Below are 288,358 nucleotides of genomic sequence, written 5' to 3' on the forward strand. Positions count from 1 at the left end.
TGGTGCAGAGGTTTCACAGATATGTTCTCTTTAGTTCTTTCCATAAGCTTTTGAGCTAGCTGAAAATGTATTGCTATTAGATAATAAATCCAGTTTCTAAAATTGCTCAACTGAACAGGAGTGAGTGACCCCTCATTCTACTAGATTATGAAGTGGTTTGTGCATTTGGTCTGATTTAGTTTCAAATAAAGAGGTTTTTGATTTCTCTCAGATCTTCCACGACCTTTCTATTTAGTATTCTGAAGCTTATTGGAAAATTCTTATTTAGAAATAAAAACAGAAAGGAGATGAGATGATCAACTGTATTTGTGCTTCTTTGAGCAGGTCTGAATTAGTCTGATTTGTAGGATCTAAGCATTTCTTACTTACAGACTGAAATGCTTGCTTGTGGGTCAGGTTACCAAGGACTGGAAGTAAGAAAAAAGCCAAGGAACTTTGGCATCAAGGACTTGATAGTGAGGAGAAAACCCAGCCACCTGACTGCTCCAGTCCCTGAACTCTTTGATACTTGTTAACCATTGGACTGTCTTAGTGATTTGTGCAGTTTGCCAACCTGTTTTTCCATCCAGGCCTTCTAAGACTCCATGAACCTCCTCTGCTCTGATTTCACTACTTTAAAAAAATTGTAGTTAAGCTGTTGCTCATACCAGCTGGTTGAATTTCTTTTTAAAGGGCACTTAGCCAGTTTCTCAGAATCCAAATGTTCAGGATGGTGGCAGATTAAGAAGAGGGATGTGCAGAGGCCGGCAGACACTAAATAGCCAAGCACTGGGAAGGGGTGGAGACCTGCATTAATGAGTACTTGCAAGGTATGGCTGAGAGGGTGGCCAAAGAGCTTTTAGAACTGAGAGCTGCAAAGGGGAAAATAATAACTCAGATTTGAAAAATCCTCTAACTCTGAAGTCAGATTCCATGATCTGTTCAGAAGACGTGACTAGAAATAATATGAATGTTTATAGTGAACAAGCAACTGAACTGTTTTCCTGCTTATGTAAGTGGCAGGGAAGATCACAGATCTGATGGAGGAGTTCTCCTCATATGTAAAAATGGTTTCAAGGCTACAGCAGTAAACATGAACTATGTTCCAAAGTAACTAAGTCTTGTGCCAAAATTCTGCCAGTCTTTCTCCCTACTTTTCCCTCTTTTTGAAAAAGTTATACAGCAAAGCTTTCTGCTGATCATCTGTGCACCATATCCTTTGGTTTTCTGTACTTACAGCTTTGAAGAGGTCAATCAGGACTAAACACACAAAACAGGATTTTGGATATAAAGGACACGAAGCCAAGTGACAAACCACGAGACTGTGACTTGTGTAAGGCTTCTGATCCCATATAAAATTAGCTTAAGTGGACACATGCTAGTAATCCACATGCTGGAAAATTGCTCTTATAATAGTTGCAGTCAGTTGTCTGTCTGGCACAATCCCAAAGCTAAAACAGTTTAAGCAGCACAAGTAGAGTAGCGCTTTGTCTTGAAATCCTAAGGTCAACACATGGCTGAAGGGCTTAGGAGTGACAGTCAAGTATTCAAATATAATCTCATAAACTGGATTTTTTTTTTTTCATTTGGAGCTACAGAAGAGATTCCTCTGATATCTGACAAAATGATGTTTGAGATAGAGCAGACTTCCGTGAGGAATGAGTTTCTCACCAAGGAATAAAGCTCCCTCTCCAATGGACAGCGAAATGGTCATGGGTGTGGAAATACAAAGTGATGCTTAGGTCTGCTTGGGATTGTCCCAGGGTGGGTTTGTGTGTTCTGATAAGAGTGCTATAGTGTCAAGGGCTGGGGTATTTTGGCTCACAAAAATGTTTTGCCTTCTGTTGGATTGAATTCCTACCCTGCATATAACAAAATTGTTTCAAATATGTCTGTAATGTTACCATTTTAGCTCTCTTTTGCTACCTCATCTTTTTTTCCCTAGGCAAAATGAGACTGAGGAGTTTTCTGTGTGCCATGTGGATGTTATAATTTTTCATTTTCTACAGTATTACATCACTTTTTCCTTTTTTTTTTTTAAGATCTGCAGAAGTCCTGTTAGCCTCAAAAGGACAAATCTAAAACTGTTCACTTTAGCTTTGAAAAATATAGGGGAATGTATTTTGTTGAATTAGTTGTGTTATTCTGCACAACATGTAACTTTTGACCTTGAAACACAACTGATCTGAAAGCAATGTGAAATTAAAAATCACGTTTCCAAACCATTCCATCAGCTCCTCCTGCCCTCTTTAAGGCACTGACTCGTGTAAGGACATTGCAGTCATAGTGCAAGTGCTTTAATTCTGTAAAGGTTTGTATTTAATTCAGGAATTATGCCTTAACTTTTGATTTGGGGAGCAGAGCTTCCTGGGCTGTCTGTTCACCATGTGGGTGAAGAGAGCCTAGTTCTGCATTGTGGTCCTGTTGGTCAGGAATGTTGGGAGCAGGCTGCCTGATGGGGGGGATAAAACAAAAATGGAATTAGCTCTGAGAGAAAGCGAACTTTTTTCCTTTGCCCTTTTGTTACTGCAATTACACCTCTGGCAGCCTCCTGTCACAGTCTGATGTCCCTAGTGTGGAAAGGGTCACTGAACCCCAAGGCTTGTTGAGCAAGGTTCCCTGGATGCTGAGCTGCTGCCATTGCCAGAGCCATGGAGTGAGCTGTGCCAGGACAGCTGGGACATGACCACCAGAGTTCCAGGTGAGTTTGTCAGGCCTCTGGTATTCAAACCATTTGTGTTACACCGAGCCACGGCTGCACCCAAAGATAGACAGCTGCCTCTGGTTTGCTGTGTGTCATTTTCTTCCCACAAGAATGCAGTAGCCTCTCCTGTTGCTCAGGAGTGGGTAAACACCACAAGCAAAAGATGCAAAGCCCATTTGTAATGTTGCTAAATAAATTCTGAGTCTCACAGGTAATTTGTTGGCTGCTGGGAGTGGCTGCAGGAGTAGCAGTGCATTATTATGTGTTTGAATTAAATAAGATCCGGTGGCTTCCCAAGTGCAAGTGCTGATGCTCTTGATATGAAGGCAAGCTGGTAATTAGAGAATGCTGTTCTTGTCCTCACAAGGCTTCCTGTCCTGAGCCTTGTAATGTTTAGACTGTATTGCTGCAGAAGACCTAATTAACTAGTTCATCCCTGGGATCATACTAAACTATACAAGGGAGCTGGCTTTCCTCCACCCTGCCTTACTTCACTTCAAATAAGTATTCTCTCTTTTCTTCTAAATATACAAAGCTTTTTTGGCATGCCTATTTTTGTGGCCAGCAACTGCTCTGCCAACCCTAAAAAAGAGCTGGTATGGACTTTGCAATGAGTGCTGAGATTTTAGATCTTGGTTTAGTTGGAGAGCTAAGAGCTGAATGGTCCCACCCAGGAGGAAAAGCTCTTGAAGGAGAGCTCCACGGGAATTGCTGTCCCACTGAATCCAAGCAGCAATCTGCACCTGCAGTTTGTCTCACTGCATGTTGCTGAGTGTTGCTAAGTGCCATTCTTTTCTTAACAACTGGGGACTGTGCTAAAAAGAACAAAGATGTTAATGGTCTGGGGTGAAGTCACTGCAGCACCAGCCTGCCCTTTGCCCTGTGACAATTCCAATAGTTTGATGATGGTTGGCTGCCAAAGTGCACACTGCTGCCCTTCTTTGAGCTGTGATGCAGAGCTGGGTTGCATTGTAGCTGAGGTTGAAACATGACTGTGAACTTTACAGCCTGCTGGACTTGCTCAAGTTAAATGCAGTTTTATGTAGTCTGTGATGATGTATAGCACAGAGCATCCTGATAGCACAGCTTGTCAGTATAGCACAGTGCTTTGCAGTAGTAGTGAGATCATCTCTGGATGTGCTAAACCTGTTTCTACTCACTCTGTAACACATCTTTATCTCATGCTGGGTTAACCACACTGATTAACCATTCCTCATTCCTGACTAAGCTTAACTGGTGGCAGGTTGGGAATTTTCACCCTGTGTCTGTGGCTCATCATTAAATCAGCTCCTGCTTGTTTTCTCAGCATTCTGGTAATTGCCACTGTTCATTACAGAAGGATGGAGCAATTGGCCAAAGGTACGCAGGGATACTGTGTCAAAGGTTAGTATCTGATCTTCTGAGTCCTCAAATGATGACTTCATCATCAAACAGTCCTACTGGCCAAGCTGGGCTGGGGGCATGCATACAACTCCCTTTTCCCTTCCTGGCAATTTCTTTAAAGAGTCAGAGGCACCACGTCTGGCATTTAGACAAATCTTTTGTGAAATTTAAAAAGAGAAAATGTGTGCTCGTTCTTATACACTGTGTACAATTACAATTCTGCCTGTAAGGCTAGTTTAGCTAAAGTATCTGCCACGTGCATGCTGCCAAATAAGTGTATTTTGCTTTTCTGAACACCTGCTTCTTTGCTGTTATGCATCTTTATTTTTTGCTTTAGATGCATGACTTATGTGGGAAAAAGTAACTCATGACAAGCAGCTGAGCAACACGTAAGGAGACATAGCAGGAGTCAGTAATCACCCAAGGTAAGTGCTAGTTTTCAGAAAAATAAAAGCAGAAGTGAAAGATCAAAGTCTCTTGAGCAAATTCCTTGTTTGAGGCAGTGGGAAGGTGTTACAGGCAAGCCTGTGGATCATACAAGATGTTAACTTACTGCTTCACAGAAACAGCTAGTTTTCACACATTGGCATGAAGTTATCTGTGATGATGCTGTGCTGTGGCAATGCAGCATGTTTTATATATATTTTAATATCTGCCCATTTTAATATAGAGAACAGTGATACAATACAGTTTTTCTTGAAATTAGCCATAAGGGCTGAAATACTGCAGCCAGTGTCATGGCTTTAAACTTTGTGAAAGAATAGGGGCAGGAGGCAGCATAAAAATAAGAAAAACAGTAAAAATATGGTACAGAGTCATACGTGCCATTTGACTCTGTGCCACTGTCTGTGTTCCTGATTCAGTCTTGATGCTGTTTGTTTTAACCCATGTGGTGGGAATCCAAGGATAAAAAGCAACCATGACCAGAGATGTGACTGTCATTCTCTAAGGGGATAAATTGCCATGGCAATCCTGGCTGTTGCTGTTGGGAGATGGCTGATTTTGGCCAGCTGCTGGGTAGCTGGAGATGGTGAATCCCCTTGGGGATAAGGTGCCTTTTGGATAATTAGACAAGCATGCAAACTGTCTCAAAACAAAGGCCATTAAATTATTTCTTCCTGCTGTTTGAGATGAAGTAATGGCTCTTGTAAAAGTGAATGCCTGAGAGGCACCACCAGTTTCTGAAGGATAGCAAATGCCAAACCCAGTTGGAGCCTCAATTTTTCCCCCATGTCAAGGGGAAGGAATGCAAGGTTTGACAGCAAGAGAAAGAGAAGGCTGGGTGCCTGCTATAGGAATAGTATTTATAGAATCCCAGAATAGTTTGGGTTGGAAGGGCCTGTAAAAGGTCTTGTAGTTCAACCCCTCCCTGCAATGGGCAGAGATATCTTCAGCTAGATCAGGTTGCTCAGAGCCTCACCCAGCCAATGAACAGTATTTGATCTTTGTGCTCATGATGAGGATGAAGTTGGAGCACTCAGCTGTCACCCAGTGCAGGTGCTCCTGCCAGCACAAGGGAAGTGGCTGCAGCAGGGAAGACAACTACTGGTCTGCCCCTTTCACTGAGGTCTGCTTAAAGCAGTGGTGAAATGGGAACGTGGGGCAGCGAGTTTCACCTGAGTTAAGCCAGTCTGCCACTGATCCCTTGTGTTTGCTGGTGGAAATATGCCCTTACCCACCTGCTTGCAGTAGGGGTCAGATGAGAGCTGCTACTGTGATGCCTTGAGAATCCATAGCCAGGTGTCAGGATGAGAAGGAGAAGCACGACTCCCCTTTCCAGCATCGTCTCCCCATTGCTTCAGCGTAGCTGTAACAGGAAAACTGCCCCCTGAAGGGCTGGGGAAGTACCGGAGCTGCAGCTGGCTGTAACACCGAAACGTCTGCTTGGTGGGACCACTGCCAATCGTGCTCCTTTTCCCCAGCTGCACTTGGTGTAAAAGCTGGTTTCAGGTTGCTTGCCTAGCTCTAGATTGGCATCAAATAGCTCAGCTTTGCAAACCCTATTTGCTGTTCATGATGTGTTTATTGGACCTGATTGTTATTCTGCCAGACTAAGGTAACCTATGGAAATATATCCTCATTTCTCCCTTCCTCGCCACAGAAGCACCCTGTGAGGGTAGCTGTCATTATTTCTGACCTTAATACCATGCTAAGAAGAGGAGTAACTCCTGGAAAATTGCAGGATGCATTTGTTGTTTCCATTATTTTTACTCTGCTCTGTGGCCATTACAGATCACTCTCAGGGACTTGGGGCTGGCAGTGGGCATCAGCAGGAGTGGGAACCACTTCATCCAAGTATCTCCCACAGCTGTGAAAGCTGCAGAAGGGCATTGTGGAGCTCTTGTTTCTTTCCAGAGTGGAGTCCCTGTTCTGTGTGAATTATGAGCACAATTGTCAGTGCTCCCAGCACCGGCAAGGGAAGCTGCTGATAAATGAGGTGCAGTAGCAGCAGCTGCAAAATCGCTGTCCTGTTGGCTGGGGAAAGGCAAAGTCATCAGAGAATTAAGATGAACTGCTAAGCATATTTTGCACTCAGAAGGCAGTTCCATAGGAATTAAAAGGAAAACACTGCCATATAGGAGTTTTTCTAACTTCTGCTGGAGCTACAGCTGTTGCTCTTCAGGCCTAGTATTCCTTCATGAAATGAACTGCCCCCACACAGCTTCTTCAAATAGGATCAAAAGGGTCAGATGGAAAAATCTATAAAGAGGTGGAACAATTCAAAGAAGAATGCAGAGGCATAGAGCAATGACTGCTTGGAAATCAAGGTCAAATCGTGCCTTAATAGCTGAGTACACCAAGGAGTTCAGACATCTTAAATCAGACCCTAATGACCATGGCTGGGTAGAAGACAAGAATCCACATGTCTTTTTAAACTGCTGTCTTGTGCATGGAAATGTGGCTGTGTGCCACCAACAGAGAGTAAGAAAGTGCTGTCTTCCTCTTTCAAAGCTTTTTTTTGCTCTCATGAGATTCAGATTTTACACTAGCCATCCTATGAAAAAGAAGTCAGTAGGGAACACTAAAGTAGTAGTAGTCACTTGAGCTGTGCTGTGTTTGGCACATTGGAGTGCCTCTGGTACTTGGTCATCTTGTCAATGTAAGAAAAAATTAAATTAACAATATCAACCTCAAGTTTGTTTTTCAAACTTCTACTTCAGTGTGACTTGTTCTCAGTTATTTTGGTCACATTTCTACAGTTGAAGACTTGTGACTGTTTATACCTTTTGCACTGTATTATTTCAGTTATAGGTGAAGTGTAGCAAATCTTTCATTTCTGTGACTGACTTTGCAGCTAGCTTTCTTCACCCAAGGAAACTGGAAGCTACTAAAACCATGCCTTTTAACCAGCACAAGGAATAGAGCTGCCTTCTGCCTTTCACTTCTGCACATTCTTTCTGATGCAGTAAAAATTCACTTTAAAATTACCTGTAGACCAGCTACACAGATGAATTTTGAAACACTCCAGCTTTGAATTAAAAGCATTTTTTACCCTAGGTCTGATACTGTGCCATCCTCAGAAATGGCATAAAGAACCTGGCAGAAGGCTGTTTTGCTGAGCAGCTTCTATCTGGTCAACAGAAAGTAGACTTAAGTAGAGCTTTAAGACTAATTCTCTGTGCATTTCTCACTTGAGGTCATGAGCAGAATGTGAACCCTCAGGCTCTGAAATTAAGAGATGGGTCTCTTCTAAAGCAGCCCTTCTGAGGAGCCAGCCACAGCCCCTGTGTCAGGTAAGACATGGTTTTCTTCCATGAGTTGTGTCGGTGTCTGCAGGGCTGCAGCAGAGCTCTAGGCCTAGGCTTGGCCTTTCTGTCTCAGATCTAATTCCTGGCCTGCAGCATCTTTTCTTCCCCCCCAGATAAATTCCCCCTTTCTTGCATGGGCAGCAGTGCTCTCTCTTGGCACAGGGAAAAGCAGCCCAAGTGCAGGCCAGCGGGTGGTGGCTGCCAGGGCCATGTGAGCAGAGCAGAGATTTACTCCTTTAACTTGACAGGTCTAGGCTCTTTCACCATCTCTGTCTGCCCAGGGATTGTGAAACCTCTTAGCACGCTGCAAAGTGCCTCAACCTCATAGTAATTTCTCATCCCCAAAGGTATAATGAGGTGAAAAGCTGGCCCCTCAGCCAGTGGTTCAGGACAGGCTCCATGAGGCTACAGGGCAGGGTACGTGGCTGATTCATTTCTCTTTCACAAGACTGCCCGGCTGTGGTACAAAACAGGCTTATTCCCAGGGGCTGGGCTCACTGAGGTTAAATATGTGCCTTCCTTTATCAAACTGTTTTCTGCCATTTCTGCACGTTTCACAAGAGGGTTGAGTTACTGGTGAGTAAAATTTACAACCAGAAACCTCAGGCCCTTCAGAAAACCAAAGGAGAGTTGGAAGGAATTACATGCGTTTCAAGAATTAATTTTTAGGTGTTCTGACATGCAAGTGTAACCAATGATGATGACAGTGACTGTTTTTTTTTTTAAATAAACTCTTTGCAGCTGAGCAATGTGATCATTCCAACAAAACAAGAAAGCTTAACCTGCAGAAAAGCTTAACCTGCAGCCAGCAGTTTGGCTGTTCCATAAACTCCCTAGGCTAAGAGGCTGTATTTGTGCTGTCTTCCTCTGTGACAAATGTGCTTGGTGCCACAGTGGTGTCACAAGCCTGAGCCAATGGTGCTTATGGCTTCCAGCTGGGCTGCTGAGTGCTGGGAATACCACAAGCCAAGCAGATCCCGGGTTTGGTGGAAGCAGCGTCCAAAACCAACCTCATTTCTAATGCCTCCTGTCCCAAATCCATTATTAGTCAGGGAAATGTTGACCTTGCCTGCTGTACCTCAAGCACAGCAGCCTTCTGGTCATTTTTCTGAGCTGACTGCTGCAGTTGGCTCACCTCAGGTAGACTTTCTTCAGGGACTCAGATAATAGTTGGTGTTCACTATTGCAGTTGAAGTCTATGTTACTGGAGAAGGTCTGATGTGACACTGGCTAGGAGACAGGGGCCAAATTCAGGAAGAATTCTCGTTCTGATGAGAGGAGAAACCCCAGGGAGATGTTTAATCACTGCAGATTGAGTGATACTAATGGTGAAGTTTTTTATCCTTTGTGTTAGCAGTGACATGTTGTGCTGTGCAAAGTGCACTGATCGAGTTACTCTGTTGCTGGCCAGAATTCTTTCTTTGCTAACCCTCCTCTGTCTATGGTATTTTTCCCCTCATGTTCACTTTGGCATATCTGATATTACATGGCCAGCTTTCCCAGGCAGGTACCTGGGCTTGTCAAGTTTTTGGAAGGCCACAAACAGATTAGTTACCTCTTTCCATTTACCCTCTCAGAAGGGAAACTGCTGAGACAAGATCTTTCAGGAATGTAAATGACTCCCTTTGTCTATGCTACAAATGAAGAAACATAGATAAATGTCACCCCTGGGAGGCTCCTTTGGAGAATTTTCATGTCCAGCACTATTGCTTTGGTTCATATATTCCAAGCCAACAACATTTTCATACCTGAATTAGGAAATTATGGATTTATCTGATGCATACATGCATGTATTTTCATGCATTTTCAACAAATCACCTGTGTGTTAGAGGTTCATCTGCAGTGCAGGGTTTGGGGGTCACTGGAATGCTTCTCCCTGGAAGGCAGCAGAAGACTGGCAGTAAAACTCATTTTTCAGGCTGCTTGATGTGAGGAGGGCAGCGTGCCCTGTGACCTGGCTGTGACAGGGGGGCAGAGCTCAGCGTGTGGGTTTGCACGCACAAGTTTTCAAGAATTCCGGCTCTTCCCTTGGGGAGAATGCTCCTCACTCACCTTTTTCACTTCAGAGGGAATAATTAGCAATGTTGTGGGTTTTTTTTTTTCATTTGAGGTAGGTAATATGCAAACCATGGTGGCACATCCAGGCTGCAGTTTCAGAAAAATTTGCTTGAATTTAATGTTGATGAAAATCTAATGTTCCAACTTCGAGTCAATGCGTCATGTGTCAGGCTTTCAGCAGCATTAAGTTGCCAATACCTATAATAAAATCCTTATCCATCTGGCTATCCTTAGCCTTAAAAAACAACAGAAAAATCTCAGCTACCATCCAACTCTAAACCTGTTTTCTTACTGAACCAATCTGGTTGTATCATATGCCATTTAAAAGCTCATATCAATAACAGGGATATAATCACTGGTTTTGTTTGAATATTTTGCCTCTTAGTGCAGTACTTCTCTCTCAAAATTTGCCTTGAGAAAGAGAGCCTCTATTATGATTTTTTTCCCAAGTTGCATGGATAATTGATGTTTAAGATGTTCATAAGAAAAAAAAAAAAAAGCCTGCATGTAACTGATAGGACAAAGATTTTATATCCACACAGCAGTTGTTCTGTAAGGGGACCAGAATTTCTAGGTTGTCAACTCTGTTGATTATTTGCACTCTTGCACTTCTCTTGTACTTTGCCCAGCACTCAAATCTGATTGTATTTAATGCTGCTACAGTAGAGATATTTTTATTACATTGAAAACAAAATTAAATTAAAAATAAAGTTTGAGAAAGCAGCATTTAAAGGCAGAATATGAGGGGGATGAGAAAAAATATTTTTCCTTGTTGGGTTTTGTAGCTGTTAGCTACACAGAAGAGGCATGTTGAGGCTCAAAAAGATGTCTCTTCATTGCCAAATTCTGAAACAAAGTGTGAGAGAGGACTGATTAAAAACCTCTTCAGTCCTCACCTCTACCTCTCCAGCTTCTGCCTTGCAGCCTTTTTCTCCATCCTCTGCTCCTGCTTTTGGTTTTGGGCTCTTCCACTCATCTTTTTCCATCACGGTCGCCTTCTCTCACACAGTATTGTTTTCATACCTTCTCATCCTTGGACCTGTTCTGTCTTTTGCCTGTTCAAAGGACGTGGAGCACATGCAGAACTGGGCATATTCACTGAACCTAGGTGACAAATTCTAATTCAAATATAGATTGCTTCTGGGAACAATGGTGAACCATGTGTCCCAAGCTGTAAGGCTTGGTCAGGTGGAAACTGGAAAAGCACAACCTGCTCATGATGGCACACTCGAGGAATTTCAGGTGTCCTTTATGGAGTCACTAGGTGTGACAGCTAGCAAAAAACCCATTCCTTCTACTTGTTTTTTGTAATACAGAGAAGGAAACATACTTTTATATGCCCCAGTTACTGAGATAAAAGTGATCCATTAAAGGTGAATCTTTAAAAAAGGAGACTACCCATGCATCAAATTTAATGGAGTGGTTTCTTAGGAAAACATATACATTTTAAAAAAAATAGTTCCTTAAAAAGTAATCATAATTATGAGCATTTCTTTGTGTAATATTGAAATACAGGAATCTGGCTTCTTTTAAATATCATGCAGGACAAAAAAACAAGAAGAATTAATATCACAGGCGGTACTATATTTCTCCCCATCTACCTGGACTGATGAGAATTCATTTTTCGCTTGGATAACATTTTAAAAAGACAAAAAATTCAGCCAATAAAATCAGCAAAATTCTTCCCCTTCATTAACTAAGTGCCCAAGAGACAAATGGACAAAAATATAGGTTCCTGTATTCAAGCGGAGGTTGCAGATTAAATGATGCAATAAATTTACCCCTGGGCTAAAAGCAAATTTTCTTCTAAAGTAAAAGTCACCTTTCAAATGTGTTGGAATCTTTACAGGGTGCAGGCTAAAATGATGGGGAATAGCTCTTTAGAGCTATGGGCGAGATCATGCAGAAGTGGTGTGTGTATCTATGGTGATGCTCTTCTCTCTGTCACTGGAAACAGGATGTAGGGGCTGCAGACATTCAGGTGGAGAGGAGAAACTCCCTGAAATGCTGGGTCGTGTTTAAGTATTTGAAGTTTAGTATGGACTAGGTGGTTTCCAGCTAAATGTTGTGGAATGTTGTGCACAATTAGGTAAACTGCTAAAAGTCATAATTGTGATGATTATTGTTTTTCCCAAGGAGACTCTTAACAGTACATTTCCCATATGTTATCCACTTTATGGGACTGTATGTATTATTTCACATGTGCCTCATTTTAAATATTCAGTTTTATGTGTTTTTAATTTATAGCCAAATATCTCAGCATCTGAGAAGGCAGGTAAATGTGTTTGCCTCATTTTTGTAGCCCAGGCAGCTAGGGAACAAAGAAGTCAAAGGTTTGTTATATGATATATTGGCATTTAAGCAAATGACTAGCAGTCTCCTCAAAACTGAAAGCATGACCTTTTGTGAAATGGCATTCTTTTATTGAACAAATGTGGTTTTAATGTATTCTGTAATAGCTGCTTGCTGTTGTGATTATACGAAATTGAACTGCCTTTTGCAACAGTGAAAACTACAGTGAGAACAAAGGGACTGACCTGGTTTTGACTCTTTATTCGCTTCTGCAAATCTGCAAATGCATTTGTTGTAGCCTGTGCAAATCAGTTGCTGCAAATATTAAATCTCAACCTCTACAGTTTTGCTGTGGGGCAGCCTCTAAGTCATGAGTTAGTGACAGGAGAAATGAGAGAAACTTGAGCTGCAATGTTTTTAATGTTTTTATTTTTTTAAAGTAGAAGCATTTAGTTAAGCCAAGTAAATCCCTACTCATTTACTTGCAATTTTAACTCAAATGACAAACCAGCAGTTGCTGAGGACAGGTTATGTGGGTTCCTTGTGAAACCCCTTCATGAGAGAGACAACATCCTCTTTCCCTCAGCTGAAGGCTGGGAAAACAGCAGTTCAAATTTCTGCTTGTACTAAAGCCCCAATTCTTGGTAGTCCTACAGCAAGCACAGTGTCAGCAATTGTAATTCCTGACATTTCTAACTTGGAGGAGGGGACTGAGAAGAGTAGATGAAATCTGTTTACTTTAGACAAAAATGGAAGGTATGTTCTTTGCTGAGAATGTACCCACAGAGGGCACAGACAAGAAAATCATTTTGGTAGTTCATTGCTTAAAATACGAATACATTCCTGGTCTTGAACAGAAAACCTTGGAGCTTTGAACAGGTGTGCAGCTGAGAGTGTGGAGATAGGAAAACTCAACTTCTTTGGACACGACACTGTGTACAGTGAGACATGACAGCTGTGAGCTGGAGCTGCCACCTTCATCTCTGAAGGTGTCCTTGTTCTGAGCCATTTTGCTGCTGCTGTCTTGAATAGATAAAGCTGAGTACACAGCCAGAGCCCAGAAGAATATCCCCCTAACCTTATCACTAGCCTTGCTTACATCTTTGGAAAGAGAATTTGCTGAGAAAGTACATGGCCTCTTCATTACAAAGTGTGAGATGTTAATTATTGAGAAATTCATTATTCCTTTTTGTCTTAAAGGAAAATGCCAGGAAAAAAATACATTAAAATTGAAAAGGGAAAGGCTGTCATTAGTCATTTCTGGATTAAAAATTTGGGATAGGATATTCTAATAATACACATGGAGGGAAATAGGCAGCCAGATAGATCCAGCAGGGGGTCCCCAAAGCGTTTGTGACCTTGAGATCCATTTAGCACATGCTTGGGTTGGTGGTTCCTGGGTCTATTTATGAGGATGTTTCTTCAGAACATGTCTGGCTTTGACAGATCCTTCCTCTTCCAGAATAACTCACATTCCATCCAGGAAGTATCTCTGTTGTGTGCAATTGTAAACGACCTCTGCATAGGGAGGTAACTCCCAGCCTTTCCTACAGCAACCATGTGATGGCTGGATGCAGTTTGGCAGCTTTGTGTGTCTGATCCATGGTGGTCTAGTGGTTAAATGTATTCAAGTGTCAATATAGAACAAGGAACTTCTTCTGTCTTCACCACATCTATGGCCAAGGACAAATTATTTGAGATGTCTGTGTCTCAGAGTTTTCCCAACCATAAGATCAGGATGAAAGGCTTCTCTTGGTTACTGAATCACTTGAATGCTTTGATTCCCAACTGAAAGAGAGAAATTTTTTTTTAAAGTATTTCTAAATTGATTCTAAAAATAAATAGCCCCTAATTGTTCTGCCACTGGCTCCTCTCCACTTTGATAGAGCAGTTCTGGTTCTCAGTGGAAAGAGGAAGCCCTGCACATCACACAAGATATACAGAGTCAAACAAGAGTCAATCTCCAGCTTTCTCTGACTACTCCAGAGAGCATTACAGTGTTAATGGTGAACAGCAGGGAAATGGCATATTTACTCATTCTGATTTCACTTGCTGTAATGGGAAATAATTCTCCTGAAGTCAATGGGATTGCAGTGGTGTAAGAGCTGTATGAATTTCTCTGCCCTCAGGCTGATGACAAAAATTGTTTATGGCCATACCGTAGCAAACACATATAGGAAAGGCCTCAGAGCAGGGTAAGATTCTGTAAATGAAATAAAAGCAATGTATTTAGCAGATGAACATTTTAAAAGTAAGAGCCTGAGGAAGTCTTGCTGTTTGGCTCATATACAGTGCTCTCCCCAGTATTTTGCCTTTCCACCCCAGCACAGAGCTTCAGCTCTTCTAGAATCAAGCTTCCCTCACCAGCCACTGTCTACTGGCCAAAAAGGTTTGCATTAAAGCAAAAATGTTCAATCCCCATAAAAGATAGCTGCACAGGAGAGGTCCTTGGAAAAGGGCAGCTGTTGTCTTTCTGGCTGCTCCAGCTTCATGCTTAGTGTTGGAAAGCAGAACAAAAGGAAAAAGACGAAGGAGGCTGAGGAATTGAGGGGACGCAGCCTGTTGCTGTAGCAGAGGGTAACACCCTTGTATGGCAAACTCCAAGCATGAGGTCCAGCCTTGGCCTGTGACATTCCTCTCCCTGCATGATGACATCCCACTGTTCATCCTCCCTCTGATGCTGGCCCTGGTGCCACAGAGGCTGGAGGTCATTGAGCAGTGGGTAGGGAGTCAAAAAGGGAGGGTGAATGGGAGGTAGGAGACCAAAGAGCAGTTCAGCAACATAAGAGTACATATTAAGAATGAAATGGGAAAATAGGGTTGCTTTTTGGCTTCAAGAAAGTGATGTTGACCATTATTCCTTAAGAAAGAAAACAGGCAATTAATCTGGTTCTGGGACAATGTCAAGGCAGTTATCCGGGGAAAGTGGGATGGGAGGGTGCAGAAGTCACAGGTCACTGGGAGCTGCCAGGACAATGCTGATGTCAGGCAAGTGGTGAAGGACAGGGAGGGCAGAGGAGAAGAGAGTTAGGATATCATGAAGAATGTGGCAGGTGCAGGACAAACCAGGACATCGGGCCCAGACAGTTTGGATCCATGAAATACAGGTCCTAATTGACCCACCTGATCTTCTTCTGTGGCAAGGTAACCCATCTGGTGGGTAAGGGGAAGGCTGTGGATGTAGTCTACCTGGACTTTGACACAGTTTCCACAGCATTTTGCTGGAGAAACTGGCTGCTCATGGCTTGGATGGGTGCACTCTTCGTTAGGTAAGAAACTGGGTGTCCATCTGGATGGGTGGGCCCAGAGAGTGGTGGTGAATGGAGTTCCATCCAGCTGGCAGCCAGTCACCAGTGGTGTTCTCCAGGGCTCAGTACTGGGGCCAGCCCTCTGTAATGTCCTTATTGATGACCTGGAAAAGGGGATTGAGAGCACCCTCAGTCAGTTCACAGATGACACCATGTTGGGTGGGAGTGTTCATCTGCTGGAGGGTTGCAAGGCTCTGTAAAGGGGTCTGGACAGGCTGGATTGATGGGCCAAGGCCAACTGTATGAGGTTCAACACGGTGAAGGGCTGGGTGTTGCCCCTGGGTCACAACAACCCTTTGCAGGGCTACAGACTGGGGGAAGAACAGCTGGAAACCTGCATGGCAAGAAAAGGACCTGGCTGGCAGCGGCTGAACACGAGCCAGCCTGGATCAGCAGGACCAGGGCAGTGATTGTCCCCCTGTGCTCAGCACTGGTGAGGCCTCACCTCAAGTCCTGTGTCCAGTTCTGGGCCCTTCATTACAGGAAGGACATTGAGGTGCTGGAGCATGTTCAGAGAAGGGAAATGGAAGAAGACTACAGCAAGGTGGGGCCTGGTCTCTGCTCCCAGGCAACAAGTGACAGGAGAAGAGGAAATTGCCTCAACTTGCACCAGGTGAGGTTTAGACTGGATATTAGGAAACATTTCTTCACAGGGAGGATTCTTAAGTACTGGAACAGGCTGCCCAGGGAAATGACTGAGTCACCAAAATTAAGGTATTTAAAAGACATGTAGATGTGGCACTTGAGGACATGTTTTACTGGTGGGCTGGGCAGTGCTGGGTTAACAGTTGTACATGGTGATGTTAAATGTCTTTTCCAACTTAAAAAATACTATGATTCTTCAGTTCTGTCCCTACTTCAGAGCCATGGGATCTGCTTTGGGTCTGAAGGTGGGGGAGGCTCAAAAGAGAAAGGAAGGCAGAGTTCATACCTTCTTTTCTTTGCAGCTGTTCAGTCTCTTTTCATCTTGCAATAGAGGATTTGGGTACATTCTACATACAACTCATCTGATTAGCTGAAAGGGATTATATTAATGCAACTTTGAGTGTAGGAAGCCTTAAATCAGCTTTAGTTTTACAGGAACATATTAATTGCAGTGCTTTTTAATTTTTTCCTTTTTAAATGACACAAGCATGTCCTTGGAGAAGGTCACAGAAGTTTTACTGCAACAGCTGAAACTTTTGTGAGCTTTGTGAAGGAAACTTCCTCTTGCTGGTTTCACACCCTTGTCATAAAAATCCCTTCTCACTTCTTAAGTCAAGCCCAGAGAAATCCACTCGGTAAACTACAGTAAGAAACAGGTTATTCCTTGGGAGGAGCAGTTTGCTCCAGGGAGTTGAGGTTGGAAGTTCCTCATTGGAAAGCTACCAGGAAAAGTACCAGTGCTGGGCAGGGAGAGGGTGACTGGGATGGGGGAGGCATTTTTAAGGTATGCAGGGAATAAGTAGAGCAAGCCCAGGGAAGTGGTTGGACTTGGGGGATGATCTTGCTGATGGATGCTTAAACAGCTACATCACCAGTCCAAAATATCTCAGTTACTAAAGGCTGCCTACAACTTAGTTATTTTCTTTTTCCAACAAGGAAAATATTATGTCTTGTGGGAAGTCATGAGGATGACATACCCAAGAACATTGCATATTTGATCACTAATCATATAAAGTTAACATCTTCTAAATATTTCCAGCAACATCTGTCCTAGTTTAACTACTGGTTTTTGTTGCATTCTTTTATGGAATAATATCCCATAAAGCAGAGTGAGTGTCACTGCCATCCATTACAGGAATTAAACTTGTGGGATTTTCCTGCTTATTGAAGCTGAATACCCTTCATCCTTTAGAAAATGCTTTCTTCTCATTTTATGCCATTGCATAATCCTGATTGCCCAAAAATTTCAGTGTTTGCCTATGATGTTACATACTTAATATTTGGCTCGGATAAAAAGGGAGCACAGTGAGATAGTGATTTCACTCACAGTGAGGGGGGGAAATAAACAAACAACCCTACATCAATATAACAGGAATACAACCTTAATTTTCTGGGGGTAAAAAATTAAAATCAAGTACAAAAAACCAAAAAAACCTGACTACCCATCTTTGAACCAGTAGAAGAGATTGGCCTCATACTCCAAAGGAGAAAAAAAAATCAATAAATTACTTAAAACTGAAAAGAACAAAGAATAGCAAAGAAGAATATGGACAGAACTCCCCCTATAGATGATGCCACTGAGACAGACACATTTGTCCTGTACATATATATAGATTATCTGTGCTATAATAGGGAGTAAAGTATTAAGCAGGTATATGTGCTGACATTTTGGAGGAAAATATTTCATTTTTACTGAAAGCACTGCCTTCTTGGTAGATTTGCCAAAAGACTAACTTTTTCACAGCAGAATTTACAATGCATCACAATTCTAAACCGAAGTGTGGATATATTTCACAACTGAGGTAATGCCTTTCTGTCATTGAAGAGAAAACTTTTTTTTTAGAGTAAGAAAAACAAAGAGAAATCTTTGGTGTTACTACAGTAGTAGAATTCTAGCAGTTCTAAAAAGTTCTGGATGTGAATTCTCTGTAAGGTTGAATTACACAGAAAAGTTTTTGAGACCATGAAATACCAACACATAATGGTCCTTGAACTACTCTGCAAAATCCAAATTTTTCACTCCCAAGAAAGAGCAACCCCAAGAAATGCAAGCACCTTATAGCTCTGTCAGTTCTACAAAGAAACAAAGGTATGTCAAATCCCAGTTCTCCTATAGGGAAGTTTACCCCTCCTGTATCATCCCAGAAATGTCTCTGGTCCAAGTTTGGATATACTCTAAGATGAGAGTAGCTGAAGTTAGGCAGAAGAAGAAAGGTTTTGAGGGTGAGAAAAACTCCATAATTTAAAAATAAGGCAGAAGTTCCAACATAAGATGAGGCCAGTCTGTTTTAGTGAGTTGGTGCCAGCTCAGTCACCCCTGTGGCAGAAGTTCTCCTTGTCCATGCAAGTGGTAAATCCTCCCACTATTGATCTAAGGGTTGGAAAAGAGTTGTTTAGCATTTCAGATCATCAATGAGCATTTTGGCTCACTCACCCAAGCAAGAGAGAAACAAGGAGAGGGAGAGGAGAGCTGTATGAGGCTGGTTTTCTTTATGGCGATTTTTACTCCTGGACGAGGTGGAACTGTTTGCTGATGGTCCTTTGTTGATTGTTTGTATTATCAATGTAAATCCCCTCACTTCTCATCAACATGGAAGCCAGTAACCTAGCATTGCATTGCTAATATCACAATTCCTCTTTTCTGTAGAGGATGTTGGACTCAGGAGTGAGACAAAGGGTAATGGGTAGTGGGACTGAAACAGCAAATACAACTATGTTGTTTTGCTTGTTTTTTTTTAAAAAGCTGAGATGTGGACTCTGCTAATCAGAGATAGCAAGACTCACCTAAAGATACAGAGTTAGTTTCCATAGCAATGAAACCTATGAGTTCTCAAAATAGTCAAGTCTCTATTAGGCTAGAAGCAGATAAAAATAATTTGCTTACATAAGGGCATGCCAGATCTCATGCACCAAAGAGTTCAGTTTTAAGCACATGGAGATAATGGGTCTCCATATGTACCTGAGTCTTTTATTTGCCTGGGAAAGAAGCACTCTTGGTGTGAAAAAGAAAAGTGCCTTTATGTCCCTGGCTGACTCTTTTTCAACCTTGGCCCCCTTGCCCAGGATCTTTGCCTTCACTTTCTGCTGCTGTGCTACCTTTAATGCAGGCTTTGGGCTTTCCCATAGGACAGATGGGTTCCATTTCACTGAGAACAAGAGGCAGCACTGAGCTGCTTCCTGCAGACTCCCCTCTAGCTTGGCTGGGTATGCTTAGGACCCTCCACCTCATGGTTTGGGTGAGATCACTTACACTGACAAAGAGGAAGGAGCACACTCTGAAAATAGGTGAGCTTAATTAGGTAGGTACTTGCAGGAAATATCCTCATCCCTTCTTCCCGTCTCTCCAGCAAGGTCTAGGTGGAGTTACAGAGAGGTGACCAATCATGCATTGCATTTCCTGGCCACAGACCCTGCAGCATTCCAGCTGGAATGGCGTGGAGGCAATGAGAGCTCTGCCACCCCACCACGCAGAGCACTGGTGTGCTGACCTACGAGGTGTGGCTGGCACGCTGGTGCTGTCCCAGCAATGCCACACTGCTGTTAATTAACCCCATGTAAGCTGGATGTGGTTAACTTGGAATGGCATTGCAAAGGCAGAACTGCAAATTTAAAATGCTTCTATTCCCTATTTTCTGTTGCTTTGCTGTAAAAAGGCAAACGAAGACACCAGTAAACACGCTTGAGCTGAGACCTTTTGTAACCAGTGGTATTAACTCATATAAAAGCTTGTGAAGCTGATCTCTCAGGACATCATGTTCCTTTAGAAAAGTCTGAAATATGTTCCATTTACTCATGAATTACACCAAAGTCATTTAACTTAAAAAGGCTTTTCACAAATTAGCACTGTTTTCAAGACTAAGAGAATCTGAAGAGAATGAAGACTGAAAGGTATGTCAGGGAAAGCAAAAAGCCAATGGTGAAAAATAATCCCCTGAATATTTCAGCCAGTTTCTAAAAAAAAAAAAAAAGTGTTAATGACTGTCAGCATATTGGGAAGATCTAATTTAATTTTCTAATAGCGCAACCTTTTGTGAGACACTCCATTAACTAATTGAATGCATTTCATTTATTTGTTTCCAACTTGGGTGACTTTGTTTTCCTATCCACCTTCCTGTGGTGAAAAGCAAATAAAATATTCCCCAACAGCAAATTGCTGTTCCTTTGTTCATCCATCAATTTAAACTAGGATTACTTTCCAAGCACTTAATAAGGTGCATGTCTTATGAGTGCTTTATAAAAATGACAGAGCTGCAACACTGCCTGGTGCTGCTGGCTGCCTTCCAGCGATGGGCCAAAGACACCATGGAATCACATAGTTTATGGAAGGAATTTTTATGTTGTAGCTTGTCACCAGGCTACAAGAGTCTCAGCAATGCACTACTATAATAACCAAAATAAGCAGTGAGTTGACAATGGCTTCCTGCTCCCAGCACATGAGGAAGCAGGGCCATGCCACAGCTTAGAGAGAAATTACAGCTTTTGGAGACCAGCTGGCCCATCTGTTCCTGGTGCTGCTGCTACCCCAGCAAGGTGGAGTTCAGCTTGGAGGAGCTGCTCAGGCTTTTTCTTAAGCCTGTCTCTCGTGTCCAGTTGAGCTTCTGGCACCACCTCTGCCGTTCCAGGTGTACAAACAGGCAATGGGGGAAAAAGGAAGCTGCTTACAATGCTGTGAGAGCTCCTCGTGCTGTGGATCACTGTGAAGGAAAGCACAGTCCTGAGCAGCAGCTCCTGCTTGCAGCACACAGAGCTGAATGCAAAAGGGAGAGAGAAAGAGGCTGAGCAGAGCTGTCTGTGTGTCTGTCTGCATGGCCTTGTCCTTTCCTGCAGCACATCTGAGGCAATGCAGAGATGTGGTCGCATCTGCTGAGCAAGAACTGGACCTTTCCACAGTGCTGGGAGCAGCTGGGCATGCTTGGACACTTGCTGTGGCTGTGAAGGCACTTCAGTCATCACCTGCTGCTTCCCAGGAAAGTTCTAGGAAATTTGGGCATCTCTCATTTTCCAGTGGAGGTCACTGCCTTGCATACATTAACATACTATATTTCCCAGTAGTCATTTTTTTGGGGAAGGTGAGAAGATACAATGAAATTCCTTGGGCAGTCCTTCTTTATAAATGCCCCTAGTTTGTTTCACAGCTCTGTATTTTACCTAGATTATGAATACCTCAGCAGTCAAAGCTTCTGGTTTTGGTAGACCTCTTGCACTCATGTATTGCTGGGGTGGTATAAGTTCTTTGCACATGCATGGTTTGGTGAAAGGGTTCTGTCATTCTCATAAGGCCTTTTTCTACTGCCACTCTTCAATTTCTGTAATGCATTCCTAGCTGTAGATGATTATTAGTTTATAAACATGAGATTTCTTTCAAGATGTGTTAATCAAAATAACTGGCAAAATTAATTCTCATTGAAAAAGGAAATGGGGTTCTGTAAAAGAGTGCTCTCTCATCAAAAGGGATTAAATATTCTCTAGAGAGCTCTTCTAGCTGCTTAAAATGTATTGTAGTTTAACTCTGGAATACTTCTATGGATTTATGACAAAATATCAGCTCAATACTTTATTCTCAGCAGTTTTCTGCAGCAGTGTGTGCCAGTGGTAGGATTTCATTAGATCTGTTGAACTTCAAAGTCAAGTATGCCAATAATTTGCCTATTCCAGGGATTTTCAGAGTAGCTCTTTGTAGGGCACTGATCAGAGCAAATGTTAAAAAATTAATGAGTGGTTACCATGGACTTTGGCACCAATGTGTTGCTTCATCTTCAGCAGCCTGTCAAAGCAGTATGCTCTGCCAAAGAGAAACAGAAATGTGGTACAAGGTTAACCTTAACACATCTGTGACACCCTCAGATAGCACTGGGAAAGAAGACTAGGTCCATTTCCACCTGGGAGATTCAGACAGAGATGTGACTATGAAACCAGAGAATGTGAGAAATAACAATCACTAGTTGCTTCTAGATTGTGCAAGTGCTGCAGAGGCAGTGGGCTTGGCAGAGATTACTCCTTTAAAATTTCCCCAGAAAATTATCTAAAGAGGCAATAAAGCATCAGGTAGAGAAATGCCTTCCTGCAGAATTTTTAAGCAGAGGAACAGTAGCTGAAAAAGTACAGGATTATTTTAAATGCATCTAAAGGTCATAAAAGGAAGTCAGAAAAGGGATAAGATCCAAAGTCCATGACAGACTGTACCTCTGAGGTCATGGGACACAAATACAGCTAGGATGGCAAATATCACTGTAAGTAAGTCAAGGTTCAATTTTCAGTAATAAGCAGTATTTTAAACTTAACTTGCTTGACTGAGATAACCACATGTATTACATTTATCTTGGGGAGAGAAGCAGCACTGCAATGTATGTGTTTGTCAGCAACACTTTGAGTAGTCTTTATTTGAATTCCTGTCATGCTTATCTGCAGGCAGGACTTGGACCATATGTTGGTAAAAGAATTGCTACAAATAGCTGAATCAGAGGCTCAACAGAACAGGCTGCCTTAATTGTTCTCCTTGAGTTCTCTGCTTTTCATCTTACTTGCTCAGTGTAATTGTTCAGGTCCTGTGCAATCAAACAGCACATCAGACATAGATTAAGCAGTGACAATTGCTCAGGCAATTTCTTTTTCCTTCTCCCTCAGAACTCAAGTTGCTTCTGATTTGCCCAGGCTGTACATAAAGCAGTATCTGGACAAAGCCTTCAAACTGACCTATGCCCTCCAGTTTGTCTACTCATTTACAGCTGTCCTTCCCTTCATCCCCACTACTCCTCCTTCTCTACATTTTCCTTAGGATGGTACTAAAACAATTGTATGTGTCTGGTGGCCTGTTTCAACTGCTGAAGAATTTAGACATGCACTTATAAAAATAAGCCTCCCTGTTCCCAGCTAAAATCTAAAACAAGATCCATTTGTGGATCACTGCAGGACTAGCAAGTCTGAGCATCAGGGATGCTTCTGCTGCAAGGGAAAATTGGATTTCTCTCCTGCAGGTGTCATAGCACAGTTAGAAACATTGTGAGGAGACAGCTGGGTAGGCATTGGTGCTTGGATTCAGGCACACAGATGGAGATGCTCATTCAAATGGAGAAGGACTTGCCAGCACTTCTGTGGCTGTCACAGCAACCCACAGCACAGAAGGGGACCCAGCTCCTTTTTCCTGTGCTGGGCACTGAAGGCTGGGTCCCCCACAGCTGCCTCCTGAGCTGGCTCAGCTGACAAAGCTGGGGACAGCAAGGCAGCCTGCACTGGGATGATGCTCAGCACAGCAATCATAGGGGTGACTTTTTTGGTATGTGTTTTTTTGTGGGCTGTTTTTTTTTTTTTTACCCTGATAAAACATTTTGAGATAAGGGGAGCTTATAGCAACTCTGTTTCTCAGACATGTCAGAGGAAATAAACCGAGTTTTTCTGTGTTTTTTTTCTCTGTCAGATATGAATAATTCACTCTATAATCTCTAGTAAAAGGAGCAACAGCAAATTACTCTTAAAATTTTCATTGGGTTTGATTCCACTGTGCCATTTGCACTAAGGGGAGATGACTTCTGATCGGGGGGGGTGGTTTAAGCTCCCAGGTCACTTCTGCCTATGCAGCTCAAAATAGAGCTCCAGTGATGTTACCTACCCCTCTGGGCCAGCTGTGTGAGTGCAGGCTCAAGTTCACAGAGTCAAGTGCCTCAAATCAGCTGAATCCATATTGACTTCAGGGTCAAAAGCTCAAGTCCTGACACCACCTCCCTCATACTTGCCTTTTCTTGTCTGGACAGGCAGGCTGACTATTTCTAGAAAATGCCATCAGCACCAAGGGCTGGGGGATTTGGGCTGAGTGTGAGGTCAAAGCTGACACGACAGAGCAATTAGATAATCAGCTTCTGGAATCAGTGGCTATTAAACATCTGCAGCCCAGACAGCATGGTGAGGGGCATGGAGCAGTGCTGAGGCTGAGGGTCTACTAGCTGAGCCAGCAGCTCCTTCCTCCAAAGGCAGGCAGGATTTGGGAAGAGCAGATTATCTGCCTTCAACTCCTCTGCCCCACCATGGCCAGCAGGTGTGGCAGGGCTGGCAGGTTGTCCTCTGGGCTGGATTTGGACCATGGGTCACAGTGCAGAGCTTTCTGTGTCAGGGCTTATGTCTGTGAATGCATTTAGATTGCTATAATTTGATAAAAGCTTAATCAAATTGGCATTTTAAGGGGTTTTGGTTTTATGGCCCTAGCTGTCATGGAAACAAGCTCATTCAAGAAAGAATAAACTAGAGTAAAAGCCAGAAAAAGAGGCAAAAGACCCATTTTAATCAGTAGCTTAAGGAACTCTGCTCCTTGGGTCCAAGGTTGGGTTTGTCAGAGCCAGGCTGGGGAAGACAGCTGCAATTGCACATTATCTCCCCATGCATTGCTGACCAATCTCACTGTGCAACCTGCTCAGGCTTCACTACGCTCAGTCTGGACACCAAACTTTGTGTTGAAGTCTGCTATTGTTTGAAAATTAAGATGAAGTGTGACTTTTGCCACCATCTATTGTTTTCTTTGCTCTCAGTGAGCACTTGTGCCGCCCTACAAATGTGGATGGCACTTCACTGAGCAGGGAAATTATTTCCCTGCAACACTTACTCAATGTGGGGGTAGTGGGGAGTGAGGGCAAGGGCTTCTTGTGGTGGGATTGCAAGGCATGAAAGCTTTGGAGGTGGGAGTGCATAGCCCTTTTGCACTGCATTGATTTTCACTCTGGCTATTTTGGAATAGGGCTGGGTGATTATTTTTTGTATTTTTTTAAATTTACTGGTAAACAGCTCATGCGATTTATGAATTTGAGTCGGATTTTGCAGAACTTTCAAGTGGGAAAAAAAGAAATATGTTGTAAAAACACTTCTAAATTTTTTTTAATTTTTTTTTCCTGTTTTGAAGGAAACATGAGTGGTTTTGGTTTTCCAATCTGAAAAAAATATTTTTGGTTTAGTTTATACAAAATATTTTCTCTCCTATGTTTTCAAATCGACTGGCCAAATACAAATAACAGGTTCTTTCATCCTTGTTTGTGCAGACAAAGAGACTGTCCTGTCTCTCTGTGTTTTAACAAAGGAATTTTCTTTGCATTTATTCAAACTGATTCTTGTCTGTCTCCTATCAGAAGAGCTACTGTATTCTTTGTTGTGTAAATTTCACTGCACTACAAAATAATATTTATGTCTCTACAAAGACATTATTTAAAGCATCATCTAGAGAAATGATACTCAAGAAACCAAAAGCATTTGTCTACAGAGAGAGTGCATTTGTTTGGTGCAATCAAGGAAACAAATAAGGGTTGCAAAGTGTCATCGCTATGGTGACAACATTAAGGCCCTTGTTCAGCATGCAGTCTGCTTTAACTCTCAAAAATTTGGGGGTGTTAACACTGGCAGGAGCCCTGTGAGCCAAGAATTACTACTTTGTACAATATGTTTGAAAGCATTATTCTAATAAGTGGGTGTCTGGGTGTCTTAAATACAGCTTGGTTAGAATATCTCCACAGTGTATCTGTGTTGTAAATATAAGCACTGTGGTTTATCTTAAAATTCGTTAAAGATCATATGATAAATCATGAACTAGAAATTTTACTTTCCTAATAAATTGTTCTAAAAGCTATTTAACTTCACTAAGCAGCTTAAATTGTTTTTATTTTAATCTCTGTTGAGAGCAATAGCTGCTGATCAAAAATGAGAGCAGTGAAATTTGTTGGTGCTTAGATATTTAAGAGAGAGACCTGGATCTATGTCTGCTATTGATTTTACAAGAAGAAAATGGTTCAGATCCATTTTAGTACTGGAAAAAGCCCACTTGGAAGTACAAAGTAGGCCATAAAATCTATAGACTGTAAAAAAGGAAGACCATTGAATACTGAGGGTTCATTTATGAGTGGATAGCTGATAATGGAAAAACCTCTGTACCAGTATGCTAAATTGAACTTCTGTTGCTGCATAGCGGGCAGGGGACAAGGCAGGAGGGCTTCTGGTCACCTATGCAGAGCTCAGCTTTTGCTGGCCTCTCTCATGGCCAGAGCTGCAGCATTTCAGGCTGTGGTAGCACGTTTTATGCAGCAGCTTTTCCTGTAATTGAGAGACACCTTACATGTCCTTCCTGTGCTGCTGCAATCAGGCTGCGTGCGGGCACACGGCAGTGCCCCGGCATGTACCCACTCACACTGGACAAGCCTTTCCCCAAAGACTGCTGCTTCCCAAGTAAGTACAAGTACACACAGCTCTGCACAAGGGTACAAACTGCCCCTTAGCACTCTGCATTGCTGCTGATTTGGTAAGAACAGAAATGATTCAGGTGCATGCTGTTAAATTCCGAGAAGCAATACCACAAATAGAGTGTTTAGGTATAGCACACACACACCTCCTCAGGAAGATTATTCACACATGCAAGACATACATGTGAACCCTTATTTCTGTTTTCCTAGCTTGGACTCACACCAGCCTCGTTTCAGCAGAAAATGTTTTTTGTGTAATAGCAGGAGATATTAGTCAATACAGCATGGGCAGTGCACACCTTCCCTGTACAGACTTTGCACGGAAATTGTCAATGAAGATCCAGGGTTTGACCTACAAAGGTGGTGTACAGCAGGAATGCAAAATGGATGTAGTGAGGCATCAAAGGAGGTTTCAGAGGGTCTGAATGCTGCTGACTTGTACCACTTTAAGTCCCTGCATCACTTTAAGTCACAAAGGATCAGCCCCTAGAAATTAATTATTCATCAGTTTTGTGCCAGATATCAATTCCTTTCAGAGAGGTCTGGTGCAGTTAGGTTTCTTATTTTCAATGGGTAGTAAGCCCAGCCAATTAGCTCCATCAGCTTATTGCACTTCTACCTGCAGCTCTTTCCTATCCTGTTAGTGACTATATTCCTTTGCTTGTGAGTAGTTGTGAGTAGGAGGAAAGCAAACAGGGAGAGTTTCTTCTCTTTCTCTTCTCTGTGTCCAGTGGAAAGACCAAATAGGAAAGTCTACCCCTCTGTCTTGCTCTTCTTCCCCCTGGGAAAGGTAGGGGGAGGAGATAATCTCTTGTGTGTTTGGGAAGACAACACCAGATACCCATGAGGACCAAAAGGGGCAGCTGTTTAGAGCTGATCACCCTGTGGCTGTGGTCTTTTCTATTTGAGGGGGCTCCTGGTCAGCTACAAATTCAATTTACCTCTACAACTTTCCTTCAAAGGTCTTCAGGAAGCATGAAAACCCCTTAAGCTCAAAAGCTGTTTTGTATGGGCAGATATACATCGAGGCAAATTTTATTACTGCAGAAAACTGAGGCTGAAACTCTGAAAAGTTTGTAAACACACCTAACCCTGCTTACTTGGTCCATGGGGCATGGGTCCTCACTTCCAAATTCACTCCTGCTCTTCCACCAACTCCCTGGGTTACAGCAAATGTTGTACAATATCCTTTAGCTCCCCAAAATTATTTTTCTTTCCTTTATTTGAGGAATCTGTGGCTCTGCTGTTCCATTAATTTTTCTAATCCCAATTATACCACAGTTTTCCAGTTCCTGAGATTTCTTATTTCTGCTTGCTTTTCCTAGCAGTCTTGTTCTGTCCTTGGGAAGCCTCTTCCCTGCCCAGCAGGGTCATTTGCTCCCAGGAGAGACCAATTTCCCTTCCCCTCACTGTGTCCACTTAATGAATTATGTCTGTTTTCAACATGGTGTATAACAGGCAAAACCCATGAATAACTTATGTACTTCCTCTATTTTTGGTGCTTTAAGAAGGGTATACTTGGAAGGATGTAGAGTGTTCAATGTAGACATGCTGCAGCATGTTGTAAGAGCACCTTAACTATTGAAAAAGCTTGTTTAAGAAAATGTAGCATATTTTAGCCCAAAATAAATCAAAATTCTAGCCTATTCTGGGCTTGTAAAACTACTATGCTGTAAAGATAACAATGTTAAATATAGTCATATCATCACCTGTGAATTTGCATGCATATGTCTAAGAAAAAATATGGTATATGTCATATCCACATATATACATTTATATTATCTCAGAAATCAAGGCATATTTATTATAACCTTTTGCAGGTATGAATTCAGCTGTAGCTAGATGTGTAAGAGGTTCAAAATAAAGACTAGGACAAGTGGAAGGGGGAAAAATTCAGGGTGTCTGAAGCCTGTTATCTGCTTCTGCACCCCATGTTCTGCAGGAGGCTGACTAATGTGCAGGTTTGCATAATTACCAGGGTCTGTAAGCATCTGTGAGCACACAAACCCTGTGGGATTCTGGTCACACAGAGGCTGCAAACCTGATGCTTTGTGTGTCTCTGCAGTGTTTGGGAATCATCCAGGCGGGATCGCTTCATGGCTCATATCACATTAGAGCTGGCTGCCTCAAACAGCTCCTGCTGCATCCCTGTCTGCTCCAGTCAAGGGGGAAATGCAGCCCACAGCCACTCAGCCCCCTGAAAGCAGACCTTGCATGATCCCATGGAGCTTGCTTCAGTTTCTGATCTATCTGCTGTATTCACTCTTGTTCCTTCCTTAGCCCGTGATTAACCCTGGCCATAAGGATGATTCAGAATGAAACTGCAAAGCGGAGCAAAACCTTTTTCCTGCCTCCTTCAACCCAGGTAATTTCATAGACAAAGTCTTTCTCACCCTAATCTGTGCTCCACTCTACAAAGGCTGGTGAAATTGCTGAGTTTCCTCACGTATCACCCAATTTTGGCCGGGTAGTGATGTCTGTGAGGTGACACATATGAAGGATGGGGGCTGGGCACCACAAATAGTTGGCATTGCTGGTGCTGCCTATCACTGGAGATGTCTTTCCTGTGGAGGGAGTATGTTCAGGCTTCCTTGTTCTGTAATCGTGTATAACATCTGGGCCTAAAGACAGACAAGTCAGAGAAACTCACTATTTCATTTATTTTTGCTATTAGTCTGTTTTAGTATGCTTTGTTTTCATTTATCTTACTTATAAAGCAACAATTTTATATAGCTGTTCCACTTTGCAAGTACATTGTATTTGTTATACCTTTTGTTAGAGTGCATCTCCAGCAGTTGGGTCACATAATCCTTTTTCCTGCTCTAAAAATCTAGCCATTGAAAAAACAGTGTGCTAGGAAACAAAATTAGTCTCTTGGTAAAAAGCAACTTTTTGTCATTTTTGATTGGGTGCCTACCTGTTAAAATGGTGCTTTCAGTTTTATTTACACAAACATGTTCAGGAAATGAATATGTATTGGCCAAAGATATGAATTTAGAGTAGCTTTGGTTTACTAAATTAGATCACATGATTTTATTCTAATCTACAATTAAAGTGCCTTGAATTCAATTTAATTTATCTCAGTGTCAATTTAAAATATAGAATACAAAGTCTGAATATAGAACACATTCTGAATAACAAAACCCTGGGATTTTAAAAGACTTTTCATGTCATCCATAGATGGAGCTACAAGGAATTTTAGTGCAGAGTGATGAAGAGGTCTGGATTTCTGGAATGAGATGCTGTTTGGGCTGATCAGGTGCATGGCCAGAAGGGCACAGGGTAGGAAAAGCAGAATGAAGCTGTACTCTCCATTGCTGGTGGGACATCTGGCTAGAAAGCCTCACAAATCCCACCCAGCCTGAGCACCTGAGATTTTTGGTAGCAAGAGAGGAGGGTGGAGGGTGAGGCCCAGAGCTGACCTCTGAGTTTCACTCCTGCTCAGGTTCACCAGCAGCCTCTGCAGCACTGCTTCATGGTCAGTGCAGCACAGGCAGTGGGGTCTTTGCAAGAGCCCTGTGCTCACAAGGGCCTGGATTGACTAAATATAAATAAATAAAGGTCTTTTTTTTAGCAACACAGAAAGCTTAACCTGAGGGCTGATGATTGTGAGCTGTGTCTCTGCCCTGCTCTGACAGGACAAGAGTCTTATGGGAACTCATAAATCACCAAAGTCTCTGTAGCATCAATTTACAGCCTGAGATTAGTATTGATATTTTTACTGCCAAAACTGAGGGCTGTTGCAGCTTGAAAGCACACAAAGGCAGATTTTTGCCTTAATGGTTATTACAAAGCACTTGGATAATAGCTTCAAAAGAGATATCCCAAATTTACTACGACCAAGTTGTTGAAATTATGATTCTCTGAGAGGCACATCTTGTTACCATTCCCATCATCACATCTATAACTGGGAATTTATAATGATTCAGCTTTTGAATATAATTTAGCCAGACAAACTCCACACAGATTTACAGATGAGGGGGAAATATTTGTGACAAAAATGTAAAACTCTAGAAATATTGCACTGTTACAGTGGAGCACAGGTCTTTCTTTGGACAGCAACCAGAGTTCCTTCTGCACTGCCCTAAAGCTTTGTCACACAGAGAGAATGTAAAACACAGTGTGGATTCAGGCCTCTGAAAAAGCCACAAGCCACATTTTTAGCTAAAAGGAAAAACATTAGAAGTGTGCTGAAATAGTCTCCTACTAGAGCAGCAGCCAATGATGCCAGATGACTTCATTGCTGCTAAAGATTTAAACCAATTCCCTGCTGGTTTACTGGTATTTATGCTATTGCTTTAGGTAGTAGAACTCTATTGATCCAGAGGCTGGAAAAAAAAAATCATCCTCCAAACTATCATAGTTATCACAAAATAAAAACAAAAGTGCAAAACAGGAGGGTGAGATTTCACCTGGAGCTGCTCTTGATACGGGTGAAGCAAAACAGAAACGGAAAGGAACTTTTTTGTGAAGCATATTAGAACCAGAATAGTCTCTAAATTTCTCACTTAATCACACTGGATAATATTTGACTCCTATTTTTAGGCAAGGGCTTAATTTCCAAGCAGTGTGTTTCTTCATGATGCATATTAACTGAAAATACATCACTTTGTGCAGAGGCAAATAAGACAAAGATCACTCTAATACAGTTCAGAGTTGGACCAGCCTCTCAGTAAAGGTCAGTAATTTTGCTTTGACTGTGTTGCATTAACAGGGAAGGACAGCTTTTAAAACTGGATTCAGTCCTATTCAGCATGGGGCTAAAATTTAAGTAGAGGTAGTCCATGCAATGCTTCCCTTAACATCATACCCATATTTCCAGCATCCTGTAATCAGCAGCTGAGCTCTGAGGAGTAGGTACTACCTGAGTGCACTCCTCTGAGTTAATAGCTGATGCACAGCTTGGTTCCAAGGCTTCTTCATTAAAGGGTCTTGCTAATGTACAGCATTTTTCAGTGCTATTTAGAGATTGTGGGGAAATCTTCCTAAAATTGTTTCACTAATCCAGTTTACAGCACAGCCTCAAAACAATCACATTAGCACAAGTGCAGAGGCACAGTGCACTTGTGATTATGTGCCATAGGTGCAATAATAGAAAGCAGGAACCTCCAAAACCAACTTTGCTGCCAGAGAAAATACAGCTTGATTTCCATCAGGTTTATTATTTTCCACCTCTGTTGTGTGAACCGTCCTGTAACTACATTTCACCTTTTCAGAGAAGAATCCACACTAATTACATGTGTTATTTTTCTGTCTGGGCTTCAGAAGAAACAATGTATTTCAATAATTGGTAGAAATGGAATTGTAATTTAATAGAAAGCCATTCTCAGTGCTTCCCACTGTGTGATTAACATTCTGTAAGAAATTCCCTCATGTTTGTCATACAGAAAGCAAAGTTTAGGCTTTTGTTCTTTCTTGCAAAAGGAAGGGAAAGGGTAAACAAAGGAAATCAATTATAAATGTTCCATTAATAAGGATGAAGATGGAATATATCTGTCACTGGGAAAAACCCTGGCTTGATTCCCAAGGGACTGAGTGCCTCCCAACAGTTTTGGCTTAGCAAAGACGTTTGAGCGTTGGGCTATTCTTGGTCAGATAAAGAGAGGCAGAGCTGGCAGCTCACTCACTGTGCAGGCTGGAAATCTCTGCAGTGCCTCCCTAGCTGGGTCCAGATGCACTGATTCTCCAGGCACAGTGAAGGACATATTTATTTGATCAAGCTTTTGGAGAAAGCTGTGGGTATAGTCCTAGAATGATGAATGGAAGAGATGATAGTAAGAATGACAATTATTTCAATAACACTGAGGCTTGTTTTCCTTTTGTTTCACTGTTACTCCTGAAATATTAATTATAAGCTAGGGCATTAAATTGTATTTATACTAATGTAAATAAATAATCACATAAATCTGAGCAGTCTTATTCCCCAGTAAGCACATATGCTAGGAGGGCATATTTCAAAGCACAGAACCAAATCATTGCTAAATACAGAGCCACTGCTTAAATTTACAACACCCATTAGGGCATCTCCTACTTCTTCAACAACAACAAAAATAGTTCATTCTACTGGCCAAACAGTAACTTCCAGATGGTATTAATGTGACCAGCTGAAGCTGGTGGTAGGGATTGCTAATCGTGGTGAATATAGTTGTGCATATTTTGTGTAAAGTTTCAGAGAATAAAGGCCAAAATTGGCCTTATCACCCTGAGATGAACATCTTTAACCTAACTTTAAAAATATAAATATATAGCAAATACCATGGGTTGTGCTTGGTATTTCTCTGATTAGCTCTTTTCAAATTAATTCCATGTGTGGACTTTTCTTTTTCTGTAGTTCCTCGTTCCAGTTTAACTGAAACATCCCAATTGCTTTCCAGGATAAAATGGCCACAGCTGGTGTTATCTAGCAATAGCTATTTCATGATGGCTTAATGAAAAGCATAAGCAGGCCCTAGACATGTGTTTACAACAGAACCTATTAATTTCCACACAAGCTGAAGATACTCTGTGATTTTGCAGGAAGAGTGAGCTGCTCAGAAAACAGAGCCCCAGGACTTGTGGTTCTAAATCACTGATGAGAAGGTTTTATGTTATGTTTTAAAATTGCTAAGTCAAGCCAGACAAAGTGCTAAATATTAGTTTTTGAACAAAAAAAGGAAAGCAATAATGAAAAGCTGTTCTTTGACAGACTATAATTTCATTGCTCCAAATACAAATATGTCTCTCCCCTCATCAGGGACAGCATAGCATCAACAATTCCTGCATCTCTGCTGTTTTTTCCCTTTGTTGCCTATCTTTAGAGAAAAAGATACCTAGGGTATCTTAGCCTCCTGAACACCCCCTTGGTGTAGGAATCCACCCTCTGGGAGCTGCCTGAGGCCCCAGAGCTGGATGGGATGCCACGTGCCATTTCCTGCAGCAGGGCCAGCTCCACCTGCCTACCTGGGGTGCCAAGGGCACTGAAACAACTGCTTCCCAACCACCTGGTAAAATGGTTTTGGGGCTTTTTTCCTGGTTTATTTTTAACACAGATCAGTTCAGTGATCTCATTTTCCACGTGGCCTCGGGGGGTGCCTCGGGAAGAAGCGGCTGTGCCAAAGCAAACAGCGTGAGATGAGAGCAAGTGGCTGAAGGTCAGGAGTGCTGAGCTGGCGTTGTCCCGAGGAGCACTGCAGCCAGAGCACTGCTCCACCTGGCATGCCCAGAGCTCAATTCAGCCTCTGGGCCCCCAGGGGCACTGGCTGCTAAACAGGGGCTACAGCAGTCAGCAGAGGAAGGCTGCTGCAGAAGGATGGTTTGATCTTGCAATAGAACCCTTCTGGAGGCTCTGACATCACAAATAATGCATCAGTTGGGGCACTTGCATAGAACAGGGTAGCTCAGACTCGTGTATAGCCATGGCTGCTCTCTAGCACTTTGCTTTTTACATATATGTTATGAAGACAGAAATAATGGGGCTCTTAAACCCCAAGTGTTCTTTTAATACCCCAGTTGGATATCTTCAAAGGTAACTAACTGCACTGTGTCACCTGCTGCACTGTACTTCAAGCACTATTTAACTCTGCTTTTTTTAGCTTATCATTATTTTCCTAAATTCCATTAAGAGTCTGAGGCTGGAAAAGTGCACAAGAAATAGAAACAAGCTCTACCTTCCTGTCAGCTGCTAACAGTCTTTCAAGCAGTTAATCATGAGAAAAACAGAAATGATATAGTGAATAAGTCCAGCTTGGTCAGGTTTATTACTTAGTTTACCATCTTTCCTTCCTTGAGAAGATGGTTTTTGAGGCTGCATGGGAAGGTCAAGCCCCTTTTGACCTCAGGGTTGTGAGCTGGATCAGGAGATCAGTAGAAATTCTAGGACACAGCTGTAGAGGTATGTGAGTGCATTATTTTTTTAAAAAATTGGATCATGACAAGGGAGTACTAGATTTTGTTGAAATCAGAACCAAGAAGCTTACAGATACCATTGCATAAATAAATCCTATTTTATTTTTAAGGAATTATTTAAGGGGTTTTAAAAAATAATCTTCTTATCTTTAAACCACTGGAAATGGAACAGTAAGCATAAAAACCTATCTGGAATATTAGGAACTTTGAGCATAGATATTTGGTTCTTTATCTAAAGAGTCCTACACTGCATATGAATAATATGCTAATTATGAACCACTTGCTAACTTGTAAATCTGCAATAACACACTTGCTTCACTACATGCAACCGAACTCTATAAATAAGCAGGTGAATTTTACTTTTCCTTTTACAAGGTATCAGTGTCACTAATAGCAAGCTGTGCATTCTCCATTAGCGATGTTGTTGCCGAGATGAAGTTACTTCTGGTGCTTTAAAAATAACCTTGACTGTTCCTCTTGTCTCAGACTTGCCTGGCACAAATCTTCCACAGGAGTGATGCCCGTGTCACACAATACTGTAGTGACATTATTGGATTAAAGACAGTCAGCAAGAAGGGTCCAAAGCACTTCCCAAGATAAGTTTCTCAGGAAAAGTGCTTTCTACAGAAAACCTATGCCCCTAAGAGAGTGTAATGTACCATCTACTGAGAATAACAGCAGCCTTACCATGATATTAGATAGAAAGCAGGGTAGAAAAGCTCTTTGGCAGAAAAACCTCTTAGGACAGCATGTAGCACAGTAGTTGGGTTGAAATAAGGTTAGCCAACTTGACATTTTCCTGAAACTTGCTCAGTTTTTTTAATGGTATTAACAATGCAGCAGAAGAGTTGAGTAGGTAAACTGACAGGCTGTTTTCATCTCTGGGTGCTATTTATACTACTTACACCATGCAATTTCACCACTGTGTGCTCCTTCTGACAAAGAATGGGGACAGAATCACGTTGGCTTTTAGTAAGCAGACAATTCAGTAAAACCTCCAGATATTATGCCACTGAATATATTGGTGCTGCACCTATATCTTGATTGTCTTGTGCAGTTCTGACTCCCCACTCTTCTCAATCTCATGAAATGATCTGCTAAAAGGAGAAAAGATATAGAAAGGGGTTGATGTGGATATACTTATCTACCTATGCTGATTAAATCTTAAAAACTGAATACTAATGGTAATCTGGAATCAAAGTCAATGTATTTGACTTCATTTCTCTTCAGGAAGTTGACAGAAATATCCTGTTCTCTCTCAGAAATGAAAAGGGTGTGGTAGAGAGCTCTTAAATAATGACCTTTCTGAAGATAAATAAGGAGCAGTTGCAACATTTCATAAGCCAAAACCTAGAATTAAATTCCTAGAATCATGTTTAAATATCAAAAGGAATTATTTTTTTCACACAGCTCATAGCTAAATCGAGTCACCTTTTGGCTCAAAGGAGTTGCAAGGCAAAAACCTGTGAATGAGATTTAAGAGCAATTCTGGCCAGGATATTAGATTATATAAATTCTTAATCTGACCCCAAACTACTGATTTTATGTTCCTGTGACTTTTACCTCAATAGTAGAAGCTGTGTATAGCTTGAAGAGCACATACTTGTATGTTCAGTGCTACTGGAGCATATATACTGTATTGCAACTCAATTTATAGTATATATAAATATGTATATGTACATATACATAAATACTATATATATAAATAATTTATGTATATATAAATTTATATATATATATACACATATATATTCTTTATATATTCTTATATATTTGAGAAGAAAGAAATCGACTATTGAAATGCCAGTTGTGCAATGCTTGTTTAATTATTACAAGAGATAAGTACACTGAAATGTATCAATCAGTCTCTAAATAAAATCATTGTTAAGCATGAGTCTATCCACAGACCATTACTATACTATGAAAGCAGTTTCCAAAACACACAGAAATTCTTTTAATAAAGATACATATTTCTGTTAGCCCATCAATTATATTCTGGGTTCTGCTCGTTTACACTTGTACATTTGAAATTCAAATGGAACTGTAGTAGGATAACACCTCTGAAGCTGCTTTTAACTAGAAACCCCGAGAAACCCTTGCTGATGCCCAGCAGGAGGTTTTCATTCAGCCCCTGGAGCAGAACCTCATTTTCTCCCTGAACACTGCCAGGGCTTTTTCTTGAATATGGAGGTGCAGGGCATGCTTCTAAGTAATGAATGAGAACTGCTGGGCAAGGCATAAAAGCTTCCACATTGAAAAAACATCCAGTTCATGTTACTGTCCCTAGGTGTGCATGTCTTTATGTGCCTAGCACACAATAAATAATCCCTTGCGGTTGAAAAATACCCAGATACTTGCTATGAAAAATGAGAACATCAAAATTATGTTTTTTTCTTTTTAGGCATCAGTCTGCCATGAAACAGAGATTATGGTGCCATTTAACATACATTTCATGTCACTGCTTAATCTTTCTTTGCTGTGCTGCCTGTGCTCTAATCCCCACTCTGTCATGTTTGCCCCACTGCACAGACCCTGGCAGTGCAGGCACACAGTGACGCTGCCCTGATCCCTGTGTCCCTGGGTCCCTGGCACCTGCAGGGCCTCAGGGACAGTCCTGCAGTCCTGCTCCAGGCTGGAGCAGCATCCCTGCTGTGCAAAGGGCTCCACACCCAGCACCAGCCCCTACTCCCCACGTGTGTCCCCGTGATGCTCCTTGGTGCCAGGGTGGCCCGGGTGGCCTCTCCTTGCCTGGGGGAGCCCAGCCCTGTTGCACGGTGGCAGTAGGGTGTGTGCCCATCACCACAGTGGCTGCCTGCTCTTCCCCTGATGACATATCAGTCCCTTGCCTGTGCCAGTGTCCCTGGGGCTGGCAGGTCCCCACGCTGTGGCAGGGTGGCAGCCCCTGCAGGTGCCCTTGGAGAGCTGGCTCCAAGGGAGGCCCACATCTGTTTCCCTGCATTTCATAAGTCTGCTAGAGACTGCCCAATGACAATTGAATTATTTGTCTTCAGGAAACTGGAGTTGTGGAGAGCCTGACTTCCTGGGTTTCAGCTGCTATTTGCTGCTTCAGGGGGTCTTTGTCTGAAAAGGTGGATCTTGGGCAGCACCTGTGGCTCTTCAGGATCTTCCAGTGCATGAAATTGATCTGAGGACACTCAGGTCTTTTTCTAGAGTTGCTTTTTCTATGGTTCACCATGTAATTTTGTTGAGATTTGGTTTTTTTGGTGCTGGCAAAAAATATGGAACAAAGGAGTCCCAAACAAAAAACTGTCTGGGATGCCTGTCAGAGATGCCTTGATTTCTGCCAATCCTCCAGCTGCTGGTTCCATCTGTTGTCTCCTGATTTTTTTTCACATGTAACCACCTTAGGGCACAAGCCACTTCTGTGTGTGTGAATCAAAAGGGACTGGTATGACACAATAGAAGTCCTCAATGCTTCAGCAATACTACATATAATATTAAAAATGCTCAGCAAGAGATTTCCAGTATATTTCCAACCACATCTGAAATAAACTTCTCATTAATGAATAATCAAGAGTATCAGTGTTCCTTATACTCTAGTTAAACATATGTGGCAGCTCTGATTTTTGTGCTGGAGCGCCTTTATTGTCATTTTAATAGTTTTCTTTTCCCCAAACATCCCTACAGGGCACTTTCAGAGCATTTGACTGGCAGTGCCTGCCTGTGCATGCCCACTGGCACATGCTGATCTTCTGAGTAAGAGCTGAGCTGGGGGACTCTGGCTTTGAATCACCAAGGGTTACTTGTTCATCAACATTTTGCTGCTGTCTTCTCTTGACCCTTCAGCTGCTCCTCCCAGTATGACTTGCCTCAGTCTCTCTTCCTCTTCCCAAATGGGAAGTCTCTCTTCCTCTTCCTCTCAAATGGGAGTCTGGTCTCCCATTTTCACTCCTCCTCCCTCTACTTTCCCACAAGACACATTTTTTCGTGCTCTGTCATGCAGGGCTGGGAGTGCACCCAGCCTCTGCCAGGCACATCCAGGGGCTGGTCACAGCCTCCTATTGTCACTGCAATGCTGTGCTGGGCTGCCTTGCACACAGCACACACAGGCAGGCTCGAAGGCTGGCTTCATCCTCAAGCCCTTGTCTTCTGGAATAATGTAGCCATTGAAAATAGCAGTGCACATGAAGAAGTATTATACAAGTGATGCCATGCTTGCTAGGTGTGCTTATGTTGCTGCTGATTTGCACACAAGAAGAGGGATAACCTTTATTTTTGTTGTCTGTATTTATGCTAGGCAAACTTCTTCCACAACTGATGGTGGTCCACAGTTCTCAAAGTAAAAGATCACCCTTCTAGTTGGCATGCTTGTATTTTGTGTAGAAAAAGCCTAATAAATCACAGAAAGAGAGAAGATGGGAAAATGCAGCTGCTGTGTCATTGTACTGCAGATTAAATCACATGATTTCAAAATTTTCAGCAGCAGCAAGAAGAGCCAAGTCAGTAAAACATATTGCAGAAGTACATGCAGTTTTGAGGCAGCCACATGGTAGACATGAGGGTTTCCTCAGGCCTAACAAATAATCTGTCTAGTTGGAGAGGTCTGTTTCAGAGATGGAGGGAGATATGAGGCAGCACATGGTCTACTTTTCCTATCTATGTAGGCTTGGTTGCTCATTTTATTTTAAAAGAGCTTCAAAATGAACAACATATATCCCCCACCTAGGTGAATAATTTTGTTTCAGTCCATAGTGTGGCATCTCAATTTCAGCTGCAAAGACTTTGGCTCAGGGTGCCAGGCCCTGTGCTAGAACAGCTGAGATGGGGACATGTGCTCCTCTGCCATCCCTGCTGTGGAGAGGGGGAGGTCAGGAAATCAAATGTTGGGATTAGTAACACAATACACCACAGTAGGAAAATTCACCAGGGCTCATCTGTTGGAGCCTGAACACTTCTGAGAGCATATTTAAAGCCTTTTGCTTTGGTGTGGGGTTTGGGATTTTTTAAAATTGGTTTTGTTCCTTGGGTTTTTTATTTCTTTTTTCAGTGGACTGAGCTCCTCTATGGTTTCACTGCAGGGAGCTGTGGAAGAGCTGGCCTGTTCTCATGGAGCAACCTGCAGGAAGACATAACAAAGACTAACAGAACTCTGAAGTAGATGACCTGCAGCCACATTAATTATTGATCATGTTAGCAGTTGATGAGTTGTGCTAAATTGATCTGTGGCAAGATAATGTGAATTAAAAGCTGCTTAAATATTTAGTTTTGGGTTCTTTCTATATGGCAGGAATTTGAATTAAAAGCTACACAGGAGTCATGACTGGAATCAACTTTTCAGTAAAGACAAGCTGTCAGAATAAAAGGTGCTATCTAAATGTAAATCATGATTTCTTAGAGGAGGAATCTCTTGCAGGTAAACATTTTAATGGAGGACAAGAAATCTTTCCTCACAAAATTCTCTAAAGGTAGGATGATAGATTAAGATTTACTTGTCATTAGTTTAATTCCACCATATTTTACTTCAGTTAAATGCTGCTGCATCTGAGGTAGGGCACAAAGCATTGCAGGGAAAAAGAGAGACTAAAAGTCTGTAGGAAGTGAAGGAAGGACTATTGGCTGAAACTCCATATGTTTGTTGCAGCACTGCAATGCTGTACAGCTGGAGCACAGCTTGAGTGAAATGAATCTGTAGATGACTGGTGAGAGGAAGTAAGGGGGCTAATTCTGACATTGGATACATATATATGTGTGTGTGTATATATATATCAGGCAAAAGAATTTGCTGATGACTCTGCACAGGGGCTTGTAACAGAAGGGAGCCAGTGCCCTGAGCTAAAGTGCCTTTGCCAGTGAGATAAGTCCCACTGAAGAAAAATCACTGCCACTGAAGAGCTGCTCAGATCCCCTCAGCAAGCTCAGATCCGGCTGCATTGCCCCACAAACCATTTTGAATGACTTTATGATGTCATTAATAGAGTTTTGAAGGCTGACATGCATTCTTGGTTGGTTTAGGTGCTGCAGTTCCAAATAAATCCTTCCCTGGCTTCTCCCGGCCTCTCTCCAAAGTAACATCCTTAATGTAAACCAGTCTTGGTCCTTAAGTGGAAATGTGTTTTATCTCAGCAGTTTAGTGCAAACAGGCTTGAGTTATCTTTAGTGAGAAGAGAAGGCTCCTGCTTCTCCTACTGTGGTTTCTTCCTTACAGTTTGTCTCACTTCATTCCTTCATGTACCAGAGAGCGCTTTGGTATTCAAGGGTATTTGTCTTGTTTTTTCTCACCCTTCACAAAAGCTGTCCTCTGCTTAACATGCACATTTTTTCCTTCAGAGCCATTTTCCTCAGTAGGCTCTCTGAGCTGGCCAGCAGCCAAACAGTAGGGTGAGCTGCATGAAAAAGCCTTGATCATTGACAGGCTGTCTTACAATTTCTTTCTTGTATTCAAGATACAGATGGATGTTATTAGAAAGGTTTTTACTTCGAATGTGCACGGCTTGTCCACATGGCTGAGATTAGTGCTCAATGCTCATATAATGCTTTTTATCCTCAGAAGGACTTTACAAGCTCCAGCCCTCAAAACACCCCCACAAGGTAGGTGCCCAAGTTTTGTTATGTGTGTTATAACAAGGAGGGACACATGTTAGTAACTTGTTCAAAGATGTATAGCACAGTGAGCATTGTAAAGGAAGGAATTATTTACACTTTCCTAATGTTCTTCTGTGATGTGTTCCTAGGAAAATAATAAGTTAAAAGACTTCACCATGGCAACATGCCTTCCCCCATGAAAGAAGCGATTAGTGACATCAAAAATTAAAATGTATCTCAGGTTATAGTACTACTAGATAAAAATGCAGCATTTCTAAAATTTATGAGGCCAAATATGCTACTGCACTAAGCTTCAATTAATACAGGAGAACTGGAGCCCACAGGGATTGTCAAAGAAACTCAAATTTGATAGAAGATTTGGAGCACTTGCCTCAAACCATACTTCAAAACAGAGGGAAATGATTATAGGAAGAATGATGAAAAATGCCTTCTCAGTTGAAAGGACAGTGCAGGATTATTTTTTTCCTCTGCTTTGACTGCATGATTATAATTAAAACAGTTCCAATAACCTGAACAGTCCCAATATGAACTCCTTTTCACAGAAAATTCTTGTAATATTGTAGCTCATCTTAGTGAGGAGGCTGAAATAAGCTGTAGCAGCAAAAGATATCTTTATAATTATGTATTTGCACTGAGCTTCTACTGGCATGAGTGTGCTGACATGCTTTACCTTGCACAGACAAGCCAGTGGAAGTCCCCAGTGTTGACCAGCACAGGTAACCTGGCCAGGACCACTCTGGGATGTGGTTTCTAAACTAAGTGGGCAAGACCTCGAAGGCTGTCTGACAATCATCATTTAAGGTCTTTGTAACCTCAGTGGGCCTTAGGGCCTGCAGAGGTAGCTGGAAAATTTTGCTTGGAAAACAGCAGCCCACTTGGCCCTATGAGGAATAGTTGCTAAGGCTGTGAGATGGTGAGGCTCTTCTGAATAAACCAGCAGGGGCTGCCTGGGGGAGTCCACAGGCACAAGGATTTGCTCCACAGACAGACACCCACCTTATGCTTTCTGGGTAAACAGATTGCAAATAGCCTGTCTAGCCAAGCCCTGCAGAGGGAAAAGCTTGATAGGCTAAAGCAAGTGTATATTTTAATTCTGTTCCCTCTGGCCTATCTTTGGGAAGCATTGCTTTCTTTCAGGTTATTGGGGTTTTTTCACAGAGTGAATACCTGCATGGTTGTGCCAATAGAATGAAGGACTCTGCAGCATCTCAGGAAAGATGTTGAGTGTAACTGAACTCTCTGGTGTGTCCCGTAGGACTGCACTGCATGGTTGGTGCTGCTACAGTAGGGTGAAGGGTTGGAATGGTATAAACTGCTATATATGCTTTTTTAACCCCAAAAAAGTTTCTTTTTTATTTTTTTCCAGAATACTTTGATATTCCATCTTATCTCCCTCTTGTTTCTCTGAGAAAGGTATCTGGCCCTACAAAGTACTCTGGAGAAAAGGGAAAAGTGGGTAATTTTCTGGTTTTATGACTGCTATACAGTGTTTCAGGTAAATTCAGGGAAATGATGGGCACATAAATTAGTGAAATTTTTCTTAAGGGAAATTACAAGTGGAACAAGTTATCACATTTTTATGGTTCCTACATCCTTAGCCTTTAATGCCAGCTACCTGATTTCACTTTATAATTGTGCAAGTGAGTGCATCTAGGACAATTAAGTCTTTTCAGTTGCTTTCAAAAGAGTTGCAAATGCCTGCTAGAAGATGGAGATACCTTATGATTTAACCTTAATCATTTGGGTTGAGATTAAGAGATACTTTTTCAGGGCCATGACTTACCTGTATAGTTTTGAAGAAAAGACATACATGTGCTTATCCTGTGAAGTATTTTAATGAATAGCCCAAAGCTATACATAGCTTTGGATATCTTCAGTACTTTACTTTTTGCTTTCAAGCAAAAATACCTTTTCTTTTTAGACCAAATTCAAATGAACTGATTAGCTGTAGCTTTATTGATGGTTTAAAAAAAAGGTATTTTTGCTTGAAAGGCCCCTCTTTGCACTTTGAAGGTCTGTTATATGTGGTTTTAATCAATTGTATTTATATTGACCAGGAGTATCAACCCACTATCAGGGTCAGAGATTTACATATAAGGTGAGAGGGACCCTCCCTGAGAGTATATTAGTGATGAGTGTGGGTTGAGGATTACAGGTACTTCAAATAAAACTTCAGAAAGTCTATTTGAAAATAAACAAAGTATCCAGGTAAAAACTTGACTTCTGGAGCATTGAGAATATTTTTGTAACACAAGGGACCAAGAGAGATTAATTAAAGCTGAAATTTTCTCCTGTGCTTCAACTCCTCTGCTCCCTAGCAAGAGGAATCTAAGCTCATACCTGAATGCAGTACTAATGCAAAGGCTCGAGGCAACATTGTCAGCTACTCACATCAAGGGAATGAAGTTGCACAGCTCACTTCCACCTGAGAGGAGAACTGTTTGAACAGTTTGTGCGTCGCTAACGAGACACAGATGTTGCCATTGGGCAAACAGGGGCAGGATTGTTTTGTTGTTCGTCATGCAGCTCTGCCCAGGGCACAGCTGAGTGCACCTTGGAGAGGTGGCTCTCTCTGGGGGCTTCAAGCAGAGCATTATTTTCCTGAGCTGGAGACCATCCTCTGCAGCAGCACTGTGAGAACTCCTTAAAAGCCCAGCAGGGATCAGAGACAGGGAGAAGGTGCTTAGCTGCTTAAAACTAGCAGGATTTTGTTGGTCTCATTGAAATACAGGGGCTTTAATCAGTTGAGGACCTGGGCTGTAAAACAAAGATATGCTGAACAGGAGAATGATCCAGCCCAGCTCTTCTCCCACCGAAGAATCTGCTTCCTCGTGTGAATGCTGCTTGTGCACAAACAAGAGCACGTGGTGGATGCCAATCTCCACCCTCCACTTTATTTGCAGGAGGGTACTTATGAAGTATTTCAAGACTTCCTTATCCCAAAGACTAAATACACAGGACTGTCTCCATTCCAGCCAGCTTGAGTTGAAGGAAGAGGGATAAAATTTAAATATGGATAGCAGGAGTGTGGCTACAGTGGCAGTGCACAGGGCTCTCGTCATGCCAGTCAGGTGCCAGCATATGTCAGTAGTCTTGTAAGTGGCCAACTAAAAAAAAAAAAAAAAAAAGGAAAATTCTTGGCAAATAGCTTTCTCCAACAAAATCTTTGAGAGTTCCTGTATTTTTCAAAAGTTGCATGTTCCAGAGAGTCATCTATTTGCCACAAAGCGTTAATCTCAACTACCTCTTTCTGTCCAATTACTTCCCACATGTCAGTTTCCCTTCCTGACCTAGAAAACTTATTTACAAGATATACTTGGTCGGCTACAGATCTTCATCTGCAACTTCCCTCTGCTACTTGCTGTGCTAAGCACAGCAACAAAGACAGAGGCTTTATCTTCTTATTTTAATTTGTTTTTCTAGAAAGGGAAAATGAAACAGGCAGTGTGTTCCCATGTTCTTCCGCACGAGAAGGCAATGGTGCATGTTCTCAGCACAAATCAGTTGTTGCAGAAGTAGGAAGATAGTGTTTATCACAGCTAGCTGCTGAATGTTTAAGGAGTATTACGAGTATCTGTTACATAAATGAAACAAATAACAAAATTAACATAAAAACCCTGAGGGAAAGTGATAAGTTGTTGCTATCTGTCTTAGATCCAAGAAACACAGGGAATACGTTGTGTAAACTTCTACCTCAGAGCTAGTGACTGCTGAAGAGTGCAGTACTGCTTGTTTTTGTCTGGTCCTTCATGTCTCTGTTTTTGTGTTACTGGAGGATTTCTTGTGTTACTGGAGGACAACTGAATTTTATCCTTGAGTTTATCATTATGCATTTGTACAGAAGCTGAAGGTTGCAGTGGAAGTAGGGATCTCTTTGTATTAAGTACATTACAAAAGGAAAGGAATAGAAAGTCTTAATTTTCACTGCTGACATTAACAGAGACTGTAGAATCTACAAAACAGATTTGGTCATAATAGTGTTTTGAACCTGAAGTCTGTAATTTTTTTATGATCTGTCTGCAAAGAATATTCTTTGAATACAGGTTCAGTGAGGAGCTCTGCACACACAAGGTGTGCATATTTTCATTAAATTGTCCAGAATGATCAAAACAATTTCACAATAAGCTTAGATCACCTTGGTAGCTTAACTCAGTGTCCATTTACCTGGAATATGCTTTCTTTGGACAGAGTAAAACTGGATTTTAAAACTCTTTTATTCCAGTTATTGGATGGTTTCTTCCTGGAAGAATAGATGGAACACAAATCAATGGAGTCTGGTATCACTAATTTGTAAGTAACAAAAACACCAACTTTTATAGAACTCACTGAACTTAAAGCTGATTCTATCCATTTAAATTGGTACCTAGTACTTGTCACATTATGATATAGGTGTGAATATGCTTTGCCAGGATATGTATGCACAGCAGAGAAACATTCACTTAAGTACACACCCACACATCCCCATATGCTTTGAACAGATCTAAATGGTGACTGAAGGATGAAGGAGGCTGAGCCACATAAACAGTATCTACAATGACTATTAATTTCAAGGCAAAGCAATAATTCATAAAGGTTGTTAGGAAGCAATGTAAATGCAAATGCTCTTCTAATAAGTGCTGGCAGTATTATGTTGGAACGTGTTTGTGATTCACCACAGTGTGTTAAGCAGGGAGGAGTGTGGATGATTTCTGTGGAAGATGGTGACAAGAGCAAAGAGGTGAAAACTGACAGGAATGTGGTGTTTGGGGACTTGGTCCAAGGAATAGCTCTAGCATGGGCTGACTTAGCAGTGCAGTAAGTGCTTGGTGCTGGAGCGAGGACGGGCAATATCTGGAATAATTAATCAATAATTCATTATGGAAAAATGCTACCAGCTGTAAAATTAATTTGTAGAATAATGCCCTCCAGTAATGCCATAAGTTATAAATATATTCATATTTTTTTAAACAGCTAGTACAAGCTGAAGACAAATGCTTCAATAATATATAATATATAATTAATATATAATATATAATATATAATATATAATATATAATATATAATATATAATATATAATATATAATATATAATATATCTGACTTTAGAAAAATGAAAAGGTTTCTGATGGCAGCCAGTGAAAATTAGGCAATTAGTATAGAACCCTAGTACTGAAAACAGAGCACTGAGAGCAAAAGGTCTTAATAACAATGTTAACAACATTTTTTTCTCATATAAATATTTTATATTCTGGTGCAGGAATAAAGTTCCTATGTTTTTCATTTTCCTAGCAGAGCTTTACATGTTTTATTTATCATTCTGCATGATCTATTAGGTAACTTTATCATTGAGTGTTTTATGAAAAGCAGTATTGTTGGATAATAATGATCATCTGGCTATCTATCATTAATATGTATGAATGAAATTTTTTTAAAGACTTGGCCAGCTTTGAATAAATAGTAATCCCATCTATATTTGACTTTTAGACAATTTCTACTTTTGATTCTTTCACATAATCATGTAATATTTGGGTTGTAGAAACTTCAAAAGATTATTTTAAATAATGCAATTATAGTTATTTCAGAAAGAGTAAACTTGTGCTTTCTCTTAGGAAATATATTGGTCTAGTGTAAAATAATGAAATGTAAGTTTGGGCTTTAATTTGTTCAGTAATTTAAATTTCAAAGGCAATGAGTTAGAAGGAAATATTTTTTCCTTATTTGAGATGTCGTTTACTGAAATACATTTTTTGAAATACACGTGACACCAAATATATAGTTCATGAAACTGTTATGATATACATTCAACAGCTGAAATGGTTCCTATGTGTATCCTGCCTATGTTAGTTGATGGATGACTATTTGGAAAGGAATGGAGTGCATTTTTTAACCTATACATTATTCAGAAAGTGTCATCTATCTAAAACAACATTGGCTTTAGTCTCTCTGATACTTTTGCCACTGTGTAGCAGGTGCAATTTGAGACCCACACAGAGACCTCTCCACACTGGCAGCCTGTCCCAGAGCACACCAGGAGTGAAGCACTGACTTATTGCTGTGTGCTTCGTACAGTGCCACCGAACCAACCTCTTCCACCACACATCCTCATGTGCAAAAGATGCAATCTCACTGTCTCTCTGTGGTTCATTTTCTGTTAAAAAAAACCTCAAAATGCTGCTGCTACTGTTACTAGAAACAGCGCTTTGCTGTGCTTCTTTATATCTCAGGAGTTTAGTTGCTGGTTTGGTGTCTCTTTTCACAGAAGGAGAAGCTGGGGCAGATGTTGACATGAGATCTGGAGCACACCTTCCCATACCAGGATAGAAGACCTCCCATCACCACTTTTACTCCTGAGGGATGAGGGGCAGACCTGTACCGTGGTCACAAGCACAGAGAAAGTTTGTGTAGATGTTCCAGAGCTTCAGAAACACACGCTTGACCTTCCAGAGTTGCTGCTGATTTGTTCAGTGCTCACACAGTGTGCAGCACAGGCCTCCTGGGTGCTGCTGCTGCAGCACAGCCACCTTTCCTTTTGTTTGGGCACCTTTATCAGTACAGCTGAAGGGAGCACTGTGTGGACTGTGAATTCCTCTCCAAGATCATGTAAATACTTGGACAATACATGCTGTTTCTCTAGTATTAATCTAACTAGCTAAAGCTGGTTTGCATACATCTGCAGCTAAAGCAGAAGTTTAATGATAAATATTCCCAAATGTAGCTATGCAAATAGTGGCAAATTCTGAATAAATATCTGAAATGCATTATAGCAGTCAAAAATTCTTCAGTTTTTCCTTCAAGAAAAAAACAAAGAATGATTTTTCCTTTATGGTACAGGCCACATTCTCTTTTGTAACCTTTAGAATTTCATACATCTTATGAGTATAAAAGGATCATAAAACCTGCAGTAAACATTCAAGGATTATTTTACTATGGTCTGTGTTAGCTTTCTATCTATCAGAGATGCAGAGTGGTTGTTCCATATTGCGCCCATACATAAGCGATTACTGTATGACAAATATCCACAATGACAGGGGATGTTATGTAAAAAATTAACAGAAAAAGCCACCCAAACAAACAGACAAACAAACATGCAAACAAGCAAACTCCCATGCCCTTCATCATAATGCAAAAGGTACTAAAAACTGGAATTGCAAGTGGTAGTAATCCCAGCCATGTATAAGTCCCAAAAGGTGAGAGTCATTCTTGGAAATGGTGCCACCCTAAAGAGAGAGCATAGAGGCTAATCTTACTTGAAGGATAAGATCACCTCCCCTTTGTAGTGGTTTTACTTGTATGTAAAATAATTAATCTTTGACTTAAAATCTGACAAAATTGGCTTCTGCTCAGTCCAGAGGGGATGGCTACTGTTCTCAAGGTCAGCTCTGGAGGGGTTCACCAGGCCAATACCTCTGTTCCCCTATAACTGTCTACCTCCACTAATAGTTATGGAAGTATCTTTTTATGGTTGCCAAGAAGGTGCCAGGAAAGATCTGGGAAGGAGAGGGGTAATCCTGAGGGCTGGGGTTTAACTGCATGAATCTGCTGCAGCTGCCATGCCATCTCCAGGAGGTAGATGGAAACAAGTACCTACCCAAGAAATGGGAGAAAGGAGCATTCCTGGGCTTATAACCATATAGACTGTATGTAACTTGCTAAACTCCCTCCAAGTGGCAATCTTTTATTTTTTACCAAGACAGACTGGTGCATCTCTAGCAAACCAAGCATTTAACTGTGGGTGACTAACTACAGGTGTAATGAATTGAAACAAATGTGGCTAAGCCAAGTGCAAGCTTTTTGAAGTATATCTTCTTAAAAATGAGGTTTAGCAAATGAACAAAATGCTCCCAGAACTGCAGAATTTGTTTTCTTAGCATTTTAGTAGCTGTTTGACCTGACCATTTCAAATTACCTCTTGAAAGAAATGGACATATTCAGGAGGGGAGATACCCTGTATTCCTAAGGCAAAATGCTTCTATAAAATAATATAGCTATTACTTATAGCTAGCCAAAAAGATATTATGCTGAGCTGTCATATTTTGTGTTGCAGCCTTTTCATACTGTTGAAATATCAACATCATATGTACTGTGCATCTACAGTTAACTCTTGGTCTCCTGGTGTAAGATGAGTAGGAAACCTGTGTAATGTATTAACATGACCAGGAAAACACCCCTCTTCCCTTCCCAAAAAAACCCACTCCACTGTAAATTAGCATAAGACTAGATAACACCTGAAGAGTATTACCTAACCTGAAGAGTAACCAATAAGCAAAATGAATGGCATGTCCTGGTATATATGTGTATTTTAAATCACACTGATTTTTTGTTGAAGCTGGAAAACAGGAAGAGAGTGAGACTAAGAGAAAATGTAAGTTGCAAGAACATTTGATACCGTAAATTATGTTTTGTTGGATACTTGTAGTGAAAAATGGGGGTTTCTGGAGATAATTGCATGTTTTCTCAAGTAATAACTGTCCTTACTCTGAATCTTGATGATTATTTACTGATTTATTGTTGGGGTTTTTTTTTTCCATTCAGAAATAACTAGACTGATTTCAGCAAGAGAAAAAGCCCAGCATAAAGGACATGCTAGTATCTGCCATGGAGGATATGAATAATCAGAAGTATTTGCATTATACAAATATGTTGCTTACAGACACTAAAAAAGGTGTTAACACAACACATCCTTAAATATTATCGAGACATTGTTGAGTATATTTGTACATAGTTCTCTATGTACAATTCTCTTCTTTCATTCATTCCCATTTATAACAATTCATGTAGAGTGTCATAGGCCTTTGACACAGATCTATAACCACTGAGATTTGTGACACTGATCAGAATACAATGAGAGCCCTGAAATCCCATTCTCTGATGTGAAACATCCCTATGAATCACAGGTATTGTGCTACCAGACAGCACAGCAAAAAATTAACCAGAGCAAAACACTTGACTTGGTGCTGTTACAGCTAATAGGTCTGAAATGAAAGATAATTGCATATTAAAATAGAGTGGGTAGCTCTGTTTTGATGTAGAGATATAAAGATGTCAGGCAAGCTAGGCTGCAGCAGCAGGGAATGGGTGCCCTGAAGTGATTGAGGAGTGAAGCCCAAGAGAGCATTCCTCACATTCCTGTGGCACTCCTCCTATACATATGCCCCCAAAAAAAGGGAATTCCAGCACTCCGGATTGGTAAACTGAGCTTCAGAAAAGCTGGCACTTTTCTATAGCTGCAGGCTTGATTCATTTGAAGGAATTATTATCATCTCTGGATGATGAACACAAGGCATATTTAAACTGTTATTTTTTTAGGGCAAAGGACATGGCATTTCCAATCTGTTACTAAAAAAAAAAAAAAAAAGAAAATTAAAAATCCCCCACAAGGACTTATAGTAAGCACCAATAAGCAAGATGTAGGGAATGTGGAGCACTCCCTAGTATTTTCCCATGATCTACCCAGAATAATTGGTATTACTGCAAAAATATTTTGCTGACACATCTGAGTAGGATTAGCCCAAAGAGCTATCCTTGTTAATGAGCCATATCTAGAAACTGAGTAGGTTTAGTAGATTACTGTCTGAAGACACAGCATTTTTGAGAGCCACTTATGTCTAAAAGTGTAACATATTTTCTCCTGGGACTACTAGCAGTGTATGCTTTGTAAGGAAAAGATGGTTATCCCTGGGAAATTTCACAAATGAAAAGAATCAAATAAAGATGACACTACCTTACTTGGAATTGAAATGTGACTTCTAGTGACTGGGAATTAAGCAGATTTATTAGTGTTGACATTATTTACATTGCGTGATCCGTATCAGCGAAGGGTACACATCACTTGTGAAAGCAAATACATTAATAGTATTACCCTGCCGCTAATGGCACGCTAATAATACTGCCATGCTTCGCGTTTGTCAGGCTGCTGCTGAGACGTGCTCGGTGTCGTGGTAAACAAAGAAAATCAGCCATGTTGCGAGACCCTTTATTCTTAAAAAACTAAAGTTCACGTGAGGAGCATCCGCCTCTAAATAACCCCCAGAACAGTGATAAATTAACGATTTCACACCCCTCCCTCCCTCGTTTTTACCCCATATAGCAATGACAGAGGGGACAGCCGGCTGATACGGATTACTTTGGAGAAGCGTGACAACAGGTGGCCTCCCCGAAGTCACTAGACTCGGCAGATCAAGTCTTTATTTATTTATTTATTTATTTATTTTTGGCGTCCAGCTTGCCCATTGCTGGTATCGGTGACCAGGGAGCACCGCGATGATGCGCGTCCCTGGGGACCATGGCGGCGGCCGCTCGCACTTCTTTTTGGTGTTTAAACCGGGCAAGGCCGCGTTCCCAGGGGGAGGATGCTGAGGCACCGCCGCCGGAGGGGACCCCGCCGGCCGCGACCCCCGGCGACCCGCCCCCCTCCCTCCTTCCCTCCCTGCTCCGGCCCGCCCCGGCCCGCCCCCCGCCGCTCCGCCTCCCCGAGCCGGCAACTTCCCCGTCGCCGAGGCGGGCGCGGAGCCCCCCATCAGCCCGGATGGGAGGAGGAGGAAGAGGAGGGAGGAGGCGACGCCGACGCTGCTGCCCGAGGGGATGCGGCGGAGCGGGCCGGCGGGAGGCGTAGAGCCGGCTCGAGAGGGAGCGCCGAGCCCTTGTCGCCGCCGCCGCCGCCGCTGCCACCGGCGGGGCTCGGCCGCCGCCTGCAGCAGCTCCGGGCGGCGGCGCTGCTGAGCCCGCGCTGCCTGCGCGCCGCCGCCGCCTCCCCGCTCGCTGCTCGCCCCGCGCTCCGGCCGCGCAGCGCCAGGCCGCGGCCGCCCTCCCCCAGCGCCTCCCGGGCGGCGGCGGGAGGCAGCCGGGGCGCGATGGCGTCCTACGTGGATAACAGCTTCCGCCAGGCGGTGATGAAGAACCCGGCGGAGCGGAGCCCCCAGGTGAGCGCCCCTCGCCCCGGACCCCGCGGCTCCCGCGCAGCCCCGGCCGGGGCAGCCCCGAGCCCCGCGGGCAGGGCTGAGCCCCTGCCAGCCCCCGCCGCACTCCCCAGCGCTGAATGCCCGGCCGGCAGCTCCCGGGAAGGGAAGGCGCGCATTAACGCGACAACTTTCCTCCTGCTCCCTAATTTTGGGGGAAGGAGAGGGAGAAACGCCAGCTGGGTTTGTTTTGAGGGTTGCTTCCGGTAAAAAGAAAATGAACTTAGAGTATAATTTTTCGGTGGTGTGCTTTTTCTTTTTTCCCTTTATTTTTTTTATTTTTTTTATTTTTTTTTTTTTTTTTACTCCCTCTGTGTGTGTGTTTTGTTATTGCCCCGGAGTACGGGTGCCTCAGGATTTGAATTCAGTCCCTACTTTTACATAGCTGGCTGGAGCTGGCAGCGCTGTTTCATAATGTAGGGGCTGAGGTCAGTGGTATTCTTGGCAAGTCCTTGCTCTCCAAAGTAGGGTGAAATCCTTACACAATGGCACCAGGCAGGAATTTTTTAGATACCTGCGCCGTGCTCCTGGAGCCCTCTTTATCAGAGGAGTGTGTGAGTCGAAGCCGTTTGTAAGCGTAGTTGCGCTTAGAGAGGCTGAGAAAGGTTAAGCTGGGGAGTGGAGTGCGTACAGAAACATTTTGACTTAACATGACCTGAAAAACAACCAAAGTGAATGAGTTCCTTCTGCTCCCGAACGGTTGCTGCAGTGGCTGTTGCTGCCAACTGTCTAAAGACTAATAAGCTTTACACTGATCCCCACATCAAGCCGCGGTTCAATAGCTAATGATACAAGGAGTTACTTTGCTTAGAGTTGTAATGCCATCTGTCCTATTTTCTAAAGGCTTGTCCTGCTCTCTGAGCAGTCCCTGTATTCGGGTTTTGGGGAAGAGATGCTGTTACTGATTGTTTTGGCAGGCGTCTGACTGGCTGGTGATGATTTTAAATTGGGGCAAAGAGGAAACCTTGACTTTTGCTCAGCACCCATAAGTCATTCCTCCTACTATAGATACGTCATTGTGGTAATGTTATTTTTATCCCCTTCTTCATGGAATATGTGTCAGAAAATAAAACTTCTCATGGAAAAACATACTGACTGCATAGGCATCATATGTGGCATGCCTTTTTGGCAACTCTTTTTTTTTTCTTTTATATAAAAAAGGAAACTGCTTCTGGAACATGTTTTTGTAGTGCTAAACTTGTTTCTCTGTCCTTGTTTGACCTTTTCCAAATGTCTGTTTGCCTTCAGTGCTGGACCCAGCCCTTCAGTGTGTTGTGAAAGCTGAAGGAGGCCGAGTGCTCTGTCCTGGAGAAGACACTCTCTGCAAACTTGCAGCGAGGTCACTTGAATTGGTAGAGACATAGCTTGCAGCTGGGGGGTGCCTACAGGCAGTGTCCAGCCTCGGGACATGGTTATGGAAGCATTTGGGGTGCTCAGGAGGAGAGATGCAGGCAGATGCTCAGAAAGCACTGGGTCAGGCCGTGGGGCCAGCAGGCTGGGCTTGGGGGATGATGCTTTCCCTGTGGTATGGTCTGTGCCATGTGAACCACTAAACTTTCTCGTGTCCTTGCCAATTGGCCTTGCTGTCTAGAAGGGATAATAAGGAAGCACAAAAAGGCAGAAAGTAAGAAATGACGCAGTGAAGAATCCAGCCTGAGTGCAGGGATAAAGCCCAGTGAAGGGCACGGAGCAGAGAGCTAAATTGGGAACACCAGGGCTGCATTAGTGCTGTGAAACTTCCCGAATCAGCACGCTGGCAGCCTGCTGTGGCAATCACCACAGGAAAAGAAACCCACCCTTAAATCCATGAAATTGACACTGGCCCAAAATAATCCACAGACAAGACCAAGTATGTGGGAAATCTAATGTGTTCTTAGCACTGGAAATACTTGAAAGTGGTGGTGCTCTCCTGTTGCTGCTGGGGAGACTGGGCTTGCAGCAGAAAACTTGGTTGGTGTTTTGTAAGTGGTCCATGTTGAATTGTGTGTATTAATTTTCTGCTCTTGGTTCTCTGTTTGATTTTATTTTACAACAGTATTGGAATTTGAAAGAAATATGCTTATGCACATCATCTTTCATCATTATGTAAAAAGGAAAAAAAATACATAGAAAAATACAAAGACCTTGTTTTTCCTTCTTCCCTTAAAGTAACTTATTGTTTCTTTACTTGTATTTTCCTGTCCTTGCTATGCTATCTCTAAAAGATAGCTACTTAATTTTGACTTTTGGAAGTCATGAGGCTTTTTTAAAGTCAAGGGAGGGTTGAAAAGAGAAAATATATTTATCATATTCGTGTCAGTGCAGGAAATAGCAAGAGAAGTATGTTAGTAGCATATTTGCTTCTTGCTTATGTTAACAAACTCTTTGGGGCTCAGCTTCTCCCAAACCATGATGAGGTAAATATCTGTTTGACATTACAATTCACCCTGGACTGTCAGGGTGCAAATTTGGCACCATGCCTTCACTGCAGGCTCAGAGGACAGGAGTGACAGAATGATAGCCAGTATGCACAACTTTGAGAAGTAGGTCTGATAAACATTGTTGGGCAAAGCAAACTTCACTTGGCTTGAACTTTTGTAGTGCAAAAGTATCTTGGTAATTTTGGATTGAACTGATTTTTTTTTTTTCCTTGAGATAAACAGTGTATTCTGCAATTGCTTTTGTAAATTTGTAACTTTATATCTCTTTGGTATATCCTCCTTTACAGAGTGTTCCTGACTTTTGTGAATCACAACTAATATTCTGTTGGCTAAAGAAAATGAGAAATAAAAGAAAAGGATATATATGTGGCCTGTACTTTAACATGCCTGTTGTGTACCTCTTCTCTTTAATTGATGTATTAAACTATTCATTTTCTCTTTGAAGACGTGAACTAGGAAGTTAATTTAACTACTTTGGGGAATCTAACTTTTAAATGTTCATAAATTACAAATGGTTTTATGCCCTTGAGCTGTGAGTAATCGAGATCTAGTTTTTTTCTCTCCTGACGTCCTTTTGCATGGACTGTTATAGCTTTAAGTCTTTACAAAACAAATTCTTTTTGGCATCATAGGTCATTTCAGAAAGCATGCAGTTTGATACTGGTGTAGCTTGGTTGAAAAAATAGGGCTGCTTTTGTTTTCAAACAAGAGAAGCTGAACCCTAATCTTTCTTTATCCTGACAACTCATTTGCATGGCATGGTATGTGAATAGCTGGTTGCTTCAGAAACTCTGCATACTGTTCACTGTTTTCATGCCATGTGGTGATGTCTGCAGGAAGAAATTTTTTGAATGTGTGCCTTATATATGTTAGATGCCTAAGGTTTGCTTCTGGAAACTGCTGGTGTGCTACATGAAGGCAGTTCAGCACAGCAGTAACGAGGAGCAGGGATGTAACAGCATCGCACCAGCTCTTCAGGGCGGAGGGGAGAACTGTACAGTAGCCCTTAGTTTGATACTAATGAGTCATTTAATGTCAGAAGACATCTAAACAGGATGCTGTTGTAAAGCAGATACTCCCTTCTCGAACACTTGAGAGGAAAAATAGTTTAATTATAGGATGTACCTATGCTTTTTCCAAATAAACTTTCAGCTTGTTCCCGAGTTGTGTTATTTTTATACTTGTAACCAGTGATAGCATGATTGTGTGCAATCTTCAGATAAGCCAGAAATGAACATTTCCTTCTTGCTACAGTGATCTCTTAAAAAAAATACAAGGCTGTGTATTTTAATGGGATCAGAAGAACTAAGCGTTTTATATGTGAGTCTAGCAAAAGAATATTGAGTCTTTAAATTCAGGCTGATTATGTGTCTGTATATCAAATACACTAGAAGACTAAAATGATCTTCTTCAAAAGAGTTTATTTGGGATTTCTTTCCTTTGAAAAACAAAAATGTTTTGCAGCTTGAGTTGTGCTTTCAGATTTTCTTCACTGTCAGCATGCTACTGTGTTGCCGTATTTTTGAGGTGAGCATTTACAGAGGAGGATAACCCCTGTTATCAGGCTGCTAACAGCACTATAATGCTGACAACTGATTCTGTTGCTAAACTCTCCTGCTGGTTCTTGGAAGCCCTGAGAAATGAAGGGCTGTGGCAGCTGATGCCTGGTGTTTGGCCGTATTGCATTGACATAGTGGTCTTTCCATAATGCATCTCAGGGCTTTGTTAAGTGGTTATTCAGGAGCAGCCTTACTTTGCAAGGTTGGACATTCTGTTTCTTTCTGGGGAGCCCATTTGGCCAACAAAATGAGATTCCTAACTGTGCTTTCCCATGGTGGTGGTCAGGCTTTCTGCTGACTGCAGTGACTAACTCTGAAGTGGGGTCATGAGCCTGTTATGTTTTGTGTTAACATTGGGACCATCGTTAGTAACACAGCTTAATGAAGAAAGGTTGTTGCTGGTTCTTGATCTGGGCTCCTTTCTTGCTTAGCAGCGGGCTTCAAGTAGAATTGCCACCATAAAATCAGCTGTAAGGGTAGCTGGTCTGAACTAAAAAAACCCAACAAACCTCTAGATGCTGTAGAGTTTTGGAAGCTTGTTCAAAATGGTTAACATACCCTGAATGTGTCTGAAAAACTGTAGGTTAAGTGATATCTTGTGGTGGCTCTTGGGCTGTAAGTAGGGGAGGTGAATACAGATGAAACAAGTTACTGTAGGCTCATGTATGTAGAGACCTTTAACCATGGGGATTTTTCCTGCTGTGTTTCAGCACTTAACTGGCAGCATAAAAACCAAAACTACTATTGGGAAAAAGTGAGACCTTTACCTGACAAGGCAAACAATCTATTTGTTTAGTACAGAAATAATATCAGAGAATGTATTTTGGAAGTAAGTGTATGTTTTTTTTTCTCTTAATGTTTTTCTCAAGCTAGTATTACTATGCAGCATTATTTCATGCCCAACAAACTTACTTGTATGAATATATCTTTTTGTGGCTGATAAGTAAAGCTGAAAATCCTTGCATAGCTCAGATTTTCTTGTGAACTCTTTAATCTCAGTCTGTCGAAACAGCCCTGGAATGTTTGATTCTGAACTTGCAGTGTCAATTTTCATGTCATTTTCAAAACTAAGAGTATGTACTGCAATGGGCTGCTTAGTATCGTGTTTGTTTTGAAAGATTATGCTTATTTCCCAGTCTTTCTAATGGGGGGGTGTGTGTGTGTGTATTTTCCCATAGCCATTCATATCTTCATGGCCAAGAGCTTTGAGGATGGCAGGAGTATTGATTGACTTTTTAATTTCTTTTGCAGTAGTTCTGCCCTGTCATAGGGCTAGTACTTTGTGCGTGAATAAATTTCCATATCTTTTCATGATACGAGTTTTGCCAACACTTGCAAAGAGCTTGGTATGATCAGGAAGCCTTCAGCTGCAGCATAGAAATATGAGTGGAAGCCTTATCCTACACACTTGTGTGCTTTCTCATTGCATCAGAAGATTGCAGCTTGGTTGGCTGTACGTATCCGAGCCGGTTTGAAACTGGGAAAGTGAGGGTTTAACTGCAGCGCCGATAAGCTCTGTGTAATTTCCTACTTGATTAATTATCTGTTTGGTAGAGTTTGCTTTTGATTTCTGCCCTGCAGTGGCTGAAGAAGTGTTTGCCCTGGGTTTGGGCTGAGTATCTTCCTGTGAGCATGTTTTTTTCAGCCTTTGTGGACACAGTCTCTTTCCTGCACTTAAAAACTGGGAGCTTTTCCGTGGCATTCTTGCCTAGGAAATGTACTGAAGTGAGCAGTGCTGGGCCAAAAGCCCAGGGATCTTCTACTCAGTCCAAGCTTGTTTTGTCCACTTGCTTCCTGAGGTGCTGTTCAGACATCAGAGCACGTGTCTGTACCCTCTGTGATGCCAAAGGACCAGGATGCTCCCACCCATCCTCACCCACCCCACTGGTGCGGGGTGTAGCCAGTGGTGCTGCAGGAAAAGCTTTGGTGGAGGAGGATTATGGTAAAGCAAGACTGCTTGCTGTGGATAGGCTTGCTCTTCTGCCAAAACTAGTAATGAGCAAAATCCTCTGCTGGGCCTCTGAGACCAAAAGGACTGAAAGCTTTCATGTCTTGGGTGTAAAAGTGTAGGTCAGCAAAAGTAAAGGACATAGACGCATTTTCCCAAGATCATGTTTTTCTTTAGTAGGAGGTTGGAGTCTCCTGTGGATTATCTGTTTATTCATGGAGAACCCTTGGTACCTGAGGGGAAAAAAAAAAGATGATTTAAGTGTAACTTCTAAAGATGATTCATTTATTTTGCACTTATTACACTATCCCTTAGCTAAGGTTTTTTTGATGAGTTATTGTTTCTTGACATCCATTGTTTTAAAAAGGCTGTATGCGTAAAAGTTTTTAAAAGTCTATGCTTATGCAAATTACTGAGTAGTAACTGCTAGCAATAGCTATTCATTCTGTTGAACTACTGATCTGATTTTAATATTTTTTTCTCTAAATCAGAATGTTGCTACTTAATCTGTTAGCATGTTTCAAGAATGACTATATGTACACTGAACAGTCATTGAAAGAACTTTGACTTCCTTATTGAGGTTTTTTTGTATCCTCATGAGAAAATATATTTTGGCTTGTGTTTTGGGAACTTTCCCACAGTAGGAGATCTAATTTTTGCAAGGTATTGTTTGGGAATTCAAAAGGAGCACTGGCAGAAAGATAGCTCTACAAAGATGCTTTGTGAGGGGCAGCTGAGCCTGCGCGCCTTGTTTGCTGCAGCCAGTGTTGCAGATTTAATTTGCTGGGTATATTTTGCATGAAGGGGTGTATTTGAATTAGTCTCAAAGTGGAAGTGGTGCTCTGCTTCCCTTTTTCTGAAGTTGGTGAAGTTGACCACTTTTCTTGAAAAGGGAGAGAGAGGAGCCCTACTGCAGTGCTTTTCTTACAGCTTTGTTTGCAGTTAAAATTAGCTATTTGTTCTCTCTGGGTATCTCTGTTACGCCCATAGAGCTGTAGATGTGTTTCTTTGTGTGTGTCTGTCTTGTCTGACCTGAGTAAGAGTGATTAAATATTTGATTTAGAGCAGTTCTAAGGAATTCTAGTCAACAGTAAAGGTCAGCATGTATATCATTACCTGAGCAAAACACTAAAGGAATTGAAAAAAAAATAAATTAAAATATTTAAATGCTTTTAGAGGGGGGAAAAAGGCATCAGTTTGCTTTTCAGCACTGATATAAATTAAAGGAATATTCTGATATTAATATTTCTGTGGACAGCATGATTTTCCTATTTTTCTCTTATTTGTGTGTATTCTGATAAACATGAACAACACAATGAAACAGCATCTGGTTTCAGTGTAAATTACCTGGGAATGTGTATTAAGTTTCATGGAAGACACATTCGTGGAGCATGCCTGTTGTTGACTGTCTTTACCAGGCTGTTTGTTTCTGTTTGCTTGCTTTTTGTATGTCTTGAAGTTAAAATAAACTTCGCTTAATAAAAATATTTATTATGTAGTCTTTTTGGATTTCTAAACAGGAGAGTGTTTCCTGTTACCCATGGATTGTTTGCTTAGTAGTTTGTTGTTTTGTTTTTTAGTTTATATTTGCAGTTCTTTATTGTTAGGGATACTAGTCTCCCATTTTACTTTGCTTTTACTGCAGTAGGGAAAAAAATATTGATGTAGCCTTTTCTATCTGAAATTAGCCATTCGCACTTTTTGCCCTGTTACGCAAAAAATAACTCAAAACTTAGAGGGGTGAGAAAGAATGTTACAGAAATGTGGTTTGTAAGCAGTTGATGGGAAAACAAGGCTCTACCACCAATATCTGCTTGAGGTTTGACTTGCTGAAACCAAAGGCTGAATCTTTTGTGGTGCATTGTATTTCTTTAGCGGCAGAGCTAGTTGTAGTGGGTTGATGCTGGATGGATGCCAGGCACCCACCAAAGCTGCTCACTCACTTTGTTTTCCATGCTGACGTTCTCTGCTGCCTCATTCCTGCCCATCCAGCTGTTTGTGAGGCTGCAAAAAACACAGGATAAGTGATGCAATCTTGTTAGCTGATGGAAGAAAAGGACCTTACTTTTGAGAGGTTGTGTAGTAGGGTTTTTGCTTTCTAAAATTTAAGTGACTCAGTCTGGTTTAGATTGTGGCTTCAAATGTTTGTGTTGGTGCAGCTGAAGCTGTGAAGACCTATGATACAAGAGATTGAAAAGAAATGCTTATGGTTGTGTGTAGGAACCTCTGAAATACCTTAACCTCTCCCAGAGAGTATATGGTGCTCCATTTTCAAACACTGTTTATAAGTATAAAAAAAAGTAAACTGGATGTAATGTTATGACATTATTTATTCTTGATGAATTTCCTAAAATGAGAATTTTCTTTAACTTAAGAGGCACCTTTGCATTCACTGAATTGGGTGAGGGAGATGCTAAGGCTCAGAGCTTGGGTTTTTTTTTGTATTGTTATACTGAATCTTGTCTGTATTTACAGAATATATATACAGTATAATGTATATACTGAATCTTATCTGTATTGGTTTGTTGTATAGTATTTGAAAATTGTGTGCTTGTGGGCTCTCTTCCTGGGGGCAAAACAAAGAAGACAATTTTGTTGGCATGCAATTTAAAAGGCGTATACACATTTTTCCATTTGGTATGTTAAATCTATTGGGACGTACCTAAAATATGTACCCTCCATTGTTTTTGTTTTGACTTTGAGGTAAGTGCTTCATCTTGTCAGGAAACCATTCCCTTGCCCGCCCAGAACGTTTCCTCAAAATACATGACCTTGCAGAAATCAGTCACACATTGCATTATGTGAGTAGCCAGCACTCGTTTGAATGGTTCTGCAGAGTTTTGCTGTTTGTTAAAAGATGTGTCAGAATACACAGCATACATGGTAGTAAATATTTAGATGCATTTTGAACTGAGAGAGAGAGGCTTGTCTGTGCAGTATTACAGACTTCTTTTGTCCCTTGCCAGTGGTGCTGTGAGTGTTCAAAGTGAATTCTCTCATCAGTGCTGTAAGACAGGCAGGTGCTGCCAGAACACAACATCCCATTGCTGACTTCTATTTGTGCAGTAGCTCAGGCAGTTTTTGAAGGTGCCATAGCTACAGTAACAAAAAAAGATGGACTTTGGTTTAAATAGTTACATCAATATTTCAAAGTTCTGGCATTTTATTGTGTTCGTGTATGATGGTGCTTTATGTTGAAATAGCTTTGAACTTTATCTATTACCTGCAAAATTAAAATGTATTTGTTCTTATATCTGTTCTTATGCTGTTGTAGTTGTTCTTATATCTGGATCCCTACCCGTGGTCTTTACCTTTTGTGCCTCCAATTCCCCTTTCCATCCTGCTGCAGGGGAAGGGAAGGGGAGAGTGAGTAAGCACCATGTGCTTTGGAATGTTTCCGTAAGAGCACTAAATTGGGGAGTACTGTTCCTAAACCACAGCGGGAGTTCTCTCTGTGGAATTCTTCTTCAACTCTGGAGGAACCGCATCTCCAAAAAGAGTCAAAAACTGGAAATAAACAGCAGGTTCTGGATGCTGCTGAAGCAGAATGTGTGCAAAGGTGTGTAACGTGGTTGGGCTTTAATCCCAGTTGCTAAATTCATAACAAGATGCCGAAAGCTGAAGTGCTGTAGTTGATCATGACACATTTGTTGATTTCGTGTTGAGGAACCAGCAGTTTCACCAGTGAAGGCAGTAAGCGACCCGTCGATTGAAATTATATTAAGAAAAACAATAAATGGGAGTGTAGTTCATAGATGATACTCTGAGTATGAAACAAGAAAATAAGATTTTACACTGGTTCATGATGTTCAGGTGGTATCTCTCTCTAAACTCGATTGGTGCAGTAACTAAGTAGCTTGAATGTGTTCACTGCTGAGGAGCTGGTGAGCAGGTGATAAACACTCCCAGTGAGAAAGTTTTCACTCTGAGTTACAGGAAAGTAGTTGTGAGGGTCTCAGTCTGAGCTGCATTTTGTGTTCTCCGTTGATCCTATGGTATGCATGGCTGCATAGTGCACCAGATTTGTTGGGGGTCTTCAATGGATTTGTTACAAATTTGAACAAAGCACAAAAGGTCAGATCTCTGTGTGCATGGCCTGCAGTGGTCTGATCTGGAGACTGAAGCATTTCACGTGTGCCATGGATATGGAAACACGAGGGGCTCCGCCAGCTACATGCTGACCGGGAGCTGGCGCTTGCTGGAATGAGGGTAATTGAGTTTCTCTCCTTGCCATGGCTTCTCCCTTAGTGCTGAAAGCTGCTAATTAGCACCAATGCCTTGTTTTAATTCAAGATGACTTCGTTGGAAGATGCCAACTCCTTGGTCGTAGGCCACTCAACAACTATCAGATGGCAGCACAATTCCAGCTCAGCTGTTAAAAATGGCTTGAGGTAACAGTGCCAAGGGAAGGGTGAGAGTTTTTTTAGCTCTGTTGTAGGTGTTTGCCAAGGTGGAACAGAGGAGGATATTCCATATCTGCTGTATTTTAGACAGCCATTTATTTTGGTGCTATTAGCTTGTATTTTACCAGGCTGAGTATTGACAGATAGCTGGTCTCCACTTGTCCTAAATCCTCTTTAAGAGTCTTGTTCAACTCTTCAATTTAAGATGACTTTTAGGGGAATATCACTTCTGTAGTTGAAAAAGTTCTAGACTACAGGATATTGCTGGAAAACGTGATCGATGCAATGCATGGCACAAAGGGGTAGAAATGCTCTGTTAGCTTTGAAAAACAGTTCTAAGAATGCAAAACAAAGAAAATTGAGTTTCAGGATAGGATACTTCATTTTGAAGTAGGTTTCTGAATGCCCAGGCAAATTATGAGTCCTTCTCCCTTCTTGTAGTCATTCTTTGTACCTAGGCTTGTGCTATGGTTTAACCTCTGGCTTATTAATTTGATGTCCTGTAGTTTCTCCCTTTCTAAACCCCTATTGTAGTGCTTTTTGAATTTTGTGCCTTAGTCATTACTTCAGGTGAGCACTTAGAGAAGGGTGATTTGGCTAATAATTTATTTCACATTTATTTATTTCTGAGTGGGAAAGAAACTCTCCTTTATTTATAAATTGCAATACAGTGTACCTCATACAGGTTATTTTTCACTTCTGAAATAAAATATACAAATACTTCGAGTTTGTCATCATCGGAATTGTCATATGTCAGATTTCTACCTTTACCAGGTTTGATAAGCAAACATTGCTATTTAACGTCTAATGTTCTTATGTGAATGAATATTTTATGTGAATTTGAAAGTGAAGAGAAAATAATGGCACTTTCTTACAATCCATCTTGGCTTTGATAGTAAACGAACATTTAGCCATGACGAAAGTAACGTGGTTTATGGTGACACGACCTGCATAAATCCAGTTGGATTTGCTGTTGACATTGGCCCATGTTCCAGCAGGCGAGTTGCCTTACATTTCTTTTGAACAAAGGAGGTCTGTCTGAAACAGGTGCTCTAATGGTTACCCTGGCCTTCATAAATAGCTTCTAGGTGAAGTATTACTTCTGTTAACCATGAGTAACTTCACAAGGCACCTTGGTTTACTGCATGAGGTTTCCATTTTATATTAAAAAAAACCCCCACAGCCACAGCTCCGTGGTGTTTGGTGCCTCATAAGTTGCTGTTTATTTTTAGAGCATGCTTATCACAATTTGTCAGCCAAATATTGGCCTGTCCCGTCTGCTATTAGATAGCTGCTGAAATGCCATTCTCAAGATAATTTTACCTACCCTGGTTGTTCCAGGGTAATCTTTGTTTCTAAAAGAAATAATCTAAAACTTGCCAACTCTGCAGAACATGTAAAATAGTAGAAGATGGGCTTATTAAGTTTTGCAACCATACCATAATGTGTTAAATTTAATGTGACAAAATGGTTTTGAGAGTCTGTGGTAAGTTGCCTGAGTGTGTTGAAAAGTCTGAATGTTACTTATGAACACTAGTGAAAAATACTTCTAAATTGGTTGTAAAATGAGCCAGGAGATAATGAAGAAATAGCTGGGCCAGTCTCCAGGCTGGTAAGACATGGCTACTTGCACACTGTGCATTGCTTTAGGAAAACTGTGTCACAGTTTCTTTTAAGGAGAAAGGAAAGTTCTGCTTTAAACAAATGACATTTGATATCTTACTTGATTTCTTTTCCCGTTTCTTCTATTTATAGATGTCTTCAGTTTGGGATTTATCTGAAAGCTAAGGTCAGGAAGTGCCTTCCTCCAAAAATGCTACTTGTTGTGGTTTTCTGGAATGTCCTGTCCCCTCTCCTTTCCAAAAGGAACTGTACAGAAAGTATTTTTCCACAATGAGACACAGATCTTCAGCTCTGCAGTATCAGGCTGTGACTCTGGCATATCCTGGTTCACCTCCAAAACTGAAACTTTAAAAAATCATCTCTCGGTGTCCACAAGACTTAGATGACTGATTAAAACACAGAATACAGTAACCACTTCAGTTTCAATTATTTCTCATTTTAATAGAGCCTCCTATGTGGAGGCAGAGGAACATAGGCTGCATCCTATTTGGTAGGACTCTTTTCCCATTTGGATTTTCAGATGACCTTGATGACTTTGTTTACATAGGGATACATTTAGAGGAGATGCTCACCCACTCCATGCTTCTACCAACTATGGAAGGTCTTGGAAGATCTAAATAAGAAGGGTTTCTCCCACCCTGGAGGTCATGAAAATAACAAGTGAATGATCATTAAACATGTACTTTTTGGTGAGTTCTGGTGTTGAAAAAGTTTCTCTCCAGTTTACTAACAAAAGGCTTAACCACTTAAACTAGTCCTCTGAGAGAGTACAGCAATCCTGAGGGCAGCAAAGATGTGGGAGTGCAATGAAAGCTTTTGACTAAACTGTTTTTTTCATAGTCAGGGTGCAGTGCAAGGTTTTAAATTCAGGATTGATTTCTTACAAGCAGCTCTATTTAGTCAGTCAAGTTTGCACTATTGTTTATACAGCACTACAACTGAACTTGTATGCTTGTGGTATGACCACTTAGCAAGCATGCACTGTAAAGTACATCTGGGGAATAAATAAGTTTAAAATTAGGTTATATTTGAAGTCTTTGTTAAAGTCTTTAACTAAACAAGCATCATGCACCCAAGTCTTCTTGTGATGTTCCCCTTTTAAAATTTATTTAAACCTATGTTACTTATTGAAACCTCTGATGACAAGTAACTCCTTTTTGGAATATGGGTTTGACAGTATGTTATTTAGTCTATAATGACTATTTTGTCATCTCACTTTATTTTTGTATTGTTTCGTATTTCCATATGCAGTAAACTATATTTAGAATTAGGACCGTCAGCAGTAGTTGAACATTTTGTTTGACTTCATATTTGTGTCTGGCTTTTGTAGAACTTTTCTTAATGGGCCTGATTAGTGTTTAGTACTTTGCATTTGCTTTAGGAGCCTTTGCAATGCGTTGTGGTGAGCAGGTTTTAGGAAAACCTGCGGTGAGTTTAATTGTCACTGTTGAACTGTCTCATCCCCAGTGTGCAGTGCCCCTTGAAAGAGGTTTCTGAAGCCAGCTCTGTATGTCTGAGAGTTTTTGTAGGTGTTGAAATTCTAAGTACTGAACAGAATGTTCTCAATTTATTTGAAAAAGTAGTGTGGCATTTTTTAGGAAACAATCACAAAGAAAATATTTTTCTGTATTGATACTGTTTTGACCTTTCTGGTGCCCTGCTAACTGGGATATGAGTTTTTAAATCTGTATTTAACTAACAGAAGAGATAAAACCCCAAGTGTCATATGACTTCCAGTAATCAGAGGTTTTGTGAACTAGTGGACCTGTTCCTTTTTTTTGTCCAGAATATTCTGTAGACTTTGCAAACAGAGAGTAACTTTTTGTTTTTATGGCTTTTTTTTGCTTTCAAGTAGTCACCATAATAATTAGGCTGCTTCCATGTTTTTCTTGTATTCCTAATGCTAACTGTTTAAAATAACAGGGACCTACAGTTATGACAAAAAACCCATTTTACATCTGCATAAATTCTGTCTTGTCTTGCAGCTGTAAATTGTTGGGGGACGGCAGGCATCTTTTCACGTGTTTTGCTGTCTGCTGAAAGTTGGCCTTGAAACCACTGGAACTTAGTTGCATGTTAAAATGTGCGATTTTGTATTCCAATTAATGAGTGGATTTTGCAGCTTTAAAGTAAGGCAAGAGGCTCCATGTTGTGTGCAGAAGATGATCCTTTTTGCATCTGCTACTCGGCGCCTTGGTTTAGTATCTGCTGTCTAAAACATCAGAATGGACATTTGTCTTTTGTGATGGATGTGTGGGTTTGTATTTTTTTCCCCCCGCAGAAGAAAAAGACAAAATAGTGTCTGTAAGGAGTGAAAAATGACAAAGTAGTGTCTGTAGATGATCTATGACTGCCTCCAGTGACAGACCATCAGGTGTGGTGGTCTGCAGGCAGCACCACGGTGTTCAGGAGCAGCTCCTTGGCGTTGAGTCATTTCAGCAAATTCCAGCTCTAAGGATAGCATGGCCCTGCAATGCCTGCATTGCAGCTTCTCTGGAAGGATAACCTGCTCAGAGTGCACTTACAAAACTTAGACATGCTGCAATCATGAGTCATTTAGAAAATTTTAGTTAGGAGCCTGCTGTTCAGGGACAAACACTCACATGCAGTAGCTTTTCGAATACATTCCAACTTAATTAATTTATAAATTCTTTACTTTGACAATATTAAAAGGAAATTATTCCTGGGGGATTAATTTACCATTTTAATTAATCTTCTCAGGAGAAGATGATCTTCTGTGAATATCTTGCTAAACGTTTTTCCTGTAATTAAAAAGCTCGAAACTAACCAACCAACAAACAAACAAAAAAGGGAAAAGAAGAAAAACCACAAAAGGGATCTCTGTCTGTAATACCTGATGTGTGAGACCACCTGCTAACCAGAAAATTGTCTTTTGATCTGAGACAGATAAAGAAAATAGTGAGAATCTTCCAGGTAGGTGTGAGATAGTGACCTGATAAGAAGGCAGATACAGTAAAAATGTTGCACTAGTTAAATACAGCATCCCTCACACAGTGGGTCATCCTTTGTGCGTTTCAGCTTGCATATTATACCACCATCACCCAATTCTTTTCTTTGATGAACAGAAGGCTTTTTTCCTTTCTCCAGCTGAGAATCTCCCAGCTATTATCAACTACAACTTTAAATCTTTTTTCCCCCTCATTTATTCTTCTCATTCTACTGTTTTATTCTCTCTGCTCTTCTTATTCTTTTCATGGTTGCAGGGTTTCTGTGTGTGTAACTATTTCTGATTGGTTTATGCTGCTAGGACTCAGTTTCTAAAATTGCAACATTATTCACTTTGGTAATGAACAATGCAAGAAAAATGCTTTAAGGGCTAAAAGGAATTCAGCCTGTCATAAGCACTAAAGCGTACTTGCTGCTTATGGACAGATTCCTCCTTCAGCCTAAAAGCTATATGGGATTTATAAATCCCATGTAGTGTCAAAATCTGAAGGGTGGTTTAGCAATTGCCCTGGCATCTCTTAGTATGCTGAAATTAAAAAAAAAAAACCCAGAACCCCTTCTTATTTTTTTTCTTAACTTGTTACTTTTGAGATTGCTATTTAATCAATAGTTTGTAGTTTACATTTGCTTTTTATTAAAAAAATAAAGTTCCCGGTAACAACATGACTCTGAAATTACATGCTTTAGAAATGATCTCTGATTGTGTTTATGTTAAAAAACTCATTCTATTCAAACATCTGTTTGCACTTGGATAAAATAAAGAAAATGACCTTTCTGTCCTGTGGGGTGTGTGCGGTTTCTTTGGTTTTGTTTCATTTTGCCTTATGAATAAATGTGTTAGGGCAACTGGAACTAACACAGCAACACTGAAATGGTGCTGCTTGGCAGCATGGAATGTTTGAAACAGCAGGAATATGCTCTATATGTTCAGTTGTGGAGGGTTTTTGTTATTCTGTCCTCACGATGCTGTCTTCAGTTAGTGTGAGTCGCAGTGACTATTCATCTAACATTTCATAGTCATGCTCAGTTTGGACAAATAGAGGATGCCTTTAAAAGAAAGGAAACAAAACTTCTCCACTTTGTGTAGGAGGACTGTAAAATACCTTAAATCACTGTAAGAATGAGGATGTACTTTCCAAATCATTATTTCAGATTTGGAATTGTGGGTAGCAGTTTGTCAGTCTTTCCCCATGTCTGTTAAAGATGTAATCTGGAAAAGCAGCTGGCACATAAATTATTCAAATACCATATTCCAGTTTTAAAAGTACAGGTGGCATCCAGAATCAAGTATTATTCATTTTTAGTGGAACCCTGGAGGTATTTAGTTGGATTTCCAAATAGTTTTGAGAAATAAAGCTTCATCTCTTGGATTTTCTGTGAACTGCTTCTTGTTTGACAAAGTAGAGGTGGGAGAAATTGTGGATTTATTTACTAAGAAATGCTTTCATAGTCAGTGTAAACTTAGAGTGGAAGGTAAAGATATATTTTTTCATGTGTAAACAAATACTTTTATGCCAGGCTGCTTTGCTGTCTACTGCCATTAGAGCTGGGACATCAAGCCAAGGACTTGTGTGCTCTCTTTTCCAGATAATTTGACTTCTTATAAATAAACTCTGCCATGGATTTTCGTGTCCAGCTCCTTTGAGCATCTCTGGAAATTACAATACTTCCAATGATAGCAATGTAGAGGAAAAAAATCTTTTGGTGTTTCTGCACTATGACTTGTCTGTAATTGGCTACCCTGTGGACAGCTGAAAGATGTTGCCTGTTTCAGAAGGCAGATGTTAAGGCTTTTTGGTGGTAGGCTGCTGTTTGGAGGGACCTTATGGCCCTTTGAATTAGCTGAGTCATTTAAAAATTAACTTTAAAATACCACAATAGCTGTATCTAAGCCTATATCTCTGCCACCCATTGCACCTATTTTGAGGAGAAACACACCCAGGAGAAAATTATTATGTGTATCTTCCAGGTCCTGCAGTTTGACTTGGTAGGTGAAGGTGTAAGAATCACAGTCTTGGGTAGCTAATTCGGTTGCAACCTATGTTTATGTTGGTTCTTAGTTCTCCATGGTTAGTCTGTAAAAATAAACAAAACTTGAGAGTGAGATAAAAACTTAGACCAGTCAGTCTTGATAGTGACAAAAAATGATTATTAGTGAAGCTGTCTTTGCAACCAGGGTGACTTAAGCGGACTTTTGTTAGGGAACTTGCTACAGTTTCAGGTAACTCTGACTCTGGCCCTGTTTTCTAGCTAGAGAGAGGGGAAGTGTTTTATCATAGTTATGCTGGTTGAGGCGAGGTGTGCATGCAGATGTGGTTGTTGCTAATGGATGTTTTTCTCTTGCCTAGATGAGGTGCTGTGCATCAACCTGAGCATCACTGTGCTGCTGTCTGTGGAAGGCTTTTATTGAAATAACCATCTGGAATTCTTCCCCCCCCCCCCCCCCCCCGAATGAACAGAATCCTGTAACTCTGTAGAATGCATTCTGCATACAATTAGTGTTTTTTCCCTGTTAATGTGACCTTTTCTTCCTAAAGAAGTATTCTCCATTATCCAAACCCAAGAAAGGTAATTTGGTATCAATATTTTGTCCTGTTTCTCTTAAGAGGAATTTAGTGTGGCTTATTTAGGGGGGAAAAAGTGTTTGTATGTAAAATAAATGTAAAGTCCAGCTTGCAAATATATGTTGGATTATATCATATGACCAAATGCTAATATTTAGCAATAATGAGGGCAATAATTACTGTCTTGGACAACTTGGAAATATTAGCTGCAGGCATTTAAAAATGTTAATAACCTTCAGTCCACTAGTCCAGACAGTTTCTGAATGCTGAGGAAGTTGTTAAATAATGAAGTGCGGTGATGTTCGCCAGAAGCAGCCTAGCAGCCAACAGAGCAGGTACTACTGTGTGTGACATTTCACATGTGGGGGATGAATATTAACCACTTTACCAGAACAATGGCATTTTAAGAGGCTGGTGGTTTTTAAAGGCTAAGCCCCAGATGAGAAGCACAGGAAAAGGAATGAAGTGGAAGAGGACAGGAGGTCAGAGTACATGGTGCAGCTTTTCAGGTAGCTTCTTTTGCTGCCTCTGTTAACTGTCGCCTCCAGCACTTGGCACTTGATCTGTGGTTTTTTAGGAAGACATATTGTTTCATTTACCACAGTGGCAGAAGAAACTAACTTTCAGAGAGAGGTTATGTAGGGAGAAAAAAGTAGACTTCAATTTATAGCAATTCATCCCATGGTTTTGCTGAAATTCAATTGAGATAAGTTTTTAAGATAACCTTATTAATTTTTATTTGCAGAAGGAAGTATGTGAATATCTTTTATTGCAAAAAATTATATGAACAGCTTTTTCAGTGTGAGCAGGTTTTTAGCTTATTTCTACTTTTTTTCTTCTCTCCACTATTTGTTGTTTTCGTTCAGATTCAGGTAGAAATATGCTTCAAATGTAATTGGATTTGAGCATCTCCACAATTTAAATTAACTGTACTGGCAAAGCTGTTCATGTGCTGATTTAATAGGCTCTAATGTCATATATAAATTGCCTACAGTAGGTTGTGGGAGTTTCTCCTGTCTGGACTGAGATGCTCAGAAGGAAGAGGAATGTCAGTGATGCTCTCCTGTATAATGGCACCAGTCTAGCTTATGCTCTGATCAGTTTTCCCAGGAGCAAAAATTCTTCAGATCATGTTATATCACCAAATATTCATTTTGTTCTGAGAAGAGATGTAACTGTGCTGGCAAAGCAGCTTTTGCAAATGTCTCCACTTGTGTCAGTTAGGCTTGTCTGCTTTGCAGCCTGTTACTTTTATAGACCTGCCTGGAGAGAGAGTGTAGGTGTGATAATAACAGCTTTCATTTTCATAAAATGTAGTGAAGTGTTTGTAGTTTCCTTGCTCTCTTTCTGTACAAGTATTACTTCACCAATTTATTAAGTGACTGTTAAGCTAATTAATGACTATTTAAATGACTGTTAGCTAATTAAGCAAATTTTTGGATGTCTGTGGTGTCAATAGGTATGTCTCATCTCACTGTGCTGCTATTCATGTGGGAAACAGTCCTATAACTTTCCAATAGATTACAAAAACATGGTGCAACTCACTACAAACCATGTTTGGAAGACAGAAAGGGTGAGGGAAGAATGCTAAGGTGGTAAATATTGCTGTATGAAACCATTAGGCAGGCTGAGTTCAAAGTAAGGCTTGGAATAATGACTGTATTTCAGGAGGATGAGCAGGAGCATGGATTGACTGGGCCTTTTGTGGTATTATTTCTGATTTTTACTAGTCTGGCATGTCTTTCAAAAAGAAGTGCTGCTGTTGTAAGGGGATTGTATGGTTTGAGGAGGAGGATAAAATTTTCCTGTGGGTAGAACAGACATAGTTTTAGTGAATTAATAAGAAAAGCAACCTTTCTATACATTTATGCTTGGCTACCAAACAGTGCTTGTAGAGAGAAAATGGAGAGCTAGTTAATGTTTTTGTCCCACTTTCATTGAAAATGTAGGACCTGCAAATACAAGTTTAAAGTATTTAAATACTTACATTTTTTTGTTGCTTAAAAACTGCCAATTATGCCAAATTGAAGTTGAAATTAACATTGCTAATGTCAATTAAAACAAGCAAGAGCTTCCAATTTCAATGGAATGTCCTTACATGGAATAATTACATTTTTAATTCTTTACTTAAAACCAGGCAAACCAAAAGAAAACAGAAGGAAATTATTGGTGCTGGCATTGGATACACCGCTAGCACTGCTTCAAAACATGAGTAGCATTAAAAATTAATACATTCAATAAAACTTGAAAGTATGAAGAAAATAAATAACACTTCAGGATGCCTATTATCTCCAATTTGTTCTTTTACAGGAAAGCTTATGGGCTCTCATTTCTGTTCAGGAACATATTCTAAAACCTGACAAAGACTCAACCTTTGGTTGCTATTGAAAATGAAATGTACCTACTCCTTGGTATCTTAAGTCAGCCAAGCATTTATTTGACTTTAAATGATTTTGAAGTGTTAGGAGTAGCATCTGTATTTGTGTTTGGGATGCTCTTGTTCTCTGCAAGGCTGTATTGCATGCAAGGGATTGAAAGAAAAATCATGGCATAATGTTCTTGAATACATAAATCTCTTAAGTAAAGTTTTTCCTAATTCTTGGTTCCAGACTGTACTCGAGAGAGAAGTTTTATTTTGGTAATCTGAAAACAGATCTTCTTCCATCATGGCTAAACAGTAATTTCAGAGACAATGCTACTTGTGTAAACTGTGGAGGCAAAAAATAGACTTCCAGTAGTTGTAAGAGCTTGTTTTTCATGGCTGTGTTGTTGCTCATAGGAAGGTTTGCAATTTGTTTAATTACAGCTTCCTCTGTAGACAGTGGAAAAAGTTACAACTTTTTCGTACCTGATGGTTCTTTTTATATACTTTGAAAGCTGCCATGCCCTATTTGACAGGAAAAATATTTGTTTGTTTTCTCCACCTGCAGTTAAGAGGCAACTTCTTCAAGTAGTCACTATCTAGATTTACCACATTTAAAAGTGAATCATTTTAGCACTTTTGACAGCATGCATTTAACAGCACGTGTTGAGCTTAGCAAAGAGGGAGCAGCAAGTAGATGGAGCAGTCCATCAGCAGCTGCCAAAACTGTACATTGGATTTAAGCCATAGCTATTAATCATTTCTTCTGTGAAAAGGAAAAAAATGCATCAAAAGCCTTTAGGGCGTTGGGAGGGGAAATTCCTTCCCTCTGCTAAGCAGAGAAATATACTTTATTTAGTCATACAGCAGCTTCCTAAGTTGTCTGAACTAGTGGAGTTTGCATGTGAGATGTTTCACTTTTATAAGTTTCATTTGCTGCAAATATACTAGCAAAAGTTTTCTAAAAATGCAGCCGAGGCCATCAGAATTAATTTACTGCCTTTTAAACACAGCTGCAGAAAATTTATCTACTAAGTTCTCTTTCTGTGTTTCCAGAGAAGAGAAAGGGAGGACATGAACCAAAATTGCTTCTGTTGCTTCTTTGAGGTGTTGCAAGTTCACTTTCTCTCTGTTGCCATTCTGAAGTTTATTTATTTATTTGTTTGTTTATTTTTGAAGCCCCCAAAAAAACCCCATGGTTTGGGTTGGAGGGGACCTTTAGAGGTCATCTGGTCCAGCCATGCTGAGAGCAAGGCCATCTTCAGCTAGGTCAGGCTGGCCAACCTGATCTGGAATGTGTCCAGGGAAGGGGCATCTACCACTCCATTGCCAGTCATTCACTGGCCTCATCGTAAAAAACAAATAAAATTCTTCCTTATATCTAAAAGATAACTCCATAGTGTTTCTAAATCGGGGGTTTTAGTATTTCTAGGTTTTTTGTATTTCAAAATTTTTGCAACACTTAAAATTACTCAAACAACATCCTTTGCTTGTGTGCTATCTCTATCCAAAGCATGAGTTGTGCTGGGTGGAAAATAGAACTCTAGAAATGGGCGTGTTGGTGGAACCTGAAGAAAATGTTTTTCTTCAGATTTATATAAGCTACCCAGACCGCCTGACTTGCTCAGATTTAAAGGGATGTCTTGCAAAACCCCTGCAGTGAGTCATGAACATTTTTATCTCGGGAAAATTTGAATTTCCATTTCAGGAAGTGGAATATAAATAACCTTCAGTAAGAAGACCAGAAATTCTTTGGATAATATAACATTTTAACAGTCAATAGTAAATGGCTGGTATTTTCAAGGCTGAGAATTAGTCAGGTGCAACTCAATGATATTTATAAAATTTTCAAAATATATTTTTTAACATGTTAAATGTTTTTCTAGATCAGGGATGCTAAAATAGTTGTAAAGCCTGGAGTTGGATATAGCTATAGAGAATCTCTGCTTTTATTTCCTTCTTTGAAATTTTGAATTAGGGATTTGGAACAGGCCTTTGAGTTATTAAAAAGACATAATAAATGGCTTAGTATGCACCAGTATTTCTTATTTATGCTTGCATTGGTACAAGCTGGACTTGCAGTCAGCATAAACTGAAAAGAGAGGATAATTTTGGGTCCTGTAAGGAATGGCTGCCTCCCAGTAGTCAAAAATGTCACTTTTGTTGCATCATGATTTGCAGAAATCTGTGCAGATCATGACTCCAGAAAGTTCCTCTGTGCTGCATAGCTGTTAAAGAACTTCCATGAATTTAAATGTTTACTCGAGTGCTATGAGGGGTGGTATTATTGCATGTGAAACAGACACCTTAAACTTTTTCTAACAAATTTTGCGAATAGAATACTAAATTGGCAGCAGGGAAATGAGAAGAAAGATGCCATTTATTCAGTGAGATGTAGTTTTGTTAGGCATTCATGGAGGAAAACTCTCTCGTATGCTCAGGCTGATAGAGCGGAGTGTGGACCAGGTAAGAAGATAGAAAATGGAATCTTGGAGCTGTTGGTAAAGACAAACCAGCTCCTCAAAGATGAGGCATCTATTGGTGAATGATGCTGCTGCTTGTTTTGAAATGGGTAGGAGTGCTGCAACCAAAACTTAGTTGGCACTGCTGACTTTAAAGGCCTTCTCAACCTTCCTTTATGAATTCCTTGTTTTGCTCTAATAGTGACTGGAAAGGAATCTTGATGAAGCAGAATCCTCAATTAGTACTAAAGTGTGCAAGGAGGAATGTTGCTGGTATCTCTTTTGGTCCCAGCCCTCCTCATGTTTTTCACGTTCTCTTCAGCAATTATGCTGTCAGGGATGGTAGCTGATTGACAGCTATGCTTTGCATATTGGACAAGTGAATGACAGAAGAAAAGCAGTCTTTGTGGCTTTGGGAGAGGCCTGGTTTGTGCTGGGTGGAATATATGCAATTTTATGCTGTCATTTAAAATGCAGGATTTAATTGCAAGAAGTAATGCCAGCTCACTCGTGTAGCAAATAGGAAGGAAGTAAACACTGTAAAATAAGTATGCAAATATATTCTTGTGCTCTGGGCTTATTAACTTGTTATAATATCTTTATGGTACTACCTAGTGATGGTGAGGTTATCAATCCTAGCAATCTCTTTGAGATGGGTTTTTTTGTGATACGTCCATTGTCTCAACTCCTAAAGAAGCTAGACAGTGATATTGTGGGAGAAAAATTAGTAGATGTTTAATATTAGAGTGTAATTTAATAACAAGTTAACAAGTCTTAATGGTAGACAAAGAATTCTTAACCTGCAATAGTGGAAGACTTAGCTGTGTTGATGCTGACCGGGTAGAAAAGGCCTTTCTTATGGCACCTTCCCTATGCTTGATAGTTTAGGAGCCTTAGCTGAGATTTTTATAGTTGAAAAATATGTTTTTTCAACTGAAATATTTTGTTGTATGTGTTTCTTACTTCTGTCGTTTTCCCAGGTGCAGCACCTTCTAAGCAGAGCCATCCTGGTAAATAGAACTCTTGAAATGCCAGTGTCTTTCTCCACTGGAAAGGCTATGCTGCATCCTACAAGTGTATTTTTGATGTTACAACCTTGATACTCCTTATGTGCATGTTTGGAAATATTTAAAATACATTGTAGTGTATAAACTCCCTTGCAATTTCTCTGAAGACAAGCTTCAGGTTGATTGAAAACCTTTACTGGCTAATTAATTTGAAAAAATAAACAAGAATTTTTGCTAAGTACTTGTAATAAGGCTTCCTGAGCCATGTGGTGTGATTATGCTGCTGCATTAAACACAAGATTGTTAGGAAAAAGGGTGTGCACAGTTTTGTTGGATAATTAAATGAGGCATAAAAAGATAGTTCTCTTTGTTCTGACCTTCTGAATGCATTGAGCTTGCAGTTCTGTTATTTTAGTTAGGATGTTGTAATGCTTGAACTTGGTGATAGAAGCTCTATACCTTTCTCAGATGCTTTCCAACACTATAGTGGTTCTTGAATAGATAATAGATATAGGTAATATATAAATTTTATATATATTTCTTGGCATCTGCCATCTGTCCCCTTAACCTCTGAGCTTCTCTTTTTCCAAAACCTGTCCCTTAAGGACAATTTTTCCCCTCTGCTTCCGTAGTCCATTGTTTATACTGTGGGCAATGACCTGCAAGGGTTTATCATAAGGTGTGTCAAGTCTGTAGCTTGATTTCATAGCCTTGTTTTATACAAAATGATGTAAAAATAAATACATGATTTTTACTGAGAGAGAAAGTGAGATATTTTACCCCAAACAAAATAATGTATGTAATGCACGCTGTCCAAGGGAACTTAAGAGTTTATTAAAGGTCATTAGTCAGATATCTTAGCTTCTTGGCTTTTGTTGTCATGAAAATATTTCCATGTTGCTGTGGCATGTCTAAAAATAGTGACTACATCCCCATATTTTTGTGCAGTTCCAAATAAAAATGCATCCTGTTGATCATATAAAAAATACCCAGTGGATATCTACTTTTTAAAAAAATCAGTTTTGTTTTCTTGAAGATTTAGGGGAGGTTCGCCAAGCAGGAAGAGAGATGTTTGCAGATGGGAACTCTTCCATTTTTTTCGTAGTAAAGACCTATCTTTCAAGAAGAATGAGTCTTTTAGTCTGTTCTTTAAGCCTCAGAATACTATACAATCTAACTGCCAGATGGAGAATAATTTAATGGAAGACATTTTCTTAGAGCGTTTTCTCTCTGAAAACAAGTGAAAATGATGCATTTGTGTCCTATCATGGGTTATATCAACCCATGTGTTGGGTTTTTGTGCGAGAAACCCAACAGTCAGGGACTTCTGTGTGTTCAGACAAAATGCAGCTCATTTCAGGAGTATGGATATTCTAGAAGCTATAACTTATTTTAGGGTATGTTTATGTTCAGTCTTACGGCTTCATCTTTGCTCAAATTGTGCAATTTTTTTCAAACAACAAAATTTGCTTTTCCCCCAAAAAACATACAATCCAAATAATTACCAAAGAAGATTACCAAATTAATTACCAAAGAGGATTTTCAAATAGCCATCATGATTGAGGAAGGCTGGGGTGATATGAGTGCTGGCAAAAGATGTAAACCGGAAACTGGAAAGCTGACTGTAGCATTGGGATGGGTACAGGTTATGAGGTATTAGAATGGCCCTGGAATCTCAGAGTGTTGGAAAATTGTTGGTTTGTGTTGTAGTGTAGTAAGGAAGGTGAGACAAACACTTGTAACAATACATTTCAGTGTATCAAATGTATCTTTTTACACCGTGTGAGTTTCTGGCAGGGCTGTTGGAAGAGCATGGATGAAGGAAAATTAATTTCTACAGAGTAAACCAAAAATGACCACTAATTCCTGTCTCCCTTGAACGAGTTGCTGCCAAAGATAGTTCTGCTGGGCTGTAACCCTTCCTGAAGGCAGCTTTCAAAGGCTTGCCTAGCTCCTACTCAGTCTCACTTAGAACCGTTTTCCTTCTCACCTTCTCCTTGTAACCCTTTGCTTGCTTTCACCCTCTGACTTTCAATGGTTGTTGTAATCTAGCTGATGGTCCTGGTAAGGTGTCCTTAAACCTTCTCATTCTGAGTTTGAAATTAAAGGAGGTAGAGTGAGGATTGACTGTTGTATTTGCATTATTTAATGGAAGGGAGGAAAGAAGGGAAAGGTGGTCGTGATGACTTGTGAGTTTTCTGGCCTGGAATATGGAAAACCCTAGAGAGGGGAATGGTGGATGAACAAAGGCTTATAGAATTAACGAAAAAGGGGAAGGGAGACAAATGGAATCAGAATGTTCAGAGACTTGTATTTCTGATGAGATTACTGCAGAGAGAGAGTTTGCTGCAGAGGACATGACAAACAGGTGACTCACCAGCTGCTTGGTGGCACGAGGTGGCCAGGGCTGTGCTGCAGAGGCAGCCGGTGTGCATGTGCTTGTGGAGGATGTGCCAGCTGATGCTGTGGGCAAGCTTTTTGGTGCTTCATTTCTCTGATTCACTTTTACAGCACAGCTGCTGTGTGGGACCAGCTCCTGGGTGCAACTATTGCTATATTTATGAAGTGCAAATGTATAGGATTCATCTTTGGCTGTGGCAAGGAAGGTTATAGATAATAAATGGCAATTGTTTGGTCATGAGAGAGGTGTCACTTCCCAAATCAGCTTAAGCTATGCTTTCCTTAAAGCAATTGTAGTCTTTTGTTTGCTACACCAAGTGACAACTTTTACACAACAGAAAAAGACGGTGTACAGAAATTGTCCTAACACCAAATCAATATGCTCAAGTATGATCTCGTTCAGTTCCCTAAATAGATTCTGTCCCTAAAGCAGCAGCTGGTGGAGCTGGGGAGTTGATACCACCAAACAGTAGCCTCCCAGAAAGTGCAACAGCCCAAGTTTCTCCCTTCCTTCACCTCTTAGAGCTTTTGCCTGTAGCAGGAGTTATTTTTAAATGAACTAAACAAAAACCAATCCAATTGTAGTGAAATTTAGGGAAAAAGAGGGGTAATATTTTTCTTTTAGAAGTCCAGGTGATTGGACTCATTACTCAGTAGCTATGCAAAGGATAAGCACTATGTTGTTAATGTCAATGTTTTTGGAGCTGGGTTCACTGTGCTTGCTATTTAATGCTGAAAAGTGAGTTTAATCCAGGAAATTCTGTTTGGGTGCTGCTGGGACGATGGCAAAAGAATGCATATCAGAAACAAACTTCTTCAGCAAAACCAAAAGCTGTTTCTGAGCCTCATTTGACAGATATGGATAGCTCTGACTGTCAGGCTTTGGTTTTGGTTTTTTGGGTCTCTAGTTTAAAAAAAAATCTCAAGCTAGTAATATCTCTGTATTTGTCAGGATCAGCTGGTGTCTGGACTTAGTGAATGAATCTGAATTATATTCCTTCTACATTTCCCACTTTGGATCTATGGACTCTGCTTATAACAGAGCTTTTATTAGCAACTTAGTATTTAAAATATAACTTTATCTATATTAGCTGTTCCTAGTTTGTAATTGTGTGCCTAGTCTCATTTGTGGGCACTGAACTTGGAATTTACAGATCCATCTCTCCTTCCTTCTCTCAAAGGAACCTATTTATAGCTCAACAGAGCAAATATCTTAGCAATGTTTTTCAAACTGTGGAGCATGAGAACTAGAGAGCTGAGGAAATAAAATTGCTATTTTCCTGACTGTAATTGATTTTCTCCTTCACTCATTTCTTATGAATAAGAGGACCAAATTGAAAGATTAATTAACAGCAAATAAATTCAATAGAAAAAAAATTTAAAGGATAAATTGGGGAAATAGTTCTTTCATCTTCAAAGGAAATGTTGAGGATTTTCCTGTCTTGTTGATTGTGATGGGCTTATTGAGTGCTGAATGGTGCTGGAGTTACTTGTGAGGCAGCCCTGCTTCTCTGTGATCTCAGGTGTTTATCAAAAGGAATACAAGTATATTAAGTTGGTTTTGTTGTGGTTGAACAAATGTTTCTAAGTAATATTTGAACTCAGGTTTATGAACAAATTGGTATTTCTTTGACTTGTTCAGAAAGTTGTTATATGGGCAGCTTATTTTTTTCTCAGTAGTGGAGCCTGCATAGATACTTCTGATCCATTCCTCTATCATCTTTTTAATGTAGCTTAATGCTTAATACACTGAAGATGCTAAGCTAGGAAACATGAGTTTAACACAACTGCCATCATTCTAAATTCTTCTGAGTCCCTTTGAATAGCCCAGAGCTGGTGGGAGGAGGAGGGAAAGTGGGAGAAACAATACTTTGTACCACCCAAATTGAGCAATAAGTTATTGCTGCATGGGGTTTCTGAGAAATCCAAAATTGTTGGTCTCCAGAAGATGAAGCTTAAATTACACCCTCTGAAATGTTGCTTGCCCTTACTTATTTTCTCAAAATTCTGGTCAAAGTTTTTGTCCAGTTTTATTCCAACTTTTGAACTCCTTTCACAAATATGAGTGGCCTTTTATTTTAAATGTCTTACAGAACTGGTGTCAGTTCAGAGTTGCAGGAGGAGAATAATATACTTGGCACACAGAATGAATCTTGACACAGGCAGCTGACGAACAGTGGTGGAAAAAGGGCATTTTGAACTTAAAATATGCTCGTGAGAAAAATCTTGTAATAGAAATTATTAAGTGGAAGTGGAAAAACCCCACTTACATTAGGTTCAGTGTTTGCTCTACTGCACACAGTGAAGTCTTTGCTTCTGTTTCAACTGTTTTAATTCAGTCATTGCAGTCTGTGCAACTCTGTTCTTACTGACAACATGAGGTAGGCATGTTTATTATGGTGGGGTGTTTTGAAAGCTTTAATGGCAAGAAGAGTTCATTCACCTATTTGTAACTCATGGCATTCAGGGTGTGGGTGAAGGCTGAAAAAGGACTCTGTCTCAGAGGTATGCAAGAGATACAATTTCTCTGTTTCACCTCATGGAAGAAAATGATCTGTGGTTAATCATGTCACCTTCCTCCTCCTCGTTGTGGTGCCGAGAGGTAGGAAGGATAATAGGGGAGGATGTGTGCCAGAGCTGAGATGGCAAAGAGATCCAAGGGAACTCAACTTACTGGTTTGAGAATCCTGAAACCAATTACTGTGCCTGGGCTGGTACTAAAGAATGAGGAACTGGGGATACCTCTCTCCTTAGCAGTATTGACTTCATAATTGTCAGATTGACGCCTGAGTGCAATCCCAAGTGTCTGTTACTTTTCCCATCTACATGCCCTGTTTCTTAAGCTGAAAACAAGCAGCTTAGCTTGGGACAGACACAGGGCAGGGGCTGGAGAGGAGTGAGTGATAGCACTGAGCAGCGGGCAGCATTACCCTCGGTGAGTTGTACAAACTTCCTACCTGCTCTGTTAAACCATGTTGCTATTCCAACCACTAAAGTATGCAGTATAAACCTTTACCTATTAAACTCCCCTGAGCAAGGCAGGGCACCATTCTGCCTGCTAATAGTACTAATAGCAGGAAATGAATGACTTAATTTCCTTCTATTCTGCTGACAAATTGCTCTTCTAAAATGGGCAGTGAAGTTGAATTGGAATTAAAAAAAAAACCAACAAAAACATTGCTAGTATTTCAGTTATAGTGGTTTTTGTGATTTTATTTTTTTTCTTTTCCCTTTTTGTTTTTTTAAACAAATCTTCCCAATACTACAAATAGTTGAATACACTGTGCTTACTGCTCTTTGACTTGGTAGAATGCTTGTGCTTGGTCACATGCTCTCTTTGTTCCTTTTTTATTTTATGGCAAGGATAACCATAATCTTAAAAGCCAGCCATTCTAATTATTGAGGTAATAAATAGTTAAAGTAGCTGTAGCCCAATGATGCAAGCCATTGTACCATCCCCTACAGGTGTTTTCTCATAAAGAGCAGATGGCTGATACGTTACTGATTCCTCGTGGACAACAAATTAGGAGAAGGCAGATATATTTATTACTTCTAGAAAACAAATTTAACTCCATGCAATTTCATTCTTTTAAAGGTTTCTCCTTGTTTCTGTCCTTGACAGAAAGGTTTATGTAACCTTTATTAAAAACAGAATGAAGAAAATATACAGAATTTTGATCTTGTTGTTCAAGTTACAAGCATTTAGGAATTGTATATGTGGGTGAGCATGTATAAATTATAATAATTTGTATATAGAATTTATAGTATAATTATTACCAAATCTAAGCAATCAAAAACTGATTTATTAATAAAATGAGAAGAGAGCTTTTTTTTGTTTTTCTACATGATACACTTGAGCTTTTTTTAGGACTGAAATAAAAGAGGCCACTGGGTGACTAAATCTATCTTTTGCTGTGTCAGACTGCTGTGCAGCAGAGTATTTCCTAAACTGTTTGTATTCCTTTCCAAATTCCCATTGCTGTGGTGCTTGTGTTACTAGGTCAGCTTTGTCTTTTAATAGCCTTGTGTATATTCTAGTTAACTTTATTTCTGGAGAGCTGCAATTGCCTGTGACCTCTCCTGTGTTTTACCATAGCTGGCATTTTGGGAATACTCTCTTGCAGAACAGACTCTTTTCTGCAGCTCTCCTGGTTTTGAATTAATCTGAAGGAAATGGCTAGATTGGATCTTGAGAGCAATTTGTAGAAAGGCTCAAGTGGTTTTGCTGTTATCATAGTGTTTGCTTCTCTCATGGCTACATTATGGGCTCTCAAAACTGTCATGTTATCAAATAGTAAGCAAGTTGTTTTTTATTAGTTCATAAATGCTTTTTCATCTTGTATGACTGGTTTTTAAAATGCTTTCATTTGTTATAGGCATAATTTGGAAAAAAGTTTAAAAATGAAAAGATTACAGTGATACCTTTCTCTACTACTTTTCTGTATTCCCTTTTAACTAAATATTAAATATTTGGATTTTGTGTTTCTTTGGAACTTGTTATGTTCTCCATATTTACAAGTGTTCTATGTGGCACTACAGTGGTAATGGTAGTTACCACTGTAAATGGTGGTCACAACCATCTGTCTTTCTGGATCCTGTCTAAGAAAGCAGCAAAAACCCGTAACCAAACGTAACGAAAAACATGGGTTTTGGGTATATTGTTGCCTATGTGTTGTAATGACTTTTATTTTCCTTGTGACCTCTACATTTGATCAAAACCCCTATATTCTTGTATATTATAACAATAGTTGACACTGTATTTCAGTGAAGCTACTGCAGGGGCTCTGTGCCCTGTGTGTATGTTCCCATCACTTGACAGACCCACTGGAACCCCCAAGAATGGGTGAACCTGGGCATGATCAGCCCCTCAGATTTAGAACATCAGCCTTTGTCCTTTGTGTCTTTTGCATCTGGTTGTTTACACTTCCATATCCTTTTTTTTTTTTCCTCCTAATGGCTGTTCTTTTACCTCTCATATCATCCAGTGCTGTGTTTTGTTCATGGCTGTTAGTAAAGATATAAATAAGATGATATCTAATCTCCCATTAAACATTTTGGAACAGCCCCGTTGCACCCTCAGCAGATTTGCAGATGACACTGAGCTGAGTGGTGCAGTTGGCACACCTGAAGGATGGGATGCCATCCAGAGGGACCTGGATCAGCTCAAGAAGTGGGCCCATGGGAACACTGTGAGGTTTAACAAGACAAAGGTGCTGCACCTGGGTTGGGGAAATCCCCAATATCAACCCAGGCTGGGGATGGACAGGTCAGGAGCAGCCCTGCCCAGAAGGACTTGGGGGTGCTGGTGGATGAGAGGCTGGACATGAGCCAGCCATGTGAACTCCCAGCCCAGAGAGCCAAACGTGTCCTGGGCTGCATCCAAAACAGTGTGAGCAGCAGGGGAGGGAGGGGATTCTGCCCCTCTGCTCTGGCAAGACCCCACCTGGAGCCCTGCGTCCAGCTCTGGGCTCCCAGCACAGGGAGGACATGGAACTGTTGGAGTTGGTCCAGATGAGGCCACCATGTTGATCAGAGGGATGGTGCACCTCTTCTGTGAGGAAGGGCTGAGAAAATTGAGACTGTTCAGCTTGGAAAAGAGGACTTGAGGTGACCTAGTTGCTGTCTTCCAGTACTTAAAGATAGCCTACCAAAAAAACTGGAGAGAGGGCTTGCAAGAGCATGTAGTGACAAGACAAGGGGGAATGACTTCAGACTGAGAGTAGGTTTAGATATTAGGAAAAAATACTTTACTCTGAGGGTGGTGAGGCACTGAAACAGGTTGCCAGAGAAGTTATGGGTGCCCCATCCCTGGAAGTGTTGGAACTTGATATTAAGGTCTCTTTCATCTGCAAACCATTCTATGATTCTATGATTCTTTCCTTACTGTCTACTAAGGTACTTGAGGAAGCTTTGGATGTTTAGTTTGCTTTGCAATTTTCAGCTCCATTTGATATATGATGGTACTAGTTTCTGTCACATCCGGGTGACAAACTGGCTGCTGTTATGGAGCTGCTTATGCAAAGGAAGAGAGGAGATGAGTTCTTGGCAGTGTGGGAAGGTAGTAAAGATACATTTTTCAAAAATACCTGTCAAGATTTGTCGTCACTCTTTTAAGACACCGGTGTAGCAGAATGAGTTCTGAAACTGCATTGGTAATATCTGAGCATTGAAACACCTGCAAATGGATGTAAACATGGGCTGGCTGAAAGTTAAGAGATTTTGCCAAAATAGGGATGCGAAAGCCATGTATCTCATTTTGTTCTTGGTCTTCAGTATATGCCTTCCTTTCTTCTGAGGTATAAATAAATGATCAAATTGCATCTGTGTATGCCTTGGGTGTTTGTAAATCAAATTTTTGAGCAGGCTGCCTTGATTCTGTCAGTGTTTTTTTCAAAATCATTGTTACCTGGGACATAGAAGGAAGCTGTCATATAGCTGTCATAGCCAAAGCAAATGCTGTAGGCTAAGTATTGGTGATGCCAGATAAGGAGAGAAGTGTAGACTTGTTCACACAAGTATTCAATTTTGTGTAAAATGACTTAGTAACTTTTTTCCCAATTCATCTGGTAATTATAAAAAGAACAACAATATAAGAGAGGCTTGATAAAATTATGGTTATTCTTAAAGAAATTGAAGAATGTTCAAGCACTTAATAGTGAAGATAATGAACCTAATTTCATTTACTAAAATGAATGTAGTGTCTCTGATCTTGGGATTCTAGGTTGAGTGCAAAACCTTGAATTAGTTGAGCAAGAAGATTTTCTTTTTATGGAGGATATTAAACACCTCTGTCAAACCATTTCTCAGAGTGTGCTCCTGCAAAGTAACAGTAAGCCTTAAATTCCAATATTTTGCACTTGCAAGTCTGTCTTCTAGAATATGAGTGGGAAAATTTAAATTTGAAGGTCTACAAAAGTCCCTTCAGAAGATAGTGCCTATTCAGCTAAAAAAAAAATATTAAAAATTCATAGACAAGCAAAAAAAGATGCATTTTTTTGTTCTTATTCTGGAATAGCAAGTTTTCATTTTCATCTTAAAAGACAATAACTACTCAGTGTGCAGCATGATAACTGCACACTGTACACAAAATATAGAAATTGCAATTGCTTATTCATTGAGCACAAATCCAGTGAAAGGTTGTAGGGCTGGTAATAACCTGTATAGTCTCCACCATTTCAGCATTCAAACCCCAAATACAAGTACAAAGTGAATTTGACCTTAAATGTTTGTGCTATTTGTGAGACAATGAAGTAGTATGAGACTTTTTCTAAAGCAGAATCAAGCAAAATATATAAATGCAAAAGGCTACGTAAACATTTGTGTAGCAAGTCCGTGGGGGTTGGGAGCCGTGCAGAGGAGAGGAGGAAGGAATTGCTCCTTTAATTTGCTGGTACTGTGATACCTTTGGGAAATAAAAAAGCAGGGAGAACAGTATAGTTCATGATCTTTCATAATCCTGTCTTTCCTGTGGTGGAAGTGCTCAGAGGGGTTGTACTGCTGGAGCTGTTCTTCCCCAGAGTTTGTTTTGCTGGGAAGGAGGTGATATTTCCTTATGCAGTAAGGAAGGTGCTTCCTTTTACCCCCGTGCCTTTGTGTTTGTTGCTGCAGCTGACTTGCTCCAATTATGCTCTCTATTTTAAGTGGCTATTACAGCTCTGCTTTCTTTTGGCAGTAGCTCATACATAACAAAGCAACCTCAGTGTATACGATATATGGCTTTGCCTATTTTATGCTTGTAGTGGTTGGAGTAGGTAAAAAAACCAAAATTGGAGGAGGAGGAGTTGCTTTATACTGGAACACAAGAAATACCTACGTTAAAATCTGCCCAGAAGTCACCTGGCAGCTATAAATTTGGACAGCCTGAAATATTTCTTTCTAATGAGAATATTGCATGGCCTTGTTACAGGGAGCAGTCTTACAAAAGGACTTGTAGGTACTCAGTTCAGTCATGTTGTGTATGGTACCTAATTCAGATTATGAATTTGGTGCTGCAACACCTTCTCTGGTATTCAGTTAAAGTAGACCCACCATACTATTGCTGTGCTTTGAGCATATGCTAAAGCAATAATCTTTTTTTCCTTTGGTCTAATACAACTTCTGTCAACTTGATCTGAAACCAGAAATATACCTCTTTATTATTTTATGGTGGATGATGCTTCATGAGTGTTGTAGTGTTCTTTGTTTACCATAGCATCTTTTTTAAATGGTGAAATGTGTGCGATGGGCAGTTGGGAAAACAAGCAAACAACATTATTTAAAAATGCACTTTTGAAACCTTATCCAGGGCGTTTTCCAAAAATAAGAATACTTTTTTTCAGGAAAAAGATTAGTGGCAAGTAAGTATTATGTTAAGATAACTTTATGATGTAAAGACTCTTAATACCTTGTTGTAAAAGTTAATGTTTGATAAGCTGTCGAGCTGATGAGCTTGTATAGCTACTGTATACTACTGATGTATGTGCAAGCTATGAAAATTGATACTCCAATGTTATTTTGATACTTTAATTGATACTCCAATGTTATTTTTTCCAAGAAGAATTGGAAAGTTTTGCTCCTTTCTGAAAAATGGTGTGAGAACTTAAATAATTCTGAGTTGTATGATGTGCATATAGTTTGCCCTTAAAAGCCAGTGAGTGACTTAGCCTGTTTTTAAATGGTACTTTTTTTATGATAGCTCCAGATGTTGGTAGATTGTGTGATTCAGCACTAAAAGGATTTTCCAAAGGGTTTTAGCCATGACTAAAAGGGCGGTAGATCATCAGTAATCTGTGGCTCTGTGAATTGGTTCAGACTTCAGTTTTGAGTCTAGGCTTGTTCCTCTGTTTGAACTGTTTGGAGGCATGAGTGTGTGTGCAGGCAGCACAACTTGCTGTTAGCAGCCCTTAATGCTTTTCTTTAATAGAAAAAAGCAGGTCAGTTATCTGAAGAATAGTGTAAAACACTCAGTGAATATTGATGTCACTTTGTTACTGTTGATGGAAATCACATTTTTCTGCTAAACGCAGTCACTAATTAATGCTGGAGGCTTCTGGAACTTTTGAATGTAAAAATAGGGGTTTCCTGCTAGCAAGCACAAAAGAGAAAGTTTCTTCCGACATAAGACATGTAAACTTTTGAGATTAAAAAGCAAAACAGAATTGTGCTCAGAGTTGTTTTTCCTATATTTATGATGAATTCACTAAATTTTGAGCACATTCTGGGTCTGTTAGATTGTGCTTTTTACTAGAATTGCTTAGTTTTCATTCTGACTGCAACACTTGTTTCTGCCTCAAGTGCTTTTGAAAATTCTTCTCCCTAACCCTATTTTTAGTTAATTTTTTTTCTTGCTGCCCCCACCATATTTCTGAAGGCTTGCCTGTCATTCAAGTCCATGAAGAAAACCCAAAACTTAATTCAAATTTGCCACAGTGGTATGAAGCTTAGATCGTATACAGCTTGAGGAATATCTGTATTTATCTGTCTTCCTTATATACATATAGGAAGATACATCATGTATATCTTAAATTGAGGCTGTGTGGGAAGGTGCAGTATTTTTCAGCTCAGGTGTCCCTGAATTTGGAGCCAGATTGGAATTTGCCTGTGAGTGTGTGTTCTAGAAGCATTATGAAAGATGGAAATGTTTTTGTCTGAGGGGTGAGGTTTCTCTGGAGGTTGGAGGCACACCCCTCCTGTAGCAGCCTGGCTGGTAGGAGCTGCTGGGAAGAGGGAACTAGAAGACATCTTGGTAAGGTGAGCAAGCTTTTTAAGGAGTGTTGCTGTTCTTCCAAAGCAGAACTGTCTTCTGTCACCAACAGCTTCAGGGTAACACATGGAGCAGCCAAATCCCAATGGTGAGTGTATTACAGCCAGTGCAGCACTGGTACTTTATTACACTTTTGTCAGGAAAAGCTTGTATTATACTTTTGTAAAGTAAAGGTACTGATGAAATGTCTGAGTGTTTCTAATGAAATTTAATTTACGATAGTGCTAGTTTGGATTAGGGGGTGGTATGGCTTAATATAATTGGTGTCATTGCAAGAAAAAGGTACATCAGAGGGGAAATCTTTGAGAATGGATCAGTGAAGTTCTATTATCTGATAAGGGTAGGAAGTGTTTCTTTCTTTTTTCCCCTTCTCTGTGAATCTTCTACTACTCATGACCCTGGGATCCATCCTTCTCTTCTTGAGATGCAGTTTCACAAAGCAGTATTGAAAGCATTTGGATTTTCTTGTGCTTCCCTATTTTTGTCTCCCCTGTTTTTTTCATCACTCAGGAGTGAGCTTAAAGTACTGGGTACCCGTGGATTGGATTGGGGTGTGATATATGTGAAACCCATCCTAAACTCATGTTCCTGATAAAATGTTCCTAAGCTGCCATCTCAGTTGATGAGTAATACAAGCTTTTGTTCTATGCTTCTTCTTGAAAATCTGAGGTATGATTTGAATACAAGTCAATATGTGCAGATAGGCCATTAACTACAAAAATCTTAATGAAAGTTCAGATCTACATTTTCCCACAGGTGTTTTTAAAGTATCAGTGGATGTGCAGTATGTGACAGCTTCATAATCTCATAAATTATTATTAAAATACAAAACTAGTTCCACTGTTCAGTGTTTTCTGTCATTACAGCTCAGGTTTGTCTTATGCCAAGAACCTGGAAAATATGAGACTTGTATAAACTATTGTATTTCTCTTCTGTTCACCTTTTTGGGTTGGGTGGGTTTTTTTGTGGTTTTTTTTTCCTTTTTTTTCTTTTGAGGTAGTGCTCCTGTCAATTCAAAGAAAGGAAAAAATACACCTTGACCCTTACTTCTAATCTTCTCATGTAACCGATGGACTGCTGAAACAATAGCAGTCACATCTGATACAACAACATCTTATTTATAGGTGGAAGCAGCTGCATCCTCTGTCTTTGCATGCAAGAAGACCTATTGTTTTCATGTCTCCTGGTTAATTAGACTGTGAGAAAATGAAGGCCTACTGTAAAAGCACTATTAAAAATAATTATTTAACACCAAAAGAAATGGAAGGTGTGGCTGGTGCAGCTGGTTCTTGAGCTAGGTGTAAATGAAGAAGTTATCAGTGCTTACAGTCATAGGATAGCCTTGAGTTTGCTCATGGATTCTTATAGTGTATTTAGCATTTGGCTCATTAAAAATACCAATTTCCACAGGCCTGCAATTTCTGATGACTGAGGCCTGAGCATTGAATAAGTTCAGCTTGTAGGGAAAATTCCAGGGGTGCTGTCAGCAGGTGCCTCTGTCCAGTGCTCACCAGGTCATGGGGGCAGACAGTTGACAAGATGACAGTGGGGAGTGGGTGGCACTGTCTGGTGGTAGTTTTCAGCTAGGAAATGCTCCTCTGGGACCAGCTGGCTGACCTCTGAGTCTGCAGCATGGAATTTGGGATCTGTAATGGATTGTTAAACCTTCTGTTCTCATTTTTTCCCCTCTGTTGGATGCCCTAGATGGAAGGAATGATTTCTGTCTTCATGGGAGAGCTCTCCCAGGCTGAGGAAAGCGTCTGAGCTTCATTACAGGTCCCTGGAAGTCTGTGGATGAGCAGCCAGGAGATCTTTTTCTGTGCCATTTCAGTCAGGTGTTGAGTGGTGTCAGCGCAGCCTGTGAAGCACAGAATGCAGCTCAGTGCAGTTCCCCCTCGTGTAGCACATGCTCTTAGGAGCTGAAAGGTGTTTCTCATCCAGTTCATGCTGTGCAAATTAAAAAAATATAAATTGGTAAATGTATCTATAGGATGATAGGAGCATTAGAAGTGAGCATTTATTTCTTTAGTGCAAACTCAAGTGGTAACAGTGCTAGGTTGGTTTAAGGTCTTTTTTGTGAAATATTCTTTTTTTTAGAGCACATGCCTTTGAAATCTGTGCAAGTGGAAGTCTCTGACTAAATAATTAAGTGTGGAAAAATCAACCAACATATAGGAACTCTGGTGTCTTCTGTAGCATACATGTAGCTGACAGCCAGTTTGTCTTTTGAAAGCCATCTGAAGTGGTGTAAGTGATAAAATTTGCTGAGTTCTTTCATAAGAGGACTGAATGTTTTTAAACAATCTACATAACAAAAATTCCAGTAGCCCTTGAAATTTCTAGTTTGAAATGTCTTGTTCCAGGTTCTGGGTTACTGAATTTCACTTTACCACCTTTCACTGAGCAGGGATTTGGAAGACTGATATGTGATGCTTGCTCGCAGGCCGTCATCCAGTCTGGGTACCTCAGAGCCTTCTCTTGGCTCAGCTAACTTCATCTGCCTTTTTTAAAAATTGAATTTTGTATTAATTTTATTTTTATATATTTATATGTTTTTTAAGCTTGGTAAGTTTGTGTTCTAGGTCTGACGCTGGTTGTTTTTCTTTTCTTATAAAGCAGTTATGAACGTTTTTGGAAGGGAATCCCATGTCTGAATTGTGGAATATGTTGAATAGATAATTTTTAAAAAATAAAATATTATTTTGCTGATTGGTTATGCTGTTTAGTACTGATGGTTACACTGTTCCAGCACAGAGGATTTTTTTTTCTATGGGTAGGAGGGTGGGAGTTGGGTAAGGCCTTTTTTTAAAATTTTTTGGTTTTGCCTTTGGCATCCATTCTTATACTTTAAAGGTAATTAAAAACAAAGGACTTATTTCACTGGTCAGCTTGTTATTTGGCCTGCATTGTAATGTGTTTATAGTAATTTTGGCTCTCGATTTAATTAATCTAGAGCATTTGCTTGTTGAGTTAGACATATTAAATGGAAGTTATCAAGGTAATATCTTTTCCTTCTGGAATGTATTTTTAGTTTTATAAGAAATCATTATTAGGGAGATGTTTTGCAGTGTTTAGGTGTCTTGACCCTTATCTTGTTGAAAATCTAGCTTCAGTAATCTTAGTATTAGACTGCTTTGTTGCACAGATTCTTTGGTAAATAGATTAATCTCTGAGTCTTGTGACTATTAATCTTGCTCTGCTGCTTAGGTTTGTTGAGGGATTTTCAGTAATTAGGACATCTTTGTGCTTGGTCTCAAAACAGTTACTGTTTTTTTTTCTCGTGTTGTAACTGTGAAGTAGGAAACAACCAGATGTATTATTTGGTTACTTTTGCTTTTCATGTTGCATAAAAAGCTTATAAATATCTAAGTGTTATTTTCCAAGATATTGACCTGAGGCAGAACCTTCTAAAACCATATTAACAGTGGGATTTGGTGTTGAAATGTTCATGTAGGAGATATTAAAAGAAAAAAAAATATAGACTTCTTTTAAAAAGCGCAGGCACTGCACTGCATCTTCTGACACGTCGCTGTGGTTGCTTGTAAACTGTGAGCCACGGCGAGGCTAAATCAGGAACTGTAATAATGTCACAATGTATTTCTGCAGGAACGTGATTCTTGCTGAACGGTGCCCAGGAGTTCAGACAATCACATGGTCTCTTCTTTCTGAGAGCTTATGCTTACCAAAAGGGCTTTATTGATTTGCCTCTTCGTGCCCTTTATTAATACAGTGTTCTGGAGAGAAGTGGTGGTACCAGGGGCAGTAGAATACTTCTTGTTTGGAAATCTTGTGTATGTTTTGTTGCAAGACTATTGCTGCCAATTATTGAATTTTCAGCATTTTACAATTGCTTCAGACTAGTTTAGGATGCTTTTTAGTATCAAATGAATAGAGAATAGAGGAAAAGTTTTGTGTGCTGCTGCTTGGTCAGGATTATTGTGTTCATTGTGTAAATGGTCCGGCCGTAACCCTTTTTCCATATGTGATGTTGTTGTTGTTTTCAATAAAGCATGCACTCACCAACAAAGCACTTTCTGGGAGTGAAGTTGGACTTTCGTGGGCCATCTCAGTGTTGTGGGGAATTCTGAGACTTTCTTCTGCTGGCTTGAGGTCAGAAATAAAACTTATTCTTGGTAATAGTCGTATTAAGGATTCAAACAGCAGGCTGTTCAAGTGAATGAAATACTGTTAACCAGAAGGGCAATGAGAGCATTTTTTGTTCTTTTAATTTGCTTAAGAGAATGAGATTACAGCCAGAAAATTGTCTTGTCAGACAGCCAGATACTGACTTCCTGGTCTTCCATTGCCAACAGCTCCAGCTTCTCCCTGCCTGAGCCCTCTGCCAGCTTGCCATGAGAGCCAACAGTGAGAGCTTGGGCTAGTCCTTTCCTTGTTTGTTGGGCAAAATGTTACCTATCAGAGATCTAAGCATGGCTTTTTAAATGAGATCTGACAATTTGGGTAAGCTGTGTTTACTTCAAAAACAGTGAAGCTCCATTTTTCTTGAGGTCACCTTTTATTTGTAACATGCAGAAGTATAATCATAGCTTGAAAGCAAGTAGGATGTTTGGATTTGCTAACATAGAACTCACTTTTAGTTACTGGACCAAGGAAAACTCTGCCTTAAATATTAACTTTAATTTAGAAAGCCTGGAAAAGCGGATCTTTTGTTTCAGGTCATTTGTGTTGGTATGAAGTATTTTACAGTTTTGGGTTTATTAATATTTAAAGAGTTAGTCTGTGAGTTTAAGAATCTGTGTAAATATTTGTGTTTTCAAGTGTTTGATGTTCTCAAGTTGTGCCTTCCTTGTGATTCTCATCTTCTAAGGTTGTTCCTTCCAGTTTATTTGAATTTCTTCATTATTTCTCTCTATTGTAAATCTTCCATGCTGTCAAAAAAAGTTTGAAACTAGCTAGTGGATTCATAAGTCCAAAAGACAAAAACTGAGATATATGCAGGATGTGTACAAAAGCCTTCTTTTCTTCAATCAAAAGAACAAATATCTTGTAATAAAAGATTCACTTGATTCACTTTTTTGATATGTACCTTTGAAGGACTGGTTTGCAAGAAGCTTCGGCTCCTATTATCTCATTTCTCTGAATTATATTCTGACTTTTTTGGATCAGGTTTGCAGGTTTAATCAGTTCCTGTAAGGCTGTTAGCATAGTACTCAATTTTTTTTTCTTGACAGCATCTAAAATGAAGCTTAAGCTCAGGTTTTATTTGCTGATAAACCTTTATAATTTCAGTCAAGTTTCTTCTGTGAAAGTTTTTTTTTTTTTTCCCCAAGACTTCATAGGCATAAATGAATGAAGAAGATAATTATAAAAGGCTTCTGAAAAGTTTCTGAAATCAGATGTGCTGCCACTCCATTAGTTTATTACTGTGGCTTGTGCTTATTTCTTTGGTTATGTCTCTGGATCAGCATTGAATGCAGTATTTGTTCCCCAGTCCCTTGGGAATTCTAAATCACTTACACCACAACTAGGACCAGTTGGCCTTAGATGAATTCCCAGTTACCAAGTGAGACCATACCAGTGCCACAAGGTGATCAGCTATTGCCAAAGCTTCAAAAGGAGAAATGCCTAAGCATCTGTTGTACAACCCTGCTTCTCAGAAAGTGCTTTAGTCCACTGTTTAAAACTTCAAAATGACGTAGTTAAGTCCCCAAACACTTAATAACCTTGAAGTTACTCCAGAAAACTACTTCCAGAAAGCACAGAACGGGGAAAGCTGTAGGCTCTCTTACAGTGGCATTGTCCTGTCACGTCCCTGTGCCCTCACAGCTGTGACCATTCCCCCAAATGCCAAAGGAGCACCCTGCCTGACACCTCCAGCAGCCCCATGATACAGTAAAGGATATCATGTTGAGCCTGAACTGGCTGGAATTATCAGCTGGCTCCCTAAAGGGCACATGGGCTTTTCATACACTGCTGTGGCTAACTGTGCTCCATACGTGCCCTGTGTGTAACTGTAACCTTAACCTAGTAAATAGCTAACCTCAAATAGCCACCCTCTTACTTCTTACTCAGCTGGTACCTTCTGTAAGCTCACAGTGCAAGTTAATAATTTCAGAGAGTATGTGTTCTTGCATTAAAGCTTGAGCTTAGAGTCTTGTCATGTGCTGTGGGAAAGAAAATCAAAATATCCTTGGAAGGAAACTGCTTTGTAATTTAAGGTTAGAAATCGATGGCTTCTTCATATACTAAAATGAAAATGTACTATTTCAATAACTAACCCTTTCCCCCAAAAACCCCCAAAACAGCCATTTGCTGTTCTTGACTTGTAAGTTAACTCTTAAAAACATGAAAAAAAGAAGCAGAAAGAGAAGTGCAAGTCAATGGTAAAAAAAAGTGCAGACCTTGACCCCTGGGTTAGACAACTGTGCAGAGGCAGCTAAATCATGACTGTAACTCTGGGGAATCTCCTCTGGCAAAACTTGCTGTTGAAACTGGAGGAACAACTGTGTCTGTCTGTCAGCGTGGTCTTTCATCTGTACAGTACCCACCCGAGCAGAGCTGGCAAAGACAGCACATAGTACATGTGCTGTATCAGTACATAGCTTGCAATCATCAGGCAGTCTCTGGGAGGTTGCAAAAAGATCTTTCAGTCCTTCAGGGCAGAATTTTAATTTAGCAGGGCATTCATGAGTGCGGGCTCCCCCAAACTGCATGCAAGGCAGGTTTTGTGCCGCTGTGTGCGCTAAATCTAAGTGAGCAAATGGTATTTGGCCAAAGTGGAGTCAAACTGCAGAGAGCTTAAATTTATTATTTGTGACAGAGATCCACAGCTGAATCTTGCCTTATTTTCAGTCCATTCAGCAGTGGGAAGATAAATATAAAGCATAAGCACTGCAGTCTTGGTGCACTCAAAGTACAGAAGGGAAGGAATCAGAATATTTTGAGTTGGAAGGGACTCACAAGGATCGTTGAGTCCAACTCTTAAGTGAATGGCCCATATGGGGATCAAAGTCATAACCTTGGCATTATTAGCACCATGCTCTAACCAGCTGAGCTAACTGAAGCTGCAGGGTCCCCTATTTGAGAACAGATATAAAGTATTTACAAAATTTACAAGAAAATGACTGCATTGCTGGTTGTTCTCCTGGACACATCCAGCTTATGTGCTCGTTCTAGGAGCTCCTGGCTGCTCCTCGTACGTTCACAAGTGCCAAAAAGCTTTAGTTAAAAGTACAGCTGGAAACTCTGCAGAACTTTTACCAGATTTTGCAGGATTTGGCTTGCCATTAAATGTGTGGGGTCTTGGAGCTGCTGCTGGATTCATTCAGACTTTTTCAAGTATCTGAGACTGCCAAGAGAGGTGACAAGTTCTTTCCTCCCCTGGTAGATTCTTTAGGGCTGTTTTGCCTCTAGCAGCTGCTTTGAGACCTCTAATTCATTTCTGTGCTGACCATCAACTAACTCTGTGTCTGCCTGTTAGGGCTGAATGCTAGTATTACTGAAACTACAGAAGGGAACACACTAGAAATGGACCAAATTAATTTATTTGAATTAAGGATGAGGAAAAAGCAAGTGGTAGATGTATTTGCCAGTCCTCAGCAATTGATAGTTTCACAAAGGAGCCAAAAGCCTCACATCTTTCTGAAGAAATCAAACTTTTGAAATGGGTTAAGAATGCTGGTGAGGGAGGTAAGGCAGAGGGACTAATGTGACAAGGTAAAACCTTATTTTGTCAGAAGCTCTCAGCTGTATTGCATGGGTCTTGTGTGTAGAAACAATGACTTTATAGCCTGAAAACACTTGTTGGTATTGTGTTGTGGATGAAAAGTTTGCAGTCTGACTACGGTTTGTTAAACTAGATAATTCGTCTGACTGCTGACCACTTGTAGATTAAGTAGATAAAATCTGACAGACAAGCCACTCCTTGATGTGTGACACTAGAAATAATAATCACAATCTGTGTTAACTGAGAATGTTGTCTTCAAAGGAAGAAGTCTTAACACTTACAGGCTTCCCTGTCAGTTTACAGGTGCTGTTATGATTTTTCAAAGAGAGGTCAGGTCCTGCAGGATGCTTTAGTTGAGAGGCAGCAGGCATACTGAGAAAAACTTGTGATGATGTAGAAATGGTGTAATTACTGAGCTCTATTTTTAGACTTGGGGTTAGTGAACAGGATGCAGAAAGCACCTTGGATTTCCACAGAGCTAGTTTTGATCCAGTTCTGTTGCTCCTGAGCTGACTCCCTGTGGATCTGCCTTCTGCATCTCACTCTTCGGGGTTTCTGTGGCTTATTTCTCCAGCAGAGAAGTGCTGCCTAAATGCAGTGGAGGCTGTTGTGGGTATTGCCTGACTCCTGACTTAATGAGCCCTTCCAAGTGGGGCTGGGGAGCAGAGAGCAGAAACAGCAATTAGCTCTATTGGTACCCACAGACAGCCATGGAGGGCAGAGCTAATAACAAACCTGCCTGCATCTCAGCTCCTCGAGCTGAGCACCACAGGTGTGGTGTCCTTGTGCCTCGCCCTCCCACCCCTCTGCAGGCATTTACCTCAGTGACCGTGGCCAGCCCTTGGAGGAGTCCTCTGCTCTTAGTCACTGGCACTAATCATCCCTCTTGCTCTTAGCCCAAAGCTCAGAGTCTCTGCTGAGCCTGGTGCATCCACACTTGCCAGCAGATGCTCCTGGAGTAAGGCTCCTGGCTGCCACCTGGCTCCTGGAGGACATGGCCGTGTTTCTGCATGGTCTCCCATTTTTTTGTCATCCAGCATCACCATAGGCCGTTGTATCTTTAGGAAAGGTTCACTGCTGTTTGAAATTGCGTTTGTCACTCCTGTGTTCTTGCGGCAAACTCGGGTAAAAAACATGGAAAAGTGCTTGTTTCTTCCATGTTTTAGGGCATTCTAGGGCTGTGCAAGCAGCTAGTTAGCTTTGGTCATGTTTATTAGTACAGTCTTAGGAATGCTTAGATAGTGATGCGGTGCTCAAACCTGCTTAGAGTTGGGTTCCTAATTGGAAGGGTTTCTTGCCACTGAATGTGATGTTCCGATGGCAGAGATTGCACCTATTGTCCAGCTGAGTGCTTTTGGGAGGGGTGTGATATTTCACTGCCATGCCTTACCTGAGCTCTCTTTGGAGTTGTTTTTAATGTTATGAGTGAGTCGTTAGACTCTGGAGATAAGCTGTAATCTCTGATGAGGAATGTGCATACCTTTAATGTCTGATTTTGGAGACAACACATGATTTTAAGCTGCTCTGAAGGTATGCACTTGGTTTAAGAACAAATGTCCTTTGCTCAGGAGTTGATAAGCAGTATCTTGTTAAGATGTGGTAAATGGATGACTCTCATATGCTCAGTCTAAATTAGTTTGCAAATCAGCTGATAAGTTTTATGTATCAAGAACTGGTTATAAAGTTTATAAAAAATGATGCTCAAGAACTAGGCCAAAATACTGTTATGAAACCAAGGGGGTGTGTTTTATTATACAAGAAAAAATTCCATGTTATATCTCTAACACGTGTTTAACTTGCACTGAGCAAAGCATGTGACATATGGTCCTACTCTGGAAAGACTTTGGAAAAACCTCTTTCCCTTTAATATGGGTTGGATTAAGATTCTGAGAGGCTGCCTGCTGTTGTCCTGTGGACAGGGTTTTCATGTGTCGCTGTGCTTGGTTTCCCAATCCCACAACACTTGCTGTTGGTCCTTTGGAGGCTGCACCACCTGCTGTGCAGGTGCATGTGTTAATGTCCTTCTTTGCTGGGGCTTCTGGGGAGAGAAACGAGTACAGCATATGGAGGGGCGTTTTTGAACTTCGGTAAAAAAATAAAAATCAGCTGTGGCGTGACAGGCACATATCTCACTAGCAGCTTGTAGGAATTAAACTCTAATGCAGTAGATGGTTTGTGGGCCAGCCTAGAGCACTCACTGCTCTTGTGATGCCTTGTGTTCTTAACTCTAAGTCCCTGGTCACAAAAAAATATCGGGCTATATCTCTGTCTCTTTATGGTTGTTGGTAGAGTTATTGAAAAACGTGCACAGGACCAGCCAAGTCAGGGAACAGAGTATGTGGCAGATCAGCTTAATTCACAGCTTCCAGCCTTTTCGGAATCTCCTGTGTGTGTGATAGTGGAAATCGTGTCTGTGTGACCAGCTCTGTGTTCTGTGGTACAAATGCAGTGTTTAAGCATGGAGCTGGCTATTTGACAAAGGGTATAGGTGTTAAGTCTTGGCGTTGAGCTGTGTGATGCATGGAAGTGGATTCGGATCTGATGGGTGCCTTCAGCAGGTGTGATGAGCTGAAAAGGATTTCAAAGAGCTGAGAAAGAGCTACCTAGAGCTGCTAATGGGGGATATTTGAGAAGGGTGGTTCCAGATTCTCTCCTATGGTTTAACAGTACAGCCAAAGCAGCCGAATGATTTGTTCCCTCCAGAAGGGATTTTTTAGGGGCTGGCAGAATGAAGTTTCATTGTATGATTTCTCTTGTATTCTTCAAACTTCCCTGTGGTTCCGATGGTTTTCCCTTGTGGCTGCTGAGCCAGGTAAGACTGAACCAAGACCCTCAAGTCCTTCCTTCCCTCGAAGGGCAGTGCTGGGTGACTCGAGCTGCAGCTGCTCTGTGTCACTTCCCCTTAGCAGGCAGAGGCAGGGCAGACGGGCTGAACCCAGCTCATCCCCAGCCAGGCTGTCTGTCTGTGGGTGCCTGCATGGCTTCTCCTTGTTGGACTTGCACCACTAAAGGGTCACAGCACAGCCCGAGACAGAGAGGAGGCAGCTGTGCCAAGCAGGGTTTGCTCACTGAGGTGTCAGATGGACCCAGTGCCCGAGAGAGCATCTTCATCTCATCCTGCCGGGGCTGGCATTGCTCCTCTGTGTAAAGGAGGCAAAAAACGACTAGTCACACTTTCCACAGATAAACATCGAGCCTGAATTTATGGAAGTCCTATCCATTCAGCAGTGGAAGGGCACTAGCTTGTGTTTTCCATCTGGTTTCATGGCTGCATTTACATTGGGGGGGGAGCTGAGAGGGGCTGTGCTTCACCACCACCATGATCCTACAGACCTCTCTCTGTGGGTGTTTGCCCATTGGAAGTGCAGATTTCTTAGGAGATTGGTGCTCTGCTCTAAGAGTGAAAGTGTGTGCTGAAGTCAGATCAGAGCTGCGTCCCCAGTAAGCCCATCTGAAATATGGAAATAGATTCAACCCCGAGTAATACTTAAAAACAAACAAACAAACAAACCTGAAACTTCCCTCTCAGAATTCTACCGTTGCTTATAGGAGGAGAAAAAAAGAATCCCAAAAGATAATAATTTGGAGTTATTAAATGCAATCTCTGTTTCAGAAAATGAGAATTAAATTCAGGCTTGATGTGTATTCTGTGGAAAGTACTTTAAAACTTTAGTTAGTTATCTGTTTTCCTCCTTTACACAGACGAGTAATGCCAGCTCTGGAAGGATGTGACCACCAGTAGCTTTTGAGATTAATTTTTGGGTGAAGAATGATTTGACATGCAAGTATGTACTTCAGTATGATCATTTGCCTGATAGCCTGGGAACAATTTTCATGTGACCTACTGTTGATGCTTTGAGTAAGATTTATATCTCTTGGAAGCAATGCTCTGAAATATGTTGCAAATGTGTCTGCTAACAAAGAAAAAGAACATGACTCTTGGCTATCTTGTGTGTGTAACTTCTGGGAAAATTTTATCTGTCTAAATGAATTTTAATGCTTTCTTTAAAAGCATGAATGTAAAGGATGTATATTGGGATATAAACTTTCAAAATTGTGGTGTAATATTTTCTCCCTCTTCCTTACGGTTTTATTGTATCTACTCTTTTTTTTTAAAACTCATAAACATTAAGAAACTGAGCAACATTATTTCCCATTAATAAAACCCCAAACTCTCAAAAGCAAAAAGAAATAGTGCAATTTTCCTTCAGGAGACGCTCGCTGTTGCCTTTGTGGTTGGAAAGAGGAATTTATTTTTGTTTTGTTTGTTTTGTGTTTTTGCTTTGGTTGGTTGTAAGCCAGCGATATAAAATGATTGTAAGGCAGCCACAGAAAACAAGTCACTGTATTTTCTGTTGATTATACTGAGATATTTTCGTAGTAAGTTCTGGCAGAGCTGAGCTCTCAACGCGTGCGGGTTCCCTTTGTTTCTGGATGTGGGTTGTCATGGTAATAAGCCATGGGAGCTGCAGCCCGGTGCTCCTCGTTGCTTAAACCCAGCTCAGTGGTGGTGGTTTGTGACAAGTAACCTCTGGAGGAGTGGTCAGGGTCTCCCCTGGCATCATGGGCTTCCAGAAACTCCAGTTCACAAAGTGGAGGTGGCCCTGATGCTCTGGGTGGTTCTGCAGGAGTGTATTGCTGGCTGGGTTGGGATTGAATTGTGCCTGGGAACTGATTTTTCTTGACAAGAGTGGAGCTCGTGTTTCTGGGTAGTTTTGGGGTTTCTTTGGTTTTGGGAGGAAATTTACAAACCAGAGGGTGGAGTGTGATGACATTCAGCACTTGGGACAGTGCTGAAACCCCCATTTCATTGCTGGGCCGCTCCTTCCCAACAGCACAAGAAGAGGTTTGTTCCAAGGTCTTGTTTTAAAAGCAAGACATTGCATTTTATAATGCAGTTATGTCTGAGAAGTTGGACAGTTGGATGAACGTAGGCAGTTGGGACTGCTGCAGCTTCAGATGCAGGGAGCTGATCACAGGTGATTGTGCAGAGGGGGCTTACTGGGTACCCCTTCATCAGCTCAGCCACATTGCTGCCTTATCCTGGGGCTGAATTTACAGTTTGTTCACAAGGGAAAGCTTAAAGGGTTCACAGGAGCAATTACCACATATCAGTTGATGAAAGGCGCCTCTTCTATGTCCCTGTGACATTTTTGCTCACGATTTGGAATACCTGCCCCATTTCACACATCTGGGCCACCATGTGTTCATCCACCATAAATACCAGTATGCTATGAAGTATGCATTGTTGGGATTTATGATCACAACACTTTTAATGATGCATTTGAAGAAGGAATACTATGCAGCTGTGGCTATAATGTTAAGTACCAGGACCATGCTTTACAGAAACTTAGTTTTTTTCAGAAAATAGATTGCCCTTGCTCACTATAAGGGAGTTTGTATGACTGTTTTGTCTAGGTCAAATTTGTAGTGATGTGCTTCCTTCATGGCAAGTTGTTTGCCTGGCTTAGTTATTCATAGGTTGTGTGAACTACAGTCCTTGTGAGTATTCTGGTTCCATGGATACTAACCGGCCTGCTATGAAACCTGCAGACTAATTAAGCACTCTTAAAAAGCCCCCCAAACCCACTACTAAAAGTATCTGAGAACTGTCATATCTTAATCTTGCTCTCACAGCTCTTGGGGAATCCTCTAAGCACAGCTAACTACTGACCCTATTTTTGGAAGGCAGCCTTAGGTGATCCACCATGGTCTTCTTTTCCTGGCCACCTTAGTTGTGATGTTGATCTCTAGGCTGATGTCCTTTAAAGTGCATCTGCCATCACAACTTGATGTCAACTAGGAGTTACTTTTTGACTATTAACTTCAGGACATTTGTGTTTCAATTAATTTTTCCCTTTTCAGTTCCTGATTTTTTTTAAATAATTTTTTTTAATTGAAAGCTGCCAATCATTGTAGTACTGTATATCTGAATAAACTTACATAAAATTGACCTCTGCTACAAGTAGTTGTTTAAAAATAAATACCAGCATGTTTGGTAACTGATCTATTTGTTAGTGCAAGATTGATTTTTGTTAGTAGTATATTGGGTGTCATTTCATATAGCTAGTGAAAAATATGGGATAAGTAACCCTATCTCAAAACAATTTGAAACTCTCCTTAGCATTAAAAATCCCCTCTGCAACAAAAGGTGTGAATATTTTTGCAGTGAATGTGAAAATGGATTTAACAGCCTTAATACAAACCTCCAACTACTGGTAATAAATACATATATATATTTAATGATGAATAACTGAAGTGCCTTTTATAATTATGGACTATGCTGTCAGTAGGAAGGATCTTTTGTGGTGGATCTTTTTCTTGCATTTGGACATGCAATCAACCTTTGGATTTCTGACTACAGAACTTGGGCTTTTGTGTTAAGCATTTAATTGTCTGACTTCTGAGAGTCCGGAAGGCAGACAAGAAATGCACTGCACTACCCTGTAATTTCCTACACTCATTACTTTGCTCATGGACTTCTATGCCATGGCAGGCTCTAATTTCCCATCTACCCTTTCCATGTTCATTCCCCCATCTTAAAGGATGATTATAATAATGAATGTCTTAATTTTTTTTTTTGCTTTATTCTGCTGAAAGCTTTATGACCAGCAGGATGTGTTGAATCAATTGGACTACTCTTGAGACAGTGTTAAAAGTCTGTTAGTGTGGGTGGGTTGTCAAACCTTCCAACTCATTTTTATACACTTTCAATTAGAAAAAAAAAATCTAAAATGCAAAAATGAGCATGTAATGAAATTGTCTTTTGAGGGGAAACTCTTTAGAAAGAAAATAATTCTCAGCATAAAGTATCTTTGAAAGACAGGAAAGCTGATTTCAGTACCCTGCTGAAACATCATATTTCTCTGCAGTTGTTTTACTGTGATCCTATGGTGTTTCTCCAGCATCTGACACTGAAGCAGTAATTCAGTTAAGTCTTTGTAAAAGTATGTTGTTGCTCTGTACTGGGACTACTCCCAGGAAAATGGGATTTCTCCTTTTTCTTTATGGGGTTTTGGAGTTGCTCCTGATTAGCTTCATGCATGGGTTCTTCAGTTCCATATAAAAATTGCCTGTTCCTCCAGTTTAAAAATTCCACCCAGAACAAATATCCCTACCCTCCCCATGGTGCAGTTAAAAATAACAATTTTTGTGTGTCAACAACTCCTAACAAGATCAATACAATATCTCTTCTCCACTGCCTAGAGGAAGTGAAGGCTTGGGTTGGCTGGATGGTCTGTAAGCTCCCTTCTGGTAAAGGCTGATTCCCAAGCTTGGTTGCTGTGGAGTGGTGTTTTGTCAGAAATTTCCCAGAATATAATGCATATTAGTTGAGATAAATGCATACAGGTTAAGATGGTAAGATTTTCCAGAACTTTCAGGTAAATTTACAAAGCGTATGTTCTTCCTTAAAACATGGCCCATGGAATTTCAGTCATGTATGAATGAAATGAGGGCCATTAAACATATGTAATTTCACTTAAATATTTAATTTCTTCTTGTATAGCTGCCAATTTAGCATCAATAAATTATTCCAAATAACTTGGGCTTTATTTTATTTTAAGCCACAGATCTTTATGTACAATAGTAAGAATGGCTTGCAGAAAAATGTTGTTGTAGCTTACAGTAAAAAAGAAAAATGAAATTGGTAGTATAATAGGTTAGATACTGGCAGGCTTTCCATGTGGTAGTGCCCCCACCTGAATTTGAAGGTCCTGGTATAAGAAAAAGAATGTTAAAAATTTGCAGACAAATACTTCTTTTTAATCTCTTTATGGCTCAGTGATAAGTGTGTACATACCTGGGCATGTTCCTGCACAGCAGCTATGAGTGTGTTTGGGTTTTTTTCCACTGCTGGCACAATGGAGGTGAAGGTGAAATATTCATCTTCATGTGTGCATGGCAGTGATTTTGGTATCAGCAATACTGGATTTTTCTGTCACCGTGGAAGTCAGTTTTTGTGGTTTGCTCCTGTGGTTTGCAGGTCAGTATTTGCAAGATGTGAGCTCACCCTTGGGTGAGTGTTCAGTCCCCCTCAGGCTTTGCCTGCAGAGGGAGGTTTGGCTGGGGTAGCTCATGTGCTCCCCCAGTCCCTGCCCTGCCTGCCCACCTTGCTGTCCCTGGAGGATGACTTGCTGGGTGAGAGCCTGGCATTCCAGTGTGCCAGATGGGAACAAACCTACGTGGGAGTGGCCACAGCTCTTCTGTGCTCATGGAAGATTTTGTGTAGGCTGGATGGGATTGGTGTTGCTGTGGTCCAGTCTCTTTTGGTGGTGCTGACACTGCTTTGGCGTCAGTGAGCCAATACAGGCAGCCAGACAGGCCAGTGCTAAATCAATAGTAGAGGGAAAAAAAAGGAATATAAGTGCTTGGTATAGCTACCTTAGTGGCTGAGAGTAATTTGATTTCAGGTATTGTGTGTGTGAAGAAAAGGGGAAAAGAGAGGATCCTACAACTACAATGCGAAAGAGAGGCAGGACTTCAACAACCTGGGTTTGGGCTGTGGCTTCGTTGCTCAATAAGAAGAAGAAGAAACTTGGCATTGCTGCTCTTGTTAGTACATCACAATTTGGGAAGGTCCCAGTCTGGGCTAGAATAACTGTTCAGTCAGCCATATGGAAATGCCTCTCTTCCTGCCAGCAGTTTCATGGTCTGTTGAAGCCCATCAAAGACTTGGAGGTCCCGGGCTGCAGGAGGGTTGCCTCCCTGGCCTCAACACTGGAGCTTCTGAGTGTGATGCTGCCAAGAGAGCAGCTCAAAGTTGGGTCCCCGTGAGCAGGTGCTCACCCTGGGGCCAGGGAGGTGGCAGGAATCAGCATGGAGGGACCAGGTGGGACCTCCTGGTGTCACAGCAGTGAAACTTGGGCTTGGGGTGAGGTCTGGTAGGGCCACATGTGATGGGGAGTGGTTGCACCCCCTCCATTTGGAGCCTGGTTCTCCTGGTGGTTGGCTGAGTGTGAAATAAAGATAGGTTATTTTTAAGTGATCAGCCTTTCAAAATACATTGCACTCTCAGCACGCAGATCTTTTTGAGCCTCAGGTGAATATTAGGTGCTTTGAAAAGTTGCTTTTTTTTCCTATCCTTCAAGACCGGGAATCAAGAAGTTAGCTTGTTTTCTATTTTTCCTTTTGATTGAAAGAAACCAAACTATCATAAGATGAAAGCTGCTGTCTGCTTGTTTGCCACATCACAGAAATGAGTGAATTTCTTACTTGGAGAGCAGTGAATTTCTCAGGATTTTGCTTAACTGTGGCAAGGATGAATAGTTGACTTTGGCCTATAGTTTCACACCTTAATGCAAACCAGGACTGAAACCAGTGTAAGCTTGCAATTTTTAGAGAGGTTTAAATTTTTCAGTCCAAAATAGCAAATTTTCACATCTCTATCCTTAATAAAGAAAAAATGTCTTCATTAAGCTATTATGAATTTGGGGCCAGCATTCTGGTTTGAGTTTCTCTGGTTTGTTAACTGGCAAATATGTTTGAAGCACAAATCAAATGGATAGAAAGTCTGGGCATAAACATAGACAGATTTTTATTAGAATGGAGAGCAGAGGTAAGGTTGCAGACCAGTATGTTTCTGCAGATCTAATTGAAGTTGAGCTGTGCTAAAACTTGTCTGTTTTGTTTCAAAGTACAGTCAGAAGTTTAAAGTGATCCATCTGACACCAAGGAAACAAGTAAATTAAGAAATAACACTGAATTAAACAAATTTTGTGTTACTTCCCACACAGCAACCCAAGCATATGACTTTGGCTGCATTACAGATTTAAGTGTAGATTAGATTTCAGTCTTTTAGCTTTCATTTAAATAAAAACATGCTTTAAAAGCTGCACATTTTTTGTGCTTTGCATTTAAGTTTTGGGTTTGGAGATGTTTTTTTCAAGCTGTTGCCACAACCTTTGTGCAGCAAGATCAGCTGAGGCTTTGCATGGCTTTTACCTTTTTTTTTTTTTTTTAATTCTGCCGGCTAGATAAACCTAGGAAGCAGAAAGCTGGTATTTCCTCTGTGCTTTTGGGTAAGTAGTCCTTCCTGCAGCAGAATATTTACCCAGTTGTGGTGGTGATGATTTAGCGTCGCTCCTCTTGGCGTCTTCAAACTCCGACAAAGTTCTATTGGAAACAATGAAGGGAGAAAGTGGAGAGAATGGCGTTCTCTGGCGTTTCGGTGGCTCGGGCTGCCCTCCGGTGGTGATTTGGGAACACGCCTTGTGAAAGCTGCATCCCGGGAAGCGTCTGTGCTGTTGTCACTCACCTACTTCTGCATAGCCTGGGCATCAGCTGGAGGTGGCTCCCAGGGACACTGCAGCGCTGCTGGTGTAGGTCACAGCGGGCTCACGTTGAGCTGCTGCTTTAGGGGCTTTGCTTCACTAGTCGGCATGAATCGTGTAGGCATCTCATGTCCTTTAAAGATGGAGTTCTTTTCCTGAGAAATTGAGAAGTTTAGCATTTTTTCTAGGGTTTTGAATATCAAAAACTTTCATAGCTTACATGCCTAAGTTTATGTGTGTGTGTGTGTTATTTTTGTGAGAAGGTTTCATTTCAAGCACTTGGAATCTGCATAGGATATTGCCACACTTGGCACAGATGTTTACAAAGGACTATTGCATTCTGTCAATTCACTTTGAATTAAGTTGAAACAGCTATTTGTCTTCAATAAAGAATATTTTTGCCAAGTAAGCGCAGTGCAATTTTTCCTGAGATAAATGGAAAACTGATGTGACCTAGCAACAATAACTTGACATTCTGATTTTATTTTTTTTAAATTGCCTTCCCCCTCTTTAATGCTGCAGGCTGACTGGAAGTGTGCAGAGCCTACTGACCATGTGTGAATATATATTTGGTTTTTTGACTATACTGTAGTTTTTTGTACTTTGCAGTATTGTGGAGAAGTCGATTGAAAGGAGTGTTGCTGGCTTTTTGTTATTTCAATGCCAAACTTTTGGTGCTAGAGGGAGCTGTTCCCTGCCAGACGCCTCTGGAAAGATACTGCTTAAGGAATGGGCTCACTATGGCACTTGTCAGAAATATCCAGTGCATGGCAGCTGAGATGTTAGAATGTTTTCTTGCTGCCCCTTTTTTTTTTTTTCCCCAAACTGGAAAAAGCCCCTCACCTTAGTTCTCTCAGTGACGAGGTATCTTTAGCCAGCAGCTATGATGGAAGCACAAGTAAAGACTTCATTAATTGTGTTTTTTCCCTCACCTCTCCCTTTTATTAAAGAGTTTTTAAAATTTTTTTGATTTTTTTTTTTTTTTAAGTCAAGGACCTCCACAATCTGGAGTTCCTCATCTGGGGACCTATGGGTTGCTCTATTTGCAAATATTTGACAAGTATACTTGTATTTGGAAAGGGAATTACTTACTTTAAAAAAAGAGTTCACTAAACATACCTTGTTGCTTGTGAAATTGGTCAGAATGACTTAAGGCTGGGCTGGGTGAGGCTTTGAACCACCTTATCTAGTGAAAGGAGACCCTGCCCATGGCAGAGGTGTTGGAATTATGATCTTTAACATCCCTTTTGACCCAGACTGTTCTATGGCTCTATGACTCCCTTCCCTGATTTAATGCCTTCTCCCTGCACTGAGTCACTTCAGCTGCATTCCTCTCGGAACACAACCTGTGTTCATCACTCCTTTGTAACATCTCAAGGGTTGGTCACTAGCATTGTGTCACCCATCAGGTTTGGAAACCACATGCCCATGGGCCCACTCCTGGGTCTGTAAGCTAGCATCCTTACTGCTTCTCTGTTTATTCTTCTGTGAATACTTTAGAGCAGATAGCCTCTGCCACTCCAGAGAAAGATGGTCGCAGAAAGTTACTCTCAGTTTTTCTCTGCTTGTTGTTAGAGACACTTGCTGGAAATGGGTTAGAGCAGCACTTTCTGGCCAGGCTCTTTTCCATGTAAGATGCTGCTACCAGCATCTGATCCTCAGTGGTCCCTCCCAGCTTGCCATGGCAGCTGCTGGCTGGCGCCGTGGAGTGCGGCACGTCCGGATGAGCGCAGTGGTGCCACAGGGATTGCCTGGCTGCCATCTCACCCTGCTGCCAGCTCAGGGCTCCCGGGAGCCCCTGCTCACCTCCAGCCTGTCTGGCCAGTGAGCAGGTCCCTGACTACAGCAGGACATGTCTTTCCACACACTTTTATTTGTAGGGAAAAAAGCAAAAAGGCGAGCCACTGCTGTGTTTTCTCTTCAGAGCCTTGTGTGTGCAGAGTCCCTCCATCCCAATTACTTTTGTCTTTGATGTGCCCTCTGCTGTTTGCAGGACCAAAGCCTCTGGAGGGCAAGGGAACAGAAGGGCCAAAACTGAAGTGAAATTGCAGCATTTTGGCTTGTGTGTTTCTTCTGCTTTTTCAAAGGGATCATTTGCCTTTTCTGCTGTGAGAAAAAGACATTCTTTTTGTAACAGAATGAGAGACATCTATCTAGCCTTAGCCACTGTGTGTAACTCCTGGTATCTTTTCTGATCTGTGCCATGGTTTTAACAAGTACAGCATGTTTCTACACTTAAGGTATTTCAAGGAATTTTCTTTTTCTTTCTTAAGTTCAGGTTCACTCTGCGACATCAATTCTTTGTCTTTGCCTCAAGAACATTCTTTCATTGTGTCTGAAAAAGTATTTCTGTATTTTTAGGCAGTTTTAAATTCACAGATATTTCACAGTGATCAAATCTTGCATAAATTTCTAGCTTTGATATATTCCATTCCTTGAGAAACATCTTCTCACAGCAAGTTACGAGAGTTGTGTTGGTGTTAGTTTATTCTCAACTTTGTCTGCCTCAGTTAGTGATTGAGGACTGTTGCTCAGATTTTTAATGAATTATGGATCATACTTTGTCTCTCAACTAGCAAGTCTTAAAATAAGAAAAAGGGTGATGAAACAGCATGAAATCCATGAGCCAAAGATAAATCACTCTAAACAGACGTTGTTGGCTTCGCTGAAACTTTCTCTTAAAGGCTGTAGGTATTTTAAGTATAACTTGAGCAAAGCCTCTAGCCTGGCATTAGTGTTTCCACAGTTGCATTTTAGGGTGTTTTAGTCTTGGATGTTGTTTTCATATCTTTATTAATGTTTTGTCAGCTGGATATTGGCGGTCCACAATGGTTGAATATAAAACTTCACCATATTATAATTAGGATCATATTTGGTTTTTCTTATTATGTCAGTAAGTTTCTGTTCATGCCAGCATTTTTTCTCTTTTTAGATTGTAGATTATCTTCTGTTTGAAGAGGATACAATTTTATAAGTATCTCTGTATAATGGAGTATTTTGTTAGACTCTGTTGTACTTTTTTTCTTTTCTCCTGATTTCTTATGACCTTGCTTTGCAAAGTAAATGAAAGTTTTGGGGATGCTGGCTTTGGAAAGCAGGACTGTGATGGTTGCAAAATGGTCACTGTGATTCTGAACTAGGCTTGTTTCTTAGAGAGTAATGACAGCAAAAGCAGAAAGATTTCTGTATTTGATGTGGGCATGCTATCATTCTTCCTCATGTGAGGTTCCAGATTATAATCAAAGGTGTTCTTGCAGTTTGCCTTTAATCTCCTGAAGTGTCCCTACTACCCCTGTTAAAAGAGCTTTGGATTCTTTAGAAACCATTATTTTAACAGCTTGTATCAAACTGAGAATACTAAAAATGTTTTCCTTATTTTTTGTAGGACTTGGAGATTGTGTATTCGTATTTACATGGAATGGAAGCATTGTCTAATCTGAGAGAGCATCAGCTAAGGTATGATATTGTGTCATTAAAAACCGTATATGTTAATGCACTAACAAGGCAAAGGAACAGTAATTTTGGTAACCATATACTACTCTTGCATATCCTACCTCAAACTGCATATCACTGCATTCTTTTCTTCCCTTCTTTATTTTTCTAATGTTTCCTCCTTGTATGTCTGGACAGTGTATCTCTATTTGTTCCATCCTATTTCTGTCTATTATGGATGCATTTGTTTTCTTTTCAAACTTTTGGACTAGAAATAAATGCTTTACATACAGAGTACAAGTCCATATATTGATGAAATCATTTATGTAATTTAGTAGTCATGAGAGCAGGGTCTGTTTGTCAGCTTCTGTTTCAGTTTGTGCTTGCTTTTGTGTGGAAATTTTAGACTCGTTATGTTCAACACATGCAAATAATACTTAGTAAAGATATTTGATAAATGTCATCCACACTTTTAATTAAAATGCTTCATGAAGCAAATTAATTCAAGTCAAAACTTTCCTGAGAGCTTCCTATTTTTTTTTTTGTAAAGATTTTTTTTGTTTGATTTTTAAGTAATTGTTGCAGTTGTCCTCCCACAAGCATCTTACAGCAGAGGTTTCTAAGGGTATTTGGGAATCAGTGTAAGGCTGGCAGCTGCATCTCCTGTATGCCCTGTGGGTAGAGAGGGTGAATTACTGCTGTTTTATATCCTGAGCTTTGCCAACATTTGCCACATCTGAAGATGCTGAAGCAACTTTGAATTGATTAATGCTAGTTTAGGTTCTAATTTCTGGCCTCTTGCTTCGTCATTCTGTGGGAGTCCACATTCCCAAGCCAATATTCTGTAATTCAGAGAAAATAAAAGGCGGGGTTTTCTTTCTTTCAGAGTGCTCAAGACACATTTTGCAATGTGAATGTTAACTTCAAAGAAGTCTCTGTAATTACTTTTGCTTTGGAAGGAGGTCATGGTTACAGTCAGTTGAAGTGTTTTGTGTCATGTCGTTATATGCAATACTTTTAGCACGTGAAGTTTTGCATGGCTGGGGTTAAACTGATGTTAGCTTGTTTACAAAGATCAAAGAGTGCACATATGGCTGTGTGGTATGTTGATGTGTGCTTCTTGGCTTCCTGTGCAGCATGAGGTTCTTGCTGAGGAATGTGTGGAACTCGCTCTCCCAGCATAGCGAATTCCTCAAAGAGAGCTTCTGTTTACAGTACCATACATGGAAAAGGCTGGGCTCCTGGCAGATGTTGGACTGAAAGCTTTTATAGTATCCTTTAGGATACAGCTCTTCTTGTGGCAGTGGAATGCCACAAAAACCTCTGAGATTCATTAAAACTGAATGTATTCAATGTAGCCCCTAGTAGTGAATAACTTACCATATGGCTTGCTGGTGATCTCATCTGTAATTTATTACATTTGTTGAAGAAACAGATAAAGATCACGCTTGAGTGACTGAGCAAAAACTGGACACCAGTATTGATCAGAACTAATTCAATTTTTCAAAGAGGAAGCAATCTAGTTTGTACAACTTGGTTACTGTAATTTCTAACTGTAACACAAAAATTGAAACTCTTGGCTACCTTCTGTAAGAGGCATTTTCTCCCCTATTGCTGTCCTAATAATGGGATCAAAATGCTGTAAAACTCATTGCCAGTGGTGAACTTGTGTGACTTTATCAAGAATGTGCTTCCTTCTATCCCAATTCAGAGGGGAACAAAACTTGCTTGTTAAAGTGATTCTGTTTCCTGTGACTCCTGCTCTTATGTGGCACATTGCCCAGCATCGTTCCAGACCAGTAGGGCACAGACTATCCTTGAGCAGTATTTAAATTTTTAAATCTGACTCTTAGCAATGACTTCTCTTCTGGTTTCTTCTCACCAGTGACTTCATGTCTGTGCTCCCCTTCCCTCTCAAAACAGCATCAGAGAGGGAGGATGAAAACCCAGGAGGTAGAAGCAGACAGTAGCTTTTCAGTGTCTGTAAAAGATTTTGACAAGACCCAATTTTATGGTGAAGTGTCTGAAAATAGATGGTTCTGTGGTTCAAAGTTTTTTGTTGTGCCAAGATGGAAAAAGATTGAAATTGATATGCAGTACATAATGCTTAATTTCATACAATAGGGACATTTTTTTCAGTGAGAAAAGTTCTCAAAGATGGTCCAAAGTATAGATCTAAAATACCAGGGTGTGGTAGTAAAACTTAATTCTTAATTTTTATATCTCTCTATCTGCAAACAGAATTAAGATCTCAATTTTCTATTAATGATTTATGAATAGTCATGATACCACATTAAGCCTGCCACTTCTGAACAAAAGGAGCATTATTTCTTAGTGGGCTGAAGTAATAAGTAAAATCCTGTGAGATATGAATGCTAAGGCGACTTTTGTAGCAGTCTGTTCACTATTGAAATGAATGATCTAGGAAATGGCAATTGATTGTTGTGTCAAACCCAGACCAACTCTTACAGGTCTCAAATCAACTTTTTGGAGACTTTTTGCCTGAGTAGCAATTCTTGAGTGCTTTTGCCTGCTTATGGATATTATTGCTGGCAGCTGGTCATTGATACACCGAGATTCTGATGATGGATTATGTGAGGAAAGAAAATTTATTTGCAGAATTTAAATATAGTTCCTTATTTGAATGTTCTCATGAGCCTCTTAGGTAAATCTCTGTCTGACTGTCAAATAGCCTAGGGGTTTGCAGTCTGCTTCAGAGCTATGGAAGGGCCAGGGGAGGCAGTGGGATTTGTGTTGTCCCCATCCCCCCCAGTAACTCGCAGGGCTGTTTCCTTGAGGCAGTAGACAGAAATGGCATTGTGATTTTTCTATGTCAAGTTAACATTGCATTTCCTAGTATGTGGTGAGTTCTATTAGAGTTGCTCTCTATTATGCCACATTTGTCAGGCAGACAGTGAGTACGAAAGCGCTTTAATCCTCCCCTCTAGACAGAAGATTTTCCTGCAGGAAATTCTCTCCACTTTGAGCTCTCTGGGATTTTAGCATTAAAATCTCATGGTAATTTTCAAGTTGCTGAATTTTAGCAAAATGAGAAGCATTGATTACCAGGCAACACAGTTTCTTGTTTTACCTATTGGGCCTGACTTGAAAAAGAGAGCAGTTTATATTTTATCTCTGTTGCACATAATACATTTCCAGCCATTTCTAAAATTCAGAACTGTTTTTATGAAGCTACTTGCTTTTATCACATCACTATGGAACATTAGATCAATATAATTTTTCCTTATTTTTATAGAATTTTTTATGGGAACACCTACATCTAGTATCTTATATAAAATCTGATCTTGGATGAACAAATAACTTAAATGCTTAGATTTTACAATTTGTTCTCTTGAATTATGAATCAGCTTGGATTTGAATTAGTGGTTAGTTTCTGTAAGTGGTAGAGTTACCTGTGGAAATGCTGAGTAACTTTAGAAAGTGAAGTCTTTGTGACACTGATAGGAATCATAACTAAAATTTATTTATTCTCTTCCAGACTGATGTGTGAAACTGTTAGATATGAAAGGCATGAAGCAAATGAAGTTCTATACTAGTAAGTATTTCTGCTTCCTCTTATATGATGTTGAAAGAATTAATGTATATTAAAGTGCGTTGAGGACTGTTCAATGCCAAAATTCCTTGCCTAGCGTGCACAGTCTGTAAATGTAAATGATCCACTTCATTTTCATCATCAAACACCAGAGAAATTTACTGCTGCCAGGGAGAGAGCTAACAGTGGCTCTTGCTTGGTGATGCATGTTGTATTAAATTTATATAAAGTTAATATATGGATGTGGGATTGTCATTTAGTCTTACTTCGGTTTTGTGAAAGTAGTAGTGATCAGCTTTTCGTGCCAGTGGTGCCAAATTGACAAATCTAACATGGTTTATAATTAGCAGGGATGTGCTCTAGTGTCAACTCAGATTTACAGTGGAGAGCTGAGAATTGTAATTGCTTCATTTATGGAACCAATTTATTGGAACAGAATGTTTCTCAGATTCTTATTTGCTGCCCCTAACCCAGACCCTAAATGCATATTTTTTTCCAAGTTGTCTGGCATTATTTGAACATTTAAGCATACAAAGAATGCACTTCTATGCCTTCTTTTGTACTTGTGGAATGTTTCCTATATGGAGCATTAGGAGGAAAATGAGATTGAGTAAACTCAAATGCTGGACCTTGACCATTCAGCAAAGTTAAATTAAGGTCTAATGAAACCCAGTAATGTTATGTATGGCAAATACATAAGGTCAAAATCTATCGGTGGATAGATAAAATCTATAGGTGGATAGATAATTTTAATTAGACCAATACAATCTTTATTTATTTTACTCCAATTTGCAAGGGATCATTGTGCTGGTGATTTGTCCTTCTCCAGGCAGTTGGTTCATGTCTCCTTTGTAACAGAGTTTTTGTTTAGACCCAGTATTTTGGTCATTCTAAGCACTGACTTAAATTTGGACTATATGCTGAAATAATCCGCACTGCTAGCTAACCATAAACTCAGTGCAGGCAAAAATTACAGGAAATATGTGCCTGAGAAAATACAATTCATAAACAGGAGATTGTGAAATCTGGGTTAAGTGGAAGTGCATTTTGCACTTCTTCTGCACTGATTTCCTTTGTCACTCCTTTCATGTGACTTCATCTTCACTTTGGTTGTTTGTCTGTCATTCCTATTTAGTTCCTTCTTGACATTTTTCCCCATGATTTATTCAAAAGATTTAATGGGCAGTTTGGCAGTTTCTGGATATAGATGCTAATGCAAAATGTGCTTGCTCTAGCATTTCACATCTCTGATGTAATGTTTAATGGGCTAAACCTGAAAGTTAACAATTACTATTTTTTATTAAAAAAAAAAAATCCATATTTTGAAACTAAAAATATATGTTCTGTTACTCTGAGCTGTAGCTTTACATTTTTTAATGAATATTTTGAGATCTACTTAGTAAGAAAATCCCATGAAACCTGCAGTCTAATTTCAGTGTTCTATTTTTAGGGTAATGAACTTGGAGGGATGCTTATTTTTGTTTCACAAATTCAGCCTATGTGTCGAAGATGTACTCTTCTAAAAACCACTATTTCAGTTTTGCTATGTACAGGTTTGGAAAAATTGTTTGAGTATTACAGGACAGAAGAAAGTGATAGCCAGGCTAGGATTGATCCACTCAGTTATGAGCTGTAGGAAATCAGCTTGGAACATGCAACCTGGTTACTTTTAAATGAACTACCAGAGTTATCACTTGATGTTCTTATTTTCATCATGAAGGCTAAGGTGTTAAAAGACCATCAGATTTTAACATTTTAGATTGTTTTTTACCTTACAGCTTCTTCCCTTTGCCTGCTGATGGTATATTTGCATTGAAATCTGAAATTGGGTGCTATATCTATTAAAATAGCTGCAACTGTTGGAGCTGTTAATTGACCTGTGTGTTTGACCTCCCTCAGGCAAAACTTAATATCTCAGGGCAGAAAAGCTAAATCTTTATCCCTAAATGCTAATGGGCAGACTAATGCAGTTGCTCTGTTTATTTGATCAAAATTTTTTTATAGTGAAAACTGTGTGTCTGTCAGCTTTGTCAGTGGTATCTACAAAAAAGTAAATTTCTGTTGTGCATATGCACACAATGTTGAAAATAATTATGTGCATTCCTTACAAGCACAGCAGTTATTTTATCCTACATTAAAAAACCCAAAAAATAAGTTGTTAATTTTCATAGTAGCTCTATAGATTTTTTTTTTTTCTATGACCAAAGGGATAAAAAGGAGCATGTTGCTTAAAATTGGCTCATCTCATCTGCATTTACTTTACTATCAGCGGGTGTACATGGTAGTGACAAATTCCCAAACCCTACAGCCATCTCACTGTTTCAGTGGAAACTGGGTTATTAGAAGTGGCAGTTCAGCTTGAGTTATTCTTCATTTGCCAGTCATTCTACTCCTTTCATTTGATGGGAAGTTAATGACAAAAGGGCTTAAAACCTGCAAAGCAAAACTTCAGAACTGAGGCTTACTTGACATGCATATTTGTTTTGCTTTTTTTTAACTTGCTACCTTTATTCTACTTAGAGATCTCATTAAAATATATTTATTTTCGTCACTTATTATATGTTTTATGAGTAGTCCAAAGGAAAAAATGTCCTCTTTTCATATCTGCATGATAGTAATTCTTGATGTCACCAACAGTGAACTTCCAATTAGCATTTTCTTTAGAAAACAAAGTTCTAGCAGACTTGTAGAGGGTGTTTATACCTCTTTACAGTTGAACAAAATTTTTCAGATCAAAATTGAATTTTGTGCTATGATGGCAGAGGATTCTTTGGCAATAAGTGCTTTGGATGTAAGCAAATGAGTACGTGTCTAATGAAACAAGCACCCTTTTTTCCTCCTCATTAGTCATGTGAGGGCTGTGTGTGTTTTTCAGCCATGCTGTTTGATATTTCTGTGTGTATGCATCAGTGGTATTTGGTTTACTCTTTCTGTAAGGAAGTGTTGTATATTTTTCAGCTCCCCTTATTTTTTCACTAAGAATATTGGATTGGCAGAAAATATGTTAAGGTTTGCTGACCTGCAGTCTAAAGTCATTCAGTAATAAAGCCTGATGTTTGTGAATTGCCAGGCTGTAGCACAACACAGTTTTGTGATTACATTGCCTGTAGTTTGAGCAATTTAATTTGGAACTAACTTAGTTACTGCTTGTATTGTTTTTAAAAATTTGAAGGAAACCCCAGTCCAGGTTATTGTGAAGTGTGGTTTTTTAAGAGATCCTTCAAATGAAGTCCTGATAGGATATATGCTCCTACCTCCCATATGTCCCTGCTGAGAAGATTTAATTTTTGATTAAAGTTCTTAACAGTAGACTACTTAGTAGACTAGTGGTTGTGATGGTAGTGGCTCTTAAAAAAGGACAAGTGTTTAAAAAAGAGTAGTTATCTCTTGAACATCTTGAACTGAATTTTAGTGTTAATGTCTGGCTGGAAAAAGCTCTTGTCTAATGTCAAAATATTTGTGTGCTTTTACGTAATTCAGTTTGCAACCTTTAATAAAATTCAGCGCGGAGAAAGATAAGTAGAAGTTGTATATATGAACTGGAGATTGGAGGGGAAAAATGTTGCGTGTAAAATGCAGTTATTACTACAGAGAATGTTCACAGCTGAAATGAGAAATAGCAAGCTGATTAGTTTCTAAGTTATTGACTGTGGTAGGCAGGTGTGAGACAAAAAGCTTTAGTTACGTGGTGTCTTGATTTTTTTCCTCATTGCCAATTTGTCGTGCGGTCTGGAATGAAAAACATCTACTTGTATTAAGACTGTAGTGCTTGTATGGTGGTGGAATGGGGAGGGAAAAGGGGATGAGAAGTGGAGAAGGCTGTAAAAAAGAGATGTAATTTCAGCTGATTATTTTTGAAATTTCCATGATTAGAACTAAATTCTCAAGTCTATTAGCAGTAATATCACCATCCAGCCTTAGCCAAGTTTTCGGAATTATATCACCATGGCAAATCACAAGTCCCAAACACACTGGTGTTGGGATAGTCATGCAGCCTTCTCCAGGACTGGCTTGGCCCAGCCATCAAATCCTGAAACAAAGGAAGTCTGTAAAGGGAATAAAGGAGCACAACTTCTTGGTAGCTAGTCAAACATTGATTGTTTTCTTAGATAAAAATGTTAGTGTCTTTCATGAGGTAGAGCAGAATGTCCCAACAATGCTGCAGGGCAGTAGTTCTGCACTAGGACAGGTGAGAAATAGATCTGTGAGTAGTCTTTTTAAGAGTGGGAATCCAAGAGTCACACTTTTATGTCCTACAATAGAAGTGTCATTTATTGAATTCATGGTTCTTTCATGGTAACATATTGCCCTGAAGACCCCCAGGAGGACAGAAGCACTGCAAGTAAACCAACAAAAATTTATGCCAAAGTTGCTGTACATTTCTGCATTGCCTGACTTGAAGTGTGACAAAAATGAGCTGCAACTATCTTCTGTAGCTATTCACACACACACACTCAGAGAATATTCTGCGTTGGAAAGGTCTCACAAGGATTGTCATATCCATCTTTTAAGTGAATGCCCCATGCAGGGATCAAAACCACAACCTTGGCATCATCAGCACTCTGCTCTGGCCAACTGAACTAGTCTCAGGGTCTTGTCATTTTTAAACTGAACAGCACTGATGAGACCAACTTACTGAAATTCCGTTAAGAGGGAGTGCTTTTATAGATGCAGTGTATGTGGTCTATAGCTGTATTTGTTTGTATCTTACAGATAACTTAAGAAAACTTAAGTCCTAAAAGAGTACAAAAAGGAATTGCTAGAGAATCCAGTTGTGCTGGGGAGGTTTAGATTGGATATCAGAAAAGATTTTTTGACAGAAATGATTGTCAAGCATTGGCACAGGCTGCCCAGGGAAGTGGTTGAGTTACCACCCTGGGCGTGTTTAAAACACATAGATGTGGTGCTTGGGGACATGGTTTTAGTGTTGAACACGACAGTGGTGGGTTAATGGCTGGGCTTCATGATTGTAAAGGTCTTTTCCAGCCTAAATGATCCTATGATCTCTGGGTCAGTATCAGAATTTTCAGGTGGATCTCTGCAGGCAATACATGTATTCATTTGTGCTTCTTCTGCATCTGTAGGTTTCTGTGGAAGTTCTGCAGCAGTACATTTAATAATGCAAAGAAGTTCTGCAGCAGGGCTGGCCTCTTCTGTTTTGTCCTGAAAATATTCTTAAAGGTGTATTGTGCCTTCTGATAGTTGGGCAGTTGCCAAAATATCATTGGGATGCTGCCAGTTCTGCACTGCAGTAAATCAGGAGCCTGATTCATATGTTGTGTTGTGGATACATTTTTGGTAGGGAATTTTTTAGGCAATGTCTATCATTAAAATAAACACATTGAAGGACTTGGCAGTTGTCTCTGTATAAACAGACACTGAATCAAGGCTTCTTAATAGTGTCAGTGATCAATGTTACAGTCTGTTGGCTTTGCACAGCCAGTTCCAAATTTGTGTTATTGTTTGACCTGATTTTGAGACTTCCTTGAATGATGACTGAAGTAATGGTTTTGCACCCTCTTTACTATAAATGTTTCACTGAAAGCTATCATATTTTTGTTGTAATTCTGAGAACTTTGAGGCACTCAAAGCTTTGGTTGTGGTGACGCATTAGGAAGTTGTAAAATATAAGGACAGATTTGTCTGTCTTGCCTTCAGAGTGTTTTGGGTGTAAGATCATTTTATTGTGCTGCTTCTGTAATTGTTTTCTGGTGATTTAGGAGACTATAATTTTTGTTCTGAATTTTTCTTCTGATACAAAGGACTAATTCATGGTACAAGTTTAATATCAAGACTTCAATGACAATAGGTCAATTAGCTTGTGTGCATATATTTGTATAATGTATTTATTAATTGCCTGTTTAATCCACTGTCTTAGACTGACAGGCGTTACTGACTCTCTGTAATAATCTCTAATTTGACCAACATTCTTGTGTTATTTCACTGATTTTATTTCAGAAGTGAAAAAAAAAAAATACAAATAACTTAAATACTGTTAAGAAAAATATTCTTCTGATTATTTATTTTCATAAATACTGGGGAATTGTTTACTATGGTTCATTCTTCTGCATTTCCCACTGTTGCTACCAGGAGTCAAGACACAAGTTTTCATCTTGTTACCATCTATCATATATAATCATGGACATAAGTAGAAATATGCACACTGTTTAGTGAAAATCAGAAGTTCAAAATTCTGAGTTATCAGTTTTCTTACTGAATATATTTTAACTCTTTCTCAAATTTATTCTTATTTCTAATCTAACTTCAATGTGTTCTTATAAGAAGAAAAATATTTGAAAATTATGTGTGGGTAATGCATCAAGTATCAATCTCTTTTATCTTCTGTGTTTGGGATATACCTCAAGAGCATCTGAAGCGGTCTGGCAGATGTCAGGTAACTGCTTTACTGGCTTAATAAGGAGGATTAGAGGCAGTGCTGACAGTGTTAGTAAGCAGTTCTCTGGTTACTCTGTGTTTGAACACTGCAGTGCTAGTGGGCAGGATCTTCAGGCAATGAGATGTCTACCTGAGAGGATTGTTCAACTTGGACATGTTTGACATCCCAGGGTAATGTCTAATTCTGGCAATGATAATTCAGTTAAAACAATAAACTACCTATAGCTCTCAGCATGGAGAGGATAACTAAAATGAGCAAAGAGAAACAGACAGATTAATCTGCTGGAACAAGATCCTATGCAGCATGAGCTTGCAGAGCAATGTTCTTTGGGAGTTTTTTCATATGTAGTGCTTAAATGTCTGAAAGAGCTCCCAGTTCTGACATGTCAAATTTCCATTGTTTCTGCTTCTCTCAAGTGGAGACCTGGGAACATGAGCAATGTCTTTGGAATGACTCTGCTTACTTTCTGGAGTTTATTCTACTTTGAGCAACACTGAGTATGATTACATGAAAATGTAATAGGTACACCTTGGTTTGTAAGTTATCAAAACAATTACAAGTGTTTCAGATGGTAGGAGAATGGTATTATATGTAGTTTAATGTAACTCTTGAATGAATCCTTTAGTGGTTGGAATTTTAAAGAATTATTGTCTCCGTAAATCAAACTAGCTTTTTCACAACCAAGAAATTGTTCTTGCTGAATCCATGACCTTTTTATGTTGTAGCTTGAAAATAGCTCTGAATGGAAGGAAATTCTTGATGTTGAGGATGACTTAAGGGTCCTTCCAGCATCTGGAGTTGCTGGAAGTCCAGTGGTGGAGTGACAGCGACACCTCTGTTGCTTACACTTGTCTGTCTCAAGACAGACACGAGTATAAAAGGAATATTAAGCAGTAATAATATGGAAGTAATTTCCATGCTTGTTTCCACTGAGACCTGCATGCTACTTAGCTTTTTTCATGTGCTGTTTTAAAGGAGTTGGCTGAGAAGCCAATGATCAGAAGGTGGGCAGTAGAGGAAAGACTTTGGTTTGGCATGTGCTTTCAAGTCCAGGTACTGGATTTTGCACTGAAGTGATGTCTTATTTGACAGAATTAAAGCATGTTTGTCAGCAGTCATCAAAAAGACCTGCAAATTCTTGCCACTGTACATACTTACGATGTTCATTATCTCAGTTGAACCTGAGTGAGTAAGCTTGTGCTTAATATGATTTGTTATTCCAGAGGTTTTAGTAGTGCTGTGTCTCATTTTGATGGAGAATGAGAATTAAATGGATTGCTGTTTTAAAATCTAACTATTTCTAAAGAAGTCTTCAAGGAAAGTGATATATCAGGACCTGTTAGGATAGAGGAAGACACTACAGATGGTACAGATATTTGAGATTTATTTAGCCTTTCAACAGGTTGATTTAAATATTTATTGCAGTTTAATATTTTGGAGCGTTTTTCAGCACCTTAAGTAATCAGGAAACTGAAAGCTAAAATTGGAACACCTGTGCTTCTGTAGACAGATTCATTACAGAATTGATATATGTGGTGGACATATATGTTCTTGTGAAGAATATGTGTTCTTGTGAAGAATTTCTTTGATATGCCATTAATATATAATTCACATAGAAAGTTACAAATGTGTAGTTGCAAGCATGCAAGTGCTGCTGATTGCTTTGTATAGAAATAAAATATTTTTAATTAGAAAATAAAGCTTTAGTTTCAAGTCCTGTATATGTAGCTACATGCTGGTCTGGGAATAAGAAGCTGCCCCTTCTCGGGGCATAAATAGATCATAGCATGAAGAGTTTGGAGCGAGTGCTGGAGACTGTGAGAAAGCCTGCAAACTTCTCGGATTTTGTCGGTCTTGAGATTTATAAGCTCTTCTTGATTTTTGAACTTTGAGTGCCTCTGAGGTCTCAGAGAAAACAGTCATATGCTAGAAAATGTGAAAGCCTCAGTCTGAAAATACTGTCTAAACTCATCAGGGCTGACAACCCAGTGATGTCATAGGCCATTGCATAATGACACAATTGAAGTTTCCAGACAGAGCGGTTAGTGTCAGCTATGAAGTTTCTTAGTTAGTTTCTTAGTTGAAGTTTCTTCTATAGTTCTGTCCTCAGTTTTTTGTGTGGTTTCCAAAGCAGAAAGGTGTCCTGTCTGGCTGTAGGTTGTAGTTGTGTTAAAGGACTATGTCAAGGAAGCTGGGCAGGGACACACAATGGGAACACATGGCAATCCAATTTATGCCTTTCTGTTTCTAGCTCCTGAATTCCTGTAAGTCAAGTTCTCTGGCATTCTGGGAAATTATATATAGATTCCCCAGGAAATCCTCTGCTCTAGAAAGTGTTTTAATACAAAAGTTAAGATTTCAAGGAAGTTTATTCAAATTTTGTTCAACTGAAGTTCAGGTTATGAATAAAACCTGCACATTGGTGGCTATTTTGGTATTGGCTTTCAGTTTTGCACCACTGTAAGGTTGCTGCTAAAACTGAATATTCTTCAAATTTATCAGTGGGTAGCTCTATCATAGTAGTTACAAAAGAAGAACATTAAATCTTGGTGCTGGAGTCCTTTTGTTGTTGTTTCTGCAGAAGCACAAGCTTACACACTCAGGACAGAATGAGTGTGTATTGATTTTGTTGTTCTTACTGCCCCTAATGAGTGACTTTGGGGTTGACTTCATTCTGATTCTCTGCAGGATAAATTGCTTGTGTCATCTAACTTTCTTGGCAATAAATCTTATTTTCTGTAACTAGGGAAGTGGGTATCTTTGCTGCTTTTGGTAGGCTGTATAACTTTTAACAGTCCTACATTTCATCCAGATAAATACCCAGAACAGGAGCTGAGCTGAAGAAAGTTCCCAAAACAAACAACAACTTTCCCTCAGTCTTAGGTACTTGAAGCAATGTATTCTGTTACTTAAGGCTAACATGTAGGGTAAAGTCTTGCCTGGAAAGGTCTCTGTATGCCTGCTTTGAAATGAACGTGTGTCAATAGTTCCTGATTTCAATTATTTCTATTCCCACTGTGCATATGGCCCTGCAAGAGCAGAGGGAGGGAGCAGAGAGGAATTCAAAACTAGAATGGAAGTGCTGTTTTTTGGGTTAGGTGAGCTTTGCTTTCAGCCAGATGTGAATAATGGAATCATTAAGTTTGGAAAAGACCTCTAGGATCATTGAGTCCAACCATTAGCCCAGCACTGCCACTAAACCCTCTCCCTAAGCAGATCTACACATTTTTAAAATACTTCCAGGGATGGTGACTCAAGTGTTTTCCTGGGCAGCCTGTTCCAGTGTTTGGCCACCCTTTCAATATCCAATCTAAACCTCCCATGGGGCGCCTTGAGGCTAACTCTTGTCCTATTGTTTGTTGCCTGGAAGAAGAGCTGGCCACAGCCTCCCTTCAGGCACTTGTAGAGAGTGATAAGGTCTCCCCTGAGCCTCTTTTTGTCCAGGCTAAACACTCCCAGCTCTCTCAGCTGCTCCTCACAGGACTTTGCTCCAGACCCTTCAGCAGCTCCATTGCTTTGTGGAGCTTTCTCTGCACTTCCACTCTCCTCATGTGTGACAACTGCTGCTTCAGTGGTTGTGGTGATGCTGGCCAGCAGTGGCATCCTTACTAAACCAGTAATAGGAAAGATCTTACCTCAGCAGATGTCTTTCCTTTTTACATCAGCTTGACTGACAGGTGCTATGGACTTTCCCCTTCACTCTCCTAAGCTGAAAAAAACCCCCTTGTCTCTTGAAGGATGCCTTTGTGGGAAGGTCATCAGCATCAATCCTGCTTCAGCTAATTCCTGGTGAAGTGCTTATGTGGACTTAATGCCCTCCTGCAAACCCAGTCAGGGAAGTGTCCTGTCTGCAATAAAGCCTTTTAAGAACAATTTTCCGTTGTCTCTTAGGCAGAAGAAATATCTTTAGGACAAATAAAGTTTCTAGATTCTTCTGTGGGCTGCCAGGGGTAGGCACTATTCTAGCAGTGAAAGAAAACTTTACAATTAGGCTTATTCTCTAGAATTCAGTATTAATATTTAAAATTGAATGTAAAATGTGAATGCAAAGAAAACCTTTCAAATATAAGTCTTCTCTGTTGGTAAAATGGGTATTTGCATGAGTCCTCAGGTGGCCTGAAGAAGTACTTTTGTAGTTCAGCATCTGCTTCTTCTATAGTTTCTTCTGTCTTTCATGACAGGCACAAAAGTCCTGAAGAATGCAAATGCATTGTTGATGAACAAATGTCAAGCATAGTACAGAAAACATGGAAGCTTGATTGAAAGCCACATGATGTTTGAATAGGATTGTGGAAAGCCCAGAATTCCATTTCCTTAAAATGGAAAGACTTGCACGTGTTTCTTGTGACAGTATTGTCTAGCAAAAGCTGGCTGCCAAATGGCTTTGTTGAGGCTTAATTCTAATCAACTGGGAGTGTAACAAGTGTTAAAAGTGCAGGAGTTAAATATATTTTCATATGAAAGGAATAGATCAGTGTTTCATTTGCCTTTTTTTTTCTGAGAGAAGCGTGTGGGTTCTGGAGAAAGAAATGTGTTTGCTATACATGTGGGATTTTTTCAGATGTTTTGCTCAAGACTATATTAAGACACTACTAGTTGTAAAAAATGAAGAGTATTAATACCCTACCTATGTTCTTTGCTCTTGAAGACATGGAAATATTTATGATGTTTTGGCTGACAGTAAAAATTTTAGAAGAATACAAAGTGTATTTCAGGGAAGATACCTTGAATGCAGACACATTCTGCAGTAATATTCCACTACTGTGACACAGCTATATTGAAGTTCTTTTTTATTTAGATAATTAAAGTGTTGAGTTCAGTAGATATGCATGATTTAAATAGCTCAGAGCTTAGAAATTCTCAAAGGTAACTGTAAAAATAAAGCCAGTTTCTAAGTACACATAAAGCAAAGGGAAAACAAATTCAATTACATGGTATTCCTCAAGTTTGGTTTATTTTTTAATCAGTTCGTTTAGCTGTCAAATGAGGAGATGCTTAATTTGATTATTTACAAAGTGGATAAAGTATGATGTTCATGACAGATAAGTGAGAAGTACCAACAACTTCTGAAGAGACAACTTGCAGAGAAAGAGAATAAACCTGTGAATTGGCAAAAAGAAGAGATGGACGATTAACTGAGTGAAGAGTCATGCTATGTGTGATTAAATAAGAAGCAATCAAACCATTGCAGTTGAATGAATAATCATTCTAGGTGTTTGTTTGTTTGTTAAGTGATTCAAAAGTAGATTAAAAAGTAGTCTTAAGCATTTGCATATTGAATATACTGACTGTATATATTATATATACTGACTGGTGCTTGTGAAAGCTAGTAGCTGCTTTTCTCTTTGGAGTTAAAAGATGTCCAATGAGAAAAGATAACTGGAGCTCCTTACAAATAGGTTTGAGAGAGGATTTCAGAAAGTTAATCAGGTCTTCAAATGAGGACATAAGATCTTGGATGTTAGTAGATTTGCAAAAGTTAAAATAATTTCTATTGGTCTAATTTTCTTCTACTTCAATTATTTTATCATTGGAAATGCCTTTCTTGAAGCATGGGAAGATCTTCTAGATTACTTTTGCTTTAGAATTATAAAATCTGTGACCCCATGTTCTGTTCTATGAACTACACTTTAATACTTGGTCAAACTGCCAGATTTTAGGAAAAGGAAAGGAATAAACCACCCCCAAGACCACAAAACTTATTATGTGATAATATAATGTGCTGTAATCCATATGGAAAAATTATTATTCACATTCTAGTACAGTTGCTTCCCAGGTATTTGGGAAATGACTTTGTCTGTATCCATTGCTGAAAATTTCTATTTCAAAAACTTTCAACTGTGATAATTAGTCCAGATTATTTGTATGTAGAATGACAGGTATTGAAGAACATAATAAAAACCCTAACAGACCTCCAGTTCAGCAGCAGTGCTGTTGTGTGCCTGTCAGCATAGGATTAGTGGGGAAAGAAGGAAAGTCTGAAGATGTTTAACTTTACTCAGGTGCATGTTAATGTTTTTAGGAATGATATTTTTGTTGGAAGTGCTGTTTTTTTTTTTTGTGTTTAACCTAGTTCTCTGCACTTATGCCCAGTGTTGATTTTTCTAGACCAAAAATTTTGAGGGTGATACAGACCCATGTAAGAAGCAAGTGAGGCACATTTCAGAATAGGCAGCTTAGAACACTTCAGATATGTGAATCAAAATGCTGTTGTTTTAGCAGTGGGACTGTGTTATTGCTTTGTTCTTTATGGTCTATCAGTATAAAGAAGTATTCCTGAAATCTTGCATTTTGAAGATGTTGTAACTTCTGGTGTGTGTGGCTGACCAGCATCACTTCACTGGTCAGGACATTGGCTGCTAGAAAAGAAATACAATCTCCATCTTCTTGTTCAGTTCCTCTGTTCTTGGCCATAGATTGTGTTCCCTCAATTTCCTCTGCTAATTTTCTATGTTCCTCTCCTTTCTCTCTCAGGCTTACATTATACAGTGGAAAATGAAAATGGAACATGTTTTTAGATTGGACAGTTTGCTCTCAGCTCTTTTAGACTAGCACATTTGTTTTGAGGACTTCTGTGTATGTACTTCTTAAATTACAGTTCTTAAAATGAAAAATACACTGCTAACATGTACATTGCCTACTAAGATTTAAGATTAGATTTTAATACTATGCTGTCATCATTGTTAAAAGATGTAGGCTGTTCTTACTTGAAGTAGACCTAGTTGTTGCTAAAGACTTGAGACATATAATTTAAAAAATGAAGGTGCTACAAATTCATTAAGTAATCTGCATCTCTTAGTGTCACTAGGGATGTGGTTTTCCATAAGAATTCTCATGCAGTTCATAACAGTGAACTCCATTAGTCATGAATTCAATTAGTCAGTTTCTCTGCAAGAAGCAGGAGTGGTAGAGACTGAAGTACAGCGGGGAGATTCTCAGCACTGTCAACATGGAGTGAGACTTCTACTGCAGCTATTTTATTTTCGTGTCCAGACGTTATTTGAACTCACTTATCCAAAAAGAGTCTAATATGAAAAGGATTTTGTATTACTCAAGGAGCAACATCTGAATCTACAGTAGGATGAATGTGCCTGGATGACAAAGTCTTCCTCATCCAGCTCCTCTACAGGTTGAAGAGAAACTTGTTGCCCCTTCTGTTGGGAATTTATTCTGGTGCCAGGAAGAGATGTGAAAGGGGCAGTGCTTAGCAGCAGCACATAATGGTGACTGGCAAATCTGATGTAGGTTTGCCATCTGCAAATGTCTCTAACCTTGGAGAAAGGCATGCTGATGCAGAAAGGAAAATTTCTGTCTTGAAGATTGTCTTGAGAAGAGGATGGCTAGTATTGGGAAAGGATGCCTTAATTTATAGAGGGAAAGATGCTACAGCTCTCTTCAGCAAGAACTGAAGAACTGTCATTCTTCTTGAATGCATTTGATAGAATACAATACAGCATATTTACTGTAGCTTGGCTTCCTTTAATCACTTACAGTTATATTTAATTTGAATTGGGCTGTTACCAAATGAATAGATAGATGCTTTTAATAAAGTCAAGTGAATGAAATTGAGCATTATAATAATGTATATGTTTGCAGGTGTGAATTAGAATAGTTTCATGGAATTATTTTTGAAATAATTGAATTATGTCTTCCTTCCATGGTTTGGAGCATTTTTGCCTCTTTGATGTCCTTTGTAGTGCAAATTCGGTACTGCTGTGAGTAATTTAAATCAAGTGTTTTAAACTATGTTATCTTTTTTTTTTATTATTCCAGCCCTGATGATATTGGTACCTGTTGGTATATCCTGCTGTCTGGTTCAGTCTTCATTAAAGAATCCATGTTTCTTCCAAGGAGCAGGTATGTCAGCTATGAATGTACTACATTCTGTATTTTAAACATAAATCATGAGATGTAGAGAATTTTTAGAATTAAAAGGCAGTGTTTTATATTTAATGAATCACAGAAGAACAAATCTAAACACACATCTCCTGCCTTTAGTAGCTGTGGTAACTGTTTCATGCCCATAGCTAGAATTGAAAGTCTGTCTTTGTGGACAGTGTATAACTGTCCAAAGTGTCATGCAGATGTTGTTGATTTAAAAAAAAAAAACCAAACCTAAAAACCTGAGAAATGGAGTGAAGTGCTGAGTAGTCTCTTCCTGTGAGTAATCATACTTCAAATTATAGGATGCACTAGAATTTGGATGTGGATGTTTTCCTTTACTTACTGTGCACAAATCTTTGGTGCATGTTTTAGTATATTCTTAGATGATGTTACTGCAGGTTTTGCTGCTTTTGTATAACATCATGCAAATGGATTTTCAATGAAGAGCAGTTTATTAGATGGAAAGAAAAAGTTTGAGTGTGAGGTACTCAACATTTATATTGCTCCAGTAAAAAAAAAAAAAAAAATTACTTATTTTGAGCTATGGAAAAAAAAGCAAGTGATTGCAAGGATTTTAGACTAAAGTGACTAAGCTTGATCATTTTAATGGAAGCAGAGCAGAATTATTTTAAAATAAGCTGGTTATGTGCATATTCATTCAGACTACCTTAGAAGGCTGCTTTAAAGTGTATGGCATGTAATAAAATTTGTGAAAGGCAGAATGAAAGAATGACCCATCTCTGTATAGTATCATGATAGGGAAAGAAATGGAAATTTTTTTGCAATTTTAAAAGGTGGGAAACCACTTCATGGCTAGTGTTGGTTGGCAAATGAGACATTAGATCTTCAAATCTGCCTTCTAGTGGGAGAGCAGTGCAAGTCTGGGGACTTCCATTTGATGATGGTGGCATGTTCTTGGTGAAACCAAGTGTCTTGTGTCTGTCAGGCACTGCTGATAAAAAGGTATATTAGATGTGCCATCGAATAGGTAATGCTGAAGGTGCAGAACTGATTATTGGAAAAAGTAGCACAACAAGGGATTATAGGAGCCCAACTTGTGGCAGAGTGGAAATTGTCCCATATGTCATCCATGAGCAGGCAGTGCCAGGACAAAAGCTGGCAGAAAGTGCTACCTGACAATACCAGGAGAAGAGATGCATTCAGGTATTAATGTGGGGTGGCTGTATATAGGCCATGGCAATATCTTCTGTTTCTCTGAAATACAGCAATATTGCCCTCACTCACTTGGGCACCTTGAAGAGAGGTGAGATTTAGTAAGATAAACGATGAGCTTGAGCTTCCTGGTAGAATGAGCAGAAAATTACAGATCCTGTGGCAGTAAGCACAGCATTAAGTGCTGTTCATGTGGAGAAATGTGTAAAATGACATCTAGGACAGTGTCTAATACCTTAATGAAATACAGGCATGGAGTTTGTGATACAAATAGGTTTTACAGTTGTGGGTGAGGTCAAGTAGATGCCAAAGCTAGTGTGTTGGAGAGAGAGGCAATTTATTAATTGAAAAAGATAACTTAAGTCCATGAAAGCAAAATTAAGAAACTTTAATTATATGAGATAGAAAGTATTTCAGGAGAGTAAAACCAGAGTCTTTCTAGTGAGGGGCTTTGTGCTTAGAAGCTGTAGTCATTGAATGGTAGGTGAGTGCCTTATTAAAATTTAGGACAAGGTTAATTGGGGTTTTTTCTTTCTAAATGAGTAAGTTGCAATTGGGCTTTAGGCTCATCCGTGAATATAAATCTTGGCAAAAGTGAGAGGGCACCCAGGTGAAAATTCTGATCTGGAATATTGGTGGCTAATAAATGATTTATTGATTGATTTATTTAGTGAGAAAATGGCCTGAGATGAAAATTAAGTTTTCCAGCTTTACTTATGCTGCCAGTGAACTGCTGGGAGAGAAATAGCAAACTGCTCAGTTATACAAGCCAGGCAGAAGAGAATGAGTGGCAGAAATACCAAAGTAAGATGTTAGGGTGCTCAGAAAAAAGAGAGTGAGACCTAATGAAAAGGCTGCTGTCCAGAAGGAACTGATAAGGTGATATTCTGGAATCTGAGCAATAGTGTCAAAAGTGGACAGAAGATGGTTACTGGATAAGTGTTTGCTGAAACTGGCTATTTGCATATACAGGGGGTAAAAACTTCAAGGGCCTTTTTGAGCATTGCATAATTTGTGCATCTTGATGTCCTATTACTGCTGAAATGAGCTGGCTATGGTTTAGCAAAAGGAGCACATCCTCATGCATCACTGACATCAAGTGATAGGAAGAGACCTAAACATTGCAAAGTAATTGATTTTGTTTGTCATTTGAGTAAATTAAATTTGCAGTAGTAAATTAATATTTACACTATTTTAATGTGAGCTTTTCTCAGGTTAATCCATTTAATCTTTGCCCATCTAAAAAGCCACAAGGATATTATTTTGCAACATGTGTAGCTTCTGATTAAGAGAGCCAAGAAGTCTGTGTAGGAGCAATCAAATATGTAGAAAGCAAGAAGTATGCTCCTTTCTCCAAATACAATTGACTTAGAAAATTCTCATTTCCCTAACTTTTTTTTCCCAGAGCCAAATGTAATTCACCCCTAAGCATCTTGCCATCCAAAACTCCTCATTTTTCTCCCCCACTTTAAAACTATTCTCTCTTTTTTTTGTCAACCTGCCCCATGCACCTGCAGTAAATCCCTTTGGACAGGTTCTCTGGTGCTGCTGGTCCTTGCTCAGACTGAGGGCTTCCCTGTGCCTGTCCTGACCTCCTCAAGCTCACCTTCATTGAATAGTGGCTGGGTAGTAGCTGACCAAACTTAAAATAAAACAAGTGCTGTCATCCCACTAATTCCACCCCCACTCCAACCCCTGAATTTCAAGAGCATTTGCTATTTTTTTGGATTTCACTCCTTTAAAATGAATGTATTTACATGCCAGAGCAAAAGTCATATCTCAGAGTAACTTAGACAGACCTAGTGGACAAATCTGCCCACAGCTTTGCAGGTTTGTTCTCAGTCCTGTGCAGAATTTGACCTTACTCTTAAAACTTTGTGGTAGTTGGCATGTGAGTTAGTAAAGAGCAGGATAGTGGGCTCTCACTAGATTTGAGCTGACACTTGCAGGTACCTTAGTGCTTTTGACTGCCTATGCTCAGCATATTATTTGCATTTGGGTCCTCTAATAGCTGAATTGCCTGCATTAGTTTTGAATACAGCATCCTCAGACTGGTTGGTGAGTACCACTGGAAATGCTCTTTTGTTTTATATATCATGTCAGGTAAACTTACTGTATTTCTTTCTTCCAAATCCTTGTGTCCCTGGCTTTCATTTCTAGTGTTAAGGTACCATTTAAAATTCTTTCATTAGAGACACTAGGTTTGGCAGATAGTTAATATATAGTTGGAGAATAAGAATGTTTTTAAAAGTCCCTTCTTCCCCCACCACAAAGATGTCTAAAAGCATAAGAAATGACCACCCCCCTGCTTTTACACTGCTGTGGCTTAGGAGCAGCACACCCTAATTTAGTGCCCCCCACCTAATGAGGGTCTCCCAAACCAGACACCTCTCACTTCCCTCCCCTCTTTGGTGGAGACACAAAGGCAGAGATCATGAGTTGGGATAAGAACAATTTACTGGAAGCAGCAATGAGATAAAATGGACAGTAACAGCAGCAATACTACTAAAACCCATGTAAATAAAAAATAGCACAGCAGTCCAAAATGAACCAGCTTTGTAGGATATGAGATATGGGAAAATAGCTACCTCTTGAAACAGTTCAAAATGAGTGTCAAAGCTGCCAATTTTTGCCAAGGTTTTATAATGAACTGGATGACTTGTAAAATTACTTGTAACTAGCTACTAGGCAAGTCTTTAATTCCAAATTAAAAAAAAATAAGTTGTTCAAGATGGGATATTGGAATACATGAAGTCCTAAATTGAGTGTTTAGCTTTAGAAACTTTAACATCTAAACCGTGTCTGGTTTTTTTTTGAAAATTGCATGGGTTTAATTTTATTTCCCTGTTGTAATACAGTTTAGCTTGTTCAAATTCCAAGCCATCAGCTAGCAAATAGTGTTCATAAGATAAGGCTGGATTTTATTGTCTTTAATTTATTATTTTGGGAAAATATACAGTCCATGATTTTAAAGAACTGTGCTCTGAACAATTAAAGCTGCCATTTATTTGGTGACATGAAGTAAAGCTTTATCTTGTTCTCCTGTTAATTTCTGTGAATTACAACTGTGAAATTTGACAGTTTAATACGAGGGAGACCATCTCTTTTCCCTTCTACCCCTTTCCCCTCATTTTTCCTATTAGTATCTACATACTTCTTCATTTACTTTAACATATCAGGCATATATTATGTTAAACTAAACATTCCTTAATTCTTTCCTCCCACCATGACCATCAAACTAGCACAAATTAACACTCAGTGCCCTCATCATTTCCCCTGGGCATCTGTACCCTGAAGCAGTTCACATGGTAGAATGAAGTTTATGTATGAACTCCAGAAAATAAATGAGTGGAAAATGCAATTCCCTGGGGGCTGTCCTGGCTCTCCTGTGTTTTCACATGGCCACTGACAGCAACTCTGTCAGACAGTCCCTCTGAATGTCTTTTGGAATGGCCTCCAGCTTGCCTTGGCCTGCTGCATGCTCTCACCATGTTTGGCCATTTGCTTGGAGTTCCTGTGTGGTTTTTCTACCAGAGCTTTGCTTCTAGTGTAGACTCCACTGGGTTCTTTTGTGTTCCTTGAATGGGAGCTCCAGCACCAAAAGGTCTCCTGGACCTCGTGCCTGCTCTTGGCCTCCAGAGGATGCAGCCATCTCTTAGCAGCAACAAAATACAGAATTGCTGGGCAGTTTTTCTCAGACTGTTGGCTTTGGTACTTGGGGATTTCTGCTTTTCTCCCAGAATGCTTCCCAGCCTGTCTGGGTAGTGTGTGCTATGCTGCTCGGGCATCCTGCAGTGCTGATTGCCACCTGCAAACCAGGCTTTAGTTTGCACTGCTTGCTCATCTGCTGCTTCCTTCCTGCAGCCTCTTCTCCTTCCCTGCTGCTACCTCCAACCAGTCCTCCTCTCACTGCCTCATATGGCAATGGAAAGCTGCTTTCCCTTTGGCAAGTTCACAGATTTTACATACAGGAGCAATTATTTAAGCTTTTTCCTCTAATTAAAAGATTTAAGTTTTGAAAGTGAAAGCACATCTATTTTTCATGATTTTCAAAATTAAGAGGGATGTATGTGTTTAAATATTGATGGTTTAGCCCTCTGGTCTTTCCCATACTAAAACAACTTAAAAAATGGAGTGGAATATCTAATCATAATAGAGAGTCATTGAACAAATTATGGACTTCTTTTGAATGGGTGTAAAGCAATAGAAAAACTCAGTTTATGCAGAATGTTTTGTCCTCATCCAAGTGCATCCTCATTAACTTATGAAAGTAATCTTTCGGGATTTTGGCAGACTTTTTTATTTTGACAGGTAATGAATGTGAGTGTAATGGTGCTGGAGCAGAGCCCTTGGCTATCTAGATGCAGTTATAGAGCTTTATGTATCTCAAACATACTTCCTAATTTTTGTGATGTCTGAATCATGCTGTTTTGTGTGGTTTACATATATCTAACTGATGGTGTATTTATATTCTGAATATGGAATTGATTGATTTTTTTGAGTCAGTAAAATTATGCTGATAGCTTTAATCACAATGATAAAATCCTGCTCTCACTATGACTCATATATTTGCAACTTAGAATTTATTAATATTGGCTATTACTGGCTGACACCTATGAGATAACAGAATGAAACTGGGATTTTAACTGGGAGTGATCAGTATACACAAATATTTAAACCATGATAAAATCCCCTAAATTTTTTTTTCCCCTGAGCAGGAAACAGAATTTTAGAACAATGGACTTGTGGGAGGCTCAGAGTTGTACTTTTGGGAACTGCTGGTTTAGTTGTTCAAGCTGCAGAGGGAGTTGATCAAGAGCTGTGTGGAGCTTACTTAGCTTTCTCCAGGTTCTGAGTTGCTTATGGCTAAGGATTTGCAGCATTGTGATGGAAACCAAGACCATACACTGGACATTCACAGAGAAAAATAACTTCCCAGGTTATAGTTGCAGAGAACATCTGTTAAAGTCTGTTTATGAAGTTACTTGGAAGTGCATGCTTTGGGTTTAGGTTGCCCATGAAACTCTGTCTTGAATAGAAAACTTCTCTGGTTTTGCTGCTGCTGGATTTTCCTGTGGCCTGTTTGTTGTGTTGGTGTGTCTGTATCAAGGTGCTGGTGTTCTGGAGCCGTGCTCATGATTGTCTCTGAGGGCTGGTGGGCAGGCATAGAGTGTGGTATTGCTGTGGGCTGACCTCCCTGCTGCCTTGTCCTCTGTCTGGTTTGAATGCCTTGGCTCAGCATTTCAGTCCCATCAATTGAAACTGAGGCATGCAGGAGTGTGATCTTAGGGTTTAATCTAGGAAAGACTGAGATCATGAGCTGAAGGAGGAAGCTGGAAGTAGTAGTGATGTCAGTCCATTTATGACTGTGTGGCTATCAGAATGAATTTTAAATAGACATGGAGAAATGAACACTAATTGCTTTGTTCTGTCTGCATTTACCCAAAAGACTGCATTTTTCTTTTTGGATGGAGATGTTTACTGTTACCTGCAAGCAGAAAATTAGGTGTATCACAGCACAGTGTGACTGAGTACTTATTGAGACTCCAACTCCTAGAGAAAATAAAATCTTGCTTACAAGAGGTAGCATTTTACTGGGAGTGCCTGATCTGGCCATCTACCTTGAATTTGCTCATCTCCTGTTGGTATGATGGTCAGTGCTGCCAGTGAAATCCAGCACTTGCTCGTGTGGGTCATTGCAGGCTTCCTTATGAGGTTCTGGAGGAGCTGGAGCTGCCATGGGGCTGTGGCTGAGCCCAGCTCCCCGAGAGCTGGCTGGCAGGCAGGGCATGTGGGGAGGGTTTCAGGTGAGGCTGACTGCATCACTTCAGACACAGTCAGCTCTGGCTGAGCTGAGTTAGCTGAGCCATAAATTGATGGGTCTTGTGAGGTTGCCTGCTATTTCAGCAAAATTTGTGATTCAGAGCACAGGCTACATGTCACCCAAAAGTGTCCTTAGAGTCTGAAAAAAATGGTGTGCAGGTTTCTTTGAATATGAATAAATAAAACTATTTTTACAGCTAATTTATCCTTTATCCCATCCATCTTCTGTTCTGCTGAGTAATTGAAGAGTTTATTGAGGTCTGAGACTGATCATGACAGTATCTGAGGTGTTGGGAAATAGAAGAGGAGACAGTTCCTAAATGATGAGATTGGCTGGTGTCTGGTGTTGTTCCTGTCATATTTCAGTGCTACTGGAATTTTGTTTTTGTGGAGCTGATAAAATGTTAAGGGACTTAATCTATTACACTGGCATCTTTTGAAAACAAAAATAGAAATTCAGCGTTGTGTGTGTCTGGTGCTACCAGGCTTTCTGCCAAGTTTGTCATGACAAGATAACAATGAAGCCGAAAGTGTCAAATGACCTGAATATGTTTTCAGTGAGCCTGAGTTGTTTTGATTCCTCTTCAGGAGGAGGAGGCTTTCAGGGATGGAAATGCCCATGGTAGGAGAAAAGCAAACTACAGGAGCTCACAAATGCAAACTTTATACCAGTTTCTAGATGTATAAACTTACAGCTGCAGATTTCTGTCTCTTTCTATGTGAAAGACCCGACGATGGGCTTGAGAAGGTCTGGATCACCTGCTGGTGCTCAGGGGCATTTGTGGAATGTTCACAGCAATTTCATAGGCTTTCCATAGGGGAGACACCATTAATTGGTGGTACAGAGCTTGCAGATTCAAGGGATCCTTGGGTTTGGTGTTTCATAGTTTCATGCGTGGTAATTGTAAGCTGAGTCAAGATGACAATTCCTGCCACTTCTAAATGCCTCTGTCAGTGCATTTGAATAAGGAAAGGAGTTAGGCTTTTCTTACATTCTGCTTTATTCACTTCAGTGGTGTTTATCTTCCTCATTGGAACTGTGGCTTTGTGAAAATACTTCAAAATGAAGTGTATCTACTTTAATGAAAAAATGGCACTTGTGATACAGAGCATAGAAACAAAGTACTCAGCCTTATAAATCCAGACCACTGCTTTTTGGAGAGTTTTGCCTGTGAACCAAATTAGGTTATTTTTTGCATTTGCTTTACAGATTAAGTATAATGAAAATTTTTCAGTGGGATATTGCCAGCGCCAATGAAAAACAAAATCTAAGATAACACAGGCAGTAGATTTTATCTGTGTAACCATGAATGTATCTTAACAGCTCAAAGTAACTGAAAAGGACCATAAGGAAAAAATAAAAATAAGCAGAAGAGTTTAACAACCCAGATTCATGGGGCATAATTTTGAGCAGAAAAGCAGGAGAGGAAAGGAGAATCCTTTAAGGTAGCTGATAGAGGCAACATAATCTTTGATGACTCTGACTGATACCACCTCTCAGATCCCATTTCTTGAAATCTTAAAAAATTTGGGTTAAATTTTTGACTTCTTTTTGAAAAAATATGCTGGAATAGTGGTGGGGGCTTTTTGGGCTTTTTTGTTATTATCTTCCCCCACCCATCCATCTGGGTGCAAAAAAGATTAATTCCACTAGAAACACTCACTTTTTTTCCTGATGACGTTTTATTCTTGTTCAAAAATTTTGGTGCTGTTTTGTTGATTGCCTGGTTTCTAAAATCTGCTGCTGTAAAAGCTGGCCTTGAAACAGTATGGTTTCATTGCTGACTCTTCTTTTTAGCTTATTTTGTGTCTCATTGGCTAGAAGCACCTTTCTAAACTCAGCATTAGGGTCTCTAATGGAGCATGTCACAATTTGAAGTCATTAAGAGCAACATCTAAACAATCTTGGAAACATTGCTCATCTTTGTTTTTGCTTTTACTGCTCTTCTGTACATTATAATTATGTGATATATTTTATTTCAACAGTACTCACACTTTGAAATTTTTTTTCTAAAATTTCAGTTTTGATTTTAATATTAAAAAGCTGTTTTCTGAAATTGTAATAAATTTCTTGCATACAAATGGGGATGAGGAAAAAAATTCAAAATCCTTTTTGAGAAATTACGTAGGAGAAAATTCTCTTTATAATAAAGTAAATGGTTATTTAAAAGTTAAATGTGAGACCCATTACATCAGGGTATCTGCTACTGCTTGCATAGTTAATTATAGGTATTTGTCTGAAGAAAATAGTTGCCTTTTCACAGTGGATATTATGTCCTATTATGTAATCTCTTCCTTCTGATTTAAGATTTCCTCTGATTCAATTTAATAGTACTTTAGGTTTTGAGTTGTAGTACAAACCTGCAAAACATCAAGGCCCCCTTCAGTTACTTGGGAAAACTGCATTATAGGATTCTTGCTGAGGTCAAAAGAAGACCCTGTTTGTTTTATGTGCTCTCAGGATCTCTGGACAAGTTTTAGAAATGTAATGAACTGAAGTAATCTGGTCATTGCTTACCTCAAAATTAAAACAAAAGGAACTGTGTGCAAATATAGCATAAAGAATACCAAAATGAGAAGTTATACCCAGGCAGAGAGAGGGGACAGAGGACACTGCCCTTTCTTTGCCTCGTGTGAACCTCTCAGGATCTAAACTTTCATAAACTTAATTTTGCTGAACAACCATCTAGATAAGCTGAAGTAATGATGATGTTTACTTGTGTATTTGGAGGACTGTAGAATAACTGAAAGGAATTAGAATTATTGTCTTGATTCTTAGCGTGACTCCACTACTGTAATTCTTCCACAAATTGTCTTTTTAACAAAGTGTTGCTCCATATTGTAGAAGATTTGAAAATGTCTGAGAGTTTTCCTTCAGTTGATACTAAAATTTCCAAATGTTTCTGAAAAACAAATCTAGGGGTACAAGACGTGGTATAACATTTCAAGTTAGGAATAATTTATTTTCAAATTATGATATAAATAACTAAAACAAAATTATCACTACATCTGCACTGGTTTACTTTGTTTATTCATTCACAAATATACATATGTATCTTGAATACATCTGCTCTGTACATTAATTTATGGAAACTTGTTATTGAAGGAAAGTGTTTAGCCTTCCATGTGAATGAATTAGTTGTATTGAATGAGTTAAGTGTGTAAGTGTGTGTGGAAAGTGTCAATAGACATGGTCTTGTTTTACTTCTAAAAACCTAGATGATGTGTCAAGTTATTTTAGTAATTCAAAAAAACATGAAAATTTATAGTACCTTAACTATGAAAGTCTCTAGGGGGATGTAAAAATGCTTATTATGTATTTTTCAATATAAAAAGTCTTCATTTAGGAACTAGCATCTAAAGTCTTTGTGTGACATTGGAAAAATACTCCTCTGTTTTAATGAATTTCATGAATGTTAATAAGCCAAGCTGTGTTTAGACAAGGTCTTGCCTCTTAAGTAATGTTTTCCAACAACTTCTCATTCTTTGAGACCATTATGTAGATCTTGTGATGTCACAGCAATCTCCATGGCAACACAGACGTCATTGACATGAAGCATAAGCAAAGCTGTCTTTATTCAAACCATTTATTCATTCATTTATTTATTTATTTGAAAGAATAAGCTAAAAAATAGGTTAGGAGAAAACCTTTCATCTTTGAATGTTTTCTGAGATAAAATAATATGAGAACTTCTAATTCAAAACTAAAATAAGGGTAATTTTTCCCAAAGATGGGTCTATTCCCAGGTGTGCTGGTGAGGTACCTGCCTCCGAGCTTCCTGTTCTAGATAGGTTGCAAAGCTGAACTGCTGCAACAAGCTAAATTCGTTGTTGCCTCTCCTAGTAGGTTCCAGTTTTGTTTGTTTGTATAATTGTATGTTTAGTCTGTGAATATATATCTTGAATTCAACAGAAGAATGCCATCAAAATGTTTCTTTAGTGTGGTATATATAAAAGGGCTGTAAAGGAACACTAAGTGGTATTCTCCTCTGAAAAGTATTCAGGATTACCTGCTGCTATGAAGACCCTGAGAGTCTACCCTTTCTACAGTAAATTTGCAAAACAATTTGTTATTCTTAAAAGCACTTTTTCATATAGGATTTTAAACCATTTTTCAGCTTATTGTTTTAGTTTCGATGTTACATTATGAAAAGTAACAAATGTGAAACTTTATACAATTACTTAATTTTTCTACCTAAACTAGTCAAACTTGCTACCATATTCACTCTTGTAACCAGGTGAAATTTTATAATTAACCTCACTTTTCAAAACAGTAATCTGCTATAAAAGAACAACTGTGTGATGATCATAAATCACATGTTTTAGGGTTGACTGAGAGGACTTCCTATGGAAACAAATCTCTAGAATCTAGCTAATTTCAAATTATTCACTGTGTGTTTTCAGGAACTTCTTTTGAAGTGCTTTCAGTAGTCAGCTATAAATTAGCAGATTAATGCAACCTCTGATCTGGGTTGCATTTGCATAAGAATTAAATCCCTATGAGTATTACATAGATAAAGCACTATAGTCTGTCATCTGTAAGGATGCTAACTAAAAGTGTTCAAAACACTGCAGAGGTTCACTAAAGTTTCCGGCTGGAGTTTAACTTCTACACCTTTTTAGCAGGAATTACTTAAAAGCATTAATTTACTATAAATGTGCTTATTCTGTAGTTTTAATATGGCCTGGTTAGTCATCAAGCATTCTCTCTGTCTGTTTGCTGGGTTCTTTGCACCCTCCTGCTGCAGCAGGAGGGTTATTATCCTTGGCACCATGATTCCTCTTCCCCCACAGGCAGCAGAGGGTTTGGGTCCCTGGTCAAGCAAGGAGCTGCAGGGCTGTCTCAGGCTTTTTTCCCTTGTGAAACACTCCTCCCAGGTATTATTAAGTGGCGTGTACTTAGCTGTGATATCGCAAGTGAGTCCCTTCCCTGACACATGAGCTGTTGTATCTGGGACTGTAAACACCTAAGCTATCATATGACATTGGATAAGCCTAATCATCCTTATCCATGGTATGCAGTGAGCTCATGTCTCCAGGATTTGCAAGTAGTGACAGTTCTGCAAATGCCTCTTCAACTTGCCAGCATCTCAATTTTCCTTTCAACTGAAAAGCATTTCAGTAAAGTAGCGACTTGCTTTTGCTGAAAAAAAGTGCTATAAATAGAATAATGTTGTAGGAATTAAATAAGTTGAAAGAAAAAAAAAAACCCTGATCTACTTATTATTTTGATATGCAGATGACCACTACATTTTTTTTAAAAAGAATAGTTATTACAAGTCAAAAGCAGCTTGGGCTTCCCTTGCATCTTTACTTGCCTTTCCTAAAAGACAGGCACTAATTCAAACGAGAATCAAAGAAGTCAGCCTATATTATCAGATAATTTGATGTTCTGTATGAAGATTCCCTGTCTTTCAGCTGACAAACTCTTTCTTTCACAGTTTGCAGCGTGCAGCTCTAAGCGTGGGGAAGCCCTGCTGCCTTCCCTCGCTGCCTGCCTCATCCCAGTGGAGCGCTGTTCACGTTAGAGCGGCTCTGCATGCATGACGGGCTCTGCCTTTTTTCTGAGGGGTCAGAAAATGGCCACGCCAAATTTAGTTTTCATCAGAGCACTTATGCCTTCCCCTGGGAATGGCTTGTGCATGTACATGAGCTTCTTAATTGTTACTTTCTTTTTTTCCTTGGCTAGGATGAGTTGGATTGAGGTCTGGGTTTCAGAGCACACTGATGTGAAACCCAGCTAAACCTAGCTTAAATAAAGAAACCTACCTAGAATAAACCATGTAGAGGGACAGATGCTTTTCATTCTGATCTGCACATACCAAAATGAAATATAGTAGTTCTTAATGGAAAAGAGTCAGTCAAGTTTCTCCTCCTGCATCCCTTCTTATCTCTCTAAATGAGAGCTAAAAAATAGTCCCCATTTTGTTTCCCTTCTAGACGTCTACTTACTACTGCTCTATATTTCATCAAGGAATTCAGTGAGACTGGTTGGCTTTACAACTAAATCTAACTCATATTTTGATGTTGTTGTTGCTAGTTGAATGTTGATTATTAGATCAAGATTTGATTTTAGAGTTTTTTGGAGAGCAGACATTCTGCTCATGTTTGTTTCTGTATCATCAGATAATAATTGATGCAGTGATTGAAAGCAGGTGCCTGCCATGACCTCCTCAGTCACGACACTGCTGTGAGGAAGTGGAGTGTGCAGGTGGGACATGCAGCACATGATCCATCCAATGGGATGGGGACTCCTCTCTGTTCTGATATTGAGAACTAGATGACAGAAGGAAGATTGGAAATGAAGTGGATAGCACTTGAATGTAAATGGTGATGGTAATAAAAAATAAAAAAAAATAATAAGAAAAATGGTGATGGTAATAAAAAAAATAGCATTTTCAGGGTGAGGGCCACCTAAGAGCAAATGAAGACACTTTGGCTTACATAACTTCAAATTCTAAATATGCTTCATGCAATACCTCTGTATTTCATTTTGGTAGTTTTCTATGATTCTTCTAAATGTAGGTGTCAATTGAAGCAATGTAATTTTCACAAAAAGTGCTTTGAAGTATAGAGTTTATGTAACTTAAGATCCATTTTTATCATGAATATGTTAAAAGCTTGAGGAACTGAACTGAACTGTGCATAGCCTTGTGCTTATGGATTTATTCATTTACAGTCTTGCACAGATAAAGAGATTGGTTGCATGAAGGTGGGGAAGGATAATGTTTACTTTAATCTCCATGTTTATTTAGATGTTCTGCATTGGCAAATAGTGCACTTCAGTGATATTAAACCTATTGTACCTACCATTTGAAAACTTCAGAACAAAGAGAATTTTTGAATATCTTGATTTCTGAAGTTTTGGAATAAAATATTTCAATAATCATCCATTACATTTCTACTTTAATTATATTGTAATTTTTTATTAAAAAAAAGCAGCAAAATCTGTATGGAACTAATTTCCTTGCTTACATATACCTTATAAGATTCTAAGAACTTGAGGAACAAGAAAATTTGCTACTTGTATTTTTCCTTCCATTACAACTTGTCTAAATAGAAAATTCTTTTTGATTCAGAGCAAGTATCAATTACATCGATTTTATTCTCAACCAGCAGCTTTGTTCAAAATATTGCAATTACATACACATAAAGCTGTAACAGTATTATTATTTGCAGAAGAATGTGCACTGCAGAGATGACCATACTTTGTGGAGCTCTCTTTGTGAGACTTAGAAGTAGTTTTACTAAAACCTTAAGCTAATGTAGTGTAGGGAATATCAAAAGAAATAAAAGTTAGGACTACATTGTAGAGGAAACCCTAAATTTCTGTCTGTCCTTTTTGCAAAATTGTCATTAGTGAAATTGAATTTTCTATGTGAGTGATCTCTGATTTTTAAGAGGAAAAAAGAACAGGGCTTAACACTGAAAACCCTTTTCTTGGTTCTGTGAGGTTTCCTTCAGATTCTGCATCACTTTTGATGAATGCATTTACATTCCAGTGCTGAGAAATAACTTTCCATTTGGGAGCTGGGTTGATGTGAAAACAGGAATGTGGAGGCCCAGGGTGAGGGGACAGGGCTGAATGCTGATAGAGAAACATTCCCTCTTCAGTAGCTGCTGCCTCTCCTGTGAGCTTTGAACAGAGCATCTGTGTGAGCGTGTGTGAGGATGTCTGGGGACCTGGGGAAATGGATGGGTCATGTCTGGAGAAAACTGCTTTGTCCTCCAATGTCATGATGATAAGAGAAAGAACCAGTCACCTCAATACCTGCAAGTTTTTGGCTGTCTCTATGTGTAAGTGCTTATAAAAATGCATGTGTTGCCTGTGGCTTTAGATGTTTCATTTAATTGAAGTACTTTGTTGTTTTGTTTTATTAGTAAATCTATTCAATTTGAAGGGGACTAAATGCAGACAGTGGTCCTAAATTATTGTGTTGTTGTTTGCTAGCCATAGGCACATTTAAACTACTGCAGTTTCATAATAGTGAAGAGTTTTTTAAATGAAAACTGAGAATAGAAACTTGGCAAACATCAAACCCCTTAATTTTAATTTAAAACTTGTCTTCTGTTAACTAGCATGAAACCTGAAAAGTGATACCTCTGTCCTTTAGCTAGCTATGTATGTTTTCAGTAGAACAAGTTGTAAGCTGAGAAACGTGTGTAGTAAGATACACTTATGGATAGGGGAACTGTCATCTCTGATCAGTGTAAATTCAATTTAAGAATGCATTAAAATGCAAATGAAATTGTAAACTACTTACATGGGTTAAAATACCTGCTTTTAATACACAGTGAGAAAAAACAGGGTTTTTTAATACTAATGAAATACATTTGGAAATAATGCTTTTGAATAGTCAAGTGGGAAATTAGAGTTTTGTCAATTGTTTAAAGGGATAGTATAGTTAGGGAGAAACTGCTTGAGGAAAATACCTGGCTGTACACTATAAAGTAGATTCCTGTAAATAATATTTTTATATATCTTTAGGTAGTTGTCTGGGTTGGGGCTTTTTGTTTGTTTTGTTTTATTTTGTTCTCTTTTTTTTTTTTGGGGGGGGGGGGGTTAGTTGGTTTTGTTATTTTTTTTTAAATTGAAGTAGTTTTATATTCACACCATGCATTCAGTATCCCTATGTGAATACAAGTACTGTGATAGAAAAGGACTCCAGAAGTGAAATTATCTCTAGGACAGGTACTGAGGAGAGCATTTGTAAAGCATAATACTTGAGGATTGTCAAGTCAGAGCTTGTGTGGTATTAGGGAAGAAAAGTGTTGGAAAAGTTGCTGCAAAACAAGGTTCTTTGAGGAATTTAGGTGAGACAGCAATATCCTGACCAGGCAGCCCTTCTGGCTTTCTAAATTACTGTTATAGCTTCTGCATCCCATATTGACAGCTACAATTGCAAAGATACCTTTAAACTGCCTTATCTTCCTTTGGTGAAATTCTCTTATGCATGTCACTGTTTTAGAGAAAATAGTTGCAAACCTGTGATTCTTTCAGATGTACCATTGCCTTAATAGTTGCAAACAAACTATGTTTAAGAGTTGAAATTAATTAGGCTTAATAAGACAATTTTGATTTAAATGGAATGGTATGATACAACCATATGTGAAGTGTATATAATGTAAAATACTGCATTTTAAAAACAAAAATGGGGTTTAAGCTTATGCTCTCTGTATGCATAGGCTTATCTCACACTATGGTAAGGGAAGAAGTAAATTTGTCAAATCCCTGACCTATTGAAACTTGCTAATAAAGGCTCTCTGCATTGTACTTTAGCTAGCTAGTACTCAGGTTGACTTTTTTGTGAGAAATCTGGGAAGTCAAACTCACTTTCTATGGAAAGTCTAGCATCAGAATTCTGTAAAGAATATTGTTTAGTCAAAGTCACTGAAGTAGAGCTGATATTAAGAAGCTAATCAATCAGCCCTTCCACTGAAGCTTTATTTGCTTGTTAGGTATGTTAGGTATATCACTGTTTCTGTGTGATACCTAACATCCCACAAGCCAGTTTACATGCCTGCTCATGGTTCCTTATATGAAGTTGTTCTGCTGGTATTTCAGAGAGTGGCTTGGGTTGGAAAGGACCTGAAAGATCAGATAATTCTAAATCCTCTGCCATGGGTAGGGATACCTTTCAGTGGACCAGGTTGCTCAAGAGCCCCATCCAACCTGGTCTTGAACAATTCATGGCGTAGGGGATCCACATCTTCTCTGGGCAACTGTTCCAGTTCCTCACATTCTTATAATAAAGAATTTTATACAAGGTTTTACATTTTGGACTTTTTTTATGAGCTCAGTAAACAGACTGTATCATGTGCTGGGTATTTGCTGCTTCTTATTGTGTGCTAATGTTTCAAATAACATGTTTTCAATTAAATTGAGTTTGTTTGATGGCCTCCTCTACTGAGTGGCAAGTTGCTGCAGCTGGGTGTTTTGGAGAAGGCTCTCACTGAAGTACTTTTTTGTTGGTCTTTTATTTTTGCTCCTGTGGGAAACTCTGGTAAATTAATTCAGATACAACTTACTGGCTTTGATGTCAGTCTTATGATTTGAAACAGCAGGATTAGCAGTACCCTAAGATGCCAGTTGTTTCTCAGAGCTGCAGGTCAAACAAAAAACGTGTTTCAAGTGTTCGAGTGTGGTTCTGCGAGAGATGGTATGCACTGTTGTGATGGAAGTTCTACCACAGTCAAAGATGGACAATTCTGATGTGCCCAGATGTAGTGAACATTAACAAGAGAGTTCCCTAATTTTCACTGACTATGTGAATTCCTCACTGGTGATGAATTTTCACCAGAGATTGGAAGTCAGGAGGTCTAGTTGGTGTGGCCGTCTGAGAAGTGCAGCGCTTGAAAGGTCATTTGACTTTCTTGTGCCTTGATTTACTTGTCTTCTTTCTTACAGCACTTCACAAAGTTTAGAGAGTTTCTTTACAGCCTGAAGTGCCTTGTGATCTTTGGTCAAAGATAATATATACATGTGATGCACTGTCTGCTCTGATTAATTTTGTGCTGTCATAGGAGTCTGAATAGTCCAGGAATGGCGTAGTTATTTGCTGTGAAAGCCAGCGTGTTGTTTGGGGGCAGAAATTGAGAATTTTCTTTATAGTAACTGAATTCATGCCTTCTATCTTAATATGTTAACTACTTCTGGTGCTAAAAGGCTAAATCTAAACAAGTTATTCAATAATAGAAAAGCACATCCAAAACACAGCTTTTTATTTTCACTCTGTTTGCCAAAGCTTGAAACTTTGGCATGTCAGCAGCAATTAGCAACCGACAGAAGCTTGAAGTTGATACTTACAGACAGCAATAGAGGAGGAAGAAAGGTGGAGTTGAAAAGTGTACATGCATTTTTTGTTGAAATGAGTGCTTTCTCTGAGGTGTCCTGGTCCAAGGCTACAAAAATGGGTTGGCAAAAATACAGCAATATGTGTTTTCTAAGGGGGAAGAGAATATTTCTGTGTGCTTCCAACTAGAGTATCAAATAAGTTGACTTATTAATCACCATTTTTTGCATTTTCGTTTCTCAATCATTGAGTTGATTTACTTTCTCCTTTCTTTACTTCTCCTTTCTCTTTGTAAGGAAAAACTGTGGTATGAATCAGACTATTGGCTGAGAAAATAAGTTTTGACACTTGTGCAACAGTTGAATGAATCAGTATACTGGCTTCATTTTGTGGTGTCTTTAAGAGTAGCTGAAATTGTATAAAATTCAAGATGGTATCGTAGAGTAAAGAACCCTGTGTTTTGTTGCTGGACTGTAGGATGAAGCATGTGTTTGCCTCCAGGAAAATAAGCATTTTGTTCAGAGACCTCTTTATTGAATATTTCTTTTCAAGAGGCCTAGTATTCTGGAAAATTTTTTCTATTGTAAAAGTCCCATGTACCATTAAATGCGATTATTATTTTGATGAATAAGCACAGCTGGCATTTCTTTTCAATATCTGACTGCCTTCTTTTTGAGCCTGTAAATGTCCTGTTGTCAAGAGATTAGCCTTTGGGGTAGCAGTTAAATTGTTCATTTCTACTGATTGCCAGGCAGGACAGGAGCATAGATATGAACTGGCTAGATAGACTGCTCTGAATGATGTGTGAACTGCAGTTTGTGAGTTAGGAAATAAAGCTTAAAACAGTTATCTTTCACCAGCACTGTAGCTTCAGTGTGTTGCCACATGCCAGCATTGGTTAAAATTCAGATGTTGCAGCTTTGTTGAGTTTGGTTTATTTTTCAAGGTATTGCCCTGGGGGCTTCAGACAGGAAGGGTTCCCAAGTCTATTGCACAGTTCCAAGTGGAAGAAAGGGAAAGCCAAATAGTTATATTGGCTTTCAGCTATTTTAGGGTGGATTGGTTACAGCAAACTTAGAGAGGTCCTGAAGTTGCAGCCATTTTGGTGTCTGTCCTGCCCTCCAGTCTGCAATGGGAAAGGTCTGGCATTGACCTGGCATTTGTACCCAGAGGAAGAATCACACACCCCCAACACAAACTTTAGCTGGTTGCCTTTCTTCCACTCTGATGGTGTATGATTAAGAATCTAAGTGTTGAGGTCCTGGATTTCTCTGAATCATGTACTCTGCTCTCCACCTTTACATCTGCACTTTGAGGATTCTTTGCAGTGAACCCTGCAGGTGCACAGATACATCTAATATGGGCAGAACACTCCAAAAACCAAACCAAAAAACCTTTCAGTTCTTTCTTACAGGGAACAAAATAGTATGCTTAATTATTCCACTATGATGAGAATGTCTCAGGAAAGGGCAGAACAACCTTTTGTCCTCATCTATTTAATTTGGGAATACACTCATCTTCCTTATTTTATTAATTCATTTAAAGTAGAAAAGAGCTAACTGAAGTTGGTCAGCCTTTTAATTCTTTCTTTGGTATGCCAGTTAGCTTTTGTTAAAGAAATGCAGATAGCTTAGGTAACTTAATACTGTAATGCCAGAAGACACTAGATCAAACTCACTGGTGCAGCTCAGAATCAACTGTGCCTCCTCAGTAGACAGCTCTTGATTGACACTTGTTTTGGTGTTAATAGACTTATTTAACAAATACTCTTAGGGAACTATGTAAATACAAAACAGACAGCTCTCAGTGTCCTTGGGTCTCAGTTAATTGTCAAAGGACAATGTGCATGAAATTTCTATTGTGCACAGGTATGTATGCTTTTTCTCTGCTTTACAATATCTGGCTAAGATGTAAATATGCTTTTGAATTCTGTTATAGCTCTGATTTCTTTTCTAACTGAAATATTTTTGTTTTTCAGTTTTGGCAAGCGTTCTGCCGGCAGCTTCAGACGTGGATGTGAATGCATTGTTTTAGAGCCATCTGAAATGATTGTGGTAAGAATATTTTCAGTCAGTTGCTTTCAAATTTTACAGACCAGCTTTGGTAACACTTCAGCTTCCAACAAGACTTACGATTTTCTGGTTTCTACATGATCTTTTAATAAATATGAGATGTCATCCCTACAATTTATATTGTTCTTACATTTACTTTTTCAGATTTCATGTAAAACTAAAGTTTTCTTGTGCTGGCAGAATAGTTTGTTGTTTTTTTGGTTTTTTTGAAACAGTTTCATTATTATTATTGGTAAACCTAGATGCTTTAAAGTATTAATTTCAGGTTAGTTCAAGTAATTAATGTTTGAATTAAATTTAATCTCAACTGTCTCAGGTTTTTAAGAATAAATTTGAATGTTTTTAAATTCTGTCAACCTTTCTGGGTGAAGGTGAGGGTATTTTGTTAGCAGCATCTGCTATAGTCCAGTGGCAGAACACTGTCTCTGAGGGTTCACAGGCTTAAAAGTTTCATTTGACACCTTAGGGCATGCCATCTGAACAAATGCAGAATTGGTGGGCTAATTTTTTTTCTTTCTGTCACAGAGATACAGACCAGTTCATAATACAGGCATGACAATTATCTAAGCCATATAGGTAGCTTAAATATAGACTGTGACACTAACTAACATTTTTTTTTCCCAAAAAGTAGCAGTTTCTGTAAAACTTGTGGAAGCTCAGGAAAATGTGGTATTACTTTAGGATTGTTTATTTCCAGTTTGTGTAGCTCGCATCTGACCATTTGGGAAAGAGTTTGTTGTCCCAGTTCTGTTTTCTAGAAGTATACAATTTCACTGGTTGTAGCTGTGTGAATGTCTGCCTGTTTCACATGCACTCCCTTTTAAGTTATAAGGAAGAGTGGTATAAAGATAGGTATTGGGAAAGGAGATGACTAAACAACAAGAAATTTTTTGGACTGATGGATAATGTTAGGTCAGAGGCAAGTGTTTGCCAAAAAATGTAACCACTACAGCTCTGGAAAGATGAAATTGGATGCTTCACTCAGGCTCTCAGAGGAATAATTGTACTTTGAATAGAAAGAATCCTATCCCCAGAGTTGTTTGGGCACACAAGAGGTGTAGCAGGGTGTGAGTGTCAAGGTGTCAGATGGGAAACAGATCCTCCCTGCAGAGGGGGTAGACACTGCCTGCTCTTCTGCTGAGCCAGGAGCTGTGCTCATCCATTTGAGTTAGTGCACTGAAGGCTCTACTGTGTCACTTGGGCTGACTGATGTGTGACACTTCTGACAGGGATAAGCTGCAAATTCATAGGAGCATTTTGTCTAACATTTCCTTGTTGAAAAATGTGCAGGAACCTTGCAAGGTGCCTCATCTCTCATCCTGAGGGATGGAATTGAGTAACAGGAATTAACTGAATCCCCCTATATAGTCCATGATGGAAGCTGTGATTTTTTCTTCATTTCCTTGTTAGTCTCAAATAGCTCGAGTAAGGTTTCTATTAGAGAAATAAACACAGAAGTATTAGTTTCTATTAGTAGAAGTAAACACAGAAGAGATGTTGATTTTCACCCAAATTACTGAAAAAAGATCATTCTCTTCTGGGAAGAGCAGAATTATTAGTTCAAATATTTTCATAGCAGCAAACTGTTGTGTAGTAGTCTTCAAACTCTGTAGACAGTGAAACTGAGAAGATTAATTTTATAAAAGGATATACCTAATAGGTATTTTTTTTCTCCCTGTTGTTGTTTTGAAGTGGGGTTTTTTTAAATGCCCAAATCCAGTCTATTAGAAAATCTTTTATGCCTTCAAAATATTTGAAATAATAAAACCAGTCCTGCCTGAAGAGTGAAGCTTTTGCCATGGATCAGTTAGGGAAGATGCTGAATAGATGTCAATAGGGAAACAGGCAAGTGTTCTCTTGTACCAGTTTTCTTTCTGGAATGTATTGATTGGTGAAATGTTTGTATTTGTGCAAGTGTTTGAAAGGGGTGAGGAAGGAAGAATTTTTCTTCTGTCATTTTTAAAAAAGTGATCATATTCTATGATCCTTTCCATACTAATGTTGTTCTATTTCTTTTTTAGCAGCGATTTCACACTTAGTGCTGAAAATGCAGCAAACTCAAAGCTGGCTGCTGCTTTTTGAAAAATAGGATTTCTTCTGTTTCCAACAAGAGGAAACATTTTTCTCTCTTGTGGGGAAAGACACACTCTCTTGCATCTGTTGTAGGTTGATTACATGGAAGAAAATGAGGAATATTTCCAGCGTCAAGCATCTCACAGGCAATCTCGAAGGAGGTTTAGGAAAATCAACCAGAAAGGGGAGCGACAAACAATTATTGATACTGTTGACCCTTATCCTGTGGGGAAGCCACCTCTACCTAGAGGCTACCATACGGTAAGCTGTCTGTGTTTATGGTTCACAATAAGTCATAGATAGGAAAACTACTGAAAACAACACGGTCAAAATGACTAAACTTGCTGGTGCCTTTCAAGTGTGCTTCTGTGGGGAGGTTTCCCTTCAAAATAACTGTGAATGTGGCTCCATCAGTGCGTGAACATGTGTGCAGCTTGCATCTCAGTTCAGAGTTGAAAGTACGTTTCTTATGAGTGTGAATGTCGTGTATTATTTTTTAATGTTCCGATCATTATGGGAAATTGTTCAGGAAATTCTGCTCTCATTTCCTTTTCTATTAAGTTAGAGTAGAATTAGTTCAGTGTACTGTGTTAAAAGGTCAGTTAGTGAAGCACTCATTCACATATGTGATACCAGGTGTTGCCTGGAAAGGACTGTGCTGCATGGCAGTACACCAAATTGGATTAAATCTGTCATTTCTTTTTGGAATCGAGAACTGAAATGTAAAATTGAAATGAACTTCTGATGGTATTTTGCCCTTTATACTTGGATTTTAGTGAGCTATGTAGTTGGCCCATCATGGAGGAAATAATTTGGTCATTTTACTTGATTGCTTTTGGGGGTAAGGGAGGGAATCTACATATGTTTCCAGACTTTCTCTTGAGATGAAAATAAACTAATAATTAAAACTTTTTCCATGAAATAATTTATATGGCTTTTAAACTGAGAAGAGCTCTATTAGATTAATATGTTTGTTTTGTGTTGATTACAACTGTGAGCAAAATATGGGAAAAGCTGTTTGTCTTTGGCTCTCATTTATTTGTTTAAGCCCTAAATCTGGTAGAACCACAAAGGCCTAGGCATAAATGACTTTGTGCATATTTAATCTCATTGAGTTCCATGGGTTGAATTTTGTACAATGTAAGCCATATACACATAAATTTGCAGGATGAGAGCTTTAGTGATTTTAAAAGTCCATCTTTGGTGCAATGCAGTTGTTAGCTTTTTCAGTTTTTCTTTCCTTACCATTTATTCCTTGACTTGTTTGCCAGTTCACTGTATATTCAATGTGTGTCTATAAGTGTGTAGATGTTTGATTGCATCTGTTAATTATACAGGCTTTTCCTCATGACTCGAATAATTACATTTTATGCCAACAATTTGGTTTTGTTTATACAACAGCTTTTAATGGTTTAATTTTCAGTGCAGTTTTAATTGCCTCTAGATTTAAGGTGAATTGAGCCAGTTGACTTGGTTTGAAAAGAAAGCATTTTACTGGCCTGTATTTGGCGGGGGGGGGGGGGGGGGGGGAAAGTGGTATTGTACTTTGTAGGAATTACAGAAATAATTACTTTTGTTCATATTATTTAGATGTGTGTGTTGTGCTTAGCAAACAGTGGTAGTGTGATTTGTACCTAACTCTAGAAGGGCAATATTTAGATTACACAGTGCCATTTGCATTTGTAGGTCCTTGCCTGTTGTATAAATTTCACTTCAGGTGTGCCTGATGAGTTTTTGTAAGCTTAACTGGTATTAAAAAGCAAAAGTCCATCCTGTGCTATTCTGTTGTGCAAGTTCATAATGGTTTTGTGTATGTGCTGGGAAATCCATTGCAAGAGAGATTTCATGTTAAGGTTGGAAGAGATTGCCAAATAAACTGTAAAATTTACAATAATTGCAGTAAAATGTTGCTTTTCCAAGTGTAATATAATACTTATGCCTGGCTTTATTATTTTTATCAAGGCAAATAGAGTCAAATAAGCTCAAATGAATTTTACAATGTATTAACTACATTTTAGTGACTTTTCATGCTAGTCCATTTCCTCCTATTTTTACAGTATTTGGTGATCTTGTAGACATTATTCCCTCATTCACTTCCACTAGCAATGTCACTTCTATTGCTTTAACCATACGTGTTACAGGCTGCATTGTCTTTTAGCCCTTCCTATTTTACGTCCTTTGACCTCATTTTATTGGTCTTAATTTCTTGAAAAATTGACTGAAAAAAGCAGGATTTTTTTGGAAATGCATAGGAATTTAAGATATTATAGCACATATCTTGTGGACTTGTTGCACATCCATTCTTTGGTCAGTATCTGTCAGGGTGTCATTTTTGTTTCTAAATTTTTAAATTTTTGATAAAAAAAGATGAAAGCATTAAACTAAATTGAAAAAGGATTAATATGATATAATTTTTTTCAAGTTTACTCTTCCATGTGCATGTGTACTAGTTTAGGTGTTACGTATAGAAGACTCAAAGTAATAAAGCTACTTTCATAGTATCCTCAAAATCTTCACAATGTGTAATTTTCCTACAGTCTGTTTTACCCTAAATCCATAGAGTTAGCATGTAGAATTATTGTATTGGTTGTTGATAAATAATTATGCTTTATTTGCAGTAGGCTCTGAATGCTTTTCTTCAGAAGGTTCAAACAGTATTTTCTGAAGAAAGTTTTCTATAGCATAAAAGCAGACATGAAATGCAGATGCATGGTGTGCTTTTCAAGAATTAAAAATGAAATGCAGTGCTCTCAGGTGCAGCATGGCTTTCTGCAGTAGAGCCAACTATATGGGATGGTGGACCCTCATTAACGTGATTTTAACATTATCTTCATAGTGGTGGAATGTACTATGGCATGTCTGATAATGTTCATCTTTTCCTTTCCTCCTATATGGCATTCATTTCATTTTGGCTCACAGGAATGCACTAAACCTCAGGTATTGTAACTTACTGTGTACGGTCCACTAACAATTTCCTCGTGGGTTTGCGGTGTGATGCCATGATACTGACGTGACATTACGACTAAAATTGCCTTGTAGCCTTTGCTTTGATAGTTCAGCAATCTCATTGTGATGTAAAAATACCTGTGTAATTGTGACATTTACTGACAGTACCATGTCTCTTGCCCAGCTTGTTTCACCTTCCTTGCTTTGGCATCCTGTGATGTTTAGGAAATTAGAACTATAACCAAAGGGTGTATATCAAATATTTAGTGTTTGGCAGGTGCTTTACTCAAGTATCTCCTTCATGGCTCAGAGGACTTAATCTTTGATTTTGATTTAAAAACTTGGCCCCCTGTCACTGTTTAGTACCTGTATGTCAGTAAAACGGGGAAGTGGAGTGTGACAGGATGAGCAGTAAAGAAACTAAAGAGGCTTTGCCATGGTGTTTCTTGCTTGTCTTCCATTCTGATGGTTTCTACTGACTCAGTATAAAGAGGCTGGATTTTCTAGGCAAAGTATGTCTGAATGGCCATTATCTGAAACACAGGTTTGCCAAACTAGGGAGAAGAAGGTGCCCAAATAAGTCAAGTATCTTGGAATGGTGCCAAACCAAACAAAATATGTACGTTTTTCCTGATATCAGATATCCTCAAATGCTCTCAAAGTGATCTGAAGATCTGAGTGGCATCTTTTAAACTTAAGGGGCATTTGCACCTGTTAATGCCAAAATAAATTCTGAGCATCCATCAGATACAATGTTTGATAAGAATGTGTATTATTAAATTGTCAAATGTCCCCACTTTTATGCTTAAGAAATCTCTTGTGATAGAGCTGAAAACAAATTGAAACGACTTAATTTTTTTTAGGTTAAAAATTCTCCCTTTCTTCAAACATTGCTTTTGTCAATTTTCCTGCTATTTTTTTATCAGGAAATGTGTTTATTTTAAAAGTTCCTTCTGTGTCACATTGTTAAATTCATTTATCTAAAACACTTAGAGAGTTGAAATTTCAATATATTTCCAGTATCATAAACAAGTGATTTCTGGGCTGAATTGTTCTCTTCCTCCAAAATGTATAGTACACTTCTTTTAGGAACCCAATTCCTTACCTTCAGATCAGTGCTCCCCAGTTTTTCAGTGGCATGATTCTGAGTAACCTATGGTTACTAAAACACTATGTTTAAGGGTGATAATGTACTTCTCAAATTATGGTAGGAATTTGAAAGACTCTGTAGTATTTTATAACTTACCCTAATGTTTGAAAGATCATTTGACGTGAAATCTAATGTTGAGTATTGGTACTCAGGCATATTACTTTTAGAACAAGTGTTGGTGGTTTCTAGGGTAAGGAAAATAGAAACTTCATTGCAAATGGAAATACAATGAATGTGAATACGACACAGATAAAATTACATCCTTTTTTTACCACCTGTATAGTTCGGTAAAATTGATCAGTTCTTTTTCGCGAAAGAAAAAATTAAAGCCTATAAGTTTGAGCTGCTCTCAAATGAATCTAGAAAATGTTTGCTTGTGGTTCTCATGTGTCAGAAACATCTTTAACTAGGTTAGTGTTAATGCCTCCTTACTTAATAGCAGAAATAGGATTTTAACTCCTGAATGTAGATTTTCATTCTGTGTGTACGTATACTTAAGGCTACATCATATTTTCAGTGCAAAGCCTTTGTTTAGAATGATTTGACTGAAACAAGTGTGAACCCATTCTCCTGAGAACCTACATGGCTTTACTTCTGCTTTAGACTGTTGTTTGTTGTTTTGGGTTTTTTTAATATACTTTAAAGTGAATAGTCACCTGTGGAATGATTTTAATAAAGGATAGACTTTCTTGTAGTATCTTACTGCCAGTAAACTCTGTGGCTGCTTCAATGCATGTGTGAAGAATTAGTCATGCTCAGTCTGAGTGTTGCTGAGCTGGCTATTCTGTATATAATGTATGGAATATTTGGCATAAATTGACACAAGCTCATAAAGGAAAAATCACTTTGTCCAAAATAAGGTGCTGTTCTTTAGTGGCATAGAGATTACAAGCAGTGATTTGTAACTCCCTGGTTTGTGATAGTGTGTGTCTCTCTAGACTTGGTATGTAAACTGAGATGTGGGCTTTTGCTAGTCTGTACTGTAGTCTTTACTTTGCTAAAGGCGAAGTATCAAATCTTACTGGGCTGTATTTAAAGAGATTCAGGTAGGCTTGTAAGAATAATGCTGAAGCACCTGCGGATAGCCTTGGACAGAAAGGTGGTGTGAGGTGTTTTACTCTTTGTGAATCTCTCTAGATTTGAATTAGTTAACAGGCTTAGGAAATTTGCTGCTAGTGCATTGTCAGGCAGCTGCTGAAATCACTGCAAAAGGGCTCTCTGCCTTTAGTAGCCTTCTTTATCCCATTCAGCTTGAGATTCACGGGGGGTGACAATCCCTTTATCCGGTGCTGGAAAGAAAAGAGTAATGGGCACAGAGCCATCGATAACCCCGGCTTCCACCCCAGTTACAGGCATGTAACAATTTCATCCTCACACACTGCTGTGGAGCACTGTCAGATGTGTTTAGGGCAGACAAGTATTCCTTCTGGATTTTATTTGAAGGAGTTGGCTGAAAATGTGAATGAGAGGAGGGCTGGAAATTATACAGTGTCTAATGTTGCTGAGTCAAATCTGATCTGCAGCCATGACTCCCTGAAAAAATAAACACGAGAGTTTTTTCAAGCTTTTTGTGTGTGTGTGTGTGCTATTTTTAGAAAAGGATAAGAGCCTATTCATTTAGTAGCAAATTGTAGAAAACTTTCTTCCTGCTCCTATCTTCTTTTAAAACTAATAGTGTAAAGCATTGGCAAAGTAGCCTTTTTTTTTTCTGAAAAGGTTTGGATTCCCATTGTCTGTCAAGAATCTAAAATACCTGGATTGAAAATTTATGTTCAGATTGTTTTATGAAACTAATTTGCCTTTACCTTTCTTTTGTCTGCAAAATAATATTATAAAACTGTTGTATTTCATATTGCTACATTAAGGAAAGAGTAAAAAAAAAACAAAACAATTTTTTTTTCCCTGCCTGAATTAGATGCAAAACCCTGGTTGTTTTCCTTTATTCAGTGTGTGGCTACTGAAGCAATATGGAAGTTTATAAGATGACAAGCAGTGTTTTCTGATTGTTAACATAGATGACAATTCAAGAAGTTGATTCAATTTTTTGCACTTTGTTGGAGAAGTTCAGTATAAGTTGGGATGAGGTTTAATCTTAAAAACCAGCAGAATACCATTGCTTCTCTGCATGTTTGCTTATGTTGTAAAATACATGTTGCTGCATGTCTTTCCATGGACCACACATATGATCATGAAGTACCTCACATGTGCTTGCTTTTCAACAGTGTGGACTTTGCAGTAGCTTGATCAACTGTATTCATGTTAGTGCATTGTATTTTACGTAGTCAGTTGATTCCAGTGTCACAACATTCTTAGTTGTCTTGTGGAATTTCACTTGTTTTAAATTAGTTTGAGTCAGTAGAAGTGGTTGCTAGATACCCAGTCTACAAGAAATCTGTTTAAAGGAACACTGTCAATCTTTCAAGCCTGTAAATAGCTGCAGCTTTTAATGCTTCTGATGATTTTTAGAAATATATAGAACTTCCATTCTAATACAAGATCACTTACTAAAACAAAATTCAAACAGCAGATTTGGTCATGAGTATTCAAATTAACAATAAGAAGAGCTTGCTTTTAGGGAGAAAGAACCATGTCTAAGAAAATTATTTGATGGGACAGTGGGCAAGAAAGTGTGATAGACACAATGAAAGCTTGACTTTGTGAAAAGGTGCAAAGGATGTGGAGAGGTTAGAACCTTAGAAGTGTTGCAAGTATATTTACAAAGGAAGACAGTGCCCACAGAAACAAGTGGGGACAAATAGACTTGGTTGTCAGAAATGTTTGGAGTGCAGGATGTTCAAAGGTTTTGGCTTTAGAGGCTCGTATGAGTTATGGTACCTGGACCTATTTAAATGGATTAGATTTTGGAACTTGCTGGTAACTGAATTTCTCCAGACAGAGGAAAAATGTGAAGAGGAAGGAAACTGAGGAGGTTCTCCTCTGTGGCTTAGACAAAATGAAGGCAAGAAGATTGCCTTTATTTTTAAATAAAAGTTGAACTGAACTCACTCTGTTCCTGGTTATGACACAAATTAATTTAAGTAATGTCAGCAGAAAAGCATAATTGGGTGCACACCTAAATTTGCAGAGTATTGCTGATGAGAAGTAGCGTGATATGCAGTTTGAAACGTGTTAGCATAGATAATGTCTCTATTAATAACAAAACAGTATAAAATAATTCATTTAACATTTCTAGTGTTCATGTTGAAAGTAAAATACACTGTATTGATTGTTCCATTAATAAAAGGGCTAGTTCTGAATACTGCCAAGTGCAAGTATCCTTTTACCAGGAAGGATATTTGTTTAGTTGCTTTTCTTCATCTATAAAATCCAGTGTGTAATTTCAAGAGCAACTGCTTTTATTATTCCATGATGGTGATGATCTGCTCATTATTGCAATTGAGCTTGGTGTGCACATCATAATGGGAAGTAAATGCAAAATACTAAATAGATAGACATAGTCTGTATATTTGAACACATGCAGTAACATTAATTCCTGAAGAATGTGACTGTGTTATACATGTTAGGTGCATTTTGAAGCGAGACACTACAAAAATGGTGGGATAATTTTACCTGAAATGTGAAATGCTTGAGATGATTTGGCCAGCTCATCATAACCATGTTCTTTATGGAAGTTGGATGTTTTTTCATGGGAGCATCCACTGGTAACGTTATAATGGCAATAAGTAACTCCCATTCCTGTGTTCTGGCAATATACCACCTTTTTAGCCTTACAGCTTCCTTTCTTCACCCCTGTTGTAAGGGATTGTTACTGTTTCAAGTTATGTATTAAGTTTTGTATTATTATTAATATATGAGCAATGCTATCATTTTATTTTGTGTAGCACCCAAAGCAAAGCAAAATTGTTAGTTCATCATCCTTTTAGTAATTACTACTGGCAAGCTAATGCAAAATTAATGACATGCAGTGTTATTTACTCAACTTGCAGCTTCTGTCAGAGGTTGTCTATTTTTATAAATTACATCATCCTTACTGCAGAACTCTCATATCCATTGGGATTTACTATTCATCCATTCCCTTTGGAAGGGCTCAGATTGATGTCATAACTGGATTTGTAATTGTGATTAGAAGTGGAAACTGAGAGAAACATTGAAGCCATGCAGTATTTTCTGCAACTGAAGTGTCAGGAATATTTCTGAGGGGGTTTTTTTTTCATATATTAATGCACTGGGTCCTGTCTACAGCTTGTAGAGTTGACAATGACCACACATACGTAAAACTTTGGTTAATAACAGGCTAGATTTTCTAGAGTAGCACGATTTTATTGCTGATACTGACTTGTGATGTGCTCTTTTATACTGTACAAAAGATTGTTTTTCTGAGATGTAGGGTGTAAAACTAAATGTGAGGTATGTCATCAAAGCATAAAGTTGTCCATGCAGCAGAAAAATGGATTTTTCATAACTCTTTTCTAAATTGATCATTGCACAATTGTAAGAAATACAAATATTGTATTTCTACCAATTGGACTCGATGGTCCTTGTGAGTCCCTTCCAACTCAGCAGATTCTGTGATTAGAGCTGAGGAAAATTAAAAAAGCAAATATATACATGTGTAAAGGGATATCCTCATTAGAATGGGGTTGTTCAGTTAGAAACACTGTTTATCTATAAAGTACATATAGGGAAATGGGATCTGTCATATTATATTTGTAGAATGCCAATACAGCTCCTTTCAATGCTGGCATTTCTGTACAGACCAGTATCATGAGTGATAATAGTAGTGCAGTTATTTGCCCACTAAAGGATGGAAAGAAGCTGTCAGTTCATTTTTTCCCTCAAGCATCCGAGCCATTGTTATGTGACCTGAGCTTGCCATAGTGACTTAAAGATAAAATTATTAGTATTATTAGGTGTTTCTGAGTACTTTTAATAAAGCCTTGTATTTGACCTGACTAGTTTCAAATTATCATTTTGCTGAGTGAATTTCAAAGCTCTAAACAAATTAACAAATTTAGTGCTAAAATATCCTAGAGCAACTATAGAATTGAACATGGGGAAAATGTAATGATCCCAGATCCAAGAAGGCAAATGGCATTTTTACCTGGATCAGCAATGATTGTCACCTTGTACTCAGAACTGGTGAGGCTGCTCCTGAAATCCTCTGTTCAGTTTTGGGTCTTTCACTACAAAAAGGACATTGAGGTGCTGGAGCATGTCTAATGTGTGATGGATAAACCTTATTGGGTAGATGTGTGTATTACAGTGCCCAGGCTAGATCCTGCTGAGTGTAAATGCCATTATCCATGCTTGCATCCTTCATTCAGTAGCAGTTCATTTCAGGAGAGCTAACAAGTCCTAAGTAAAGCAAGGTAGTTACCTTGAATTTACCACAAGGCTTGCGTGTGAATTCTTTTCCTATCCTTTACCACCCTACGGTGTAAACATACTTTTTATGCACTTTTTAAATTCCTTGTATTTGCACTTTTCTGATGGAAAAATTTTTAATTTTTTTTTTCCTTTTAGAAACCCTATTTTAAAATGTAAGGTCTAGTTAAAGTGTTAGTATTCTGTTGTATGTGTAATGGGTATTGGGAGCTGGGCTTTAGGTTTGAGTGGTTAGTGTAAATTATATTTGAATTTTCAGACAGTAAAGTTTTAACATGCATCTGGAACAGCTGGCAGGTGTTATATGTATTGTTGATGTGCCTGGCAGAAAACCTACACATATTGTGTTCTCACACTTTTTCATTATTTTATATGCGTGTGTGTATGCATGTCCTACAATACAAAATATTTTACTTTTCCTTCCTTTTACTTCTAAATTATGTATTACTCTTGAACACTAATTGGTGAATAAAAGGCCTGCAGCTAACTGGTTTTAAAGTTTCAGAATGATCTGTGGTGCACAAAAGACCACTTTAAAAGTAAGAATTCTGACACCAGTCTTGGAATACAAAGCAGTGTAGAACCAAATTACAAGGGAAACTCAGTCTGGCAGGTGCAGTTCTACCTATTTTTATTTAACACTTCTGTATCTAGGTAGCTGATCTTGTAATTGCAAGGGAAAAAATGTAGTGTTACATTTGCAAAATGGGACATCCATTAAGTGATGGTAGTTGGCTTCCTGATTTATTTTAATTAAGGAAAGGGAAAGGGCATTTTTTAGACTTTTATATTAAGTTTTATATATTTGAAGGATATGATGTTGTGGTTTGACTTCTTTCCTATATAAAACCAATTTGGCTAATTTTGCTTGATAATTATTTTTAAAGTAAAGGACATATGAAATTGCATGGGTTTGTTACTGATGAGAGATCTGTATAAATTATTTCTGTTCAGTTGCTAGAGGCAGGGCACAAAGCTCTCAAGATATGTTAGTGTATGGTGCATTACACAAGAGAGGATATGCAAGGGCACAAGGAGAGAGTTCTCCCAAAAGAAAATGACCTTACACTGGTAAGCTCTTCAGTGTTGATTTTAATTGGGAACCCCTGGAGTAGGCTCTTCAGAGAGTCTCCTGGCATGAGACTATGGCTGGAGACAAAAACCAGTTATTTCCTTCCAACAGACAGCTGAAGTGAGTGAAAATTCTAACAGGAACCAGCTCTTTCAAAGTTAAACTTCTTCAAACAGAGATAAGTAGCGAGCTACTGTGGGAGAGGTCCAAGTCCACGTTAAAAAAGATGAACAGGCAGTCTGGTGGTTTTCTGCTGGTCCTGTCTACATCTGCACCTATAACAAAATTTCAGATTCTCCCTTAAAACATCTAAGTAAGAAACTGCTGGAATCACACACACACATAGAGTCACAGAATCACTAGGTTGGAAGAGACCTTCAAGATCATCAAGTCCAGCCCATGCGTTAACAAGTCAATAAACCATGGCACCGAGTGCCACATACATTTTTTTTTTTAAACACATCCAGGTATGGCAACTCCACCACCTCCCCAGGCAGATCATTCCAGTACTTTTTCACCCTTTCTGTAAAAACCTTTTTCCTAATATCCAACCTATATTTTCTTTGGCCTAGCTTGGGACTGTGTCCTCTTGTTCTGTCAGTTTCTGCCTGGAGAAAGAGACCAACCCCCACCTGACTACAACCACCTCTCTGGGAGTTGGAGGGAGTGATAAGGTCAGCCTGAGTCTCCTTTTCTCCAGGCTAAACAAGCCCAGCTCCTACAGTTGTTCCAAGCCCCTCACCAGCCTTGTTGCCCTCAGAAAAGCATATTGTATTAGCTTAGAACAAAACTACTGCCCCTTCACTCCTGCTGAAGTCACCTAATGAATAAATGAACAACAAAAAACAACAGAATACCAGCTAGCATTTACAGGAGACTGCAAATTGTGGGGTTTGTTTGTTTTTAATCCATTAATATTTCATATCGAGACATTAAATAATTGTTCCCCTGCCTTGGTTGGTCTCAGATACATTCAGTTCTGTGCCACCACAATCATCCTCGCAATGCAAATATGTCAGTGTATTTCAGGTAACAGGTTTCAATGGAACTACTAATGACCATAACAATATAGAATGCGGACAGTTGATTGGCCTCAGAAAATTATCTGAGTTTTAATTTTACATTTTAACAGTGTAGCAGTAGGATACACATAGACAAGTTATGCAGTCATCCACCTTCTTTAAAGTTTTCCTGCATTGTTCTACAGCAAAGAATGTGAAATTTTAGAGTTGCCTCCCATTAAGTGAAGGACTTATGTCCCTGGATTCCTGCTGTGAAATTGGTATGGACATGATGATATGTGGGAGTTTTTGTGGATATTTTGTTGGTTTGTTATTCCTCCAAGATAGTGGGCTGATTTGTATCTCAGTAGTGAACCTTGTCCCCAGCAGGTATGGATGTCCAAGTGCTGTTTAGATCTGGTAAAGAAAACTTGCTACTCCTGTATGCTTGGCATCATGATTCTTCACCTTAAAAGTGTATCTGCTGTTTCGTTTTCATGCTTTTCTCCCCAGTTTAGGAACAGAAAGCACATTCTCACCTTCTCTGATGTAATTAATATGCCATTGTTAAATCTAGTCATTACACCAACGTGAGAAAATTTTGTAAATGTTGGGAAAACTTCCATCTATCCTGACATAATGCATTTTTTCCACTTCTGAAGTACTGAAACAGTTAAAGAAATGAAACTAATCTGTGATCATTCTGCCAACTGAAGTCATTAATATTGCAAATTTTATGCCTTATTTTTAACTTTAAATAATGATAATGTATAGTTTTAAAGCCATGCATTCAACTTTATGCTTGTGTAAGAATGAGCGCTTTGTTTTGTGTAAAAATCACAGGTAAATCAGTTAAACATCACATAAAGTGACTTGACAAACATGCATATAATATATATATGTATGTAATATATGATTTTGAGAGATATTATGGAAATAGGACATCTTGTCACATTTTGGATAAGTGACCATCCGTAGGTTTTCTTCATATCTGTTCTAATATAGTTATCAAACATAAGAGGATTCAATGGCAAGTAGTTTAGATGAATACTATAAGTTGCTCCCATTTTAAGATAGACAGTATGGAAATAAAAACTTTGCTGTGCTGTGCACAGAAGGTGACAAATGAGTCTGCTGTCAGAGGGAAGATTGGCACATCCACCCAGCTGAGGCACCAGCCTGACTGCTCTGGGCTTTTCATTATTTAAAAGATCTGGATTATAGATTCATCTGCAGCAGCAGTTCAACAGAAGGACATTTGTTCAAATGATCTGTAACATTAGTAAATGTTATCAAAACAGCACATGCCAGTGCATTATAAGTCTTGCTTTGGTGTCACCAGTTGTGCAGTGGACATCGTTACAGTGATGGCAATGCCACAGACTTAGGAATTAAAAAAAAAATAACATGCTAAATACTGTTACTTTATCTGCATGTTTTGACCAAAGTGATATTTTAGTACCTTGGAGAACATATTGGTAATTTTCTTTTTATTCGAAAGTTTTATTTAAAGTTTATTTTATTCAACAGTTTTATTAACAGTTTTATTTATTTATTTCTCAAAGTTCTTGAGAAAATACTAATGGGGTAGGTATGCCTAGACCATCCCATGTCTGCTTTATGGTGATAAATAGGAGCTCCCTTGCATGAAGTCAGGTCATACGGCCAGAGACTTCAATTGTTGGCAGTAAATTTGTCTGAATACTTTAGAATAAGATTTATGTATTGTATGGGACATATAAGCGTATCATAGCATTTTGAGTGAATTATTGTTCTGGGTTTTAGTGGTTTCAGTTGGTGTTTTTAAATCTGATGGGAGCAACAGATTGTTATGTAGTAATCTCTCTGGTAAGGTTAGTGGGAGGCAGAGAACACCAGCACTATAAAATTCCGAAGCATGCTCCTGGGAGCTTTAGCAGTTTTGTGTCCAATAGCCCTTAGCTTAAATTTAAGTTTTAAACTTCTTTCCAAGTGAGGAGGATGGGCAAAAAAGAAGATAGGTCTGCCTTATTTTCCCTAAAGTTATGTACTCCATTTTTGCACTCTTCAATTTAGCTGTCTGTTATTCCACCTACACAGCTGTGTAATATCTGTGTAATTGTCCCTTCACTGTAAATGTTTTTTCTAGCTACTGGAGTCATGCAGTGGCAGTAAATTCGGTGACCTTAGAGTGTTCTGTTGGTTTTTGACTAGGTATTTGAGCATGAAGGAAATGATACTGTACATTGTGTTTAAAGGGAAGGGGAAAATGTGCTGATACTTTTGGATTTTGAGGCACTTCAGGAAAAGAATGGTCTCTGTGTATTTAATCTGTATAAAAATTTAAGTACTTCTGTAAATAGTTGTAAGTTCAGGTAAACGCTTGAAATTGAGGAATTGAGGTAATCTGTTGTTGCAGCATTTGTCGTTAACCTAAAAAGGTTTAATACTCCAGGCATTGTTGGCACTGCTTAGGAGAATGATATCCATGTGAGATGATGTTCTAGAATGTAAAATAGTTGAGAGACATTACAGTCAGATGATACATGCTGCTGAGATCTTTACCAATTTCTACCTAGAATTCAGTTTTGCTTGTGAATCCCTAATCCTATGGGGTAGTCCTAGGATGTCCATACATTTGTAGTTGCTTTTGAAATGGCTTTTTAATGTTCTTTTCTGTGACTCATAAAGGGACGCTAGATTTTTTTAAAATAAATACAGTATTTTGAAAGCAGCCAGGGATAGCTCATCTTGTGCAATTATGACATGTCAGGTGTATTAACATTTCACTTTAGTAGCCTAAAAACGTTTGCAAAACTGTCTTGCCTTCCCCCCCAAACTTTTAAGTCTAAGCAAGAAGTTCTTACATGGGTTTTGAAAAACCCATGAACAAAAAGTTGCAGGTTGGTTTTCTGTGATGTATTTATACTTGTTTATGATAGAAACTTTCCACAGTATATTGTTCTTGTGTTTTACACTGATTTAAATTCCAATCATTTTTCACTGTAAACTATAATAATTCGCTGGACTTCTACTTTAATTTTTTTTTAATAAATTATATGAGAGTATTTTCTGAACTGAAAATTGACAGTATGTACAATCACACTATACCTGGAAATGGTGACAGTTGAGGAGGAAGGAGTAGGGGAATGGAATCAACCATTTATTCTTAAAGCTGTTTTGACTCACAAATTGCCTGTGAGTTATGTTGTCTTCACCTAATTTCATAAATGTCACTTTTCACATTTTGAGGCTTATTTTTCTGTTTTGGAAACCACAAAGTTTTTGTCAGTCTGATGCATGCAAACGTCAATTAAACTTCGATTGGTTAATAATTTTTGTCTTCATGGACAAACTACTGGCTTTATTTACTAACAGATGAGTAGAGGTAAATAGTGGTGACCAGCATAAGTAATAAGGAAGTTTTTCATGGCAATGTTATATGAAAGTTTTGTGTTTCACTACTATTTTGATGGGTTTAACCATGTTTCCATGTTACTTGGGAAGGATTATGGCACAGAAGCCTATGCTGGATTTTAGCTGGAAATATCAAGTGATGCAGAGAGGGTGCATGTTGACAGTTGTGTGTGTGATGGAGTTCAGAAAGTGATGTGCTGCCTTCCTGCTCTGGGGAGATGTTTCTGTTTTGGCAGAGCTTCATTTTGTTCTTAACATGAGCATAAAATACTCATATTCTGCTCATGAAGTTAACCACAAGGCCACCCAATCAGACTGAAGAGGATCTCAGTTGCTTTGTCAACAAGTAGTATTTTTAAATTTTGTACTAGAGAGGGCTTGCCTTAGCTTCCTAGAATTCATATCTTCTGCTACTTCTAATCAGCACTTCATCAGAAAACTGATTGTGCTCAGCATTAAACTGTTTTACAAGGCTTAAGCATAATTTAATGTTCTAAAATCATCTGTTAGTTGCACTGGCACATGACAAAGACTTTCAAAATTCTAAACTAATTGTTGTAATTGAATAATTTAAAGAATAACTTATCTTTTAGAATATATTAAAGACCAAGGGCATAAGTGTCATTAAAGTCACATAAATGTAAATACATTCAATTTAAAAAATGTTGTATATGAAACTGTGTCCATTGAAGAATTTTGCAAAAAATAGACTGGATTATTTCAGGATCTTCTCCACCATTACTAGAATTCATTTTCACTAATTTTTATAGCCTCATTTGCTAGCAATCATTGCCAGAAGTGAATGAAATCAGTGTGTAACAAACTAAGCTCATTATCAGTGTACATGTTAATTTGGGGGAAGGCAGCTGCAGATTGTATGACATAGCATTCTGTAGTATCCAATTTTTTTCCTGTGTATTTTGCCTCTGTAACAACTATTCCATCTTTTTTTTCTATTGTCCTTATTGGGGCAAAAAAATACTTTGAAGTTATTGTAAAGCCAGATGGTCTCTGATTTTAAAGAATGTGTTGTAAATATGTTACAGAGAACTGTATAAAGTTGAAGCCTAATGGAAGTGGGTCATGTGCCTAGCTTGGTCAATCCTGGGTCAAGTGGTACAAACCTGTGGCACTTCAGAGGTGCATTGTATGGGGCTGACAGTTTATTGCTTGAGCACATCCCTGTTGCATTTCAGCTCCTCTGCAATCTGCAGCATGATTTTACCAACACAGTGTGAGGAGGGGTGTAGTGTAAATGGGAGTGACCGGAGACATTTCTGAGTTTAAGATGCAATTACATTCTGAGGGGAGAATTCTAAATGCCATGTTGATGTCGATCTCATACCTGTGTGTTTTTAGTAGAATTTGTGTATTCAGTGTGCAAGGAGAAGCAGCAGCTCCATTCAGAAAGGCTTGAAATGGTATGTTAAAGGTGCCTGGACATGTACCTCCCACACCCTGTGGGTGGATGTCTCCAGCCTGTGAAAGGGCGAAGCTGCTGAAAATCGGAGCGAGCTCATCAAGTGCACTGTTTGTAAATACGTGATAAAAATGTTTACAGCTCTGCAGCAGCTCTCTTTTGGGTGGAGGGATGGGGGGGGGGGGGGGGAAGGGAGGTGATCTCTCTGCTTTAGCATTATCTTCTTGAAAAGTCGTGTTCAGTTCAGGATTTGGCGAGGTAAACGTGGCTCCTCATTCCCACCCTGACTTCAGTGATATCCTTAGGAGCCAGCAGCGAACGGATCCCTCCCCTCTGGGGATGCCTTGATCTTCCGAGGCTGATACCAGACACAGGCAGGAGCTTGCTGTTTTATCTGCATTGTCCATCTCTACCTTAATGAGTGAAACAGTTAAGTATCAGAGGGGGCGAGCCTCTAGGAATGTGTCTTCCATTTGACTGGAATATTTCGGTGGATAAAGGGAGAGGGAGGGAGAGGAGAGAGAGAGAGAAATCCACTTACATCACTCGAACTGCATTGAGTGTGTGCCTGTGTGCAGGTTAAGAGACAGACTTCAGTGTCTTTGCTTTCTGCAGGAAGCAGCAATGCCGTTTGTATCCTAAGAGGAATTTTTTATTTAGAAAAGGAAGCATTCTTTCTACCCAGGAAATGGCTTTCCTTGTGCGTTGCTATGCCAACTGCCTGCAGCCATGGTCTTCCAAAGTAAGCACAATAACGTAATTATATTGGCGTATTGCATTCAGACTCATGATTCTCTGGGTTTTTGTGTGTGTAACTGTTGTATTTTTGTTGCTGACTCTTTGGGCGGTAGAAGTGCTTGTCTCGATTGTGAGGAACAGGCATCATAAAATTAAATGCCCATCAATGTCATGCTGCTGAGATTAATTGTGCAAACTTGGTTAGCTGAGTGGAACAGAGATCACTGGTCACTACTCTGTCAGCATCATTAGCAGCCAGGGGAGGAGGTCCCTCTTCGTGTGCGCTGCTGCCCTGATTTTGGGGGAGTGCAGGGTAGTGGTGGCGGGAGGGGGGAGGCTGCATTTGCGAGTGTGCGATTGCAAATGAAACAGGAGTATTAACAATGCTTGGCTGAGTGCTGGAGGCTGGTTCCTGCACCCTGACCAATATAATACTCTATTAAGCCTTTTTGAGGGAGTCTCTGTGCAGTCAGCCATTTTAGCTTTTTTTTCGTCCTTTTTCCCCCCCCTCCCCTTCCCTTTCCCATTCCTCAGGCTCAGGGTATGGTTTTGTTCCCTTGAATGGATGCTGGATATGTAGGGTTTCATCAGGCTCTGTGCGTCCTGACACGCTTCGACTTTGAGTGTGGCAAAAATGGAGACGAACGGCGTCGTTCGGATTGCTGCTCTGCACTACAAGTGCGAGGGGGGTTTTGAGCTTACCACTAGTGACACTTTTAGCTCCAGCCTGGTTTCACCCCCTCCGCCTCTTTTTAATTTAATGCTGTAGAGGGTGACTTGCCATCCATAAGAAATTGGTACATGATGTGTAAATTCAGTTCAGCTTATGTTTCTTCATTATGAAACCACTTGCAATCCCAGCTAACCATGGAGCTATGGGCCAGCAGGAGAAACACTCAGTAAGTATTGCAAATTCTGTTTGTTCTATCAATAACCTGTCACGGGCAAACTGCATGGCGATTGAAGCTGCTTGTCGTCCTGCTCACTGCCTTTCCTGCTTGTGGATTTCATAGCGGGTTTGGAGGGAAAGCTGCACCTGAGGTGGCATTAATGTCGGTGGCTGTATTTGAAATTGTTTTTAGCTTAAAAAAAGGCAACTCTCTAGGATCTTTTTGAATGTTAAAAATTAGCTGAAAAAATGCTGACATGCTTTGGTTGGGCAGGAGGCTTTGAGCATTCAGTTAAAATCATTATGCATTTGTTAAAACTTTAAAGCAATATGTAAGCTGTATAACAAGTGATATAATTGTAGGTGATGATAAGAATAGGTTTATTCTGTCTAGTGTGTGGTACTAGTGTAGTTTTGCCTTGTAGCATGGCGTTGAACATCTGTGATACACTTATGCTGAAATGCAGAAACTGTTAGTAAAACATGGAATGAACAAAAGGCATAAGTACTGATGCTTTCTAATTGATCCCATGAGTCAGCTACACCTTTGTCATGCTTTAATCCCATAGGCTGCCTGTGTTTATTGTTTGGGAAAAATGCATTCATAAGCAGAAGAGCAAACATTATTTAACAAGGCCTCAGGTGTCAGGAATTAGAAATTTAGGTTTTGCATGACAAAAAGGTTCTGTAAGTTTTATAAAAATGTATAGAACCTTATTGCTCAGTTAAAATGTTTAAACCTTCATGCTAGATTTTATAGGATTCAATATAGTTTTCAATCTTAAAATTTGTTTGTTGGGAAGATATTTATGAATGTGTGTTCTGTGACTACTGTGTCTTAGAATGTACATGGGAATGTGAACAGTATGTTCAGCAGATACAGTTAAAGAATCATAAATAGTGGGAAGAGGTGATAGCAGGAACTTTCTGAAGGCAGAACATTTTTTTGGCAAGAATTCAGTGTTGATTGTGTAGAAATACAGAAAGTAATCTAGAAATGTTTTAGAATGTGTCCAGTGAATTTTTCCTACATATGTAGCAACATAGCACAGTTTCTTATTGTAGATTGTTTTGTTTCTTTCCCTTGTTAATTATGTTCTAAGTATAAGTGAGTTCATGTAACCAAACCGTTGGGTGTTCATGAAATATTTAGAACTTAATCTAAAAAAAACCCCAAACATAACCCACCTTTTTTCCTCCTGAAACTCAAGCACTGAAGAAGCTGAAATAGAATAGGATACTTTGAATTTGCAAATAGGAATAAAATTAAAAAGCTGCATATGTATTGCATATGTTTTCCTGCTCTTTCTCCTCTCCAAAGAATGTCAATGAAAAGTTCTAGATTAAGGATAAGTTAAGTTAAGTTGATTAAGTTCTAGATAAAGGAAAAAAGTAAACTAGCTTTTCAGAAACTCTACATTACAAACTCTGTCATATTCTAGTTGTATAACTTTGAGGTATTTAAATCACAGAGATGAATTTCACTCTCCAAAATGACTAAAATGTAGGAATAGTAAAAGGAAAAAGGTCAAGGTATTGCTTTATAAATGTCCCCATATATGCAAGAGAAAGAAATCATACTATCAGACATGCAGTTGCAGATTTTGCATGAAAAAAAGACTTAGTGTAAAGACTATATAGAACTTTAAACTGTTAGGACACAGACTAACTCAGCAAAAACCACTGCATTAACAATGAAACTTTTCATGCCTGTTCAGCAGGTAGACATTATTTTCCTTGGAAGGTAAGACTAAAAGATATAAGTTTTTCATAGAGAGGGAAGGGAAGTTTGGAGTTCCAAGGCATAAAGACTTTATCTTACTTTCCCTAAGAGGGAAAACTTCTTGAATTAATCATTTCTGGTAATGAGTTATTTTTATGTTAGTATGTTCCCAGAATTCTAAATATTTTATTGATATCTGACTTGAACTTATTTCAAGGAGAGAGGCTTAATTACTTCTGTGACATCCCCACCCAGAGTCTCACAGCTTGATTTGCTGGAACTGAATGCAAAATTCAGTTCCAATCTGGAACTGAATGCAAAAATCTCCTGTGCTAGGTTTCACAAATTTCTGTGAATTAATTTTACTTAATGCTGTTAAATCTTAATTTCACACTAGTTTAGTTAGGGAATGAGGGATATGGTTTAAATCTATTGTTATGTGAAAGTGGTATGCAAACTGGCCATTGTCTTAATCATGGTGAAAATGGAGAGAGGAAGGGTAAAAATGCTCTTGTGTTTCCTAGATTTTTTTAATATAAAAAATAAAGTCAGCAGCATCAATCAAGTGTATTGATCTTACATGCCTCATATTTCATAAATTGGAGGAGTTTGAATCAGTGCTACAAGCACATATCTGAAAGTGATGTTTCTTGATAGACAACTACTGTCATCTGCTTAACAGGGAGTAAAATTATGCTGTGGGTGAAAGATGGCAGAGAAATGAAAGTAGGGCTGTTGCAGAAATACTTCTGCTTAGTTCTTGTATTTGATGTACTTTACCAGATTTTGTGTAATTAAAGGAATCTGAGAATAGTTTGGGTTGGAAGAGTCCTTAAAGACCATCTTCTTCCAACCCCTCTGGCATGGACAGTGACACCTTCTACTAGACCAAGTTGCTCAAAGCCGCATCCAGCCTGGCCTTGAACTCTTCCAGGGATGGGACATCTTCAGTAAGTTCATTATGTTTGGCTGTGTCCTTGCTGGTTATAGGAGTCCTCTCAACCAGCTTTGTAGGGCTTTCATTACAATTTTCTTAATCTTAAATTTTAGGAAGATGAATGATGCAAAAAATACTGTGTTGTGGATGTTCAAACAATCTCTTGAAAAGCTTCACACATTGCATCTTACACCTGGTTTATTATGTAGAAAAAAATCACATGATGGTCCTTGTAAGGTTTTAGCTTTTGACCTCATTTCTGTTTTTCCTTTGTATCTGTTGTTTGTAGGAACTTTACTCAAGGTCAACTAAAAAAAAACCAAAATGAAAAAAATTGACAGGTATAATGACTTGTGAAAATGGGACTTGAGATGCATAGTTCTTATATGACTGTGTACTGATTAACAACTCATGAATTGCACAATGCACTGCAGTGGCTTATGGACAACGTGTAAGAACGTGTAGTTTTACTTCAGATGTAATTGGAATAAAGTCGGCTAAAGGACAACTTTTGCTGCTGGCACAGTGACACTTCTTTAGTGGTCATGGGTGCTGCCATCTTTGATGTGCTCAACCTGTCTTGAATTACTAAAAATATTGGAAGCAGTATTTTTATTTATTTTTCAAATGTTTGTGTTGTTCTTACCATATTTTAATTCAAAAAGATTTGTGGTCATGTACCAGGGGTCCCTTCCCTACGAGGAAAGAGAAGGAAATGAGTGATATTTTGAGGAAAAGTCTTGAATGGGGATTGTTCAAATATGGTTATTTTAGTTTGATGTGTAGTAAAGGTGCCTGTTGGCATGCTTTCCTAAGAAATCTAGAACTATTCTAGAAATCCTTTTCTGTTACTGGAAGAGATCATCAGTATTTTTCCTTGACTCCTATAATAAATGTAGGATGATGTAGTTATTTGTCCTTTGAGTGAGCATCACACTGCACTACCAAGTTGTGGAAAGAAGGTGTGGTGTTGTGATCAGATGGCTACAGTTGCTAAGCTCATTTCTATGTCTACATCTGGAACAAAAAATAGATGTATGAAAAAGGTCTGTCTAGGTAGTAGTGACCTGTTAGCTGCTGCAGCTGCTGATGGTTATGATTTTGTTCATCTTGATGAATTACATTTCTCTGGGACTTGATACAGATTATCATCTTTGGTTGTTCGGCACCTTTATTTTTAGCACTTATTGAAACCAGATTTCTGGTTTGGCCTCTTCTGATTATTCCTTTCCTTTTAATTTGCATATTTTTAAAAAAAATTTCCTCTCTGGAGGCCAATAAAGGGGTTGTGGATTTTTCATGTGATTAGAAATAGTCTTTCACCTCTTTATAAGTGCATTAAGATGGAGTCTTTAATTGCATGACCGTGTATCTCCTGCAAGATTTATCTCGAGGTGGATAGCTTTGTAATGAGCAGCTGTTTGATGTTTTGGGCCAGCTTCATTGCTCAAAAGGCCAGGTTGTGTTTATGGTGTACTATTCAAGTCTTACTCAGAAGAGAAAAGCATAAATATTATTCTCTTCTGTGGCTTTTCAAGAGCTTGTAACTACAGTGCTGAGGCAAATAATTAAGGTATTGCGGGGGTGGCATTATCTTCATTTTTCAGTAAGGTCTGCTGAAGCAAATCTTTGGCAAAACATAAGGGCAGAATTTTGAGAGCTTAAGATGGTCATTCCACAGCACAGGAAGATCTAAGTAAGCATTCAAAGGATGGATTTTGTTGCATGAGTATTCTCTATCAGCCCACTTCAGGCACTCACAGCCTAATGATCATACAAAAGGTTGATACTAGGTGACTTGCCTGGCATCCTTCCAGAGATCTGTGGTAGACTCTGGCTAAATTCCTGTTCTGCAGGACAGCATTTAACTGAAGATTTCCCCAAAAGCTTATAAATGGCAAAATTTGGGTCGTTTCAGAGGAATGACTGTGAATGCATTTAGTGACCTGTAGAGATGGCAATGAGAGCATCCTTGGCACATAGAAGATGTCCTGCTATCTTTCTGTTATGGTTTCAATGCCTGGGGATTGCACAGCATATTTCAAAGTGAGTGGAGAAAAACCATACCAGAAAGGCTGCCATTTACCTGTAATGAAGTAGTTAAAATTTTTTCAGGTCAACATGGGTAGTTGATGTAGAATATTGCACAGTAGGACATTTTTTACCAAGTTTATGAAGTAAGAGAGTTTCAGACCTCACAACATATTCATATTATGGCTCTGGTTTATATTCTAAAGTGGCCAAATGTAGTGGTGCTGTTGGAGTGTTTTCAGAGTGATGTTTTTGATGCTGCATACTGGAATGTGGCATTTATAGTCACAATGCAGATGTGAACCTGAAAAGGAAAGTCAGCTTCTTCCAAAATGCTATTTTGAGACTGCGAGACTAAAGCTATTTATTATTACTGAGTTGTTGGCACTCCTGCCTGATCATCAGATGTGCTGAAAATCTAGCTGCAATTGAGAGCTGCTGGTACCCAACAATTATAAAAAACCAAAAACTATCCGAGCCACCAAAAATCCCAAACATCAAAAGAAGTAAAAAATCCTAAATCCCTTAACATATTGTTGACCTGCTCCTGAGTCTGTGAGTTAATAAAGGCATAGGAAGAAGAAAAACTCTAAAAAGCAGAGATAATGTGTTGTGTTAAGTAGCCTAAATTAAAAATAAGTTAAATATGGAATTCACAATATACACAATGAGTAGCTTGAAGTCCATTGTAACTAGAAGCAAGCACTAAGAAAACCAAGGAAATCCTGTGCCTCAGTATCTCAAGTTCATTATTCCACCTGCAAAATAATTGCAGTCCCTTGCTGAATACTGGCTCAAGGGTTTTAATCAGTGATACTTAATGCTGGTACTTCATTTCCAAGTGATGTAAACTCAACAGTTTAGTGAACAAAATGGTAAAAATATTCCAGTGAGAGGAAGCAAGTTAGATTTTTTGGGAAATTTAATTTTTAATTATCTAAGGCAGGGGATCTCAGTGATATGTAAAGAAACATGTAGCTGACAAGAGGATTAGAAAATGCTGTGAGTTGTGCTGCTTTTTTCTGCAGTCGTGACTGCTGCTGGTACCACTCCAGCAGCAAAAGCGAGGGGAGATGTCTCATGTTCTGTATTCTGCTGCTAACATGAACTGAAGCTTATCTGCAAAATACTTCTTTACTTGATAACTTTGCAGGTTGTCTGCAAAATCAATGAAATATCAAGAGATAGCAGGAATGATTTAAGAATATGAGCATTAGGAAGTGTGATTTCTAAATTTGAAACTAGAATTGCATAAACGTTTAAGGTGTGTTCAGACCATCAGCACTCTGGGATCATGATGTTGGTGCTGGAAACTCTGAAGTGTAATTTTTTTAAAGCTTATTTGAAGTTTTTCTTCAATTGTCTTGCAAATTTTTTTATTCCTTGTTGTATTCTAGGCTTTAAATTGCTACAAATTGCCCCTTAACAGCATCCTTGATGTTTGAAAAACTGAGCTAATTTTACTAATCCCTCACTGAATACACATGGGTGTGATTTTTGCTTCACTGAAATAAAGACAAGATTTTCAGGATTTTAGGGTTATTTTATTAAAATCTGATTTTTATTTTTGATACTTTAATTGCAGCAGCAGATATATGACCAGACTACTATTGTACATTCTTTAATGTACTATTACCGATGGATTCTTGGTAGCTTTTTCTAAAATTTGAAATTAATAGAAGTAATACTACTAGAAAGAGGAAAAAAAGCCCCACTTGATAGGGTATTTCAGGACTTCTGCAAGTGAGTGTAATACTGAACCAGTGTTTCCAGTGTTTGAGAAATATGGTTAATATTAAGGATTTGAGAAACACGAAATATGAATGTCTTGAGATTTACCCTTGACCAAAGAGTCATGTACCCACCACATTTCATTGTCAATATTACATTTAAGAATGTGGTAGCTGTAGAGCAAGAGAAGTGTGTCATGTCCAGGACACCGGTTCTGCAGAGGTATTAGGATTCTAACCTCGGCATGCTTAATCCATCAGTCTGTTACAGAAATGTCACTGGCACTCACATGGTATCCCAGAATTGGGTAGTTGGTGGTTATTCCAGTTTTGTCAGCTTGCCGGTAGTCTTTTTGCTGTTCATTTTGAGATAGTGATGATTCAGCTGAGAACCAGGAGAAGAATAAACTGTGCTGAAGGGGTCTCTGCTCAGTGGGTTACTTGTGAAAGCTGATCCTGTGCCCAGAAGCTAAAATTTATTGGAGTGTTTATCATTCCTTCCAATCCCCCTGTTCTGTATGAGGATTCTAGAAGGACAGATGAAGGACAAGAGATTGCATTGCTGTTATGTGGGTGATGTTGAAGGTAAATTGCTTTACATTATAATAGTACCTAACACAAGCAGTGCTGCTGCTTGGTCCCTAATAAGTCTGAGGTGTAGGGAAGGAAATCAGCTATTGCCTAAATTTATTTGATTTTACTTGTCACTTGGGAAAGATGAAGGTTCGCAACATTTGGTGAAATAACTGGAATATAGGAAATTCTGTGTGTGTGTTTGTAATTTACTCTTGTGGTGCTGGACTTGGTTACTAGACTGCAAGAATCAATTAATTCCATTAGCAAGAATGTTGGTCCTTTGGGCAAAAGGCTATATTTGTCCTTTTGGGTTGCTCTCACTGCAAATATGAATCTTGCTGCCAGGAACCAGTTGGTTCATGGTGTACAGCTAACCTGGCATCATTCTATACTTGGCCCAAACCTTAAGCTGCCCAAAAAGCTAAAAATAAGGCCTTAGGTCCTTTTGTAATCGCTGGTCTCCATTGCAGATGTTGGAACATGAAATCCTGGCATGTTTGGTTCCCTTTTCATGAAAAGTGAAAGAGGATTTTCCTAAATGGGAAGTAGCTTGCTAAACCTCATAGCTTGGACTGAGTAGTTTTCTAGCATTTCCCAAGTCCTGAGTTATAGGCAGTCAAGTTGATGTCTCCAGTTATATGGTGTTCCTTCCAAACCCTGTCCAGAACACCTTAAAAAGGCATAAAATAATTTGATCTGCTACAATTTCCATAATTCCTGTCCTTTGTGGTGTATAGAGTGTGACTACCCTTCCTTTAATTCAAATGGATTTTCTGATTTTTCCTTACATGTCTTCTGAATTCGTTTAGTGACTTCTGTAAACAGCAGAAAGCTGTGAACCATTTGACAAAATGTCAAAAAGATTTTGCTTTGAATGTGAAAACAGTTGTGACTCTCTACACTCAAATGTATGCATACCTCCATGATACTTCCAGCTCTTAGATGCAGATGGAGACGACCATTCTCCTTTGGACTGGGAATATGCAAACTGGTTTAACACCAGCCTTCTCTTTCAGTTCCAGCTTCTCAACATGGATCAAGAGCCAGCTGCTTTTCAAAATAGAGGAAAAGCAGGCTTGTGAGTTAGAATGTGGAGAAGAGCAAAACGTTACATTGTATGTGCATTTAGGATCTGTTAATAAGCTAACAAATGCCATAAAATGTAGCTCCATGTAGCCCTTGTAGCTTTCTACCTGTAGATGACTTATTTCAACTGTCCCAGGCTTGGCTGGTGACCATATGCCAGCATTTGGTGGCAGTAATGCATCCTCTTTCTGACTGCAGTTACCTGATCTTCAGAGACATAGGGACAGCCAGGAACCATGCTGCAAACCCAGACAAGAACCTGATGGTCAAATACCTCAGCCTGGGACTTCTTTCCCTCAGTGTATAAATACAGCCTCCTTTTATCTGAGACTGCAGCCTGTCACTCCCTTGCAAGCATAGGTGCTGTGTGCTGGGTCCTGTGGACAAGCACTCTTCTAGGTAGGATTCATTAGTTTATAGCTTGACTCCAAACTGTGACCTTGCAAGCCAGAAGAATTGGTTTAAAGCTTTCTTCTTTTATTCCTCCTCGGAAGAATGATTTCATAAAAGTGACGTTGTTCTATTTTGTGGGTCTCCCTTTGTGCGTGTGCTCATGTTGGCTTGTTTTATTGTTAAAAATAGGCTCGTTCTGTTCCGTGCTGCTGTTCTTCCTGCAGAGCCAGAAGAATGGGAGCTGGGCTGTGCTCTTAGGCCTCCATCCATGGCATTGTTTCCTAAATGCCTGTCTGCTGCTGTGTGCCTGCCAGCCTGCCAAATGCTCTAGGGGTTGCATGAATGTCAGGAAGGTCTAATGCAGGGTGATTTGAAAGAGCACGGGGAAGCCTGGAAAAGAGAACCTGGGTACAGAACTGGGCCATACATTTGCTGTTGGTGGTGGGATTGATGGCTTGAAAATTGGGTGATGAAGGACATTGTATCGGAATGTGTTTGGTCATGGTTGGAAAAAAAAAATCATTATAGATTTTGTGAAATTTAAACTGAATTTTGGGAATTATTTCTTAGTTAGCTTTATCCTAGGATTGCTGAACCATCAGCCCTGTTCTCATTTTAGTCCAAGTAAGCTCTTCATTTATTCAGGAGTTTTTTGGTGGGTTTTTTGTTTGTTGGTTGGTTTGATTTGTTTTTTGTTGTTAATTTGTTGATTTGTTTGTGGTTTTTTTGTTTGGTTTTTTTGTTTCTTTGTTTGTTTGTTTGGTTTTGGGCTGCTTTTGTTTGGTTTCTTTTGGGTTTGTTTTTTTTTTTTTTTTTACATGTAAGGTTTTTTTTGTTACATATAAGGAGCTAAATAAAGGCTCTTCAAAACAAGCACTCTTTGCCTGTGCTGTTTCACCAATCAAGGTATGGCTTGACCTCTAAATCTTAATGTATTTCTGATAACAAACTAGGGGAAAAGGAACCTGTATTTTCCAAATTCTTGGCAGGCAGTAGCTCTTTTCTCTGCTAGGTTGCTCAGGAAAGATGCAAATGTCAGACTGGGATGTGTCTCATTCACCTTTTCAGTCTTGACCTGCTGAAAATCTTGCTTGGCCAGTGGATTTTCAGCTAGGATTTTTGGCCTTTGAATAAGTAGCTAACTGTAGAGGGATCTTTTCTTTTTAAATACACATAAATAATGTAGAATATTCTTTTTTCTGTTGTCCTCACTTTTAAGGAACCAGGAGGAAAAGGAAAATGCATGAATTTATGGATTTTGGTGCCTTAGTAAAATGTACTACTTAAATAATTAACTCTGTGTCTGGAAATTGTTGTTCACTGGATTTTTTTTTTTAAAGCAGCAAAGACTCATTTTATTTTAAAACTGAAGTTGTTCACAGCTGTAGGAGCAGACTGAAAATCAAAGTAAAATGAGAACAGTGTTAGTTTCTTTTGAAAGCTATGGAAGCCTGTATTTAGGTGTACCTCTCCTTGCCTGTTGGTGTATGACTTCTGCAAATATTTTCTGTGATCTGACTCTGGGAATTTCTGTCCTATTCAGTCTTGCTTATTTTCAAATCAATAGGTTCTCAATAGTTGATAATATTGTTGTTGTTGGAATTTTTGGGGGTTTTGTTGGTTGCTTGTTGGTTTTTTTTTTTCATTGTGTTGTTTGTTTTAACAAAAACAAACAACAATTTGGTTTTGGTTTTTTTTTTTTTTTGTTTTTTGTTTTTTTTTTTAATTTTGTTCTTGGGGTGGTGTTTTTTGTGTCTTGTGGGAAGATTAGAGACTTCTTGCATTTCAGGGCAAAGAATTTTTAGAAATTTCCATTTAGCAGATATTTTCAAGGTCCCTGAAAAATACAGCTGCTTTTCCTAAATAAATGATTACTCAAGTGGAGTTTCCCAAACAGTGGCGTGCATGTCAGCAGTAGGATATAGAAAATCTAGTTATCTACTTATTTCCTGTTGAAGGAAGAGGTTGTTTAGGCAGTTAAATGTCATTCCTACACCTGCAACTTCCATTAGTATTGTACATTAGTATTCCTTCTGTGATGATGGTACCCAGGGAAAACTAAACTTAGGAATTCCTGAGTTAGAGTAGCATGATTATTTTTAGAACTTCTTTTAAAGTGGATGTTCAATGCTCCAACTGGGGTTTTATTCAGTTAAGCATCCAGAGATAACATGCTTAGTGTAGTAATGACTAAAATGTCTACCACTTTTAGGAAAGTAACTTTCTAAATCTCTTGCACCATGTGTTACAGCAAACAGCTACCCCCATTTCAGTGCTGTTGTAAATGAGCAGTTGGTTTGGCTCTCAAATTATCTGGTCATTGCAAGGTGACCTAGTGCAGTAGTTCAGGTAAATGCACACACCTTGACCATGTAAATGCACACACTACTCCAGCATTTAACTTCTGGTAGATGGGAGAAAAAAGATGAATGTCACTTGATTGTGTTTGTAGAATGGGCTGCAGTTTCTGGTCTTGGTATTTCAACCTGATTTCTGTACTGCTCATTTTTCTGCAGCTTGGCAATCTGTGATGTAAAAATCTCTTCCTAAATAAACACCACTGAAACATTTCATGGTGTCAGTAGAGTATGTAAGTTTTTACATGGGTCGTGTTTTTAGGGTGCTGTTGACGCAAGGCAGGAGCATAAGGGATGATTTAAACTCTGTGTGCACACCTGCACAGACACAAATAGATGAATTTCTAAAAGTCACACATGAATGTCAGCATTTTAAGCAGAATAACATGGTGCTTCAATTGACAGTGTCTGCTCACTCCAAAGCAGCCTTGATTATAATAGGCTCCATTTGGGGCGTTGTTGTTTTGCTTATCTCATAATGTAGTTGTGGATATTTGTAAAAGTTAGGCAATTAAAAAAAAAAACAAAAACAACGTGGGAGGCTAATGAAATTTAGAGTTACATATTACAGCTTTGAGTAAATGTCACTTGGACTACAAAGAAAATCTCTGCAGGTTGTTTCAAAATTTATTGGAGATATTATTACTGTAAGAGATGTTTCTGTGCTGATATATGTAAATAATTTTAAATGGGTTTGCACAGTTGCTGCTGCACTGTGCTCCAGAATTTAGGGAGCACTGTAGCACTTCTTAAAGATATCTTGATGAAAAGAAGAAAAATGATCCTTTAGTATTTCCCTTCCTATGATCACAGTGTGACACACTAATAAGGTTTTTGGCTAAAGTACTCAATAGTTGAATTGTTCATAGAAGTTGGAATCTTGCTCTGTGTGACAGAACAGAAACTATGGAGGTATTAGGAATGCATGATGGCATCATAGCACATACAGTTTTGGAAACTTATGTCGGAATAAAACATTTTCGTTAATTTTCTTTGACTACCATCTGAGGAAAGGTGTAAAGTAGCAAGCAAAGCTTGGGGTGTTACAGCAACATTCCCCGTTGTTGTGTTGCCATGGCATGAGAACATTTGCACTTGCAAAACTCATAAAATAAGTAATAAAGCTGTTTGACTAGTAGTCATGTTAGTATAGCATTAAAAAATTGTATTTATGGTAAAATCATAGTATTTGAAGATTTTGCAACATTAGTCATGTAAAAAGAGAAGGTTGTCATTAAAACACATTTTATCTTGTTACTGTACTGTTCATTAGCCAGAAAATTAGAAAGACTACCTATACTATCTCTGATGCAAATATGAAACCTTTTTACTTTTTGCATTGGCCTGAGAAATATTGTCTACAGACTTCTAAGATTTTTTTAAGCAGTCTTTCTTTTGAAATTCACATTTGAAAATAACATCACCCCCATTTTCAATCAAAATTAATTGCCTTGTAGATGTCCAACTTTTAAAAACAATTGTAACATTGTTTTAAATGTTCAATATTGTGCAATTAGCAAGCTGAGACTAGTGATTATGGCAATATACATTTTTCTTTATATTAAAAAATGCTACAATTAGAATATTTGGATAAACAAGCTTTAGCAAGGGCTTTCATGTCCACGTGTGTGTCATTTGTAATATTACAATTCTTTGTGTTCTTTTTTTTTATTTGAGCTGAAGCAGAAGTGTGCAACTTCCATTGTCAGTCAAGGAAAATAGTGGAAACTTCCACCCACTTTTCTCCTGAGCTCTTTCTTGATGTTCTAAAGCAAAGATAATCCTTTACTTAAAACTCCAAGGGTGGCATTGACATGGCTGCAGCCATCAGACTTCAAACAAAATTTCCATTTAATTGCTTGTGAATTAGTCATGTCTCTCTTTAAATTTTCATCAAATTTCATTCAATTAATATGGTATTTTATGGAGACAGGGCTCAGTTTTTGCATCTATGCACAGGAACTCCCTAAATAGTTGTATCTTTAAAAAAATTTCTTTGGAATTTACACAGTACTTAGGTGTTTACTAAGAAGCTACCAATAAGAACAACTAAAATGTTTTTATGTTAGTTATGTTGGATTTTGTCTTTTTTCTTCCTCTGTTGGTTAGTCTGCTTCTGAACACTAAGTATATCAAACAACGGGCTCACTTCAGACTTTTCTGCTTGGATGAGTGACATGGATCTGGAAAGAATTTTCTGGGTCACTGCCATTACACACTTGTGCAGCACACTCATAACTTTGCCTGGCTTCAGTTTGAAAGCCTTCTCTACCACGGCTCCTGTAGAGTCTGGCTTGGAGAGTCTCTGTGGTTCATTAGATAGCAGCCTTCTTTCAGCTTCCTGCTCATTAGGCTTTACACCTGCATTGCCTTGCACTGAAAATATTTTTTTCCTCCTTTCTATTTCTGCATAGTGATCTTTCTCTCAGTGTGGGCTGAAAAAGCTGTGCTCTTCCTGCACTTTGTCAAGTATTAGTTTTTCTTCTCATAATCCTGATAGTTTTTTTCTGACTGTATGTATGTGTATGGCTTTAAGCCATCTTTATTTAAAACACACAGCTGGGAATGTGTGCAAAATTTCCAAATGAGGTCTCTGCTGGGGTGGTGGAGAAGAGCCCAGAACTGTATTTCTGGAGGATGCATGCTGTGATCATACTGGGTTCTCCTTCTGCTGCATCACCTGAACAATTCAGTCACCTTCTGATCAGCTAATACATGGAAACTTTTTCACAGTCATTTCTGACAGGGAATTTCCCAGGCTGTTGGTTTTTGTTTTAAAGTGTGTGATTTCACATCTCTTCCTACTGCTCATCTCTTGTTATCAGCAGTGTCTTTTTGCACAGTGATGCCAAGAGGTTTTTTTCCTCCGCTTCAAAAGTGTGGAGTTCTAAGATATTTTGTATATCCATCTTTCATATCTCATTATTAAGAAAATAACTGAAGTAGCCCTTCATTTACTTTACTTTATTCTAGAATCAGTTAACATATCTTTTACTCTTGTAAGTTAGCTCAGTGCAGTAAAATTCAGTGATGTAGTTCAATATTGAAGGGCAGTAGTTCAGGTTGAATGGCTTCAGTTCAAAACTGAGCAATCACTTCATCAATGTTTAAAAAACTTCACTAAGCTTTGTTAGAGTGGCTAGAATGCTGTAATTGTGAAGTATTCTGTGATCAGGTATAAAAAACCCCACCACCAACACATGGTGTGGTGTAAGAACAGCCTATTGATGGGGAGACTTCAGCGCTTGGAACTGTAGGCATTTCATAGGTCTCTGCTTTAACCATTTGAGATGTGCCCAGGATATATGTTTGCACCTTTGGGCTAAACTCTTTACTTTTCTGTTGTGGTTTTCAATTCTGAGCAGTGCTTTAAAGCTGAAAATGAAGTCTGGGTTTGGGTGCCATCATTTTTACCCCTGCTGGTGTGATTGCTTTTTAGCATCCTCCATGTCCACTTGTGAGACCGCTCTGTAAGTAATCCAAAGTGAGTCTGTATATGAGATATACACAAGTGTTCTATTATTTATTTAAAATATTCTGCAGGATTTAAAGCATCTTCCTTGAAAATGTTTGAAATTAACATTTCCTGTAAACATATGTGCCCACATAAAGTGTTCTTGAACTAAAGTGTTCTTGAACTTTTTTTTGCTTTTATTTTCCTAGGCATGAATCTTTTGTCTTGTTTCCTGTGGAAACAAAGTTTGTGACCAGGTTTTCTGTTCCTTCCTCTCCCACAGTCACTTGTAATAGGCCAAAGAGTTCAAAATTTAACCTTACAAGCCTCCAGAAGCCCTGAAAGTGGGCCATTGAGTTTCCAACCCAGCAGTAGTTCTCAGTGTATTAAGCACCCAAACAGCCACAAAAGGAAGTATTTAGAAATACTTACTGTGGGAAAAACATCAACTGGAACATGCATTTTCTTAGTATGAAAATCAGTTATTCCCAAGAGAGATCTCTGCACAGCCAAGCTTTATTATTTTCTCGCCCATGTATATCAAGTAATGGGAAACCTTTACAGAAGTTCAGTGATTGAACTCAGTTTTCCACTCTCTTTCCCTAGAGATATTTCAGAAGTCAATTGAAATGCCTCAGAACAGTCTTTCCTTCAACTTAGAAAGCAGTCATCAGTGAGTGCCTGTCCCTGCTTGTTGGTTTTCATTATGTAGATTTCCACAAGATGAATTCCCTTCCCAATTTTATTCAGTGTTATTGGGAAGCTGTTAGTTTGTGGGAGGAGGTGGCTGTGCAGCCTCTGTCAGGACACTTAAATGCAAATTCTTGGGGGGACAACAGGGTGCAACCAAGAGTGATAGGCTGTATCCCTATGGAATAGGGACTCTTTTAATATAGGCACAAAATACACTGAAACAGAGATTCTGCTACTCACAGTAGTTCAAAGAGACTGAGAATAGGATTGGACCTAAATCTGATCACTTGATGAAATAAAGCAATCAAATAATGTAAAAATACCAGACACTTAACAAAAAAACCCAAAAAAAGCCAAAAACAAACAAACAAACAAAAAAAATCAACCAACCAAAAAAAATACCCCCAAAACCCTCTAAAAACCAATAAAAAGAAAAAAAAGGAGATTTTGAAATTTGAAAATCCTACTTAACTCCCTTCTTGAAGATTTCACTTCCATTGCACTGTATGGAACAAAAACTATGAGACCATGTAGAAACATGTGGTTAAGGATGTCAAAGAGTTCTTGATACTTAAATATATATGCACTGTCAAAACAGTTGTAGAACAGTCTTTTTAGCTTGATGCCTGTGGCAGAACTACTATAACTTTAAAACCATATTTTAAAAGTAAAATTATCCTTTGAATTATCATTTGTTGACCAGTGAAGAAGCTACACTTTAACCAGATATTTTTTGAGACAGGCTTCTGAGTAAATGCTGAATAGAAGTATTTTGATCTTGCATGTTTATATTGTTCATTCTAAACATCATTTATATCTTTTAAATGTTTGAGTTTGGATTTTCAGAAATCTGAGGAAAACTTCAGAAAATTGTTTAACGTTACTTAGTTTAGTTCAGCATGATTGAACTCAAATCAAATGCTGGCTTTTGTTTTGTATTTGGGGTTCACTGGTGCTGTAAACACCTGTATAAAACAGTTTTTCTTTTTTTCACCCCCTGACTTCATTTGAGCTGTTGCCAATAAGTTGACATTTGTGTTTCCTGAAGGAATAGTGTTTATGCCAGGTTTTCTGAAGAAGATACTTTTTAATAGGAAATGCTGCATTTAATCTTTGATTCAAATACTTCCAAAAGGAAGAACAAATGCTGACACATTCAGACATACAGCAGAGAAGGTGGTTAAAATAAACATGTTTCAGTGATGTATTTCTTACTTTTTCTTTAAAAAGAGTTACTTCTGAGAGGTTTTTCTTCATTCCCCAGACACCCATTGAAATTTTACCACCCCTGTCTCTCTGCAGAAGTCAATAATCCTTCAAGCAAAGGATTTGATGCATGAAGTGCTCATAGGATTAGCTGCTGAGGGTATGAGATGTGCAGTAAGTGGCAGTCAGTGTGTGTTTCCTAAGGGAAGCAGAATGAAGTTCCTGTGCATTCACCCACTCTCTCCCTGAGACCGGCAGCTCCCATTGCAATAGCTTGAACCTCTGAATAGTTTTTCTGGGAGGTTAGCTATAGCAAAATATCAGTGGAGGAAAGAATTAAGAGCTTGGGAAAGGCCCTTGTAATACTTTTCATTCTTTTTATTTTTGGTTTGGTTTGGTTTTTTGTTAGAGGTGTTCTTCTGTGGGCTTTGTATACAAACAACTGCTTAACAGCAGAAGCATCTACATGCAATGTTTTCAGAACACAGGTTGTGTCCTTTGCTGGATTCCAGATGAAGAACAGTCTTAAGATTAGGTGTCTATGAAGTTTCACAGTTTCACAGAAGAATGTCTATGTAAGGAAACTCTGGAGGTGAAAAATACATGAGGTATTGTTGTGTAAAGCGAATGATTGTACAGAAGACATAATTCAAGTCAGGAGGTTTTTATTTAAGTCTTGCAGAAGTTTTCATAGAAAATATATAGAAGCTTCTCAGTCTTTTCCACCCCTAGGTGCAAGGAAATCCTGCTTCCCTGGGAATTGCATCCTAATTTTAATTGTATGTAGTTTACATTTTTAGTTTAAATTTAACTCTGCATGGACATGTCAGCCTGCATCAGGTCTGTAGCCAGAATCGATAGAAATTACCTTATTATTCTGTAATTACTTACATTTACTGCTGTGTTTAAAATCACTCAACCATAAAAATGTTTTCCTTGATGTCTCTCTTGGTTAGTGAAAGAATTATGTTGAAATAGCAAGTTGATGAATGCCCAGCATTATTACAAATATTTCTTCCTTATCTTATTAAATACCATAAATATGGGCATAGCATTAAAATACAAAATACAACAGATGTACAAACCCTTAATATAAAAAATGTTTCTATAAAATATTGAAATTAAGTGTTAATAATTTTATAGGATACTGACGAATACTGCCTTTGTGATCTACACTTTCATAGTGCAATAAAAATTTCAGGATTTCTATCTTGGGTGGGGAAAAAAATAATGAGGAAGACTAAGGCACAGTATTGCTTTTATTTGCCTGCTGTTGTTCTCTCTTCATGAAAAAAACCCAGAATCCCAAAATAAGTTCATTGTAGTTTACTTCCTTAGGTTTGTGGGACTAAGTGAAAAAGGAATAAAAAACTTTAAAAAATATTTATTATGGTGGCTTTTATTGTCTAGTAGCTTTTATTTTTTTATCAGTAAAGAGCTGCTATAGAATAAGTGTTCAGATGCAGGTGTTTGGAGGTTGAAGAATCAGTGCTTTTTTGTGTTTTTTTAATTTCAGAAAGTGGAAATAGAGGCTTTAAAGGTGATAGTTTGTGTTGTTTTATGTCTGCTTGCTCAGTCTGTCTCAGTGGCACTTATTTACATATAAAATCATTCATTGGGAATTGCATAACAGAATGTTACACCTTTGCTCTCTTTAATCCCATCTTTTTTGCAAATGTGCTTCAGTCACTTTGCAGGCTTTATAAATCTTTCATAAAGTGCTGAGCAGCCTTCAGCAGAAGACTTTGTTTATATGCTTTGTTTCTTTGTTTGCCTTAAAATGAGTGGTATATTGAAGCTTTCTAATTAGAATTCATTTGGTAATTTAAAATGACATTCTTGTGTTTGTCTTTCACGTTGTTGCATTTATACTTGTTTTCACATATAACTGCACTTAAAAAATAAAATTCCAAATTTTATTTAATTTTTTTATATACTGTATTTGTAGATAAGCCCAGCAATTGCTTTGAGTAGAAGATGCCTTTTGTTATAATGAAAGGCATGCTGTAGGGTAGGAGAAAATAGTAATGTTCTTAAAATAGGAGGAACATATTCAGAGCAAAGTAATTGTTAGTTTTGCATGCATAACATGGTGATTCACTTGGAGGGTGGAAGTAATAAAATGATGCTTTTAAGATGGGAAGATGTGATAGGATTTATGGTATTGTACAGTTCTAAATGGATGTATATCTTTTCCCTTAAGATAGTTTCACGTAATTGTTTAAGTTTTTTTTTGGTTTTAGGGTTTTCAAGAAGTAAAAATTGGGAGTTCCCAGATGTATTGTTTTAACTCTGGTTTCTATCCATGTGTGCAATATGTATAAATGGGTGTACTTATGTAGGTATACTTGTGTATTAATAGCTACATTATAAATATAAAATACTGTTTTCACCTCTGTCAAATTAAAACTAGGGCTTAGATCATAACTATTTTATCAGGTCATGTTTTATGCTAGAAACTTTTGTCCATGTTACACGTGATTAGAGCTATGCATATATTACCTTAATGTTTGTCACTTACAAAGGTTGTGCTTGAGACTAGGCTGTCAGGACAGTTTCTGACCTTTTTAATGATTATGAATTATTTAAACTAGTGTACAAATACTGTGTTTTGAAACTATGTTTACTTAAGAACAAATCATGCATTAATTTTTCTAAATTACCCTGCTACGTTTTTACTCTGTGTGCCAGTTCCTTCTGATGGTGTGACTAAAGGTGTTCAGTAATGAAGTTAAGAAATATTGTAGGTGTTGGCTTCAGCAAAGCTGTACTTAAGTGTGGTGCTTGTTATGTAAAATATACAAGCTGCTTTTGATCCTTATTACTTTGAATAACTTCTTAAAACTAATGAATGTTATGAAAATGTAAAACAAGATAAAAGTGAGAATTCAGTTCTGACACCATTTGTGGTGGTGTCAGTCTGTGAGGGGTGGTGTTTCTGAGGCAGGGGTAGGTCCTTAGACTTTCTTATCCTGCTTGTGGTCTGGTAGATATAGCATGTGCTAGATCTAGCTGTGTAAATGTAACAAGAAAACTTTTCTTTGTACTGTTATACTAAATAGTAAAGTCAGTACTAAACTATGGAACGGAACAATAGCTCAATACAAGCACAGAGTGCTTAATAATTTAATAATAATGTGATACTCAGTAGCACGGCAAACATACCTATTGCCATGAAGTTAAAACTGCCTGGAGATGGTTCCTAGGAAATTTTTTCAGAGTTATAATAGTGTGTTTCATGATGGTTCTCTAATCTTGTTCCAATGCAAGTAAGAAATTGGATGTAAACATCCTGGTTTGGGGTAGACCAGCTTTTTGCTGCTTGTTGAATGTTGTGTTCTGCTTACCTGAAAAACATTCACCAAATGTGTTCCAAGAGTAAAGGGTTTGCCTGGTATTGGGTTTGTGTGGCTGGATTTTGGTAGTGTGGGGCCACAGGGCCAACCCTTCTTCCTTGAGAAGCTGCCAGAAGCTGCCCCCATGTCTGATGGAGCCAAACCCAGCTGGTGCCAAGACAGACCTGCACTGGCCAAGGCTGAACTCAGCAGTGACAGTGGCAGCACCTCTGGGATAAGAAAGGGAGAGGGACAGGGGGATTAAAAACTGCAATTGCAGCCACAGAAGAGAGGAGTGAGAATGTGACAGGAGCAGCCCTGCAGACACCAAGGTCAGAGCAGAAGGAGGGGCAGGAGGTGCTCTGGGTGCCCCAGCAGAGATTTACCCAGCCTGTGGTGCAGGTCATGGTGAGGCAGCTGTACCCCTCTGCAGCCTGTGTTGATCCACAGGGAAGTAGAATTCCACCTGCAGCCTTTGGAGGACACCCACACCAGAGCAGGTGGATGCCTGTGGAAAGCCCACGCTGGAGCAGGCTCCTGGTGGGATTTGTGACCCTGTGGAGAGAGGAGCCCACGCTGGAACAGGTTTACTGGCAGGAATTATGACCCCAGAGGGGACCCACACCAGAGCAATTTGTGAGGAGCTGCAGCCTGTGGGAAGGGCTCACTTTGAAGGTGATGATGATGGAGAATTGCCTCCTTTGGAAGGAGAAGAGTGTGAGAGTCCTCCACCCGAGGAGGGAGGAGCAGTAGAAGCAAAGTGAGATGAACTGACCACAGCCCCCATTCCTTGTCCCTCCACAGCACTGCAAGGGAAGAGGTAGAGAATTTATGAGTGAAGTTGAGCCTTGGAAGAAAGGAAGGGTGGGAGAAAGTCATTGAGATTTGAGTTTATTTCTCATTATCCTATTGATAACAAATTCAGTTAATTTGTCCCCAAATTGGGTCTGTTTTGCCCACGACAGTGAGTGATCTCTCTTTGTCCTTAACCATGAGCCTTTCATTGTATTTGCTCTCACCTGTCCAGCTGAGGAAAATGACACAGTGGCTTTGGTGGGCATCTGGTGTCAAGCCCACCACATTTCCATGTAAGACTTAAGCAGATGTGGGTTTTCATTGTCATCAGTACTTTACTTTTTTCTCCCTTGTGTGCAATGCAAATATGAAGTGTTTTAAACAGCAGTGCGTGACTAAAATAGAAATGTATGCATTTGTCACACACGTTTTTCATTGCGTTTACAGTTTAAATGTTTCAGCTTATTTAATTTTTGTATTTTATTTTTTTCTTCATTCAGTCTCTCACCTTAACTTTGGGGGGTAGGGCAGTTGAAGTGGATGCTGCTCTCGGGCATGTAGCACAGAGATGTAGTGTTCTGCAAAGATATGAGCATGTGCTTTCTGCTTGTAAATAGTCCTATTTGATTAGGATCAAAGTGACTAGTTAGGTTGCCTAAAGAAAAATGCCTGCTTCTGATCTTCTGTCACCACTTGGCAAGTCCAGCTCAGGCAGCATGGCTTTGACTTGAGGAGTTGCTCTGAAACCAGTAATCACCAAGCATTCAGCTGATTGTCTGCAGCCAAAAAGATTCAGAAGGCTTGCTTTTATTTGCAGTGTTTTCCAGTTATTGTGGAATCCTCTGCCTCTTCCTTTTGCCTTATGTGCAGTAGTGACACACAAATCCCTGCTGTTCATTTAAAACACTGAGTGCAATCGTTATATTAAATATAGTTCGATTTAACTTTTTAACATACTAACTGGATTTGCTTTGATGAAAGGTTCTTTAAAATTTTTAATGCATTGATAAAAAACCATGCTGTTGTTAATGACATGGAGATATTTGCAGGGCACTATAAAATTGAACATGTTTGGCTGGGTGCCACACTGTGTTCATATACAGTTCCCTATGGAGTTAATATTTATTTGGGATTGCAATACTTAGTGCTTTATAAAAGGTAAAACCCTCAAAATATATCTGTGTAAGTTATCATTAAATGTGTGAATCTTAGACAATTTGTGCTTGTATCTTAAAATACTGTGTAGGATTTCTACTTTGAAATAAACGTGGGCTTCTTCAATTGCAAGAGACTGTACTTTGAGAAGCAGTCAGCAACACATTGCAAAAGCTGTGGCAGTTCATTTCCCTTGCATTCTACCTATGGAATATGTACTTACTTGCAGAATGGCTCAAAAGGATTTAAAAAAATTGTATAGTGGCCTGAATATCAGTATATATGGTTCCATTATGTGATAATTCAAATTTACAGATTGAAAAGAAAAGCAGCAAAGACCTCAGATATTAATGCAGTCCATAGTGCTGTATTTTCTCCTTCTGATACTTCAATAACAGTAGTGAGCATAACTAGATTTTTCTGGAGGCAGCATTCATGGCTGTGTGTATTAGAGTATTGCTTTTCTTAATTGCCTTTTCTTTGTTGATGAAGATCAAATCTAGCTCTGGGCTTACTGTAGCTTTTTAGGATTATTAGTATTTGGTTGCTGGTTTTAGCTGCTCTTTCCAGTAAGATACTAGGAAAGAATTATTTAAAATGCAGCCATTTTTGCTATCACTGATGCAGTCATTCTGTGATAATGAAGAAATCCTTTTCAGATGTACTAGAATAGGAAATGCCAGTCAGTCGAAATAAGACTAAGGTTTGCAGTTGTCTGTAATTTCACTGCAAATCCTAAAGCCAAAGTTCTTTCAGGGCGTGTTCCACAAACAGAACTAAACAAGGCAAACAGCAGTAAAATCATTCAGTATCTTTAGCTGTATAGAGCTAATAATTTTTTCTAGCATGTTCTCTAGTGACTTTTTTCCCTAACCTTTTGTACTGATTGGCTTATTCTCTCTTAATGCTGAATGAGGTCTTATTTCCATTTCCATCCAGGGAGAGCAAGCACCAAGGTAGCATTCATAATTGACAAGGATGGACACACTGCATGTGACATTTTTCATACAAACACAACTCCATAGAGATGAGAGAATCTGCCTTGTCTGATTTGAAACAAAATTAATGAACAAAGATTTTTGGTTTTAATTATTGAAGAATTTATTGCACACCAAAATTGATACATTAACATACTTTTATTAACTAGCTGTGGGATACAGGCTTCTTGGGGAGAAGAGTAATTTGCCCCTGAAATAGCATTTAAATATTTCTTCAGACAGCAAATATTTTACTTTGTCAAAGTTTGCTTTCTGCAGTCTGGAAATGTTTACAGTTCTTAAAGATTTTCATGGGAGCTGTGGGCATAAAGCAGTAGTAGAAATATACATCACAAATCTTGGTGAATGATTGTTAAATGATCAAATATACTGTCTCAATTCATTCTTCAGCACTGCATGTGAGCCAACTAATTTCAAGATTATAGCTCTTTGTCTTCCCACATTTCCTATTTGCTGTCATATTATTTGGCTCAAAGTATAATGGATAGCTCAGTGACTTGGATTTTCCTTGTCTCTAATCTATTTTGTCAACTTGAGAAACAAGAGTTTACCAAATCCAGAGCAGTGCTGGTTGATTTTTTAAAGATGTATGTGACTTTACTCCCTTGTTAACTCCTATCCTGCAGGAAACCATTGATTTTGGAAGTAGCACAATATTCATATACATTTTAATTCTATCCAAACCCCACAGCAAGCTACTGAAGAGTTTTGGCATATTGCTTCACTAATGTTTGTCCTCAGATACATGTTTTTCTTGAATCTCTTATATTTGCAACAATTTGGTGGTATTTTGCTGACCTCTGCATGAGTTAAAATAGCTGCATAACTCTAAATTTTTATGCTGCATTCTCAAGCCCCAGTGGTTTTCTTAAATAGTTGGTACTGGCAGAGAGTAAAGTATGACATATATGATTTGAATTAATTTTGCTGTGTATCTCCCTCAAATTGTAATGATGCTTTTTCTGCTCCACCTATAGCTTCCTGCAGATTTCACAAAGCTGCACCTTACTGACAGTCTCCACCCACAGGTGACCCACGTTTCATCTAGTCATTCAGGATGTAGCATCACTAGTGATTCAGGAAGCAGCAGCCTTTCTGATATCTACCAGGTAAGACTGGAAGGGATGCTGATGGGAGGTGCAGTTGCCAGCAGTTTTGCACTTAATAGCTGAATGTCCTTGCTATTGCCTCTTGTCAGTTTTGAGTACTTGAAGAAGTACTCAATAGACTTCAAAAAAAAAAAGTTTTTTGTTTGAATTGTAATGATTTCAGGCTTTAGGTGTGTTGGATTCATAATGTAGAGCCTATTCAATGGTGGGAAGAAACAAATAAGGAGTGGGCAGCCCGTGCTTCAGGGGCATATTTCTATTTCCCCACCCTGCAGAAACGTGATGCCAACCTCTTAGCAGTGCTTCCTCTCCTGGCCATCCTCAGAAACGTGGGCAGGTTGAACTGCTGATCCTTCTTAAAGTTATACTTCTGAGGTGGCTTCTTCTTGTAAAGCTCTGTGCTAGTAATTGGGCACAACTTGAGCTTAGAGAGACTCTGAAACTGATCCAGGGTTTAAATATAAATTGGAAAAAAGTCTAACATGAAATAAAATGAGGAATTATGCATTTTTCACTTGATTTTTATGGTTCTTGCAATGTTGGAGGAGGAGCTGTCCTGACAGGGAAGTGTACCAATTTGTTATTCTGAAGGGAAGGAATCAAATACAATTAAAATATATTTCTATCAAAATAATCATAAAGTAGTGAGACCACTTCAACATGAAGTACTGTTAACTAGAAGAGGAATAATGGTTTTTTGAGACGCTTCTGAAATTGCAAATGTAGTCATTTAAATAGCAGGAAAAGCATATCTATAAATATGAAAGTTCAGCTGTGGTCATAGTTGAAGAATATAATCTCTTTCAGGTGAATAAGCTTATAGGCTTCTTTTTGTGAAAGAAGATAGGCTATAAAAAGATCACAGTTCAATTTAGACAGTAATTACAATAATGCAAATGTTTATTTTTGCAAAACTATCAAATTAGCTGAACACTTAAGGCATAGCATTTGTCAGTCAAGTAGGTTTGTCAGAATTTCTTCTGAAGGCAGGATTACTTTGAGATATGATTTAGGTTTATATTTTGAGACTAAAGAAGTAAAATCAGTTTTGTTCTTCTAGTCTTCTACAGATTTTCATTTTTTTCATTACAAAGATTTCCATTCTGACAGAAAAATAACAAGTACCTCTAGAGGCACAGCTGTAGGTGGCATGTAGTTACAGTCATACAGTTATTCTTGAGATAAGTTGGAAGTAATTTTTTGCAAACTTCCAGCAAAATGCTCTTAACTGTGAAAAAGATAATTGAATTTCTGTGCAATTAAAAAAACCCCAACCAAACAACATAAAAGAACTAAAGAAACCTCAGAAAAATACTTCTCTATGTAGTTGCCAACCTGGTCTATGACTCCTACTAGTTTCGTTTGCAGTGTTGGAATCAACATACTGGTTGGTGTTTGGAGAGAGTTAATGGTATACTGAAGTATTTATACAGACAAAATTTACTCTTTAAGTATTCTTTTAAACTGAATTTACAAACATAATGCATAATCCATTCTTAAAAATATTATCTAGTTTCTTCAATTAATCTGCAATTAATATCACATTTAAAGGTGACTTGGCACGGTTTTTTCAAGAACTGTGTAATTGCACAATGTCAAAGTATGAATAACCTATGTCCATATCTACATCCAGAAATATGACCATGTACTGTAGAATGCAACCTCATTTTTTTGTCTTAAGACATATACTTGAAGAAATGTTTATTAATGAAATGGTAAATTCAGGTGTGGAAACTGATAAGATTCTTAAATTCTTGAATTTAACTTAATGGTACGAAGTATTGTTTACCTTGATTTCTCAAATTCTGGTTAAATCATTAATTTCTGGCCTCAGTTTCAGTCATAAAGGAATGTAATGTAGCAGTGTTAGGCTAGGTTATAGTACTGCAAAAACAAAAAACCCTGAACCAAAACAAAATAAAATGGCTGTAATTTGACTCCTCTAGGGCCAAGTTAAGGATTAAAGAGAAATATTTTTTTTAAAGAGAGGGTGAATCAGTCATTCTCTCTCAATTGTTTGCCTTGCAATTCTCTCTCAAGTGTTTATTCAAAACTAGTAAACCATAACCAACATGTTATTTTTTTTCCTTCAAATTTGATAAGTCTTAGGTAAAGCTCATGATCATTATCCCTTTGATTCTTTGATTTTCTGTATGTAATGGTATTTTTCTGTTTAGTGGGGTGGACTTGGATTCATTATGGCTAGGTAGAAAGCAATGATTTAGAAAGATCACCATCTTGTCTTGCAGTTGATAGAAAAAATTGTTTAAAAAGTTATATTGTTATGTAGATCATTACTGCTGAAATCTGAGGTAATATGTCACGTTCTGCATTCCGTAAGTATTAATTGTGTAGCCTTAAGAGCAGCTGCTTCCAGTGAAAATATGTTCATGGCCTTTTAAGATTTTTTAAATAAATCATGAAGCTGAATCTTCAGATGCTTTCAGCATTGAACTGAGAATACTTCCTTTTAAATATTAATGTGGTATCTAAATTTGTTTGTCAAACGTTGCACATGAAAGAACTTCTTTTAGGATAAGAAATACTTACCAAAATAAAATCAACCTTTGTGTTTACCCCACCCAAGTTTCAGAAACATATCAGGTGCCAATTAGTAAGGTCCTTAAATACTGTTATTTTTATTTTAGGAAATAAGTTCAAGTGACAAACTCTGTAGGGTGACTTGAGAGGAAGGGAATGCTGAATGTCAGTAGATCGTGTGTTGGCTTGTGTTTGCCAAGAACAATTCCTTGCTTCTGTCTTTTTTTGACATCTCATGTATGGCTGCTTACTCTTGATTGCTAGGCTTAGTTAATGATTCTTAAATGAACACATATACCTGTTCCTATATGCTCCTAGATGCTTCCTGCTATAGCTGCTAAATATATTACCAGATGATTGGAGAGTGAGGAGATCTAAGCTCATGAACGTGTTTTATTGCCCCTCCCTGTTTTGGGAAGCATTGTTGTGTTGGCTCAGCTCTTTGCCAGCCTTTCTTTGCCTTATCCTGTCCTCAGACTGGTGGCTTCCTGCCACACTTACATGCCCTCAGTGCCTGCCTAGATACCACTGTCGGTACAGGAAACCAGGAACATCCTTTCTGAGACCCTCCCAGGATGTGCCTATTGCTTGGAAATTTTCAAGATGTCAGCTTTGTTTTCTCATGATTCTGATATGGTAGCTCCTAGGAGAAAGGTCCACCCTTCAGCAGCTCTTCCTGAGTGAGCCCAGTCTTTTGTGTCTCAAACCAGAGAGTCCATGCAGCCTGCCCTTTAGTCACTGTATGCAAAATAAAGACATTTTACCTTAAGATAAAGCCATTCTTTCTGACTGTATCTGCTGCTGAAGTGCAGGGCTCTGGCTGGTGCCAGAGTGGCTGGAACAGCTCAGGTGAATTGTCCTGTGCACTGCCAGCCCTGCTTTTTCAACAAAGCCCAATGCAGTTCTTTATCACCCCTGTAAATTCAGGGCCTCCTAATCTGCTCCGTGGCTTCCAGAGTCCATGTTCTGTATGCCTGTGCTCCTGGCAGACATTGCTCTGTTCTGAGAAGGAGGCAATCACTGGCAATAAGGGGGGATGCTGTTCCTGGTGGGTTGTCTGCATTGCTACACATTTCCATCGTCAGTGAGCAAAATCGCTCAGACTGACTTCTGTGACTCATGTGGGCTGCTGTGTTGTAGTTTTTGGGTTGGATAATGAAAGAAAAAACATGGAGAGAACTGTGAAAATCTTGGACTGAAGGAGTTTTAAGGTATTTCTTGGACATTTGCACTCGGGTCAATGTAGCACAAAAAAATAATGTTATTACCTTAGATTGTGTATGATTTCTGTACATGTAATAATTGTAATCGATTGTAGTACATGTGATAACTATCTAATAAACAAATACATATTATAGTTGCATGGATTGAATTTCATCTTAATTTATTGATATTGTAAACTTTTGTTTAGTCACCTGAAAGCTAATTTAAAACAAAACTCCAGACATGATTTCTCTGTCTGTGGAGACACTGAATCCAATGTGACTATATGACATGAGGGAATATTTCAAGCTAATGTGACTTCTGCAAGTCATTTAATGAGACAGGTAGAGCCAGTGTTCTTGGTGTTTTTATTGGTATCAGCTTAAAAATTAGAAAGTAAAAATGAGTAGTTTCGGTAAAACACATTCTTATTTTCATTTTTTAGTTCATTTTTTAGCCCTTAAATGACAGTGGTTGAAAAGTAACGTGGAGATGGTGTTTTTGAACTGAGCATGGCTTCTTTCTTTGTTAGCTTTGTGGAATTGAAGGAGTGCACCAGGCAATGAACATACTTCTGGGTTGTGCAAGGAGCTTCTTCTATTATTTTTTTTTTCTTTTTGTCCCTGTTTCTTTTCTCTTGCGTGTTTAGAGATTTTTGATTGTTGATTTTAGGTGGTAACAATAGTTACAAGGGGAATTTAGTCTTCAAAATGATACAATGTTTCCTGATGAAAGTAATTAAATTTCTAGAAAAGTAAAGGTTAAAATAGTCTGTTTAAAATAAAAAGAGATCAGTAGTTAGTGTGGTTATTTTACAGGTTTTCTATTTTTTCTCTTAATGTTACCATCAGTTGGAAGTTTTTCCCAAACCAGTATAGAAAGAAAACTATGAAGGCCAAAACAGAGCCAGTCATATAAGCAGCTCTCCAAGTCTTCCCACTTTGTTTCCCTTAGTAAGGGTGGGGAGTGTGTGATGAAGCAGTTGTTTCACTGGAGTGAGAGTTACTTGGTTGAGTAGAGGTAGAGATCGCCCTTAACCTCTTCTAATCTGTTTTCTCAAGAAACTCAAAAATTAAGTGGAGGAAGAGGAAGTCAGGCAGTAAATGAAGTCATCTTCTTGAGCTGCTCATGTAGTCCATCACCTCTCTCATTATGCTCATTGTCATGGTGCATCTAAAAAATCAAAGGCCAGTAGAGTTGGCATTAACTGGTTTCCTCTCCTGCCAATCTAAAGTGACCAGAAGGGTCCACCATTTCCCCAGTCTGACCTTGGGACAATGAATGCTGTTCTTCTTTTCTTAATCCTCCCCTTCTTCCTCACGTCAATCAAGGTACCAAAGGCTAACCAAGAACTTAGACAAGGCTTCTTTTAGTTTACATCTTTACCCTGGTTATTTCACAGTATTTGTTTAATTATCACTCAAATCTGGAAGTGTGTTTGGACTTCAAGATCCTCCTCAGTTGAAGCAGCTAGTTTTTTATTGGTGCAGTAAACTTTATAGCCACTGCTTAAAACTGGTCAGATTCTCCTTAGGTGTCAAATATGAAATACTACTGCAACTCAGGCTTGAAAACGTCTGTCTTAGTCTCTTAACTGTCATGTTGGTGATGTGACAAATAAAATATTAGGATGTCACTATTATGAGATTGCTTTGAAGCGTCAATAATTTTCTCCACAGAAAATGGAAAGATGACATGAGAAGTTTGCTATCACAGTTGGTATGGAGAGACATTGTTTTGTACTTAAGGCTGCAACCAACATTTTTCTTGCATTTTTGTTGCATGCAATCTTTTCAGATTTATTTAAGTGAAACTAATTTCTCTTATTGCCCAAGAAGCAAAGTACAACATGCACCCAAGAATGGCAATTCTGAGGTGTATTTCATCCTTGGTTACATGCCCTGAGAAGATGTAAGCCTCATGATTGACTGTAGTACAAATTCTGTTGGATATTCATCATTTGGGTTTTTGGTGGCTGAGGTTCATAAGGAATCCCCTATGCCCGAAGGAACTCATGGGGGTTTTCCCTTTAATCTTAGACAGATGCAAGGCTATTGCTTAGTTACCAAGGGTTCCTGTGCAGACATGCTTGGTTTTTCTCACAGAGAAGGGGGTACAAAAGCACTCAGAGTAGTTGGGTCACGAAGTTTAATGTCTCAGCAAGAGGACCTTGAATACTTGACATCATACATGCTGCTACTAAACCTAAAAAAGCTCTTTGCGATGCATAAACACAAGTAGACCTCAAGGTTTTCTTAGTTTCCTGGTTTGGTTTTTTTGGTTGTTTTTTTTTTTTGCTTGTTTGTGGATTTGGGGTGGGGGGCATGGATTTGTTTGGTATGGTTTTTGTTTTTTTTGTCATGCAGAAAGGCTACATTTGTCTTTCTTTTCTATCTTTTGCATGATCATAGAAATTTCAGAAAGTTGTTTGAAAACATGTATTTTTTTTCTTCTAAAGGTGTTTTTAAAGGTGTCCTAAATTAACAAACTTTCTTATTACATTGTATATTGTTGCATTCAATGCTGAGCTTCTTTGTTGCAATGGTTTGGAATTTTGGTAGGAAATTGGAAGTAGTTGCTTTCCATGCACCAATAACTTCAGTTGTCAAAAAAAAAAAAAAAGAAACAACAAGTGTAAATAGTGATCATCTTTGGGAAATCTTTGGTAGTATTTGTAAAGTGTTTTCTGAGTCCAGTGTTGCATTTAATTCAGTGTGAGAATTTGTTTTAAATAGCATTGACTCTTCTTGATAATAGTTTCAACAGTTTTCCAGTTTTGTTTAATGGCTTTAAGACAGTAAAATAACTTATCTTTTAATAATCAGATGTTGTACAATAGGTGGAAGTTTCTTGTCTGTTAGCATTGTGTGACTAAATTGAGTCTGCAATAATTTTGCTATTGTGCTTTTGAGAGAGCTTAATCTGGGCAGGTAGGAGGGGCATTTGTTAGTGATGGGAAGGTTTACAAAACTGACTGTGAATCAGTCCCACTGTCACTGGAATTGTCACTGCTGGAAACTTCAGATTCTGACAGATTGGTGTCATAAGCTGTGTGTCTACTGACTCATCACCACTAATTTTTCCACCAGTCACTTTTGATGAAGGCTATTTTGAAAGAGTAGTTACAGCAGCTGTTTCAAATGTATCACAGGGAATGGGCATGTTAAACACAGTAAGACTGCTCATAAAATACTGCTATCTGTGCAATGTTTTGAGATTTGTTTCTATGCCAGTAACATCTTTCCTTATCCTGGTTAAAAAATGAGCAGCATTTTTTCTTGACAAAATCAAAACCAAAAAAGCCACTTAACCCCCAAAATGAACAACAACATCTAAAAAAACCCCAACCCAAAGCCGCAAAGTGAGAATAATTTGAATATTGCATAGATGCTGTTATCATGCTTTTTTTTTATATTAACAAGGCCCAGTTACAAAGCTTGTGTTGTGCTGTAGGACAGAAGCATTTAAGACTCTCACTATCTGCCCCTGATCCATCTCCTGCCATATGCTGCTGTTCATGAGGTGGCTGTGTATAGTGGCATTAAAGTGACAGATGTCAGCCACAGATAGGGAGGCAGGAATAGGGGAGATGATTCTACAAAATTACCAATGCAATTTCTCTTACCTTCCCTGTGTTCAGAGAGTGACCTAGTTTTGTGGGTTGTCTTTTTCACCAGTCTGAGATAGATAGATTGATGAAACAAGCTTTAGTAGGTGTGTTTGCCCCATGTAGTATTCTTCAAGTAGACGTGAATGCATTGTGTGCTCCCAGAGTCTCAGAAACAAACCATCCCTTTAAGGCCTGTGAAACTGGATTTCTCAAGCCATGGCTTAAAACTTGCTCATTAGAAGCTTGCATTTCCTTAAAAATTGTCATAGCTAAGCCTTGGCAGCTGCTGTGGTATTAAATCAGGTTCTGAGAAAAGGCAGCCGTATCAGCCATGACAGACAAATGTTTGTGGGATTTATTAAAGTGTTCAGTCTTCAAACTCAATCATTTTTGAAATATTTAAATATCAAATTAAAATATATTTACCTTTAGGTGCTATACTAATGACCTTAGTCTGGGCTATGTTTTCATTCATTTTAATACAATTTGGGGGTGGTTAAATTTGACAGATATTCTGGGTAGTCCATCTGTGGTGTTTAAGCAATGACTTTGCTTTTTTCTGCATCTGTAAATTTTTAGGCAATTTATCAGCAAATGAAAGCCATATTTAACCATGTTCAACTGGAATTGTAAAACAAAAGTACAGTCCTAGGTGACTGAGAGATAACAAAATTCCTCTAGCATTCTGATGCTGTTCTTATTTCCCCAAACTGTCTGTTTAAAATTATGTTGCTTTCCTAAGTGTCTGTAAATTTGGAGTGAGCACAGAAATTGTCAAATGAAAACTGTTTATTGAAAAAAATTATATTCGGCTAACAGTTCAAGACATTGCTGCTTGAAATGTAAGAGCCTTCAATCCCCCCAAGACCCACAGATTAAGTAATGTCTCTTGAATCCTTTGTTTGTGTGACTGATTGAAACAAATGTTAAAAGTCATATTTAAACACAGTGGGTTTGGATTGATAAATTGTTAGTTGTTTTAAAAAGATATAAAAAGAAAAAAGCAATATAAAAATATTGAATAAATTTGGGTTGTCTGCTAGATGATAGAATTCATCTCTGTACATTTAACCAGAAAACTGCAGCAGTAAATAACATATTTGAATGTTTTTTTAATTGTTTATGCACTAATTAGGCTACAGAAAGTGAGGCTGGTGATATGGATCTCAGTGGATTGCCAGAGACAGCTGTGGATTCTGAGGATGATGATGATGAAGAAGACATTGAAAGGGCATCAGATCCTTTGATGAGTAGGGATATTGTAAGAGACTGCTTGGAGAAAGACCCAATAGACAGGACAGATGATGACATTGGTAAGTATTGCAATGTAGTAAAATGTTGTCAAGCATGTTCTTCTTCACCTCCAAAAACTTAATTTTTGAGCTTGCAGTTGTATGTTAATCATTGGCCTTTGTAATTGATAAGGTTAGTGTTTATTGTTATTGTTTTTTGTATAAGTATATATATAATGTGAACAATTAAAGAAAATGCCTATAATATGGGTGAAACCTATTACTTGCTGGCCTTTTTGATCTCAAGCTTCAGCTTCTAATTGATATCAGAGCAGGTTTATGAAGGAGATGTCGTTGAAAACTGGAAAAAGAACCTTGGCAAAGGTGACATTAATGTCAGCACTGCTTCTCACAGTATATTTTTAATTGTCAGTTGTGACATTGTGACTTGACATTTGTTGCAAACATTGGAGCCTTTAAAACCTTAACATAAATGTGCATCTAATCAAACTAATTTGCTATGTTAACATAGGAGTAAACACATTGAAAGCAAAGCAGAACTAGAATCCAAATTTTAATCTTATCTGTTTCACTGGGGGAGATATTTTTCTTTTATTGAAGTATGACTAAATGATGATTAAGGTTGATTATCAGATGATTAAGGGACTGGAGCATCTCTTATGCAAGGAAGGTCTAAGAGGGCTTGGGGCTGTTCAGCCTGGAGGAAGCTCAGGGGATCTCATTAATGTATAGAAATACCCTGGGTTGAGGGTGTAAAGATGATGGAGCCAGAGTCTTCTCAGTAGTGCCCAGTGAGAGGACAAAGGGCACAAACTAAAACACAGGAGGCTCCATCAGAGCACTAGGAAATGCTATTTTTCTGCTGAGACTTAGGCCCGGGAGAGGTTATCCAGAGAGGTGTTAGTATTCCTCCTTGAAGATATTCAAAAGATGTTTGGATGTGTTCCTGGGAAACTGGCTGTAGGGTGGCTCTGCTTGAGCAGGCAGGTTTGACCAGATGACTTCTGGAAGTCCCTTTTAACCACAACCTTTCTGTAATTCAGAGTAAATAGAAAAAGAGAGAAAAGATGGGATCCTATTGAACTCTTTCAGTAGACATTTTAGATGAAACTGGATGCAAAAACGATTTTGGGGCATATAATCACTTGGCAGGACTGCTAAAACTAAGTTTTGTAGTTATGAACAGCATAAAAAATGAAAATACAGGAAGCTCACTGTTGAGTAGAAGTGCAACTCAAGTGCAGGTAGAAGACAGAGCAGCAGTAGTCACCTTTAAGGCAGTAATCCTGTCTGGCCCATCTGAAAGGAACTTTCTGGTGAAACCACCAGACAATGATCAAGTACAGTTTACTGTTAAGCCTAGACTAGGACGTGTTGGCTTTACCAAACAACTTGCTCAGTTTTGTGACATTTGTCTTGCTGTGTTTTATATAGTTCTAGTCACAATGAAATTATTGCCCTGACTGGGGTATTAAAAATATCATTGGTTATATTCAGAGCTATTGGTTACATTACAATCCTTCCATTATGCTGACTTTTACTTTGCAGGGTTTCTATTGATGATATGACCAGCCAGTCTGTGTCTACAAAATACCCAGTAATTAAAACAGGCCACTGTACATGATTTATTAGTATACAGAAACGATTGTGCAGCATTTTAGCTTAAGCAGCCTCAGGCATCTTGCTGAAGAACTGTCTTTACTGTGCTTTGTTGTTTTGACATGCACGACTCAGTGGGCTTTTTCTCCTTCAGAACAACTACTGGAATTCATGCATCAATTGCCTGCTTTTGCCAACATGACAATGTCAGTGAGGAGAGAACTCTGTGCTGTGATGGTGTTTGCAGTTGTGGAGAGAGCAGGAACTATTGTACTAAACGATGGGGAAGAGGTCAGTAGAAGTTGCTTTTGACTCCCCTATTATACCAAACATTCCAGATTCCACACGGTTAAGATCCTCTTTTGTTACTTAAAAAAAGGAAAAAAAGAGGAAAAAAAAACAACATTCAGGTAAATCAGAACTCTTTTTGTTCTGGATTTTCTGAAAGCTTTTGTTTAAGCACTAAACATTTCTTAAGCAATAAAACCAGAAAGCATTCTCTGTAGTGTACTAAATGCTTCCTGCCTATTTGAGCTCATCTGGGGACTTTATTTCAGTGTTCAAGTGCTGTTTTAAAACTTCCTCTTATTTTATTTTTTCCACAGTCTTACATTACCTCTTGATAGTAAAGATGAGCTTAAGATCCCAGTTTTCTTGAGCTGGAAATAGCTCTACATTTAAGGAAAATTAGCTTATTAAATTGTTAATAGGTGCTAGAAAATAAATTTTGCCTTAGAACAGTTGTGAGAATTGTATTTATATAGTATGATATTAAAATGTTAAGTGATTTGGTCTTCACATATCCTGCAATATTTGATTTGTAGCTGGATTCCTGGTCAGTCATTTTGAATGGCTCTGTGGAGGTGACATACCCTGATGGAAGAACAGAGATATTGTGCATGGGGAACAGTTTTGGTGTTTCCCCCACCATGGAAAAGGAATATATGAAAGGAGTGATGAGAACCAAAGTGGATGACTGCCAGGTAGAGTGTCTGTGGTACATGCAAATTCACACTCACACAGGTGTAGTGCAACTCAATAATGAGACCCAGTTTTATTTTAAACTGAATACATGTAAAATATCCAGTGGGTAACCCTGGACAGAAGTTGGGCAGTATGGCTCCTGCATACTCACAGTTTGGGAAATGGAGTTACCTTTTTCTGGGTAAAGGACCATTTGCATAAAGATATTTGTCTACATGATTTTTCTAGAATTTGAGGGCCACCAGCCATCCATCCATTGCTTCCAATGTTCCTTAGTAGGATCTCAAGGTCCATTAGCCATGACAGGCTCCTTCCCTTCTGCAGCTAATAGCCATTCTTCCTTACTCAACTCAGCTACTGAATATCAGAGTAATACAAACTTTATCTCCTCTGGTTTGAGTGAAAGATCTAATTTTGGCTAATCTGACCTTTCAAGGAAAAAGCTTTGATGTTTACTGTAATACAAGCAGTCAGATGTAAAGAATGCTTTTCATAGCATAAAACTACTGGCTGAATCTGGTTATGTGGTTGCTATTTGCTTATTCCCATCCAGAAAATTATAGCAGAGCTGTGGGTGAATTAAGCATTTTGCTTGGTCCTGATGGCTAATTAGCTCAAGTAAATGACCTTTGAAAGGGGTGAAAATGTGTGTTCATAGAGTCACCTGGTTTAGCTTGCCCATCTAACTCCCAAAATGTGCATAAATGGTTTCTCATTAGAATAATGTTTTCAGCAAATCCAAACCTGGAACTTCTGTTTCAGCTACTACTAGCTGCTGGAAAAATAAAATGGTGTGTAAATGAATTTAAAGAGAAAATACCGTCTCAGATTCTTGGGCCCTTGTCCTAAGTATGTACAGAAGGATTTAACAACTTTTCAACCATAAGAAGCACTGTTCCTCTCAGTTAAATACCCAAATTCATGTAATAAGGCAGTTTAACCTTGCCCCCCAAAAGAGACAAGTGTATAACAATTTGTGTACAATGTAGTCTTTTTCCAATTTGTTGTGGTTGGTCTTAATTATATTTGCATAGTGTAGGTATTAGGAACATTCTTGAGATACTTATTCTTGCACTTATTCTTGGCTGAACTGATGATTGTAGAAAATAATTTTCCTGCTGTATGCTTTAAGCCAAGAAGTAATTTCTTTCTTTGTACCTGCACTATTTAATTGAATAAATGTTATTTTTCTTACTAATTGACTTCAATAAAATAACTATTAAAAAAGAAGATTATTTAGCAAAACAATACCCACAAAAAATAAAAGCTGGATTTCCACTTAACTCTTCCAAACACCACAGAAGAGCTGGGCTTTCATCTCCAGCAGTGGGGAGGTCAGAGGAGCTGAACAAGAATGGCTGGGAATACTAAATCATATTGCTCTGGTGGATCTTGGTGTCCTCTAACTGCAGGATTGTAGTGGCAGTACTGTGCCCGTCTGTTCATCTGCTTGTTAAGGCTGAACTGTTGGAAAGACAAAAACTACTGGAAAGGCTCACTGCAGGTGGAGGAGCTACTTTATCTTGTCCGTTGATTGAGTACTTGCACCTTAAGTCTAAATGGTCTTCTGTGGATTTACCCTTTTAACGCTGGTGTGTGATGATTTTTCCAGTTCGTTTGCATCGCCCAGCAAGATTATTGCCGCATCCTCAATCAAGTGGAAAAGAACATGCAGAAGGTGGAAGAGGAAGGGGAGATTGTGATGGTGAAGGAGCACAGGGAGCTGGACCGCACTGGAACGAGGAAAGGCCACATTGTCATCAAGGTAAAAGGAAAAGAGAGAGTCTCTTGAAAAAGTCTGTAAACCTCATAACTTGGCAAGTTAGGGCCAGCATCAGTTGAGATGTATATTGTAGAAATAAATGTTTGAAAATGGACTGTTAATATTTCTAGATTTTTAAAAAGAATTAGGCATGTTGACAAGTACGTGATTTCTATAGAGATTAATTACATAATTTAATTTTTTTTATATTTCTTAACACAGTGGTCAAGCTGTTATGTTTGCTTAGCACATCAGTTAATGGATGGCAGTATTTCTAGTGTGATGAGTCTTCAGTATGCTACAAGAAAACAAATTTGCATGTGTTGAAAATGTGTTAATAAGTATGATTTTTCAATTTTTTGCTTTCAATAGGGAACAGCTGAAAGGTTAACAATGCATTTGGTGGAAGAGCACTCTGTGGTAGACCCAACTTTTATAGAAGACTTCCTATTGACATATAGGACCTTTCTTTCCAGCCCAATGGAAGTGGGCAAGAAGTTGTTGGAGTGGTTCAATGACCCCAGCCTCAGGGATAAGGTGAAAATCTCCTGAATTATTACCATTTGCACTGAAATATAAGCTAAAATCTCCTGAATTGTTACCATTTACATTGAAATATAAGCTAATAAGAATAAAATATGCTTTAGAGAGAATGACTAAATTGAATAAGATCCAAATAGCTGGTGACATGTTTTAATGGTAGAATATATGGCTAAAACTAAGAACATTTATTTCCCTTATTTTATATAATATTACTGTGTTCATGCAAGGTAAATTGCCCATGCTTTATCTTGCTGTGTTTTTACAACTTAGTTGCTTACAGGTATACAGGAAGCTTTTTTACAATTGTGAGTATTTTTATTTAACGTAATTCAGTAGAATTTTATTGTGTCTCCAAGGTTGAGCATATAACTAAGTTCTGTGTTTTCTGTACATATTGTTAGTTAATTCAACATGGTAAAAATGATTTTTTTAAAAGAGAATAGGAAATTCATGCATTGTTAAGAATCTGTTGTGCTTTATGTAGCATTAAAAAAGCTACCAAGCCCAACCCTAACACAAGAAAGCAATCAGATATCTTCCCTAAACAAAATTTCCATGATGGAAGAATAAGGCACATCCAGTTTTGGCACACTGGCCATTGAGGCTTTATCATCCTTCAAACTGTATTGCTTTATTTCCTCTTGTATGGAACTTCTTCTTATGTTAAAGAATTCTAAAAATTTCCAGATTTGTGTGAATTTGAAACCATGGGAATTATATTAGTACAGTGAAAAAGAAATTTAGTTCTCAGCTTTTATTTAAATCTGGGTATTTCTTCCAGAAACATTAGTATAGCCTTGACAGAAGGATCTTCTATATGACAGAGGACAGGCTTTGCAGCTAATACTGCTCAGAGTTATGATATTGGAGTTCATCTTTAAAGTTATGTTGCTTGTCCTCCAATGGACAATCCCCTCAGCCTCTAAAAGCATGAGCCAGCACAGTTGCGTGTATCAGTCTGAACACAGAACAGCTCTTTGTTCTGCTGCCTCAATAACCAACCTTTTCTGACCTCCAGCAGCACTGACAGAAAGGCAAGAGGCAGAGAACAGCTTGGGACAAGTGGAGATAAGCAAGTAGGGAATAAGGAATCTGGAATATTTTGGCTGTTTTGTACTGGGTGCTGATAGGCAGTAAGGGGTGAGTGAAACTTCCTGGAGATGATGAGTACTCAGGAGCATTCTGAGTGGGACTCTGGACATCCAGCCTTAGCAATGATTTTGCTCTGCAGCAAGTTACTTGATTTTACAGCTTTAATCCTCTTTTAATGCTGTTCCTGATTTGTGACACAAGTAAGAGCATTGGTCTTGAAGTCAGAGTTCAACTCCTCCCAGCTCAGTGTCCTCTGGGTGTAGATGAGTAAGTCCCAACTCTAAAAGCAGCATTGACAGTGAAGCTGCCACTGCAGTGATTTAAAATACATTGCGTGGTACAGCTTGCAACTTGCCCGACAGTTTTAATAATCTGCAGTTACCCTAAATTTAACCAGACATTGTCTGGATCTTCCAGTGTCATCCACAGTAATGAAAAATATCAAAACTGTTTAACAGGAATGAAGTTCAATTTCAAAGGTGCAGAAATCTCAAGTATTTTCCTGTGGCTGGGAGCTGCAGCATGTAGAGCTGGCTAGTTGCCTTCAGTTGAAATCTGAACTTGAGGAGTTCTGAAGTGTTTGGTTACTTTGGTCATTAATTTCAGCACTTCTTCTGAATTCATTTCCTTTCTGGGGTAAGAGGAAAACTACTTAGAAACTTTGAGGGTGGCAGGGATTGGTTTTGCATGCCTGGTGTCAGACCTTTAGCACATGGGACTGCAGAAGTTTGGATTTTGTGCAGACACGAAGAATGGGCGGGGATTAGCACTAATTAAAGTTAGTATGAGACTTTTAAATTGTGTGAGACTTTGTTCTTAAGCATTAGGTTTTGAAATGTTTAGAGATTTATCCCTACTGATTTACTTTCCCAGCATAAAAGAAGAAATGCAGCTGTATTTTTAGAGGTAGCATTGAGTGGCACAACTGTTTTGGATTCACAACTTTTTAAAAATAGCATGAATCAATACTAATTCAAGACACCAAAACACTTTTGTTTTGTCAGGACAAATGCTGCTGATATTCCAGGTCAAATCACACACTAAAAGAAGAATATCAGAGTAAAAGCATATAGTTTTAAAAAATGCCGCTCTTATTTTGTGGCTTTGCCTTCATTAGTATTAATTAATAATATTTCTTCAGATTTTTTCCTAAGAAACTGTAAAATACCAGTTAAGATTCTTCTCTACTCTATCATCATAATTGCTTGGGGGAGTAGCCGGTGGAGGGAAAAAAGGAGGAGTAAATGGAAAGATTGGCTCTAAGGAAAGGAATTGCTGTTTTTGCTGTTAAAACATCTTTCCTGCTTCTTGCAATATCTTGTTTTCCCTGCCTCTATAAACATAGAGGAGCTCTTTTACAGAGCTAAATGCCAAATGAAGTTAATGGTGGCACATCTAAAGACTTAGGAGATTCAAGAGCCAATATTAGGCTGTATTGTAAGCTTTGTGATCCTGTGCTTGGAGAACTAAGCAGATTTGGAAATGTACATGAACAGGAAATTGTTATAAGTCAGAAATGGATCTACCTTGTTTCCTTCTACCTGTGTGCAGTATTTCTTATTAATAAAATTTGATACAGCCAGTGTTTTCTGACTTGCAGCATTCATTATGAAATACAGCATACAATTGCTTATACAAGTGAAAGCAATTTTGATACTTAATTTTTTCTATTCTCCTGATATATAATTGCATATTAGTGAAGTTTGATTTGGATGTATATAATAAGATAATAGTATAGTAATAGTAATATAGTATATAATAATACATATGTATATGTATTATATAAGATTCCAGTGAAAATTTACAGGGGCTATAATGACCAGTATTTTTAAAGGACTTGGCAGTAGTGTTGCTCTGAGTATTCCAGCAATGTATTTATAATATTGATGAATTTTCAGGTTACACGGGTAGTATTGTTGTGGGTGAACAATCACTTCAATGATTTTGAAGGAGATCCTGCTATGACTCGATTTCTGGAAGAATTTGAGAACAATTTGGAGAGGGAGGTAAGAGTGAGGGTTTTTTTCTGACAATTTGGGATAACAGGGAATAGCCAGGCTGTTGTTATATATAACTTACTATGCTTTTCTCTTATAGAAAATGGGTGGACATTTGAGGCTGTTAAATATTGCTTGTGCTGCTAAAGCTAAACGAAGATTGATAACCTTAACAAAGCCATCTCGAGAAGCCCCTTTGCCTTTTATCTTGCTGGGAGGGTCAGAAAAGGGATTTGGAATCTTTGTTGACAGTGTAGATTTTGGTAGCAAAGCTACAGAAGCAGGCTTGAAACGTGGAGACCAGGTATGTAATTTTAAAATGTGTCCCTCCATTACCCCCTCCTTTTTTTTTTTGTTTCCTTTCTCTTCACTACATGAAAATTTTTCAAACTTGTTTGAATTTTAGATATTGGAAGTGAATGGTCAAAACTTTGAAAACATTCAGTTGACAAAAGCCATGGAAATCCTTAGAAATAACACTCATCTGTCTATCACTGTGAAAACCAATTTATTTGGTAAGTTTGTCTGCATTGTTCATTCTAGTTTTGATAGAGATCTAAGTTTTTTTAATAGTTTAAAATAGTTTTGTTTGAAACTCTTTTGTACTGGAGAGAATAGAAAAAGGAAACATGAAGGTTCTGAAATACCTAGGTTCATAATTGCAAAGAAAAATTCCTGAGTAGGGATTTACATGATGTAACTTCCCTCTCACAAGTGTAAGTTTCTGGATTAAGAGGAGCTATTTTGACCATGTAGCTCAAACTTTAAAAACCTGCTTGTATATATAATGTTTAGTTCTCTCTTAAGAAAGAAGCCTTTTCAGGCATTGCAGCTGATCAGTGGTCTTATTCTGTCTGCTGAATTTACTTGTAGTTTTTCAGCCCACTCTAAGTTTAACAAGCTCAAGACTATTACAACCTTTCCTGACAGCTAAGTGAAAAGATTCTTGCTACCCTCTGTATTTGTTCTCTACATATTTCCCTCTAACAAATACTAAAGTACACATGGAAGAGTCTTCAAGCAGCTCAGGACCTCAATTAGCATCATAAGTAGTGAATAGATTGGGGTTTGGTTTGGATTTTTACCACTGGGTACTTGGATTACTTACACAATTTAGTGATGTGTTCCTTGAGTATCTCCTTCAGGATCGGGTTCTTCATCACAAGTAAGTAGGGCAGAATATCACCACAGCACATCACTGCACTAACTGAAGATTTAGTTTGCCTATGTTATCTCCAGAAGTCATTGGCCAAAAAGTCTTAAAACTCATTGTTTCCTTGGGACTTTTTTTTTTTTTTTTGCTTTGCAGTAATTATTCTAATATTTCAGTTGTTTCTAATAATTAGAGACATTTCTTGATATATTTGGACATGCTTTTTTAGCCAGATGTTCTTGTTTCTCTGTGTTAAGTTCTGTAGCTATCCTCCTCACACTGGGTGTTTGAATTTCATGTGTTGCTTTACTCTGTAAAAGATTAAACCCCATTTCTTCCTTGCTTCAGAAGTGTTTTTCTAATTTTTTTCCTATCTTGTGTCTCCAGTGCAAATAATGAAATCAGATTATAGTACAGTCCCAGAGAAGTTATTTTCTGTGTATTGCATGCAGAGTTTCTTCTCCAAAAATCCCAAAAGCAGTTTCCTTTTTTCAACAGAATCTTCTTATCTTTACCTAATTTCTCTCTCCAGCATCTAAGTCCTATTCAACAGTACAGTTATTGGCTGGGTTTACTCTCCTCCACTTTAGAGTTTTACTTCAAGCTTTTGAAGTCTCTTGGTAATTTGTTGTACCTCTAGATATGAGAGAATATTAAGGACAGAATTAATAAAAAACAGTAAAACATAGCCCCTAATACTCATCCTTAGTTAGTTGCCATTGTTGCTATGTTTTTCTACAATTCCTTAGTTTTAATTATCACTTTTTATTTATTATTACAAATCAAGTCATCAGAGGATTTTTCCATTTTTGTATGGAGAGTTCCTCTTTAACACTCAGAATACATGACTTGCTCTCCAGTTCAGTTTTGTATGATTTATTTAAATGTATTGGGGTTTTTTTGTGGCTCGAAGTTGCAGTAGAAGAACTAATTTACAAATTTATCAGATATTTCTGCCTCAGAGATGACTCTTTGCTAGGGAGCTGAGGGAGAATGAGAAGTTTTTTTGGTATTTCTGGCAGATGGATACAACAGCCCTGTCAAACATCCAAGGTGTCTCAGTAGTCTCCTGCTTTATTTTCCTTATGGCTTTGTTGCTGTTTTCCTTTTTTGATGCTGTTGCTAATAATTTCTTGTCCATCTGAAAGCTTTTGTTGCTGCCTCTATGTTAAAAACTTCCTTCTCATTTTTCTTTTTCTATCTCACTTTTCTCTAATGTGCTCTTTTTATACATGCTGCTATTCTGCAGAAGCCTTTGTCCTTAGACTAAAAAGTCAAATTTCTTCTGTTGATACCATCCGTGTAACCATGTGGGCACCTGTGTATTTCTCTTCTAGGCTGGGCCAATTAACTGTTTTTCTGATTCATACTACAGAAAATGAATGTTATTTTTAAGAGCAAAAATGTTTTTGAAGTCTTATATCTAAATTAATTTAATGCTGAAATTGACCAAATAGCCTATTTTTTTTAATGATTAATATTGAACTGGTCTGGTGCACAGAGCTTTCTTTTACGTTTTTGTCCTTTTTCTTACCTCCCTTTTTCTGTCTTGTGCAGTTTTTAAAGAACTCTTAACAAGGTTGTCAGAGGAAAAAAGAAATGGTGCTCCCCACCTGCCTAAAATCGGTGATATTAAAAAGGCGAGTCGTTATTCCATCCCTGACCTTGCTGTTGATGTGGAGCAGGTAATAGGATTAGAAAAAGTGAATAAGAAAAGTAAAGCCAACACAGTTGGGGGAAGAAATAAGTTAAAGAAGATACTTGACAAGACTCGAATCAGCATTCTGCCTCAGAAACCATACAAGTGAGTTTAATTCCTCCTAAATATTTCCTTTGCATTAAATTATAAGAATTCCTAATGAACTTATAATTTGTGATACTTTTTTATTTATTAATACAAATCATGTTTATATCTGAAAAAATATCAGAAAAAGCCATTCTGAATGTTTGAACAAGCATAGACTGCTAACAGTGCAGCTCCTGACATCAATTTAGATGTATTTTGTTTCTTATAGATCAAGTAATGACCAAATACTTCTTTATGTCATTTTCCTTTTTCTTTTAAGAGGACTGTTAACTAAAATTATTTCAGAATAATTCTGCAAGCAGGTTACTTGCTAAGGATTGGTATGAGCTAAGATTTCAATGTATCCACATTCCAGTGGTGTATAAGAATTTTTATGTACTGCTGTAAGGAATGTGAGGATAAAATTTTAACTTGGGTTCTTTGATAGAATTGTGTATGGTTTTTTAGTTTATTTTTTTTAATGAAAGCAAAATATGCTATCTGATAGCTTTTATTCTATAAACACATTTTAGAAATAGAGTTCTGAAAATTGCTGGCAACAATAGAAGAGTGAATTTTATATGGTATTATGGGAACCTGGTTCTTGGCCAAGGCAAATGGTATTGATGGGGGGAAAACGAATGGTAGAGGGTAGTTGTGTGATCAGTTTTCTCTTGCATTTTTCTTTCCTGTGTCCCACTAAGGAATAAACTATTATGTGTCAATGAAAAAAAAAGACACTTGTGCTGAAAATGCAGGGCTTTTTTCCCTGCCATTACTTAAAAAGTTTGCTTAACTGATGTTAGATATTGCCTACTAAATGAAAACTATTCTGAAAATTATATATAGAATTTTAGTATTAATTTATTAAATTAATATAGACTGTTATACACAAATAATGGCTGTTTCTTGAATTGATGGCAGTACCTTTCCAATAGAGGAGAATCTGTAAATCCTCTGTGTTGTTTGTCTTTAGCATGTTTTCCTTTATTTAACTGGTCTTGCATGTGTGTTTCTCTGATGAGCTGTGCATACTTAGGTCTTTCTGCATTGGTCACAATGGTTCATAGCATTTGCATAAAATTTTCATGTTGATTTTTTTTTTTCCCTTTATGTACGTTCATTTTTATACTTTTTCTGTGCAGGGACCTCTTTGGGTAAGATTCAGAAAAACTTGACCTATTTTATTTTCTTTTGCTAGCTCTGTTTATGTGTTATATATAGCAGTTTGTCTGCAAAGCCTGTTGACATTCAGTTGTTTTTGTCTGCAGAGTTTCTGCATAGATATCTGTAGCTATAGAGTTTAGTGTTTGTGCTTTTCTTTCCCCTATCGTGTAAAAGCATCAATCTCATTCTTCCTTTTAATTACTGATGTTGAATATATTAAGGCACTTCACCTAGTTTCACATTTTTGCATATAAGAAAATCAAGAGGGGTGAGAAAGCTGATTTACTCTTTAGTTAAAGTAGGCATTTAAAGACTTCACGACTCAGCTGGCTTGGGAGGTGAAACTGGTCACTGTTTTTTGAGTTTGAAGACTGCAGAAGGCTCCAGTGCCTTGAGGATGTAGCCAGACAAAACCAATCTTTAAACTAGAATGAGGTCAGTCTTAGAGGGAGCTTGTCTGCTTCATGAGACATCAAATCAGTATACCAAAGATGAATCAGTTTGAGCAGGACTTTCTTCAGTCCTGCTGTTTAGTTCAATAAGGTTAAATAACTTCCCAAACTGAGCAAACAGCACCATTTCCTCTGCACCTACAGGGAAATCTTCTCTTCAGTGTCTGTGAGACATCTCTTGGGTTACAGGTACAATCTCCACTGGAGCTCTTTGTTTACTTTTCTGACACAGAATGATTTTGTGGTCTGTAGGCTCAGTTGGTCCAAAAAAGGATTAAACACAATTCCCACCTCCCTCTCTGGTAAAGTTCTGCCTGGTCCATAGAGCAGCATCCCAGACACAGCAGCAGCCCCTGTCTCTTTCCTCTGCAGCCCTGCAGTGGGGTGCACAGGATTTTGTGTTCTGAGGGAAGCAGCATTCAGATACTTCTGTGATTTCATTATCCCTTCTACCCTGTTTGTCATTCAACAGGAAAGTTATTTCTTAGTTAATGTTAGTGTCTCCCTGCATGGCAGATGCATACAGAAAGCAATATAAATGCTGCTTCCTTAAAACCACAATCTTCTTTCATTGGCATAATAAAAATATTTTACCTAACAGTAGATCTTCATGGGACCTGGACTTTTTTAGTGTTGCCCTTTTTATCTGATATTTCTAGACTTCATTACTTGTTTGCATAGGTTAGAACTCAGATTTTAATTTAAGTTTAAAAAATAGAGTAGACTGAGTGTAAAGTAAGTGATTTCCAATTTCTTATATGAATACTTAAACTCAAGCACAATTTTAAACACTTTTTTTGCTTCTAAACCTAACATTTTCAGAGTTGATCCACTTTACTGAAGCTGCCTCAGTCATAACATACAGGATAGGTATAAGATTATATAAACTGGCAAACTGCAAAAGGAATGCATAATGCAAGTGAAACTATTAATATAAGATTCACACTGTCTTAATTTGATTTGAATTTGGAGAAAATACTGTTGTTGGCAGTATTTATGAAATCTGGTATATAGTAGTTTAGAACCACCAGAAAACATTTTGAGGTACTAGGGCTGCAGGGTTTTTTGTTTGCTTTCTTTTTTTTAAATATGGAGTGGTTCCTGCTTGAAGGACCTGATATTGATTGCTGGCAACTCTTTTGATTGATTGTAATGAAAGACTTACTTGCTTGTGGCTTAGCAGGAGGGTGCTGTGGGCTGAGTAGGTTATCACTGCTTGTCACAGTATTTTGTGCTTGATGTGGAAGTACAAAAATACAAATGTTCAGATTCACCTTAACTTCTGATTAAGAGAGAATCCTATATCTGTTTCCAGTGGACTTGAGTGTTTCTGTCACTCTCATGGCTTGAGATTTACAATTCATAGAAGTGTTCTGGTAATACAGAGTTATCTGTTTTTTAGAAGGAAAACAGTGAGAAAACCCAAACACAACACAGAGAGATACCATGCATTGCCTTCTCAAAAGCAATTGTGTCTATGTCATTAAAAATGTGTCTTTAGTGCTCAGATACTGTTCTAGCTTTCCAGACTACTGTTCAATTCATAGCACTTAAAGAAGTGGTACAAGGGTGCATGGTGTAGAGTTATTCATCAGTAAGCACAAAAGGATATTGCTGCTGTAACAGCTATCAGGGTAATTATCTAGCTTTTATTACTTCTGTTTAGGTTTTCCAAGGATGGATAGAGACAAAGGCTTAAGTGCCCAACATTAGGGTACAAGTGGTGATTTGTGTTGCATCATTTAATTTACTAGACTGGCTTAGTTGTAACGTTTGCAATGAAGTCTAAATTCTGATTTATGCTTTATTCAAATGTGTAGATACAGATTTAGACGTGCTTGGCTTTTAGAGAGGTCTTGCCTATACTTGCTACATTTTTAATGTTTTTCACTTTCTATAATGACTGCTATTCAACATTTTACACCCTATGAGTATTTGATTAAGGGTTTTGATCTGTATATTTAGAGAAGTTCAATGGCTGTCTCCAGCTTTACATCTTGTGGCTGGTGTTCTGCTTCACGTTATTATGAACTCAAAAGCAATAAGCAAATCAGTGCCTACATGATGATAGCTCTGTCTCTGATCCATCTAGCACTACTGATCTCCTGTGGGACCCTGCCTTACACAATTTAATGGATAAAACACTTCACCTTCATCACAGAATAGTTTATTTACAGCTGCCAGGTATTTGGAGAGGATACCTATAGCACCCGAGTGTGGCTGTTTAGCTTAGCCTTACCTAGTGTCATTTCAGTCACACAGAGTGGAGAGAAACTCAGAGAAGTGATACAGGGTGGGAAAAGCAAATGATCTCAAATGATCCTCTCTCATCTGTCTGTTGACAGATCTTATATAGTATGATTACAATACATCACAAATATAGTTGCAAATCCTGTCTGTGATGGGATCAAAAATCTGTGAAGTCCAGGCCTGAAAAGAGCACTGAGGGGACAGCAGTATTACTCAAAGTTTGGGTGAAGAGGTGGTGCAAGAATGATGAGGTGTGTACCACCTTTTGAACAAACATATTGGCCAAAATCATTAAAAAATGAGCCTAGCAACTCCTCAGAGCTTAGTGGTGAGGATCTTCTGGCAGTGTGAGCAGGCAAATCGAGTCACTCTGAGTGGACTGTTCACAGAGCAAGTCCTGTTGTCTGGAGAACTTTGACTTCTAAATAGCAATTGCTGTATCAACAGTTAAAAGTATGAAAATGTACTAGAGACATCACTGCATCCCTCTAGTATAGCCAATCTCTGAATGTCTGTAAGTCCTGATTTTATTTCTTTCTGGATGCAGTGACATTGGAATTGGCCAGTCTCAGGATGACAGCATTGTAGGACTGAGGCAAACAAAGCACATTCCTCCTGCTTTACCTGTCAGTGGAACCCTGTCATCCAGTAACCCCGACCTGCTGCAGTCTCATCACCGCATCTTAGACTTTAACACTACTCCAGGTAAGGAGCCTTTTCTTATTGTAGTTCTTGACCTTTTAATTTCCTTTCATAGTTCAGGTTTGGGGTTTTTTTTGTGTGTGGATTTGTAGTCTGAAGAGGCATGTGAGTTTTTATTAACTGTTTGCTGTCATACACAAATTAGCCACATATTCATGAGTGAGGATTTATTCCATTTGCTATAATATACTTTACCTACATATAATAGATGTCTGTTTTTCATGTATGCTGTATACAGAGTGCTTCTTACTGCTTGAGTATTCTTGGTCAGTAATAATCTGTTTTGCTTGGTATTTTATAATTTGCCTTGGTGGATCATTGTTTTCAAGACTGCAATATTTTCAAATGGTTTAGCAGATCATTAGCTCATAGTAAAGGGAAAGCATATTCGGCTGAGACACAAGATGTGTATTTCAGTTTTTTTCTGAACAGACTTATATAATTTGTACTACATTTGTAAGGGACAGAGTTTCAAAGTTTCTTGTTAGTCACCTTGCCCTACAGCTGTATGCCAGATTCTTTGAATATAAAATCCCTTTCTGAAATAGAGAAAAAAATGAAGACATTTAGAGAGGATCAAAGCACAGGAGTGAATGAGGGAGAAATAGGGGGAGACTATGAGAAACCTGAGAGCCTTATCTTATAAAAATGGTTTAGCTGGAGCTCCTGGTAGGGTTGGGATTTGGGCTCTTATCTGGCTGCAGGAATGTTCTTAGTGGGAAACCTTTCCTGAGTTAAGTATCCAAGTCTTTGCTATTAAAATATAGCTTCTGGAGCAGGATATAGTGATGGTAGCTCAGCAGACACTTGGTTATTTTAGCCTAATCTTTAGAGAATTACCTAAAAGTAAAACTGAAAATTCAATTCCTTCCTAAGACTGAGGGGTTTCAAACATTACCTAAAGGATTAGCTAAAGGGATGGTGCTTAAATATCAGCCTACACACTGGCCAATCATTGTGCTTGAAACTGTGATATTGAACATTACTCCAAGTCAGGTGTTTTAGGGCTAGAGGAGATTGCAAGGAGGTGGTTTGTGATTTTTCCCCCAGTGCCTAAGATTGATCCTGAGAGACTTGGAAGGTGGATGGTTTTTTGTATTTTCTCCAGTGACTAGTGTCCGACACCTTGAAGCTATTCTTTATCAGTAAGAGCGTGGTTTTTCATCAGGACTTGTACTATAAATGGGAAATGGATGAAAATTCCTTTCTCTACCTTGCCACTTACCTAGACCAGACAGTTTTAGGTAATTAAAGTGCTAATGCTGAGTGCAGCAAGTGGCCAACTTCCAGAGCTGTGGGCATTGCTGACTCAAGCAGCTCAGAAAAACTTCCATGAGGCCTAAAGACCTTTCAGTGTTACAGATGGAGTTCAGAAAAGCTTAATAAATGAATAAGGTTCAACTGTTTGCATTTTGCATTGAGGGAAGGAGATCAATATGATGTAATGCCATCACTCCAATGCTTTAACAGTTTTTCTTTGTCTTTGTAGAAAAAATGTATTTCTTCCTCATTAAATTTTTTTTTTTTTTTTTTTGGGTCAGTTTTGTTTGGGTTTTTTTTTTTTTTTGGTTAAAATTTGCCTGAATGTCCACACACTGAATATTTTGACAGTAATTCTAAGGTAATTTTTCTTTTCCTGAGTGGAAAGGAAGGAAAAGGGGGCTTGAAATGAAAATCATAAACCTTAAGGACTTTAGAGATGGCTGCATTGTATATAGAAGTGTTGAATTATATCTCTATATATTTCAAGACTTGAAAAAATTAAAGCCTGCAGTTTTAATTCCTTTTACTACCTTGGTCTAAATTAAAGATGGAAATGGAGGCAGCTTGCAAGAAATTGAATGCACTGGAGGAGAAAGAGAAATGGGTAGAGCAGCTGTCCTTTGAGGCTACGAGAAATATCCCTCAGGATAAAAAATAAAACAACTTGCTCCTTTTAGAAGAGTAGTCTTTGAGGAGAAAGTGTGAACAGCTTGAAATCTGCAAGGAGTCATTTTAGTTTCCCTTCTGATTGGATCAGGCTGTCTCAAATATACTTTTAAAGGTTTATTTTTAAATGTTCAATAGCACTTTGATTTCTCTTTTCTTGTGCTGCCTTTGCTATTTGATTGGAAGTCAAAATAATAGAGTAATGATGAACTGCCAGTCACTGGTATTTTTTCTTTCCCCTCACAATCTTTCTCAGGGAATAGATTCCTATCACACAGCATTGCATTCTTCAGCCTGCCACTCCAGTTTCCCTTTTTGAAAACCAGTGAAGGGGGGTGATTACAATTCTCTTCAAGTGTTTTATTTAAAAATTAGTGGGCTGAATTACTTGCTACCATTGCTATAGCTGCAATCATTTCACTTGCTGGCAGACGTCTATGTGTTCTGTGTAGAGCTTTTCCTCACAGCTCTGATAGGTGGGCAGCCTGAGAAATTGGGTGCTAAAATGCAGTGCAAAGATGGGACTCCTCTATTTGCTGTCCTCTGCATTTCTTTATATTGATTTCAGTGACCCAGCAGAGCAGGTTATTTTCTTGTTGCACAAAACACTTTATTTCTAGGGACTGTTAAACAATTTCTCACCTTGGTATTGTTTACGGTAGCTTCTCAACTTCACAGCATTTCTTTGGCAAATATTTCTGTAACAGCAAGAGGCAGCAAGATCTGGAGAAGGGTCTGGTTTTGAACAACATCTCCAAAAGCCTGTGTCTTTGGCATCTGCCTTCCTCCAGATGTCAAAAAATGTAGAAAATATTACAGAAAATATTCTGCTCTGTATCCTTCTTCAACTAATTACTGAAGGATGATGGGTCAGTGTAGAGTTGGTGATAAAAGGCAAAATTGGCTTGCTTGTTGTGAAGTATTTGTGCATTTGACTCAAATGCTTAGGAAGGGCTAAAAGCTGGCCTGTAATGATATCCTTTATGTGTAACTGATGATATAATCAGACAGTGTTAGTGTGTTCTAGTATTAGTGCTTCTCAAGCTGCCAAAAACTATTGTGAGTTTCAAAGTTACGGGCTCAGTTGCATGAAATTTGAAAAATAATATATTTAAGCCTAAAAAGCCTTTGTGGCATGTAAATGAACTCATATCAGAGAGATTCATCTTAATGCTTTCCAAATTATTATTTTGGAAACATGCAAGAGCAGTGGGGAGGTGTTCAGTTCTGTTCATTTGTCACAAGATTTCTGCTGCTGAATAGATCTTTCTGTAGTAACTTGAATACATGTTATGCACATTCAGGTCTTGTCAAAAAATCCTCTAGTTCTACTAAAGTGAATGTTTTCACTTAGCAGGTTTTTTTTCCACTATTTTTTCATTATAGTAATTTCAGAAGCCTTCATTTAGATGGCTTCTTGTTATTATATGTTTTCTTGCTTGTATGACTGCTTTAATCTAACAAAATTAATTATTTTTATGAAGAAACATATTTAAGAAAAATGAGTAGATGTCATGCCTCACAAAACTAGAAAAGCTTATTTCTATCAGAGGGAAGAAATTAAATTATTTGAAATACTTGTCAGTTAAAAATACCTGAGGTTAAAAAACCCAATGATGGATACCTGTATAATTTCATTTATCTTTTTTTTTATCCTAATAATACAGTGATAACTACCAAAATTCAGTGGATCAATGGGTTTGGATTTCAATATATTCATGCTCATTAGTTTGTCTGTCCAAACTTTGAAAATTATAATATTTTGTATTATTTATAGCCTAACTAGCTTCTTTTCCTGGATGTTTATAGAACTAGTTTTTACTGAAGATATTCTTTATCAGTAAGAGCCTAGCTTTTCATCAGGACTTTTACTGAAGTAAAAACTGATAACACTAATAATTAAACTCAATGTGACTTGCTCATTCTTATACCATTGAGTTTTTATTTTTCTTTGCTTACTAAATTGCATGACTTGCTTGTGATTTTTTTCCAGAATTACCAGACCAAGTTCTGCGAGTTTTCAAGGCAGACCAGCAAAGTCGCTACATAATGATCAGCAAGGACACCACAGCAAAGGAAGTGGTCATCCAGGCCATCAGGGAGTTTGCTCTGACTGCAACCCCTGATGCCTATTCACTGTGTGAGGTCTCTGTCACACCTGAGGGTGTCATCAAGCAGAGGAGGCTCCCTGATCAGCTCTCCAAGCTTGCTGACAGGATACAGCTGAGTGGCAGGTAAGATGGAGACTGAGCTAAAGCTGATGATGCCACTTTATCAAGTGAAAATCTTGTTAAAGAGCGTTACTTAATTATTTAATGTTCTGTTTCTTTGCAACACATTGCTGCTTATGCAACATCTCATTAATACCTAGGCCTGGTGAAGTTCATTTTCTTCTCAGATTCCAACTGGATCATTGCTGTAACTCTCAGCACTAATCTGGGTATACTATATCTATATTATATCTTTTTCTGAATTTTGTTTTTACAGGTATTACCTGAAGAACAACATGGAAACAGAAACTCTTTGTTCAGATGAAGATGCCCAAGAGTTATTAAGGGAAAGCCAAATTTCCCTACTACAGCTCAGTACTGTTGAGGTGGCTACCCAACTCTCCATGAGGAACTTTGAGCTGTTCCGTAATATCGAACCCACGGAATACATAGATGACTTGTTTAAACTCAAATCAAAAACAGGTTGCACTAATCTAAAAAGGTTTGAAGAGGTGATAAATCAAGAAACCTTCTGGGTGGCTTCTGAGATTCTGAGAGAAACCAACCAGCTGAAAAGGATGAAGATCATTAAGCATTTCATTAAGATAGCGCTACACTGCAGAGAATGCAAGAACTTCAACTCAATGTTTGCCATCATTAGGTACTGTCCTCTAATAATTTTACTTCTAAGTAAAAAGCAAAGTCTTACTTACTTTAGTCTTAAAAAAAAGTACTTAATAGAGTAAACCAGTTTATACTGCTAACATCAACAGTCTGCTTGGCAATTTGCTAAGGAGGGCATTTTCTGCAATTTGAAATGTTTGCTGAAATATTGTTTGAAATGCTAGTGTTACATAATTACTGCTCATGATAGTGTGGCAAGGTGAACATGGCACTAGAGAAACTAATGCATTTATTTAAGGACAAAGATCAAAAGAAACAACAGGAAAACCACACAATTGTTGCAAATGAATGAGCTAATTTCCCGAAAGCAGCTCATTTTTGTCTTACTGCCCAATACCTTAAATTCATTCAGCCATAATATGTTGCATTTTGTTTTCTTTCTATCAGCAGTTTCTTTCATGGAAATCTGAAAATAATCAATGACAGACTGTGATGCCCTAATATAGTCTGTAAATAAAGATCTTGTAATAAGAATTTTAAAATGTACTGAAAATCTCAGAAAACTTTTCTTAGTTTTGGAATGAGAAGGGAGGGAGAAAACTCTAATGTCTGTGTTTATACACTTACTTTAAAACCCAAACAAAAACAAACAATCCCCCTATATTGTCTCTCATGAAAAAGCTCAAGTATGTTGAGGTAAACTGACAGTGTTATCACTGTCTTTGACACAAGGTCTTGTCATCATCTTGACATTCAGTCAACAGATTGAATGTGACACTTTTACTGTGAGTAGGAAAAACATGAGTAGGTTTGAATACTATTCAGCAAATAAGGCAAGTTCCAAAGTCAAGGACCCATGCTGATGATCAGTCAGCATCTCTGAGACATCAAAATATTGAGATTTTGTTCAGCTATTTCAGCCAATCTCAAGGAGAAATATAAGCACCTCTCTGCTTGGAAAAACTTGAGTGAAGGAAAGATTCTAGGTATCAGACTTTCCCACCAGGTAGAAATTAACAGCAAGGCAGTCAATGTCATTGTAGTGGAAAAAGGGGGTTTGTACCAGCTACAGCTTGTGGTATAGAGAATTTTACAAAATTTCATCCTGAAAGAACAAAGTCAGAAGGATTATTGCAGAAAGAAGGTGGGTTGGTGTGCTGTCACCACCTGAACATCATCATGTAGGTGGAAGATGGTTTTTCTGCCGGTTTGTTAATCTGGAAATAAGTGATCATCCTGAGGTACTTAGATTATGATAGTCTTAACTCAAACTCAGACACTGTTCTTAAGTAACAAATACTTATCCTCTTCAAGGTTTAATTACTCATCCAAGTGTAACTTTTTTCTGTTTATGGTTGCATCATGAAGATATCTCCAGTTTTTATAGCTTTTATAAAAATGATCTTCTGTAATATATGCTGGCAAAAAGAATTATTTTAATTTCTGTTATTTTATTGATACTGCTGTGTTTATGTATTCTGGCTATGTGGCATTTCTACCATACTAAATTTAAAATGGTCTTTTCTAGGACTTTTTGTTTCTTTCTCTTGTTCTTCTAACTTCTTTGCACTTCTTTTGTTTCAAGTGGCCTGAATTTGGCACCAGTTGCAAGGCTCCGAACTACTTGGGAGAAGCTTCCAAGCAAGTATGAAAAACTATTTCAAGATCTACAGGACTTGTTTGATCCATCTAGGAATATGGCAAAATATCGTAACGTCCTTAACAGCCAAAACCTACAGCCCCCTATTATCCCCCTGTTTCCTGTCATCAAAAAAGACCTTACATTCCTTCATGAAGGTAAAGGCAGAAGTATATCACCTTTTACTAGCTAAGGAAAAGTAACTTTCCTGCCTGATCACTGATGTTGTTGGTTGTAGGAAATGATTCTAAAGTGGAGGGCCTGGTGAATTTTGAGAAGCTGCGGATGATTGCGAAGGAGATACGCCATGTGGGTCGCATGGCATCCGTGAACATGGATCCTGCTCTCATGTTTAGAACAAGGTAAGTGTGTTGTACCAGGCAGAGCTTTCCCCAGCTGGGGGAAGGCTGGGTGGCAGCAAGAGGGACTTTTAGGTGCCCCTTCTGTTGGAGCAGTATGAATTTTTTGTGTTAGCAATTGCCCAGCATGACGTGGTGGTCTAAAACTGGAGAAACCATTACATTTTGTGGTTACTGATACTCTAAAATGTTTCTTACTATTCCGTATTTGATGGTCACGTCATAAAAATGAGATTTTATCTGTGGGAGGGAGAGAAACTGTCCTGAAAACATATTAGTATATTAGTCTAGTTGAAATATCAACGGGTGTCAGCCTTATAATTTGGATTTAGTAGAAGTGGTAATGTATCTGAAGCAGTGTCAGCTACTTGTGTTAGAAGACCTGGAGTGAATGCTGTTTGGCTTCATATTTGACAAGCTTATTGCATACTCTTTTTTCTTAATTTAAGCTAGAAGAGTTTGTAATATCTGATTGTATGCCCAAGTCAAAGCTCTTTTTAATGTTTGTGGGCTTCCAGAACTGCTTGTCCTGAGGTCTGGTCTTTTTCTTTCTGAGCTTGTGATCTTTCTCTGTCTCTTCTTAAACCCATGCTTTATTCTTCCTGGCTCTCACTTGCAGGAAGAAGAAATGGAGGAGTTTGGGGTAAGTGGTTGGAGACAACACACACAGACATTCATTCTTCCTTTACCATTTGCATTTTTTCCTACTTGCTCTTTAATTTTCTGGTGCTTTGACATTTTTTTCTTTTGTAACCATTTTTTACTGACAATACATTTGATTTGAGATTAAAACACAGAAGCTGTAAATTATTTTTAAGTGGCCATAGGTAGAAGTGGAGTGTTTTTTCCCACCTGTAGTTTAAATTGCTGAAGGAAGAGACTTTTTGTCAAAATGAAATTACAAAATGACAAGGTTGCAACAGCTGAAAATAGCTGTTAATTTCCTTATATCTATTAAACAATTATCACAATCAACTTCAAAAGTTGAAACTTAGAGTATCTGCTTGACTAACTTACTTTCATATTACAATTAGCCATCATTTTTACCTTAACAATTCAGGATCAATGCATAGCGTTCATATAGATATACATAAATGTGCATGACATTTATTTCATCATGAACTAGCCAATCATTTTATTTCACAAAATTCTCTTCAGTCTTGCAAGCTACCAAGAAGTTCTATTCTGTAAACTGAGCTGTACATTTTGTATACAGTCTGATTTAAAACTCAGAGGGCTTTCAAAATGTATTTATATGTATTTGAATTTAAACCTCACCTATAGTCTTCTGTCAGCACTGCCTCACTGCATGAGCTTTTCCTAATGCTCCAGTCCTCTCAGTAGATGGCTTATGTGAGAGAGCTACCTTGAATGCTTTTCTAGACGTGTGAAGTGTTATTGCCTAGCTGGAGCAAAATAGGTTAAAATATCTGTGCCATTAAAAGATTTCCTGGCCCTCATCTTTCTATCTGTTATAGCTGTTTGACTTACTGGAATGAGGCATGTAAGCTTTGACATAGACTGACATTCATGCAGTCCCTTGCATGTTTCACGTTTATCGGGCGATATCATGTTGGACTAAGTCATACCTTTGCTCTCTTTCCTCCCTCCTCTGCCCCCCTCACTCCAGGTCTCTCAGCCAGGGCAGTGCCAACGCAGCTGTGCTGGATGTTGCACAAGCAGGGGGGCATAAAAAGCGGGTCCGTCGCAGCTCCTTTCTTAATGCTAAAAAGCTCTATGAAGATGCTCAGATGGCACGGAAAGTGAAGCAGTATCTCTCAAACTTGGATCTTGAAATGGATGAAGAGAGCCTTCAGACACTCTCTCTGCAGTGTGAGCCAGCCACAAACACATGTGAGCATTGTCATTTGTTGGGGATTTCAAGAAAACTGTTCAATATAACTGTTTCTAGTCCAGTGAATCAATTGGGAACAGTAACTAGACAGTAAAGTTGAAAATTATTTATCTAGTCATTTTCAAGTACTAAACATCTATGAATCCTAAGGAAATAATCTGTGGATTAACAGGATAGAGACATAGTATACATACAGGTGATAAGGCTTTAAGATGATGTCACAGTGAAGTGCACAGTGGATTTTGAATTTGTATGTACAGAGGGTACAGAGGAGTCAAAAGTTCTATATTTCTGATATACTGAGGCTATTAGTGTGAATAACAATATGGTTATTCTGAGAGAGTAGGGGATTTTCTTATGTCCAGGTGTTTCAGAGATACCTGGAGGGCTATACCTGGGGCAGCAGAGGGGAAACTTATCCTGGATATCCATTTTGTTTTGATTTTAAGAAATGTTGTATGTTGTGCCCTTCCTGTCCTGCAGGGTAGCAAAAAGAAGTAATTATATGTCTGCTCTGAATCAGTTGTAGTCCTTATGATAGCCCAGTATAACTTCTGGTCATATTTTTTGTAACAGTGGTTATTTATCAGAGCTTTATTTTGAGAAAGAAAACATTCATTGATAATGGATAATGTACATATTTTAAATGGAGTTACATATCCCTCTTTTCTTCTTCATCTTTTCTGTCTAAAGATAACATGCTGTATTAATTGGACAAGTATTTCAGCATCTTTTAATTGTTAATCAGAGGGCTTTGCACTGCTCAGACTAAAACACCACTGTGTCCATGGCTGGCAGTCATTCAATGTTTTGTCCCCTTTCTTGCAAAGTGCCGAAGAACACGGGAGACAAGCGATCTGGGAAATCTGAAACGTCACCAGTGGCTCCCCGGGCAGGCATCCAGCAGAAAGTGCAGCAGCAGCACAAAGTAAACCAAGCACTGCAGGTCCCAGCCGTATCTCTCTACCCCTCTCGCAAGAAGGTGCCAGTCAAAGACCTCCCACCATTCGGTAGGTGGAGCAAGGGAGAATTTGGTGTAATTTTCTGAAGTTTGTTTGCCTATGTTGGGAAGACATTTTTAATCAAATAAGGTCCTGACTTCCATTTCTGGTAGTATGATACGCAGGTTATATCTGTTCATGTGGTGTCTAGGCATAGTTCTCTAGAAATGGAAAGAAATCTAGGGAAAGCATCCAGTCAATTTAATCAGTGTAAGTATTTACCCATTGCTAACAGCTGGAAAGAATAAATGTTTATCACTGTTTGCCTTGGGATCTTGCCTTAACTTTTCTAGAGGAAGTAGAGACCTGGACTTCTTGAGATGCCTCAGAAGTTTTGGTGTCTCTTCACAAGTTAGATTTTTAAGGTGCAATTGAGGCCTGCTTGAATTGGCAGTACTGTTAGAAATGTGGGTCTGAACTTCCACATTGACAATTGTTCCTTTGGCTTCTACTCCCTTCTGCTTTTTTATTGTTGTTACACAGTTGTTGTTGCCTCCATATTCTACAGAAAGGCACCAGACTGTAGGAACTTCTTCTGATTTCCAAATCTGTGTCCCAACATGTGTACAAAACATGTATGCACTATTAATGAACTCTTTAAATCACAAGTATGGTAATACTGTTCCCATAATCCCTAGGAAGTATATGTAGCATAACTGGCCTTTACTTTTTCATGATGGTTATTGCACAAGAGCTTAATTCTGATTTCACTCTTTATTGGTTTTCCTCATGCACTGCTTAGGCTGCAAGAAAGCATCAGTAGCAGCAAAATGAGCAAGAAACAATTCAATATTCATCTAGATCTTGTTGATTTTACCATTAAATTTTAATCTTGAAAGGACTTTGAAGCTTCATAAACTGCAATTTTTTGCTCATAGTGGCAAAGTTTCTGAAAACTGACTAGGTTAGGATGATCAGGCAGCTGTGAATTATTGATAGCAGGATTGTGATCCAACAGATCAAAGTCCATGAATGCTTGGAAATAACCTCTACCACAAACATTGGCAAGACTGTCAGAGAAATTCTGTCTTCACTTATAAGGCTGTCCCAGGGTGGATCTTTGAGGGGAGGTGAAGAGAAAGATGAATAATTGTGGTCTGGGAAAAGCTATTCCTGATGTCCTAGATCTTTACATCATACATCATCTTCAGGATGTTTTTACTCTGTAGTTTCCCAAAATAAGCTGGTGCAGAGATAGTTTTCAAAAATGAGAGAGAGAAAGGCAGCTGCAGGATGGCCTTGTTTCATAAGCCTAATCCTTATTAATTTTCTTTCCCACTTCCTTTGACCTTCTAGGCTACTCTGAATAGAAAAGAAACAGGAGAGCAAGTTTAAGTTCTTACTATATAAATCTTCACTAACCAGTGAGATGAGTGTGTGTCTGTATTTAAGCTAATTTTAGTTCAAGTTTCTCACTAACCATTCCTATGCATATCCTCAATTATATGTTGAGACAGTATTCTGCAACATCAAATCTTCATGTTTTCTCTGGCAAAGTATTTATCTTAAGTGGCCAGAATGAAAGGTCATCTGCACTAATATGCAGAAATAAAGCACTATATTTTAAACAGGAATATGTTTTAACATTTTGCTTCATTTAAGCTGGTGTCAGGAACTCAGCAATATACACGAAAAATATGTAGCTTTTTCTTCCTGAGGGGTGTCTGCTCTGTAAGTGCATTGTGAAATATAACTGTGTATTTATACTGGACTTAACATCTGCCTACTTTAATTCTTACCTCAAGGCATTAACTCCCCACAAGCTTTAAAGAAAATCCTTTCACTATCGGAAGAAGGAAGTTTGGATCGTCACAAGAAACAATCTGAAGATGCTGTCTCAAGTGCGTCTTCGCAGCTCTCTTCTCCTCCTACTTCACCACAGAGCTCTCCAAGGAAAGGTAGTAGATGTTCAGTATTTCTAATCCTGTTTCTTGAGGCTCATGGACTTTGGAAGCTTCTGAGAGAGAATTTGGACACTCAATTCTGCTGCTCCTATTTTTGTCACGTAAGGCCAGCAAGAGGGCTGAAAATGTGGTGCAGAGTGGCATATATGAAAGGTAGCTGTAAACCTGATTTCAAGGGTACCTGAAAGCCCTCTGGTGATCAAAAGCCAGAAAAGATAGCTTGGTATGATACAGGATTTGATGCAGCAGGTCACTCTGACTGCAGCTGCTTCTGACAAAAAAATATTCCAATGATGAGTATTTCCTGCCTTCAGTGGAGGGGTGTGCAGGTTGAAACTTAAAATCTTTGTGCAGCATTGACCACACTGGTCTATCAGAGGAATTATTTGCTGTGTCATGCATCTGAATGGGATGTGACCTACTTATGACAGAAAGGCTTAAGGTATTTGGAATTCAAATCAGAATATTTAGTATTGCAATTTATATTTTATACTACAGAATATTTTAATAGCAGCCTGATTATTTAAACCATGTGTATGAATTTTTGAGGAATGGTATTATACATTGAAGCTTTCTTGATCCAGATCTTTTTAAGTAATTTCACAGAGTTATTTTTAAAGGGAATTTAGGAAAAAAACTATTTTCTTGTTTGTTTTTGTGGTAGTTATAGTTCTGGGTATGAATTTACGAAATACAGGAGGCATTGTCCTGTAATTTAAACATACTTCCACACTTTGGAAATATAATAGGCTAGATGTATTGCATGTAACTTCTAAGTTGTTCTCTTTTCAGGATAGCATAAAAGTTTAGTTTAAAGTTACATAATAGAGCATTATGGTAAAATATACATTTTTGGGGACTGAAAATACACATTCAGGGACTGAAGTGACTTCTATTGAAGTATTATTTACTAAGGAGAGAGGGCGGAGGATAATATGTAGAGGATATATCACCTTGAGCTGTCATCATTATTTCTCCCAAATACTACATTAGTAAAGAGTGAACTTATATAAATATGGTCAGGCCTATGCATTTTTTGAAAAAGGAATTGGAATTCTTGACTCACAGTGTGAACAGCACTTTATTTCCTCAAAAAGCAAATCATAAACGTGATTTAAAAAAACATCCTTGGTTTGATGGTTACATGAAGCTAATGATATGTTCTTTCAGATAAAAATGACAGCATTAATTTCCTGCATTAGTTCTCAGCAAGTGAATTGGGGTAGATCAGTTGAAGTAATTCTGCCACTTAGGATTAGAGTGAAAGCAAAATATGAAAACTGTGGTGACTTGTGGATGTGTTTAATGATCTTTAACTTAGCTGACAAGAACATTCAGCACAATTTGTTTAATACTGAAAGAAAAGCTGAATTTGCTTCTATGACATGATTTGCAGATTTTACCTCAGTCAGGCCATGTCAGTGCTACCTACCTCCAAATTTCACCATAATTCCGGTAATATGGAATTTGGAATTAATTAGTGAGCCAAGTATCACAAAAAAAACTTGAAAACCTGCCCCTCTCTCAGCTAAGATACGTAATAAGCAGTCAGCCCAGACATCTGGTCTTCATGTATCTGTTCATCTCTGTAGTGTAGCTTTGCAGAATAAAAAGACTATATGGGAGGGTCTCTGGGATTACTTTAAGCAGTAATCTCAACCAGAGATCTCTTTCCTTCCAGTCTTGGAGACAGTGTTTATGCACAGGCAGATTTTGAGAAGTCATATTTCATAATGTGAGGATATGATGATGAATTTGAAAAGAATTTAGAAGAGGAAAGCAGTTGGTTTGTAAATGAGTAGTACATGTTCCCACAATCCTGTATCTGATTAAGATACCAAAGACAGTGTCAAACAGTTTTGCTGTGTATCTTTATCTTTTGCAGTGCTGTGTAAGTGTAATGGTAGCTTTGTTTTAGTGCTAGTTTTTTTGCAGTATTGCCAGTGGCCTGACAAGAATTGAGCAGGCATCTTGGAGAGTCTGATTAATGCCATGTTCTCTTTGCAGGCTACACTTTGGCTCCAAGCAGCACTGTGGATAACTTCTCAGATTCTGGTCACAGTGAAATTTCTTCCAGATCTAGTATTGTCAGCAATTCCTCTTTTGACTCTATGCCAGTCCCCCTGCATGATGAGAGGAGACAGAGGCATTCTGTCAGCATTGTGGAGACAAATCTTGGTGTGGGAAGGATTGATAGAAGAATCATGATTGAACCAGATCAATACAGCTTAGGGTAAGAATTTTATTTGTGCTTACTTACATTATGCTTTCATATCGTGTGTATGTGGAGTGTATATTTGTCCATGTATCTCTCAAATATTTTTTCTCCTCTGCTCTTAAAAAACTACTACTTCAGTGCTTCATTTTGTGATAATGCTCCATTCCTGCCAAGAAAAGGTTTTGTACTCCTGAGTGAGTGATGAGGTCTAAGCAACAGGACTTCACCTCAGTAGATGTTAGTATCTGAGCATTTCAGTGGTGCCGTAGATGATCCACTTTGTGGCAGTGTATCCTAGCCTGCTTTCTCCATGGGAAATTAACTGAATTAGATGAGATATTCAAACAATTATTCAGAGCTAAACTGAGAACAGAAATAGCTAGCAATTTTCCAGTCTGCTTCATGGAAAAGTGCATATCTGTCTAACTCCAAAATATTTTACTCCAAATATCTCTTCTAGTCAACAATAATTGGAAGCTAAAATTCACATTACGCTGCTGGTTTTCTAGTAATTTTCTAGGTAATTAACTTCTGTAATGGTGGGGAAGCTAGTGCTGTGAGGAGTTCTCTAAATCTCTAGCAGTGAGCCTTGGTGTGAAAATAATTGGAGCTCTGGCTTCTGTTTAGTCTCCATCTACTTTTTTTTTTTTTTTGGGGGGAGCTGTTATTTGGATGCTTCAGTCCTCTGAATGGTTTCTGGGGTTTTAATCCTGCAGGGTCTTTGAAGGGCAGACCTGTTCCAAAACTGTTGTACTTCAGCTTTGGGAATCTCAGGCTATGCAAACTCTTTATTCAGATGTCTTAAATATTTGGAAGAAGAGGGTTCTAGTCTGCATAGGAAGGTGCCCTGGAAGAGTAAGTCCCAGGAGCCTGGATATCTGCTAAGCAAAAGTGACACTTTGTTGGTTTTATCTGCTGCTGTGTAAGGGATCATGTCAGGCTCACTTAATCACTGAAAGGCTACAGAAAACATACTTGCTCTGTGAAGTAGCATGTGTTTCCAAAAATAAGGTTGTAATACATTTCCATTTGCAGAAAATGTTGAAAAGTTAGCTCTCACAGTTTCCTGAGCAGAATAAAAAAAATCCAAAATCTCAACCCGATTATCAGCCAGCTGCTGCTAAATTCTCTTTCTAGCTTTTGAACCATTTGCTCAGCATGACTGGAAAAGCAGTAGAACAACTCTGTCTGTTTCTCTGTATGTGTGTCTGTGTGGTTTGCCTGTCTTAAAGGGCTGTTGTGAAGTTAAAATTTTACCTTTTGAAATTACACCACTGAAGTGTAAGGCTTCAGCAAGTTATCTGTCCAATTTTGTTTGTTTGTTTGTGTTTGTTTTTGTTTTATTGAAAGAAAAGAGTTATATCCTCAAAATTGAATTAGCCATTCATGCAAACAATAAGTACTATCAAGTGCATCAAAATCTTCCATCATAGAATCATAGAATGGCTTGGGTGGAAAGGGACCTTTAAAATGTCATGAAGGTCACCTAGTCCAACCCCACACCATGTTTTGTTTTTCTTTGTTTCTTTGTGCGTCCTGTTCATGATTTCCAATTCCAACACTGGATTTTTTGTCCCCCTCATCAATGTGTACCCAGCTCATACGCACCGCTGTCAGAGACCAGAGGCCTGTATGCTGGAGCAACTGTACTTTCTTCTCCTAGTACAGAAGAGCTGTCACAGGACCAGGGGGACAGAGCTTCGCTCGACGCAGCTGACAGCGGCCGTGGGAGCTGGACTTCTTGCTCGAGTGGCTCTCATGACAACATCCAGACAATCCAGCACCAGAGGAGCTGGGAGACGCTGCCTTTTGGACACGCTCATTTTGATAGTTCAGGAGATGGGGTGGGACTGTGGGCCTCAGGCGGCCACATGGACCAGCTGATGTTCCCTGACCATGGCACAAAGTATGGCAGGCAAAGTCAGGGTAGGGAGGGCCTTGATCAAGCACAGTCCAGAGCGAGCTGGGCATCTTCCACAGGATACTGGGGAGAGGACTCCGAGGGTGATACAGGTACCATAAAGCGGAGGGGTGGGAAGGATGTTTCGATTGAAGCTGAAACCAGTAGCATAACGTCTGTACCAGCAGAGGAGGCAAAGCCAGCTCCTGTCCCTGCCCACACAGCAGCAGCATCAAGTAGTACCAAGGGGCTTGTTGGTAAGTTAAGTTTCATTTGCCATGAAGTATTTTAATTCATTTGGTTAAGTTTTCTCATATTGTTCTGCATTTCTTTTGTCTGTTTTTCTTTTCTTTTTTTTTTTTAATTTTTAAAGCAAAACTGAACATTTTGTAGTCTCAAATTTTTCCCTTTAACTAAGCATTTATTGCTAGGGAAAAGAAAATATCATTTATTGTTGATTCTCAGTTCTGGCAGTGCCTTTGTGTTTCAAAAGAGCCTGCCATACATCGAAAAACTAGTTCAGCTGCTGGGCAGTATTTTGAGAGGTTGATGTATTTAGATGTCAGTTCTGAAATTTGAATTTCTCATCACAGTAAGGCTCCATAAGGCTATATTTAGAAGTTTTAGTAAATGTGGCCTGATTTTTATAGAAGTGTTTTACTTTATACCTTTGTATGACTTGTCTGATAATTGTGAATATTCCTTACTTCTGAAATGGGATGGATCCCTTTGTGCTTAAATGCCAACTGAAATGTTTCTTTGGACTGCTGAAACTGAAGAGGTTTCAAAGAAGTTAGAGCTGAAATACTATTCTGTGCATTCAGTAATGGAAAGATCAGATAATGTATAAATTAGTATGAAGGTGTCTTTGGCAGAGCTTAACATTTTTATCATATTGTTCCTTCTATGCATCCTAATCTGTGGGCCATCCAATACCTCTGAATTTTTGCCTCTTTTCTTCCTTTCATTCCCCCTCACTTTGCCTTTTGTCAGGTTAACATGAAGAATATCTGAAAGCCATTTTTTGCTGACACAGCTGAATGTCTGCCAGATTGAGCTCATGCTGAGACCACTGTGATAAACAGCTTTTCCATTTTCTGCCTGAGTATCTTGCTTAGCAGTGGCCTTTTGCCTCAAAGCTTGGGTGCAGGTCTAAATCCCTGGGCTATCAAGAGGAAGAAGGTGAATGGGTTCATGCCAATCTCCAATTTTACTCTTTGATACCCTTAGTTTCCTCCAGAATGTGCAACAGGTGTGCTTCCAAACTTGCCTCTCAAGGCAATGCTTGCCAATACATTTTTATAGACTTGAACATTAAAGACACCTGAAAATTCAAACCAACACAATTCCATGCCCTTCACTACTATTAACTAACTGTCCTGCAAATGTAAATCTGTGTATCACTATCCCAGGAACCCTCTGGTGTACATAGTTCTTTTGTACTTAATTGATGTCTTGCAGTATTTCAATAGAATTTTTCTACAATAGTTTTTCTATAGAACTTCTTATTTTCAGAAATCTTTGAATAAAGTTTCTCAGAAATTTCTTCATGCTGCTTTGCTCAGTTAAACAGTTTGTCCAAGAAAAATACTTAGACTCTATTGGAAAATGTTTGGTTTTGTTGTAATACCAAGGATTTATTTTTAGTCTATAAAAACTTGCATCCAAGAAGCACCAGTCCATTTTAAGCTTGTACTGCCCTTTCAGTCAATTCATCCTGCCTGATGCAGGGTGGTGTTGTCATCAGCACTTATGCAAGAGTATACAGTGTTTGACAAGCTGTGCCAAGTAAATTGCCTGTGTCAATGGTTTTTCCTGCTGTATTGTCCTGTTTGTCATTAAAGTGGTCATATATTAAAAGGCTGGGCCCACAATAAGTGTTCAGTATCAAAGTCCCAGCTGACTTCTCCAAGTACTTTGAAACATAGACTCTTGCCTATCTGTTGTGTGTCCCGGCAGATGCTTAGGATTCTTAACTGATATTTTTTCCTTTACAGTTCTCTCTGAGAGGGCTTCTCAGTATGCCCTGAGTTAAGCCTTGTTCAGGTAAACAGTTGCATCTCAGTGATATCCACAGGCTAGGTGGTGGTCTTTCCATCTCCTAGGTAGAGTAATATTCAGTCATTTTTCTTATGGGAATACTTTCAACTTTGATTTTGCAGAGAATACAACCGTAGGGGCTGCAGCCAGCAGTGCATGCAAATAGTATAATGATGAAGCCCACTTCTCTTCCTGACCTCTTAGAGTTGTAGCTTATGCCTCATTAAGTAGTAAGATTTGTAGGAAGAAAATAATGTATCAGATGTATTTCTTGTTTCCCCTCCAAGATGCTAAAAACAAAAGAGATGAGCTCTTGGATCCAAGTTTTTATAGACTAAAAATTTCATCCACCTCCAGAATTAAGTTAATCATGCATGTGGAGAGATGCCAAAATTCTTGATGTTTACTATTTCTGTGAACTCCTGAGTCTTTATTGCTTTGATCACTGTACATTTTATTGTATACAATTGATGGAACCGCTTCAGTTGTGAGGTTTGAACAAATTCCCCATGAAATTTGATGATTTTTGTTAGACTAATGCTTCACTGCTGGAAGAATAGCTATATCCTGTGTATGCTATATATTCTGTACTTTCTTGACTGATTTATTTTTCACAAGCTCCTTGTCTAGCATATGATAGTTCACCTTTGTCATTCAGAGTTTCTCTTCCTGTGCTGTTGAGTTGGTTGATATTTATTTAGCATTTAACTGTCTATTTTCCTTTGAGCATGTTCCTCATCCTGTCTCTTAACAATCACCTGTTGTTTTTCCTGCAGCAAGAAAAGAGGGTCGATACCGGGAACCACCTCCAACTCCTCCTGGTTATGTAGGAATACCTATTGCTGAGTTTGCAGAAGGTGGCTCCCATCCAACCAGGAAGCCTCCAGACTACAATGTGGCACTTCAGAGGTCTAGAATGGTGGCACGGACATGTGAGACTCATGGGACAGCAACTCCACAGCAGCAGTCGCACGGCCACTCAACTGGCAGGCCCGTGAACAAACCTCAGTGGCATAAACCAAATGAGTCAGACCCACGTCTTGCTCACTATCCATCTCAAGGGTTTTCCACAGAGGAAGATGGTAAATTTCTACTTGTTAGATTTTGAGTGTGCTGCATGCAAAACGGGTCAGTGCTTTCAGACACGGAGACAAAGCAAATTACACAAATCTTGCCATAATTTGAACTCTATTTAATTTCAAAACTTGCTATTTGTTAACTTTTTTGGAAGGGAGGGAATTCAGTTCATCCTAAAATGTAATTTAAAATTTGGAACGTAGGTTCCTAATTGAATCTTGAACAACCAAACAGTTGGCTTAGGCAGCTTCTCGGGAGGTGCCTATGTTCACCTTGTACAGCCCTGCCTGCCAAGATTTTCCACATTAACCACATATTTAATGATCAAAAAAGTATCCTGGTCTACAGAATACTTGCCCATCCACCCGGCAGAGCACTGTTGCTCAGGTTTATTTGGATAGTTGCTCACATTCTGCCTGAAGCTCTTTACACTGTGAACACTGAATCTCCCACTCTGTTTCACATGATGAGCCCACTGCTGTCTCGCTACCTTGCTGGTCCTACAAATGTGTCTACATCTTTATCCTTTAGCTCAACTGTGATGTTTTTCCATGAAGAACAAGGGATTGCAGCTTTAGGTCCTCAAAATTTAGGCAGGGTGGTGCCAATATCACTCACTTGAATGCTTTATTTTGCTTAACGATAGACTAACATTCCCCTTCTCCCTCTAAGTGCTTAGTTACTAAGGTTTTAGGTGCAGGATGAACTTCGCAGTTGAACATGATGGGAAAAAAATGAAGTCTACCTTAACTGAATTGCCACAAACTTTGAGAGTTACCATGACAGAGAATTTTAATTGTTTCTACTAATGATGACTAAATTGAAGATATAATTAGGGGAAAACGTCAGATGCCTTTCTGAAGCTGTTAGGTATCTAGGAGTATCTGTTGTGCTCCTTGGGATGAATAACTGCATCTAGCTTAGTTTAAGCATGCCCTTTTTTCCTTCAAGATCAAAATTCCAAAGGAGTATGTCTCATGAGACCTGAAATGTACTGAAATTTAGATTGTTTTAAAGTATATATACCTACACAATGAAATTGAGAACACATGGGCACCATACACACAGTTGTTGTTGCATGCACAGCTTGTTTTGTTCGGTAGCAGTCTTATTCTTTATAAACTAAACTCTTATTTTCCCTTATCCTGTTATGTTTGCAGAAGATGAACAAGTCTCTGCTGTCTAAGACTTGGGCTTTTCTGGATCCAGAGTGAGCCACCTTAAAGGAGAGCACAAGAAGACGTCCCTAGAATAGGAGCCTTGGAACTATGATTAAAGGATGGTGGACCTATTTGCCTCCTTCCCTGCCTTAAAGCAGCATGGGGCTTCTTCCTCTGCCCCTCCCCCTTCTGTCCCCTCTCCCCTTGCATGTGAAATACTGTGAAGAAATCGCCCTGGCACTTTTCAAACTGTGTTGCTTGAAATGCACAGTGCAGCAATCTCCAAGCTACCACTGTCGCTGTCTGCCACATCACACAGTATCATTCCAAATTCCAAGATCATCACATCAGGATGATTAACTCTGGCTGCACTTCCCAATGCCTGGAAGGGTTTTTTTAAATCTTCCTTTTAGATTTTAATCACAATCCTAGCACTTAGTCTCATTGGGATAATGAGATAAGTTAGTTGTCAAATTACGTTTGGCCTTTAACCTACAAAGAGAAAATTGCTTTGAGATCCTTCAAGGAGGCAGTGCTTATTTGCTTGTTTACAATGCCTTTGTTACAATTTTGTATGTTTGTGTTTGGGAGATCAAATAGTGCATCTGAATAGTAATTACAGTATTATTTCACACCTGTAAGTAGGGTTGCCAGCCTGAGCTCCTGGAAGAATATTGCTATCACATGGCTGAGCAGGGCAGAAGGGAAGGCAGAGGTTGTAGGATGCAGCCTTTCCTTGACTACCTGGCTTTGCTCTTAATGTGCCCCACCCTGGAATCTTCACAAGTTTGTAAATGTTAGTGTTAACAGCATCCTCATTTGGGTCTGGTGTAAATGCAGAAACACAACTGGTCAGTGATCAAGAGGACACAGTGTGTCTCATACCTGTGCTTTGTGGAATACAGGATGGCATGCTAAAAAAAAAGTGTCCCACTGTAATAAGACAGATGGCAACCCCACTGTTAAATTATATACTTTTTATTTTTAAACTATATAGTAGTTATATTAAAATAAAAGTTAACTGGATAACACTGCAGTGAAGGCAAGTTGGGATGGCACAGCTCATGTCAGCTGTTAACACTGATCTAATAACCTCCATCTATTGACTTCGACATTAGGGGATAATCGAGCCTTTAAGTAAAAAAAATAAAGATAACACAGTTAGATTTGCCAGCCTTTGCAATGCAGAAATAGTCACAACTGTTAATGGTTTCATGGAACACTGCATGTGTAGAGAAGGCCAATGTGTAGCAACCACCTGCTCACAGCTGCTATTAACCCTATAATGACTGAAATGACCCTCCCCTCTATTTTTGTGTTGTTTTTGCACAGACTCCGGAGAAGTGAAGGCTGCCAATCCGAGTAGTACTCAAATGTGAGGAACTGCTGGTCTTGGATTTTTTTTTTCCATTGAACTCAGCTGATCATATTGATCAGTAGATAAACGTAAATAGCTTCAACTTTTAAAGATCAAATTGCAGTGTTTTTTCACTGTATCAAACAAATGTCAGTGCTTTATTTAATTCTCTCTCCAGTAATCATAGCTTTTGTCTATTTGCTTATATATAACATTGTCAATTATGCATTTGTAATTTTACATGTAATATGCATTATTTGCCAGTTTTATTCTCAAGGCTATGGACCTCATGTGCGTATAGAAATACAAAATCCTAGCTCTATCACAAGTTGCACAAATGTTATATAAGCATTAAGTAATTGTAGACCATAGGACTGCTAATCTCAGTTCGCTCTGTGATGTCAAGTGCAGAATGTACAATTAACTGGTGATTTCCTCATACTTTTGATACTACTTGTACCTGTATGTCTTTTAGAAAGACATTGGTGGAGTCTGTATCCTTTTGTATTTTTAATACAATAATTGTACATATTGGTTATATTTTTGTTGAAAATGGTAGAAATGTACTATGTTTATGCTTCTACATCCAGTTTGTATGAAGCTGGAAAATAAATAAATATAACATTAATGAAGTCCATATTGATTCTTATGCATTTTACATGTTCCACATACTTGAACAAATTTATGAAAAAATTTTACTTCTCTGTGTATTAATATTAAAGGGACATTGCCAAGTGATGTGGGCAAACCACTGGTGTGGAGTTTTTCTTGATATACAGTTGTGCTGCTGATAATCTTTGAAAACTTTGGTGCTTGTACTGCTGAATGAGAATGACTGATACTGTGAGCATCACCAGCAGAAACATTTGAGATGCCGAAAAAGGTATGGACTTAGGTGTATGTGGAATGTAAACAGTTTTATAGTTAAGGTTGTGTTGATTTTATATTCTAAATAGTGTAAAAATAAGGAATATCTGTTTTAACATTTGGGTAGGGAGAAGTATGGAAGGTGATCCATTTGAGTTTTTACCGAACAAGGTATGTCAAATAATAAATATCACCCAATAGCATCCCCAGTATTAAAAGCTGATGTTAATTCAATATTAAATCTGTAGATTTTATTTATTTCCCAGAGGCTAGATTCTTTATTTCCAATGGCATGCAGAAGACTGGTTTAAATTGGTACTGCTATAGCCATAAACAGCCGTATGCCATCGAGCTTTGAAATGCCTGGCAGGTGGCGTTTCCAAGTCTAAAATTAGTTCAATGCAAAGAGAAGCAACAAAATGCTGTCTAGATATAAGTCTTCCTAACATAGCTCTAGAAATGATCCACACTTAGAATTATAAGAACGCTAAAAATCACTGAAAATATAGGACTTGTAAACGTTGTGTTTTTATTACTGTAATCTCTAGCACTGTAAGGAAAGAAATTATGGATATTTAGATTTGTGTGGTGCAGTGGAACTACTCTTTCTGAATCTGTGGCTAATACTTGTTTGGGTACATTTCAACAAGCTAAAGATTAAAATTTGTTTTTACATTAGTAGAATGAAAACACATTTTTACATATTTTACTTACAAGATAGTCCTCCAGTAGTACTAAAGGCACAGTGATAGGGAAATAACTCCTCTTACCAACTTTTTTGAGGAGTTTTAACACTTGTCAATTTTTTCTCTGTGCTTGATATATTATTGAATTAGGCAGTGCTCCCTATCCTCCTGTTTATGCCTCCTTACTGTAATTAGTATTTTTAGATCACATTATATAGAGACATCCTCAACATAGCATCCAATATAGATAGCTTAACTTGTTATGGACTGAGTGATAAAAAACACATCACACAGGAACTGATTCAATAGAAGTAAAGGCCTTGGTGTGATACCTGAAAGAGGTTTCATATTTGTAGTATGTAATATGAATTTTGTACTTAACTGAGTGGATGCAGCAAAATGCAGACAAATAAATACCAATTGCTGGGATTTAGTGTTGCATTCACCAAAATGGCACTGAAATGAAAGGATTTTTTTGTGTGTGTTTGAAGAAATGACATTCGATCATCTGTGGTTTTTTATGGCTTTTTTTTTTACTGAAACTTACTGAGGCAGAGGCTACTCCTTTATGCAGTATATTGCACATTGGAGTCAGCACGAATCTGTAAAAGCTGAAGTATTGAGGGTACTGCTTCAATGGATTCATCTTGGTCATTTCGAGAAGCATGCGTGTTTTACATCTGTAAATCTGAGACTCAGATATTTGGTCAAACTAAGATGAGGAAGAGGTTTTGTTTTAAAAAAGAAACAACACCAAAAACCCTCTATTTTCTTCAAGACTGGTAGGAAATGCAATAAATTTCCAGGCTGTCTCATATGGATTGTTGCATAGTTGAAACAAAATCAACTCTAGAGAATTCAAGTAATGATTTAATTGCAAGTATTAATATTTATGTATTCCTTGCTATGGAATGAAACATTAAAAATACTTCTGTGAATAAAGCCTATGTAGCAGCAACAGCCTCTCTAACATAAATTAAATAACAGATCCATTGAAGAAAATATGAACATTGTTAAAATTACTCTGAAAATTGACCCCCTCAGGAGACAGCAGCCATGTGAGATGATTAATATAATTTTGCTCCCCTATCTCTAGATTGTTCTTTAAATAAGCTTTACAGTCTTATCTCTAAAAATTGCATGCTTTGAGAGAAGGCTGGGAGTGAAAGTAGGTTTATTGCTGATTTAAGGTGGAATCTGTTACTTTCTGTTTTCCACTGAAAATGTGATAAATGAAAATTTAGAGTTTTTACTAGAATATGAAAACCTTTAAAGTTCTCTCTTGCTTTTATGTGGTGAGTATGTAGGAATAAGTTTAAGATATTCAACAACTAGCAACCATCAACAGCACAATCTTAAACTATTCGCATCTGATTTTCCTGGGATTAAATTAATACAGTGACACTCTACACACCTACACAGAGACTGCAGTCTCTGCAGAGAAATGAGTCTTGGCTCTCTATGTCAAAACTCAAGTTTGTGTTAAGTAGAAGTGCTGGCTTCTCCTTAAGTGTAGACTCGTAGCTCCCTCAGCTTTTTAATAGCTGGCTTGACATGCTCAGTCTTCTCTTTCAGTTTTGAGAATTAATTTGGGTTTTCTTTCTTTATTAGGTCTATCCTTAAAGGTGTAGTTTTGGCCTCAATAATTTAATGTGTGAAAGGAGGATTATTTTCTTTGCAGCACTGTTGCCCTTGCTGCCAATGAAATCCTTCATGTATGTATATGAAAACATTATATATATAAACCTCCATTTTATATATGTGTATGTATACATTGTATACTATTGCAGCATCCACTTTTTTACCTAGGATATCTGCACTGGAAAAGAAGCCAGTGCAGCATTATTTAAAGTAATTTTTTTTTTCAGTGAAACTTACACTGGAGTAGTGATGTTTAAAATGCTTTCTCAGTTACTACCAAACTGTTTTGATATGTAGTTGTTATCTTCTGATACAGTTCCAAGAAAATTTTGTCACGTGTGCCAGGGTCAATAGGTGTGGCAGAGATAAATCACCTAGGTGCTGTATGCAATATGTTTTGAGGCTTTTCTCATAACTAGAGCAATATGAGCAGTTTTTAATTAGTTTTATTGAGTTTTGTGTAACAAGTAAGATGCTCTGAACTGTGGCTTTCTAAGAGAAGGTAGGCTGTGAGGCCCAGGATGGCTTTTCTGCCTTGGTGTCTTTGGTCAGAGTCCAAGTAAAACACAGGAACTTGCACTGATAAAAAGCAGCCTTCCACATGGAGGCCCTACTTCCAACATCAGTGTAGAACTGGATTTGTTCTGGTTTGACAGTCCTGGGAACCCTCATGTGGCCTTGACACACGTTTTACTCTTAAGGAGAAAGTGCTGAGGCTGCATTTCTTACTTGGGAGGCTGATCCATTCCTCTGGTTGCCAGAAGATAATGAGCCTCCATGTGCCAGTTTATATGTGGATGTAGTTTTTGCTTTGCACATTCTTTGGGCTGAGCAGCTCTCTCTCTTCCCTTCTCCTTTCTTGTCCCCATACCTTACAGTGGCCAGATGTTCTTCCTATCTGTCCTGCCAGAATAAGCCAAACTTAAGCGGGACAGGTAGAGTGGAAACTTCTGTATGCACTCTGCATCCTGTGCAGTTTGTTTGGGGAGTTTTGTTGTGTTTATTTGGTTGTTTCTGGTTTCTTTGATTTTAATGTCAATGTCTAAAAATGCTGCTGAAAATGAAGCATGATCTGCATATTGATCTGAATTTTATTCTAGTTTTGTCACTGTGATTATCACGTCATCACATTGTCCTCTTACAATATTCTGATCTGTTGTCAGTCTCTTCCAACACTGTACTCTCAGCCATTTGTGCTATGATGATAATTGTTCATTATTAAGGTAATAATCTGATCATCAAGGCCTCCAGCAGTAGTCCCTCTCCAAACTGATACTTCCATGACTTACAGCACATAGTTTATTCCCTCTGGTGCAGGTAGATGGTTTATTTTATTTGATATTGCCCCTCCCTTGCATTTTATCCCTTTCTGTATTTTCTCCAGGATCTATAAACAAGCTTCTATTTTGAGATTAGGTCAGACTGATGACTTGTTTGTCCCCACCACATTTCTCATATGTTTGTAATGCTTCGGTCCCCTGGTGTAGCTCCTCATGTGACAGCTTCACCAGGTCTTGTTACTTGGTTTGTGGTATCAAATACTAGCTCTTTCAAAACCAATAGCTATAGTATATGGCTATAGATGGATTATTCCTGAGCTCTCTTCTTTCTTGGGCATATAGTTACACTGCAGACTCATTTTGGTTTCGAGATATTTATTGAGTTGAAGACTCTGGCTTTTTGTGTCAATGAAAAGGTCTAATTCAGATTGACTTCTGTTAATTTTGATTTTTTTTTTTCCTCCATCCTCCAATATACTAATTTGTCAATCTTTGTTTCCTTTGCTTATTTTGGTTTGGGTGAGAGGATAGGTTTTCCTGGTTACTTAAGAAATTTGTTTTGGTTTTATTCCTTACCCTTGCTGATGACACATTCTGGACAGCCTTTGTGTCTTGGGTAACCTTTGAAATAAGTGAATATTTCACTGTAAGTAACATCAGCGGAGAACTTGGCTGAAGAGTTTTATTCAGGGTCTGATGCTGTGCTTTGAGAAAGTCTGTACCTTCTTAGCAGAGGAGAAAAAGAAAACTTGTGAATTGCAACTTCCAAGGAAACCTGGGGTCCTTTTTCCTGTAGCTCCCTGAGAGGAGGTAGTAGCACAGTGGAATGTTTAGACTGAACAGCCCTGAAACTGGTAGAAGTCTTTGTCATTAAGGCTGAGCATAAAAGTTTCAAAAGAATCTTGAATTTTATTTTATGTTCAATTAATGTTGGCAAAATTGCCGAGCTTCCTGAGGTTTTGCATGCTATGCCTTGGTCCACGTGAAGTTCATTTGGCAAATCAGTCATTGTATTATTGAAAAGCTCATAGCAGAGACTTTACCGACATTCATGTTCGTATGACTTATGTATTTATTGCTCTTGAATATGATCCAACAAGCCATTCATGTTTTAAGTGCTTTGTTGACTGTGAAAGGGTGCACTTTGCTGCTTCTCCTCTTCCCAGCACATACGTGCTTTTCCTCTTTCTCATGCCTCCCTTGTTGTTCTTTAGATGCATAATTCTTCCTCCCTGTTAACCTCTTCCTGTGGCTTATATTAGCAGCTTTCTCACACAGCTTCTCTTTGCTCCTTTGTAGAACACAGCACCACCCATTTCCTTCCTCCAAAAGTGTGTTTTGTGTGTAGTCCTCAGAAACAATGGAAGGAGGCAGCACTTTAGTGCTCAGAAAGCTTGAAAGGAGTGTACTTAGGACAAATTCAGACTCCAGTTCTTTGTCTGCATGTATATAGCCCTTTTCTCAATTGCTGCCTGAAAGCTGGGTTGTTCATGTTTCTGTGTAGTGCCCATAATATATTCATAGCATAACTCTTAGTTTGTTATGAGCTGATGAATACAAAGTTTTTGGATTTTTTATGTGCTGAAGTCTTTCTCTGATAGAAATTGAGGGTGGCTCAGGACCAGTGAAAGGAGTTGGGGAGGAGGGGAACTGAGGGAGCAGCTGTGGTTCTGGCCAGATTTCTCAAATGCAAACAGTAATCTTACAGGGCAGAGGGGTCTGTTGTATAATTGAAAGGGTCTATTTAGTCTATTATATCACATTTTTGCTGCTTTTCATGTTTAACCAGTATGCGTTCTCTATAAAACATGCTTCTTTGCAAAATACTGTTGACGACTGTACAGGACTGAACTATCTCCATGTTGTGTATTACAGGCTCACCAGGGAAGTGGGCACAGCACCAGCCTGCCAGAGTTCAAGAAGTGTTTGGGCAATGCTCTCAGGCACAGGGTGTGCCTCTGAGGGCTGTCCTGTGCAGGGTCAGGAGTTGAACTTTGATGATCATAGTGCTTCCATTCCAGCTCACAATATTCTGTGATTACAACATTTGTTTGATTGGGATGTCTCCATCCTGGTGCTTGCTCTTCAAGCAGTTGGCTTTCCAGAGTGGTGTGCATAGGCATTCTTTTTTGGTGTAGCTTTTTTGGTGTAGTTTTATGTTTTGCTCTTTAAATAGTTTTTATGAAAACTGGCATGTCACATATTTAATGTCTTCTGAAATCTCGTGGGTCTTCACTGAAGATTGTGTCCAGTTCTTGGTTGCTTATACTGTAGAGCTACCTTGGTTAAGGAGTCCATTGGATACATCCTGTTTCCTTTCCTGTGGCATGTAGGTGGGCTGTAAGACTGCCATTTCAGCTAGAATGCAGCAGTTTGCAAATTCTGATAGTTTCTGAGTAGCTGGAGTAATGTCTTTAGGCAGTTAGCATCACACTTTTCCAGTAAGGGATTGGACTAAATCTTGCAGAGGTCAGTAAGTGTCCTGTAGGTACTATTGCCTATTTTAATTATACTTTTCCAGATATTTCTGACAGGTATTTCAAGGTTATCCTTCATGTTATCTTTGCACTAGGGACATAGAAATGTCACTTGTGGGCAAAGCTCCCTTAAGGCCCCTTTTGAATAACTGGTGAAGTCACTGTGCACAAATATTAATTTAAACATGTCAGTCCACTTGCAGAGAGCAAGTTACTCTATTTAGTCAAGTGATACTGTCTATAACTATCACTAAGAGTATGAGGTGATTAGTGTTTGTTTAAATCACCTGGATCTGATGCAGACATTATTTTGGTGTCTTTGCAACTACTAGCCTTTGATTTAAGTTTCTAATTTCAGCCTTTGTTTTGCAGGATTTGTTTTTAATTGTGAGTGCAATGAGTTCTCCCTGAAGTAAGTGTGGCACACTGCATCTTTTTAAATCTTTGCTGACCTCTAAGCTGCTAGGATGTCACACTACATTGTTTGCTCTTAGTACTTTTTTTGGTTTCTTTTTTATTCACCTAAGTGCTGTTTGAATTTTTCATTTCAGGTTTAGGGTTGTTGAGGTTTCTGAATTTGTGCTTTAACTGAAATCAGGAATTCAATGATCTTTATGTAGCATCAGCAGCATCAGCCTTTATTCCTTTCATGCTTGTAAGCTTGTCCTTGGTTTCAGTGTTGTCCTGATGATTGTGTCCTCATAATTTTAATAGCTTTGGCTGAATTTTTGCTTTCAACTTCAGTATACTGCTCAAGAAATCTTTGCAGCTGAATGTATTTGCTGCCTCCTGATGTGCTGATGCTATTCCTCTTTGCATCTCCTGCTAGTCTGAGTGTCACAAACAATTTCTTCTCCTTGTGTTGAAGTGCACTAATGCTGCATGCACAAGCTGCCCTTGACACTTAAGATGGAATTTTCTTGGGCACAGTTTCATTTGCAGCAGTTGGTGTCTTTGGACAACAAGGAGACATTTTCTCTTGAGAATGCATCTCAGTATCAGTCAGATGGCTATGAAAGAAAATGTTGATCCTGTCCTAGCTTGTACTGTTAGAGTTCTTAATTCTTCTCATGGCAGCCAGTACTGCAATGTTAACTTGTTGATTTTTTTCTTAAACCAATCTTTGATACTGTGTACTGGTTGTCCTGATAGGATGTTCCTAAAGGAATAATTTTTGTGGCTGGGATATGGAGTAGCTCAAATTTGCAACTGTTTCTGCTGCAGATACTTGATAGGTCTTCCTTAGTCCAATTGGCAAAGACAAAGTAAGAAGTGCATCATTTTCTAGGGAATGTAGTTGGCATTCTCAACACTTTATACTGTGAAGTGAATAAACTTGCTTATTTCTAAACAGTGGAAGACCAATAATGCTGTGGATTTTTAAACAAGATTTCTAAAAGCAAAAGTTACACTCCTTTTTATTAGGATAATCTTCTGTTAATTCCCTGATCATGCTCCCTGATATTGCAACTGTATTATCTGGTGTTTTAGTTCTAACACTGTTTCATTATGATGTAGACCTGTATCATACGGCTCTAGTGAGCTATCCCAATGGTTTATGATTTGCTATATAATTTCATCACAGCAGAAATCTCAATTCAGTTCATTCTGGTGTGCCTGTAGCTCTGAGCTGAGAGGGTCCTGTCCAAAATTATGAAAGCTGCCATTTGGTGTGGGTCATGCCAAAAAGGCATTGTGGTTGAAGCAGGAGCTTCTTCATATTTCTGATGCTCTGAAAGAGTGCATGAGTGAAAGGGACACATAAATAAATGGGAAGAATGCAAATTGCTGACCTGCTGAAAGCGGTCATGTCCCCCCTTCATCCAAATGAGCTGCTTGACAGTAGTTCAAGCTCCTGTGCCCTGCTGGGCTGAAGGCTCTCTTGTGGGCTGTCCCACTTCCCGTGCCTTGCTGGATCCCTGCCTGCCTTGTGTCCTTGTGGAGACAAGGGCATAAAGCTGACTTAGCTAGCGATCAGTGGTGTTCTTTTGATTATTCACCTAGGATAGTCAAGTAAATTGCTGTTGCTGCTGTTTGGAGATTCAGGGTTGTAGGTTAATGTTTAATACATTATTTTACTGCTTTTCTTCTGTCTTCAGCTATATATCTTGCAGTCTTTGTCAATTTAGCCTATACCAATATTTGTTCCATATATAATCTTTCACTGCACTGTACCAGCACAATCTGTCCTTCATTTCAGTCCCTCCTCACTGTTTACCTTCATTTACTACATCCAATTTGTATGCTTAATTTAGACTGGAGACCCTGTAAGAAAGGCAGTAGGCATGTATAAAATAATATCAGTGCATAGCTCTTGGCTTTTTTCTTTCCCAAAGCATGCTCTGCATTACCAAGGTTACAAAAAAAAAAAAGGCCAAAAAAAAGCGCCCAGTTCTCTGCAGATTTCTTAAATTATAGATGCACACTTAAATAGTTTAAAATACACTGCTTGCTCTGTGAAGGTCACCTTTTTTCTGAAATATTATTTTATAAATGAAATGTGCTGGGATTTTAGAAACATGGAATTGGCCAGATGTACCCAATCAATAACTTTCACAAAACTGCTAAAAATATGTACTTGCAGAATACTGCATGTTGATGACATAGCATTTATTCTTATTAGAATAAATTGGATTTTTCAAAGATGAGAGTTCAGTTAAAGTTATTGACCTCTTCATACATACTTAAGAAAGAAAAATAGTGATAAATTGACTAAGACTGATAATTGTATAATGGTCTGGAGAATTTGAACAAATGGAATGCTTACTTCAATCCCCAACTTTTCCCCAGCACAAAAAAAAGAAAAAAAAGAACTTAGCACTTCCAACTTTTTGTTAGAAAATGGCATATTTCATTCCAAGGAGAAAAATGTACGAGGAAGAGCATTGTTCCAAATCACAGAACAGACATCATGCTAATCGGGCCTGCACTCAGTAATCTTTAGGTATACTCACATTCTGGCCAAATAAAAAGCATGCAAAACATGTGTAATACACACAAATACAGGCTTGAAAGCAGTTGGTTTTGCAAGAGAGGATGAGAACAAATTTTTCCCTAGCCATTAGTGCTAGAAACAGCAGTCAGGTGAGATTAGATTTTTTTAGTTTACATGTCTCATTTCTTGTCATAAATGAGTGGCAAATTTAATTCAAACTAATACAAAGAACAAAATACAATTCAGAAAATAAGGCATAAAATAAAATGAGAAAGTGACTACTTAAAATTATGTCATAAGAATTAATACCCGAAGAAAACAGTACTGGAATCTTGTTCTTTAAAATCAAATGACCTGTGTTCATAATGATAACATATTTTTTAAGTTGACAGGCTGATTCTGTCTGCTGATCATTACTTTGAGCTGCTTTTGGGTCTCCCTTTCATCTCGGATGTGGTAACTCATAACCCATCTACACACATTTACAGATGGGTGGGGACTGGGGCAAACAAGGCCTGAGGCAAGCACAGTGTGTTTGGCATGTTCATGGTCTCCTTTGGCTGCAGTGTACAGTGCAGGTGTTGCCAAGGCCTATTCCCCTGGGATCCCGGTTAAGGACATCACCAGGAACCTTCCCAGCCTTGGACTGCTACCTATTATTGCTGTTCCGTGTGGGTGGTGATGGAGATGCAATGTGTAGTCCAAGAACAATCAAAAGAAACTTCAGGCCCTTGGCATGGTTGGTAATGGAATCTGGAGCACAGGTGGTTCTTTCCTCTATCTTTCCAGTTCCAGGCAGCTACATGGGATGAAACAGATGAGACCATACCATTAAAACATGGCTCCATGACTGGTGCTACTAACAGTTTTGGATCTTTCAATAATGGGATGGGCTACACAGCACCAGACATCCTGGTGTCAGATGGGATTCACATTTCTCAAAGAGGGAAGAGAGGTCTTTCCTCATGAGCTAGTGGGGCTCAGTGACAGAGCTTTAATCTAGACTTGACGAGGGAGAGGGATAATAGCAGGACTGCATGTGACAAGCTGTGGGATGACACACCAAGGTTAGAAGGACAGTGTGCTGGTGAGAGCCCTGCCTGTTGCTCTGAGATCTGCTGGCTACACTGAAGCACCTGAAGCTCTACAAAGATGAGCCATATATAGGTAGCCAGCTAGAAAAGGAAGATCAAAGAAAGCGTTCTGCCCATGAGGAGCAAAGCTGGCAAATGGGTGACAAGAGACAAGGGGAAGGCTGATTTACTCAACAATATCCTGGAACAAGATGCTCTTACAAGCTGTGTTAAGGCACATAGAGGACAGGGAGGTGATTTGGGACAGCCACCATGGCTTCACCAAGGGCAAGTCCTGCCTGACGCACCTAGTGGCCACATCAAATGATTCTGTTCCTCTACTCCGTTCTTCTGCAGTTCTGGCTTCAGTTTTGGAGCCCTCAACTCAGGAAATACATGGGCATATTGGAGCAGTTCCAGAGGAGGGCCACAAAAAATAATAATAAGCATGGGACACCTTTGCTGTGATGGAAGACTGAAGGAATTGGAGTTGTTCAACCTGGAGAAGACTCCAGGGGGACCTTGCTGTGGCCTTTCAGGGCTGAAAATTTAACAGGACTTGTAGTGGTAGGAGTGAAGGAGTGTGGAAGATGAGACAGCTACAGAAACTGAGGTGGGTAGTGCTGCCGACCTCTTGGCCCTGGTACAGTGTAAGCTGTGGGAGAGTTAAACTCAAGGCAAGAACAAAAGTGAAGACATCATGTCTGGTCACTCTGATGAGAGAAGATGGAACAAAGACATTGCTGGCACAAAAGAATGTAACAGGGACTTGATACCCAAAAAGATTGTGTTGCTATGTTAACAGGGGCAAAGGGATCTGAGTGGAAAATTTTGTATGGAATTTAGAGAACTATAAATACCAGTGATTAGTGTAATAATCTGGCTTTGCTTGCATAGTATGGTCTGTGTCTCTCAATCCCAGCAAAGGAGTAATGATTTTAGACTAAAAAGGACAGATTCAGACTAGATATAAGGAAGAAATGTCCACCACAGCGAGGGTGGTGGAACACTGGAACATTTAAGACCTGCCCAGAGAGGTGGTAGATGCCCCATTTGTGGAAACATGCAAGGTCAGGTTGAACAGAGCTCTGAGCAACATGGTCTGGTTGAAAATATCCCTTCTTACTACAGGAGGGTTGGACTAGAAAAAGGTCCCTTTGAACCCAAACTGACCTATGATAATCCACATGTTGACAAAATATCAGGTTCTTACCTGTACCCAAAATATCTGCTATCTTCTTAAGACACCCAGAAAACATCTGGAGAATAATATGGATGGGATAAAATGGCATTGAGATATTGTGTTTAGAAAAGTGACAGAGAGAAATAGGGAAATCAAGGCTGTACTCCTGATATTCCTGATACCAGTTTGTGCCCAAGTATTGCAACGTGCTCCAAAAGGAGCATTACACGTGAATATTACGGGTAGATGGTATAATTGCATATAATCAGAGCAGAAATGAGGGGAGGGAAAGGCAGGATGAAGAGGAAGACAGGATGAAGAGGAAGGACTATAGTTGCTGGAACTCCAGCAATGAGAACTGGACTGCTCTGAGGGTGTGCCTGTGTGCCTGCAGCTGATGGGCCCCAATGCTTCCCACGTCTGTTTTGTCTTTTCTGCAAGATTTGCAACTTAAGTGCTTCACACCACTTATGTGGGCCGAGCTGTTCCAGGGAGAGGTAGGCTAACCTGGAAATGCTTTATAAGCATTCTGTATAAATGCATTATGTATTATTCCTCTTTATGTTTGAGGACAGGCTGAGGGATGAGTGTCAGCGTGCGCTGGAGACCTCCTGTGCTGGCTCTGCAGAACTGCATTTCTTCTGGGAAGGCCTGATGTTTATTTGGGTTTCTCTGTTAGTTACAGTGCTGCATGTCTCTGCCTAAAAAATCCTAACGTGATTGCTTAGTTATGGAGGAGGTATTTTGCCTGAAGATACTGCTGCACAATTCTTCAATTTGAAGTAACAGTTTTGTAAAGAAAATTAAAAAGAGAATTTTCTCTTAAGGTAGGAACAAGACTTAAAAAAAATAGCTGAATTTTAGAAAATGGTATGGTATCCACACATGGTAACTACTTGTGTATTAAAGAGCTGTGTTAACTATAGAGTAAATTTCAGATATGCTGAAATTGCAGGAGGGTTTTTTTTTTTCTCTCTTCTGTTTTTTTGGCCTCTTTCATCATGAGGCAGCCCTGAGTTCCTGGCAATGGTTAGCATGTCCAAGGAGAATGGAAGAGTTGAGAATGTGATGTTCTTACCTGTCTAATCCTACTTAAACTATTACAAATAACACAGCTTCAATGTATTTATTATTCCATTTTGAGTAGTGTGCCTTCAAGCCCAAGTTCTGGGAGCACACGTATCCTGTTTACATTTGGAGATTGTTACTCTGAAGATGAAACCTGTGATGTGAGGTGAGTGAATGAAATCATTCTTTTCAGTACTCCCAGGAACATCTGTGTATGTGTCCAAACATTATTGCATCAAAAATGTGCTTTTATCACAGGAAAACATTGTCACTAGCCAATAAGTAATCTCTAGAGCTGAGGTCTCTTTTCTGGAATGAAATATTTGTCTCTGTAAACTTACTTCAATTATATTAACTTTCCAGTATAAGTTCATGGATGCCACTTCTGATTGTTTGAATGTTAGAACTTTTTGGTTACAGTAGGTGTCTATGTCAGGTGCTGTTCTGCACCAGTATCAAAAGACAACCTAAAAATGAGACAGCAACTGCAAAGTGAGAAAGAAAATACTTAATTTTTTTTTTTTTAAGTCTTGTTTCCTGCATGGATTTTCTGATATTTCAAGCCAAATAAGCTTTTCCATGCAATTTCCTATACATCAACAGAATACTGAAAATAATCCCAGGTGTGCTGTCACATTTCAAAGAGATGAGAGATGTACATCAGTACAATATAGTGTAGTAAATTTTGCTTATTCAGGAATAGACATTAATATCTTAAACAAATCATTAAAATGATCAACATTTATGGATTTTCTTCAGAAATTACTAAATCCTTGGGGAAGCAGTTGTCTTCTGCAAAACATGCTATTAAGAAGCCTGTTTCAAGCTGCTCTATTATAATATCAGTAATGGGAAGCAAAAATCTGGGCACTGGAGTTTTTTTGGAAAAAACATGCACCAAATGCTGTAAGCCTTGTTTAGAAAAACAACATCATGCAAGCTGACAGCAGGTGGCTCTTTTCAACTTGAACTATCAGCAACAAGTGTGTGACTGAATTTTCTTGGCACTCAGCAGGCCATCTTGGATGGGGACTGGTATGCAGACACTTGGCAAACAGGCCAATTATTCCCACTAGCTTTGCTTCCAAGCTGGTGTTCCACTTGACTACTTGGTCATTGCCTTTAGATGAAAAAAACGAAATCTGCAAATATAATTTAGTAGTGGAAGACACATAGGAACTGTGACGTATTAGGAGTTGCCAACAGCAAGACAAAAAATCTTTGCCCTGGAAGGTAACAAGAGCTGTGGTAAACACATAACTTCAAAATCTGTCATAAACTAGAATAGCTCTAAAGATCTCAAAATCAAGGTAAATGCTACTCAGCAGAATGGTTTTTGGAAAGCCTAAAGAAGAAACAAACTCAGTTCGTAAAAGATTGAAACAAAAATTTTCCTTTTCAAATAATGTAAACTGTTTTCATTTTTACTCATTGCTGAACACAGATCTGCCTTTAAGCTACTTGACATTTGGAATGGCTTTCTGTGTCTCTGCTTGCCAGCTCCTTGTGCACGATGTTTAGCTGTGCCTGTGTACATGTTCTTGCCTGCTAAAACATGTAACATTTGCAAGGCATAGCATGTGTAAGTTTTCACAGGATCACAGGCTGAGGTTGGAAGGGACTTCTGGAGGTCATCTGGTTAAACTCACCTGTTCAAGCATTATCACGTACAGCCAGTTGCCCAGGACCATGGCCAGATGGCTTTTGAATGCTCCAAGGAGGAAGACTATATCTCTCTATGCAACCTCTGCTGGTGCTCACTCCCACAGTAACAAAGTACTTCTTTGTGTTTAGAGGGTCTCTTTTGTTCCAGTTTGTGCCCATTGTCTCTGGTCCTCTCACTGGGCATCACTGAAAAGAGCCTGGTTCTGTCACCTTTACACCCTCCTTCCAGATGTATGTGCACATATATGTGATCCACCTTGAAACTTCTCTTCTCCAGGACAAACATAGAATCATAGAAAAAACAGCCACTCTCAACCCTTCCCTAAGAGGAAAAATGTGCCATTCCCTTAATTATCTTAATGATCCATCACTGGAGTTTCTCTAATAGGTCGATGTCTCTCTTGCACTGGGGATGCCAGTAGTCCAGGCATTACCTCACAAGTGCTGAGAAGAGGGGAAGAACCAACTCCCTCAACCTGCTGTCAACACACCTAATGCAGTCCAGGAATCCACTCTCCTTTACTGCAAGTGCACATTGCTGATTCATTGTCAGCTTGGTGTCCACAGGGACTCCCAGGTCCTTTTCCTCAAAGCTGCTTCTCACCTGAGTAACCATCAACATACAATGGTGCATAGAGTTGTTCTTCCCCAGACCCAGGACTTTGCACTTACCCTTATTGAACTTCATGAGGTTCCTGAGAGCCCATTTCTCCAGACTGTCCAAGTCCCTCTGGATGGCAGCGCAACCCTCCATTGTATCCTCCACTCCTCCCAGCTCAGTGTCACCAGCAAATCTGCTGAGGGTCCACTCCACCCCATCATCCAAACCATTATTGAAAATGTTGCACAGGAGTGTTGACCTAAACATGTACTGCTTATTTATTGCTCTTCAGCTAGATTTCAATCAATTTCCATCCCCTGGGCCAGGATGTTTGGCCAGTTTTCAGTCCATCTCATTGCTTGTTCAGTTTTCTCTGTGAGGTTCTTGTGTGAGCAATGTCAAAAACTTTATTGTTGTCCAGGTAAATAATATCTACTGCTCTCCTTTCATCTATCTGACCAGTCATTTTAGAAGTTTATCTCCTTGGTATTGAGCATTACTTTCTCTGAGTGATGCTGATGACTCCTTTAAAACTCTTGTCTTTAATATGACTGGAAACTGTTTCTGGGAATTGTTACTCCATCATATTGCCAGAGGCTGAGGTAGGCTGACTGGACCTGGAGTCCTCGTTCTTGGAGACAGGAGGGATATTTACTTTTCATCAGTCCTTGAGTATTTCTCCTAATTGCCATGATCAAAGATTATCAAAAGTGGCCTTGTGATGATAACTACCTGCTCTCTCAGCACTTATAGGTTGTCATGGACTTGTAGGATATCAGGACCCACGGACTTGTGTAAATCCAGGTTGCCCAAGTAGTTCTTGACTTCATCGCCTCCTACCAAGGATACAGCTTCCTTGCTACAGATTTTCCCCATGATCTCCAGCATCTGGGTCCTGAAGGCCAGACTTGCTAGAATAGGCTGAGGTGAAGGCAGCATTTGGTACATCAGCCTTTTCCAATCGCCTTTTCTGTCAACAGGGACTCTGCTTCATTCAGCAGTGGGCCCACATTTGCATATAAGTGCATGTGTAATAAAGCTCCTAAAATATTAATGGGCAATATTTTTGGAGAATTCACTTTTTAAGTGATTTACTGTATTACCATAAAGGCCTTGCTAGAAGCATTGTGTACTAGCAGAACTCTCTTCTGTTACTGAATTAACATAAGGGCCTTTTAATAAGTGAAACCATCTCTTCTGTTTCACAATCTGTTACATTATAATCATGTTTTACATACTGTTATTGCTGTGGGGATAGATCCAGCTGGTACGTATTATCTCAACAGATTAATTGTATAATATGAAACTCCATGTACTTGTATCAGTTGACTATAGCCTATTTTAGGTATAGAAAAAATATAGTCTATTTCAGTGGGAAGATTAAAAAAAATGTTTTGAGAAAATGAGGTGAGCTTTTTAGGTTTCTTCTTTTTTTTTTTTTCCCCTCCTTATTGGTATTTCTAGGATTTATTCAGCAATTTTTATCTTTTTTTCCTGCAGAATAACATCAGCCAAATTTCAAGTGCCTTCAGTACATTATACATCTCTGTGTGCACAGCTTGCGATGTATACTTGGAAGCTGAGAATGTTTGCAGCTGCAAAACTGTCACATGCAGGTTTTTAAAATGCTGTAGTTATGTTTCAAAGTAATATTTATTAGCAGATTCATTCATGAGCCTGACAAAAAGCTTCTGCCTTCAAACAATGTACTTCTTACAGTCATCATCCTAATGTTGTAGAGTCTAATAATAAGTTTTCAATCCTAAAATATGAGGGTATAACTGAATAGAAATTGGTCTATTTTAAGAAGAAATTACTTCTCAGATTACAAGCTTCACACATCCAAAATAAGACGTAAACTGGTGCATCCTTTGTGAAGAATTATTAGACATTTTGATAAAAAATATTTGAGTTTGAATTTCTTTTTATTAGCAAAATTAGCTTTTTTCTGCTTTTCCTTTCTGTGTGTCCCTTCCTACCCCACAATGTGCAGTTTCCCAGAGTTACTTAAATCAATCTAAGCCCTACCTTGGGAAAGCTGTTCTCACTTTGTGTTAGCACAGACATTTGATATGCCAGATACAGAAACTGATATGACTAGAAGCAACCCCAGGGGAAAAAAGTATAGCTGGATCGGTTTCCCAGAGTGAGGGGTAACACAGCTGAAGAAAAAGTCATCTGTGGCCAGGGAGGGTGTGGTGCAGAGCAAAATGATCCCATTTTGGCAACTGCAGCCTTCACTCATGTTATCATTCTTTATCTCTCCAGGTTTGGCTATCTTTGCATGGGGACTGGCTAACTCACTGATCTATGGAAATACACAGCACAGCACTTGACTGGTCCTGCCGCCTCGAGCAGCTTCCTGCCCTGTCCCCAGGCCCGGGCAGGCAGTGCAGCCAGGGATGCACAGGAGTGTAGGGTTCTGCCTGGGTTGCAGAGTCTGCTTGCTCCCCAGTATTGTAAAATGCTGGATCAGATGATGCCATACTCACACTGCAGCCAAGCTCTTTGTTACAATAGCTTTTTCTGGAAATTATGTGACACTGCAAGTGGATCTTCAAAGAAGAATAAGAAGGGAGAAACTGGTACTGGATTAAACATGAGATTTACTTTCTCCATTTAGACACTAGATGCAAATGCAGGTGATATATGCTAATATTAGTCTAAGTACTTTCCTTGTATTTCATCTGTGCTCTCTCTTGTCTTTTACTTAAGCTGCCTGTGTGTACATATGACAACATTTGTACTCTCTGTATGTATTTAGCAAGTGAGCCCAGTGAATTTCGATTCCATCTTTAGAGTCTTTTTCTCGGCATAAACTGAAGTTATGTTTTTAATGCAAAGGCAAAAGGCTCATCTTGCTTTCAGCAGAGAGGAACTCCTGATTACAGTTACATAAAAAATCTAAAGGCGGTGAGTAAATAGTTCATAAAAGTGACTCTTGAGTCATTAAAGTAAGACAAAATTCCAACATAGATTGTGTAATGAAAATAATGCTAAATTTAATAACTCCCTTAACTCACTCTCAAAAAAAAAAAAACAAAAAACCAAACACACCATCACAAAAAAACCCAAAAAAACCCCAAAAAACCCCCCAAAAACCCCAAAACACCCAATGAAAACCCCCCAAAACCAAACAAATAAAAACTAAACAAAAATTCAGTTCTCAGTTTCAGGTAGCTGATTTCAAATTGGTTAACTTCAGTTTACTTTCTCAGAAGTTAGGAGCTAAACTCTGGTATCCAACGAGGTAGAGGAATGAAGTCAGTCATAATGTTTAATATCACATCAAAACCACAAGACTTTGTCAGTAAAGTGTTATGAGGAAATGCAAGGATATATATTCTAAGGAAATGGGTGTCTATGAAGAAAATGAGACTATCTTTGATGAAAACCCTCAAATGTGAAAGAGAGAGGACACTGCCATTCAAACTCATTCACTACTCTATGACAGACTTTGTAAAATTCTTGGTACTGCAAGAAGTTAACTCAGGTGAAATTATATTTATTGCCAAACTGGGCACATTAACCTAATATGTCAGTGCTATTTATCTTACAGAATAGTTTACAGAGAGGGCCCACCTAGGGTCTGCAGCTTGATTTTGACCATAACTTAGAAGGCCTGCTCAGGGGCAGAGTTAACCAATAATGTTGTGCTGGTACCTGGCAACTGGGTTGACAGGGTCCTTGTGGTGCCTGGCTGAAAGTGAATATTTCTTGGGATATAATTTTAAAAGCAGCATGCTCCTCCTGAGATCATACCTTTTTGTGTGGTTGTGGGTGTGCTGTAGAAGGTATTATTGACACCTGTGTCAGCAAGTTGAATACCATTGAAATAGTTCGAGGTGGCCACAGAGAACTCCAGCAACAACAGCCACCTGCGCACCTGCAACTCCCAGGCTGAGGATCTGTGTTTTCTTTTGTTGGATCTAAAAAGATTCAGCTGAAGGGTGTTGTTGCAGTCATACAAGAGAGAGGTAGATGATTACTAGAATTGACATAGTGGCTGTTTGAGCTAGGAGAGATGAAGAAGCATTTAACACTTTTGACCTGGGTTTGTCTGCAGTTTAAATTTATTCTCCTTCTCTAGGGCCTTTGAGCTTTCAGAAGGTAAAGTAATAATTGCTTTTTTTGGTCCTGTGTATGTACATACGGGTGTGTGAGTTCTGAGTTTGATCTTAATTAACACATCTCTTCTAATGCTGCAGGTAATTCAATTCAGCCCTAAGATGCTCGGGATTTCTCTCTTTATATATGTACATCTGTTCTAGGTAGAATGAATATTTTTTACTGCAACACAGATGAACCCAACACACAAAGTAACTTTTAAGACCAGTTAATCTAGTGTTAGCAATTCTGCTTGGAAAATGAAGCTTAGTAGTGTTTGTAGAATAAACATAGAGCTAGAATTCAGGTCTGAAAATAATTTTATTTGGAAAGAGTTCTGGCTCATTGTTTTCTATTGGTTTGGATTATCGCAAGGTGGAGGAGAGTGGGAGAGGATGACTTTAAATTTGAAGCACCCGTTGCAGGAATGTAAAGCTGATTTAGAGAGCCGGTTTATTTCTGTTTCGGTTTCTCCAAGACTTTTGGAGTTTTCCTCCCTGCGGCCGCTCCCGGCGCTCCCAGCCGCGTTGTGCTGCGTGCCGCGGTGAGCGGGCGCCTCGCAGCGGTGCCTGGCGGGAACTGCAGGGCAGCTGCTCCCCACGGGCCGGGCCACACGCGGGAAGTTCACAGCCAGAGGACGCTGCAGTCCAAGGGGAATTTAAGGAAATGTACCTAAACAGGGCGCTGTTCTCTAGATTACCACTTCTGCAATCTAAACATCACCTCTTTCTGTAAGCCTTCAAACGTAAAATCCCTAGGTAAGTTACATGTTAAAAGGCTTCCAGCTGCCAACTGCTCCACATAACATGGAGCATATGGTACACTGGTTAGTACCTTCCCTAATTATTTTTGCACTTGATTAAAAAAAAAACCAAACCAAAAACAACAACAACAACAAAACCCCAAAACCCTCAAATCAGTACCTCTTACCATTTTGAACTATTTATCCTCTATATTACCTAACTGGGTAATATAATGTTGCAGGCTCACAGGCTTGCATCTGGCACAGAGGTGCTTTCCTTCTATGTCCTCTGCAGTTTTAGAGCAAAATACTGATATAGCTCAACTACAAATAGTGCACCAGGGAGATGAGGTGAATAAGTGTTAGCATTAATTTTTATCAAGTAACTGTCTGTGTCTACTCTCCATTCAGATTGTTGATTGAAGTCCCTGTTTTCTTCGATACAAGGTTAGGGGGCTTTTAGCTACCTACATTCAGTACCTCTGTCTGTAAGGGCTCTCACTCTTGAAGCTAAGTTCAGTTGTGCCTGCATTGGTATTTGCTGGAGGTGCCACAGGGAATCCCATCTGGTCTATGAAAGGTGTCTGGCATTGCAGTGAGTATGTGTATACTATACTTGGACATGAGCTAGAGGCAACTAAACTGAGTCCTAAAATTTTTCCACCCAAAATAGCTACTGCAAATATCAGCTATTCTGTGACATGAACCTGTTTCTTTCTTTTTCTAGTCTTTTCTTAAAGCTTTCATACCAACCAAGAAACATTTGCTGATTCTTTGTTATGTCCAATATTCTAAATCAAGTTTTAATTTTAGAGTACCAAAATATTGAATGCTACAGTAGCTAAGCTTTGTTGCTATAATATTGCCATACTACAAGTTCCATTGTTTCCGCAAGCTTTACTGCTTAAATGTGTCCAAAGTGACCTAAAAACTTCTGATAACTGAGCTGTATAACTCATCTGAACAGCCCAGGCCTTGCTGTGTTGGAAGGAATGACTGCAAGGATCCTGTGTTTCTGCAGAGAGAGACTGAGTTGATAGCATATGTAGACTATCAATATAGGGATATATTACCCTGAGTTATGCAAACATAATGTTCTGTTGGAAGATGTATTTACAAAGAAAATGGTGTAAGTATCCTTACACTGCCATGAATCAGAATTAAGTGCAAGTGATTTAACTTAAATTTCCCTTTTGGAAAAGGGTCTCTGGTGTGAAACAGCTACACATTTGTTGCCTAGTATTTATTGTGTGGCAGCACTCAGGAGATCCAACTCAGAATGGATTCCTTTGTAGTTTGAATGGTTATAAAAATATACATGTAAAAAGACAATGCCTGGCTGAAAAGGAATCTAATATTAAGGTCTGGATTTAATCAAAAGTCACTGGTCAGAAGCATGAATGCATCTGAGTAGGAGGGAGTTTGATGTTCAAGAGCTGAGCTGATGTCAGTGTGCCAGTGCATATTTGTGTGTTCCTTTGAGATCAATCTGCTGACTATTCCCACCTACTGTACTTTGCTTTGCATCCTGGAGCATTCTCAAAGTGAGTGAAATGGATTCCTCTTGGGTGAAATACTGACAGAAGTGCTCCAGGAACTATTCAATGTTCTCCAGACACAGATGAGTGTTCTGTTCATGAGGAAAAGTCTGAAATGAATAAACAGACAACCCTAACCATGTCAGGTTCACAGGACTAAGTAGTTTTCATTAAAAAAATTTCCTCCTGTTTTTCCACAGTGTCTCCTGGTAGTCTACAGTGTCATGCAGCCACATGCTGCCATGCTTCATTGGTAAGTTGTGACTTCAAAAAAGGTTGTCCTGGCTGACAGAGAATTACAGCAGTGCTTGGCAAGATGTGAACTTCCTGAAACTAGTTTTGGGTAAGTAGCCTGAAACTTGAAGTTAGAGTGAAGAAGCATGAAGGTATAGTGAGTGGGAGAGGGGACCCCTTTCAAATACTCTTTTTTAATTCACCTAAGCCTCCCTGTCCCAAATGAAAGCATTGTCATGGATTCAAAGTAGTGTATACTACTTTGGATGTGCACAGAAGTGGACAGAACTTCTCCCTCAGGAACCCATGTAAGATAAAAGAAACTTAAAAATAATTAAAATAGAGCCTACAAGAAAAAGAAAGATGTCTTTATCCTAAGCTAGAGCAATTTATTTTCAAGTATATGTCTTCAGTTAATCACCTTCTGCTCTTTCCACAAACAAATTAGACATTGATTTTTGGGGGAAAGATCTTGTGTATATGTTCCTCATTAAATTACTGATGTTTCAATCCTAAATGTTATTTTACTGGATTCAAGCAAATTGATTTGCACATGAATGATGATCCATGACACAATAACAATGTACTAATAGTATCTTCTATGTTACTAGCAGTGATATTATTAGTGTAATAGGATATTGTAGTTAGGACTGAAGGCATACATCTACTATGAGTTTAATTATCATATGAAAAAGGAACATCTGAGAGATCTTACACTCCTTTTATTAAAGTTTAATCTTGTATCAAAAATGACTAATATAACAAGAGTCTTTGTAGTCTTGCATTGTAAGTTTTCTGCTCATGAGACAATTAGTGAAAGGAAGATGACTATTTTTTTTTCCTCTTGGTTAATAGTCTTTAATGACATAAAATAACAATGTTAAAGGCACTTGTCTCTACAGTGTGTTAAAGTTTTCTGCACTGTTTCAGTGTAGTGTGTAATACTTACTTCCACAGGTGCCTAAAATGGAGGACCACCACACTGCAATTCTAGAAGAACAAGAATTAAAGTTTACAAGAGTGGTTGCTGTTGGATTCTGTTATAATAGAGAAAATGAGATCAGGTGTTAGATATCTGTATTTGCTATGAAATCTAGCTCTCAGACCTTAGAGATGATGCAGTAGCAGTACTTGGTTGGTATGTGGTTAGGCAACTGAACTATTCTTCAAATGTTGCTGCTACCTCTGTGGTCTCTGGACCTACCTGAAACACACAGAGTCATTCTCAAACTTTAGGTGCTTGCTAAATCAGGGGAGACCAGCCATGTGCATTTGGGTTCTCCCATTGAATATGAAAATACGGTAATGGTAGGGACTGTTCCCTTTGTGTGTCACCAGTAAAGCTGGAGTGTGGACCAGTCTGTACTTTACAGACATGTCCATAAGGAATTCTTTTAAGTATCCAGTAGCATCACCTCAAGACTCTTTCATCTGTGATTCTTGTTCCACTATTAAGTTCCACAATTCCCCTCCTCTTCAGTATCCTTAGTGCTGAAGTGAAGGGTGTCTCACCACTACCTGTTGTTGACAGCTAAATTCACCAGCTAGCAACATTAACAACTCCAGAAACTCCATAGATCAGCTACATTAAGTGTTTAATTTAGATAATATGAACTATTTTCTGTGCTGACAATGGTGCATTCAAGTTAACTATTTCAGATAAGTACTAATTAATTTTGTATTTTCGTATAGATTTTTTTTTTCTCTTTATTTCCAGTAGCTCCCTGCCCTACATGGAAAGGTTGTTTCTCTAGCCTCACCAGAGAAAGCTGATCTCCACTGACTGAGCACCGAGTGACACTGGAACATGAAAGGAACAAACATGCAAACTCCAAAGATGGGAAAATGTGGCAACAAGAACTTCTATTTTGTTGAGATTCACTCAAATCTCACCAGATTTCACCAGAAGGATGAGCTGTAAATAGTTGCAGACAATTTTTTTCCTGTTACAGGGCGTGACTTTTACAGGGAACATGAGCCCTAGAGAAAATAGGTGGTTGTAAGGAGTTAACAAAAGGCCACTGGAAAGTTCAGAACTACATTATCTACCTACAAATCTGACAAGAAAACTTGGCATTGGAAAATCTAATTGAGAGAACAGAATTATATTAGCATCTAGATAATTATGACATTGCAAATATTCTTCAGACTTTCACAAAAGCCAAAAACACAGGTTAAATTGAACATTATACCTCACATTTTCTGCTAAAGGAAAAAAAAAAATGTTACCAGCAATATGGTATACAGAGAATCTTTTTTCTTGCATTGAAGAGAAAAAAGACCACAAATAAGTTACTTGTTGTGATATTGTGTTTATTTCCTTGTGATAAACTCACCAGATACTCTTACAACTAAATAAGTCATCATGCTTAGTAAATTTTTTTGCCGTATATTTCCTATTTTCCAGATGCTGCAGTCTTTGACAATAGGACAGAGTTTGCTGAAAATAAATGCAGTAAATTGGTGGACAAGTGAAGGCTTAGACATGAAGTTGCTAGAGCCAATCATCTCCAGTATAACAGAGTGTCCTGGTTCCAGCTAAGGTAGAGTTAATTTCTTCTCAGTAGCTGTTACAGTGCTGTGTTTTGGATTCACAATGAGAATGGTGTTGATAACACACTGGTGTTTTGGTTTTTTGCTAAGTCCAGTTTATTCTAAGTCAAGGACATTTTTTCCCTGTCTCATGCTCTGAATGCAAAAAAAACAAACAGGGTGGGAGCATATCTGGAACTTGAACTGACCAAAGGAATATTCCACATCATAATGTCATGCCTGGTATATAAACAGGAGGGAGTTACCTGAAAGTGGGGATCAGGGTTTGGGTTCAGGAAGGGAGGTCTGACATTGGTCAGCAGGTGCTGAACAATTGCCTTGTGCATCAGTTGGTGTTTTTCCCCCCTTTTCATTATCATTGTTATTATTACTTAGCCTTACTATTGTATTCTTCTTTATTTTCAATTATTAATCTATTCCTATCTCAACATACAAGTTTTACTTGTCCTCCTGATTCCACTGGGATGAGAGGGGAAGAGAGGAGGGGTTGAGTGAGTGGATGTGTGATGTTTCATCTCCAGCTGGGCTTAAAACCATGACACAGACTATTGGGAAATGATATCAGAATAATTAAGGTCATGCTAGCTAGAAGAAACAAGAAAATGACTCTGATCCACATTTAATATTGGTAAATTGCAGAGTAATGTTAATGAAGCATAAGTTATGTGCTAATAATTTGGTTGCTGCTTAGAAAGATGTCTGTTGGGACATGGAGGCATATGAAGACCCAGATAAGGAAATCATCCCCAAACATCCCTACCTAACAAAGCTTGTCTTGATTTAGTGTGCAGGGAGTTCTCCCTATTTCATGAAAATAATGATGGGAATGAATCTACACTGTGCAATGAAGCACTGTGCAATTACCAGGACAGTTGTAGAGAAGCAACTTCCTATAATTATGAAAGTTTTCATCCCCTAGAAATATGCAGTGCATTTACTCTGCTCCTCACAGAAAGAGGTTAAGAATAAAAGGTTATGAGTGTTCTGTTTATCTGGGAAAGAAACAATTACTGTTCCTTCTTCCTGTTACTTCTAATGCTCTCTTAGAATAGCTGCATATATCCATCCATTTGTATATTCTTCTGTATATGGACATGCAATCATCTCAACCTCATTCATATATTTGCCTCTCCCTTTCTGGGGCATATTTTTAAAGGAATTTATAGAGGTACTGAAATGTGAGAGACCATGATAAAGATAAACCCCCAAATGTAGATCTGTGTCTGGTATGAAATAACTTTCTCTACAGTTGGAAGAGATGACTTTCTGTTTGCACAGTTTTGGGGCAGAGCCACAGCTGTAATTTGAAGGTATTTTATTCATAGCTGAGTGTCACACTTTCTAAAAATATATTGGAGAAAGATCAATAGAGCCACTGTGCAAGTTCAAAGAGAGGTTCTTTTTAAAATGCATTTTGGAGGAGACACTGAAATAAATATTTGCAATGCAGTTTGCTAATTCTAAGCTCACTGTGTTGCTCAACAATATGTTCAGTTGTGTGAGGGTTCTGTAACAGAGATCTTGCTTGTGCGCTATTGAAGGTGGTTTATAGAGCAAACAATAGCTAGTGTCAGTGTACAGTACTGCACACTAAATCAGTGAGGGGTATCTTTGACTTCAGGTTTGCTCAGGTTCACAAAAGAGTTTGTTCACTTCAGTCTCAGCAGTCTAAACCTTGCAAGATATAAGATATTCAATTTGGAAAGCAAAGCTCCATACTTTTTGCCTAGGAAATGCATGAAGAAATATTCCTAATCCCACCTCAAAGACATTTTAAAAATATCCTTGAATGTGTCTCTGTCTTGCTTGTGTGCTCACATGCAAAAATGATCACAAAGAATGGTTAAAATAGTTTAATAATTATTTCATCTTGAAATAATATTTGAAATTACTCTCTTCTCTACCTGCTGAGCTCCCACTCATTCCTTCAGCCCTCCTTCTCAACAAGTGTGTGGTTTTACACCACCCCAGCTATGTCTATCTATTGGAAACACTCAGGATGCAAACACCAAACTCCTTCCCTTCCACCCTGCAGACGGGAGCGAGAGGGGTGCGGCTCCACAGCCACATCCCGACACAGGCTTATTGCAGGGAATTACTGCCTGGTGTTGGGAGAGGCGGCCACGACCATGCAGGCTCTGGCACTCCGAGCCGCACAATGAAGAAACCGAGAAAGTAATCCAAGGAACTTTTACTGAGCTTTTGCCACGAGAGTGGCTGCCCACAAATTACCTTACAGCGGGCCTGATCACTGGGTTGTGGTGAAAAAGGGAGGCTGATGCCACTATCTCACCCACGTGAGATGGTCTAGGGCACTGACACGTAGGAACAGATTCCCCCGGGGACACATCACTCCCCGAGGAGGGCGGAGGGGCAGCGAGGAGCCGGGTGCTGCCAAGAGCTGCGCAGACACCCGAGGGACAAGGGCGCTGCCAGGGCCCGCCAGGCCCTGCCCTCTACGGGGACTGCCCAGGCCGGGCACGGGGCGGGCGCAGGGGCCGCTGCCGCCCTGCCCTTCAGGGTTCCAGCAGCAGGGCAGGCTCGGGATGCTGGGAGCCCTGATTTAACCCGGCTCCGGCGGCTCTGCTGGGCGCTGCCGGCTGCGCGGGGCCGCTGCTAGGTGGCGATGTGCCCTCAGGAACGGCGCCTCAGCGCTGCCTCCCCCGCCGCCCTGCGGGGCCGCCGGCGTGACAGCCCCGCTGGTCGTGCGGTGCTGCTGGGCGGCTTCTGCGTCAAAGCATGCACGCAGATAGATAAAAATATAGACTGGTATATATTTATGATTTTTTTTAACTGCTCACATTAAATGACAGGAGGTTTAGAATAGATTATTAGGAGGAAGCTCTCTGCTGTGAGGGTGGTGAGGCACTGAGACAGGTTGCCCAGATGAGCTGTACATGTCCCATCCCTGGAGGTGTTCAAGGCCAGTTTGGATGGGGCTCTGAGATAACAAACCTGGTCTGGTAAAGGGTGTCCCTGCCCATGGCAGGGGCATTGGAAGTAGATGATCTATCTCTAAGGTCCCTTTGGGTCCAATCCAAACCTCCCTATGATTCTGTGAAACCCTGTTTTGTTATATACGTAATTGATGTGGTGAGGGGAACACAACCCAAATACCTGCTCTGCCTAAAGTTAGCACACAGGTTGTATTATGGGTGTGGGTGCTTCTGGAGCCAGGGTGCTGCCAAGCCATCCCATTCAGCCCCAGCCCCTCTGTGCCACACATCACGGTGCTTGGGAGCCAGCAAGAAGGGCTTGTGAGCTAACTTGAATATAAAACTTAAAGCAACTACTGGCAGGGAGAGGCTACTACTTTAGAGGCTGGTGTGGAGTTTAGATTTCTGGGCTTTGTGTGGAGTGTGGGGTTTTTTTTTGTTATTGTTTTTCAGTTTTTTGTTTCTTTTGGGTTTTTTTTTTTGTTTCTTTGTTTTTTAATGAAATAATTTCATTTAATAATGCTGCAAGATGTAAACCAAGGATCTCTCCATATATGCCTGCAACAAGCATGTTAACAAGCATGCTACCTTCAAAATGCCTTTTAGTCTGGCTCCCCTCCTCTTTGTAAGAAAATCTTATGTTAACTTGGCTGAACTCAAATTACCCTGTGCTAATTGATGTGCTGGAGGTAGCTTTCCTTCAAGAAAGAGACAGAGTTCTGGGTTGAGAAAGCTTTGCTCTGTATAAACAAGTGGCATTTGTTATAGATGGTAACATGTGTTCCAGCTTTTTGTTCTGGGCAAGATATGCCAAGGATGCATCCACTATTTTTTTTATGCTGGTTATTGGGGGTGGAAAGGAAAATTCTTTTCATCTATCTGATCCTGATTGTTATTTACTCAGAAATTACAATTATTTTAAAGAGAATTAATTAGGAGCCAGTCACAGAACTCTAGTTCAGTGCAGCCGGCTGGCAATGATTGATGGAAAAAGAGTATAATTATTACAGGTTTGAGAAGAGAGCTGAAATGATCCATATGGTTAGTCTGATTAAATTGATCCAAAAGTCATCAGAAGTAGTGCTAATTCTCTGCTTCTATTGGGTGCAGAAGTGCATTAGTACCTGTGGTATCAGGGGACAGGTGCTAGTAAATCAGCTTGAGGTGACAGACTTATATCATAGCCATCCTGCTGTAAGCCAACTTGATAGACTTTTGAAGCACAGAGACCCTGATGATGAAAAGCTGAGAGGTTAGAATGCAGACCCTGAATGAAATCGACTCCCTCTGCCAATCTGTGCCTAAGTGGTTATTGGTTCACACACCATAAAAGAAGAAAACAAACTAAAAAAATAATCTGAGAAGAAGAATCTGAGCAAGAAGAGACCCATTCAGAGTTGGAGCTCTCTGGAAAATAATCAGGGCACAGTTTAACTAGTGTTTTGTTTTCTATCATTTCTATAAGCATTATATTACAACAAACACCAAGATTGTTTGGTATTAGTCTTATGTGTCACTAGTTTTGGAGCACTTCATGTACTCTGGCAGTGCTACCTGTACAAATGTGTTAGTGGAAGCTGCTTCTCTATGATAAAAAGAAACACGAGACAGAAATATTTAAAAGACATGAGGAAAAAAGCAAAAAATGTGTTTATGTGAAAATGGACTTGTGACTGCTAAATCTGGTAATGTTGAGGTTAAAAAGAATTTTTTTTTTCCCAAAAAATTGGGCTACTCATAGGAAAGAGCTGTAGTAGTATTAAAGAATGCACCAGTCAAGAATCTATGAGGTTGCAGTGAAGTAGTGGTGTAGTATGTAAAGTCTATGAGTTTATACATAATAATTTGGTGGAAAAGGACATCAAAATACTTGAATGCCTATTAAAGGAGTATGTAGGTTCAACCTGTGATCCCTTCTTAACTCTGCTAAATTACAGGATGGGGACAGTGAAGTGGGATTTATCATCTGTGACATTTGTTCAAATAGAAATTGAAAACAAAAAATGGCTCCATAATATAAAAACCAAACCAAACAACAAATGTCTGGGTGAGCAAGGAATTGCAGGTATAGATCGAGGCAATGAAAGCAAATCAAACCAAACCTTGGTATTTTCTAGGATCCTGGTCGCTACCCTTAATCCATGAAAATGAGGCTAGAAGAACCTGCAATAGAAAAGAAAGTTATGAACAGCAGGAGTGTCTTGAGATGTGACCATTGCATTGAGTGAGGTTGTCATTCCAGACAGTCCTATGTTCAAAAGTAGCAGTTTCTGCTGCTTCCAGAAGGAAAAAAAAAAATACAGGAGACATGAATTAGCTGGCCTGACCAAGGAATAGGCAACAGACAGAGCAGTGTTAATTTGTGGAATTAATAACCTTGGTATCACCCGATAACTGTGATGCCCTTATGACAGGGAGACCACAAGAATTAAATGATCCACAAAGACACCTTAACATTCCTTTTAAGCTAACATACATATATGTATATTTCTGGCATTAAGAGAAATACCTGGCATATACTGGTACTTATTTATTGTTACATTTGCATGGGGAGGTAAGAGAAAGCCAACTGTCCCCCTAGGAGTTTCTGGAACAGGCTGCTGATTGTTGTGTGCCTGCTTGTGTTGAACAGAGCCATGTTAGAAGTCTGACACCAAATGTAGCAGATCTCTCCTTGAATTAGATTTCTAAATTCTACAGTGTGCACAAGACAGACACATATGTGACTGATGTCGGTATCATACCAGTCTGTCCTGTATCAGGAAGACTAAATTCCAAAATAGTAATGCCTTTTTATAAAAGTTTAATGTGAATTAGATGAGACTGTCCAGTAAATGGCAATATACTTATTTTTCAAACAATTATATTGGATAGCCTTTCTTCAAATATACTATCTCATTCTTGTCCTCTATATTCATTGCTTTAGAGCTTAGAAAATCAGCAATTGCTCTATGCTGTTAATCCCATCCATTTGTTTCTCTATATCCTTTACACTATAAATATTAAAAAAGCGTAATTACCTGAAAAGTCAAAGTGAACAGATCTTGGTTGACAGGCTGTAATGACTTAAATTATCTTCTTGTCCATAGCACTATCCTTGAAATGAAAGCAGTTAAAAAAGCATAATTTTGCCTAACTACTGTACAAATATTTTAGAAAATAAGGTCTTTACCCCTAAAAATATCTGTTAAATATATACTTTGCTGGCAAAGACACCAAATCAAATAGAAGTGATAGGGAAGGCTGTTAAGAGGAAGGATTAAGTTATTCATCTCTGAATGGCGTTTCCATTACTGTGAAACTACTTGGAATAAAATGGGCAAATAGCTTTGTCTGAAGAAAAAATAGCTGCAGTGTGGTGGCAGCATTTGCTGAGGTTATTATGAGATGACTTTGATTCAAAAGAAGGATGAAGAAGAATTGGAAAGGAATTTTAATCAGTGCTAGCAGCAAAAAAGACAGGACAGAATGTAAGTGATTCATGTAGAGGAGCACACCCTGGGCAACAGGCACTTACATAGCCAGACAGGCTGAGTTAATTTCCTTGAGTGTTGCTTTTCTCTTCCTCTTTCCAGCCGGGCTGTGCATAGACAATTATGTTTGCCTGGTGCCATGTACAGCCTTTCCAAACCTCGTCCTCTCCTGGTCTGTGAGGCTGGCAGTGCGCTGCGCTTCCTGAACTGAGCATGGGCAGAAGAGGAAGAATGGAGAGTTCAGACAAGAGCAAAGGAGGGCTGCCCGAGGCCAGACTGCTTCTCTGGATCGGATTGCATTATCACATGGTTTGAAGATTATGGTGAGTGTTACCGGTAGTGGGAGAACTGAACACCAGTGAAGGGAACGTGACTGGAGTTATATCAGGGATAATACTGTGGCTGGTACTACCTTAGTTTCTTTTTCTTGAGGCACTGTAAAAGAAGCTAGTTTGGGTTCAGTTACCACAATGACTTCGACATAGAAATGAAGCAGATTGTGGTTCTGGAAAAGCCTGGAAGCTTCTCAGCCCAAAAAAGATGTATGCTTCTATACTCTGCTGCTGCAAGGAAGACCAATTTCCTGTGGAGAACAGGGTGGGGATTACTTTGAAATGCCAGAGTGCTTCTCAGAAACCCCACTGTTATCTCATTGCTTTTATCACTGTTCAGGAAAACTGGGAGGGCTGGTTTTTGGTTTATTTGGTGTTTCCTGTTGGTTTCCTGTTCCTTCCTTCCCATCCCATTCATTTCATGGAAATGCCTTTGATTTCCGTTTCCTGAATTTTGACTCCCTCCTCTACTTTTACCCCATTCAAGTGCAAGTGCATACATCTGTCAAACAGGTTGGGGTAGAAATATATTAATTTTTCACTGGGAAGCAAGTAGCCTAGGAAAGAAATAGGCACAGTTGTTTCAGGATGTCATAGAATTAGATTTGAGACAGAGGAGCAATTTCTGTCTTCCCCTCCACCCCCCCCACCCCAATCAACATTAACAGTGTTAAAGGTTAGAAAATTGCTCAGTTTAGTAGTGTTGCCAAAAAGTGCTCCTCTGTAGTAGCTCAAGTTATGTCTACTACTTCTCTGTACTGTGGAAGAACACTTCAAAGCATGATGTTCTGATACATTCAGAAACACTGCTGTCTTGAGTCAAAGATATTTATATTTTTGAAGAATAAATAGTGTAAATTGAGCCTGTCAAGTAAAGAAGTCAGCAAATCTTGCTGTCTCCAGGAGCAGAGTGGGAGAGCCAGGACCCAGTGTATGACAGAGGTGGGGTAGAAGGGTGATAGTTGGTTGCTTGCTGCATGAATTGGAGATGACAGAGAGGGATAGTGAATATCAGAGAAAATTTATGGTATATTCAGTCTAGAACAAAACAGGAAAAAATTAACAAACCTAGGTCATAGTCCAGATGTTCATGTTTGCCATCATGGAGCATCCACATGACTCCATTCAACAATTTAGGGACAGCTTGTGGTAAGCACTTATTGCTGCCTTAGGGCTTGGACCCAGAATGCTCTGGTGGTTTACCATAATGCCTGCTATTATAGGCTGTGGAACTTTTAGAATGTTTTACCTTTTTTTAAAAAAAAGAATTAATTGCTACCTTTCAATGATAATTTGCTTTATCATCTGTACAGCCTCTTTTACTAAGTTCAAAATACTTTCCTAACATCTTGTGATTTTGTATATCTTTACTAAACAGAAACAAAATTTAAAGTAGCATGCAATAAAGTGGTAAAATGAATGCAAAAATGTATATCCTTATTATTGGATTCTATGTGCTACCATGAACCACTGCTGTTGAACAGCATATTTCATCTACAAATATAAACATACAGTTGTTCAAGTTGTCCAAAACTAGCCAAGCAGGAATACAGATGGACTTTCATTCCCGTGGCTCTGCTATACCAATAGTCCCTTGAAGTTTGTTTCCAATATAATTCAGTATAGTTTCTTGCATACTTATTCAAAGTGCTCTTTTTGTGCAGCAAATATTCTACCAACTGTAGTACTGTCATTACTAATGCTTATCTAAATTTTAATCCAAACACTGTAGCAGAACAGACTCTTACACTGCAGACCTAATGAGCACGTGTTTCAGTATTGTCTTTAACATTTTCTTAAACTATCATTAAGGTACTTCAACCAGGGAACCATATATTGGATCACATTTTGACCCTATAGAGAATAAATGTAAAATATATATGATCGACAGAAGCACAATATGAATAGTCATACTGTTGGGAAGCAACAGAGCACCTCTTTATTTAGTTATTACTGAGCCCACTTTATGATAAGTCTTCAAAACAGGCATCTCTATGTAGTGTGAGGAGGGTGAATGATGTAATTGTAGTTTATATAGCTTCACTCACCTTCTGATGAAACAGAATGGTTTATGAGACCCAGTAGGTATAATTATTTTATTAAAATATTAAATTCTAAAAGTTATTTTAATTTATTAAATGTATTTATATAATTTTTTATTATTTATTAAATTTTCATGAGTGTAAGTTAAATTATTTCAAAGATGCCAACTTCACCATCTGCAGAAGCAGCAAACTTCTGTCATCAGAGTGCTAAAAGGCAAGTTGTCAAGAATTTAAGCATCTATCTGCTTAAAATTTGCTTATTTGCACTGCAGGCAAAACTGTGATGGGAAGCAGAGAATGTCAAGCTCACGTTCAGTTTCTCCAGGGCCATGTTGTCATTTTTCTTTTAATAGACCTTCTGTTCCCTATCTTTGTTGCTCTCCAGTGGTTCTTCCGTGGTGTGCACATGCTTGATCAAGTAAGATGCTAGTGTATAGTTTCCTAGCATCACAGCACTGTAACTTTCATTTCTGTTACTGATAAAAGAATTAATTACTCCAAATTTCCCCTTAAAAATATTTACATTGTGTTCCATCTTGTTGCTGTGCAAGTCCACCTTAACTAGCTGTTACTAGAGATGGATTCACATGAAACTTGAAAATCTCTCCTTTTACTTCCTATTCTTGTCTGCTTTGGAGGTTCTTTATACATTTAACTGATACATCTATAAAATGTTTGCTCTCATTTTCAAGAAAATCCAGGACTCCAGTATTTTCAGGTTTTCAATATACATTATGTATGCATATATGCTGTAATGCCTTTTCAGCTGCTGTGTTCCTGCTGATCTGTGATCAGTTTGCTCTGACTTTTTTTCTGTTTTGTGACACTATAACAGAATATTAGATTATAGTGATGTGATGTTATACATAATAACATAAAAACAGGTAAAACCTAGAGCTTTGCATAGCCAATATGCTTATACCTTTAAACTCAAACTTGATTTCTTTTAGGAAGGCTGCTTCAATGATTAAAACATTTTGAGCCCGTCCATAAAAAAAAATCAAATAACTTTTTAAAAGCAGACTTTTCAAAAGATTCACACAGACATTGTGCACTCTAGAGCAGTATATGAATAAATTAGATTCTTGCTAGAAATTATTTAGTAAGTTGGTCTGGCAAGCACTGAATCAGCATTTAAAAATCTGAAGTCAGTATCATGTTCCCTATGTCAGGCCTTGAGTTTGCTCTCTTCTTCTATCTTTTATCTATTCCAGGTTAAAATCTCCAGAACTTCTAAAGCTCAAACATGCAGAATAATTTTAGTGAGATGGAGGATCTCAGGACTGGAACTAGAGCAGAGCCTGAATGAATCCTGCATTTGCTTCTTTGCCTTTCTCACAGGTTTTCCTCTGGTAATAAATCAGTCTTTGAACTGTGGAAAAAGCAAAGGCATAAAAACACATGTATATGTGATAAAGAAGACAATGACAATTTTACAGTTAGGGGTTTGTTTGAAAGCTGTCATTTCCAGGTTTAGATACCTAAAAGATTCCCTACTAGCTACTGTGTATTCAAAATAGCTATTTTTAATGTTTGGAAGTTTTCTCCAGTTAGATTTGTGTTGTATGAAGTCCTCTTGCAGCCCCTACAAATATTATCACTGTATTTTCTTACCAGTGTAGGTTTTACCCATTTACACCCATTCTGTGACAACTGTTATAGATTCCCAGAGGTTCATTCTTGGATTTCTTTCTATTTTTGCTTTGCTATCACTAACCATTTATACTACTTACCTTTGACTTTTTTCCAAAGAGTGGAATCTGTTGATTACATTCATATGGTCAGAAAAACCTGGCAGATCACTGTAAAGAGTATGCAGTGTAATACATAAATACTCCCTTAATACATGTCTATATATTTATGTACATATAATATACATATTTAAATGCATGGCTAGCTTTTAAAACTAGGCAGTCTTAGCCCAAGTGATACATATTTATGATAAGCAAACCTGACAAAAAAACTAGAGAGAAGGTATGGGGGAAAAAGACATACCTGAAGCAAAAACTGAACTTATTTAACATTATTGGCCAAGAGAAGAAATATTGTATTAGCCTCGGTGTAACATAAGAAAAGAAGCAAGGATTTCAAAAACTGCAGGGGGTGGCAGAAATTCCAAGTGGCAGGCAAGAGTAAAGCAGAGCACAGATGGATGTTAGGTGAAAGCAGGGCCTCTCTACATTTGAGGCCATTCAGAAGGATCCCAACAGGTTGGAGACATGGACAGAGAAGAACCAACTGAAATTCAACAAAGGCAAATGCAGGGTCATACACCTGGGGAGGAATAACCTGTCCCTGCACCAGGACATGCTGGGAGAGACCTACTGGAAAGCAGCTATGCTGAGAAGGACTTGGGGGTCCTGGTGGACACCAAGCTGTCCATGAGCCAGCAGGGCCCTTGTGTCCTTGTGGTGTCCTGGGGTGCATTAGGAAGAACATTCCAGCTGGTCAAAGGAGATAATCCTGCCCCTCTGCTCAGCTCTGGTGAGGCCACATCTGAAGTGCTGTGTCCAATTCTGGGCTCCTCAGGACAAAAAAGACGTGTCTTTTTGTGGGTCCAGTGGATGATGACAAAGATGATGAAGGGACTGTGAGGAAAGGCTGAGGCAGCTGGGCCTGTTCAGCCATGAAAAGAGACAACTGAGCGGGGACCTCCTCAGAGATCAGAGGATGAACCAGGGTCTTCTCAGTGGTGTTGAGCAATAGGACAAGAGGCAACAGGCAGAAACTGATGCCCAGGAAATTTCCCCTGAATACGAAGAACTTTTTTCCTGTGCAGGTGACCGAGCACAGTAAAAAAGCACTAGGTTGCCAAGACAGCGTATGAAGTCTCCCTTATTGGAGGTAGTCAAGAACCATCTGGAAACAATCCTGTCCAGGTGCTCTAGGACGACTCTGCTTGAACAGGGAGGTTAGACCAGATGACACGCTGTGGTCCCTTCCACCCTTACCCATTCTGGGATTCAGGCTTTTATGTGTTCCTTGTGTAGGAATGACATCAGTCTTGGGAAGGGGATCCTCTAATGGTTAAATGATTCAGAGAATAAAGCTAGCAGTTTGGGATCAAGACAGCTGGGGTTTTTTTGGTTCAGTGAGTGAAATGAGGGGGAAAAAAAAAGTAGGAAAGGTACTGTCTCACAACAGCTTAAAAGCAAAATCTTTTCCCCTTGGTGAAAAAGGCAAAAACCCCCAGAATAATTCACTTTCTCTTAGAAAATTATTCTGATTATTCTGATTAAATGTAACCAACTTTGAAAGGGAAAACATACCCATTTTTTTCCAAGGTAATCCAAATTTTTTAAAGATATTAAGTATTTCTTGGCTATAAAGATATACCAAGCTTGATTTGAATTCACAAGAGCAAAAAGTTGAAACTTCTCTCAATTTTGTTACAGAAATACAGAATTGTCAAGTTTCAATGGCTGCTTTTCAAGGCGTTAAGAACATACCAGAAGTCAGTTGAAGAAGCTGGAAGAAATTAAAGCATCTGGAAAACACTATTTAAATACTACTTATCTGGCCTGCCTACTGCTGTTATGGAAAATCCCCTGTTGCATCAGTGACCTCCATTGGCTGGCTGCGTGTGCTCTTGTCGAAATACCCACTAAAATCAAGGGTGAGTCTGCAGAGGCCTGTAAGTTTGCAAGTGTAGAATTTACTGCTGCATTATTGACTCAAAAACCCCTGTAAAGTGTGTGTGGCTGAAAAATAGATAGGTCTCTGAAAGCACCAGATAGGTCTCAATTCATACTTTCAACTTGTTAAGTAAGGAATGTAATACAGAATTAGAGACAGCAGAAAATATGGTCATGATGGAAAATTAAAATGTTGCTTCCTCTTAGTGTGAGTTAGCCCTTTCTAGAACTTCAGGTTTACTCCTAATTTGTGATACAGTTTTTTTTCTGAATTAAACAAAGGAGATGCCAAATCATTAATTGATATGGGGATAAAATGATTGATGACCATCAATATGTACAAGATGACTGAAAGAAGGAATATTAATGCTGTAAAAGTAACACCAGAGTGTTTATTCTTCTGATGGGTGGGATGATGTTTTCACTCAGCAGCAAAAAGAGTGTGACCTAATGCTTAACATTGATGGGATGGGCAGGCTGTACATCTAAGTGGGGGTCTGTACAGAACAGCTGTCTGCAGCCTTGACTGTTAATTAGTTCCAATACTGGTTCAGCAATCACAGCCATGTTTCGTGTGACCTCACTGGTGTGGCGTCTGGGCAATTATCTTTGGGATAATGAGCCCTGTCATCCATGGCAAAACAACAACATCTACACTTGGCTTGCAAAATCTCAGAGCCAGTCTGCTTCTTATCAGGGTGCATGCCATCCCCTTTGTACCACACCTTATCTCAAGCTTAACCTTTCACATCATACATTAATTGTTTTTAGATTAAACATTAGTGAATCAATTTTAACAGCATTGAGGGAAGTGTGGGAGGGTGGGGGTGGTGTTAATAAGCCCAAAGTATCCAAAAGGTAATTTAGGTCTTAAATATTTCTGAGTTCTGAAATGAAAGAGAAACAACACTCCAGATCACTAGTTATAGTTACAAATGATTGTAATCTTTTTCATCTATGAAGAACTGTAATTAGCAGGAAGTATGGTCCTTCCTCCTCAACAGTACAGTTTTAATGAAAATAATATCTACTAACTATTCATATAATATACAAAAATTATAGAAACAGCCACAAAAAGACTACAATTTTAAAATATTTTTGTATGGCACACCATGGTGTATTGCAAAGCCTTTAAAACATTTGACCCTTTAAGAGGTTTTTCTCTTATTTCAGTTCATTTTTAAAGGGTAATATGAAGATTTGCTTGATTCCATTGAAATTATTGAACATGTTGTGGCTAAATTTCTGTAAAGCTTCTCTTTCATGTTTATTAATGAGTGATGAAGCTTTTCCTTTGCTTAGAAGAGTATTTGTAAAGACATGTTGCGCTTTCACAAGGTGTGGCAATCAGGGCAGGAACATGACATGAATTGCTAATGTTTTGGATTGCTTTGTTTCAACAAAGCAGAAATAGTCAATACTTATTGAAGCTTGAATTCTGTCTCCATCCTCTAGGTTTTGCAGACTTTATGTGCTTATACCCTTTCTCTCCCACTTGCACGTTGCAGTTAGGCTTCTGCAGACTTTGATTAAACTAAAGGAGAGCTGTGGCTTAATTTTCCTCATGGTCTAAGGCAAAGGTGCTGTTTCCAACTGAGAGCAGCTATTGAGTTTCCTTGAGATGGCAGCTAAAAAGTTACCAAATGCTTAATAAAAAGAGGGAATATAAAAATTTATTCTGTTGTTCTCTTTTTCTTAATATAAGCTAATGCTAATAACTCATCATCATGTTGTTTGACCTACAGAACATATCTTTGATGGCTCTGAAAATATCTTCCTTGTTTTTATTGACATAGCTATCTTAGCTCATAGCTTTTATGAGCTCAAAATTCATAGCTTTTATGTTAATTCAACTGTAACTATCTACTTATGGTGTACCATGTCTTTGAACTGTATCATAGCTCTTGTTTTTCTTCCCTTTGTATCAAACAAGTAATCAAGTACTATTAATTAATTTACATTGTAACCTACAGACTTTTCATTATCACACTAAGAAGGCGAGAAACTAAGAGACTAACTTGTATGGGATCTTTGCCTAAGAAAGTGAGAAGGAGATTTTATTGTTTTCATATATAAAATAGATAAAATTCTAAGTTGTCCTGATCATCCTTCTTCATGGCTTAAAAATTCCTTTTAATTTCACCTGGTCAACTTTTATGAGTGCAGTAAACCTGATGTGGAGTTTAAATGACACAAGTATTTTAAAGGCAAGGTATTTAACCTCAAAAGTTACCTCTGTTGGTAACAACTCAATTTTCTCACTTGTTTGCATGGTGCATTATGAGGGATGACAGCAATGTTTTGAGAAAGGCAGATGTTATGCTGGATTGTCTGTACCTCATGAGCTAATACTGATGCCGTCTGATGGCTTTCTCTCAGAACATGTTGTCTTTTATTTTGGATACCTGGTGAATACAGCTTCTGTTACTGTGCCTAAGTAGACATTTCCCTGCATTAATCATCACCTGTGCCGTTCCTCTATTGATCCATTCCTATATTCAGTTTGCTCTTTCAAGTGCTGCCATTGCTTTGATGAGAGAAATATTAGAAACTGTACTGTTTCTTGCAACCTCTCTTCCTTTTTGTTGCATAAGCTATTTAGTGTACAGGCTCTTTTGCCATTAAAGTTCCTATTATGAATCTTTATGAGACATCACAAATGTGCAGAGTGCAAGTACAAGAGCACAGTTAGATCAGCAAAGGTTAATGAAGACAGCCCATTAGTATCCTGCTGGGTTTGTTGCTGAATGCATTGTAGCAATGCTTGGAGGCTTTGCTCTCAAGGGAGCCCCAGTACAGTAAGGCAGGGAATGCACCATATGTGGACAGAGAAATGCAGAATGCTTGTAAGTTCACAGACAAAGGCTGAAAAAAGGGTTGTAATTAGATGACTAAATAATAATAAAAAAATTTAAACGTCTCGCAAGGACCATTCAAAAGGGTTCTATTCTCTTTACTATGCTAAGGTGGATATGGGAATGGGAAAGCTGTTAAGCACATGGTAAAGGCTGAAGTACTTCTCTTCTTTTGTGTTTATCAGGGACTGTGGGAAACCAAATGGGAGATAGAACAGGGAACATATGGAGCTTATGGATCAAGATATTCTGGCCTTGGTTGGATACAGGCTGTGGTATAAGTGAATACAGATATGAGACTGGGAAAGAACAGCATATCAAAGTTTTTGAAACCATGTAGTTTTGTAAGGCTGCTAAGTAATGAAAACAAGAGACTGTCTGTAACTAGTGGGAAAATTCTTACTTAAGGATATGACTGCTTAGAACTGTAACTGTTTGGAGCTGCAACAGTGTATAAACTCATCTTTGACGAACAATAATTGACTTCAATGACTTCAATAGCCTCTATTTCTATGCTCGGACTTCACATGCTCTGGCTTCAGTAAACTGATTAAACTCTGACTTCTGCTCGGGCTTTGGCTTTTTTGCTTGGATTACTTTTGCACTCCTTCTTTTCTTTGGAGTCCCATCTCTCAGTCACTTGTTAATGGGCAAGTTCTCATCTTTGCAGCCAGGCCAAATTCAAGAGTTTGGGTGTTGGCAAAAAGCATTTGAAGGTCATTAAGGCACAGGATCTAGCTGCTTTGTGTACCAGTCTGCTAGGAATTGCTAGAGAACACAGCACATAAACTGAAGTTGCTCAAAGCTTTCTGGTCATTGCAGATGAGCAAAACCTGCTTTTGATTCTAGAGGCTGTTTTGGTACTAAAGGTATTTCTGAGGGGTGAGCTAAAGAGAATGTTGCTTCCTTTATATCAAATGACATCTCTGTGCCAGGGACAGGTCTGTCAAGTCTCTCTTTTTGGAGTTGACTGGCAACCAGTGCTATTTTAAATAAATCTTTTGCTTCTCTGAGTGTTGAAAAATGCAGGGTAAGTATTAGCATTTTATAACATCGCCAGCTCAGGAGCTCAATCTCACAATTCAAACACTAAAATTGTGAAGTGTAATGATTAAGTTTGTTAAATTTGGATTGTTGTTGAAACTTAAAGAGTTCTATTTTCCAGATTTTTCTGTGTTTTAAAAGAAGGGCTTGAAACACAATGCTGAAAACCCCAAAGGAAAATCAGGTTCTTCTGTAGCTGATCCACTTCAGCTGGAGAGTAATAAAAATGCCAAATGGAGCATGACCTGTTGACTCTGAAGATACTCTAACTTTCTGAAGGAGAGAGGGTTTTGAGGAAAATATTTTTTAATATAGTGCCAATATTCTGGAGTCAGGTGATATCCTTCTCTTAGAGTTACCTTTTGCCAAAACATGTAAAATAGTTTATGCCGCATGGATTAAACATGGGGCATTACCAAATGCTGTTGCAGGATGATGGATAAAAAATGAGAGAGCAGAGCTAAAAGGAGTAGTTTGAGAAATGTGTTAAATGTAGGAAGAAGTCCTGTGATTTGTACTAGCTCTTCCTATGATATAGCATGACAATGTCTTTAAATGCCTCTGGCTATGTATGCTTTAATATGAGATTAGTGTTACATGCCTGTTCTGTTTCCTAGTTATACCAGGATATGCCTCAAGTACGATAGAAACAATATAAGTCTTTCCTGTGAATGACTTTAGGCTTAGAGAGTTCTGACATTTGAGAGGTAGCAAACACATTTATAAAAAAACTACTCAAGCCAATGGCTTGTGAAGAATGTTAACATAAGTTAATGTCACCTGGAAAGCAACAATTAGATGAAGATGGAGAAAATAAAAAATGGTGTTGCGTAACTTTATTAGATATTATTTGTCCACGAGTAAGAATTTAAGCAGTATCTTGAGTTTCCTGAAAAGTTACCTTTATTTAAATTTCAAGAAAGTGAACATTTACTGAATATTGTGAAGTACTGTAAACAATTTTTTGCTTAAAAAGTCACATGCAACTTCATGAGCTTAACAGGCTGGAAAGTTGCTCTCTCTTGAGGCATGTTGCACTTATGTGTGGAATAAATGTAATGATTTAGTTTTTCAGATTAGTTCCTTCTCTATCCACTTCTTTGATCCTCAGTGTCAAAGGCTGAATCGTTTTTCTCCACTCCTTTTCCCTCAAGTGGATAGCTGCAATTCTTTGGTTTTTATGATGTATCAACAGGTAGAAATTTAAGAACTCAACCTTCCCTATATTGACTACTGAATAACTCCTCTCCAGCTGATGCTCTTCAAACCACAGGAGTTTTTGACTATGTGGAGTGCTGATCCTTGCTGAACATTCTGCTAGTTAAGTCTGATGATGTAGTACAGTATAGTAAAGGTCCAGCAAAACCCACCAAGTTTTACATATAATTTGCTTGTTTGTAGAGACAAGACAGGCTTGTAGCTCTGTAACATGCTGCTGAATGTTTCTTTTATGCCCTCATGTTCTCCAGTCAAGAATTTCAAATTAATACTTGAAAAAGAACTATAACTTACCCATGTAGTTCCTAGAAATTTAACAGGGTGTAATATAAAATAAAGCATGTATGCAAGAGCATGAGTTATGACACTTACAGGAACCATAATTTTGTATTTCCTGACTTTTGAGTGTTAAAGGGGGGATTAAATTCCTAATTGTACTAGCATTAATATCGTTTAGTGCATCAAACACCTTTCCTGGCCCTCACACATTTTTCTTCCAGACCCAACCACCAATTTCACCAGGGGTTTTTGGGGGGAAATAAAAAATCTCTTAGTATATGCTTAGGATCAATTGATTCTTGCTCTGAGTTAATAAATCCAGGTGATATTTTAGATAAAATGACCCTGAGTATTCTGCTTAGTTCACACAGCTGGAATAAAGGAGAAGGTGAGAGTATTAATCACTTGTGGGTTCTTGTTAAACAGTGGGGAATGCAGAAACATCTAAAAAAAATTCATGCTTGTAGGCATAAAAATTGGGGAAAAAAGAGTTTAAATAAAGCACTACTGCTTCTATTTTACATGGAGCGGATTTCACAGTGCTGTAATAACAATTTAAAAGTTAATGGAGACCTGAAAACAAAGGATTGTTTCAAACTTAACATGGTTTATTTTCTGTGAATTGATTATTGGCAATTCTGAGCAGTTACTGTCAGCAGAAAAGAAAACTCTGTCATTCTGAAAGGCTTTATCTGAAATATATTAAAAATTAAGATACCTGATGAGATGATAGTTGGCCTGGAATAGAATACTGCTTCTGGGAGAGTCTGGAGTTTTGACCTTGATACTGATGAACATTTTCTTGCATAAAAAAAAAAATAAAATTGAAACCATGGTAGTGGAGAACAATTTCTTGGGCCTTCACAAAATCTTTAACTGTCTCTAAACCATTGTGTAGGTGTATAATAAGCCTGTCTAGTTTCTTTTCTGAAATACTGGCAGAGATGGCTGTTGAGTTCCCCATTCAGATTATCATCCTGGAAATATACCAGAAGATTGTAAAAGTATTCAGCCTTAATAATTCTATGGACATTAAAATTTCTTGGTTTTTTTTTTTTTCCCTCTTGTTTTGTACAGCATCCCACCAATTACAAGATAGAAAGACTACATTTTGTCCTGTAAATGTTTATATTTGGCCATCTTGAATAGTGTAGTCACAGTGGTTAGAGGCAAAAATTCTAGGCTGAAGTGAGAAATTATGTCCCTAATTCAGAATATTTTTTAGTATGGAGAAAGAATTGTAGCTAAAAAAGGATAATGCACTACAGAGTACTCTGTGGTAGTATTTTTGTATGTTGAGCACTAGGTTCAGTAATTCTGGTAACCATTTGTTCTGTTAAGTCCATTTCATTTTATTGCATCTTCTTAATTTTACTGCTTCTAGCACTAATGCTTAGTGGACTGATGCAGAAATGACAAAATGCTTATCATTCTGGCAGCTGATAATCACATTTGTTAGGAACCATGATCATAGAGCTAAGACACACAATTATGCAAGAGATAATATCTTCATTCTGTGGACTTTCATTTTATTATGGACTTAGTCTTGCTACTCCAGTTGTTAACATTAAGCTGCATTTTCCACTTTAATTTTATAAGTTTTGTTCCACTAAACCAGCATGTTTTACCTAGGTTCATTGAATTCCACGTGTAGGGATACAGTGTGTTTTTCATAGAATCATAGAATGTGGTGGGTTGGGTTTGGAAGGGATCTTGAAGAGGCAGTAGACCAAGGGAATGAAGAGGATGTGGAGGAGGAATGTTTAGAGGGTAGCAGATTCACAGATTCACACAGAACTGGGTGCCCATTGAACAGTCTGTTATGCAGATTATGTGGTGTAGTTAAAAGATGAAGGCTTGCTATACATATGTAGTTGCTTGCTTGTATTAGGTCATTATTTGTAGTTACTTTTGAATAAACCCATGGTAACAGCAAAGGTAGTTTAATCAGCCACAATTTAAATGGTTCTGTTGACAGAAGTAGGTGAACATGAGACTGAACAGCGCTTTCTGATACTAGGAGGTTACTTGCTCTGTAGACACATCTTTCTCCATGAAAGATTCATATATTAGGGCAAGTATTGCTTTCAGAAAATCAAAATTTGTAATCAGATTTATGTCACCAGATGTCTTCACTGAAGGGTGTAAGCATATGTGTCTTTTTATGGAAATTTCGCTGTATTTGCGACTGTGTATCTTTGTGCATTTTTTTGTTTGTTTTATCTGGGAAAACAGATTTGTCAAACAGATTGTGTTGATATTACTAGTTACATCTTATATCTCTTTACATTAAGAAAATAGCAGAAATAACATGGATTGTTGTTAACTCCAAATATACTTTGTGGAAAAGGTAATTTCTCTAATTTTAGGTTTATGGAGTTGTAAAACTGTGTAGGTGCTAAGATCATCTATGATTGTTGCTGACAAAGTTTATTATGCTCTATATTTGATGGTACAATATGCTGTTACATTTTCCCTTCATACATGTGCCTCTGCCTGCATGGTATACCAAATTATATATGAATTTTGAACAATTTGAGGAACTTTGGGGATGAAGCTTGGTAGTAGTAGTTTTGAATTACATTGCATGGAGTTTTACACATAATTCTGAAGTGTGCCAAAATGTTGTCACATGCTGAATTTGTGCAGGGCCTAACTGACTAGAGAGTTTAGTAGTGGATAGTTTTGTGCTCCAGCAGAAACATTACAAATATGGCATCATGTAATGTGTAAACTGTTCTGAGGGCTAAACAGTGGCTGTTCCTTCTATTGGGTTGATTATTTCCTGAGATAGCTGCAGTTATGAAGGGATTGATACACTGTGCTGTATCAGCCTAGATTGGTTAGCAGCTGCCTTATGTCCTCTTCTACTTTGACAAGAATTGTGACATGCAGACTTGCAGCATAGTCAAGTTGCCCAATATCCAAGCTGCTATGTATCCTACTAATGGGAATATCACTTTGCTAAACTGGGGAAATACTTACAGCAATGTTATCTGGCTGTGAATTTTTGAAATTGGCAATATCCTGGGGCAAAAAAGAAAAGGAGTCCTATGCTGTTACTAGTATACTTTGTGCAGTTTGGGACTTCTCACCAATGCATTTTCATTTGGACAACACTCTTGGGGCACATGGTGTTACTCTTGGGAATGGTCATGTGCAGGGCCAGGAGCTGGGCTTGGTGATCCTTGTGAGTCCATTCCCACTTGATATATTCTGTGATTCTGTGATCTTTTTTAGTGTGCACATGGTGCTGTGCAGCCATAGAGTCCATCCCTGACAATGGATTTTTGAAGCTGTTTGCTTGGCAGCAGAAGCAGGAAATGGAAGTATATGCAGTCACTGTTTGAAGAAACGGCATTTCCTGTTCTCCATGGCTCCTGTGGAAGCAGAGGAGAATATATGCCAACATGCAGGCATCCTAAGTAAGTAGGCATATTCATGTTGCCTACTTCAGTGCTGAAGAAGTTGAGTCAATCCAGGTAGTTGATTTGCTTACTTGGGTCTTATCTGAGTTTATGAGAAGAGCAAAGACCGGCGGATAAAAAATTTGTAAAAAATAAGATGTGGTCTCCAATGCAAGGAGACCTTCAAGATATGAAAATGGGCATTCATGTACTCTATTCCTTTGCTGAGCTTTTTGCATTGGAGTAGTGATTTGACACAGCTGCCTGAGGAGGTTTTGATTTCAGCTTAGCATTAAAATAAAATTGATCAGGGTTCTGATTATGGTGACAAACACCATTCATTATTTATGAAACAAGCACAATTTTGAACTAGACGTTCTTACTTTATGCTTTGCTATGTTGCTGCAAATTTACATCCTTCCTGGGATTTTGTGAACTTAAATGACATTAAAAATTGCAAAACATTCTTTTATTTTTTCTCTAGTCAAAGGTGATTGCAAAATTTTTCTCTACAGATTTCCTTGCCCTGGGTAAAAATTCTGTTATTCTGTAAGCAAATATACTTCTCTATAGATGGTGGGGTTAAGGAGAGGGTCACTAAGAAGCAGATAGTACTTCCTTGAGGCAACTAACACCTGCTAATAATTTGATTGTAAGGAAGAAAGCTGAGCTTGTCCTAGAGAAATATAACCTAGTTATTCAGAAATATCTGCTTCTTGTAATAGTTTTAGGTTAATGGGCTTTTAAAGCTCTTCAAAAAAGCCTATCCCAGGTCTAATGTATTTTTGGTAATCACAGGAATTTAAAGAAAAAAAAAACAAAAGACGTTTAAAAGCTGCTTTCAGTTGCACTTTAATGTCATTTTCATATAGACTTGAAATTATTCTATTTAATATTGTTTTAAGTTAGGACAATTTAAGAATATTATTGCAATACACATAGTAATGTATGAAAACATGAAAACTAATCTTCCCTTTTCCACCTCCAACAGTTACTAGACACATTTCTGTAAAATTGTGGTTACCTAATGTAAGTATTTTGAGCTAGGTGAGTGCCTACAGCAGCAAAATGACTTGAGAGATAAATCTGCATTTAAATAAACTCACTGAAATAGGTGAGAAGTAATAAACCAGAATTTCAACTACAAAAGTATGTGTAGGAATTTAATATGGATATGAGAAACAGATAATGTCATAATATTGTTGTCCATTTGTCTATAACAAGGTTTTGCCTCTATTTCTGATATTACTTATCATTTTAGACTCAGTGTTTTGAGAACAGCTGAAGCATAAGAATCCAATTAAAATTGATTTTGTGATATAGAATACTTATTTCCTTTAAAAAATAGCTACCTGGATTTTCATAGCATGTGGTTTTTAGTTTAGTCTGATTTTTCCTTCATTTAAAGTAAAGTTTTACATCCTAATAAAGGTGAATGCCAGCAGTGAGGTGAGTATTCTGAGAACCTGAGAATGGCTTAGGTTGGAAAAGGTTTTTAAAGTCATGGAGTTCAACTTAGCCTACCACTGGATTTCACGCAACTATGGGGTCTGGGCTAATTGACAATGAACTGAAGATTATATTTATTCTGAACTTAGAAGTAAGAGGCACTCTAAATGTTTTTTGACTGTGGTAGAGATGGTTTGTAACTCAAATCTAATTGCTTGCAGGCATTTTTTAATTGCTGAAAATAACATTTGTGATGTAGTGGAAAAGACTGGAAAATGTGGAGAGAATTTGGCCAGTAATTCTTGCAAGGAGAAAAAAAGGATTAGATTTGGAGAAATCTGAATTGTTAATTTTATCATTTTTTAAATACATCTTCTTCCCTTTTCATTGGTATCCAGCTATCCAGAAAATGAAAAAAAAAAAAAAAACTACAGTAAAAATACAGAGTTGTGAAATAGAAGTTTCTCTTAAGCCTTCCCCTCTGATAAATTGTCATAATGCAGCAATTTTCTAAAGGTGAGGAAAATAAAATAATATGGTTTTTATTTAATTGGTATGGCTAATAATCAAGGAATGAAGTTAAAGGAAAAGACAGGAAAGGAAATATAATGAAATTAAATGAAATGGAAAAAAAAAGAAAATTCTGCCATGAAGTGGCAGGAGTGGAATGGAATGAAACAAAGTGCAGAGAAATGGACGGAAACAGGATGAAATGATACTCAGTGAAATATTGAGATTTTGTTTCTTTTTATGAAATTTGTTTCATGAAGGGAAATAGAATGAGGAAGCAAGTAGAGAAGTTAAATGAAAAGACAGAAGAGGAAAGATAATGAAACAAAATTAAAACAAAAAAAAAAGAAAATACTTAGGAGAAGTCAAATCGCTGGAATGGAATTGAATGAAATGAAGTGCCACAAAACTAATCAAAATTTAATGAAATTACACTGATTGAACTATTGAGATTTCATTTCCTTTCATGTAACAAAGAATTTTCCTCATGGTGGGATGGTGACATTGCTGGCTCCTCGCTTTTTAATCTGTGCCACATATGGCAGTAAGGACCTCTGCCACAGCACCTAGCTGCCATTAGGGTTGGGGTCAGCATTGAGAGAGTAGAAGAGCCTAGACCTCCAGGAACAGTGGGGCTGAAAGAGGCATGGAAAGGTGATCCTGGAAAGGCCCCAACATTGTTGTGCCTAAATCTGAGGTGCCCAGCGCGTGGGTAATGCCAAGATGCAAGGTGTGGAGGGAGCAATGCTGGGGCAGTGCAGCACTCCCCTTGTTACTCTTTTTGCAGTTGCAGTGTCCCTGGACTTCGGCTCTGGACTTTGCGGTTTTCTAAACCCTAACCCTAAGTGTAACCCTAATCCTAGGTGGAGCTCTAAAAACAGAGCATTCAGCTGAGGCTGGTGCCAAGCAGAAAGACAAGGAGGTAGCAAGGTTAAGACAGCATTGTGCTCCTCTTGGCACACTTTATTGTGGTTGCAGTGTCCCTGGAGCTCTGGGCTTTGTGGTTTTCTGAACCCTAACCTTAAGTGTAACCCTCGCCCTAGGCAATGCAGTAAGTAGATCATTCATCCGAGGCTGGTGCCAAGCAGAAAGATGAAGAGGGAGCAATGTTGGGGCAGTGCCATGTTCACCTTGGCATGCCTTTTGCAATTGCAGTATCACTGGAGCACTGGGTTTTGTGGTTTCCTGAACCCTAATCCTAACCCTAGGTGGAGCTCTAAAACCAGCATTGGGCCGATGCTGGTGTCAAGTAACAAGGTTAGGTGTGTTAGGACAGTGCCGAGAAGAAATTTCTTTCATGAAACAAAACGAAATATTGAAAACGTAAGAGAAAGTTTCACAATCACTCTGGGAGGGAGAGATGATAAACGAAAATGCAATTAAAAAAAATTTAAATGGAGTGACTACAACCGCATGGATTACAATTAAACGAGGTGCACTGGACTGAAGGACTGAAACATAGCACAGTGAACTTTGTTGACATCCCCAAATCAGGGAACAAAGTAAAAAAAAAAGGGAGAAGAAACTGATGAAACGAAATGCTTCAAGAAAATAAAAACTTATTCACCAAAGGGCCAACAATAAAATGGCATGTGGTAACATGAAGTGCAGGGAAATGGACCAGACTTTGCCAAATTGATCCACATTGAAATTGCAAGATTTCATTTCCTTTCATGAAATGAAGAATTTCCTTTCATAAAAGGAAATAAAATCTCAAAGTCAGAGAACAAATCAAAACAAACTGACTTGGGTGGACTTATGAAATGAAATTCTATGGAAATAAATAAAGGAAAATTCTGAAATGAAAGGATTGTAATGAAATGTAATGAGATGACATGAAGTGCTCCCCTTTGCATGCCTTTTGTAGTTGCCTTGTCCCAGGATGTCTAGGCTTTGTGGTTTTCTGAAGCCTACCCTTGAGCACAAGACTAACTCTAAGCAGAGCAGTAAAAGCTGCCTTTTGCTGAGGTGCCAATCACATGAGTGGCACCAAGCATGTGGAGAGAGGAATGTTGGGGCAGTGCTGCTCTCTCATTGGCTTGACTTTTGCAGTTGCAGTGTCCCTGGAGCTCTGGGCTTTGTGGTTTGCTGAAGTGAGCATGTGCTATTTGGTTATGAGTAAAATTAACTTCACAAGATAGAATGTTGCAGGGTAGGTACTTATAATAGGTGTTAAACACAGATCAACAGCAAAATTTTTAGTTCAATATCTCAATTTTTTGGAGAGGTTTTATACCTGGATGTAGCTCTGAAATTGAAAATTTAATTCATTTGTCTCTGTCCTTTTAAGACAATACATCTTTACTGAAGTGGCCAGAATGTCTCCCTGAGCTTGGAAAACTTTCCTGAATGTCTATAGTACTCGGTATTTACCCTAGGGAAATTAATCTGAACATTTGAAAATGGCTACAATCACTTTAGATACGTTAATTAGAATTTATGTTTGAAGTCTCTTAAATTTAGACATGCTGATAAAAAAATCTTTTCAACTAGATTATTTTCCTGGTTAAGTCATCTTTTAAGATCCCTTGGTAAAAAAATCCATGACAGAGGCAGAATTAAAACCCCCAAAAGAATAAAAATAAATATTGAGTACTCCCTTTACCTTAAGTACACCTCTCTGCTTAGCAGTTTCTTTTATGTTAATATTAAATGCACAAAGGAAATAGCAGAAAAGGCTCTTTTCCAGTGCTTAATGAAATGCCAATGTAGGTTCAAGGAATGTAGATTTTGAATAGATCAGCCCTGTGGAGATGATTGTTCTATGCTGTTAAATAAAATTTGGAGTTCTGTATATCCAACAGCTAGATGTATTTGGAATGCTGAGCAAAGCTCCTTTGTCTAAATTAGAGAAATTGCATCAGTCATCATATGAAAAATTGTCTTGTAATGGTGCAAGGAAAATGGAAACATCTCAAAGTGGAAAAATAATTTAGCAGAAATAGATGGAGGTGAAAGTAAGGTGGAGAAGTGGTATCTCTCCCAGAGACATGCTCTAGAAGAGGATTTGCTCACTATTTACAATAACTGCATGAAGATCAAAAAAACCCCAACAAAGTAAAAGATTGACTATAAAAAACAATTCTCAGAAACTATTTCTTCTGATTAAATGTGTGCAACTTACAGATTCTTCACACAGAGGGAGAAAAAGTAGCAAAACAATTCTTTGATGTGTACAGGAATAGAAAGAAACAGTTTGGGAATCTGCTGGATTTGCTAACATAGGGGAAGAGAATGTGCATAATTCCAAAGGGATTTTGAGGCACAGGCTTACTACATGATGAGGGCTGGTAATGAAAAAGAAAGGAGAACTGGAACAGGAAAGGAAGGAAGATATTGACCTAACTCTGTAGGATGTCACTTCAGCTGATGCTAAAGTAATCTCTTCATCTATGCAAAAGGCAACAAATATTTTCTAGGATTAGTGGACCATTAAAGTTGGAGTCTAGTGGGATTGAATATAGGGTTTTCAATGATTACGCTGATACGCAGAGGAATGAAGGTAAGGAAGGCAAGTTTTACTTGATGACTGAATAGTGTTGTTATTTGATTGGCATATTCAATGACATGAGAATTGAAAATATACTACTAAGTCAGGGGTTTTTTGTTTGTTTGCATGTTTGTGGCTTTTGTTTGCTGTTTGTTTTGTGTTCATATGGCTCCTTCTTCTCATGGACATAGATAATGTCATCTTTATATTTGGTGTTAATTCAAATAATAGAGGGACAGAAAGTGAGGCATAACATTTACCTGCATGCTTGTAGGTTCCAGGACATTATTTGCAGGTATCTATAATACTAAGTGGAGATATAGCTCTGTCTGTTACATGGTCTCTTGCCTTATTTCTAGCTTATAGTTCTAGTACAGCATTTGTGGAAGAGAGTTGCACATTCTTTCAAAAGCAAAACCAACCAAACAAGAAGTCCAGCACAGAATCAGATTAACCCCTACCAGTCTGAAAATGTAATTGGATTAGGTAAAGGTTCAGTAATGGCCTTTAAATGTTTGCACACTCTCAGGAATATTTGCAAAAGTGGAAGTGAAAATTATCATCTCTGTAAGAGTTTTATGGGTCAAGGATCAGTGAAGAGTTATAGAAAATGAAGAATCGAGGTAATACTGTAACGCAACTGGAATTTCCAGCAAAAAAATTATCTCTGAATGTGAACAAGGTATGTTGTCATTTAAATTTTGTCAATTTTGTGTCAAGATTGGCACTATAATGAGTACATAACCAGGGGCATCACAGCTGGAAGTAATGGGGGACACAAGAACTAATATTTCAGGGACAGGAAAACATATTGCCCCAAGGGCAATATTACTCGCTGTTAGAAAGAAGTCCGTATCTCTTGAATATCTTCAAAGTGTAAAAAGTTTGTAACATGGAACTGATATGACTGGTTTAAACTCACATTATTCTATGAAAATGAAAGAACAAAAAGTCAGAACTGTAGAATGTATTGAACCCAGACTTTTCTGATGGTGTTTTTTTGTGCGTGCGTGGCTGCATACTTAGTGATCAAAGAAGCAGAGTACATCTCTACAGGAATAATCTGGTGCTAATGTGATATGGTTTATGCATGCATTACTTACTAGTTAGTCTACTACCAGTGGGATAACGTGTATAACATTAGGACTCAGAAATTACTGTCTGGGGAACTACTTGCTCTTTCAGCCATATTAGAAGTTGGCTACCTTTTTAAGTTATTCTGAATATTGACGAGCATCTAAATAGGTACATTTTTATTTACTGGGAACAAAAGGAATGCTGAGTTGCAAATACACCTAGGCTCCTGAGACTTTCAACTGAGCTATAAAAAGACAACTTTTCAAATTTTCAGTCAGAAAGAAAACACGGACTCCTCAAAATATTAAGTTGTTTAAGAATTAGGTGTCTCCTCAGTCTTTTTGTAATTTGAACTAATGGAAACATTGTCTACTGGTCAGTAATCACAGGTGAAAACTAGGCCTTGTGGGTGTCAATAAAAATTCTGCCAACTGCGTCAGGGGAGCCAGGATTTGCATATTCATTTCTGGATATGTGTGTATTACATTTGTGAATAGCTAGAGTGAAACACTCTGTCTATATCCACAAATCTGCATTTCATGTTTGTACGTACCAAATAGGTATAAAATTGTGTATACTCTACTCTAGAGCCTATACCCTTGAATATGAAAAAATTGGGTTCTAAATATGTCTTTTGACAAATATACAGATTGCCTGAGAAAATCCTTAGATGCAAAAATTTACTGCTGGCTATATGCAGTATGCCTGCATATCAATTGCAATGACACAGTA

At 38.8% G+C, this 288,358-nt stretch overlaps 1 protein-coding gene and 2 long non-coding RNA genes across 13 annotated transcripts; all 3 read left to right on the top strand.

Moving 5' to 3' along the window:
* The first annotated feature begins 3,885 nt into the window (after nucleotides 1–3,885).
* Nucleotides 3,886–39,357, top strand: LOC139592310 (uncharacterized). The gene is made up of 5 exons (XR_011679958.1): nucleotides 3,886–4,066; nucleotides 4,404–4,491; nucleotides 7,704–7,800; nucleotides 28,607–28,691; nucleotides 39,219–39,357. It is a non-coding gene; the product is annotated as an uncharacterized lncRNA (long non-coding RNA).
* A 1,111-nt stretch (nucleotides 39,358–40,468) lies between these two features.
* On the top strand, nucleotides 40,469–50,410 carry LOC139592309 (uncharacterized). The gene is made up of 3 exons (XR_011679957.1): nucleotides 40,469–40,759; nucleotides 44,997–45,064; nucleotides 47,013–50,410. It is a non-coding gene; the product is annotated as an uncharacterized lncRNA (long non-coding RNA).
* A 799-nt stretch (nucleotides 50,411–51,209) lies between these two features.
* Nucleotides 51,210–235,863, top strand: RAPGEF2 (Rap guanine nucleotide exchange factor 2). 11 transcript variants are annotated; one of them, XM_071431967.1, is made up of 30 exons: nucleotides 51,211–51,672; nucleotides 108,509–108,579; nucleotides 112,055–112,111; nucleotides 126,279–126,362; nucleotides 146,157–146,232; nucleotides 148,417–148,584; nucleotides 151,243–151,260; nucleotides 189,728–189,859; nucleotides 198,349–198,526; nucleotides 200,220–200,356; nucleotides 200,890–201,048; nucleotides 202,662–202,814; nucleotides 203,184–203,348; nucleotides 206,345–206,452; nucleotides 206,544–206,747; nucleotides 206,850–206,958; nucleotides 209,154–209,400; nucleotides 213,799–213,956; nucleotides 217,876–218,116; nucleotides 218,370–218,753; nucleotides 220,302–220,513; nucleotides 220,594–220,717; nucleotides 221,334–221,357; nucleotides 222,345–222,568; nucleotides 223,400–223,579; nucleotides 225,316–225,468; nucleotides 227,482–227,707; nucleotides 229,290–229,849; nucleotides 232,409–232,714; nucleotides 233,870–235,863. In XM_071431967.1, the coding sequence occupies exons 1-30, from the start codon at nucleotides 51,604–51,606 to the stop codon at nucleotides 233,893–233,895; spliced, it is 4,953 nt and encodes a 1,650-aa protein (XP_071288068.1). In that variant the 5' UTR covers nucleotides 51,211–51,603; the 3' UTR covers nucleotides 233,896–235,863. The 11 variants fall into 11 exon arrangements, with proteins under 11 accessions (XP_071288078.1, XP_071288068.1, XP_071288070.1 ...); XM_071431969.1 differs by having other exon boundaries at nucleotides 189,779–189,859; XM_071431970.1 differs by having other exon boundaries at nucleotides 51,212–51,672; nucleotides 229,356–229,849.
* Nucleotides 235,864–288,358: the final 52,495 nt, after the last annotated feature.

The sequence above is a fragment of the Agelaius tricolor genome, unplaced genomic scaffold, assembly GCF_023055355.1.
Source record: "Agelaius tricolor isolate 1412-34295 unplaced genomic scaffold, bAgeTri1.0.p SCAF_8, whole genome shotgun sequence".
NCBI classification, from domain to species: domain Eukaryota; kingdom Metazoa; phylum Chordata; class Aves; order Passeriformes; family Icteridae; genus Agelaius; species Agelaius tricolor.

Coding starts and splice junctions, on each gene's coding strand:
- RAPGEF2 (XM_071431967.1), top strand. CDS start 51,604: ATGGCGTCCTACGTGGATAACAGCTTCCGCCAGGCGGTGATGAAGAAC. Junction 112,112..126,278: donor GCAAATGAAGTTCTATACTA/GTAAGTATTTCT, acceptor TTATTATTCCAG/CCCTGATGATATTGGTACCT. Junction 232,715..233,869: donor GTTTTCCACAGAGGAAGATG/GTAAATTTCTAC, acceptor TTATGTTTGCAG/AAGATGAACAAGTCTCTGCT.